The sequence below is a fragment of the Sesamum indicum genome, linkage group LG9, assembly GCF_026168435.1.
Source record: "Sesamum indicum cultivar Baizhima isolate 11 linkage group LG9, ASM2616843v1, whole genome shotgun sequence".
Lineage (NCBI taxonomy): Eukaryota > Viridiplantae > Streptophyta > Magnoliopsida > Lamiales > Pedaliaceae > Sesamum > Sesamum indicum.
Window position 1 is genome coordinate 4,704,525 of NC_142665.1, and position 242,838 is coordinate 4,947,362.

General features: G+C 34.1%; 28 protein-coding genes, 7 non-coding genes and 2 pseudogenes across 64 annotated transcripts; 17 read left to right on the forward strand and 20 right to left on the reverse strand.

Annotated features, from left to right (window-relative positions):
• Window positions 1-348: 348 nt before the first annotated feature.
• Window positions 349-8,177, forward strand: LOC105170629 (apyrase 2). The gene is made up of 9 exons (XM_011091471.3): window positions 349-853; window positions 1,319-1,447; window positions 1,550-1,606; window positions 1,707-1,799; window positions 5,123-5,328; window positions 5,544-5,635; window positions 6,975-7,192; window positions 7,308-7,497; window positions 7,599-8,177. Exons 1-9 carry the CDS (start codon window positions 554-556, stop codon window positions 7,712-7,714), a joined length of 1,401 nt encoding a protein of 466 aa, XP_011089773.1. The 5' UTR covers window positions 349-553; the 3' UTR covers window positions 7,715-8,177.
• Window positions 8,178-10,970: 2,793 nt separating this feature from the next.
• Window positions 10,971-14,208, forward strand: ING2 (PHD finger protein-like protein). 3 transcript variants are annotated; one of them, XM_088884347.1, is made up of 7 exons: window positions 10,971-11,205; window positions 11,307-11,378; window positions 11,539-11,672; window positions 12,338-12,401; window positions 13,051-13,307; window positions 13,411-13,449; window positions 13,857-14,208. In XM_088884347.1, exons 1-7 carry the CDS (start codon window positions 11,160-11,162, stop codon window positions 13,959-13,961), a joined length of 717 nt encoding a protein of 238 aa, XP_088740473.1. In that variant the 5' UTR covers window positions 10,971-11,159; the 3' UTR covers window positions 13,962-14,208. The 3 variants fall into 3 exon arrangements, with proteins under 3 accessions (XP_088740473.1, XP_011089776.1, XP_011089774.1); XM_011091474.3 differs by having other exon boundaries at window positions 10,972-11,205; window positions 11,307-11,403; XM_011091472.3 differs by having other exon boundaries at window positions 10,973-11,205; window positions 11,482-11,672.
• A 727-nt stretch (window positions 14,209-14,935) lies between these two features.
• Window positions 14,936-20,367, reverse strand: LOC105170632 (pentatricopeptide repeat-containing protein At4g13650). Of its 7 annotated transcripts, none has more exons than XM_020696726.2 (6): window positions 20,215-20,367; window positions 19,580-20,093; window positions 16,378-19,452; window positions 15,802-16,135; window positions 15,388-15,567; window positions 14,936-15,286 (listed from the first exon to the last, which is right to left on the reverse strand). In XM_020696726.2, the coding sequence occupies exons 2-3, from the start codon at window positions 19,787-19,789 to the stop codon at window positions 16,498-16,500; spliced, it is 3,165 nt and encodes a 1,054-aa protein (XP_020552385.1). In that variant the 5' UTR covers window positions 19,790-20,093; window positions 20,215-20,367; the 3' UTR covers window positions 14,936-15,286; window positions 15,388-15,567; window positions 15,802-16,135; window positions 16,378-16,497. The 7 variants fall into 7 exon arrangements, with proteins under 7 accessions (XP_020552385.1, XP_088741370.1, XP_088741369.1 ...); XM_088885244.1 differs by having other exon boundaries at window positions 15,802-15,985; window positions 16,080-16,135; window positions 19,580-20,366; XM_088885243.1 differs by having other exon boundaries at window positions 15,802-15,998; window positions 16,080-16,135; window positions 19,580-20,366.
• Window positions 20,368-25,163: 4,796 nt separating this feature from the next.
• On the reverse strand, window positions 25,164-28,007 carry LOC105170633 (homeobox prospero protein). The gene is made up of 3 exons (XM_011091481.3): window positions 27,755-28,007; window positions 27,378-27,420; window positions 25,164-25,786 (listed from the first exon to the last, which is right to left on the reverse strand). The coding sequence occupies exons 1-3, from the start codon at window positions 27,941-27,943 to the stop codon at window positions 25,332-25,334; spliced, it is 687 nt and encodes a 228-aa protein (XP_011089783.1). The 5' UTR covers window positions 27,944-28,007; the 3' UTR covers window positions 25,164-25,331.
• A 4,187-nt stretch (window positions 28,008-32,194) lies between these two features.
• Window positions 32,195-32,310, forward strand: LOC148786832 (U5 spliceosomal RNA). The gene has a single exon (XR_016067639.1). It is a non-coding gene; the product is annotated as a U5 spliceosomal RNA (small nuclear RNA).
• A 205-nt stretch (window positions 32,311-32,515) lies between these two features.
• On the forward strand, window positions 32,516-32,711 carry LOC148786833 (U2 spliceosomal RNA). The gene has a single exon (XR_016067653.1). It is a non-coding gene; the product is annotated as a U2 spliceosomal RNA (small nuclear RNA).
• Window positions 32,712-32,932: 221 nt separating this feature from the next.
• Window positions 32,933-33,091, forward strand: LOC148786834 (U1 spliceosomal RNA). The gene has a single exon (XR_016067633.1). It is a non-coding gene; the product is annotated as a U1 spliceosomal RNA (small nuclear RNA).
• Window positions 33,092-35,452: 2,361 nt separating this feature from the next.
• On the forward strand, window positions 35,453-35,568 carry LOC148786835 (U5 spliceosomal RNA). Its single transcript, XR_016067640.1, has one exon. It is a non-coding gene; the product is annotated as a U5 spliceosomal RNA (small nuclear RNA).
• A 224-nt stretch (window positions 35,569-35,792) lies between these two features.
• Window positions 35,793-35,988, forward strand: LOC148786836 (U2 spliceosomal RNA). Its single transcript, XR_016067654.1, has one exon. It is a non-coding gene; the product is annotated as a U2 spliceosomal RNA (small nuclear RNA).
• Window positions 35,989-36,880: 892 nt separating this feature from the next.
• LOC105170634 (BTB/POZ domain-containing protein) lies at window positions 36,881-42,421 on the forward strand. 4 transcript variants are annotated; one of them, XR_016067549.1, is made up of 5 exons: window positions 36,881-37,147; window positions 37,482-37,587; window positions 38,393-38,558; window positions 41,459-41,581; window positions 42,093-42,421. XR_016067549.1 is itself a non-coding variant. In XM_020696525.2 (4 exons), exons 1-3 carry the CDS (start codon window positions 37,036-37,038, stop codon window positions 41,535-41,537), a joined length of 297 nt encoding a protein of 98 aa, XP_020552184.1. In that variant the 5' UTR covers window positions 36,896-37,035; the 3' UTR covers window positions 41,538-41,585; window positions 42,093-42,421. The 4 variants fall into 4 exon arrangements, 2 of the variants coding, with proteins under 2 accessions (XP_020552184.1, XP_011089785.1); XM_020696525.2 differs by lacking the exon at window positions 38,393-38,558 and having other exon boundaries at window positions 36,896-37,147; window positions 41,459-41,585; XR_848509.3 differs by lacking the exon at window positions 38,393-38,558 and having other exon boundaries at window positions 36,897-37,147; window positions 41,459-41,592.
• Window positions 42,422-45,523: 3,102 nt separating this feature from the next.
• TRNAS-AGA (transfer RNA serine (anticodon AGA)) lies at window positions 45,524-45,605 on the forward strand. The gene has a single exon. It is a non-coding gene; the product is annotated as a tRNA-Ser (tRNA).
• Window positions 45,606-48,457: 2,852 nt separating this feature from the next.
• On the forward strand, window positions 48,458-48,539 carry TRNAS-AGA (transfer RNA serine (anticodon AGA)). The gene has a single exon. It is a non-coding gene; the product is annotated as a tRNA-Ser (tRNA).
• Window positions 48,540-51,048: 2,509 nt separating this feature from the next.
• LOC105170636 (Rab5-interacting family protein) lies at window positions 51,049-56,207 on the forward strand. Of its 2 annotated transcripts, none has more exons than XM_088884837.1 (5): window positions 51,049-51,404; window positions 51,490-51,606; window positions 53,086-53,189; window positions 55,575-55,704; window positions 55,802-56,207. In XM_088884837.1, the coding sequence occupies exons 2-5, from the start codon at window positions 51,490-51,492 to the stop codon at window positions 55,838-55,840; spliced, it is 390 nt and encodes a 129-aa protein (XP_088740963.1). In that variant the 5' UTR covers window positions 51,049-51,404; the 3' UTR covers window positions 55,841-56,207. The 2 variants fall into 2 exon arrangements, with proteins under 2 accessions (XP_088740963.1, XP_011089789.1); XM_011091487.3 differs by having other exon boundaries at window positions 51,050-51,244.
• Window positions 56,208-58,186: 1,979 nt separating this feature from the next.
• LOC105170635 (telomere repeat-binding protein 5) lies at window positions 58,187-63,935 on the reverse strand. The gene is made up of 10 exons (XM_011091484.3): window positions 63,446-63,935; window positions 62,282-62,506; window positions 61,328-62,186; window positions 61,024-61,227; window positions 60,836-60,871; window positions 60,662-60,741; window positions 59,969-60,207; window positions 59,382-59,705; window positions 59,102-59,165; window positions 58,187-58,628 (listed from the first exon to the last, which is right to left on the reverse strand). Exons 2-10 carry the CDS (start codon window positions 62,360-62,362, stop codon window positions 58,458-58,460), a joined length of 2,058 nt encoding a protein of 685 aa, XP_011089786.1. The 5' UTR covers window positions 62,363-62,506; window positions 63,446-63,935; the 3' UTR covers window positions 58,187-58,457.
• Window positions 63,936-68,226: 4,291 nt separating this feature from the next.
• Window positions 68,227-73,246, forward strand: LOC105170638 (G patch domain protein). 2 transcript variants are annotated; one of them, XM_011091489.3, is made up of 5 exons: window positions 68,227-68,645; window positions 68,732-68,836; window positions 69,034-69,307; window positions 71,486-71,590; window positions 72,600-73,246. In XM_011091489.3, the coding sequence occupies exons 1-5, from the start codon at window positions 68,358-68,360 to the stop codon at window positions 72,692-72,694; spliced, it is 867 nt and encodes a 288-aa protein (XP_011089791.1). In that variant the 5' UTR covers window positions 68,227-68,357; the 3' UTR covers window positions 72,695-73,246. The 2 variants fall into 2 exon arrangements, with proteins under 2 accessions (XP_011089791.1, XP_011089790.1); XM_011091488.3 differs by having other exon boundaries at window positions 68,228-68,645; window positions 72,597-73,246.
• A 3,909-nt stretch (window positions 73,247-77,155) lies between these two features.
• On the reverse strand, window positions 77,156-77,934 carry LOC105170639 (copper transporter 6 pseudogene; annotated as a pseudogene).
• A 1,956-nt stretch (window positions 77,935-79,890) lies between these two features.
• LOC105170640 (copper transporter 6) lies at window positions 79,891-80,648 on the reverse strand. Its single transcript, XM_011091492.3, has one exon. It carries the CDS (start codon window positions 80,446-80,448, stop codon window positions 79,978-79,980), a length of 471 nt encoding a protein of 156 aa, XP_011089794.1. The 5' UTR covers window positions 80,449-80,648; the 3' UTR covers window positions 79,891-79,977.
• A 445-nt stretch (window positions 80,649-81,093) lies between these two features.
• LOC105170856 (UDP-glucose iridoid glucosyltransferase-like) lies at window positions 81,094-83,006 on the reverse strand. The gene is made up of 2 exons (XM_020696932.2): window positions 82,325-83,006; window positions 81,094-82,245 (listed from the first exon to the last, which is right to left on the reverse strand). The coding sequence occupies exons 1-2, from the start codon at window positions 82,812-82,814 to the stop codon at window positions 81,359-81,361; spliced, it is 1,377 nt and encodes a 458-aa protein (XP_020552591.1). The 5' UTR covers window positions 82,815-83,006; the 3' UTR covers window positions 81,094-81,358.
• A 1,990-nt stretch (window positions 83,007-84,996) lies between these two features.
• Window positions 84,997-91,298, reverse strand: LOC105170641 (tropinone reductase homolog At5g06060). 8 transcript variants are annotated; one of them, XR_002287738.2, is made up of 9 exons: window positions 90,955-91,093; window positions 90,765-90,859; window positions 90,357-90,549; window positions 89,663-89,870; window positions 88,116-88,332; window positions 87,930-88,036; window positions 86,939-87,128; window positions 85,565-85,775; window positions 84,997-85,461 (listed from the first exon to the last, which is right to left on the reverse strand). XR_002287738.2 is itself a non-coding variant. In XM_011091493.3 (8 exons), exons 2-7 carry the CDS (start codon window positions 90,799-90,801, stop codon window positions 86,940-86,942), a joined length of 951 nt encoding a protein of 316 aa, XP_011089795.1. In that variant the 5' UTR covers window positions 90,802-90,859; window positions 90,955-91,093; the 3' UTR covers window positions 84,997-85,775; window position 86,939. The 8 variants fall into 8 exon arrangements, 2 of the variants coding, with proteins under 2 accessions (XP_011089795.1, XP_020552205.1); XR_002287740.2 differs by having other exon boundaries at window positions 84,997-85,488; XR_016067356.1 differs by having other exon boundaries at window positions 85,565-85,785.
• A 688-nt stretch (window positions 91,299-91,986) lies between these two features.
• Window positions 91,987-98,391, reverse strand: LOC105170642 (methylsterol monooxygenase 2-2). Its single transcript, XM_011091495.3, has 7 exons — window positions 98,024-98,391; window positions 95,761-95,898; window positions 94,228-94,373; window positions 93,606-93,725; window positions 93,281-93,493; window positions 93,105-93,185; window positions 91,987-92,290 (listed from the first exon to the last, which is right to left on the reverse strand). Exons 1-7 carry the CDS (start codon window positions 98,051-98,053, stop codon window positions 92,209-92,211), a joined length of 810 nt encoding a protein of 269 aa, XP_011089797.1. The 5' UTR covers window positions 98,054-98,391; the 3' UTR covers window positions 91,987-92,208.
• Window positions 98,392-104,479: 6,088 nt separating this feature from the next.
• Window positions 104,480-106,252, reverse strand: LOC105170857 (uncharacterized). Its single transcript, XM_011091779.2, has one exon. It carries the CDS (start codon window positions 105,503-105,505, stop codon window positions 104,681-104,683), a length of 825 nt encoding a protein of 274 aa, XP_011090081.1. The 5' UTR covers window positions 105,506-106,252; the 3' UTR covers window positions 104,480-104,680.
• Window positions 106,253-109,902: 3,650 nt separating this feature from the next.
• LOC105170643 (NADH dehydrogenase [ubiquinone] 1 alpha subcomplex subunit 2) lies at window positions 109,903-111,370 on the reverse strand. Its single transcript, XM_011091496.3, has 3 exons — window positions 111,211-111,370; window positions 111,006-111,112; window positions 109,903-110,187 (listed from the first exon to the last, which is right to left on the reverse strand). Exons 1-3 carry the CDS (start codon window positions 111,294-111,296, stop codon window positions 110,084-110,086), a joined length of 297 nt encoding a protein of 98 aa, XP_011089798.1. The 5' UTR covers window positions 111,297-111,370; the 3' UTR covers window positions 109,903-110,083.
• A 1,053-nt stretch (window positions 111,371-112,423) lies between these two features.
• Window positions 112,424-116,265, forward strand: LOC105170644 (RNA-binding (RRM/RBD/RNP motifs) family protein). Its single transcript, XM_011091497.3, has 5 exons — window positions 112,424-112,790; window positions 112,900-113,022; window positions 114,690-114,758; window positions 114,839-115,020; window positions 115,869-116,265. The coding sequence occupies exons 1-5, from the start codon at window positions 112,635-112,637 to the stop codon at window positions 116,032-116,034; spliced, it is 696 nt and encodes a 231-aa protein (XP_011089799.1). The 5' UTR covers window positions 112,424-112,634; the 3' UTR covers window positions 116,035-116,265.
• A 2,146-nt stretch (window positions 116,266-118,411) lies between these two features.
• On the reverse strand, window positions 118,412-127,654 carry LOC105170645 (K-stimulated pyrophosphate-energized sodium pump protein). The gene is made up of 11 exons (XM_011091498.3): window positions 127,259-127,654; window positions 127,003-127,087; window positions 123,657-123,850; window positions 123,310-123,392; window positions 122,412-122,457; window positions 122,273-122,329; window positions 122,101-122,155; window positions 121,909-122,009; window positions 119,736-119,799; window positions 119,497-119,630; window positions 118,412-118,732 (listed from the first exon to the last, which is right to left on the reverse strand). Exons 1-11 carry the CDS (start codon window positions 127,334-127,336, stop codon window positions 118,559-118,561), a joined length of 1,071 nt encoding a protein of 356 aa, XP_011089800.1. The 5' UTR covers window positions 127,337-127,654; the 3' UTR covers window positions 118,412-118,558.
• An 841-nt stretch (window positions 127,655-128,495) lies between these two features.
• Window positions 128,496-133,309, reverse strand: ACR9 (ACT domain-containing protein). 3 transcript variants are annotated; one of them, XM_011091500.3, is made up of 6 exons: window positions 132,941-133,309; window positions 131,884-132,102; window positions 131,697-131,802; window positions 130,113-130,464; window positions 129,141-129,362; window positions 128,496-128,928 (listed from the first exon to the last, which is right to left on the reverse strand). In XM_011091500.3, exons 1-6 carry the CDS (start codon window positions 133,092-133,094, stop codon window positions 128,782-128,784), a joined length of 1,200 nt encoding a protein of 399 aa, XP_011089802.1. In that variant the 5' UTR covers window positions 133,095-133,309; the 3' UTR covers window positions 128,496-128,781. The 3 variants fall into 3 exon arrangements, with proteins under 3 accessions (XP_011089802.1, XP_011089801.1, XP_088741553.1); XM_011091499.3 differs by having other exon boundaries at window positions 129,141-129,425; XM_088885427.1 differs by having other exon boundaries at window positions 129,141-129,425; window positions 132,864-133,004.
• A 3,591-nt stretch (window positions 133,310-136,900) lies between these two features.
• On the forward strand, window positions 136,901-138,692 carry LOC105170648 (small ribosomal subunit protein uS8). Of its 2 annotated transcripts, none has more exons than XM_011091501.3 (4): window positions 136,901-137,056; window positions 137,804-137,952; window positions 138,042-138,202; window positions 138,376-138,692. In XM_011091501.3, exons 2-4 carry the CDS (start codon window positions 137,820-137,822, stop codon window positions 138,472-138,474), a joined length of 393 nt encoding a protein of 130 aa, XP_011089803.1. In that variant the 5' UTR covers window positions 136,901-137,056; window positions 137,804-137,819; the 3' UTR covers window positions 138,475-138,692. The 2 variants fall into 2 exon arrangements, with proteins under 2 accessions (XP_011089803.1, XP_020552230.1); XM_020696571.2 differs by having other exon boundaries at window positions 137,807-137,952.
• Window positions 138,693-147,107: 8,415 nt separating this feature from the next.
• On the forward strand, window positions 147,108-151,219 carry LOC105170859 (UDP-Glycosyltransferase superfamily protein). Of its 2 annotated transcripts, XM_088885283.1 has the most exons (3): window positions 147,108-147,262; window positions 149,394-149,448; window positions 149,585-151,218. In XM_088885283.1, the coding sequence occupies exon 3, from the start codon at window positions 149,602-149,604 to the stop codon at window positions 150,919-150,921; it is 1,320 nt and encodes a 439-aa protein (XP_088741409.1). In that variant the 5' UTR covers window positions 147,108-147,262; window positions 149,394-149,448; window positions 149,585-149,601; the 3' UTR covers window positions 150,922-151,218. The 2 variants fall into 2 exon arrangements, with proteins under 2 accessions (XP_088741409.1, XP_011090082.2); XM_011091780.3 differs by having other exon boundaries at window positions 149,394-151,219.
• Window positions 151,220-151,990: 771 nt separating this feature from the next.
• LOC105170649 (DNA-directed RNA polymerase II subunit RPB7) lies at window positions 151,991-155,756 on the forward strand. The gene is made up of 7 exons (XM_011091503.3): window positions 151,991-152,271; window positions 152,395-152,560; window positions 152,647-152,697; window positions 154,255-154,320; window positions 154,430-154,498; window positions 155,276-155,348; window positions 155,466-155,756. The coding sequence occupies exons 1-6, from the start codon at window positions 152,156-152,158 to the stop codon at window positions 155,339-155,341; spliced, it is 534 nt and encodes a 177-aa protein (XP_011089805.1). The 5' UTR covers window positions 151,991-152,155; the 3' UTR covers window positions 155,342-155,348; window positions 155,466-155,756.
• Window positions 155,757-157,168: 1,412 nt separating this feature from the next.
• On the reverse strand, window positions 157,169-163,601 carry LOC105170650 (myosin heavy chain-like protein). Of its 2 annotated transcripts, none has more exons than XM_011091506.3 (15): window positions 163,444-163,601; window positions 163,268-163,349; window positions 163,137-163,183; window positions 162,968-163,057; window positions 162,767-162,820; window positions 161,112-161,189; window positions 160,954-161,022; window positions 160,711-160,866; window positions 160,497-160,623; window positions 159,034-159,074; window positions 158,760-158,849; window positions 158,585-158,689; window positions 158,019-158,164; window positions 157,530-157,639; window positions 157,169-157,438 (listed from the first exon to the last, which is right to left on the reverse strand). In XM_011091506.3, exons 1-15 carry the CDS (start codon window positions 163,477-163,479, stop codon window positions 157,398-157,400), a joined length of 1,272 nt encoding a protein of 423 aa, XP_011089808.1. In that variant the 5' UTR covers window positions 163,480-163,601; the 3' UTR covers window positions 157,169-157,397. The 2 variants fall into 2 exon arrangements, with proteins under 2 accessions (XP_011089808.1, XP_011089807.1); XM_011091505.3 differs by having other exon boundaries at window positions 157,991-158,164.
• Window positions 163,602-164,861: 1,260 nt separating this feature from the next.
• On the reverse strand, window positions 164,862-171,701 carry LOC105170651 (ATP-dependent zinc metalloprotease FTSH 3, mitochondrial). Its single transcript, XM_011091507.3, has 8 exons — window positions 171,419-171,701; window positions 171,064-171,316; window positions 170,902-170,973; window positions 169,291-169,424; window positions 168,375-168,869; window positions 167,479-168,246; window positions 166,010-166,237; window positions 164,862-165,784 (listed from the first exon to the last, which is right to left on the reverse strand). The coding sequence occupies exons 1-8, from the start codon at window positions 171,467-171,469 to the stop codon at window positions 165,305-165,307; spliced, it is 2,481 nt and encodes an 826-aa protein (XP_011089809.1). The 5' UTR covers window positions 171,470-171,701; the 3' UTR covers window positions 164,862-165,304.
• Window positions 171,702-183,390: 11,689 nt separating this feature from the next.
• PUB13 (plant U-box 13) lies at window positions 183,391-190,940 on the reverse strand. The gene is made up of 4 exons (XM_011091508.3): window positions 190,385-190,940; window positions 186,053-186,169; window positions 185,402-185,857; window positions 183,391-184,829 (listed from the first exon to the last, which is right to left on the reverse strand). The coding sequence occupies exons 1-4, from the start codon at window positions 190,652-190,654 to the stop codon at window positions 183,681-183,683; spliced, it is 1,992 nt and encodes a 663-aa protein (XP_011089810.1). The 5' UTR covers window positions 190,655-190,940; the 3' UTR covers window positions 183,391-183,680.
• A 4,533-nt stretch (window positions 190,941-195,473) lies between these two features.
• Window positions 195,474-199,800, reverse strand: LOC105170653 (actin). The gene is made up of 5 exons (XM_011091509.3): window positions 199,592-199,800; window positions 197,921-197,993; window positions 197,394-197,787; window positions 196,463-197,076; window positions 195,474-195,965 (listed from the first exon to the last, which is right to left on the reverse strand). The coding sequence occupies exons 2-5, from the start codon at window positions 197,978-197,980 to the stop codon at window positions 195,900-195,902; spliced, it is 1,134 nt and encodes a 377-aa protein (XP_011089811.1). The 5' UTR covers window positions 197,981-197,993; window positions 199,592-199,800; the 3' UTR covers window positions 195,474-195,899.
• A 6,944-nt stretch (window positions 199,801-206,744) lies between these two features.
• Window positions 206,745-210,034, forward strand: LOC105170654 (putative E3 ubiquitin-protein ligase XBAT31). Its single transcript, XM_011091510.3, has 8 exons — window positions 206,745-207,198; window positions 207,302-207,361; window positions 207,503-207,574; window positions 207,661-207,782; window positions 207,900-208,040; window positions 208,122-208,229; window positions 208,574-208,832; window positions 209,168-210,034. Exons 1-8 carry the CDS (start codon window positions 207,019-207,021, stop codon window positions 209,564-209,566), a joined length of 1,341 nt encoding a protein of 446 aa, XP_011089812.1. The 5' UTR covers window positions 206,745-207,018; the 3' UTR covers window positions 209,567-210,034.
• Window positions 210,035-215,851: 5,817 nt separating this feature from the next.
• LOC105170656 (uncharacterized) lies at window positions 215,852-218,125 on the reverse strand. Its single transcript, XM_011091511.3, has 4 exons — window positions 217,834-218,125; window positions 217,451-217,573; window positions 217,195-217,356; window positions 215,852-216,799 (listed from the first exon to the last, which is right to left on the reverse strand). The coding sequence occupies exons 1-4, from the start codon at window positions 217,965-217,967 to the stop codon at window positions 216,229-216,231; spliced, it is 990 nt and encodes a 329-aa protein (XP_011089813.1). The 5' UTR covers window positions 217,968-218,125; the 3' UTR covers window positions 215,852-216,228.
• Window positions 218,126-222,757: 4,632 nt separating this feature from the next.
• Window positions 222,758-225,052, reverse strand: LOC105170657 (fasciclin-like arabinogalactan protein 4 pseudogene; annotated as a pseudogene).
• A 377-nt stretch (window positions 225,053-225,429) lies between these two features.
• LOC105170658 (uncharacterized) lies at window positions 225,430-228,727 on the reverse strand. 4 transcript variants are annotated; one of them, XR_016067334.1, is made up of 7 exons: window positions 228,504-228,727; window positions 228,286-228,321; window positions 226,583-227,644; window positions 226,431-226,496; window positions 226,136-226,334; window positions 225,920-226,063; window positions 225,430-225,803 (listed from the first exon to the last, which is right to left on the reverse strand). XR_016067334.1 is itself a non-coding variant. In XM_088884818.1 (6 exons), the coding sequence occupies exons 2-6, from the start codon at window positions 228,286-228,288 to the stop codon at window positions 225,999-226,001; spliced, it is 1,395 nt and encodes a 464-aa protein (XP_088740944.1). In that variant the 5' UTR covers window positions 228,289-228,321; window positions 228,504-228,727; the 3' UTR covers window positions 225,430-225,998. The 4 variants fall into 4 exon arrangements, 3 of the variants coding, with proteins under 3 accessions (XP_088740944.1, XP_088740945.1, XP_088740946.1); XM_088884818.1 differs by having other exon boundaries at window positions 225,430-226,063; XM_088884819.1 differs by having other exon boundaries at window positions 225,430-226,063; window positions 228,286-228,393.
• A 609-nt stretch (window positions 228,728-229,336) lies between these two features.
• Window positions 229,337-234,060, reverse strand: LOC105170659 (protein ALP1-like). Of its 2 annotated transcripts, XM_020696623.2 has the most exons (4): window positions 233,927-234,060; window positions 233,663-233,821; window positions 233,326-233,460; window positions 229,337-230,562 (listed from the first exon to the last, which is right to left on the reverse strand). In XM_020696623.2, exons 3-4 carry the CDS (start codon window positions 233,453-233,455, stop codon window positions 229,529-229,531), a joined length of 1,164 nt encoding a protein of 387 aa, XP_020552282.1. In that variant the 5' UTR covers window positions 233,456-233,460; window positions 233,663-233,821; window positions 233,927-234,060; the 3' UTR covers window positions 229,337-229,528. The 2 variants fall into 2 exon arrangements, with proteins under 2 accessions (XP_020552282.1, XP_088740947.1); XM_088884821.1 differs by lacking the exon at window positions 233,927-234,060 and having other exon boundaries at window positions 233,663-233,918.
• Window positions 234,061-242,838: the final 8,778 nt, after the last annotated feature.

The following is a 242,838-nucleotide window of genomic DNA, read 5'->3' on the forward strand; positions in this document are numbered from 1 at the left end:
TCTCATGTAATATTCTATGTATAATTTTGTACTTATAAAAATATAATAATAATATCACTCCACATATATATTCATTTATTCACTTATAATTCTAAAATATATATATGAAAATATTAAATGAGAAGCAAAATTGAAAATTCAGGTAAATTTTTTTACAGACGGCAGTATTTTCTTTCCAAATCCTCACGGAAGGGGTTAGGTGCAAATGCAGAATATTTTAGGTGGGTGTGAGTATAATTTTTAAAATTTATATAGGAGAAAATATAATTTTTCATTTTTAATGGGGTCTAAGTATAATTAATCCTAATTTTTATTTTGATTATATATATAGGAAGAATGAATTTGGGCTCGATAATATAATTTCTGGTTGCGTGGTTGCACCCGTTGAGTCAGATCACGATCCGTAATCTGATTTGGAGGGAGAAGCAACGAAGAAGAAGAGCTGGAGCCGGTACAGGAGACACAGTCATTGAAGCCCGGAGGAGGAAACGGCCAGATTCGATATCGATCTCCATCGGCTGCCGAACTCTTAGATGCGCAGCAGCAAGTTCAGATGGAGAAAGCTCTGAAGAGAAATAGGCAGCAGGAGTCCTGGCCTGACAAGATCCAGAAATGGCGTGGCCCCATACTATTGGTTTCGGTCCCTCTCCTGCTCATCTCCTTTGTTCTCTTTCTCATGCCCGCCAGTTCCCCTTCAGATTCCATCTCCCGCAAGTTCTCACCCGACTTCCTGTCTAAGCGATATGCGGTCATCTTCGATGCCGGCAGCTCTGGCAGTAGGGTCCACGTGTTCTGCTTCAATCAGCAGCTCGATCTGGTTCCAATGGGCCAAGATCTTGAGCTTTTTCTGCAGGTAATTTTGGTGCTTTCTATCTTTTGCCTGTCTCAGTTGTGCCATCTGCATTTTACTCGATCAATTTATGCATTTGATTTGAATTTACTCCTGAGTCTATGTTAAAGTGATCGGGTTCAGTCCATGTTTGGGGTGATTTTGGAATCAGGGATTACATACTTATTGTAAGTTCATTTAACAATAATGCTGTAGTCCCGACTGGCAACACATGGTTATCTAGTTTCTATTTAAATGAGAAACAAATTTCGTTCAGTTAGAATATCTTCTTTCTTGATCTGATAACTTGGGCCTCAGTTTTAATCAACCAAAGCCTGATATATACTGGTGGCTTAACTTAAATGATTCTTTAGGTACTCTATATTTTTATGCATCAGCTATCTATGTGTATTTGTTGCCAATTTCCACTCTATATATGTTTTCTATCTGTATGATCTTCACATGTCTAGATTGATTTTGGTCTTGTAGAGAAAACCAGGTCTGAGTGGATATGCAAAGGACCCTGAGGCTGCTGCAAATTCACTCTCAGATCTCCTTGAAAAAGCACAAGCAGCAGTTCCCAAAGAGCTGCGGTACAACACGCCGGTCAGAGTTGGGGTAGGGAATTTTGGGCATTATTGGCACAAATAAATAAATGTAAAAAATTTTGTTTATTTTTGCATCTGTGAAAACTGAATTGCAATGCTGATGTTCATGCAGGCTACTGCTGGGCTAAGGCAATTGGAAGGCGATACATCGGATAGAATATTACAAGCAGTAATACATCCTCTTAGAATTTCTTATAAGATTACAATTTTATCTTCTTTTTTTTTTTTTTTGGTACAGCAGTGATGTTACACTTCTAAACTCCTGCCAGGTGAGGGACTTTTTGAAAAATAAAAGCTCCCTTAAGTCCCAGGCTGACTGGGTCACAGTTCTGGATGGAAATCAGGAAGGTGCTTATCAATGGGTATGTTATGTTCCTCTATGCATCTGAGCCTTCTGAGCTTAACTTGTAACATGTCCGTTATTACTGAGTAAGGGTTTGGGAGTATTTACGAATGACAACAAGCATAAACATAAGTGTGTCCAGTGAAATCATTGTTTCAGTGTACATCTAATTAGTTGTTTAATACTTCTGCCTTTATAGGATTCTCAAGAAAACAAAGTGGAAAGAGGATATAATCTAAAAGAACAATTCGGTATATAAAAATCTTGTGATCCTTGAGTAGATTTTAGACAACTGATAATGGCATCTAGAAGTCAGTGAGTGATCTGTACTCTTGTCATGTTAGGTGCTCTTATTTGAAGCATTTGCAGTGGAAATAGAAGAGAAGAGAGAACGAAAGTTTATGCTTCTGACTTCAATAAGGCATTTCTTTGTAGAAAGGAGAATCAAGTTCATAGAAAAACATAATCTATGTGATCATTTGCCAAGATTCTATAGAAATGTTATGTCATAGCTCTCAGAGAACCTAGTGAACCGACAGTCTATTCCAACCATAAGATGGCACAATGATGGTAACAAACTTTGGAAAAATATAATCGTGTTCCTTTTTTCTTACAAATCCTTCTTCAGGATTTAAATCATGATTGACATTACTAAACTTGGCACATGAATAAAATTGTAATACTGAGGATATGGTCAATGACTACATTCTCAATTCTTTGGCAAATAAAGTTGAATATCTTTTCAGTCTTCTCACAAGTAGAACTTGGACTGTCAGAAGTTTCCGTATTTGTGTTAGATGTCTTTTGTTCAACTAGTAGTCAACATTGAATAGATTGTCGCCTTTCTTTTGAGGGTTTTATCTGTGAATCTAGAGTCTCTGTTAGATGAAAGCATTACACACTTTGACTTTTGTTTTCCAGAATAACTTCAGAAGTTAAAAGGATGTCTACAATTTTTCTTGTTTATCTGTGTGGATTAAATACATGCATGCATCATCCATTCCCATGTTCTTTAGAGATTTCCTTGAGATTAGTTATTCTTTTGTAAACTTTTGGCTTATGGGTGCAAGTTCTATAACTATTAATTTATGCATAATAATCTGTATGAGAAACAATTTGTGGACTTAATGGTTGGACGTCGGAAAATGAAAAGTTAAAGCTTAGCATTTCCCTGTAGAAACAGGTGAAAGAAGTCAAAAAAGATGATGCAAGGCCTTAAACTGTTTACCAGAGAATGCTGAAGAAGCATAAGAAACTTTGCAAAGCTCAGACATATATAGTACTATCTAAATAAATGAAATTAGTAACCGATTCCCGAAGCTGTGCACTTAACACCAATGTAGATTTCACTAATATTGGGTGATTACATAGACAAAAAAGACTTCTATTTTATATAAGTAGGTAAGATTGGATACATTATTTCACCGATCTTAGAATTCAGCTGACCGCTATGTTTTGAAATGGAGAGAATACTATGACAGACTTCCCTAGGAGAAACAATTTCTCCATCCCACCTAAGATCATGATTCTTATAAAGAGTTCTATTTTAGAGTAATTTTTTCTATATAATTTTAGTCTATTGCTTTTGATAAAAGATCTGGTCTTTAAGAATCGTTGAGGTTGATCTTCGAAGTCCTGATTTTATCCACCACAGAGAATAAGGCAACAGGTCATGCTCTGTGGATTAGATTAGACGTGTATAGAGTAACTAACTAACTGAGTCTAATTTTCAATCCCTAATTGTAAGATAAGTGTCAGAAATGGAGAATGAAAAGTAAATTGTGTATAATTAAAGATATCGAGTCTCTAATATATAGAGATGGATAACAAAGGATAAGTACAATTGAGTGATCTACCTACCAACATAGCTATCACAATAACAAGAAAGATATAGTGATATATATATAATACTAACAAATCTTTTATCTTCTAACGAAAAGCAATACTAACAACCTGTTCGTATACGCTAGAGACTAGAGAAGAAGAGGATGTACTCAATAAATGCGTCACGAGCATGCAATAAAAAAGATAAAATGGGGAATATTGTTGTAATTTGCGCAGATGGATGGTGAATGGACCAAATCCTACAGGTTTTATGTTTTCTTTGTTTGGGACAATGATTTTGCAAAGTACTAGAACCTCAGAATCTTCTGAGTTAGTGGCTTGTCAGTTTTTTCTTCCTTCCATTTCATTGGTGTTGTCGGATATTATGCTCCTCTACTACTTCGAAGTACCAATATAATTAATGAAAGACGAGCTTGATGGATCTAGCTCCAGTTGTCTTCACTTTCCTATGACCTCTGTGTACAGTTGAAACATATGGAAGTACTCAAAGAAAGTGATTTGAATGCTGAAAAAGTGATGGCCTGGTTGCTGATAAAAGGGGTAGGGATGAGAACAGTTAGAAACCTGGATTGGATGGCTTCACTATCATTATTACTATCTGTTGCTTTAGCTGAGGCAGATTCTGGTGGACAACCATCTAAGAAAGATAGCCTTTTTGAGTGTACAACATGGCTGTTTCTTGATAATCTTTGCACAGAAATTAAGCTGCTGATTTCTGGAGCCTTTTCTGTTTGTCGAAAATATGTTCTGCAGGATGATATTAAGCAAGTGTTGAACTAGTGGAAGGGGAAAGAGAGTTTTGTGAAAAAATTAGAGCATCTAGATGGCTCCATACTACTTGATACGGGTAATTTGGAGATGGGGAGAAGTACAAGATCCTAGATTGGAGAAATTAGTGAGAAGTATTGTAGGACTTTCATTTTTCCTTTTTTATGTCTTGTAAGATTCTTGGATGCATTTCTCATAAAGTCTGGTACTAGATAGGAACTTCCCGTACTTCAATATGGGTTTTATCACTTTATTTCATAAACTAAACCTCTAAAGATCTAGTTGTCTATATTTGACTAAAAAATGCACCGTGGTTTACTTATCTGGAGTTGGTTAGATTGGAGAAAGTATATGTTGAATACTCAGGGTTTGGAGCCTAAGCAATGGAATTTGTGGTGTATGATTAGTCAAAGTAGCATGTGTTTAGATTAGATGCAATGAGGTAAGCTGTTTCGAATACACGAGAGCACATAAAACTATCACACCCCTAAAAGTGACTGAGGAACCCCTAAACCATTATATAGCCTCCAACATGCTCACTTAAGGACAAAATATTTTTACTCCTGGTATTGCAAACTTCCTGAGACAACGTAGAAAAAATGTCTAGACAGATATGACAACCTGCTAAACAAGGACTTAAATAGAAATAGAGCAGATTTTATCCTTATTTTGTTTTCTATCTAGTCACTGCAGCTGGGAACATGTTCAGAAATTGTTATATCTTTGCAGGTTACCATTAACTATCTGTTAGGAAATTTGGGGAAGAAATACTCTAGTACTGTTGGAGTGGTCGATCTTGGGGGTGGTTCTGTGCAGATGGCATATGCCATCTCAGAGTCAGATGCTGCAAAAGCTCCAATGTTATCAGATGGAGAGGACTCTTATGTGCAGCAAATGTATCTCAAGGGAAGAAAATATCATCTCTACGTTCACAGGTCTGTCCTTGGTGATGTTGCATCTCCGTTTCCTTTTGTGCTTTTTGTGAGAGAGTTTTATTCCAATATGCCCTTTTTGCCCTATCTTTTGGAATGATGGTGGTCTATAATTTATTGATATCAGATTTCTTTTGCTTTAGTTCTGATCATACGAAATTAATGAATAATTTGTATTCCATTCTCTTTCTGATGGGGTGATTGTTCTGTACTTGCAGTTACCTGCACTATGGTTTACTGGCTGCTCGAGCTGAGATTTTGAAGGTTGATCAAGAAGATGATAATCCATGTATATTGGCGGGATATAATGGTCTGTCCAGGTTTCTGGATGCTGCATTATTTTCTCTTGCTCTCTTGCTTTTCCTTTGACTTTCCTGTTCAATGAAATACCACCTTCTAACAAGTTATGGATGAAAGATGCGGCACTAAAATAATATTGTTGAGATATTAAATGATTACCTCTTTAACAACTTAAATTTTTAGATGATGTGAATGTTTAACATGGTATCAGAGTGAGGCCAAACAAGAGCTTTTGAGTTCGAAATTCATTGCCATCCATTTATAAAAAAAAGGTTTCACGTGTAGGATTTGTAGGGGGCACATTAAGATATTAAATGTTAAATCTCTCTAATAATTTAAGCTTTTAAATGAGGTGTTCATTTAACAAATAAAAAATCCTAATTATAAGAAATTTCATGAAAATATATCTTGCTAAACATTTTGGGTCCTCTAAGCTAGGATTCTCTACTGTATCAAGATACCAGTATAATCGGGTTGCTGTGTCAAAAGAGGGGAAATATAATGAGACGAGGCGGGCCAATGTGGTCACAAACATCCAGTAGGGGTGGTTGAAGCCACTTTTTGGTTTTCTTATGTTTATATTGCTATTCTTTTTTCACCCCTGTCTCAGAACTCGGTCATGTGGTTGTCTATGAAAAAAGAGGAGGATTAGGTAATGAAGCTATGCATTGCCTTCGCATGCTGGTTTTCTCCCCAGATATGTGCTTTAAACCTTGAAACTAGCTAACTTTATGTGGTTCTCCTCTCTTTTACTCTCAGTATCTTTAGTTATGGTTGAAGGTGCTCATCATGCCAATTGCCTGTGGACCAAATATATGACACTTTGCATATGCATGTGTCTGGTCTGTCCATGAAACGCTGATTTTCTGCAGGAAAAAAGTGCTTTTCTTATCGGCTTTTCTGTTGCATTTTGCTATTTATTCAAGTTACACATATATATATATATATATATATATACAACCCCAAATGTGCCTGTTTCTTATCGGACACAACAAAAATATAGCTATTGTAAGTTTCTAGGGATATTGGGCTTTGAAGACATTTTCATAATCTCAGCCCCCTCATCTCTAGACATATGACAATGCATATCTACTAGTCAGGGTGACTTTTTTCTTGAATGCCTTAGCATACGTATAATTGATTTTTGTTGTATGACATATGATATTAAACTAACAAATGATGTTGTCTGGAAGGTTATGGTGTTAATTTCTTCCCTAGAAAAGTAAGTGCAACATATATCATTAGTTGAAATATAAACTTTTGCTATATTTGCAAAACATATGGAAGAGGGGGCAATTTGGTCGTCTTTGTTTGTTGAGCAAATTTTACATATATCTTGTTTATTTTAGGTTCTTACAAGTATGGCCAAGCAGTTTATAGGGCTTCAGCTCTACCATCTGGTTCCAGCCTGAGCAAATGTAGAGAAGTAGCTATCAAGGCTCTGAAAATCAATGAATCATCATGCACCCACATGAAATGTACGTTTGGGGACGTGTGGAATGGTGGGGGAGGGGATGGCCAGAAGAATTTGTTTGTTGCTTCATTTTTCTTTGATAGAGCTGCTGAGGTAAATATTTGTTTTGCAATTAGATGCTTGAAACAGTTTGTGAAGCGCTGGTTACTAGTTTGTGACCCTTCTTGGCATGAAACTGTCTAAATTCATTTATTTCTTAAATATATAGGCCGGATTTATTGACCCAAACTTGGCTGTTGCAAAAGTTCATCCAGCTGATTTTGAGGATGCAGCCAAACGGGCTTGTCAAACTAGTCTCGAGGATGGCAGTTCTGCATTTCCTCATGTGGAACCAGAAAACCTGCCATACTTGTGCATGGACCTTGTATACCAATTTACATTGCTTGTTGACGGCTTTGGTGAGAAAATTGCATCCATATTTCGGCAAACCATATTTACGACTTGTTTACCCATCTGTGCTACAAGCAAAACCATTGATTTCTGTGTGTTTGTACGACAGGTCTTGATCCGTGGCAAGAGATTACTTTGGTGAAAAAGGTCAAATATCAAAATTCTTTGGTTGAAGCTGCATGGCCATTGGGCAGTGCAATTGAGGTTGTGTCATCTATGGTCTAACCCTAATATTTTAGGGTGTGCGCCCAGCACCTGCTGTTGAGCCACCAGTGCATTGTCTACACTCTTCTATTGGTCATGAGTATAGCTTTGAAAGTGAACGTGGCCATGAAGGTCTAGCACAGATTTCTCCTGCTTCATCTTAAATGGAGTTTGGTTTACAAATAAAGATTTGAAGCTAACTTAGGATATAGTTTAAGCAAAGATGATATATCATCAGTTACAAAAATTGTACTCCTGGTAAGTTTAAGTTTATCATTTTTTGCCATGATGTTGAAGGCACCAAACTCCTATATGAGCTTAGTATTTTGCAGTGTTTAAAGTAGCTTGAATGTCTGGACAAGGATGGATGTACGCAGTTAAGCGGACATCCTTGCTGTCGTAGTCTTCATTTCAACGGAGAATAATAATGTTTCCGTATTAGATATTTTTGCTAGAGTAATGCCAATGTTCCAAATTTAATTGACCGTTTATGTACTTTACTCTTTTTTTCTTTTCTTTTCCTTTTGTGGTTAAAAGTAAATTTCATTAATGTAAAACACGTCGTACAAATACAATATTGAAGGCAAGCCTCCAAACAGCAGAACAAAAACATGAAAATTATGTCCGTTTAATTCAGCACACAGCTGTATACTAATCTGTGTTCCTCACTGTTTATATGCTATTTTTCATAATCAATATTTAGCTACAATCTGTAGTGGTGGTATAAGATTTAAACCTAATAGTCTATTTCTGACTTGGTTCATTACAATATGAACAAGAATTAAAGGAGTACTATATGGTTGTTCGAATCCACGCAATTTTCTTTCTTTCCACAAATGATAAGACAAGTAAAATAAGTAAAGCTCAACATGAAGCGTTAAGTAAATGACTCCCCCTCCGCTTCCAATTTGAGTAAGGCCATTGAAGTCTTACTCGCCTTGGCTAACCCTCAATCAAGGCATAGAATAAGCGCAATCAAAGAATAAACAACGGTGCATTTCCTCCGTATCCATTCTAGAAAGAGTGCACTGGCCCCCAAGATTTATCCAACGTGGAGAGTCGCTCCTAAATGGCCAACTATAAAATAAAAGAAGTCCTTAGTATCTTGACACACCCAGTCATCAATGTGGTGCCTATGACACTCCGGCGTGAAGAGTTGGAGCGCAGACGCACTGCATGAAGTTGTGGATGTAACGGCAGGAGCATGCCTATAATCTACCTAACCTCAAATCGTCTAGATGCTGGCCATATCCATTCTTCTTCATGAATCACCAATTGAAGCATAGCTCGTTCCTGTAATCCTACTACTAATGGACCCCTTGGGTGCCTATGAATGAGCATACCAAGTGAATATGTACCGTGGGTCCTGCAATAATAGAATCCGACTCCCATCATCTACTTATGTAGATGCGTTCTTTGACAATTAATATTGCTTAAATTTAAATGAAATCAATAGATTATAGGCATATTGTGTGTATATAATAATCATAAAATATGCTTGTGAGTAGATTTTTCAATTTAAGGGTAACTGGAATGATTTTTGCACTGATTCTACAGAAAATAAGTTATTGTTGTTAGTAACGCTAGAAAATTTAAGTTATTACACCTCGTGCATGATCTGATGTGATAGAGGGTAATTATGTATGTATTAAACGATTCAATACTAGTGGGAGTAGGATACGGACGATGAGTTTATACTTAATGTAGAGCAAGAGTAGGAATGACAATTTAATTCGAACCGGTGAAAACCCGCCCCAAATCCACGCTGAATGGACCAAGTTCGGGTCTGAAAAATGAAATCCAAGGTGGGTCTCAGGTCTTAATTCCCTCCCGGATCCAAGACCCTTCCTGAATCCGCCTCGGTATATAATTATTATTATTTTTTTAATTTTATAAATAAATATGTATTTTAATAGAACTTGCCCTAATCTTTATCCTTCCCCATTGGCATTCCCAGCCACCCCCAATCCCTCTTTCTCACCTTCTCATTCTCTCTCTCAAATCGTTTCTTTTCTCTCTCCCCCCATTTTTCTCCTTTGTCTCTCAATCTTTCTCCTTTTCTCTCTCGCCATCTCTCTTTGCTCTCCCGATTTTCTTCTTTGTTTAGTTTTCTTTCTCTTGCTTCGCCTTCGCCATCTCGATTTGTTGGTCTCACGTCTCGCCGTCTCGCTTGCTATCTCTCGTTGCTGCCACTTCCCTAACTTCTCTCACGAATCCGCCCTGATGGGTTTTTTAGTGGGGCGGGGTCTCGAATCCACCCCAACCCGCCTCATACCAGCCCTGCTGCCACCCTTAAGCAAGATTGAGTAATCAATTCAACGTCATGAAATATGAAAGAAGGTTTGAAAGAGAAAAGAGAGGGAATTACATTTTTGGCATCAAAGTACATAAGTCTTGTAAATATGATAGTATATAAAGGGATTCAGTTGCACAATACATACTTTGATTAACTCTTTAACTAAAGGCCATGTAAGGAGTATGTGGCCGTAAAAAAATGAGAAAGAATCGCATTTTTTGTACTAACTATAGGATTATTTGCATAGTTAATATCATACTTTTTTAACTTACCAAAAATAATATTATATTTGATCCCACTTATATCCTACCATATTAGATGCCCAAGAGAAGGGTGAAGAGAGTTATTTCATGATCATCGTGGGGTCATTTGCTTGTGTTATGGACAAGAAGAAGATTTCATCTTTGCAAGTTGTGCTTAGAAGCCCTATGCATAGGCTGTGATTATGGAGAAATGAGCATAAAATGTAAATAGAAAAATCGTATTTTTTATCTCATATAGTAAAAAAATTTCCACTTTTAATTTCGTATTTTGCAAATTAATATTTTTTCTCATAAAATTAAAAAATATTGTAAAGTAGTTTCAAAACCTAATGTATTTGGTTGTACGAAATTAATGCATAGAACTACATCCACCCCTTTTTCAATTCTATAGAATAAAAAATATTAATCTCGTAAAGTATTGTTCATTTTAAAAATGCGAAACTAAAAACACTACACTCATGTCCTATAAAATTAAAAATATAATTTTTTCAATATAAATTTAATTAAAATAATTTTATTTATATTTGTCTTTCTATCATAAATAACTATTATTTATTTATATACACTTAGAGTTAACCTATTTTATTACATTCAATTAGTTATTCATTTTATTTTATTTAATATAAAAAATTAAAATATATAGAAACGTGGAGTATATTTGAGCGCCTATTCTATTTTTAATATATGTGAAACGGAAAATAAATTGAAAAGACATATTTAAATATTTAAAATCAATGGAATTTTGTGTTGCTTCATATTGTTCTCTCGACTATCGTCCATCTCTGATTCCTCAACCCTAACTTGTTTTCTTCTCCAATTTCTCGATTCTGTGAAAACAGGATCTTCGTCAGCATAGCATTTCCGCTCTGTGATCGCTGAAACCCTAGAAGAATACCGCCAATTGAAGATGGCCATTGCGAGAACGGGAGTTTTTGTAGACGACTATTTGGAGTGTGAGCTATCATATCCTGTAGTCTACAATAATAAATTAAGGAAAAAGGATTACGCAAAATTGATTGAATTCTGAACTAGAATATTGTTTGTGTATGTAAAGATTCGAGCACGCTGCCGGCGGAGCTTCAAAGGCTTCTCAATACCATCAGAGAACTGGATGAGCGGTCTCAAGGTTGCCCATTTTTCCTATTTTCCAGGTGCTGCTATATTATGTCAAATCTTCTGCAAATTATAACGAACCTTTTACCTCTGTCTGTGTACAAATGTGAAAAAAGCAATGATAAACCAGACAAGGCAGCAAACTAAATACTGTCTGGGTTTGGCATCTCAAGGGGGCGCCTTCTCTAGGAAAAACGAGGAGGAAGAGGTTTTTGATAAGCTTCGCAAGGATATTGAGGCAAACCAGGACAGCGCTCTCAGTCTCTGCACCGAGAAAGTTCTACTGGCCAGACAAGCTTATGATCTTGTAAGTGCCTAGTTAGTAGTACTACTCCAGAAACTTATCCTTGTTTATGGGGTTCATTTGGGGTTATATTTTGTATTGGTTCCTCTTCTTGTGTTGAAATTTTGTTGTTGTTGAATTGACTGGACATAAGAGCGATTCTGTTAATCCATGTGCATAAGTATTATTTAATGATATTTATTTGCAATGTAAGCATGGTTGGAGAAGGTAAATACCATGATGCACTTCTAGGTTGCCAATTAGCTAATTGATGATGTTGTGGTACCTGAATCATGTAGTAGTAGTACACAATTGATTGTATTTCTGCTACCTGATATAGCTTGATGTAAGTTTTAGCTGGAGATATCTGGTAAACCCGGCTGCCATCATGTGAAACTGCTTAACAATCATGTTTACTAGTGTTAGCTCAGAATGTCTCTCCCCTGTCTTCAATTTATGGTGTTTGTTTCTTGCTAATATTGGTCTGATGCCAGAGCTTGAAATATTAATACATATATGCTTTCATTTGCTAATTGTTTGCTTTTCTTAGGGGTCTGTGAGATGGGAGGGGGAGAATAGCTCCTCAGTCTCTTGTATCTTCTTAGACATGACAACATGGTATGCCCATTATTTTAGTTATCCTTCTATTCCACCAGCTGATTGTTTGCTTGTCTGTAACTTTCCTTCAGATCGACAGTCACATAAAACGCCTTGATGAGGATCTTAACAACTTTGTCGAAGATCTCAAACAAGGTGCACTAACTCCTTGGCTTTACATTTAGATTATATTGTTGCTTATGATAACCAGCAAGAGGGTTATAATGGTATTCAAATTCACCAAGCAGATATAATTGCCAGATTTATGTGACAAGTTGTGTACTCTTCTTGAATTTCAAGGTCTTGATTCTTATTTCTATGGACAATGTTAGATTGGTTGTAACCTTTGGTGTTCTTCTTTTTTCTTAATTTTGTAAGATATATGAGCACTCATCTTACATAATACTATCTCTGTCTCAAGTTAACTGCTCCATTCCAATTGTTGCCACTTAAGTTGAGTACTTTTTTCTGTTTCAGATGCAATATTATAAATGAATTAATGAGCAGAAACAGGACAATAGACTTGGGACACCAAGAGTAGCTAAATATGCAACAAAAAGTATGTGAACAATTTAATGGCATCCTTATTTCAATGTATCCTTTCCTTTTATCCACCATGAAGGTCAGCAAGGCAACCGACTGATGATCCACAAACTCTTTGATGCATAGTTTGCTGAGTGTATAGCTTGTAGCCTAACAAAGGCACCATCGTGTGCACAGGGAAATGCCCAATGCTGAATTTTTGTCAAAAATATGGAGTCTTATGTTCTTTGTATAGTATAATTCCTTATTCTGGTTCTTGCAGAGGGAAAGATAGCACCAGATGAGCCAGCTGTGCTTCCACCATTACCTCTAGTTCCTAAAAGTGAAAAACGCAAATTACTTTATGGAACACCTCAATCAAAGAGGATAGATTACAAGGACAGGGATTGGGATCGGGAGCGTGATAGAGATTTTGAGCTCATGCCTCCTCCTGGCAGCATTAAGAAAGACTTTGCTTCTCCCGTTGAGCTTGATCAACCCATTGATCCAAATGAACCCACTTACTGCGTTTGTCATCAGGTCCTTTGTTAATTCTTTCCATAATTTCTGGTTGTCAATTCTCTCGAGTATTTTGTATGAAGCTACTGAATCATTGTATACTAAAGCTATTCTCATCTTACAGGTTTCTTTTGGTGATATGATTGCCTGTGACAATGAAAACGTAAATCCAATTTCCCCTTCCTTCTTTGCCCCACTTCTTGTAGCTTCTTTTTCATTATTTCCCCTTTATGCACCATTTACATTCAAAAAATGAAATAAAGATTTCTTGAATGCTTGGAGCAAGACTGGGGTACTTCTCAGCAACTTTCAAATAGTAGTTGAATCATCTTCTTCCATTGGAACAATGGCAAGGGGTAAGTTATTCATATCGTGTGAAGGGTGAAAACAGCTTCCTGGATATAGGTAGCTCATAGAACTTTGTCTTTGCATTGCCATGCTAGTCATGCACTATTAGCTATATTGATGGTTTTGTCTAGTCAAGTGTTGACTGATAGGGTTAACCCAATACTTATGAGAAGCTTCAATCTCAACATTTGTACTTTACTAAGTTAAGCTTTTTGTTGACAGTGCCAAGGAGGTGAATGGTTTCATTATGCTTGCGTTGGCCTGACTCCTGAGACGAGATTTAAAGGAAAGTGGTATTGCCCGACCTGCAGACAATTACCACACTGATGCTTGTCTGGGTAAGTAAATGGTTGTGTTATGAATATTTTGGCTGATGCTATGGAGGCAAGACAGGAATATAATGTGTTCAAAAGAATTTGTATTCTGCATGCCAACGTAATGCGTGACACGCATGTGAAATTGCTCTAGTGGATGAAGATCGCACGAATTTAGTAGGGTTTTCACTTCTGTAAGAATGGAGGACATTTGTTTACTTTTTTATTTAATAGAAATGATGAATGGCTTATTATGACCAGTAGTATTCATTGAGACACTGATTCTCGGTTCATTAACTTTAGTAAGCTTGACTTTTTGAAGTTTTGCATCAGTGGAGCCCTTCAAATTGTAGTCTGGAGAATTACATATTCTGGATGTACGATGGTTAATTTAAATTAACAGTTAACAATATTATACATGATCTTAATGTTTTTATTTCCATGCCTTCTTTTCATGATTCATCGCAAGAGTTGAGAGACTTTTGAGTTGACTCACTCGATCTACACCATCTATAAACTGGTCGGTCGTACCTCCCACTCCCACTATTATTGAATCCTTTAATAGTTGGAGGGAGATGAGACCATAACTAGTTATGGGAAGGAAGAAGTTGATTTACAAGTTACAATATTGTATGATGGACCGACTCAACCTAAGTTACAATGATAACACCAAAATTAAAAAATTCTCTTTTTTCTTCTTCTTCTTCTTCTTCTTTTTAATATATATAATTGGCCAAGAATGACTTTTTGCGTTTGAGGAATTTTGGATGATTGAGGTAATAAAATTTAATGATGGATATATTGTAGATGTACCCTTCAGCTTTGCAACATTAAAATTTCACTCCTTTCTTTAAAAACTAGTAAAAGTTATTTCTGTAATGATTATTTTCTGATGGAAATTCATTACATAATTTACTTTTTTGGTATAAAATTTGTGAAAAGTAATCAACTTGGGTGTATATATTTTATAGCAGAAAGATTACTAAATTTATAAGAATCAATTTTGTAAATATAAATTATGAGTATCCAATTTACAGAACACGGCTTAATCTTTACTTACTAAACTTTGGGTGGGTTTGGTAACTGGACATTGCAAAGGCAGAGAGAGAGAGAGAGAGAGAGAGAGAGAGAGCTATATGTATGATACTCATTACAATTTAGATTGAATTCTGCAACACAGACGACACAGGATAGGTTATGGTGAATAGCCTCCACAGATGAGAGATATCCACACTACAAGCGCGCTCCATTTTGTGTGATGTGATGTCTTAAGAGACTGAGCTGACCGATGAGATGACCTCCACAATGCTTCTTTTCCGTGCCATCCCACTCTCTTAACTTGACATCCAACAACAAGAATGAAAACATTCTCAACAACTCCAAATAATTTGTTTCACAATCATCAATATAGAAAGAAACATAAGATCACTGATCCTCACCTTGCTTTTGTAAATTTAAGCAGCATATATAACTTCCAGGTGGTAATAATATCATCTAACACTCTTCAGAAGACCTTTTTCTGAGAATTAGGCCTTAACAAGCTCCTCCTTCACCCCGTAAAGTACGGATGCAGCAAAAACACTCTGTACGGATCATTTTAATGATTGCATCAAGTATACCTGCGTTATAACGAATTCTAATCAACAATTTCAACACAGAGAGGAGATACTCAACATTTTTTAAACAAATATGGTAATACCAAGAATGATATATGTTATCAACAAATACTTTACTAATCTGAATATCTTAACGCCAAATTTCCACCAATTTCCTGCTTCGCTTGAAGTCTTGATTGCACACTACCAAACTTTTTAGATGGAGAAAACTTTAACAGGAAAACAATATTTTGCCACCTTTTTGGTTGCTCAATTGGCTGGATTTTGTCTAGGGTTCCACAGACCGTGATTGCTTTAGATTTCACATTCCATCAAGTTGACAATGGAGATGATATTCCATGAAACAGGTTTCAGTTGACTGCCATATCACTACTAGTTCTTGCTACCAAAGCTGATACAGAAGTGTTCACAACTGCGCATGCTGGAAGGACAGACTGGGGGTATAATTACATAATCACTTAGCTATGCCTTTCAAGACACAAGGATAAAAATGGCAAAATTGCAACTTTAGAAACCTCTGAATGCGGCCAAAGCAAGCCAACATCGAAAATGTACCCGGCAGTTCGCAACCCTGAAAGCAAAGTGATAGTGGTTATTGCATAAAATCAGTCATGAGGAGGAAGAAAACATGAAAGCTAGACTTAGATCTGGTAAGAAGGACATGTATGATTCATTGTTTGATTCCTCCGAAAGTAAAATTCTAGGAATTATAAGACAATCAGGTCAAATTAAATAATCGACACTAATAAACAAAGACCTCTTTCTTGGAGTATATTGAGGTAAAATTGCAGGCATTAAAATGAAAAAAAATACCACTTCATGGTCCATTTCCAGTTAGAAAATGGCAATCTCATGGCAGCTGCAAAAGCATCCTATTGGAGTCCAGCAAGGTGAGTGCAGATAGTTACTATCCTCTGTATTGGTTGTTCCAAGTTACCAATAATCTTTACATGAACACAATCCATTCTGAAAATGGTGGAAGCGGTATGCATCACGGACAATAATAGTTCGATCAACAACCTTTGAGACAAACTTAATCCAATTATGGCAATCATTACAAACACGCAGATTCTTCATAACATGCAAGGGAATCATATTAGACAAACTTAGAAGTCCAAAAACAACAGCCAACTTTTCGCTGTGAATATATGCAGTTGGATCCTTCTGCCCCAGCTCTAGATCATTCCATAAGCTACTTCGGTCTTGAACATAACCAAGTGCAGCTAACCTGTTGTTTAGAACCTCCAAGTACTTGTGAATGTCATCTGCAAGAGGATGGAGTCTATCACCAGCATAAAATTCATGGATTGAATTCTTTACTTCAATCCAACTCCGACCAGGCTCTTTCTTCACACCTCTGTCTCTCATGAGTCTTCTTGCTTGATCCCGATTGTCCCATTTACCAGTAACAGCATACATGTTTGACATGAGAACATAAGTAGCGGAATCTGTAGGTTCTAGTTCTAAAAGATGCCTTGCTGCAAATTCACCAATTTCTGTATTCCTGTGAACTGTGCAGGAACTTAAGAGGGTCCTCCAGACCATTGCATCTGGTACAATTGGCATAGACTCCACAAATGCTCTTGCACGGGAAACTTGACCGGCCCTCCCAAGAACATCAACCACACAGGCATAATGTTCTTGTCTCGGTACTAAGGAATGTTGTTCACGCATGGATCTGAAGTAATTCAGCCCCTCCTCCACCAATCCTACATGGCTACATGCTGCCAAGACCCCTACATATGTTATATGATTTGGCTTCATTTGCAACAGTGTCATATCCTCGAACAGTTCTATAGCTTGCCTGCCATATCCATGTTGAGAATATCCTGTAATCATAGCATTCCATGAAACTTCATTTTTCTCAGGCATCTCCGTGAACACCCTCCTGGCACCATTAAGCCGTCCACATTTTGCATACAATGTGATCAATACATTACATACTTCTATCTCACAATCATAACCTGTTTTAATTGTTCTGGCATGAATTTGCTTTCCTAGATTTACATTCGTTAAATTTGCCGCTGCACTAACAGCAGAGCCATATGTGAACATATTAACCTCCTCTCCAGCTTGAATCATTTGAGAAAAGACCTTTAGTGCTTCCTCGCTCTTTCCACTTTGTGCAAATCCTGATATCAATGCATTCCATGAAACATTATCTCTAGCATACATTTTGTCAAATGCTAAGTGTGCCTCCAGAGTACAACCACATCTAGCATATAAACATACAAGTGCATTTCCAATTGAAATATCTGAAGAATAACCAGAGACAATCGACTGACTATGAATTTGACGTCCCTGTTTGAGAGCTTGAATTCCAGCGCATGCACTTATAGCACTTGCCAGCCCTATGTTATCTGATAGAATTCCTCGTTCTTGCATTTCTTCAAAAAGTTTAAGAGCTTCGTCAAACATGTCATGTTGAGCATATCCAGCAATCATAGCTGTCCAGGAAACAATATCGTCTTCATTAAGACGTCTGAATATTTTCAGGGCTGTCTCCAATTCTCCATGTTTGGCATACATGTCTATAAGCACGCTGCAGACATACACATTTGGATGGAACCCAGTTTTTATCACTTGAGTATGAACTTGCTCACCTAGATCAAGTGCTCCAACAGAAGTACATGTTCTAAGAATACTAGGGTATGTGTATTGATTAGGCTGCAGACCCAAAATCTGCATCTGTGAGTAAATATTGAATGACTCTTGGAGATTGCCTATCTGCCCATATGCTACTAGCATCACATTCCATAGCACCACGTTATCTGTTTGAGTTGCGACGAAGAATTTATGGGCTGTTTTAATATCAGAGCATTTTACATAGAGGTCTAGCAGAGAACCCTCTATGATGATATCTGAGCACATGCCTGCCTTGATTGCATATGAATGCAGTTGCATTCCCTTATGAAGAACCCCAATTGATGAACATGTGCCCAAGAGACAAGCAACTGTAACACTATCAGGTTTCAAGGACTCACTGTGCATTTTCTCAAATAACTGGAGAGCTTTCTCGTTTGATCCTTGCATAGCAAAGCCCGAAATCAGAGTGTTGTATGAAACTTTATCCTTACACAGCATTTCACTGAAAATCAGTTCAGCAAATGTTAAATTCCCACATCTAGAATATAGTGCAATGAGAGAGTTGCACACAAAAAGTTCTGATGAAAAACCCCACTTGAAGATCAGAGCGTGAAGTTGCTCCCCAAGTTCATACAAGTTTATCTTGGTACAGGCACTTATAACACTTGAAAAGACATATGGAGTGGGGAATACTCCTAACTTTCGCATCTCACTGTAAAGATGGATAGCCTCTACTTCATGACAGCTTTGGGACAAGCCTGATATCATGGCAACCCAAGTAACACTGTCCCTTGTACACATATTTTTGAAAATTTGGATAGCAGAATCCAGAAATTCATTCTTAAGGTACATATCGATCAAAGGATTACAAACGAGTGGGCTTTTACTGAAACCAAGACGGATGCTTTTAGCATGGATCTGTTGAACAAAGTGAAAAGCAACATTAGCACCACTGCAAGCCCGCAGAATATTAGACACAGCACAAATATCAGCAAGCTGACCAGAAATTCCACCAGATTCATGCAACAAAGTTCTCAAATCTTCTCCTTGAAAGTTCTTGGCATCTGGTGAGCATCTGATTTCCAGGCATTTGTCTCGAAGACTTTCACGGTAAGTTGGAGGAGTTCTGTGAATTTCTTGTTGCCAGTCAAAACACAAAACATTACCCTTCTTTAACTCAGAGTGGATTCCAGCAAAGCTGTGGACATTTTCTTCAGTTGGAGCTTCATCAAGGACACAAGACGCTGCACTGCTGCTAAAAGCAGCAAAAGTGGATGTTGGGACCCGACAAGATTGATGCCACTGTAATAATATCCGCAAAATTACACTTAGAAAGGATTTTGAATCTTAATGTACTGTAAAACGACTGCATAGTCTATACAGTTTCAAGGACAGCTGAAAAAATATTAAAGGAATAAATGAAGACAACCTTGTGAAAGAACTTTGATGAAACATTGAGCCATAATCGGTGTAAGGAGAAGTGAACCAACGACTTACGAATCCTTACGGGAACCATCAAGCAAACAACGTGCATTTTAGCACCATCACCCGCTCCGTGGCTCGGGAGCGGGTCCAAACAGTCGCTAGTTTCTGCTGATTGGGACTTGGGAGGAAGAACTAGGAAAAGAGTCTTGCTCATTAAGCACAAAGGCCATTCTGATTATTCCGAAATTTGGTGTCATGGAGTCGCCTAGAGTGAATCATACACAATCTGTCATAAGAAAATCATATACAGCAGCCTTGATGACTATCCTTTATGCACTTAACACTACTCTCTATCCCATGAATGAGTACAGCACAGTCCTCTGCTACTCTCCAGCATAGACTTCAAAATGTGTAAATGTCCTCCGGAGCTTCGGCGCAGGGCGCAAGGTGGGAGACGCGCCTCCTTTTCAAAGGACAGCACCGCCTTGCAGAAAATATCATCAAATTGTTTGTATATTCTAGCAAGAATGAGTCATGACATTAAACAATTAGAAAAAACTACACCATAATCAACATTTTTTACAAAACAAATCAGGGGAAAAAACCCAGAAATTAAGATGAATAGTAGGTGGGACGAACAGAAGATAAAGGGAAGAGAATAAAGAAAGAGAAGGCAGTAGCAGCGGAAGAAAGACGAGAGGACGGTGATGGTCCGGCGCAGATTCAGGTTTTCTCCAATTCTGGTTTTTCTTCGGTTTGCTGGAGGCCCCAGCCCACACTTTTAGGGCTGGGCGAGTTATTTAATTTTTTATTATTAAAAAAAATAAAATTATATTATTATAATTTTTTTTAATTATATAATAAAAATATGACGAGTCGCGATTTCAAATCGCGACTCGTCAATAAAATATGCTGAAAAAATTGCCGACTGGAAGTCGGGATATCGAATCCCGACATCAAGTCGGGATTTAATATCCCGACTCCAGATTTTTTTTTTAAAGAAAAGCCCAAGTCGTTAATCACGACTTGGGCTTGTTTTTCTTTTTTTTTTTTTATTTCATTTAATTAAATTTTGAATTAATTATATTATTTCATTTAATTATATACATAACATATTAAAATTACAGTTGTATTAATTAACATATTAAAATTATAATTTTATTTAATTATATATAATTAATTAAAATTATATTAATTTAAAATATTATAATTAAGTGTATAAATGTAATAATGTATATTTTTTTGTACTGTTGTAAAAAATACAATGAAGTATACAATTTTTTTTACAACCCGATACCGGCACATCTGATTGTGTAGAAGAATTTCCGAAATATTTCTATGAATTTTTTATCAATTTGTCGTTACTATATAATTTAATTAAACAACAATACATAAAATTATGTATTTGGTTAAATATAACAAATTTAATAATTTAATTAACCAACTATATCTTTTTTATATCAAATGTGATGTTTAATTGAAAATTAATATAAATAGCCAAAATCATAAAATATTTCGATAAATAATACATCGCTCAATATAAACTATATTTAATAAAATGACTAATTAAATAATATAATTTTATAAATTATTCACAACGAGATGGATTGGACGCAAACGCGTGCAAGGCAACAATTCCGATAAAGAAATTCTTCTACACAATAAGATGTGCCTGTATCAAATTGTCAAGAATAATTGTATACTTCATTGTATTTTTTACAATTGTACAAAAAATTATATATTATTACATTTATTTATTAAATAAATAAAAAAAATTGCAACCCATGTCGCAATTTCATCTTGCGATTTGGGTTGCATTTTTTTTAATAAAATATTATATAATTAATTATATAATTTTATTTAATTATATATAATTAATATATTAAACTTTAAAAAAATATAATATTAAAATTATATTAATTTAAAAAATTATAATTAAATATATAAATATAATATGTATATCTTTTTACGCAATTAGATGTGCCGGTATCGGGTTATCAAGAATAATTGTATACTTCATTGTATTTTTTACAACAGTACAAAAAAATATACATTATTACATTTATACACTTAATTATAATTTTTTAAATTAATATAATTTTAATTAATTATATATAATTAAATAAAATTATAATTTTAATATGTTAATTAATACAACTGTAATTTTAATATGTTATGTATATAACTAAACGAAATTATATAATTAATTATTTAAAATTTAATTAAATAAAATAAAAAAAGAAAAAGAAAAACAAGCCCAAGTCGTTACTTGGGCTTTTCTTTAAAAACAAATTCTGGTGTCGGGATTCAGAATCCGACTTCAAGTCGGGATTTTATATCCCAACTTGAAGCTTTTGCAATTTTTCCAATATTTTATTGACGAGTCGCGATTTGAAATCGCGACTCGTCATATTTTTATTATATAATTAAAAAAAATTATAATAATATAATTTTATTTTTTTTTAATAATAAATAATTAAATAACTCTGGGCTTTAGCCTTTGCCAAAACTACATTTTTTATCGGTACGACTGAGGTTGATCAGTGATGTACTCTTATCATCATTTATGACCTTACTGTACTTGATTTCATACAATAAAAAGTTATAGTATTTTTTATTTTCTAGAATAAAAAATTATAGATTTTTTTTTAATCCCAAACGCTATAATCTTTTAGTTTATGGAATTAAATGTGCTAAGTTCGTAAATTATGGGATAAAAAATATAACACCCTCTATTATATGGGACTAAAAATACAAATTTTTCCCGTCTGTGACGTCTTGCAGCACCGTCACCAAGTGTTTCCCTTATTATTTAGAAATTATTTATAATTTTGGATTGGATTATGCAATCATAAAATGAAAATTTAAAATTGACAATTTTAACTTTATTGTATTTTTTAAAAAAGAACACAAATTTAAATTTTATATAAAAAACTTGAGGAGATAAACATTTTTTTTAAAAAAAAAAAATTATAAATTCTCTGCTAGTTTATAAAATAAGTCATGCAGGAGTCTCAAGTATTTTGGTATAGGCATTCAAACAATATATGTATAGGGAAATTCTAATACGAATCGGATTTAGTCAAATTTGAATCAATTATATAATAAATATACGTCACTTATTTTGTAATTAGTTTGATTCGATAAATTAAATTTTTTCATAAACACCATTATTTTAAATATTTAAACTTGAAAATAGGCAATAATAACGTTAAACCACTCTCGTCCGTCCGAATAGGGCAAATATAGTACTAAACCATTCTCGAATTAGACTTGTTAACTGATACTTAAAAGATTTTTTTTTTTTAAATTGTTCATTTTGATGGTACAGAGTAAAAGATGCCATTTTTTTTTTTTAAATTATTAGTGGCAAAATGTGATTTACTCATTCTTTTTTACTTATGTCTGAATAAAATCTTGTACTACAAACTTTTGTCGGCATTTGAACAAGAAACTTTGGATTACTGCATTCGCTATTATGGAGATTAGAAGGACGTTTGGGATTTTTTTCATATTTTTGGTTGTGATGGCTGCTCGTAAGTCTTTCTATAATTTTGTAATTTTATTTGTATCCACTTATGTATATGTATGTATGAATGTACGTATTTTTGAATAAATATGCTTTGATCAATGAGGTCCATATGATGTTCATTGTATGTTTGAAAATTCCAAGTTTAGTTCATGTTAGAGTTGTCAAGTCCAGACAATAATTCTTTAGATTTGTTATGATATTTAACTGTGACTTTATATGAGAAAACTATTGGATTTTTTTTACTATGTAATTCAAAATATCGGTGTTGTTATGATAGGGTTATTTAATGCCTTTTTATTTTCGTAATTTAGATCATTTGGCATTTTAGTCTTTTTAACTTTCTAGTTAGCGTTTTGGTTCTACATCTTTTTAGTTTTAGTAATTTTAGTCATTTTTATAGCTGGACTTCACCTCCACAGGTGATAAGGATGAACTCCGGTGAGAAAAAGGACCGAAATTATGAAAATTGAAAAATATATGACCAAAATGCTACCTATAAAGTTAAACGACAAAAATGCTAATAAGAATGAGTCAATAAAAACAGTAAGCCCAATTTTAAAAGTTCATGTGAAATACACGTACATTTTTCCAGTTAGAAATGTGAACTTCAAGTATTGGAATCACGAAAATATAGTTGGATAATAAAGATTTTCATAGTAAATGGTATCTGGAAATATGATATTTGTATATTGTATAAATACTTGTTATGGACAACTACTTTGTACTAATATGATTTACTGAATCAATCAGAAAGATATGTTTTGGTGATATCTTTACTGTGAATATTAGTTTTTGGTGGGATAATTGTTGTAATAGTTGTGTTTGCGACTAAATACAGAGGTGAGCATCCCTGGTGCGGAAGCAAAACATTGCATATCAAAGAGTAAGAAATACAAGAAATTTTGTCTACACGACCAGAATTGTACTAAAATCTGCAGGACTGAGGGATTCTCTCGTGGGAGATGTCAAGGCTTTCCTCTTTATTGTTACTGCATTAGAAAATGTTAGTTCACGTGTGCTCCATTGGTTATAAATGGTAATGGGGAGTTAGAAGCTTGTGTTTTTTTTTGTGTTTCTTGAAAATGTAGCAACTGCTTGAACTATCCCATTTGAATGGATATATTGTAACTTACCCAAAATTCATCAATTGGCTCAAGGGCATCAACCCATATTAGGACAAGGTCTCCTACTTGGAAGTCATGGGCCTTGTCGCCTTTCTTGTACGAATTCCGAACTCGTTGGGAGGCCATCTCAACTAGTCAGGATGAGTGCATATATGTCGTAGCGCGGTTCTGTGTAATATTTTTTAAAATAGAAATGCATCAATATAACAACAATAATTAATTTACATCAATATATCAGCCATCATTCATCTCTAGCTTCCACCCCATTGAATCTTTCCCTGCTTTCAGTATAGGCATTGGACAAATATGATTCACCAGAAGCTCCGGGCAAAATCCTCTCAGTTTCTGTCGATCCCAGGCGCCTCTGTCCCAATGATAATTCACTTTCTGTTGCGCGTATTCAGACGCTTGAGCTCTAATGTACAAAGGTTTCTTTCCACACCATCAATCACACCAGAAAGATATGTCTCTGTTGCCAAGTGCCAAGAATTGTATCTGTTGGACTCTGCTTTAATTCTCTATATCCTCCTCCAAGTGTAGGAATAGTTTTTGCAATATTCCACGCAGCTGGGAATGTTATTTCAACAACATTTGTTATGCAAATACATCGCCTACAAAGAGTTGTTTGAATGATCCACTGAAAAGAAAGTCGCACGACTAATTGTAATAGCAACAAGATACATATATTTTAGATAGCAATTGGTATCATATCCTAATCACTGATTAATATCATTATAAAATTGGATTGTTTTATGAAAATTTAATTCTGTGCAAATTTAAATTTCAGTACTCATTATATCTCCGAGGTCATACAAACCCAAGTGAGTATTCTTAGGACAACATTCATGCCTATACACGTATACACACACATAAGCAATTCATTTTTCTGGTGTCTGAGCTACACGGACCTGAATCAAAAGCTCACCATTCAATTTTTCACTTGATAATTTCTTTATTCACTTCTTTTTGTGCAATTCATCCAACACATACATTCAGCATTCAGAAACACCAAGTGGGGTTAGGTGACAAAAAAACATCATCACAATCCCACAAATTCCATTAGCATGGAATTTGACAGCAACACTACTAGTTCGGGCAGTTTACTCAACATCAAATCCTTTCTCTTGTAGCTCAGATATAACCTCATTTCTCATCCTTAACCAAAGTTTCAAAGCCTCCTGCTCAAACTTCTTGTCCTGCAATTCTTTCTGAAAATTGTAAGAATCTTTATCGGTTTCAATGATCCCTTTTGGCCCAATGGTGGTACCAATCATCCCACCCTTAGCAATGAACTCCTCCATGGCCTCCTTATCGCCTGGGTAAGGAAACTTCCGGCGCTCATAGAGATGAGCAAGCTCTTTCTCTTCCTTAGGCCTCGGCTTCAACGTCCACCACCCAAGTGGGGAAGTTTCATTCCACAGCCATGCCACACCAAAAAGAGCATACGTGCATAATAGTGCTTTGCCGACTTGCTTCCAGAAATGGTGGTCTTCTTTTCCTAGCCCAATTTTCTTCAGGAATTTCTCAACTTTGAATGAGTTTATTCCTAAGAGACCTGCAAAGGGAATGTTGTAGAGTTATAGACTTGCAAGTTGCCTGTGATAACAAACCATCCAATTGCAATTAATGTGGGATAGTTCGCAAGAGAACATGTTAAAGAAACAACAGAAGACTCCAGATGGTTTGTGCAACTTTTGGTGATATTAAATCAAATACTCATATCTGAAAGGTGAATTACATTGATCAAGGCAGTAAGATTAGCAATGACTATGATGACCAGGAACCTTTGTAAATACAAGCTCAAAGAACATACAGATGTATATCATTTTCTTAATAGTTTTAACGAATATCCTAATATAGGCATTCTGTCAAACAAGCTATGGGCAGAAAATGCTCAAGAAACAAATTTGTACTGTAGGGCCTTTAGAGATGTTCAGAACACCAAATTGAAACTCTTATCATATTAATCAAGACACGAAGGCTCAACAACAATTATGACAACAACAGGTCATCAAATGCACAGGCCGAGAAAACATAGAATAGGGTATAATTGTTTTCTTGCTTGCTTAACAACTATTGAAATTGGGCCATTTTGTGGAAGAGTAGAATGTGGCAAAAATGCTCAAGAAAGAATTTGAAAAAGCAGATGATATGTGGCATTTGGCATGACCGACACTGTGAACTATGTGAATTACAGTTCAAGAACCTACATACAAGCTTAATTAGCACAAATTAATATGCCAGTCAACCCTGATATTTTTGTTATAGAGTTGCAAATATACCTGTTCTGGATAAGTTTATTTATGTTTGGATAAATGGTACAGGATTCACTAGTCATTGTCACATCATGTCCTTGATCTTTATTTCGAATTTCCTTTATTACTGATTAATGGTGTAGAATGTTAAATCATATTTTTTTATGATTTTAATGTGAAACTACAATGTAAATATCAATCACTTCGTCTTGTGTTTTTAGTTGCATTAGTTAAGATGAATGCATATATATAAAATATATAGATATGTAAATGTGTGTATGCATATATACATAGGGAAACACAAATTTATAAAACTATAAATATGTGCAGCAGATAATAGCATACAAAATTTATAATAATATATGTGTGTGTGATAGCTATAATGTATATTACTTATTTCCTAATTTATTTTCTTGTGTTCTGATGGCGTGATGTTTGTTTTTTGTTAGCTTATATTGTGTTTTTGTGTCTTAGAAATAGATGGAAACTGGAACAAAAAGAATGTGCAAAGAAAGAAGTTTGGGAAAGAACCTTGCAGAGAGGAATACAATACAGAAAAGGTGAAAAGATTGATCATATGCAGAATGATAGGGTTGTTTTCAAATTTTAAATATCTACAAGCCTCAATAATAGAATCAATGAGGCCTCAATCCATCATACATCTATTTCTCCACCCACTACTCCTCTTTCAAGCTCATTTTCTTCTAGTTTCAATAGAGGATGACAATCAATTCTCCAATTTACCAGAAATCAAAATTATTATTAGGAGGTCCGTTAGGGCAAAGCCCATGTTAACAAATATCCCAGATAAGTTCTTCATATCCAAAACAATGAAGAGCACAGAATGTGCTGCAACAAAATGGGATTGAATTACAAAGAGAAAAGAGTTACCATCTCTGTAAGCCATCCCCCATTCCTTTCCATGCCTCCCATCCTGCAAACCAACATAAAAACTCTTAAAATCCTACTAAAACACATCAACAAAAAAAGGACTGTAATTGCAATCCAAACTGATAAAATAGCAGTTAAAGAAAGATAAAAATATGAAACCCTAATAACACGGAGAGAAAGAAACAAAACTGAAATGAAATGACTATAGAGAAATCCATACCAAAACCAGTCAAAATTTATATATGATATTAATCACACAAGAAAAATAAAAGATTTCTTTTCTGGAGATTGATTTTAGTTATCTAGTAAGATACACGAGGCAGTGAGTTTCAGCCATGTAAAAGCCAATTCCCAAGTTGAGGAGAAACAGGGGCCACCTCTGAGAACTTTTTCTTCTTCTTCCAAATCGGACACTTAGCTCCGACACCAGCTGCTGCATTTCCAGAGGAATTGGTGGTGAAATTGGTGGAATTAAGGTTTCGAAAGAAGCTGGATGAGATTCTGAAGAGGGCAGAGGTCTTTTGGAGGGAGGAAGACGCTCTCTTTGTGACGAGAGCACTCGCCATCCCCTGAATACCACAATACCGTATAACCTGAGCGGTGAAGTAATAAAACTGGCGAAAAAAACAAATAAACACCAAGGAAATCTGACTTACACTGTTGGTTTTTTTAGAATTATGTATGTGTTTCAGTGAATAAATATATTTATTTAATGGAAAAAATTTAAGAACTCTTGTGATATTAAAAATATTCAAAAGAAATTTAAAAAAAATAAAATATCAATTATATCTCATGTGATATGGATAAAAATTCAAAAAAACTCCTGAAACAAGAGTGTGTGGTGCACACGTATTGACTGAGATTTTGGATTTGAAAAGTGCATTATTTTAACAATTTTGCCTTCCTTCAGATTTTTAATTGGAAATTCAGATAACGAATTAACTCATCAATTTTGGTTCTTTTCATCGGGCTTTTTCAGTTCTAGTTGGGTATTACACAAACGACTTTGCCTCTACTTGATTGTGGGTCTTTTCCATCAGCCTTCTTCACTTTTAGTTGGGATTTTTCATTTTCATCGATTTTGGCTCTTTTCGACTGGGTATCTTCACTTTCATGAAGGGTATGAGTGTGTGTGTCAATCAATTTCAGATTTCAGATAAGATGTTCATCAAATTCAAAGAACTCGAAGGGAGTGCTTATGTGTGTGCGCGAAGCCTTTGGTGTGTGAATAAATTGAATAACCAGTGCATGCGTGTGCGCCCACGAAGCTTTGGTATGTGAAGAAATGGAGAGGAAGCGTGCGCACGGGCAACGTTTGGTGTGTGCAGAAGGGCTTTTGTGAGTGTTCTAAAATTGGCTAAAACCCTACGGCATCGAATGGTGTTAGGGGACCCTTTTGTTGGTTTTTTTTTAATTATGTATGTATTTCAGTGAATAAATATATTTATTTAATGGAAAAAATTTAAGAACTTTTGTGATATTAAAAATATTCAAAAAAAATTTAAAAAAATTAAAATATCAATTATATCTCATGTGATATGGATAAAAATTCAAAAAAACTCCTGAAACAAGAGTGTGTGGTGCACACGTATTGACTGAGATTTTGGATCTGAAAAGTGCATTATTTTAACAATTTTGCCTTCCTTCAGATTTTTAATTCGAAATTCAGATAACGAATTAACTCATCGATTTTGGTTCTTTTCATCGGGCTTCTTCAGTTCTAGTTGGGTATTGCACAAACGACTTTGCCTCTACTTGATTGTGGGTCTTTTCCATCAGCCTTCTTCACTTTTAGTTGGGATTTTTCATTTCCATCGATTTTGGCTCTTTTCGACTGGGTATCTTCACTTTCATGAAGGGTATGAGTGTACGTGTCAATCAATTTCAGATTTCAGATGAGATGTTCATCAAATTCAGAGAACTCGAAGGGAGTGCTTATGTGTGTGCGCGAAGCCTTTGGTGTGTGAATAAATTGAATAACCAGTGCATGCGTGTGCGCCCACGAAGCTTTGGTATGTGAAGAAATGGAGAGGAAGCGTGCGCGCGGACAACGTTTGGTGTGTGCAGAAGGGCTTTTGTGAGTGTTCTAAAATTGGCTAAAACCCTACGGCATCGAATGGTGTTAGGGGACCCTTTTGTTGGTTTTTTTTGAATTATGTATGTGTTTCAGTGAATAAATATATTTATTTAGTGGAAAAAATTTAAGAACTTTTGTGATATTAAAAATATTCAAAAAAATTTTAAAAAAATTAAAATATCAATTATATCTCATGTGATATGGATAAAAATTCAAAAAAACTCCTGAAACAAGAGTGTGTGGTGCACACGTATTGACTGAGATTTTGGATCTGAAAAGTGCATTATTTTAACAATTTTGCCTTCCTTCTAATCTTATATATAATATTATATAATACATAATATATAATATAATAAATTTTAAAACAATTTATATATATTTATTAATAATAAAATATTATTTTGTATATAAATATATAACGATATTAATATTTTTAATATAATATATTTTAATTAAATTCATTAAAAAAAATTATAGCAACAATGACGCCGCTCAGAGAAAGAGTGCGGCCCGCACCCTCCTCAACACTGGGCAACGACAGTCGCCCAGCAGCGAGGGCGACCATTGTCTCCCCCTCTGCAAGGACGGGGGGCGGGGACGGGAGGGGGAGGATTGAAGGGGAAGGGGGAGCAGGTTGTGGGATGGGGAATTTGGTTATTATTTTTTTAAAATAATAAGTTTATTTTTTATAAATTATAATAATATATATAATATAATTGTATCTGCCATGTCGTTCAACTCATCTTTAAAGTAATATAGGACTAAAGACTCCACAATAAATATCCAATTGACGTGCCATGTCATTTTTCGGTCAAAAATTAAAATTTCGGCCGCTAAAGGACTAACTTTTATTAATTTTGAAAATTAATGAATTTATAAAAATGAGCATAATTATCAGACTAAAATTAATATTTAGCATATTTAATGGACTAAAAAAATAATTTTTTCTATATAAATTTTTAATTTTATATATTATAAATAGATATATTATTGATATATTTTAATAGACCGTAGTTGGCCATATTGACTAGGAGGGGCATTTCAATCATTGTCTCTAAAAAATTAGGTTTAAGTTGATCAGGGGACAGTGTGGTCATTGTTCACAACATAGGGTTAATTTTTTATATTTAAATTTATAAATGGTTTTTTTTTTTTTTTATGTTTTTCAATATCACATGGATCAAAATGAATTTAACTCTTTATTTAATTGCTTGTTGATTATGATTTTTTTTTAATTATATATATGTGCTTGGTCCACATTGTATACTGTATATTTGGTTTATGTGAATTATTTATAATACTCCTAGAATCCTCTGTCCACAAGTATTTATTAATATTGATAGGTCAAGTATTTAATTGTGATTGCTTTAATATTTGCAGACAATGGTGTTAGGAAATTATGCTAATTTTTACATTTGGTTAGAGGGTTCAATAGTAAGGTCAAGGGCTTAGACATATGTTTCACGCTCACCATACATGGATGGCAATGTATCATAGTCATGTATGACCTAAGATTTCATTCTATTATGCATAATTTAAATAAACACAACATTTGAATAAAGAATATTGAATATGTTATCAATGTCAAACAAATAAGGTTGTTTTATACAAGGTATTACAATGTATCATCTAACTAACATTCGACAACTTAGTTGGTCCACCGAGCACTGTCCGAACCTCAACTGACTTAACAATCTCAGCTAGGCCTTTAGCCGAGTAATCCCTCAACTGGGCTCTCCGATGGGGCTGATAACTTCATCCAAGCTTTTAATTTGGTCTCAGAGGCATTTAGGCTTATGGTTTCAAGCTGGCTCGGTGGGCTAACAATGTTTTCAGATGGATCGCTTCCAACTCGGCGTTTAGGTGAGTTGGAGGTTGCAAGGCCCAAGCAAACGAGCTGGCTCGAACTTTCGGCTTCCCTTTCTTGCAGTCTTATCAAACCAATGACCTTTTGGGCTTTCAATAGGATCGACGTGTATCAATATACAAATATCATTTTTCTAATTTGTATTGCAACTTTTAATTTTATATTTAACAGATGATATTGAAATAGATTTCAATATTTGTATTTTCTGTTTAAGTGATTTAACAATTATAATATTTTTATTAGTAGAATTGAACTTCTACATATTTAAAGCAAGATTCAACAAAACAGCATCAGAAAAGATTATGCTATGTGAATATTCTAATAATTTATGGGTTCCAAGAACGGAAACCAAACTAATTCTAATGAGGGCAAATAATGACATTTTGACCAAAAAATAAATTTGACATTAATGAAAAAGCAATGTAATAAATATTTCATATGAAACTCAAGTCTGCGAATTCTTTTTATTTTTAGATTATTCTACATACGTTTGATTTAAATTCTATTGGTATAAAACCGTATTATATATAATTAAATCTTCACATTACAGTAAGAATATACACAAAATTGTATATTAAATTTACTCCAACACAATGACAAATACCCATTTCTACCTTTTGTAATGGTAACAGGAAAATAGTTAACAATAAAGAGATAATTAAATCAAGTTTTCATATAAGCATCAGACATGTTGATTAAAAACCATACACACAGCCTTAAACAATGCTAGTAAACAAGAGGCAGATGACGACGAGGACGTAGGAGAGGAGATACTAGAAAGACATGGATTTCATCCCACATGGAGAAAGCTAAAGGCTTGGCAGATGTTGAAGCATAGAAAAAGGTAATGAGAGATGTTAAGACAAAATAAGGAGCCGTGAGGTAAGCGCAAAGCGAACTATTCTTTCGCCTTTTACTAAAGAATACCGTGCGCTTGCCTCATTCAACGGCATACTCTAATTTTTGGAGGGTCCGAACCTATTGGGTTTTTGGCCCCTACAATTTATGTCTGAATTTTTGGTAAGTATGCAGAAATTGCTGGTGACATGGTGTAAGATATAAGCGAAAATGGAAGCTGAGTGATTGCAGCACAACATAGAACGTCTGCTATTCTGCCTCCCACATCGGATTGCGAGAGGAATGCAGGAGGCCTGAGGCTGCTACAAATCATTAGGCTGTGGCACTGAATTAAGCATACCTTTCTCGGCCTTTTGGCTAAGATCAAGTGTAGTATCTGTTCTTATCAGTTTAATATCTGATACGTGAGCCATCGGCTCACATGATATTAAATTAATTTTTCTAGGGGGAGAGCCCATTACAGTAGCTTGCTGCTGGGGCTCTCACGCGTCGCCTTGGTGTTGCACTATTGCCTTGGCCTGGCGCTCCCCACCAATTCTAGTCTATTGTTCGTTGGCCTTGGTGGCACTATTGCCTTGGGGCCTGGCGCCCCACACCAATTTTAGTCCACTGATGTAGAACAGAGACCAAGAACATGGTCAATGGAATTTTTCACGCACTTGTTCATTTTCCATCACTATTTCTTGTACATAACTAAACCGTATTGCATTACGAGAGAAGCGAATATTAGGCAAAGATATCACAACTTCAAATATACTTAAATGGATGGGGTCAATGGGTGATCATGAAGGTCATGGCCTATGTTGGTGTCCTTCATTGCACTTGGGACGGTGCTTATCTAAGGTCTGCCTAAATGGTGAAATCTACGTCATAATTTATGGTAGTGGGGGCTTGCGTTCGCGCAGCTCCCACCCCAAATCTTAGTATGAAAATTGAAATGCTTGTTATCTTTATTATTATTTGCTTTGGTCTATTTATTTGAATTCTTATTTTGTGTTAATCTATGGAAGGATTGAAAACATGACTTTAGTTTATCAAAATCTTGAATTTATAAATTTTAGAATTTGTTAATTACTTTCTTTTATTCAAGTTATTAATTTTTAGGGATAACTACACCGTCCCATGATATTTAGTGTAATTAGATGTATATTTAATACTTGATGAGATAAAAAAAATGTGGTGCTAGGCCATTTGGAGTGGAAAGCGGTGAAATAAGTGTTAGAGATAAAAACATATAAATGAGTGAAAAAGAAAGTATAATTGCTCTATTTTTGTCTAAAGAGAGAGAATGATATTGAATCAAAGTTCTAAGTACGAAACTACAATGTTCTTTTAAGTTAATATGATAGCATAAAGGTGAAAGTTATAGTAGGTAAGTTTAAAGTGTAGAAAAGATCAAAACATCTCCTCTCGCTAGTGGAACTCTCTATTCATAGGCAACAAGGTAGGAGAAAATCACAAATTTGATAAAGCATGAACTTAAAATTGTTGGATGATGCCGAATCCCCCTCAGATATGGTGGACAGTCCCAAGCAGTTGGACAATCGCCCTCGGAGGGGCTATTCAATTCTGCTGTTTATCTTCTAGGTTAAGGATGCCTTCATGGATTTTCAGGAAGGTGGTTGAAGAGCCTCTTCCCAGTCAAAGTTAGGTTTTTAGTGTTTAAAGTACTTCTCTTTAGGGTGTCATGTGTCTTGGAGAGGGCTATTTGCCCTTATCTAATTATGTGAGGGGGACTTCTAGAGATCCTGCACAGATGCCATCTAGGTCCCTTGTGAGCACCATGTGAGAGGACCTTTGACTTTGGTTAGGGATTTCAAGTCCGTAAGCTTCCTTGTGGGTCTATGAGGCCTTCTTAGATCAAGGCTATCTCGAACATAGGCCGGTTGCTTCTTTTGACCAATTTATTTTCTGGGGGAATCTGCTAGTCCCCTTGAGGGCTTGCCGGGATTGGGCTTCCTCAGGGCCTTATGGGCCTTGTCTTGACTGGGTCTCCTAGGGAGCGCCATGAGCCTCACATGCCTTTCTTTTTTTGGACCTTTTTGTGTTAGTCCATTTTTATGCACATCATTCAATGCCCACTCTAATAAGTAGAGATTTTGACACTTACTAGAGCAAGAACTAGCCTGAAGAAGGAGCCATTTTTATTTTTTTCCCTCAAATTTCTACAAAGAATGTTAGTCTCATGTTTAGAAAAAGAAGAACTTACTTCATGCCTATACAAAGCAGAGCTTTATGAAGGTGTTTCTAAGGAGGAGGGCCTAACGAGTGTCTTTTATGCCTAATGCAAGAGAATGTTAATAATAAAGATGTGCATATAATGAACAAGACTTGCAAGGAACAAGATTGTTGTGCCTACTCGAGAGAGGGCTCATTTGAGGATGCTTACTTGGAGCAAGACTTAGGGCTTGCTGGAGGAAAGATAATGTGTCTGCTCGAAGTAGGGCTTAGGTGTCTCCATAGAGGAGGGATTAGCTGCTGACACGGAACAAAGCTTAGAAGTCATAATATTAGTTCAATAAATGAGTTAGAATTTAAAATATTACGAGTATACAAATCATGTGCCATAAAATTAGAAATGTATACTTTTATTTTATCTGTAAAATTTTTGTTTTTGTGCTTATTTTACTTAAAAGATTTGTACTCACGGGAACCACGTGCAATAGTTGTTAGTTAATACAAAAAAGATGTAGTATATGATTTGTATAAAACACAAGTGTTTTCAGTTGTTTTTTTTAATTTTTGGAATATTCTACATTTAGTTTGACTCTATTGGTATGCAACAATCAGGGATGTCATGATATATAATTAAGAGTTGAATAATTGTTAATCACTATAAATAAATAAATCTCCATGTTACGTTCAATATTAAAAGGAACAAAAGACCAAATTAAGATCAAAATAACATATAGTAACAATAAACTCAAAATTATATAATAAATTTAGTGCAGCACACTTTCTAAAATACATATTTTGTAATGGTAACAGAATTCCTCATTAATACAATACCAATAGTGAGACAAGATAAAAAACTAAAAATAAACAGTAAAGAGACAATTTACATCAAGTCTTCATATAAGCATTACAGTCACATCAGACATGTTGATTGAAACCATATGTGGCCTTGAACAATACTTATACACAAGACGACGGCCACGATCGCACAGGAGAAACGAGAAAGGCATGAATTGCATCCCACATCGAGACAGATAAAGGCTTGGCAGATTTTGAAGCATAGAAAGTGGTAATGAGAGATGTTGAGAGAAGCTAAGGAGCCGTGAGGTAAGTGCAGAGCGAACTATTCTTTCGCCTTTTACTAAAGAATACCGTGCGCTTGCCTCATTCAACGGCATACTCTAATTTTTGGAGGGTCCGAACCTATTGGGTTTTGGCCCCTACAATTTATGTCTGAACTTTAGTTAAGTATGCAGAGATTGCTGGCGACATAGTGCAAGATATAACCGATAATGGAAGCTGAGTGATTGCAGCACAACAGAGAACGTTTGCTTCGTTGTTGCACAGAATGTCATTCTGCCTCCCACATCGGATTGAGAGAGGAATGCAGGAGGGCTGAGGCTGCTACAAATCATTAGGCTGTGGCACTGAATTAAGCATACCTTTCTCGGCCTTTTGGCTAAGATCAAGTGTAGTATCTGTTCTTATCAGTTTAATATCTGATACGTGAGCCATCGGCTCACATGATATTAAATTAATTTTTCTAGGGGGAGAGCACATTACAGTAGCTTGCTGCTGGGGCTCTCACGCGTCGCCTTGGTCTTGCACTATTGCCTTGGCCTGGCGCTCCCCACCAATTCTAGTTTAATATTCAACCAAAACCAAGAAGAGCATGGTTAATGAAAATACAATTAGGTTTCTTCTAAGGTTTCGTTGGGCAAAAAGAGTTGGTGGTGGTCTTGAATTAGTGGGTAGGTCGGACGGTGGTGAATCGAGAAGAGAAAGAAAATAAATTTAGGTTTTAGGATAAGACAATAATCAACAATTGGGGACACGTTTGAACTTCAATTGAAACACATGCTATAGGTTGGAATCAGCATAGGACGACGAGTTTAGTGGTGGTACGCGTGACCGGAAACGCGTCAGAAAAAATTTCCGACGATCGACTTGGTGGTGGTGGTGGTGGTGGTGGTTAATAATTTTTTGTCACGTCAGCATCCACGTAGGATACTGGTTGTGTAAGTAATTTATCATCGAAACCCTAATTCCCAATTTGATCCATGTAGGATGCTGGTTGCTACAAATTTTAAACATAAAGGACAAAATTGCTCATAGCCACGGGACCAATTTTGCCACCCCCATACATACAAGACTAATTTTGTAATTTTACCTAATAATTTTTGTATTAATAAGTAAAATATATAATGATTTTAACCTCATTATATATATATTATATTTATTACTTTAAAAATATAAAAATACATAAAAAAATTAAATAAGGAGCAAAATCAATGAGCCAAGGCAGCAATATGGGCTGTCATCCAATTAAGGGTGTAGAAGTGGGTATTGGGTATTGGGGACATGAGCCATAAAATCCAACAATAATATGTTTTTATTCTACCACGCTTTTTACCAAAAAAAAAGTTACAAAATATTCTAATTCAAATATATTTTTAGTTCTTACACACTACAAAAAAAAAAATTCATTTAAAAATACCGAAACCAAACAAAGCTTAAGGCCGACAAGCGTTCGTTTAAATCTCGAACAAGCCCGATTATAAAACCCCTTCTCGCCCAGCACACTCCTATTGTAGTGGTAAATAAAATACCAAATCTTCTCCAGCAAGAGGAAAGGCGGTTTGGTTGGTATATTCGTTGATCAGCGGATAATCGGAGTAAGGATGAAGAAGGAAGACACGGTGAAGTTGATTAGCGCCGAGGGTTTCGAATTCGTGATTGATAAGAAGGCTGCCATGGTTTCTCAGACCATCCGCAACATGCTCACTTCTCCAGGTCTACTATTTACGAAAACCTGATTGAAAATTTAGTAACGATGTAAAATCTTGGATTTTCGAGCAGAAATTGGGGCTATTTGATAGAGTTTGAAAATGTTTATTACTCAATTTTCTGACCCTTGGTGTGATGTGAGCGTTCATGTCGTTTTGGAGGAATTTTTGGGAGGGCTTCCGGGAAATGGATAATTCCAAAAATACTGAATTCCTGGAATTTGGAGCAAAATTGTGCTTTTGAGAAAGTTAAGATATTTATATGAATGGTGAAAACATTGAGAAATATTTTGCCTTAGGTGTTGCGATTGGAGGAATTTATGTAGTTTGCACAATTTTAGGTAGCTTTGCTGAAACGGAGCACGGAGAGGTGACTTTTCCGGAGATAAGCACTACTATTCTGGAGAAGATTTGTCAGTACTTTTACTGGTCCCTTCAATATGCCAGGTAAGGTTTATGCCCTTTCCCTATTATTTTCTGTTTGTTTATTTCTAAGGATATGCAAAAATTCTTGCCCACCAGCAAAGTTGAATTACTTGGTTTGGCTGACTGCTAGCATGGGCATTAGTTCTCTAATAACATTTATGCACGGGCATGGGCATTAGTTTTAGCACGGACAATGATATCATTTATTCTGCCTTTGCATTGGTTTTCTCATCTTCTTGGGCAGAGATATTGAAGAGATGTGGAGATACTATAGGAATGGATAGATGTTATTGTGAGAATTTGTTGGATCTAAACTATATACTAGGGTCGTGTTAATTACCCATACCTTCTGTCGGAGCTTGGGTAGTTGATGATATTATTCTGTTCTAAATTTATAAAGACCTTGTCTAAATTGTGAAATTTGCACGCGACCTTTCGTCAGTATTATGGGTGTATTTGCTTTTGAAGCAGTTGATAATATTTAGAAAATTTTTTTATCCATAAAGGGTAGAGGTACATGTGTTCTGTGTCTAAATCCGAAAGGGAGGTAGTTGAATTGATGTTAACTAGGAAACCAACAGAAAAGAACATTGCATCAGTTAAAAGCAAATGAGGCTTCATCACATTAGTATGTGAGAATCATTATAAGTTGGATTAGCATTTAAAGAGCTAATATCATAAAATTTTGTGCCATTTGAATCTTGTCAATATTTAGTTGCATTAGACTTGTAAATAGATGAATGCATTTATCCTTTTCACTTGATAAAAATAGAATATAAACAGGGGATGAGAAAACTGAACAAAGTCTGCATTTGGCATTTTGCAGGTGCAAAATACATACAGATTACCTTAAGATCAATTTCAAGTTTGAGAACAAAGGACATCCTTGTCGAAAAACGCACAAATTAGGGTCAAGAGTAAATTGAAAAACTCCATGAATTCTTTGGATAAGATCATCATGTTCACACCAAAACAGGCGAATAAACTTGTGGGTAGGTTTTCTGTAATTTCAAAAGGGAGGGGTATGATCTGTGGTTATGAATTCTCAAAGGGGGTAACTGTATATGTGTATGTGTATGCATATGTTTATATGGCACTAGTAGTGGATTGGAGAATAATATGATCATGTCTTTGAGAATAGAGATGTCATTCTTTTTTATATACCAAAAGTGGAGAAAACATGAAAAAGATGAAAGTTTGGTGCGGCTTGTGGGACCTAATGTCATTCTATGAGGGGAAATGTCTTGATGAACCTTTCAGCTGTACAGTATGATAACTTATTAAGCATATTGTTTCACCTGACAAGATCTAAAGAGTGATTGAGGACCTGTGGTGCAAATTATAGAATCTCATTGATTAAAGTTAATGAGTAAGAAATCTACTGTGGGGAAAAGTTAAGCTGGTTCTGGGGCCAAGCAATCAAGTGTAGGAGTTTCTTGTTGAAATGTAAATGAGTAATGGAGCAATGCAGAGAGAATTTGCGAACTGTTTTGCGTGCTGAAAAAGCGTACATTAGGGTGTCCTGTAGATGGATATGGGGGTTTATAAATGAAACAAGTCAAAACGGGTGTATTTTTGTTTCCATGGATACGTACAAGAAGGCGTGGCCTCAGTGAGAAGTTGTGCAAGAAAGTTGGTTGAGTTTTCAATTTCTGTGGGATCAAATTAAGGATTTCCTTTCATCTGTATTTTTGCATTTCAATATATACTTTTTACTAATGAAAGTCCCTACTTTGGTTAGTAACTTCTTGTTCTCTTTTTGGCTCTACTTATTAAATATTACCAACGTCCTTCTCAAAAAAGATTGGTTATCCTTGGGCTATATTTATGAAACCCTCAGGATAAACTGTGTATATTGGATCTGCTCAGTGCCATGTTCTTGAAACTGTAAGCCAATCTACTAGTTTGGCATCCAATCACTGTTTAACATCCCAACCATAATTTTAGTCTCAAAAAATGATTTCAATACTAGATCCATAAATAGCCATTTAACCCACTCTAGCAATCTCAAAGAGTCCATGCACCGAAGTTGAGGATCGGAACATTTTTGGGCAATATATAGCCTAACCATCTGGGCTTTTGACTCCAGGCAAGACACTGCCACACCCAGTTTCCTTCTATATTCCCTTAGTCTTTATATTTTTTAAATATGGATATAGAACTTGAACATGCACCCATTTCTTTTAAGATTTCTTGGATGATCTAGGGTTTTTGTAAAACGGTCATGTTTTAAAAATTCTTCAGTTTGCAATTGGACCGCACAATTTACTTTGAGTACATATAGTTTTAAAGTTATTAGCTGTTAAGGTTAATGTCTTAAGAATTCTTTCAAATTACAAATGGGCACTGTTGCAGGTGGTTGCCAGGACATATAGATATGAATTTAATTTGAAGTGGACCCATGAAAGTGTTTTTCAAACGAGTTTTGGATTTGCTTGGTGCTGAATGAGAAACAAAAGCGTATGAATTACTACTGTTTTGTTACTTGTTTAGTGCATGGAAGGACAATCCTTTATCTTCGGTCCCTCTCCTGCTACACATCTGCGAGTTACACACCACTTGCTATTATACTGTCAGTGAAGGCAGAAGTTCTGTTAATAATGAACAGATGAAGTAACAACTCGAGTTATTTGTTCATGTAAATTGTCCTGTCAAGGCTGCACTGATAAGTTTCTTTTGATATTTTGAAGTGTATCTTTTGGGGGGAAGGTCATAGGTAACACTTATCAGAGTGTTCTATTTTAATCAAGTTCATGCAGTTTTATTTAGAACCTTCTTATCTATGCACAATCGCTGGTGTGCTCTAACAGCTAGTTACAGATGCATGCACAAGAATATTCTGGCTGAGGTCTATTGGTGTATGCATATTGTTGGTGGCCTGTGGTGATCGATGAAATTGAAGGAGAAACTATGTATAATTTTGGGTAGTTGATGAAGTATCTTGAAACAAAATTGTTCAAAATTAGTCTTTGGAATTGGAAGACATGTATTACTTGGACTATAAGCATAGCTGATGCTGAAGTACCAACTCAATTTACTTGAGATTGAAGGTTATGAGATTCCTAAATTAATGGTTAGATTATTAGGTTCTGTTCTTCACACATGGAGCGGGATCATAGACTGTCTCTCATTGGATAATGTCAACTAGGTTACTCTAGAAGCAGGCTTGTGGGATTCTGAATGATTAATGAATATCTAGAACTAGAAGTATAAATTAAGCATGTTCTGAGTTGTGGAAATGAACCAAAGAAAATTCTGACTGAACTATTTGAGATGATTGGGAACATTTGACTGTATCATACACCAATTTATATGAGAGATCGTCCTATAGTGGTCTCACATACTTATTTGATCTTGGTAGAGTTTTGTATTATAGGTGCCAGCTAACAAGGAAAACTAGGGAATATGGTGTCAGCTACGTGTTTTTTTTCTGGACTATAACAAAGTCGATGGATAATATGCGTTCTATATAGTTGCACCCTAGATTTGAAAAGTTCAGTTGCATTCATGATGTTGAACTAGTGTTGAACTAGAAGGTGAAACTGATTTCAGATGCAATATTCCAAGTTCGGTTGCATTCATGATGTTGAACTAGATTTGCAGCAACACTAGTACTTCAATTGCAAAGGTAGTTTTGAGAAAAGTTCCTATTTAAGAAAATGGAATCTGGTTTTCAGAAGTCTGAGAAAGAAAATGAGGATAGCAAGTATGCACTCATTGGATATGTAACTAAACTAAATTAGGACTACAAGATTGAAATCAGTTTGGAGTTTGAAGTTCTTTCTGAGGCACCAAGTAGAGAGAAAATAAAACCGAACTATAAATTCCTCTCTCTATATTTTTGGTATAAACTAATTGTGATGACAGTTCGCATTGGCCTTTTATTCTGCAGTGGCAAGGAAACTGAGTTCCATATTGAACCTGAGCTGACTTTGGAACTTATGATGGCGGCTAATTATCTACACACCTGAAAGGTCCCCAAACAGTTTCTGCGCAACATCTCCAATTTAACATTGTAGGTACTAGGTACATCTGCTATCATATTTCTTCCTACAGTATGGTTCCATATGCATTTTGCTTGTCTAAACAAGGTGGTTAAAACCACCTTCTTTTCCTCACAAAAAGTTCCAGCTAGTCTGCTGTATATTATGTGTCAGAGTATCAGATAAGTAAAGAGAGATACACAATACGAACGTTTACGTGGTTCATCGTATGACCTACGTCCACGAGACAAATGTCCATAGAGTTTAATCATATTATTCTCTCTTAGTTTGATGATATAACCTCCACCTATTTATATAGTTGAATTACATATGTGTATAACATAAAAATAAGGATATATTTTCAAAATCAAATCATATAGATATCACAAGAATCACTAAGATTTTGTTATGATTCTCTTGTGATTTTACAGTTATTTGGAGAATCAATTCATGATTCTCAACATTATGATTAGACACAGGGAACTAAAGGAATCCTGCACTTTTTCCCATCTTCTAACTTTTTTCCTTTCTATTTAATTTCAGGTCCCCTTTTATTTTATCTCACATCATGGAAAAAGAACGAGTGGTTGCGATTAATGGAGAAGCTCAATATGCTGATCTGATGCTCCATTAGTTTTAAGTTTTCTTTCTTCATGTGTGGGATATTTAGTGTTAATATTTGGGAATGTAGTAATTGTAATATTCTAATTGTAGACTTGACAAACTTATGACAAGACTTCTAAAGAGCAAGTGATTGCATGGTTGTGTTTAAGTTCACGCTTTTATGTTTCATTAAAGACTTCCTTTTGTAATATACACACCCTTGAAAATATAAACTCTACTGGCTATTCTATGGGCTTTTTTGGTTGTAATCATGGCATTGGAGATGATATTCATTAGAAAGGTGATGTTAGAATACAAGCTGAATTCTCCATTATATCTTATTTGGCAATTAAATTTTATGCGTTAGATATATCATCTTGTAAAGGGTAAATCATGTTGATGCGCTCTGAGTTTAGGTCTGAATATATAAATATTTTCTATTTTTTTGTAAAATTTACGGGTGCAGTTCTAAGTTTGTAAGAATTCAACCACCCCTTAATCAAAATCAAAGAACTATTCATATGTTGTTGAATAGAATACAAGATTCCAATCGTTGATAATTTTGTCATCCAATTACAATCTTATTTAGTAGCAAAATTTAACAAATACGCTATGAGGTAAATCTTTTGACAAACTCTGAGCTATATCCTTTTGGGGTGTGGTTGTAATTTCACAAAGAATATGGGTGTTGGTGTAATTAGATGTAAGTTTAGACTATTGATATAATTTATTTTAATATAAAATATACGGGTGTTGCTTGGTTTAAGATTCATGTATTGTATTTGCTTAAACGGACAATCATATGTTTGTTTGTTTTTTTAAGAAAATACTGAACTAGATGGATACATTTATTTGGAGATCTGAAAAAATAAAGTTCATATCGAATATTTGTGAGTGAATTAGTGTTTTCTCGATTCGTATCGGACTTGTATATTGTATTGGTAATCATATCGAATATTTATAGGTGGTGATAGAATGAGACTTAGCTTAGGAGTGACCAATCTGTGGATTGCTTAACCATTACTTTCTCCAAATTTCTTAAACAATACTTATTTTATTTTCATTTTGATAAATAATTAGTAAAATTAGGAAGTAGTACAGATGCTCACCGATAATTGCTCAATTTTCTATAGGTAAACTCTTTTATTTTATTTTTTTTAACAAGTTATTTTGATTATATTTTATGATGTTGATGTACCTGACGAATAATAATTACACAAATGATAGTATGAACCAGCATTCTCTAGCTACTATATTTTCTATAATGTAAAAAAAATAAATACCTAACTACATATGAAGCAAGACGGCAGAATCCAATTTCAGTCATTTCATACACGTAAAGATCAAGTTAATATCACTATTTTAAATTAAGGCAAAATCCCATTTTTGGTTCTAAATATTAGGTCTTGTTCAATTTTGGTTCCATTCATTACAAAAATCTCAATTTCAAGATAATATCTTTTGATTTTATCAAATTTGATTTCACCATCAAATATTTGACGGAATACGTTAATTATTGTTAAAGAGGCATATGCTTCTTACATGATATCACTAAATGTGTATTTGGGTCAAAAGTTATACATTTTCAGCCCTAATTTTTTTTCCTCAAATTCTTTCTGCGAAATTGTTCCTGCCAAAAACTCGTCCTAAACCTTTTTTTTTTCTTTTCAAATCTCCCATCGAAGAAGCAACGAAGAAGAAATTATTACTAGAAGAATGAGTCTTCGTGACCCAAAGTTGAATAATTTTCCCTCTTCTTCATTTTGGCTACCTCTTTCATTTTGTGCAAGAAATTCACCTTCTTCCCACTTGAAAATTTTTTCTTCCAGTTTGTTCAACTTGCCAAGGAGCCTAGGTATGATCTTTGCCCTTGTACATATTGATGGATCTTTCGATTGTAGAAATCGAATGATGCTATTTTTTAAGAAACTTAAGTTGGATTTGGTTTGGAAGAGAAAAAATGGAGGAACCCTACACTACGTTTGTTTTTATTTTTAAGTTATCTACGAGATGAGTCAAAACATATTCAATATTTGTCATCATACAAAAACACCTTATCTGGGTATTTTTAACTATTTAGCATAAATATATACATACATATACACACACATATACATAAATATATATAAAAAAAGACATGATTTGACAATGAACAGTATTTTTGTCTTCCAAAACACAATATTAGACATACAATACTTATTTTAAATTATCACCAAAAATAAATCCAAACATACATACTATTTCTAACACATATTTATTTATTTTTGTTTTTCTCTCTCTATCTCCACAAAATACAACAAAACACTCAAAAAACGAATCCAAATACTATGCTAATTTCTATTTTTTCTCCTCTTTTATGTCAAGTTTGCTATATATTTTTCCCCAAATGTGCATCATGTGAGAGAACATGCCTCTTTGATGATAGTTAACGTTTTCCGTCAATTATTTAACGGTGGAACTAAAATTGAAACAAATATGAAGATATTATTTTAAACTTGAGATTTTTATAATGAATGAGATTAAAATAAATAAGGCCTAATATATGAGATCAAAAATGAGATTTTTCCACAAATTAATATAGTATAGTTATTATAAAAAAACCAAAATATCTAGCACTAAAATTGCTTTGCCTACATGTTATAATAATTCTTGACAAAAGAAAAAATATTAGTATTACCAAGGAGTGTCTTTTCATTATATTTTTAATATGTACGTGCACGCATAAGTGTTGTCTGTTTGAATTTGAAAATTTTATTTTAGGTTCAATTTATTGGGAGAATGAAGATTTAATTACAGTCCTGCAAGAAAAGAACGCGTGAGAACAACATTGAAAAGCCTTAATTATGTCCTCTTATGCTTAAGTTATCAAGGTCATAGACGAGGAGAAATGAAGTGTATGAGCATTCCGAATATCAAGAATTCTATTTTGGGGCATGAAAGACTAGTAGTATAAACACCATCAACCTGTATGATTTTACATAAATTATTTACTCAAAAATAATTGAAAAGATCACTGTTAGGTCAATAAATATTCGAGTTCAAGTCGGCTCGGAGTCGGATCAGTACGACCCAATTAACAAAAACCAGATCTTGACAATTTTTTAAGTTATTGAAAATTTTGGGGGCATTTACATAAATTTGGGTACCATCATATAACAACCATATTATATACGAGTACTCTTTTTCGGCTAGAATTTGATTGGTAGTCAATTATTATTTCAATTCATAATATAATATTAAAATGTAAAGCCTCATTTTGAGATGCCTTTAAAACAAAATTATTTAATTAAAATATGGAGAATAGACGTTTATTTTTCCAGCTGAATGGTTTTGACATACAAATATTTCTGTTAATAATAAGAACGCATTGAGTGGGCGTGCCGGAGTGGTTATCGGGCATGACTAGAAATCATGTGGGCTCTGCCCGCGCAGGTTCGAATCCTGCCGCTCACGGTCCTTTTTCAATTACCACTTAGATTCATTGTATCATCAAATTTAGTGTGTTTTTTGTGTCCATACATCTTGCGGTATGATTTATAAACCTCAAATCAACTCTTTAATTTATTAGTACTTGTTGCTTATGAGGGTCATCTAGTAGGGGTGTACATGGCAGTTGTATTATGCTAAATAAAAATGATACGTAATAATCTTCTTAATTTTATTATTATTTTTTATTATGCTAAAGCAGACTTGCTTTCTAACAAGCATATCAACAAGATCAACATTATTGCTCCCATAACTGCCTTCTGTGATCTGTCTGCTCGTGCTTTACCAATGATTATGTTCAAAGACAGAAGCAGGTGAAAGCCACATCTCTAATGCACCCAGTTCACAAGGAGAATAGGGTTATGAAAGGCTGATTCATTCATTCAGCAAGGCTATGCTACTCGCACAAGCTCAGGAGAGGCTAGAATGGTGTTGTAGGTACATGGCAAACCCTTTGTCAGGAGATGATAGAGTTGAGATAGAAAGTGGATGGGGAAACCCTCTATTGAGGAGAGGAATCCCCTTCAGCGAGGAGTTGACTCGACTCACTTTAGGACACCATTTCACTTACCAACCTACAATGGAACCAACAACCCGTTGGAACACCTCAGCAACTTTGAGAATGTTGCCCTCTTATACAGATATATTAATGGAGTTAAATGTTGCATATTGTTTCCCTACGTGGTGAAATTTGGCCAGCAGTAGTTCGACCAGCTCAATGCTCGATCCACTCATTCATGGAGTTTCTTCTTTGTTCTACACCAATTTTCAAGCAACAAGAAATATCGTAAGATGGCCCTAAGCCTCTGAAGTAGGAAGAGAATGAGTCCTTGAGGGCAAGGCCCTAGATGTGCCCCTTGCAGATAGGAGGACTGCGGGTAGCCAATTTCTTCATATTAATGGCTAAGAACCAGTCATCAACTTCGACCACTTGATGTTTCGACTGAAAAGTATGTGAACCTAGAGGAAACATAATAAATTAATAAAACAACAATGGAGCAACAAACAAAAGAAAGACATAAGTTCCGATGTTAAACTCTTAGGAGATCCGAATTCGAGTCAAAAGAGGTGGTCATGCCATTTGTGCTTAGTCACGATTATTACACACCTCTAAATGTAAGCGCAGCTCACGTGAAAGCCATTAAAGAGAAGGATCTACTGAGGTGGTCTAAGAAAGCTCACGAGGACCTAACAGTTCCAATATGAAAATGCTTAGGGTCCGTTCATCTCATCTAATGCATCAGCCCTAATGTATATATGAAATGACACCTCATCATCAAACTACGTTAGTAGAGACGCATATCCCAACTGGATAAAGATTATAGGTAATCATTCCATGATTTTAAGGTTATTATATTACTGATCTGGCAGGATCTCTTCTTGCTAGAGTGGGACGCAGATGATAAGGAAAATAGGGAGATAAACATTATTCCTACAAGGTAGCATCCCAAGAATTTCGAAGATATCTTAACCTCCTACAAGTCTATAACTACCCCATAAACCTCTCAATATTTGTCTCGATAAATAGTGACCCATATAAGTCAACCAGGTAACAAGCAACAAGTCCACACAAATTGTCTTCATTTTCTACTCACTATACACGAGTTTCAATACTCATTTTCATATTTCTAGCACTCTATACTCAAACTACACATAATTAGCTTATTAAATCTCATGTGTTTACCTTGAGTTCCTTACTTTATTTTATCCGAAACTCATTTACGACTTAAACATTGAGGTACTAACTCTTGATTAGTCCTATGATATTTTAGAATTTCAAAAAGATTTTTCAGTCATTGGTGTTACTGTACTCTAGTATGAATTAATATATATGTTTAATGTTTCAAAGAATCACGCGATTTTTTTTTGTTAAAAATTTAATTTTAATGACAGAATTGCGTTTTCAAAGGAAGCTTTTGGCTAATTGTTCAACAGGTTTGAGGTTAGGGTATTTTTATCAATTCTTTTTTCCTTTGAACAGTGGTAAAGTTTTGTATTTGGCAGCCCCTGTTTCGTTACTTTCTCGCAAAGAAGGATAATCAAGAGATGTTGGACCGATTTGTGTTAGCATGCTAGTTTTTATGAATTGGAATTTGGTGCTATAGTTAGGTACTGAGTACAATTATTCTTTTTAAGTTATTCATTAAAATAAAAGTTTGTAATAAAGTATTATAACACTTGAGATTAAGGTCCTATTTTTAGGTTCTTAAACTATTTCTAGATTCAGAATATTGATAGGCAATCATAAAAGTTTAAAAATTTACAATATTTTAGGATTTTGGAAGACGAGATATATACATAGTGTTTGGATTTGTAATTTGAGTGTTTTGTTTTGTGTCTTGGAGATAGAGATAAATAAGTATGTGTTGAAAATAGATGATATGTTTGGATTTGTGTTTTGAGGTAATTTAAAATAAGTGGTGTAAGTTTGATGTTGGGATTTGGGTGACAAAAATCACTATTCATTGTCAAATCATATCTCTTTTTATATATAAATATGTATGTATATAAATATTGTATGTCTAATGTTGTATTTTTTTGAGATAAAAATCACTGTTTATTGTCAAATCATATCTTTTTTATATATAAATATTGTATGTCTAATGTTGTATTTTTTGAAACAAAAATTACTGTTTATTGTCAAATCATGTCTTTTTTATATAATATATATATACTTATATATATATATTATATATATAAAAAGTTCAAAAATAAAAAAATACATAGATATGGTGTAACAACACAAAAATAAACATTGAGTTGTTTTATATTCTCTTGCTACTTCAAAATTCAAGATTCTGAAGCTGTATTTGCATCGAGTGGGCGTGCCGGAGTGGTTATCGGGCATGACTAGAAATCATGTGGGCTCTGCCCGCGCAGGTTCCAATCCTGCCGCTCACGGTTGGCATATGACGGACATAGGCTTTGGGTTATATAATACAGGCTTCATTTTTATTAATATACATTTTATTAAAATTCATCAATTAACTTCTTGATTTAAAAGTATTTGTTGTTCATAGTGATCATCTAATAATGTTCCCCTAATCCCGTTTTCCCAACAATTTTGTTGCATGTTTCAAGCTTAACTCTAACACACTCGATTTATCAAGAGGAGAAGGTCGTGAGGGGCTAACACCCCCACCACCTGCCAAGCTTTAGCATGACAAAATCCGTCTTATTGTACGTATCAACGTATTCTAGTTGACTGTTAGAACATATAATTGTTATGCTGAATTTGTAAATTCTGCATTTATGATGAGTTATAAAAGCTTGCAACCAACTTCAAATTTTCTTTCTGACTCCATCATCTTATCAACTAACAATAAAATAAATCAAATGGCTATCAATCTTATGACAAAATAGATTCAGTCACATCCTTATCTATTAATATGGTAAACAATCAAAGAACATCATTAGAGATGGGATTCCTAAATCCATCACTGCAGACTCTTCTTCATGTATATGTCTACTTTACACATATACATTTTGGGCTTTTTGGGCTTCTTGAGAAATTAGCTCATAACATTTCTATTTAATAATTGGGAAATTGGGGACAAAAATTCATTTTCATTTTTTATTTTTAAATTGTATGCAAGTTAATGTGATGCACATGATTTTTCATCTAAAACATGGCTACAATTTACAAAAGTGTTGTACACTGCAATATATACACTACAAACAACCCTTCTCATACTGCCAGTGGCAGACATGATGACTAAGGAGAGTGCAGACTGCCAGACAAGATTGAAAATTTAAATTGATTATTAATAAGTGGGAAAGGGAAGAGAAGAATGTGGAGGAGTAGATGGTGTGGTTGGAGTAAAAATTAATAATAAAACTATTATTATTATTATTATTATTATTATTTTTTTTTGGGATCTCATCATAAGGTTTAAAAAATTCATACTACAATGTATATCATTTATATTAATGTAAAAAGAATATACGTTTTTCATCATAAACGACCATTTGTGACTTCATTATATTATTTTTTTATTTTGTCAATAATGCCTTTAAATTGCTTTTATTTATTTTTCTTTATTCTTTCATTTTCTTTTATTTTTTGACATGTTGATGCGTTAGTTAATATATTTTGTTCTTATTTATAATATATTTTTAAAATATAAAAAATTATTAATTATATATATATATTAATATAAAAAGAAAATGTACTTTTCACTCACAAAGGACTGCTTGTGATACCACTATACCATCTTTTTATTTTGTCAATAATACCCTTAAGTTTATTTTTGTTTTCTTTCAATCCCATTTTTTAATAATTTTTAACATGTGATCTATTGACTTATATATTTTATTTTTATTTAAAGTATATTTTAAAACGTAAGAAATTATTTATTATATGCACATAACAATAACGTGCTATGATGACTAATGCAAACAAAATATTACGTTTTCTCGCACAAAAACTATGAAAAAAAAACATCATAATCCAAACAAATTTTCATATGTATAACATCTTTTCACAAAATAAATATTACAAAACATCTTAATTCATATCCAAATTGTTCTTTTCGTAAGAAAATTTATCACAATTCGTATTAATCCAAATATATTTTCATTTATTAGAGAAAATCTAACACAAAAATAAAAAATTATGTTAAAAATACTGAAAATGAAAAAATAAGCAAAAATGTGTAATTAGAAGATACAGTAAAATCTCTATAAATTAATACTCTATAAATTAATAAACTCTCTAAAATAATAAAATCCTTCAGTCCCGATTTGGGCCTTTGTAAAAAATCATCAAATTCGATAAGATAATAAAATAATAATTTTTCAGAAAATTCTTTTATAAATATTAGGTCCCATTAAAACTCTAAATTAATAATTCATAAATATTACAATTATAAATATTATGATAATTTACTAAAATATGAAATCTGTAATGCTTTACGCATTTGATCATTCATGGATGATTTTGCGATGCCTTTTAGATGAGAAGACATGGTTGGGTTTTATGAATTATTTTATTATCATATTGAGATTTATGTAGTATATGTTTCATTGATCATGCATGAATATATTTAATTGGTTATAATAGTTATTTAAGTGCAACGAATTAATGTAAACATGTATATTTAAGTAATTCCAATGAATTGATACATGTGTCTATGAATATAATAGTTAATTGTTGCATGAATATAACCAATGAAACATATATGAATTTATTTATTTTCAATACATATGTACTAAATTTGCTGAATTTAAAAAGTCTCTCTTTTAATTAATAAAATATTAATTTATCGATAAATTAATATTTTTTAAATTAATAAAATTTCATGATCTCAAAATTATTAATTTATAGAGTTTTTACTGTAGAATGTTGCAAAAGAGTTTGTGTGTTAAAAGTTGTAGACATAATTGTTAATATCACATCACAGACACCAACTACTACTAATTCTTCTCTCCCAATTACTTGCTTTTTTTAGAAATACCCAAAATTTTTTGAAACCTGCAGCCCAGCAGGTGTAGGGGTCTAAATTCCCAATCCCTCTCCATCAGAGGCCGCGGGCGACTGCGCATCACAAGAGCAGAACCAAATACCCACACAGCTCTGGTTCCTTGTTTGACGCCGGCCACATCACGTGCAAACACTCTTCTTTTTCTTTTTCTCGATTATTTTATTGGATTGTTTACAATTTATACTCTAAATATCGTATTGGTAATTGGTTTGCTTGTTCTCCTCCCCCAATCTGAAATACCTCTGTGGTTTTTTTGTTCCAATAATCAGCTCTAATTATTAGGGTGAGTATTATTTAATGTTGTTTTTGTTGAGGAATTCTGTTGATTTGTTTGGAGGAAGTTTACAGTTTCTGATTAATAATTTCAGATGAGGGAAAGGAAATCGGTGAAGCTGAATCTCCAACAGCAGCAGCAGCATCAGAATGGTCACTTGTCTCCGTTTAAATTGGCGAAGCTTTTAGATCCTGATGCTTCCTGGGACAAGGTTTCAGCTCACACGTCGTTTTTTGTTTTAGTTGTTTTTATTTATGACTTAGAGCATGTAGGTCTAGTTTACTTAGTTTTAAGCTCAGTTAGTCAATTTTCACAATTAGAACAGATTATTTATTTTTTGGTGGTGGTTATTTTATTTTATTTTTATGGTAATACTGTTGCAATATAGGTGAAATATCACGGAAATATGCAAATTATATTCATGAATTTTATTAAAATGAGGATTTTTGTTGAGAGTAAGAGGTAAAGTTAGAACTGTCGCAGATATAATTGAGTGGACATGGAAAACTTAATTAACTTACTATACGGCCAAGTCTTTACAAAAGGTAGTTATTTGGGCGCGATGCATTTGTGTGGTTGAATTTCTTGTTATTTAATGTTTTTATTTGGTGGAAGTTATGCCAGCATAATGAAATAGATAGTATTTCTTGTATATGAATAAATATTAATTGTCTAAACTTTAGCAAAGGTTTTCGGCTCAATGTGGGTCCTGTTTTATAACTTACCAAATAAGGGAGACATTAATATCAAATTATGAGACCCTCTCGATTGATGTGTAGAGTACAAGATAAAATGCGCATTATAAAGATTATTTATCCATTTCATGTACGAAACATCTGAGAGTAACAGCTAAACTAATACATTTTGATGCCTTTTTCAAAAAGGATGTTGGACAATACTTTCAAGGATAAGGACTTGAATAGGTTTTTTGTGTTATATCAGGAAGGTGTTATAACAGTTTCAGTGGCTGACATTTGGGAAATTATGATGTTTTTCCTTTCTTATTGCTAATGGATTAGAGCAAAGAAGGAAATTCTTGGATTTATCGAGACATTCCTACCATTTGAATTTAGCTATACTGGATTGAAGGCAGGGAAAATTGTGTCAGTTTGAATAATTTAATGCGAGAGGACACAAGTTAAGACTTATCTGGTTTTTATCTTCTATCTTGCATGGATGTTCTATTTGAGAACCTTTAGTATAATCTAAATGACTTTAAAAAAGAGGAACTCTTAGGGTGATATTTAATCCTTTTGACCAGTCTCCACTTTTGTTGTCATAAATTTGGTATAAACAAGGATTTCTACTTGAGGTTATGTGTACAAGTTTCTAAAACTTCGTCAACTCCCCATATATAGATAGATCTACTCCAACATCCAATGGATGTCGAGAAGGTCAGAAGGTGTGCTACATTCCTGTTTAACCTAGGCAAATTTTTGAATGAAATTTTCCTGTTTACCTGAAGAGTTTATTGGGGGGTAAGTGAAGGCCCAAGTCCATTTGATCTTTCTGTAAACCTAAATATTCAAGTGCTGTTGCTGATCCACTTGTCTCTATGGCATTGTTGTTGTTGTATTGCTAGAAACCAACAAATTTTTTAGTTCTCTTAATAATATTGGTAAGTTCAACTTGGAAAATTTACAGGATTACTTAATACAAGGAAATTAAGTTTATTTTGTATCTGTTACAGGATCAGCTTGGGGACGTACTTCACTGGATTAGACAAGCATTGGCTCTTGTGTGTGGATTACTATGGGGTGCAATTCCTTTAGTTGGGGGCATCTGGTTTCTCCTGTAAGTTCCTGTGTTTTGTTTCATTTTGCTTCTATTTTCATTTTTGTGAAAAATGACAGCATATATTACAATTTGGGAGTGTCTCGCATACTTTCAACAAACTAGTTGTTTTTCTAAAGGAGTACCGGAATCTGGAACTTTGGACACTTGCAGTATTGAAAATGGGTCACATTTAGTTCAACGTCCATGCACAGATTGAGAATTTTATGTTGGTAAATTATATATAGATGTATAATTACTTTTTTTACACAGTTTTGGTACTAAGATTCTCATTTACTTACACCTAAGCTCCTGCGCCGACTGCCTTTCCACTTGCTTTATTGCCAAGACTGAGCTCAATTAGATAGGCAAAGCCATATGTCCTTATACCAACATGTTTATGTGTTCATCATCTATGTCAGCGCAGATGTATCTTATATATGTACATATAGCCATGGTTAAATTGTTCAGGTTCCATGTGTGAACAATAGATTTTTCTAGAATATAATTAATTCAGATCGTTATTTTGTCCAAGAACTGTGCAAGGTAATAGTCTAGCAGTTCCATGGCCATAATGCTAATAAATAGTCTGGTCACCATGTAAATTTCAATTAGAGTGTCATATGGAATTGTAATGTGCCACTTGCCACTTTGATGTGATGGGTAACATGGAAAAATTGGGGGCAATATTTGATAGCTGGAAACAGAGGCAACATGTGATGATGGGGCTGCCTAGTCGCTTGTTCGGATGTTCATAGTAAGCATATGACCTTCATCAAATTAGGATTTCATGGTTCGATAAATGGACTATTTAACTTTGTTAGCACTACGAGAAATTTTGCAAGAATTATTTTGCCAGTTGGTTGAAGTGAAATAGGGTATGTGTATAGAAGGCAAAGGTGATGGGTTTTGGTCTTGCTTTTGTATCATAGTGGTATCTTTATAATTTCGGAGCAGCATGATGTACAATTGTTGTTTGATCAGTGATCAATCAAGGGTAATACAGAATTCTAGACTCATGAATGCCTTTTCATGCAGCAACCAGTGATATGTTTTGATTGTAGTAACAGTTTCAACTAATTCTAAGCTCTGCACTTGTCAACATTCATTAAATCTATGCTATGCACTCCATACTGTACTATACTATAAAGTTAAGGGGTGTAGAGTAACCACCTTAGTGTGCATTATATATGGACTAAATTAACCCTATATGAAAAAAGAAGTGAAGTGATTTTTTTCCTTTTTTTTTTTGTTTCCCTTCTCATTTTGCCTTTTTGGTTCTCTCCTTTCTATTTCATTAATACTAATTATCTCCATAAATTTCACACTTCTTTGTATAAACATATTGCATCCGATTCATGATAACTATCACATCATTTTAGTTTTAATTTTTATTTCGAGAGAAAATCAGAATACAATAACAAAAAAAGTTACATTTATTGTATCTGATTAATATTATACTAGTGGGTGTGGCACATCAAAATTTGGGTGCAATTAATTTAAAATATTAAGATATAATTATCCATATTGCAAAGATAGAGGTTGTGAGTAGTTATTTAGAGAAAAGTGGGGAAGAGAGGTTGAGAGAGAGAGAAAAATGGAGGTTGAGGGAATAAAAAATGCTGAAATAATTAAAAAAATAAAAAACGGAGACCAAAAAAGGGAGAGACACCAATTAGGCGCTCTCCTTTAATATAAAGGTATAGATGATTATATAAGTATCAAGTGAATTCTTATGCTCTTTTGTGCGTGCAACGAGTGTGCCACCAGTAGTAACTTATTGTTGCTGCAATGTTTTGTTCTGTTTGGTTCTCTTGGTTAACAGTGATGACTCTTAAACATTGCGTGGAAAGTCTCTAGGAAGCAATATTCTTTTGTGGGAGAGCTAGAAAGTTTTTGGGTAGGATCAAAAAAAGATGCTAATACAGAAAATTTTGAATGAAGCCATAGAAAATTTATGCATAGGAATTGTTTTCTCAGAATACAAAAAGAATAAAACTTTTAAGAGAAAGAGAATTATTATTTTTGACAAATATCAAATTGACAATGGCTCATAAAAATAATTTTCACTTGCAGCCATTTGTCATATTGTGGAAGTTACTCATGGTTCTGCATCCACTTAGGAGTAAAAGATATGTTAATTTTCGTTTGAAACCAAAATAGTCCAATCACTGGGAAAACAAAGCAAAAACACATTCTAAAGTACTTTGTGATACATACAATACCTCTGCCCTTTCACACATTGAAGTAGTTTCTCCCTCTTCTCCTAATTGAAGTTATGATTCAAGTCTATGGGCACCTGATGTATGTAGTATGAAGTTAATAGATTTAATGACATGTTGCTGTTTGTTTTTCACTTTGATACACAAAACTACCCTTATTCGTGGTGCTGATTTTGACTTTCAGGTTTGTGGCGTTATCCACTGGGATTATCTATGCATATTACGCTGTTGTACTAAAAATTGATGAAGAAGAGTTTGGAGGTCACGGAGCGCTCCTTCAAGAGGGGCTATTTGCTTCGATATGCCTCTTTTTGGTATGTTTTGTATTTTCCTTGCATTGCTTTCTATCGCACATATATGACGTCATGAAATTTCTTCCTAAAACCAACCACCTTTTTGCCTGTTATTCAGCTTGCATGGATTCTAGTATACAGTTTGGCGCACTTTTGAGTGGCTCTATTCTAGACCTGGACCAGCAGTTTAATCTCTCTTCAATACAAAAATGGTAATTGGGTCCTATAGTTTTGATGTTAAGCTGTGAAATTTCCTTGCCGTTTTAGCTCATCCTGAAATGCTGAAAACTTTGGTGTATTTGTGGCTCTCTCTCTCTCTCTCTCTCTCTCTCTTCAGTGTGTTTTATTGGCTTGCAAATGCAGGGATAGGCTTATCCTCCATGTCTCTATTTGATCTTTTTCTTTTCCGGATCTTGTTTCTTTTTGTTCAGCTTTTGAGGTACAATTTTTGTAGCACATTACGTAGCATCACGAATGAGACCTCTTGTTCGCCCTCAATAAAACACTAGTAATTTTCTTTCTCATTCTTTAGCAAACTAGTGACACAACTGGAACCCAGTGACTCCAGTCCTATCCACCGCTGGCATTCAAAAATTCGCCTATCATTGGTTTTGGATGGATTGAATGTGTTGCACCTGAACCATCCACAACTTTTCACTAGGCAATTATTTAGAAAAAAGAGGGTTTTGTAATGTATTATATGTAATGATGTTAATTCTTGCTAGGCCTTTGAGTCCTAATTACCGTAACGTTCTGCTTTCAAGAAATTTAATGTGATTCAATTCTGGTTTGTGCTTTTTACTTTGTGCTCCTTTGCCCCCATTCTTGCACTCATGTCTGCTTTTAGAGTTATATAAACTCTTAAAAGAAGTTACAATGACTAATGACTAGCTTATTTTTAGGCTCTTGATTAAATTTCGCAATTGGGTGTATAAAGGATAACTTGTTATAAGTTTAATAATTAATTTTTTAATTAAGATATAACATTTACAGGTTGCAAAATGTCTTTGATACAGGCCCAGACATAATGGATATTCTTAGATCCAGATCCAGATCCATACTTAAACCCATTAAAAAAAATATGGATTTGGTTTGGACTGGGTTTTTATCCATTAATACCCTTGGATTTTTGTATCCAATTTGGACCTAAAAAATATTTATCTTTTCCAATTCAATTAATTATTATTTATCAATCAATCTCCTAGAGGTGTGCAATTTTGAGTTAACCGATTAAATCAAAATTTTGGTTTGATTTGATTAGTTTTTTTTTTAGATTTTTATTATTCGGCTTGGTTTTAATTTTTTTTATGTAGGTTTAACAAACCTGTATTCGAATTTAAAATATATATAAATATAAAAAGATATAAAAGAATAAATATTAAATATCTTAACATAAGTACTTATAATAAAAAATAATAAATCTTATAGTTAATACATAATTATTAATAATTTATAACAAATAAATTAACATTATATTTTCTATATCATTTTTTATTAATTCGGCACAAAATCTGAATTGAACCGAAATAAGTTCAATTTTTATCGAACCAAACTAAATGTTTCGGTTCGGTATTAAGTCCCCCATTTTGGCATCAAAATTTTAGTTATGAACTTTCATACGTTCGATTAATCGAATTGCATACCTCTACGATCTACATATAAATGAAGAAATTCAAAAATTTAAGATAACATAATATTGTTTATCATCAAATTCTTGAATCATGTACATTTTTTAGATAATAAAGAATCATTGTATAACTATATTACCATGCCGCCTATACTTTTTAACACCTTCTTAGGCAGTATTATTTGTTTGAAGACCTGAAGTGATAAAATTAAATTTTAAAGTTTTATAATATTAAATTCGATTGTTGTTAAATATGTAGATTTGCTGTTTTCATAAGATTATTTTGTAAATGGTATGATAAATGATATAATATTTAAAAAATTCTATCTAAAAAGACTTATTTGTGGAGTCTTGAATTGGGTTTAAGGGTCTGGATAGGGTCTAGATATAGAATAATATTTTGGGTCTTCATTGGATCCGAGCCTGAGTAGGGTCTTACCCTAACTATTAACAGACATACTTGAGAAGTGTTAATATAATTTACCTTATATTAAATACCACTCTTATCCTCTGTCTAACGGCACATATGAATAACTTGGTCTAATTGGGTTGAGCAACCTATGTATTTGTATGTGTGGTACAAACTACAAAGTAGTGATCCTCTTGGGTAGAATTTCCACATGATTCTATCTACACCCGTATCAACATCACAAAAGACACAAATACCAGTAGGATACTCAGCGAACCATTAATCTTTGTTTAAATTCTTTTGTTGGTAAAAAATTCACCACCTAAACGAGACAATGTAGTCCTTAAATTGTTCTGTTGGCAAAAACCACTAATTAAATGAAAAAATTTAAGGTTTTTTTCTTTGTATGGTAAGTGGATACAAGTAGGCGTACCAAATTATAGAATTGAATTATACGACACAGGAAAGAAACAAATATATCTTTATAGATTTCACATAACAAAACGCCAGATTTCCAGCATAAATAATTCTGCTAACAAGCTCTTATTCAGCCACCAATATACAAGTGCTAGTCCTCCCAGATCAGCACAAGAGCTCTATGTATTAATCACATCAACTATTTCTCATTTACACAACCTTTATACATAGTAGTATCAATCACGGAACATAACTAAGAGTCGCGCCCACTAAGGCGACTTACATGTCCGTTTTTCCTATAGTGACACTGCTAGTTTCTATTCAGAGAAGAAGGCAAGTATCAGGCTGGGATTTGAGATGCTGTCTGGGTTGCTGCTGCGACCAGTAAGCATGGGCAGTCAAGACTCTATCGAGGAGTTCCTGAGGCACAGGCTCGCCTCGCCTTTGCTGAGGGGCTATTCTTGCCGTGTGGACCAGTGTTTTCCACTTATCCTGAAAACAGAACATTATGTAAGAAAGCCTCTCATTCAGGAACATACTGTGTATGAATATGAGCTTACAGCTCATGTTATCCAAGAGAAATAAAAGTATGTCAAATCTGTATGTTACTCTAATATGAAATACAAAACATATTAAAACCTATAAAAGAACAAACACTTGTATATATCTTGTTCTCTCTATCTTCCAGAAACAAAGAAAAACACATAAAATAAAACCAAACAAAGCAGAGTACATTTCTGCATAAAAGGCACGCTGAATCCTTCGGCAACACAACATAGACAAAGGCCATGTGGTGGTCAGCAATGTAGCTGCAGCATATGATTATTCAAGCAAATAATAATTTGAGAGTTTAAAAACATAAGCAAGTAACGTAACTGGAGTTCTAAAAGATTCCTTCTAAAAGGGGAAGTATTTATTGGAAATGATTGATTTTTTTTCCCTAAGTTCTCATTCTCCCTCCTTACCTTCAAATCCACGTAAGTTCTATGCTTTGCATTTTCAAAAGCTCTCAGCTTAACATCTCGCCATCTGCAATATAAAAGTACTCTGGTGAACAACATAAACAACTAATAGAAAAGTAAACAAACAAAACAGCGATAGAATACACATTAACCGAGGAAGCAAGCATTTTCCGTCATCTTAAGCAAACATTTAGGATGCGTATGCCATTGTGTTTCTTGGTAAGTCCATACTTCGGTTTAGGATGCGTATACTATTGTCTTTCTTTGGATAACTGAAGCATACCTTCCTGTTCCAAGCTTCTCGACAGCCTGAACTAGAGCTTCCACTTCAGCAACAGTGAAAGGTCTACGGATTCTGCGCTGAGCAGATTCTGATCGTTTCAATGTCCGCAAAGGAACCACAGCGAGTGCATCAGGTTTCGTTGCAGGTATGGGAACTAATGCTTCTGTTTCTGTAGCAGTTTTCTGTAATGACATATCAGAAGGGGAAGGAGCTGAATCATAGTCACTTTCTTTGAAGTTCTTGAAATTAATTCCAGGAAGATCAGGTGTAGTATCCCCATTTCCCTGCTGCACAGCATCGTGAGTGATACTGGGAGGAGGGTACCTGGTACCACAACAAGGTACACTGTCAGCAGAAAAAATCAAGACTGAAGTGAATACTTAAACACTGAGCCCATCAGGAGGACTTCATCAATAAGACACAAGAATAGAAAGTTAAAAATTGGCTATTAGACCAGCAACGAGAAGCCAGCATATGTGTCAAGGGTATGCATGCAAGAAACATTTATCAATGTCGATACAGAAGCAATTGCAGCCACACTACTAGACTCAGCAATTACACTTGAAAGTACACAGATTAAAGAATACCTCGCCCGCAGTTGACTGTTGTGCACAAGTTGGCGCGATCGATCTTCAGGACACAATTGTATTGGGGCCTCAGTGACTCTGGGTTCAAGAGTAAAACCCAGGGTATCCATTTTGTTGTCATGAGAAATTCCAGTCTGCAATAAGGTTTTGTTATCATCTCTAATTTTCTTACCCTGAAGAAGCACTCCAACACATATTCCACCACCAAGTACTGCATTCACTGCTTTCATAACTGTTCTCTGCAAAACATTAAAGCAAACGATAGTTGTGATATGCATCAAGAGAACTTAAACTGAGTTGACTCAGAAGTTCGAGACAATAAGATAGGTTATGCAGAAAGGTGGTCTGGAAATCAATTCAATTTTATTTCATCAAATCTGACAATGGTAAGCAAATCATAACCCCCAATCTTAAATAGAGCAGTATGTGTAAGAATAAAGAGATGATCAATTATACAAACTTCTGAAACTGAAGAAACTCATTTTAAGAACAATGGTCCTATGTCTTGAACTAATTCTACCTCCCCAGATGGTATCAATGTGTAAAACAGGCTATTTTGCACAGGTAGCATGACCTGCCTTTTTCATAGATATGCATTTTCTCATTTACAACATCAATATTTTCTTTTTCATCGCTACAACATTTAGCTTTGTCAGCTGATATCTAGAACAGGCAGAATTGTTGTTGAAATACCTTCAGACAACCAACAGTTGCAGTTTCTGGAATCTCAATGAATAACTCCGGGACCCTAAAAGACTTGATCTTAAGCTTCACTGAAGGTTTAAAACAACTCATGAGAATCTCTTCGAATGTCATGTATTGACCAACCAATGAAAAAAATGAATTACCCATGAACCACTCCCATACCGTGGGGATTCCCAGAGGGAAAAGATGCATGTTCACCTGTTATAGAAGTTGAAATTGTGATCACTACATTTAATTTCAAATCAATTGTATCCAAGAAAATTCCGCAACTTGCCTGATGTGTTTGTGAGATAGTGCATGGATCGAAAAAGAGAGAGAGAGAGAGAGAGTTATCTGAGATTAAAATTTACCTCTTGGAGGTGTTGGAGGAGAATCCCGTTCACCTTCATTAGTGCCATTTTCAACCACACATATTCCATTGCTGTCAATGCCTTCATCACAATTCGACCCTGAGCCACAGTCATAAAATTTCCTCTTTTTGAAAGGATAATCCCTCATAGACCTTTCGCACTTGAAATTGTTCTTCCTGTTGAGGTAATTGCATCTTTCTATATCTGAATGCATGATAATACCATACATAACACACTTATAAATCATGTGACCGTATCAAACCACTGACGACCATGTAAACTAAACAATTTTATCTCAACTCACCAGCGTTATAATGTTCATCGTCCTTCAAATCCAGAGTGACTTTAAAACGCTTTGATGGTAGCGTCTTCTTGGTCCCGTGATCTCCAACACGTGATGGTCTACAGGCCTTATTTCCAGTGCTAGGGTCATTTAACGCAGAGTAATTTTCGTCATCATCTCTAGTAGCTAACTTTTTATAATCCCGGATAACAGGGAGAGCACCAGAAGGAGTGTGTTTACTGCAAAACGGAAACTTTACACTATCAATTGAACTAATAAATGCTGAAGGCTTTCTGTCCCAAGCCTCTGGACGCCCTGAACTGTGCATATCATTCCTATTTCTTTTTGTCAAATTCTTATTATTTGCTGAGGCATTATTTATCTGTTTCCTACTTTCATCTTCTGATTCACTCTTAGCAGATAGTCCGCAATCAGAAGACACAACATCTACAGAAGGACTAGAAATTCCAAGTCGAAGCTTGCAATCATCATCAACCAATTGTTCTGCAGAACCAACCTTCTCTGAGCAATCCGAAGTCGTTATTCCAGATGTAGGTCTTGATATTGCATCATTTTGAGCACATGTAAGCTCATTCGAACAAATCTTTAAATTAGGAGCTTCTGAGACAAGCTCAGTAAATAGAAAATTCCTTTCATAGCAATCTCGATCAAAAGATTTTTCTTCAAAAGGTTCAGCTTCGTTCTTTTCTTCTTTCTCAACTGAACTTACAACAATTGCTTGTTGTTCCCTTCCAGAAGATGTATCCACAGATGGAGGAGACCGTCCTGTGTCCAACAGTATCTTGTCGGCTACAGTTGCCAATAAGTCAAATGCACACAATTGGCGGTTGCCAGCCTTACTCTTAAATAAGCACCTCCTCTAAAACAAACAATGAAATAAATGAGTAGAGTAAGTTTTTAAAGCGACAGGCTGGAAAATACTAGAAACTGTATCCCAGGAGAGTCTTTTATTACCCTGACTGATCTCGCAGCTCGTGGCGTAGGAGGCACCTGATAGCCATTAAATCCATATTCCAACCTCTTCTCCAACACCATAACTTAGGAAACACATCAAGGAAATTCATAAAGGAGAACACACCGACGCTGTTAATCTTGCTTAACCATAAAGACCTCCAAGGAAATCAGCGACACACCTAGTACACGCCTAGGACACAAGCAAAGCACAATAGCCTGCCAAGCCTAGTCACATTAGGACCATCAGAGTTCAGAAGAATAAAGCAGATACTAATTTACAGAGGTCAGGTTACAAAAGATTAACCACAAAACTTAGATATTGTAACAAAGGACTCGACTAAGCAATTAACACAGCCCAAATCTCAGTATTTAATCCTCAAAATAGACACAACCCTGAGAAGATACAGAATTTGTGCCACAAACCTACTTTGCTACATAGAGAAGTAAAGAAACAGTGATTAACTTTCTAGACACAATAAATCATTTCTCTTCTCCTCTATGGGAAAACTATGACATATAAGTAAATTGAAGAGGGGATACAAAGAGTAGGGAAAACAAAACCCTCAGCAAAACTGTAATGAAAGGATTTCAAGTAGAAATTGTAACAACACACACCATAAGATCTGCTTCACTGAATTTTGGAAATATTTATGAAATAACTTGCTGGCAAATGATACATAATCAGAGAAAAACAGAATAACCATAGCATCTTGAAAAACTCATACCAGAGCACAAACATTAATAACTTTTCAATAATAGATCTAAACACCTTGGACCCGAAATTCATTCCCTGAAAACCAAAAGAAAAGATACTTTGCATAGCAGAAATCATAATCAAAGACCAAATACCAAATTCATAATGGTAACAACGACAATCGTCCGACTCGGAGGAAAATGGCAGCATCTAATTAAGAACAAACAACAAGATATGCAGAACCAAAGCCTTTCTGGACGTCTGAAAAACTGAAAGAAAGAGGAATCAAGGCCTTTCAAATTCAAACACATTCCTCCTTACAAAGAAAAGAAAGAAAACAAACTCGCAAAGATTCAGATTAAGTACTCAGTTCCCTGTATTATTCTTCAAAAAAAGCAAAATCCTCATCCAAAACATCCAACTTTGCACAAGTACATAGAATAAAGAGTCCCAGAATCAGATCATCTCACCTTCTAAGAACCAATTCTCTTGCATGCAACCATAAACCACCAAATTCCACATCTTTCCTTGAGAAATCAAAATCCATAAACCTACACTACAAACAACAGCAAGATCATCAGAATTTTCATCGTGAAAGTAGGAACCCAAAAGCAGAATCTGAATTTCCCATCTCCATCAACCAGATCATTAAACACAGTTAAAATCACATGACACAGAAAATCCCTCGAGATTCATCATTGTCTGTGACTATCTCTGATTTTGTCGTGTAGGAAAAAGAAAGCCCAAAAACCCTGAGAAAACCATCCTCCTCTCTAATTCCAACGCTTAAACCCCAACTCTTATAACCATTGACCCCTGTCACCGGACATATCGGTAGTTGCCCAATTCCCCCACTGGCTACAGCAGGTTACCGGAAAGAACTGCCTTAAGACTTGTTCTTTCCTAGGCCACACCTCATCTGGGATTCTGCCACATGGCGGAGAGACGGCCATCCTGTGGTCGTGCCTCCTTTACGCCCTCGACAAAAACGTTGCGTCACCAAGCGAGGGAATTTCTTTTAAAATTCCCTCACATTTTTTTCCTTTTTTTTTCCCTTTAAAATAAGAAAATAATAATAATAATTTTTTTAGGGGTTAATGTTCCTCTGTTTTAGGGTATGAGTAGTTAATGCCAAGGAAAGGCGAGCTGTAAGGAGCTTCTTACAAACTGATTTTTGCCTTATAATTACAAACTTTTCTGTTTTTAGAAAAGCATTCTTTTAGATAAAAGCGTAAGGTTCTAATGAAATTAAAGCGGACAATACCTTGCGTAATGGAACATCAATCATACCATACGCCGCATCATTTTGCTTTGTCTATATGAATTAGGTTGTGTGCCGATCTCAAGCCCTTGTCTGGGGGCTGATGATCAGGGCAGTGGGCATGTGTCCCACATCAGTTGTATTCGAGTAGATTAAATAGCTCATAAGATCCAAAGCCTCCTATAATCAAACTATAAGGCTCATATAAAACTTGATTAGATAATACCTTGAGCAATAAAGCATCAATTTACGTCGTGTGCTGAATCAAGTAACAAAATATTAAATTATGATTTAAAATTATAACTCGTGTATATATTAAATGATAATAATTTAAATTTATTATAATAAAATTATTAGTGAAAATAACTATGTCTGAAATTACTAATTATAAACAATCAGCGACACATATATAATTAATGACAATATAAATTAGCGATAATGGCACACTCGATATGTATACTTAATTTATTACATAAAAATATGGTCTAAAAGTTAGAATCATAAAGTTGGAGAGGAAAGAAAAAATTATCAGTTAATAGATTAAAATGCAATATTCTAACCGTATCATGTTTAATATATAACACAGATAGATAAAATAATAATTATATCTATTATTATTACTACATTATCACTATACACATATCATCAATTATTTATAATGACAATTTTATCATTAGTTATTCTTAGTGACATCTTTTATAAATATATATATATATATATATATATATTATTACTATCAAAACTATGAAAATTATTATATTGATAAAATAAAAACTTTTGTCACTTAAAATGTACATAATTAGTGATAATTTTAATATACCACTTAAAGTTTTGTTGTTATTATTATTATTATTATTATTATTTGAGTAGTGTCAATAATTCTCTACCAATTTAAAAGGAACACTACTGGTTGAGAGTTAATATTAAAGTAGTTGTAGTAGTAGCACACTTGATATTCTATTAAAATATGATAAATATTCACCATGTTGTAATGGGGAGAAAGCCCATGGACATCTTTCTGTGTCGTTATTTGCTAGCAAATTGGTGTAAGAAAATGAAGCGAAATTCTCCGAACGATCAGATTGATCCCACAAACAATTGGCTGACTCGATCAATCATGTGAAGATGGTCACAAACAAGTGATACTTGACTTCATCGATGTAATGATGGAGAAACGCATTGTTCCCGAAACAGTACATCGAACTTGAACATTTTTTACTCGCACCAACACTCAATGGCACCTAATTTTGGGTTGTTGAGACGGAAATTGATCCTCATACATAACAAAATAAGTTTGTAATTAGGTAAACTAGAAGTCCCTCCTCATCAAACTTAGGAAGGCGTGGGCCAGTTAACTACCGCTCCTAACTAATGACACAGAAATTAGGTCAAAAGAACCTGGTTTCGTTTGGAATAAGCCCAACAGTGCAAGGGTCTATGTCTGATGAAGCAAGCTTTCGGACAAGCACACACCCATCCCTTCCATTTCAGGACTCTGTCTAATTAAATATGTTGAACTGAAATGAGGACACATACTTGCCCTCCTCTCACTAATAATCATTTAGTTTCTTGTTAAAAAGTCCCCAAATCATCGTAATTCCTCTATACTTAGTTCTTTTGCAAGAGGAGTGCTGATCTCGTTCTCTAACACGACAACTCAGCTGCCAATACATCATCCTTAAATATTATATAAATGGAACACAAACACTTATATGTTTGTTTGATTACGTGCAGATAAGCCCATCAAGTTTAATTTAGTTAGAGAAATTAAAACTCCATAATTAAAAAGTTATGAATTTAAATCTCATCAATATATAGGTATGGATCTATTTTAATAATATTTTTTAATTAATTCTAATAGTAGTTATTGATTAACTATCATTAAAAGTGCTGGACTAACCAAAAAATATTATATAACTGTAATCGATTCTTTAAATAAAATAATAATTACGTAGAGGATCCAACTAGTATATAAAACTCCAGTATATAATAAAAAATTCTCCTTCAATGACAACATTACAAGCATTATTTTTTTAAATATATTCATGCCATATATAATTTTTTTTTATAAAATAAATATTATTTTTATACATATATATATAATGAAATAAAAGATATAATAAAATTCGAATTAAAAAATTTGATGACTGCATCAGACAAATTAGTCCAGAATGTGTATATGGCACTACAGTGGCTTTATGACCAGCCTAAAAATAAATGGAATAAGACAGAATAAAGCCCCTAGCATGTGACATCATGAACAAAAACAAAATTTGATGCCATCTATTTTAAATATTACAAACTCAAAATTTTGTCACTTGGACTAAATTATTCCTTATTTTATTTGAATAGTACATTTTAAAAAGTTTTTTTTATTAAGATTTTTAAATATTAAACGATGAATATTAATTATGTTATGATATAAAAACTACATGCCCACAAATAAAAAGACTAAAACATCCTTCAACAATTTTTTGGTAACCTTACACTATAAGAAGCCTCGCTATTTGCTCAAGGAACCAGTAGTGTTGTCATTTATTGTCGCCGCACCATTTATTTTTTATTTAATATGTACGATGTTCAACGTTATACTGATATGATTGGTTCAACTGGATAAACACTATCAGTACTCCAATTTTATTTTTGTTTTAAACACTCACTCACACAAAATTACATGCATACACTTAAAATTCGAACATGAAATTTTTCATAGAGAAGTCTTGTGTCTGAACTATTGGGTTGTTCATTCACAGAAACCAGTACCTCAGCCCTGGCTTTTTACACTCATGCACTCAATATACATCCACATCTAATGTTCCAAAAGGAGACCTTCCATAGAGAAGTCTTGTACTCGAACTATTGGGTTGTTCCCTCTAAAATCCAGTACCCTAGTTCTGGCTTTTTACACTCATGCACTCAACATACATTCACATCTAATGCTCTAATTGGAGACCTCCTATAGAGAAGTCTTGTGTCCGAACTATTAGGTTGTCCCCTCTAAAAACCAGTACCCCAGCCTAGCTTTTTACACTCATGAACTCAACATACATCCACATCTAATGTTCTAATCGGAGGCCTTCCATAGAGAAATCTTATGCCCAAACCATTAGGTTGACCCCCTTAGGACTAATACCCCAACCCTAATGTTTTAAGTACGTTCACTTAATTGCATCAATGCAACTTATCACTATCAAATTGTCCGATTTATATATCAAAAAACTAAAATTGAGATCTACTTAATACTTATTTTATTTAACACGTGCTTCTAAATTACCAAAAGAAAGTAATTAAGAAAAAAACAATTATTACCAAGAAGACTCATGCCCCACCTCATATCATATTACATCTAGATAACACAAATAGTGAAATGTACACATAAAGGGAGAAATGATTTTCAGAATAGATGTACATGAAAATTTTCGTAATGAATTTGAACAAGAAATTGGTAAAAGAATTAGGGAAGGTGGGAAGGCAGCAATTGGTCAACGACGTTGGTGACAGCGCAAACAACCCTCAATCGTGACCATTTGTAGCAACGTTAGGAGAGAAAATGTTTCAAACCAACTCAACTGAACTACTCCAATCCCAACTATTTAATACCAACAAACAAGAAATTCAGTTTTCCAACAATTGGCAGTTGAGTTAGCCTTTGGTTGCCCCAGACAAATGTACGGTACAACCACTAAAACACAATCCCAATTTTTTTGTGTTAATTTTCTATCACGCTTTCGTATCATATTGATATCACACTCGTATATGTATTGTATGCGACTGCAGTTTTATTCTGTAATTTAATTTGATTACACTTTTTAATTTGAAAAACAAAATGCATGTCGATCACCAATTAATTTAAGATAATACCAATATATGATACGAAAGTGTGATAAAAGATCTAAATAAAAATTTGAACCCTATACTAAAGACAATGCTTTTGAACACGACGTGACCCCCTCAATTCTTTCTCTAATTTGTTACTTCCCCCCACCCCCAATCATTATTATTAAACCCCCTGTACAATGGATTACCCATAATTTGGAATCAACCGCAACTCCAGAAATCCTTCTGCCCGCTCCATATTCTGCTCCTCATAACTTTGCCGAAACGCGAAAGAGTTGAGAGCTATGGCTTTTGACTGTAACGAGAGGAAAACTCTGCTTTTCTCTGATTTGTTCAAACCTCATCGAAATACTATCATGTCGAAATTGGAAGGCTCAAGCTCGAGCTCGAGCTCGAATCTGTCTTCGTCTTGTGATTCGTCATCCTCGGGTTTCAGCACGCCGTTGTATTCGGATTTGGGGTCATCCGAAGGCGACGACGACGGAGACTTCATCGCCGAGTTGACTCGTCAGATGGCTGAGTGCATGCTGCAAGAAGAAGAAGAAAACGCAGATGTAAACCACGTTTTTGAGGTAAGCTTATATTGGAAGAACAGTGATTGGAGCTCTTCTTACTCCTTGCAGTGTCCATGGCTAATCCTTTGTTGGTGATATTAAAGGGAAGTCGGCCTGCGAAAAGTAAGAAAGAGAGGAGTGATGTGGATTCTGGCGGCGTTCAATATTCCAGCCCAGTCTGCGTTAACAATGGAAGGCCGCCGATTCAAGTAAGCCAAAATTTCTGCTTATATATTTATTTTGTAATACTTGTATAATAATTATATGATAAGGATATTACAACTATGTATAATTAATTTAGATCTGATCGGACTCTATTTGAGTTAGAAATCTCCATTACAAAGACAGAACTGTTGTCTCAGTCCACCACAGATAAATGCTAATCAATACATTATTTTGGTTGTAGGTGTATGAGTTGAAAAATCAACCAGAAGTAGTATGCAAAGAGAGACGACGAGCCAAAGGGACCGAGTCGACTCAGCAGAAACAGCTTCCGAAAACAGAGCAACAGCACTATATGCAATACAGAGGGAGAGAATGGGGAATTAGCCATGGGCACTCCGGGTCAGGTATGCAGGCCGTTTTTCTTGGTGGATCCGGATCGAGAACTGGGTCTCCTGGCACCGGAGTCTTTTTGCCTCGTGGAGCTAGAGATCCGACTCACCTCAAAAAGAAATCGGGTAAGCAGTAACGTAATCTTTAATTCTTTTCAACTCAATATCTTTTAGGCTTAGGAATGGAATCAAATGAAGATGGAATGAATTTAGAAATAAAATAAGAAAAAAAATAAATAATATTTTTATAATTAGTATACATAACAAATTTAGAAGATAATAAAATTTTTATTTTTTTAGTTGATCCATTCACATAATTAATAATTAAAAAATAATAATTAGTAGTGGAAAAAAATTATTTTTATGATAAATTTTCCTTTAGTAATTTTTTTGAAATAAATTACTTATTTAAATTTTATTGAATATGCTCAATTCAATGTATAAAAGTCGTATTTTCAAATTGCTTATAAAATGTTATAAACAATTTATGAAATATCTCATATGTTAATGACAAGATATACATATGTGTGTGTGTGAAAAAAATTATTTATTTACATAAAAAAAATTATTGACTCAATAGTTTTGTACAAAAAAATAATAATAATTTGAATAACCAAATGGAGTAATTTATTTAATCATAATACACCCACCATATTATTAAAAAAATATTTTGAATTAATAAAATAATTAAATATAAAACTAATATTTACTTTTTGATTACCATGCCTACCCAATTAATTCTCAGTAGCAGATACAGAAACTACTTAATTTTAATTAATTATAAAACTAAATATTATATTAATACAAGAAAAAAAAATTCAATCCCATCATATTGAGAATAATTAATACCATGTCGGAAGATGGAATGACTAATCTCTTATACAAACAAATAAAATTTTTTATGGGAATAAGTATTTCTAGACCTAAATTATTTTTTCAAACACTAAAACTTTAACTCCAAAATTTATTTAAATTTTTGCTTTTGTTTTCAAACACTCTGTACTTCACTAGTTTTATAAATTTTTTTGTAATTATTTCAGATACATGAATAAAATTTAAGGTAAATTACAATGAAATTAAATTTGTCATAATTGTAAATAAATCCTCGTTGTTTGAAAAATTTACAAATAGCTTTATAAAATTAACGGCCGTTTAACTAATACCCTTTTCATAAAAGTCTGTATAAGAAAATATTTGCAATTTTCATACAATGAGAAATTATTTATAATAATAATAAATCTAAGACAAGCACATTGTAACAACCTTAAAAAGATGTAATTGTTAAACCACTTTAATTGGTGTTTATTTGTAGTTCTATGAATGGGAAGTAGAGAATCTTTGTATATGAAAAAGGGTGTAGATTCCTTGATATTTGGTTGTGAAGAGATGGTGAGAGATGACTTGTCTGAGTTTGCATCTTCTTCGTCTAGTTGGACTTGTACGATATAATATGATTTATCATCAACAGCTTGATGTAGTAATGTAATTAATGTAGGAAAGTGGATGAAGCAATAAGCTTAGATTGGAATCCTGTTGGGTGGAATCCCACCTCGAATATGCATCACCCAATTACCTTGATTTGGAATCTTTTCTGTGGGTCCCCCACTCTTTCCTCAAGATTGATGAGGACCATACACGCTACTGCGTCCCCTATCACTTTTCTCTTATGAGAGACGGAGAAAGAGACACACACACACACACTCCTAGTTGGTTAGTCATGATTTGAATCTTAGGTTTTGATGATTTAAAGGAAAAAGAAAAGTGGAAGAGTATAAAAAGACCTAGTTGGATATATATATATATATATATATTGATTTAAAATTTAAATTATTAGGTAAAAAAGTATTTAATATATTAATACATTTCTTTACGTAAAATTTTGGACGTAAAATATTTCATTAATAAATAAGCGGCAATGAAGTTCCAAATTCCAGCCCAAAATTTTTTATTTGGCATGATTTAATACATGTTAAACAATCACTTTATTTAAAATTTTAAGTTGTCAAAGAAAAAATTATTATATAATATTTAATATCTTAACATGTTCCCTCATGTACAAATTCTACAGTTTGAACGTTCTTTCGATCAATTCAACTGTTAAACAAAAATTATTTAATATTTCAAGAAAACAGTGTGTATATATAGACTTAAACATAATATATATTATCATCTGATTAAATTTATTCATAATATAATAACCATATATATATATATATATATATATCATCATCATCATCATTATTACCATGTTGACTAATTTTACATGCATTAATAATTAATATTTTGGATGTTGATGATGATCAGGTTGCTCAATGGTTCTGATGCCCACAAGAGTTTTGCAAGTTTTGGAACTACATTTCAATCGAGTGCAAGATTCCTCCGGCGCCCCACCCTCATCAACTGGTACTGGTAGGTTTTCCAATCACTACTCCAAAAGCACCTTATCCTTTCCCTTTCGCATAAACTGTAGTTCCTTCCCTCCTGCCTTAGATATTAGGTTTGATCCAACCCCACTAATAATAATACTTGTTACGTGATTCTTCACTTTTTTTTATATTATATAATAATTATATATTAAGTGTAATGTTCTGATTATATTATTATTATTAAATCTAATATAATTTAAACTAAACATTTTGTTAATCTAAATAAATATTGGGGTAAAAAATATATTGGCGTCTGAGTTTTGGCATCTATGTGCAGTACTTGCCATATTTTTAAATAAAAATTCTATATACGTGATGTATTAAAATATAAGACAAGTTTCAGTAAACTTTAAAATGAAACATTTAATCGCACAAATAAACGGGGCAGCTAATTAATTAATAGCTGAAAATGGAAACAATAAAATTAAGTTGCAATGACAGTGTTTGGATTCATGTTTTCGTATTTTTCGAAACAAGATAAAACACACTTAATATTTATTTTTACATTTTTACACCTTACTTGTGTATTTTTTTATTTTTCAACTTTCTTTATATATTTATATATATACATAATATAAAACAGACATAATTTGACAATAAATAATAATTTGTCTCTAAAAAATACAACATTAAGCATAAAATATTTATATATATACATATTTATATATAAAAATATATGATTTGATAATGAATAGTAATTTTTGTCTCTCAAATCCCAACATCAAACCTACACCCACTTATTTTAAAATATTTTAAATTACTCCAAAATACAAATCCAAATATATCATCTATTTTCTACACACACTTACTTATCTTTATTTTTTTCTCTTTATTTTCAAAACACAAAATAAAATATTTAAAACACAAATCCAAAACACAGGGTATGAGTTTCTGTCTCATCCACTTGAAAAAAGTCTCGATGCTGACATTTTAATAGTTATCAATATTGAAAAATACAGAACATAATTCAATTTTGTCGTGAATTGCAGCAGATGAATCCACAAGAAAGGATGTGCTACCAAATGGAGATTCAGATCTCCCTGCAAATAGCGACGAGATGCGACTGCCGCAAGAATGGACGTACTAGCTACTAGCTAGCGCGCGCATGCCCTACCGTCTACCGCTACCGCTGCGTACTAATAATGTGTCGTTTGTCTAATCTGTACATCTTTCGGCAGCTACACATGGAAGCATTTATGTAGAGCCAGATGGGACACAAGAAGGCAATTAAGATAATAATATGTCCCAATCACCAAAAAGGTAAGAGAATATTAACTCAAATCGAGTTTAATCGAATCTGAATTAACTATATGGCAAGTACAATACATTTGTTGTATGATTTGTGTACACTTTATGAAAAACAACCAATCACATGACAAGTGTATTACACTTGCTTTATAATTGATTTGATTCGATCAAATTTAATTTGAGTAAAAATTTCAAAAAATATATATATAATAAATAGGGTTGTAACGAATGATTCCATGGCTCCCATTTTCTCTTTGTAAATTGATTATATGAAAATGGGGCCAAGAAAGCCCTTGATGATGATGATGATGATGATGATGAATAAAGGGTATAAGTGGTGCAAGTTGCATGGTTCATATTTATATATAAATTTCAAGGGTTTGTTTTCTTTTGGGATGAATCGTAGTTTAAATCAGTGTTGTTATTGGAGGAATATTGTCTTGTTCAGGCATTAAAATATTGGAGATTCAATTATGGTCGGTGAAGAGAGGGAATGTGAGTAAAGGGTTTAATGCCAACAACCCCTTTGTAGTTTAGTAAAAATGGAAAATAATTATTCCCTTTTGACATAAATGTAATTTTAAGATTTCTTAATTTGTGTTAAATAGAAGTCTGTTAACACAAAAGTCTGCACATTCTTTACTTTTGTCATCTAATATTACCGATGTTAACTTTTTGGGTATAATGAACGGTTGTGCCCTTAGTTGTCAATTATTTTTTTTTAATGTTTATTTATTAGATATTGAGGACCATTGAATGTTATAAATTATAATGTATTAATACTTTGAAAAATTATTCAATACAGTGTTGGATAAGGATACGTTTTGGACATGTGTTGAACACGATATCGGTGTCTCCAAAAATTAAAAAAAAAAAGGACAAGGTGTTGGACACGCTTATTGAAGTGTCCGATATATTTCGGACACGTTTTAATTTTTTTTATAATTTTTAAAAAAATTTGGGCTATCTTTAATAAAAAATGAATTTTAGACTTAATAAAAAAAAGAATTAATTCACTCCTCTTAAATTAAAAATATTATGTTGAAATTATAAAAAATTCGAGAGAGATTCACGATAATTTAACTAATTTAAATTATTAAAAAAGTTTTATTGCCTTATTTATTTTAAAATAAACTTATTCTGTATATTCTTTAAGCCACATTCAATTAAAGTAGATGTAAGATATGCTTATTTTAATATTTTTCATATTACATATTCTAATTTTATGAAAAACTGAGAATATATATAATAAAAATATATTATATATAACCGTATCATATCCTAATCATTTTTATAATTTTTGTATCGCCGTGTTCGTATCGTATTGTGTTGGTGTGGTGGTGTCCGTATATATACATGCATCATATACTATAAGCTGTTAACAATGATTGTAGGTTTGGAACCCATTCCAAATATGAGATTCATGCTTACTATGGTATACCCAAGAAACAACGTTAAACAGTCATGTTAAATTCAAGAATGAAGACACATGGACTCATGTCCACCATACCAACTTTTCATAGTTTTTTTTCCGTTTGTTTTCATTCCTATATTATATCTTTATTTGTGTTTTTTCTATCACTTTCTTATAAATATAATATTTACTCATTCTTCCGCATATACTAATTAAAAATATATAAATAAAATTAAATAATTATGCTCGCATGTAGAATGTGCCGTGAATTATCAGTAACTAAGAAAAGACGAGAAGCACGTGCCTCATTTCAATTGCAAAAACCGCAAAATTATAATTATAATACAATGTCCATTCACATTCATCCAAGCACACGATGTTCATTCCATCCATTTATAATATGGAAAGCATTTTGCAATTTGGGATCAATTTAGGCTTCCTTTATTTTGATGTATAAGTCTTTATAAGAAAATTAGTATAGGTTAATACAGCGTTTATTTTGTTGTATGGAGGTCTGATATAAAACTAAAGTTTTTACTAATTACTGTTATACCTGAATAATTAATATCACATTGAGATATGATAAAAATTTAGTCCGAGAAGGACACCAAGATGTGAATTAACCATTATACCCTTGAAATTTTGATTAAATAGTAATAATAAATAATTTTATCATTTATTTAATACGATCGTCGAAATAAACGACGGCATTAACGAATAGAAAGTAATCTTAAAATAATTGTTGTTTGGAATGTTGGTATCAAATAGATCAAAAAATGAGTATTCATTCAATAATGGTGGTGAATACCTATTAGACTGTCAAAATGGTCGCTAGGTGTATGTAGGCAATAGTCTGTCGGTGGCCTGCGCTGCAGCCTTCTGGGCAGGGCCTTGTTGGCTGTCTCCTCACCTTTTTTGAAATATCTACTTTAGGGTTACCTTAAAAATGACCAATGAATTTTCCAATTGCCTCTTCAATTAATTTTCACACATTTTTCAAGTAATTAAAAACTTAATTTTTTTAAAAAAAAATCATTTTCTCAAAAAATGTAATTGCTTCATAAAATTTATGACATGCTCATTCAAAAACAACAACTAATTTTAAAAAAATAGATAAAAAATAAATTGTTTATTTCATGATTTAATATTTGTTTCTAAAATCATTTTTTTCTTTTTGGTTTTTAATTTATTATTTCCTCTGGAATAGACAGGTCGTTTAGCTCTCTTACTTATAGATAGGCTTGTAGTCGGGTGTTCTGGCTAGTTTAGATGCTAGCTCCGATAGCTCACAACTCCTGACTACAAGTTTGAGCTCTTTATTATATAGGATGTGCAGTGCCCTTATTTCATTTCTTCATAAACTCATAATTGGTCGGGAAAGCTTCTTTTTTCTTTTCTGTTCTTTTTTTTTTTTTGGAGAATAATCACAATTTTTTAATCTTTAAAATATGTGTTGAAGAAATTTCAGTTTCGTGTAATGAAATAATGTTTTGAAATATAACAATCGGATTTAGAAATCAAAAGCAAATAATATATCATAGTTAGAAACGTTATTTACGACAAGAAAATCGAATAGGAATCGTAAATTGAATCAAATCGCACAATTCACTGCTTGACTTGAAGAAAATATACGTTTTGTATCAATAATGCACCAAGTACAACCGTAATTTCTCTCAAAATAAGACGGTTGCAGTTATTTTGATTTTATCACTATACCGAAGAATACCTTAATTAAACACTCAACAAAGCTCAAATCTTTAAAATATTGAGAGAGAGGCCGAGAGAGGAGTTTGAAGTTGTTTTTTCTGTTTGCAAATGAGAAATGGCGTGACTTTAACCTCACCACTTTAATGCAGCAAATTAAAAGACATTGAATTTCCAATAAACAAATCTGCTGCTGTTATATTTGCTTTGAAAATTCATAATTCTAATCAATGTGCTTCTCGTTACAACAACATCAACATTCAGAATTTTCAAGAAACAGTACGCCTTATAGTTGTTGCACACTGGTGCGCAGTTCTGCACTCCTACCAACCATAATTTAATCATACATAATTGTTATGGATATAAATAAATAGTTATAGTAAATAATTATTGATCAAAGTTATGTCGTTGTAATTTTTGTTAGTGCGACTAAAATATTTTATTATAACTAAAATTTATAAAAAAAATAATGTTCATTATGGATAATATAAATTTTTATATTTCTTTTAAATCATAATAAGTTAATAGATAGTAATAACTTTTCTTCTAATAACAAGAAGTAGAAGCCTGCGTGTTGGGATTGCACGTGTCCCTGGCGCCTGTGCACGCAAGCGCACTTGCTTGTTGGCGCGTGCACGTGCCCATCACCTGCTCAAGAGCCCTTCCTGTGCGAGCGCCACTAGGCTGCCTAGGCACACTTGCTGCACCCTAATTTTCGATTTAATTTTATTCTAGATTTCTAAAAATACTTTTCAAAATAACAGAAAAATAAAAATAAAAAATTAATCATAGATGGATTTAGAGCGGTTCTAAACATTACCATTATATTTGTTTTCATTTTCAAGTTATTTTTTAAATAAGTTAAAACATATTCAATGTTTGTTATCATACAAAAATACCTTATTTGAGTGTTTTTAACTGTTTTGGCATAATACATACATATATACATAAATATATATAAAAAATACATGATTTGACAGTGATTTGATAATGAATAGTAATTTTGTCTTTCAAAACACAACATTAAACGTACAATATTTATTTTAAGTTATCTCTAAAAACAAATCAAACATATATATTATTTCTAACACATACTTATTTATCTATTTTTTTTCTCTCTATCTCTATAAAACACAATAAAACACTCCAAAAATGAATCCAAACATTATGCACATTTCCATGAACCTAAAATCTAATACCATTGTTGGGCTCCAGTGGCAAAGACTGCAACATAAATTTAAAATTATAATTTTAAACGAGGGCAATTCATATATATAATAAATTAGGGAATGGATGATTGTGATGATGATGAAGTGAGATTGAAATCCATGGGCAAGCACAATCCCACCCCTGTCAGCAACCGGTGGGAAGAGAAAAACCCTTGTCCGAATCAGTACCAGATTTCTTGAAAACTCTTGTACCAAAGAGAAAGAACCCAAAAGCGTGTCCTGCCACAGCAACAATCAGCACACCCACATTGAATGACATGACGGCTAGCATCACAAGATAGCCCACACCAATCCTCACTCCATGCACCACTGTCCGAATCAAACCACCAGAAACTTTGCCGCGACCTTCGACGTCGATTCTTCCGCACTGGGAGAGCCACTCGTCCATGACCGAAAGCAGGAAGACGAATATGAGGGCCAAAACGTACATCCCTGTGCTTGTTCCGGGCCACCCAGAGAAGAGAATTTCAGCGTTCTTGCCCCAGAAAAATGTCATGCGCATGATCATGGCATGATGAGAGGACGAGGTCGTGGTGTGATGCTGCATGCCGTCTGCCGGGGATGGTGACGGCGGCGGCGCCATTCCAGGCATCTTCTCCATGCTTGATCATACACTATGATTTTGAAGACACTGAAATTAAGAGGCAGATGCAGTGAGTACGTAGTGATTATATAAGACAGCGTCGCTGTACTGCTTTCCACACCTACTGTACTCCACTTTTGACAATTTCGCAAATCCTTCTTAATAATATGCATCCCTTTCCATTCTTGACTATTTTCGTTTCAAGCTAATTTTCTGTTTCAAATCTCGTCATATATTCTATTTTAATCAGTATATACATTTTTTATGTCTATATTAAACCAAGTATATATAACACATAAAAACAATAGAGGGATTAAAAAGTCTAATGCAGTGGATGGTGACGTGTTATTTTAACTAATTAATTAATAGGTTAGTTTGTAGGAAAAGTGTTTTTCGTATTAGATAATGAAAGCCATTGTGTAAGGCACCATATATTAATTATGTTTCGAAAATTGAGTTGACCTAAACCTATACCTATACCTATACCCCATTTTAAGTTAGTATTTACAACCTTCTAACTTTTTTATTTGGTGACTATGCAACTTATAATATATTCTTAAATCATTTTTACAAGATGTATATTTAAAAACTTATAGAATATCATAAAGTGTTTTATGAGATATAAATAAAATACTGCAATTTTACATAATTTTCTCATTTGACAAAAAGATTCAAACCCAAAACTAAACTTTTTATCTGGACTCATTATGATATCATGTTATTTTATTTAAAAATTTAAATTAATAAATAAAAAAATTATTTAAAATAATAATATTTTAATATGTGTGTGTATGGAGATAGACATGTAAAGTAAGTGGTGGGACTCTGATGTTATGAATAAATAGGAGTGAGAGAGAATTGGTAGAGTGGCAAAGCTCATGCCGTTTAGAAACAGCACCTTTCTAGCCAGTTATTTAATATTTTATTAGTAAAATATATTTATATATATATATATTAATATAATTATTTTTCATATACTAATAATAATATATCGAGTCGTTAAAAACTATTTTTTTAAAGCAAAAAAGCCCAAGTCGCGAGCTTGGATTGCGACTTAGTGTCGTGATTAGAGATCACGACTTGGGCTTTTTTGTGATAAAAAAATAGTTTTTAATATCGAGTCGTGATTTTAAATCACGACTCGACATATTATTATTAGTATATTAAAATTAATTATATTAATATAATATTTTTTTTTACTAATAAAATATTAAATAACTGCCTTTCTAGCACGGCGCTTCTCATGCACCTTCACCTTCTCACATCTCTTACACACACAATGTTGTTGCCACTTATAATTGTCTTTTTGCGGTCTGAATTTTATATTTTTGTGTCTCATTGTTCCTGTCCAAACTACAAACTCATTTATATATATATATATATATAACTTCAGCCTTCCGGCACTAGAAAAAAAATTATTATTAATTATAATATTAGTGATTATGATTAAAAATTATGATCAGTGATTATTATTAACTACGATTAAATAAGATTGACACAAAAAATTAATTTTTTTTATAAAAAAATTATTTGCTACAGCTAAAAGTCATGATAAAAATATTTGTTATGAGTAAATATTTTAACTACCTCGCAAAAACTACCATAAAACTCTTTGTTATTAAATATTATAATTCTTCTGGCCAATACAACCGCTATGTTTGTTTTCATTTCCAACTTATTTTCAAAACAAGTTAAAACATACTCAATATTTGCCATCATTCAAAAACACCTTATTTAGGTGTTTTAAACTGTTTTAGCACAAATACATACATATATATAAATATATATAAAAAGGCATGATATGACAATGATTTGACAATAAATAGTAATTTTTGTCTCCCAAAACACAACATTAAACATATAATACTTATTTTAAATTATCTCTAAAAACAAATCCAAACATACATACTATCTCTAACACACTTATTTATCTTTATTTTTCTCTATCTATCTCCATAAAACATAATAAAACACTCAGAAAATGAATCCAAAACATCTCGTAATTTAAAGTGATGCAAGCAAAAAGTTTGGGTTTGAGATGAGATTTTTGGGGTTTTGGTCATTTGTCATTTGAATGGGGGTCAATTGCATTTTTGCCACACCTCTGAACAAAATAGGTTTCCATCACAATTTTATTGCACAACATAAATTAATCTTACAACTAACGGAAAACAAAATTTGTTCATGTATCCTCAACAACAATTCATGGGTGGAAGATCGGAAGTCTTCCCCGGAGCACTCGCCTGTTTGTTAAAAGCCCTACTTCCAAACAAGAAAAAGCCGATACTATGTCCGGCAATGGCAACTAGAAACACCCCGGCGTTGAACGACATGATTGCAAGCATTACAAGGTAAGCCAACCCAATCCTCACGGCGTAGAGGAGCGTCTGCAGCATGCCCACCGCCGCGGCGGACCGCTGGCTGGAGGAGGATGATCCTCGGAGGATGGTGCAGTTGGAGAGCCACTCAACGATGAAGGCAAGGAAAAAGACCAGCGCAAGGGCTAAAAGGTACATGCCCAGATGGCCGTAGCCGGGCCACCCGTCGAATAGAATCTCAGCGTTTTTGCCCCAGAAGAAGGTCATGTGCATCATCATGTGACGGCGGTGCATCATCATCGTGCCGTTTGATGGAGGGCTATGCGTGTGGCCACCGCCATCCATCTCCGGTCCTGTGCTCTCGTGGCGGTGGATGGGATGTAGATAGAGAAGTTTGTGGTGAATATTGAGAGGTTGGTTGTGATGATCAAAATTGAAAGAGAGTAGGCAGTACAATTGCAGTAAATAGAGTGTAGTACAATAATTAAAATTTAGAGTTTGTTATGTACGGCAAACAATAAGTTCGGGGAATAGAAGAACAGTGTAGGGGTCCTCTCTGCCACTGCTCTCTTTTCATTAACTGCTGCACTCACAAATTCTCGCCGAGTGGCAGATGGCATCAAATCGGGTAAATTAAACTGATATTTGTTCAAGTTGGATTTTTAATTAAAAATTTGCTTCCATGTACTTGTTGTACGTATTTTTTAAAAGTGTACTTGTAATGTTCCTAAGAATGATGAGAGATTTTTGTATTTAGATATAACATTAGGGAGGGATGACGTAATTTACCCTTTTACTTTTTGTTGCAGTTTCTAGTTTTGTTGTTTGAGTTCGGTCAGTAGACTTTCAATAGAGAGAGATGGGAGTGGTAAGTGGGCTGGTTGGGTATAAATGGGTCTAAATATACGGGTTAGATTGCAAATCGGACGAGTCAGGTTATTATAAATCATTTTATTAATTCGAATCTAAAAATTTTAAAATTTCACACAATAGAAAGGAAAAAAGATAATATTTGAGCTATTAAAAAATGTGATTACTACTTGTAATGTAATAGGACTAAACTTATATTATATGTCATTTCTGTCAAATGAACATGTACATTAAGATTCATTTGCTAAATCATAAAATAAAAACAGGAGATACGACATGAGAAGCCATGAGATCCAGTATAATTTTGTAATTGGTGATCCATAAAATCAAGAATTTTTCGTACATTATGAAACTGGATCATCTAAATGCCAACATGGGAGATTTGTTATTTTGTCCCCGGCAATGAGGTGATAAACTCTACCAAGCGGTATAGTGAGTCGTACGAAGAACCTCCTTCGTTTATGGATCGCTCTATTTCCCGTTTCATGTGCAATGCTCTCTGTCTTATTGCATCCCCTTCTTCGCTTACCATCAGAGTCCTAATGGCTTCCTGGATGCTTCTCTCACCAGCATTCTCCAATTCCATGCCTACTCTCCACACGTAGGTCAGGTACCTTGCATTCACCAGCTGATCTGAAAAACATGGCATGCATATTAACGGAACACCCTCACACATGCTTTCTAAGGTCGAGTTCCAACCACAATGCGTCAAGAACCCTCCCACTGCTGGATGAGCTAAAACCTTCTTTTGAGGCGTCCACTGAACCACCATTCCTCGTTCTTGAGTGATTTTCATGAAATCTTCCGGTAAGGATTTGATTGCGTCTGAACCATTGAGTAAAGAAGGACGGACAGCCCATAAGAATGGCTGTTCACTTTTGGCAATCCCCCTTGCCATCTCAATCAGCTTCTTTTCGTCTATTATCGCTAAGCTGCCTAAGCTTACGTATATTACTGAATTGGGAGCTTGTTTATCTAGCCAGGACAAGCAGCCGCTCTCCTCCTCCAATAAGCTGGTTGGTATTGCTGGAGCCATTTTGTGGAAAGGGCCAATCGAGAAGAACGGGACAGGCCAATCTTGCTGAAGTTGCTGCAATGCCCAATGGTCAAGCTGATCCATAGTGTTCCAGATGACTGCCGAAGACGATCTTATATCCATATAACTGTGCAGAAAATCTAGTACAGGTTGTGGGATTTCTATGGTAGCTGGCAAAGGTAGATCCTTGAATCTGAGAGGGTACACTTGAGGAATTGCAGCCTCCAGTTGAGACTCTGCTTTAAAATAAGATTCAATGTCTTTAAGCTTTTAAATAAGTTTAGACAAACTAACACCTTCTAAGTCACAACATACCTGCAGGCAAGGGAACTAAATTTTCTGCAAGAAGTTGAAACATGACATTATGGGAGTGCATATATGCAGCGGTAGTAGTTCTAAGCACAATACTCGGAAGCTTCAGCCTATTAGCCACCGCTTCGGCAAACTGCATGATGGAATCATAGATGATACATGCTACCGGCTGCCCACAAACCTCTTCCTCACCCACCATCTTCATCATATATTCCTGAAAAGGGGCTTCACAGTTTGTGTTTATAACTGACATTACATTCAGTAGATTGTGGAAAGAAGTATCACAACCATCTAAGTAATCTGATAAGGGCAAGAAAGTGAAGTGAGGCAAGTTGGAAGGATTTGGGGAGTTGAATTTGGTGTGGGCGATGTGTATAGAGAATCCCTTGGAGTGAAGAATCCAGCCCAGCTGAAGCATTGGAGTTATGTGGCCCTGGAAAGGGCATGGAACTAGCACCACTCCTCGCCGTTTTTCTACTCCTGACGTTTCCATTTCTCTTTCTGATCTTGTAGTATATGAAACTTAGTGTTTTTCTGTCTCACTTTTATGCTGATTCAAGCTTAGAATTTATAAATTAAATGATGAAAACAATGAAAATGAACTTTGGAAGAGAAGAAACCAAGGTGTTAATAGGTTGGAAGTATATATTGTGATACTTTGTGGGTCGACCGCCAAACTTGAGCTGCTGACACTGTCAAAAATAAAAAATAGATTATGAATTATTTATCATAAATTTTGAATATGGTTAAATAAATAATAACTTTAACTATAATCAAAAGATATGCTATGATTTTTAACTGTGGTTAGTGTTTTGTTCTCATTTATAGAAAATGACTATTTATCATTACATTGATTTTACACAAGAAGAGTTTTTATCCCAAGATGAAGTTGGAAGAACTCAATCTATATCAAATGCGGATGCTTATTAAGTTATGAGTTCACAATACCAATTCAATATCCAACAGAGCAAAATCGTCAGACTACCACCACAAATATCTCAAATACTGTATACTTCCAAGAACATATTTACCATATGTTTAGGTAGTCAGATTAGGTCGGATATTCAACCAAATCTATAGTTATTTATTATTTTATTAGTAAAATAAATAAATTATATTAATATAATTAATTTAAATATATTAATATTAATATGTCGAGTCGTGATTTAAAATCACAACTCGACATTAAAAATAATATTATAACACAAATCTGGCCAAGTTGCGATCTCTAATCACGACTTGGTGTCTATATCGCGACATAGACCATTTTGTTTTTTTTTAACTCATTTAATTAAATTTTATATAATTAATTTTTAACAACATATTAAAGTTCTTAAAATTATAATGTTAAAATTGTATTAATTTAAAATTTTACAATTAAGGGTACAAATATAATAGTGTATTTTTTTTGTACAATTGTAAAAAATACAATGAAATATACAATTATTTTTGGCAACTCGGTACCGGCACATCTAATTGTGTTGAAAATTTTTTTTTGTTGGGCTTGTTGTCTTGCACGCGTTTGTGTCCAATCCATCTCGTTGTGAATACGTGTTGTTTGATTTCGATCAGGGCGCGAAGATATGCGAATAGTAGGATCGTGGACCAACTCAAATCCCGGTACATCCCAATAATCTTCGGAATGCAGAGGTTCAAATGACTTAGAATATGTATTCTTATAAGCCATTATATCGTAATAATCCTTCACCATTGATGCAGCATTAATCATGTATGCAGCGCATACCTTTTGAGCGTGACTGCAAGGAATACCAAATTGAGTCCACTTGCCAGAAGAACATTCTCGGTTCACAATTTTGACAACATGGGTATCGACTCCATGTCCACTGTGACGTCTTGTAACAATCGAGGCGGACTGTTGGAGCTGATGGTATTTGGTGACGGTATGCTCAACAGAATTTTGATGCCAACATGTCATCATCTTATGTGCAAAATCCGTCCACAATTGGTTGTTGTCCAATATTACAGAACTTCTCGCTAACCTCTCACGGAAATAATGGACACTTTGCTGAAACGTCATCTCAGCAATTGCTGTCAACAGTAGGCGGCGAGCGCATTTGAATACTCCATTTATGCATTCCGACATACTTATTGAAAATAGAAAAGTTTGAGAGTAAAAAAATAGGGAGAAGTTGAGAGGAAAAAAAAATATAATTATAGATTTCTTAAAAATATAAAAGTTTGTGGGAGCAAAAAAAATAAAAAAATGTTAGAAAGAAACATAGAGTAGTGGGTTAAGAGAAAAAATATAATTATATAAAAAAAAATAAAATTACTATCTTGACCAATTATTTTTTTTTAAGTGGAAGAAATGAATTAAAAGATAAATTGAGATATGCAAAAATTGGTATAATAAAAGAATTTTATTTTATAATAGTATAGATATTTTGTAGTAGTAGGTTCCTTTCTCCAGGATGCGGCCGTCCCTACTCGCAATCGAACCCACCCGCTTTACCTGCAGCCCTGTCATGCCATTTGCTTTCTTTCTCTCTATTTTAAGCCCCGGGGAACCCAAGTTCCAGTTGTTTCATCAAGTCCTCATCTCTTTCCTTTCTTTACTCTTCTCCCATTTTTCAGGGATTTGTTCTTTTAGTTTGTCTTCCCTCACCCTTTTTGGTTTTGTGTATTCACTTTCTTTTGGGGTTTTTAAATGTCAATTTCAAGATGTACAGTGGATCGGACTGAATTATCCAATCCATAATTATTTATAAGAAAATCTCAATATCATAAAAAACTAAACAAGCACATCTGGGCCTAATGCAGGCCTAGTCTGGGCTTGGTCCGAGCCTCAACTAGGCCGATCCATGGTTGGGTCTGAATTTTAAAATAGACCCAATTGGGGCCCACTTAGAGGCTCCAGACTGACCATAAATAATTGTGGGTCGGTCCTGAGTCGAGCTTTTACGGGCTGATCTATACCAGTCTTAGGCCGACTCAGCCCACTATGCACATTGAGATGTCATCAATGAGTGATCGGAGAGGGTTCCTTGGTAGCCAACGAGCATCCATCCGTAGCGGCTTTGAGAGAGCTGTGGGTCAAGGCTCGGCATCCTCTACTTGCAGGCCCGGAAGGTAGAGTCTTATGCACTATCAGACGCACCACCAGTTGAGATATGGGACGTCTGCAGAAAAGGAGGATAGTGATAGCTCTGAGGAAGGGAGCGAGAAAGATAGTGAAGCTCCAAATGAGAGGGCCAAAGAGGCTGAGGGAGTTTAAAGTTTTACCCCTCCATTTTTCGGATGTCGGATGCTGATAAACACCTCCCTAAACTCCCAAGGTGTTCAAAGGAAAGCGCCCAGCGAAGTCCTGACGGGGGGCACCCCAACCAGCCAAGGGCAGTTCAGGCTCGATATTGGCATCCATCCCTCCGTTCTTCTCCACGGCTGGCCTCTGCCCCTCCTCCTTTGAGCTCCGACAACTATATCCCGCACAGCCCTACAAGAATCTAGATATTACTTAATAGCATACTGTATTTAATGTTTTCATGACTTTTCATGTGGATATTTTTGTCTTGAACAAAAACATAAGAAATAAGAAATATAAGATACTCTATAATATTCGTATTTTTACACTGGTATATACATATATATATATGTGTGTCATGCACATTTATATAATATAGTGCATACGTAATATAGATATATATATTGATTTAAATTAAATATATACATTCTTAAGAGAAATTTAAAATAATTTATATACCAACAAAACACTGAGGAATTACAATAGCAATTTAGAAATCCTAGAAATAATATTTAAACAGTTCGATGAACTTTAGAAAGATTATTAACAACATTGTCTACACAATGTTTTCAATTAATATATTTTATTAGTTCAATGTATTACTAAACTTAAATTTTATGTAGTTATAATATCAATTAATATAAATACCACTAAACGATCATAATCATAAGGATATTTCGATCAAATCAAAAAATGAACGAAACCTATTCATACTTTTGTAATAGCATATCAATATAGATACAAATAAAGAGTTAATTATAATTGTAGCAGTGGAGTTATTAATGAATGTACCACTGTCACTAAACCAAAGCGAAGCACCGAGTCTTGATCTTGTCAACAATAACATCCAATCAACATAAGGGTGTGCCCAAATTATTCTGCAAAAGCCTACTGGTTTTCCTTGTATTTTTGTATTGATTTTATTAGCTTTACGAAAATAAAGTGAGAAGTTTAAAATTAAAATTTACATCAAATTCTATTACATCTTTTATTTCATTTAACTTATACGTACCACGTGTATAAAAAAATAAAGTACACATCGCGTGTATGTATAAAATAGAAGATGCAATAAGATTTGAGATAGCATTTCAGCTTGTGAGGTGTCCATCAAATATCACCTCAAATATTATTGTGATATCAACGTGTTGAGTAATTGTCAGATTTTAGAGAACGAAGTCTTATCTTAAAACATCGGAACAACTGAGATGAATAAATTTGGATTAAAGAAAGAATAACTACAAATTCGGATTTAAGATGCAGAAAGAGCAACAATCCAGATGCATTTCTCATCAGAATCTTCGAGCAGAATTAATCCGAAAATCAATAAACCAATGTGAATAAGGTATTCAGATCACCTTAACTTTGGCTTGGATAAAAACCGTTCACAGACATCCCACCATCAACACAGACAATCTGGCCAGTGATGAAGGATGAAGCAGGTAGACAAAGGAATGCCACCATAGACGAGACTTCCGTTGGATCACCAAGACGACGCATTGGAGTTCTATCATATACTTCTTCCAAGTATTTTTTGTTGCTTAGCACCTGAAATTGAAGAGTGAGAACAAAGATATTGCAAGAGTGATACATCTCCATAGGAACAAAAGTGGCTGAAATTTGTTTTCTGGATCACATTCTGAGATGCAATGTATCTTTAATACATTTTATTATATCATGTAAATTCAGTTTCCGTACCAGCATAAATCAAATATGCAAAATCATATTATGTGGTGAAAATGGATATGGAGGTGGTCACATAAACTTCTTCGAGAAGGTATATATTGACAGTTCTATATGCACAAATTTGTGATAAGAAACCACTGCAAAGGTGTAACCTTTTTTGGATTTCAGTTAAATTATCAATATTTGGACACTGAATCACAAAAGAGAATCAAGGGAAACTCTATTTCGACAAGAACTTGGAAAATCTGGTGCACACCAAATTCGAGTGAAAAAAGTCCTCAGCAATATTGACATCCATACCAGGACTAAAAGATGCTAAACACTCAAGTTAATGCTTTTATGGCCATGTTTATTAGATAGATATGAAGCCAAAAGCAAATAAAGGTATGAAACCTTGCAGAAAATAATTGAATATAACTAGTTGCTCTCACAAAGGAAGATAAAAAGGAAAAACAACAGTTCTGTAAAGTCTCTTCTCTATGTTAGAAGACCAGAAAAGCATCACGACTACTGTATCAAAGAATGTGTACATAATATATCCCCCTAAACCTCATGGTGCTAAAATTTCTATTGGCATTTGTCTTAAGGTCGTCAATGGTGCACTGCTCATATGCTATGCAACCCAAAAAGGAGAACAAAAGTAAAAGAAAAATAAAAACCTACTTGCTCCACCATGGAGGTTTTGATGTACCAAGGTGCAACAGCATTAACCCTGATACCATCTCTTGCCCACTCACATGCCAAATTTTTGGTAAGTTGATTGATTGCACCTGGAATTAAATGATAAAGTAATCATTAGATTCTAATTAATTGCATAGCTCCTGCAATAAGGTCGAGTTATCGTATTACCTTTAGATGCTCCATGGACAGACATATACTTCAACGAAACAAAACCAGAGACTGATGAGGTGAACACAACACTTCCTGCACCAGAGGCTTTCAGGAGAGGATATGCAAGTTGGCACATGTGAAAAGCAGATTCAAAATTTGTTCCCATGAGCATTGAGACTTCTTCAGATGTAAAATCAACCATAGGCTTTCGGATGTTTGTCCCAACGTTATTTATCTACTGAAGGCAAGTACGCTACAAGATTAATTTCTTAGTTCATCATGCAGTAAATACGCAAACAGTGCTGAGACGAAATAACTTGCTGTAGACATACAGCTCGCTGCCCAGAATCCCATACTATAAATAGGAGACAAAGTGGAGAATTGAATATGAAAGCTGCATACGACATGGAACTAGGGTCTGAAACAAGGTCACTAGGGGAAATAGCAATAATATAGATATGGACCTGACAAGGTTGATTGAGAATATTGTGCCCCTAGAAACTTAATGGAAATGGACCTGATACAGGGGACTCGAAATGGAGCCCCAAAAGTTGGTTTTACTTGGAATTCTTATGAGAGCCCTGCCAGCAACTTTTGACGCTAAACTTCAGAATAAGATAAAAGAAGGATGAAGTGGCCGTGTGAAAGAAGACTGAAAGATACATTCAACATATGATGTCTAAGTTTGTGAACTTTGTTAGGTCAATGAATGCTTGAAATAGTATAAGATGTGTACAACCCAAATCTAGTGAAGATGGTGCAGAAATAAGATTTGTCTAAAAGAATGTTTTAGGTGTCTATCTTATTCAATTGGCCTGTCAAGTTGTTGAACAAAATGGTTACTGATCATGAATTACTGGTGCTTCATAGCCTGCAGAATGCTTCCAAAGTCAGCAGCAGGATTAATCAATTGATCTCTGCAGGTACACGTGTTCAAAACCATTTGCATGTTTCTCCAACGCCTTTTAAGAGTGTTTATATACATATGTTATTGGACCATAGAATATCCAGAAAGATATGTTATCATTAAGATCGGAGAGATGTCTTTGTCCGCACCTTACTTATGACTAGATTCACATGTTGCGCAGTTTCCAACACAGAATGGACTTATTTCACACCACTAGAGGTACAAGCACTTATTATAGTTTAGGATCTCATTGGTGCCTGTATATATAGATAGTTCCTAAGGATTGTGTGCGAGAGACTTCTCAATTTTACAGGATATTTAATAAGATTTAGTAATGGAGACTTCGAAAATCTCCCTTTTTTGGTAAATTCATCATCTTGCCCTATGTACATGAGGTGCATCACAGGAAACCATAAATCTCCTGTTGATTTATCTTTTTCATTATGTCATGATTTTGATTTTTGTATGAATTTATTGTGATAAACACATATAAAGGACCCTACTCACCCCAAAATTGATTAAACTCAAAGCAATACGATAAAGTGTAAAAAAAAACTAAAAGCTACTATTTTTCCATTCCACACCAAGAAATGATTTTCTATGCCAAAAATGCTGGAGAAAGATCACAAAATGAGGTAAACTAAATGGATAAACTCACAAGAATATTCAACTTCTGATTGAATATAGAGGAAACAGAATCCAGTAACTTCTCCCGGTCTGCTTGAGAAGACACGTCACACACTGAACCCGTGATCCCAAAACCCTCATCTTCCCAACCCCTCAAGCATTTATCCAGCTCGTCTTTGCTTCTGGCACACGTGTGCACAGCAGCCCCAAGCCCAGCCAACTCCTCCACAATCGCATGTCTAAAGAATGCAATAAAAAACCGGAAGAGAAGTACAAAAGAGAAGATCAACAATCCAAACTCCGTCTTTCTTTAACAATCAATGAACTTTAAAAGTTTAAGTAGTGATGAAACCGCAACGTTTCCAGACATATGCAGGCACAAGTGACATTCAAAATTGCACCTTTCAAGAATCAATGCTCATTAAATCCATTGTGACAATATAGCGCCATACAAAATAAACAGCATCCATGGACAAATATACAACCAGAGAAAACCAATAAAAGTCACTTGCAACTATGAAGAATAAACATCGCCCAAACATCGGAATAATGCAAAAGTTGAAAGTTGTATTAATTGGATAAACAGCGTAGTATAGAATGCAGTAAACAGCAGACGCATAAACACCATACAGAATCCAGATTCAAAATATCAGCTCCACCCGCAATTACCAAATGTGAAGTAATTCCAAGTATAAAAGAGTTGAGCGGGTAAGAGCTAGGCATACCCAATACCTCTGGTACCGCCGGTAACGAGGGCGGTGGAGCCATGAAGAGACCACCGGGAGGGACTCGCGACGGCGGCAGCTGTCCTAAAGCGATGCAATCTGCCAATTGAGGCGTCTGTTAATGGGGAATTAAAGTTGAGAGACACAGCGGCGGAGCATATGGCCTGAGACATGTTTCCTTTCCTTGTAGAATCTGTAGGGTCAAAGAAGGGCCAAATGGCACTGCGTTATTTCTTATTGCTCAAATTAAACTACAAATAACAAAATTTATCTTATAAGTTTCTCCTTATGTTTTGCTATAATTCATTTATACCATCATCATGCAATCCAAGTAGGTTTTTTTTGGAGTGTCATCCTAATCTGCACCTAGGCTATAGTATCCTACTGGATCATTCATTCCTTAGAAACCTTGGGTTGAGGCTTTATGGACTACTTGGGTCATCATCACCCATCCCACCTTGAGCTGATCCACACATCTGTCTATCTATCCTCAAATGCAAACCCTAACAAAAGTAAAAATTTGCCATCATATAGTTGCTATCAAGACATACATCTCATGCATTCAAAGCAAATATCTGTTGAACTAGATTTAGATTACTAATCATTGATGCACTCCAACTGAACAAGATGATTTAAATGACGATCCATTTCCTAGCAAGCAATAGGAAGCGATGCCCCTTCTTTCCAAGGAAAAGTAACTATTTCATTTTTTCGTTTATGATAGGGGCACACCCGTCTTCCCTTCAATGCAAGTCCACACCACCTTCAATGGAATTTCTTCACTAATGTGCTAGTAAGAGTAATTATTTAGAAATCAAATTGTTGATTTTAGAATTTTTGGAGAAGAATGTTTGAAAAGGGGTCAAGAAATCTTTTTCTGTTTTTATGGAAACTAGAAGATTCTTTGAGAGGGGTTCACGAATTCTCAGATTTTTTTTATGATTTTTCCACAATGAAAGTAAATGAAATATCCCTTATCCTTATTCTCATCAATCCAATATTTAATCAATGCATTAATTAACTTCACATTGATCCCATCTAATAAACTAAACGAGGCATAAGGATATTATAATAACAATTTGGGTTATTTTTCAAAGGATTGACTGGGAGGGGATTTCAGTCAACTTTTAAACTATTCAAAGCTTCTTACAATATACTTCAAATAAATTTAGCCAAATACCTTCAAACTTAGCCATGTATGAACACCTAAACTCCACTGGAACTTACAATGTCCTTTTTTTCCCCTTATTTCGGATTTTTTTTTCTTTAATTGTTCTGCAGTCAACTTCATTTTCGTTTCCCTCCAAAAAAATAAGGAATGTTTTGAAATTTGTAAAAATTAAACACGTAATCAAAAAGTATATGCCACCACGGCTAGTAAATCTATGTCTACCATATATGGACATGAATGGAGCAAGATCAGAACCAAAAGTGGATCCGCAACTGCAATGTCTCCAACATTGATATACCACAACCAACGCAAAATTGCAAAAAACGATGGATTCTGCTTAAATGATTGGAAGTATTTACTCTGATTTCCCTTCAAGAATTGAATATCATGGCAGGTGACTACATATATCAATTATTGGAACTTCAGCTAAGGTATTCGGTCTGAGTAATGACAGCAAGATAAAGTGAATAAAGGTGGAAATGCATTCATGCAGGACAAAAAATCCACAACAAGACATGAACTAGTTCCACACAACACAAAATGTTGATCACAACAGCAATTGGACACTAAATGCAATTGCACACAAGTGCTGAGGAACCATATTAGACCATTCAAAATGATGATCCAACATCATGAACCTATTCTGTTAACAAGCAGCCAACGCTGCTCTCCTTCTTACTTCTACATTTCTTTCAGAGCCACCTCGTCTCCGTCACTCTTCAGGGCCTTCAATTTTCTATAACCCTTATCAGTGCCAAATATCCTGGGAAAATGTAATGAAGTCAAAAGCAATAGAAGGATTACTATGATATTAGAAGTTATATAATCTACTGAGGCAAGATATGGAATGCGAAAATTTTCAGAATTGAATGGTACATCAAAGTTCAACATACTGGGACTTCTACTACAACTTCTACTACTGGGGAGACGTGCATCGTAAACCAAAAGCAAGACATTTGCCCCCATTCACTAGAGTACAAGATTTTACAAGAGTTCATGTATGAGTGCAAAATTACTGCAACTCAGCCAATGAAAACATGTGACTTGACTAACATAGGGTTGAAGGGTTCAATGGCTTCGGTTCAGTAAAATCACAGTAAGTTGAGGTTACACGAACCACAATGATCTTAAATCGACAAGAAGCATAGAAATAGAACGATAAACATATTAGTATGTCAATAGTGTTTTCTGAATTTACTTCAGCTGCACATTTTTCTGGTATTAAATTCAATAGGCTTCCAAACTGCAGTATGTAGCACCCAATCATGCCAAGCATCCACAGGAAGCAAGAGTTTAAGGTTCAAATGCAGAAGCAAGATCACCTCAGTAAAACTTAATGAGTGAGCTTTCCTGGTAGTGGCCTTATATTTCTATGGTTACTTGAGAAATGAGGGTACAAGGATTTTAAAATTATTTCTTCTGCTTAATGCACAAGCATCATAGACATTGCAGCCACAAGAAAAGGTAGTAAACAATTTTCCGCATTCCTCAATTTACCAAAAAGTTTGACAAAGCAATCCACGTCTGAAAGAAATTTGAAAAATGCATATCAGAAAGCAGAGTATTAAAAATCTCACCAGTCCATGTAAACAAAAGTTGATGAATAGTTGCCACTTTTTGTGTACAGCAGGCGATGATGATAATCATGAAAATCAGCACTGGCAATAGATAGAAAACATTAGAGACATGAAGGTGATTTGGTTACAGCAAAAACCTCATAACACTGAAGAGTAAAAGATACAAGAGAGCTGACCCCCCATATAAAGGCAAGAAGTTTGAGAGACTCCAGGGGAAATGATATCCACAATGTGCCTCAACAGTTTCAAGGACTCTAAGAACCATCCACAACCACAGCGTTATCAGATGGGGCCCAGTGATGGCAGGGCCAACTATTGTAGCGAATCCAAGAAATAAAATCTCAGCAGGGTGGGCATATTCAGAGGTCAATCCAAATGGTGTTGCATATCTGCACACACATCAAGCATTCTGATAAACACTTTTAAGGCAAAAGATTGAGATATCTTTTACAGCCACTGAACCAGAGTAGTTATTGAAGCTAATGCAGATTGGTTACTCACTCGTGATGGACACTGTGGACATGCTTATAAAGCCATTTTGTATGTAAAATCCTGTGTCCCCAGTAGAACACGAAATCCTCCAGGACAAAGTAGAATAAAATCTGAGTTGAGACTACTTTCCTGCAGAACAAAAGTCCATGATGATCTCGATAAACAGCAGGTAAGAGTCCTGTTCAGCTCAAGAGGCATTGTACAATAAGCTGGAAAAATGGAGAAAACCCATACAGACTTTACTTCCACATTACTGTTATGTACTATTTAGAGACTGCTTTGTTAGTATCAAATGGTTCGAAGAAATCCATTCTGACTGATCACTGCAATGAAACCTCCCTACAATGCAATCCTATGTGTCAATGGGTTCCTACTAAAATATTGAGGTTTTAGATTACCAAACCAACCAGAGAATTAATTAACCATGCTCTCTTGTTTCCTCTTTAAGGTAAGCAACAATAATGCTGTAGACTTTAAACTTTTGTGGGTACTGATAATGTAAATGTACCTTAACAATCTAATTGTCAAGAAAATCAATTGTAGGGACATAATTTGGCAGCCAGATAGCCATACGATAAACAGTGTCAGTCTCGTAAACTCAAGCTTTAGTATATAAAGAACCTGAATATACCAGGACGGCAATGGGAGAGTACTTCGCATGCCCATGAATCTGAAGACAGGATATGACACGATCATAACTGGTAGATTGACACAAACATGATAAAGCAATAGCCGAGTGATACATTTCTCTTGAGCAGCAGCTGTGTTGTTTTTAGTCTTCACCAACAGAGAAAAATCCATTATCATATGCATGTGTTATATCCATATGATCAGGTAAATCGAACAAAAGAAAGGGAAAACTGTAAATGCTTGAAAATAGTGTTACCTAATACGACCTGAAAGTAAGTGGAAGACAGATATTATAAAGAAGTCCCCAAAGAACACACCTAATTATGCTTTTCCACTCATAAGATAGTGAATAATATTGGAAAATTCATCTTTTAGTCATCGTTCACTCAGTTCCACAAATTCTATAATTCTTTAAAGAATCATTCCCTATAGTTTAACTCTACCTCTTCTCTCTACCCATCCTTTATCTCTTCTTCTCCTCCAGTCCTTCCCCCTCTCTCACCATGCGCAAAGTTGCATCCTTTCCTCACTTTTCATTTCCATTGTACTGAGCTAGTTAGAGTAGAAATCATGAGAACACACGAATCTGGGAGCAAAGACTATGAAAATATGGAAGAGCACTTATTGTCAAGAGTAAAGATCAAGGATATGAACATGTTAAACTTTTACTGACATTAAATCTTAAGTTACAGTCATTCAAGTTTCAACTACTCCTTTCAGTAGAAGTTTCACTTCCTCATCATTTCATTTCCACTGTGCAGAGTAGAAATTATGAAAACACAGGAATATAGGAGCAACGACTAAGAAAATGGAAGAGCACCAATTGTCAAGAGTCAAGAGTCAAGATCAAGGATATGAACTTAAACTTTTCCTGAAATTAAATGTTAAGTTTCAGACTTTCAACCTTTCCTTTCAGCAGAAAGCATCTGTGACTTTATAGCAAGTCGGAAAGCAACAAAAATACAGTGGAACTTAAGTGCCTAAAGCTAGAATAATTAAAATAATATTATTGGCAGACACAGTATAACCACTCATAAGAAAACTCTTTTGCATTTTTCTTTAGTTAGTGAGCTTCTGAAACTGAAATGATCGAAGGAATTCAAGTCTGACCGAGTAGGTAAATCCCATATTTCTTTTTAATGGAAAGTTCCTAATGAGAACTTAAAGTCAAGATAAATACGGTAATGTGGTCATATTTTAGAATGAGGAAAGAAGATCCTTAGCATGTCACTTGATGTTTCCTCCATGAACCTCAGTTGTGTAGTAAATCCAAAAGATGCAAAAGTAACATAATAAAACAAAATGTAGGAAAATGCTTAAAAGCAACGATATGACAGGTGACTAGAACATTTCTCAGTTCATTATTTGCTGTCTTGTTTTCAGGACTATGAGACTGTCCATACTAGAAAAACCAGGTCAAAACGAAGCCTTATAACATGTCATTATTCTAAATGAGAACTAGTATCAGCGGAAGGGGCAGAGAGACAATCAGTTTCCAGGAAGCACAGTGCAATAGAAAGTTTCTTGATTGTACCTGAATTTTGTACTTGCTCAGCCATCCTGCCCTTTCCAAAAATATGAATGGAAGTCCCGACAAAAAGAAGATACTCTCATGAATAAAGAAGCTTCCGAGACATGCCAGTTGAAAGTCACTAAAATGGGTTATGAGATACTGCAACAACAAAAAGTTGCAGAATGTTAAAATTCCAATAAGAAGCAAATTAGGAGTACGAAAAAGTTTAACAAATACAAAAAGAATGTACGAGCAGATCAATATTTGCCAAAGACTTGAAGAAGCTAGGAATCTGAAAGTTAAGATCCCTTTCCAAAGGATAAGGATATATATTCAAACTCCAAGAAAAAGTGTTGAGTCGTTATCAATACAGGGTGTCAAACATAAAACCCCTGCCTTGTATTTTTCTGCTGAACAGTGATGATCAGCAGAAATACAAATCCTATATGGAAAAGACTATTGTATTTAATAGTTAAGTTACAAAGAATGTTTTTTCTTTCTTTTTTCCAGAGATAAGCACAAGATGGTAAACATTATAGGACATGGTCCTGAACTGATTTATTACTGGAAGCCCATATCAGAAGAGAAAATGAAAGTCTTCTTCAAACGAAACTAGTTTTCTCCAAAATCTCTATATCAAATAGCCAGCTTGACCTGCTTTAAAACATTGATGTTAAGGACATTCTATCAGCAGATGTTGAAGGAAATTCATTCATTAAGTGACTGGAACACAGGAAAGTTCAAATGGAATTGCCCACAGAAACCTCTTAATATGGCTTTGGATATACTTAAGGTACTCCAGAAAACAAGTTCAATGAACTCCAAGACGAGCCAAATGTAGCAATCAATTGAAGTCTCCCCAGAACTATAGCAATAATAAAGAACCAAATAAGATATCAAATAGTTAAAAATTTTCAGTGGGTCTAATTATTTATCTTAAAAAACTTGCCAATTAGTAAATCATGTGATAGTTTCTAACTCGAACAGCAGAAGCCCAAAAGAGAAGTAGGCAACTAAAGGGCATTTCACATGTCCACGATGTGACTGTGTCAAGAATACTTGAACATGCTGAAAAAAGACGAGTAATGGGTGAATGACAAAGATGCTCTCAGCATTCTGAAAAAGGAAACTACCTAATGCACCATTTGTGGATAGTGATCCTATCAACACAAATGATCAAATCTACAGAAATATATACCCAAAATCATAGGGTAGGGAACTAAAGCAAGGTCCAAAGTATTGTGCCAAACAATGAATAGAGCCCTTCATGATGCAGAGTTGACAAAATAGGATTTTTTGGCTGCCCAGCCTAGATGAGAAAGGAGATGGGTTTGTTAAGGTTGTATGCTCAAACATGGCTTTGTTTTCTTTTTTGCTCCTTGATAATTAGTTACGGCATCCTATTATTAGCCGATTGTTTGTTCATCCAGGTCAACAGATCACAAAGCACAATTTATTCAACTTTTAATTAGTAAAAGCGCAATGACTAAGCATTTGCTTGGGCCTTTGGGATTCTACTTGATGGCAATGTAAGATTATTCAGGTTCATTATATCAATAATAAAGTTACAATCTTTTTTCATGACAGGAGATTTTCTTCAATCTTATTTCCACGAAGACACGCCACTGGGCCCCTTATTATTTGCTCTTTAGCAAACTTGCACGACATGTCAAAATGGAAGTTTCAGCAACTCGAGTGTCTGAATTCCACAAGCCTTATCCACCATTGTCCTAATATCATCAGCATAGAGCCAGACTAAACGGCAGCGATCACCGAAATCTTGATCCAACATCGAAATGCCTTTTTCCTTTTCCAACTTCTTCAATATCTTTAAGCTAGAAACACTGATCCAGCCACCCACTACTTTTTATTTTAATTACCCAAACAGACAGTAAAATAAGTCTTTTACCATCATGCAGACAAAAAAGGTCACGTGCCAAAACAATCTAGTAACAGTCCAGGTAAAACCTGCTCATCTGAAGAATCATCTACATTATTCACATAACATCAAAACTATTCAGGCCCCGACGTCATTCACCATCACGAATCTCTCCTCCAAGAAAACCGAGCAAAATCCCAAAAAAATGAAGGAACGCAACAAAGAAAAACAACAGATACGACCAACAACTCACAATGCATTGGACAAATGCGGACACCACAACCACCAAGTCTAAACAGATCAACAAATAAACATTAGGGATCCAGCAGAATTAATTAAATTCAAGACACAATGACATCAAATCTAGGGCACAAAAAATAAAAACAGACAATTAAGCTTTATTACCCTCCAACCAGACTCCACGATAGACGCCATCAGAACCGAGATGTTTCGACTTGATCTTCCCAGACAAATGGAGAAGAGAAATAACAGAGACAGAGAGAGAGAGAGTAGCGAATGTGTGTAGGCGAATGTGTGTAGTGTGATGTTTTGGAGGAGCAAACTAAGGAAGAAGTGAGAAGAAGGGACAGGCTGTCACGGGCCACGATGGAATCTCAGCGCTTTGCATCTGCATATCTGCGTGCCCGCCGCTTATTTAATACATATATATTTATTTTGATTTTTACGACTACGATATGAGATGTGCTGCCGATACATACACGTAGCAAACTAATGCGCTCCATCAAATATCAGGCATCAGGGAAGTGCGCGGATGCCATTTTGCCAAGCACCACCAGAGCTACGCACCTAGCCATGCCTACAAATATAATTACCACAACCCCACACCCTAAATTATATCCACATTCTCTTAATTTCAATTTAATTATATAAATATTTCATATTTTTAGTTAATTATACGTTTATATTTTTTTAAAATATATTACTTTTTTTCAAAAAAATTTGAAAAATTATATTTATTGCCTCTTCAAAAGTTCTTTATTACACATGACCTCCTTCCGTTATAATTTGGATAAAAAATAGTGACATTAACAAAAAGAATTACATAAATGTTTAATTTTACTCCTCATGTAATATTGTCATGTATATTTTTATACTTATAAAGGGATAAATATAAAATCTATATATGGAGTGAGGTTAACATCTTTACATTCCCCTCCTATTACATGCTCATGTTAAATGATGGGTAAAATTGAAAATTTATTTAATTTTTTTTGCTAATATTAGCATTTTTCATCCAAACCATAAGAGGGTCGGTGCAAACAGTGAAATTTTTTAGGGGTGTAAGTGTAATTTTAAAATTTTTTTGGGAACAGTGTAATTTCGTATTTTTAGATGAGGTTTAAGTGTGATTAACCATTTCTTTTTAAACTACAAGTACACTTCTTGAAGGGTGACAATATAATGTACCGAATAGGTGTCTGTGTAAAATTTCGTTACTGAATATGAGTTTAGTATAATTACAACTACAATATCAAAGAGGTGTACTTGTAGTTTTGCAAAGTGTAGAGTGTGTCTGTATAATTGAAACCTGACCTTAAGGGGTGTTAATGTAGTTTACCCAAAAGAAAAAAAAAGGGAATTGTATGCGCATCATTAGGGATGTAAACAATTAAAGTCAAACCAAACACGTCATTGCTCATAACTGTTCTAATTATTATTGAGCTTGAAAATTTTCATTTGAACTTGATTTTGATTATTATGTAATCAAGTTCAACGAACTTTAATCGAATCAAATATAAGTCGAGCACGAATAATCAATATTTTTTAAATATATTTTATTATTTTTATATTAATCTAATGAAAAAATTTATTCAAGTTAATTTGTTAAATTCAACAAAGTAAATTCCAACGAATTTTCATTAATCAATATCAATCCAACATCAAATAATTTGATTTGTCTTTCATCCCTATTTATCACTACATTTATATCTCGAAGGCTTGTATTGTTTAAAAAATTATAAAATATAAGAATTTATAACATATTTTAAATAAAATTAGCCAAAAACCCTCTTAGTTGCCTTGGTGCAAGGGGAAAAAATTAGGCTATCAACTTCTGCAATCAGGAGGCCGCTGGAGCTATTATTCAAAACTAGAGAAGAATTTCACTAACTCTCCAAACAATAAATACTTGCTATTATTTCGCGACGACAAAATCCCAGCAAAGCCTAACATCCACGAAAATATTGATTGACATTTATTGAGTGTTAGTGTTGTCTGAAATTGACCACAACAAATATTACTAGTCAATAAATCATCCCTTTGCTTAGGGATCGGAAGGAACCGATGACTGGTTTTGGAGATGTTTAAGCAATTTTTTGCTATAGGAAGGCTAGCTGTGCTGCAGATATTTTTGCTCGAACCGCAGATATAAATAGAAGTCCTATGCAGATCTTTTTGTTCGCCACATCTTTTGCAAAGGATGTTCTATCCTTAGACCATCATTTTGTATGTACCTGGAGTACCGCCTCCCTTTTTGTAATGAATATTATTCTGCAATAATATAAATCTTTCTTTCTATTAAAAAAAAATGTTACTAGTCGGTAACGGTGTCAAAAATTTATGTTTTGGTAACCTAGTTTACTATTTGTTCTTTGAATTCCTCAAAGAACTTTGTCAATTCCAGTAGCATGGACGAAGATATTAATAATATCCCAGTTTGCAGGTTATTTCTAGATTTTATAATAAGAAGAGTGTACGTTTTGTATTTAGGTTAATTTTTTCCATGGTCGTTGCTTTACGCGTTATAACCAAGAGAATTGGAGCATAAACGTCGTCAATTTATTGGCTTAGTTGGTACCAATCTCTTCCTTCAAAGAGAGGGTGCTGGGATCACAAATAGGTGTTCCCGACCCCTGTTGTAATTTAAAAAAAAAAGGTGAGCGTAGACTTCTAGACAAGGGAACTAGGACTAGGGTTCTTAGCAGCTTCCTACATACGACGTCAATATGATGTGGTGAAATTTTGAGTTTAGGTTTTTTTTCTTTCTATAGTATGCGATTCATTATATCATTCAATATATTCAAATTAAAAGACTAGTTCAATATATCAATATTTTGAATGAATAAATAGTTTCAAAGGATTACAAAAGCAACAATAAACTACTGTAGACATACACCCACATTCATGAACTCAAACTCTCAACGTTTTAGTTGTGAACCCTCAACCTACCAATTTAGTAAGATTTTATTGGTTGCGGACAAATAGTTAGAGAGAGAATTTATTGTCAATTTTTACACGTGTCAAATCATGATTAGTAAACTTGCCTATAAAACTTAGAATATTTAGGTCATCTTTACTTTTTGTGATATGATAAAGGCGGCATTTATTAAATAGTGATTACAGCTATGATAACCAGTTGGGTGATTGCTTAGTGTTATGTTTACTGCATAATATTACACAATGGATTACATATTGATTATAATGGATGTCATGTTTACTATCAAACATTGTACAAGTGAAAGACTGTTTTATCCTTGAAAAAAGACAAACATATCACGATCAATACATTGTACTTTGGTGTATGTTTTCTGCCCACAAGTCATCGTTTTCCTCCTACATTAGGTAAGCTTCTTTCCTCCACACTTGAAAAACTTTTGAAACCCCTTCAAATTTCGACCTGCATTTGGGTTGAGTGAAACTCAGCAAAAGTGACCAAGGCCAAAGCTTGTTTTTTTCAAAAAGGATGTGACGTCGTATCACTTCATACAAGTCGATTGTCGGGGAATTAAATTCAAAGCAAGGCCAGAAATGAGAGGATGTTGAAAAAAAAGTCAAAATTTAATCATAATTCGGTGGGCCATTTTGACATATTTAACACAGGCTTTGAAATCCTAATATAAATCGCACAACAATCAGAATTTGTGCCGAATCTAGACTTAAAAGCCGACCCAGAAGAAACTGAACAAAAATAAATAAAACATCCTAAATAATCACCCAAAATAAAAGTGGCTTTATAGTGGAGAGCAAATCTAAGCTAGCATGTCCGAAGGGCTTGTCGAATCCAATTCGTGTTAATGTTATGGTTTGCAATTGAATATTTTGATTGTATATTGAGAGTTTAATTTAGTAAGATTATAATATACTTTGGTTTTTATGATCGAGTCCGTATTCGTAATTAGCTAGATCATTCTGAGAAGTATTTATTATTATTTTTATAATATGTAATTTATTATATCATTTAAATTATTTTAGAAGTAGACGATATACCGATATCCGTAAAACTCCAACTCATCCTTCTGATTGTGATGTGCAAATTTTATCAATTGAGTAAGAATTTATTTACATAAACATTTCTAAGTCTAATATTTTGTTAATATTTGCGAAAAGCCCATTTGCCGAATGGGATGAAAAAGTAAAACGACAGACACAAACAACTCGAACCTGAGAAATCTGACCAACAATCACCAAAACCAACCTATTTTAGTGAGTGTTCGAGTGTGTGCCGCGTGGAATGAGCTAATTTAGATATTTTTTTGGCCCAATCTGATATTTGTGGTTTTTAAAAGACTTAGTCCAAATCCGACTTGACAATCATTAAAATTGCACTTTGCAGTTAATTAGATGGGGTTGGATGGGAGCAGGTTTGGCGATTTTTAGTAAAGAGTTAATCACATGTATAATTATATTAGTATTTTGTAATCACTTATACTTTTATTATAGTTATTATGTCATAATAAATGCATTTCTTTATAGTGATAATTAGCAAAAATGTAAAGATATGATATATCAATTATAATTTAAAACAAATGATATTAATTTTTTAGTATTTTGATATGTAGTTAATTATTTATAAATAAATAAAATATATTTAAATTAATAAAAAAAATTAATTGAGCTAATAATATATAATTGTTATAAGTGACTTTTATATTGCATGTAAATTTTTAATTTGAAAAGTGAACTTTAGTATATTAAATTTGTATTGTGTTTTAAAATTTTATTTTTTAAAAAATTTATATACTTTTTATTTATTTTTATATTAAATTAATATATATCATAGATAAATATAATTTATTGTAATATATTTGGACACAATAAACAATATAAATTAATTAAGTATATTTAAATAAAATAATAATATAAATAAATTACTTTAAAATATATTGAAATATGAAGCAAAAGGGGCAAAATAGACGTTATACACTTAACATAATCCCAAAAAAGGCCAAAAAATAAGGTCAACCCCCACAATAGGCGCGTTTCACACACTTTCAATTAATTTCTAACGGAGGTGGAATTTTTTACTATATTTATAAAACACAGAATTTTTTAACACAGGAAGTTGTTAGCTAAATTTGAAAAATACATGGGGGTGTTGTGCAGTTTAACCTTTCATACTTCAATTTCTTTTATGGTATTGTATACCGCATATCACACTTATAACTTAATATTTTGTTAACGGTCATTCATTTATTATGATATTTTACAATAATTGCCTAAAACGATTGGAAAAAGAATGAAATTTGAAGCAAAATATTTGGAAAAGAATCATATCTCCCGAACCAAAGAATTATTTAATTACACAAATACGCCGTATTCTTTATAAAATTATAAATATATTTTTTAAAATCGTAATTATAATTTAATCGACACACTCTCAAAACCAAAATATAAACTCAAATACTTTTCGAAATAAATTATATTGACAACCTCACGGGGTGTAATTATATTTTATAAAAATAAAAATATTTATATAATAAAATCTAATTTAAAAATAAATAAATGTAATTTACTCTAAATAAAATGAGTAAAGTACAAGAAAAGCATGAGACTTGTGTTACACCACATCCATTACCTTCTTCCTCCCTATTATTAGTTTTCGTTGTTATGTGCTCCTTATTTTCTCTACACAATCAAATGTCTTTGGAATTTTGCGTTTCTATAATTTTTTTTTTCCTTTTTTTAATATTCTTTTCTTTTTTTTTTAAATACTTAAATAAAAATTATTAACATTTTACTAGGTGAATAAATTTCTCAAAATTGCTTAAGATAAGCCCAAAGCAAAAACAGGCTTCGAATTAATTGCATTTTACCCCCTATCAAATTAGCAATAGACATAAATTATCTCAATTTTTTTTTTAAATAAATGACAATGCGCGTCCCTGAAGTGTAAAACATAAGTTCGTTTTCTTTCACACTAGGGAGTCGCATTGCATTTTAATGTAGTGTTACTTTCTTTTCTTTGGAGAATTTTATGAGTAAATTACATCGACGTCACATTGAAATTAAGTTTAACAAATATCTCATATTTTTTATAAAATTACAAATACACTCTCAAAGGTGTTTCTTGTGGATTAGAGGTTATCCATGTACATTATCATTACAACCTAATGACATGAACTTGTCTTTTACAAAAAAATAAAAGGGTAAATTACAACGACCTCTTTTAAAGTTTGTCATAATTACGAATACCCGCTCGTTGTTTGAAAAATTACCAATACCTCTTTGATTTTAACGACCGTCTAACAATTAACTCCATCCGTTAGGTTTTTATTCATTTTTTATAGTGAAGTGACCAAAATGCACTTGTGGATTAAAAATTAAATTTGTATTTATTTATTAAGTGAATATTTTTTTATAATTTTTAAATTTTTCATCCATCTAGTTCGATATTTTTTATTTTAAAAAAAAATATAGTAAGGGCAAAGTTGATAATTTTATACCTCCATACAAGGGTTGCATAACTTTATCAAAAATTAGGGGTATTTATAATTTTTCAAACAACGATAGTTATTCGTAATAATACCAAATCTAATGGAGGATGTTGTAATTGACCCAAAATAAAATAAATAAATAAAATAAAATATTTATGTAATTAGACTTAACATTGCAACGCCAATATAATTTATCAATTTTTTTTTCTTTATAAGGAATTAGTAGCGTTTATATGGACAAGTGCAGATCAATTAATTTGTGATCAAAACAGATTTGAATATCTGTAACATCAATAAACATATACTGCAAATGAATGATCAGAAAAGGGGAAAAAAACTCAAAACCATTACATTACATTCCTCTACTGCACAAATGATTCGTCACCAGTCACTGGGGAGAAGACGCCAATGGAAGCACCTGTGAAGCTGATGAATCTCTCACTAAGTTCTTGTTAATGAAAGAAACAAAAGAAGCACTTTTTTCCTCTTCTTCTTGACAGCTCATTTTCGATTCTTGAAATTGAAAGCCAGCCCTTTTCTTCTCAGCTTCTTCCACCAACAACCTCCTCAGTAGCTTATCCTCAGCATCTTTCAAGAACTTGAACTTGGGAGGTGGGGAAGATCTAAATCTGCTGAGTTCCGCCTCCGACAGAGACTCAAACAGAGGGTTGTTGTAGGAGTCCAGAGCGTGTGGAATCTTGACTGTTGGTGAGGACAAAGGGGTAAGAAAGGGGGTTCCGACAAGGTCAGTGCTCAAACTCCTTGTTCTTGACCCTTTTCTTGATTTCCCATCCTCAGACTCCAAATCCTCTTTGCTTTCCTCTTTAATGGTGAAGAGAAATCTTGGAGGCCCACAGAGGTTGTGGGTTCTCATCAACTCCGTTTCCACCCCTTCTTCACCAAACCCTTTCGGCCCCAAATCCTTGCTCGAGCCCATCTCCAAGTCTTGCTGTTCTTGGGGATTTCTCACTGAGCAGCTGCTGAGTTCTTGGCTGCTTGAAGTAGTGTGGAAAGAAGTGAGCTTTTTCCAGCAGAGGAGGACTGAGAAATCCTCAATTTCTTCACTATTACTACTACTACTACTACTACCAGTACTGCTAATGCCTATTCTCTTCTTCCACCACAGCAAATAGTAGACCTCTGCAACAAGCCCCATCAATATGCAACCGAAAACAAAGCTCAAACCAATGCCTACACCACTGAAAGATCCCATCTTTGCATAGAAATTAAGCCCACTTCTGAGATTCTCTCATTGGGATAAGTTTAATATCCTCAAAACTCAAAGCCCCGATGGAAATTTCCACAGATATTTAACCAAGAAAGACATATCTATTGATGTAAAGTTGGAATGCAGATAAGGAGAAGAGGACTAGCCTCTTTTTCTTGAGATCTCTATGGTAGTTCTCTGTTTGGCTTGAAAAAGCAAAGACCTAGCAAAACCAAGTTTTGCCCCTCCAACTTCACATCCTCCTCACCAAAGCAAATAAAATTTCCCTTAAAAGAGTTCTTGAAAAGACCTTATTTATGAGGTATACATTGCCTCAGATACACGCTATTGCCTGTGAGATTGTACGTGTACACAAGAAAAGAGATAAAAAATGTTACCTTTTAAACAATTCTACATGTCATCAAAAAAGCAGCTTGTAAAAGCAAGAATAAAATGAGCAAGAAAAGTCTTAAGTCATGATCATAATCATATTGATAATCATGATATCAAGTTCCTAAAACAAAAGGGATCTATGGGATCTGAGCAAATTCAGGGAGGAGAGAGAGAGGTGAGAGGTGAGGTGTATGTGTGTATAGAATGGTTGGAGGGGTCACATCTTCACTTGAAACATCACATGTGCTGGCAAAAGGCAAAAGGCAAAAGCCAAAAGCCAAAAGCATGGGGTTAATAATCTAAAGATACAAAACGAAAGTGTTTCCAGTGGAAATAGAGAAGTTCGTAGCCAGCCCCCCACGCCAAACAAGATTGAAAGAAAAGCAAGAAATCAAGAACTTGGGAAAGAGCAGAAGATTAGGACAAATATATTTCTGGCAGTTGGGTCTCAATCCTTATTACTCTAGAAAAGACAGTCATGTATAGAGACATAGACACTTTCTTTGTAAACTTAGGATCATCCTACACCTTGTGATAGTAGGATGAATCTTAACTCATGATGTTCTTTGTATGTCTATATCTATATCTATACATGTATGTTGGATTGAGTTCAACAGAATCGGTCATAGTTGTTAATTCATGGTTGATTGTTGGCTGCTGTGGAATCACTTATGGTTGGTGACATTCAAGGTGGATCAGTTGTAATAGACTCAGTCGTGTGTGGAATGATAGAAGTACTTGAATTTTGAAAAGAAAAGAAAAAATGGATGGAAAGAGTATATGCTAATTTAGATTGGATCTAGATTGCTGATTTGGGGAGATGAGTTGATGAAAAATTTCATGTTAATTTGTATTATTCATTCCAAAAGATAGCCTTATTTTTCTTGTCATTTCAATTTTATGCAATTCTAATTTGAGTTTTTCGTTCAAAATTATAAGTGCATTTCATGATTGATTTATGGGTATTTACATTAATTTTTACTTTTATGGTGAATAAATTATAAAAAAAAGTTCTTAGTTAAGCATAAAAAAAATAGGAATCGTTTACAAATAAAAGTTAGAAGTGAAAAAATTTGACGTTTGAGTGTTTGAAAAATGGCTTGATATTTACAATTTTAGTAATAAGTTGCAAAAATTAATAGGAATGTGTTTATAACTTTTGATTTAGATTAATTTAATTTAATTCATTCGAAAGTAAAAGTTATATAAGAAAAGCGTACTTTTCACTTTATTTTGAATAATAAGCACTTAAAATAAACATTTGCAAACACTTTGATCATGTATCGAGTGTGACTAAGAATTACTGGGAGACCGAGAAGCCATGCGAATTGCGAATGCCATGTTGCCGCTGTACTTCAAGATACTCGGCAGGCCTGGGCCACAAGGTCCTGGGTGGCCAGGCTGCTGTTAGCATAAAATTTGATTTTTATTTTTAGTGATAAATATTATTTTCGATCTTATTTCATCCCTATTTTAAGGCATTTTTAGTTTTTTCTGCTGAGTTTTAGATCGAATGCGGTACCTATTTTGCTTCATTTTCTATAAACTGCAGGTTGTAATTGGCATCTGACGACACCGCCAACATGCATGCCGGTGGGCATGTTGTATTCTACACTCTAGTTGAGATTGTGCTTCCTGAATACTGGACGTGCGCAGTCAAATGCTGAAGGATTTGAACTTTCCAGGGTGTATCTGCCCTGTGATGAGATACAAGGAAAGCGGGCTGTAGCATGGTTGTGTCGACCTCTGAGTGGTTATTTAAGGCAGAACTGGTAATAGATTGAGGCAACTCTTGGGGCAGATGACTTGCTCTGAGCGATGCTCCAAGAAAAGGGGGATTCATTTTCCCTGGCAAGTTGATTTTGCCGACCAACCATTGACGGCAATGGATAGCCGCTCTCGCTTTTTTCTTCATCGGCATTAGCCGTCAGGTGATGCTCATGTGCTGTCCTCTTGTGTGGCCCATGCAAGTGGTTCATCATCCGCTGTTTATGATGTGGTGCCAGATTGGTGGAGAAATTTTGTTTTGAGATAACTTGGTCTGAGAAATTTTCTTGCAGAAACGTTTTTGTTTGGAATAGCATGTTCCCTAAATTCGAGTGACAATTTTGACTTTCCAAAATCCAAAAAAAAAAAAAAGAAAAGAAAAAATATTCCCAAGATGAATGTTGGATTCAGGCCTTCTACACTCATAAATATGCACAATGCCCGAGATGTGATGTCTACGCTCATAAATATGGTCCTCAAACAGTTGGTGATGTCTACTGTGTCAATGTGGTGATAATTTGGGGATCAAATATGTAACCTGCTGAACAACTCCTGGTTTTGAGTTTCTATGTTTCCTGTTTTTGCTTTACTGGAATTCAATCTTAAGTCACTGTATAGTCTCTCGAATACTACTGCATTCCCCCCCCCCCCCCCAGGACACTAACTAAAAGGGATAAGCTCTTGAAAAGGCAGGGCGAGATTGTAGATGGGTATGGCAACAAGATTCCAGACAGACAACCATGCGATCCAGTGCCAAGAAGTCAGTAATTCTAGTTGCAGAACAGAACTCTTAGGAGTAGAAGATGAAGAGCTTAGCTGGAGTTGATCAGCTATGAAAACATTTTACTTTCTGAATAACCGGAATTTATCCTTGCCACTAAATTTCTGCATTCCTTGATTCTTGTGGAGCAAATTCCTCGTGTATAGAAAATATTGATCCGTTCTACTGTACTATGAGAAAAATTCACTCTACTGTCAGACCTGCTGTGGTGGAGTTGACTTCTCTATGTTCTACGTATCAAACACAGTGTTCCAATTGAGGCTTACAATTCATGTCTAATGTCCCAATTCAGTTCTCTAATAACGCAGACCTCTTAGCTATTTAGTCCAAATAAAATAGTTCGTCAAAAGAGTTGCCCAACTAATCAGCATTTATATCTGGTTCATCCTTGCGGCCTTGATATATAGACCTTATAGTTTCTCTAGGCAGCTGATCCAGGAATTTAGAGGCTTCACATTCAAATTCAACAACGGCGTTGGGTCTTATTTTTCTATTTTTGCATAAACATGAGCAATTCTGTAAGGAATAACATAAAGGGAAAATTTAAGAGCAGTGGTAAAAATCATCTTAGAATTTCTATGCACACAGGAAACAAGGTCAGTACACTTAGGAGACATCTATTTGTTTGGCCTATGAGGCTGTTCTCCATACATGTTTGAGAATTCTTGAGCTTTGCCACTATCAAACACTTACCTAGCAATCCTGTCTAGTTATGAGCTTTGGAATTTCAACCTTAAATCACTTGATGAGAATTGCCTTAGTCGTAAATGCCACAGGGGTCACCGCATGGGTTTGCTTCAACTATTTTTCTTTGCGTATTAGAAGAGTATGAAAGCCTTCAACTCAAGTGGTTATAGGATCAACTGATGTTGTTTAACTCAAAGGTTGAAATCAAACTGAAATTTCTGGTTTGAAGTTTGAACTACCTTTAGCCTGCTGAGTGCTGATGCTGCAGTTTTGATATCTATCAACAGAAAATCTCCGTAGTCCACAATAAGCCCACTCCATAATCTTGCCTAAGAATTTTAGTATTACTAGAGAACACCAAATAATCCTCCGTTGACATAAACTACCAAAGACATAAGAAAATTCACCATTTGACCAGCTGCTATGATCTGCTAATTACTGAAAGATCCTGTTTAAGAAGATCATGTGGCCAAGAGATGTACACTGTTGGACTGAGAAAAAATTCTATCGTGATATGTGTCGAAGATAAAATTACCTAACAGAGGTATAAACCTTTTTATTTGTCCTATGTCAAATTAATACTTGAATTGGTGGACCAGGAAATCTAACCTTTGTCTACCACAGCATTGAGGTAGGATATGGACTTGCAGTGTTGAAGACTGAGCCCCATCCCGATAGGTTAATCTACCACCTGCAGTATGATATCCTAGTAGTATCCCCTCCCCATCATTTAATAAGTGAAAATAATTATTAAAAGAAAAAAAACATCCCACAATGGTATCCACTGGTAAATATGCATGATCATATTTTATGGATTGTTACAGTTAACAGGCAACCATTGTTACACGAAGCAGTTTATCATACCAACTCCGGCATATTGGTCATGGAATCATAACAAAAATTGATCCAAAATTTCTGCACACATTTATTGTGTCAGGGAAAATCTGATGGAAGCCTCAACATTTAATGGATGCCCCTCCTTTAGCAAGGTCCTCAAGTGCCTTAGATATCTGATCTTCATTTAAGCCTTCCAGGCGTATTCCCCTCTCGACACCCATGTCTACAACAAACCAGGATATATATTACTTAAAGCGATCGTAACTACAAACATAAGTTTGACATATATTATTTGCAAAAGGCACAATAACTGGACAACCCGAAACTGCTGAATACACTTTTTCAGCGTATTTCAAATAACACGCATAAGAAATTCCTTTGGACCTATGACCCTCAAAGGGTAATCACATACTGAATTATAGATGATCCGAAAAAAGTTTCTATTTACAAGATTTTCATGCATTGCATGTGTACTCTGAAAGCAATAACGAAACCAGTTTCCTTGCTGTCTGCCTACCAGCATCCAGCTCCAGTGTACATTATCAATAGTGCACATTTACAATATTTCAATACTTATTAAATGCCACCACCACCCCCCTCCCCCCCTAAAATCCATTTCGCCATCATGCTCACTATACTATCATTTTTCTCTTAATACAAAGTAAATTAATAAAAGTGGGGCTTCACTAATGATATTGTCAAGTATCAACAATAATCTGATTCTGAGACCGAAAGCCTGTATCAACTCTTCATACATCCAGACGACATCATACCCCGAATTAGATCTTCTTCTCAAATTTTAAACTTTTTTACCACATGAACAACTCTCGAATAAAAATGAACATATAACTCCAAAATGTAGGCTCCAGACTACAAAATTTAGAAAAGAATCATATTACAGCAATGCTCTAGCATGCTCTTGTTTCGAATTATAAAAGTAAGATTAGAAAGCTTTCTAAAACTTAGAAGCTGAACTGACATTCTGATAACAAAGAAATATGCTAACTGGAAACCAACAAAATTAGAAAGAATAAAAATTACCATATCTAGCCCAAAGCTGAGGCTCAATGCCATTGGCCTCACGGATCAAAATCGGGAGCCTAGGGTTTTTGGTCTTCAGATCCTTATAGTTATTCTCGATGAAAGCTCTATCAAAACAATAAGAACCATAATCAACAAGATGATGATTGCAAAATACCAAATGAAATTGGGCAAAATCAGAAAATGAATACGAATCAGGCAAAACCTAGTCGAGGAACTGGATGGTGAATTAGGAGAAAATAGGATGCGAAGTTCCTTCAAATTTCGATAAAGTTGTCCCCTCCACGCCATAGCTGAACTTCTCTGTTTTCCTTTTCCATTCTTCAATTTTTTTCCTTTTCCATAAATAGGGAATGGGGTAACCTTCAAATTTTTTATTTTAGGTATATGATTTATTGCACGGTAAATTACGTCAACACCTATTGAATTTGATATATTAAAGTTACTTCCCTTGAGGTTCGTCTCGTCTTATATTTAACTTCATCAGTAGTGTTTTGGTGAATTTATCATAGATTATTTTTAAAATACTCCTAATAAAAAGTTTGATTATGATTTGACCAACTTTTGAAACGAAAATGCTCTTTGAACTAAATTCTAATATTGTAACTATTACGAGGGTTAAATGTTACGGTCTCACATACTTTGTACTTAAATATAATATTTTATTTTAATTTTTTGGCTAAACTAATTATTTTTTCCATTAAATATTGCAAGAATTATCTTATATATTAAGGTGAATTGCAGCCACACTCCCTAAAACTTAGTATGATTACAAATACATCCTAATATTAACAAAAAAATAGAAAAAAATAACTACATTTAGTTCAGATTGATTTATTGGTGATTTATTGCAAGTTAACTAAATTTTCTTATAGTCAAATTCCTTGATACATTTTTACACATTAATGCAAACGAAAATGTATATCTTTACCGTTATAAGAGTAGTTTAGTTGTATAAATTATTTAATTTGTAATAAGTTAGTAATAAAGCAATCGAAGATAAATATCAATTTTTATTTGTTAATATCAACAAATAGAGTGCATATTGACCAACATAGAAATTTATTTATTAGACGGAAGCAAACCTCAGAGGTGCTAGATGTAATTTTTCAAACCAAAAGAAGTTTACGTATAATTACATTAAATTTTAGGGAAAGAGAATGTAATTATTACTTTTTTACTAATAAGCTATCAATGTAATTATAGAAAGTTGAGCGGTAATTTACGCAACTTCACTATACTTTTGGGATATCAATGTAATTATAGGAAGTCGAGGGGTATTTATATGTAATTTCTCTACACTCGAGGGGTATCAATATAATTATTCCTTTTAAAAATTAAGGAAAAATGTACAAAAAAAAAGAAAAAAAAAGAAAAGAAAAAAAAAGAAAAGAAAAGAGAGCCCCTAAATTCTTTGGAAGCAGGAAGGGAAATAGCAGCAGACTAAAAAGTCGCGCACAAGTTGAACTCTCTGTGGCTTGGTCTGTTCACTCTCTCTCCTCCCCAGCCCACCCTTTTCTCTCTCCTCAAAAATCTTCGTCCCCTTCCGAACCCTAAACCTAAATTATCTGCTGCTTCTTCAGATCTCTGTCACTCTTTCTCTACACTTACGCCCGTATAGAAGAGAAGATGGCAGGTGCAGCACTGGATATGACTCTTGACGATCTAATCAAGAGCAACAAAAAACCCGCCGCCCGGGGTAGAGGACGCGGCGCTGGTCCTGGCCCTGCACGCCGCCAGCCTAACCGCTCCGCCAATCGCGCCGCTCCTTACGCCCCTCCCAAGGTCGGATCTTGTTGCCGCTTTCTATGTTTATACTTGAGGATGTTTCAATTGGATCTCCTTGTTTTTCTCTTTAAATTATTCTGAGTCATGAATTATGGGTTTGGAATAGGCGCCTGAATCAGCTTGGGGTCATGATATGTTCGCCGCCGGCGGTCGAGCTTCTAGTATCGAGACTGGAACGAAGTTGTACATATCCAATTTAGATTATGGGGTCTCTAATGAGGATATTAAGGTAATTCCTCGGAAGTACGGCTGTGTTTTTTGTTCATTTTTTCCCGACCAAAAAAAGGATTCTGCTAGAATATGTTCCATATCTCTTCCCAATTCTTCCAATTTTCTTGTTTTAATATTTTTGTTTGATTTACCAGTGCGAATTTTTGTTTCTTGAAGGTGTGATTTTTTTCTACTGCACCAGGTGGTTGCTTGTGCCTTCTAGTTGCGTCTTGTGGAGAATGTTACACGTGCATTGTGTTGTTCCAATCAATTGTTGTTTTTTGGTTTTAGTTTTTATGTAGACACAGCTTGCTATGGCATATTTGTAGTCTGCTGCAGCAAGTTTAGCAAGATATATCACTGATATTATTATCTACTGACCCTTTTTTAGGAGATAACGGACAGTTAGAATATAACATGAATAAGACTCTGAGAAAAGCTAACACTGACCTCCACATCCGAACCAACTGCACCGAGGCCAAATCTTGTTGCTCAATTGGCCCATAGAAGTTGGGGTATCCTAAGGAGAAAGAACAGCTTGTAGTTCACTGAGCATCATTCTTCCATCAAAATTACTTAAATGGCAACAACACTGTCTGTCCTGGAAACCTTTATCAGAATTTTGAATATGAGGCCTAAGCTGATGGTTCGAGTACACAAAAACATATCTAAAAGAATCCCTTAAAAATTAATAGAAACCAAACACTGTTTATGCATTATTTTTTTTGAGTTAATATCAGTAGTTTTGGTCAAAGTAAAAAATTAATATCCTTTTCAACTTATGGATGTAAACTGAATAGCATGCTCCTTTCCTTTTACAAATTGCTTTGATCTTCATCAACAATCTCCAGTCCCAAGTAAAGATCAGTTCTTTATTACATTTGGTATTATTATCTTCTCCCTCTTTTGTTTTTCAATGTACCTATAGGTTTGATGAGAAAGGATAATATGTACTCTCTTAATTTATATTCAATGATGTATACACTTACATAGATAAAAATATGTACTCATTTAGATTTGCTAACTTCATGTATAAACATACCTATGCTCTCCGATGCATGGTCTATTGTCAAAACATGTTCAGTAAAGTTGGTCATTTGTTATATGTTCTGCATGCATTAACTTCATATCTTCCTTTTAAAAGCAAATAAAGGAAATTGAGCACTTCAGTGATTTCCTAACTAAAATCTAATCTCCATTGTCTAATGTTTTCTTTTTCCTGAATCATTCTCTAAGGTTTTTCTTCACGTTCAGTTAAATTGTTTGCCTTTTGGCTGTTGCCACTGTTCATAAAATAGTGATGGAATGTATCTTTGCCTGGATAAATTTAGGGGGCATCTTCTTGTACTGTTAGTCTGTTTTACTATGTTTAACTGTTGCCTTCTAGAGTTTGCAAGCGAATCTTATCTTGGCTGTATCTTCTTTATGGTGAAATTGACTTCTCCATGTTGATTCTTATACAACTGGTCAGTTTGAGTATTCTTATCGGTGGAGGTTTGGATATTAGTACTCGTGAGTCGTCTTTATGGTGCATCTTTATGGTGGTGTTGATCGAAGATCATTTTTGTTTGCATGTAATACAGGCATTGTTGCTTAGTTTGTTTTTCCTCCTCTTTCTATGTACTTTCAGGAAGTTGCTTTACATTTACCCTACTGAAAAGGAAATTATTTAATGTTAAACTGAAGGAACTGTTTGCGGAGGTTGGTGACCTGAAGAGGTATCATATACACTATGACAGGAGTGGCCGATCAAAGGTATTATCCAAGTTTGGCACTGCCTTTATTTCTTGTTATGTTTTTGTTTTGATATAGTTTAGAATTTCTTTTTTCTCTAGGGTACTGCTGAAGTAGTCTTCTCACGGCGTCAAGATGCACTAGCCGCCGTTAAGAGGTATAATAATGTTCAGCTTGATGGGAAACCAATGAAAATAGAGCTTGTTGGAACAAATGTCTCAACCTCTGGTGCCGTTCTTCCGCCTGCTGCCCCTTTTGCTGATCCAAGTGTAGCTCTAAGAAGGTATGTATTTTGTTGAATTGATGTTTTAAAATGTTGTATTGCTTCATGAATTGCACATCACTGGCAAGTTTTGTGCTTAAATACGAGACTTCCTCCCATGGACATATATAAAATCCTTTTACCCAATAAGTTGTAATGTACTTCCCATAATTATAACGTCAAACTTCTATTAGGAAGATATGCAAATACTCAAGTTTGTCTGTTGGATGTGTGCAGATAGGGCAAGGTGTCTTCCTTTTTTTCTTGGAAGAAGCTCAATTCTGTAGATGGATTGGGTCTTATCTTTCTCCATTGCATAAATTGCAATTCTTCTGTCATATGTACTGCAGTTATATCCGGTGCCGAGCGGAAGGGATTTTAACTTTTCTCACAAATAACTGTACATGCATGTGTTGTTTGAATTAATTAATCATGTTCCGCTTTCTTAAAAAATTGATCAAGGAAGTTGTTCTCCAATTGCTCTTGCTGATTAGTAAAACATTCGAATTTACTTGTTGAAAATGCAATGATATTTATATCATTAGTTGTGCGTTGAATTACAAAATTGTCCATTTTATATGCTTCTGGAATACATATGGGTATATGTAAATGAATGACTACAGATATTGCTCAAGTTCTTATCTGGAAAATGAAGCTGTGTAGTGTGTACCTTTTCCTTTTATGGAAGTAGTAATAACTACTGTTCAATTTTTGAAGACTTTTTAAAGTTGTCTACCAAGCAAACAGAGATCTACGTAAAACTGAGAAGCAGCCTATTGGAAATGAAGATGTGTTCCTACTGTTATCGTTGGGATTTTTGCGCATTTCGTTGTTTTTTTTCTAATATTCCTTGAAATTATGCCATGCAGTGGCGGACAAGGGAGAGGTGGTTTTGGGAGACCACGTGGTGGCGGACGAGGTCGTGGATTTGGAAGAGGCCGTGGACGGGGAAGGGGCCGTGAGGAGAAGGTATCTGCCGAGGATCTAGATGCTGATTTAGAGAAGTATCATGCAGATGCGATGCAGACAAATTAATTGAGGCTAGCATATTTACTGGATACGTGTTTGCTCCTGTATGAGTTTGATGCTCAAAATTCGCTATAGTCTGTACTTTGAACAATATAGGTACTTTCAGAGAGGACAGAGGGAGCTTTAGTGGGGGGAGTAGAACTCTGTTTCAGGGAACTTGCTTTACTTATCAACTGTATGTTTCATGATCGACATAAGTGTGTGGTTGACATTTAAGCATCTTCTTTTTCCTGAAAACTTGGAGTGGTATTATGCATCATGTGCTTTACCCCCGCTGAAGGTTATTGGTAAACCAGAAGGCACAGACCAGAATCAAAATTGAAGCAATTCAGCGTGCTCAGTTTTGAAACCGAAGCCAGTCCTGGATCTTCGAAACTGTGGAGCATCAACTTTGAGAGATTCCGTGCATTGCTCTCCATGACTCCTTTTATATTGAAGGTCTGTGCCATTTTCCTGATTAGGTTCTTCCTGAAGGTGAAGTTGTGTTCATTTTCCTGATTAGGTTCTTCATGAAGGTGCCTCTGTTCATAGAACTTTCAACTTATCCACACGACCTACTTGTACTGAATGTCTCTTTCTACTAGTAAGTGCCAAACCTTGTCAGCTTCATTTCAAGTAAGAATCTGGTAATGGCATCTTTTAGATGAGAGCTACATTATCTAGAAGGTTTTCTGGAGGTATGGACATGGTCCCTATTCATATAGCAATGAATAGGGGGACCAAGTTTAGGGTTCTTGATGCCTGAAGTTCAACGAGATGTTTTTGTCTTATGATAATCTGGCATTTATCATATATGAAGGTCATGCCTCTGAATTCTTATCTGGGACAGTCCTCTTCAGAACTAGAAAAGTTTTAAATTAAGGGAACCGGATAAAATGTCTCATGTTTTTTGTTGCTGGCTTGTGGTTAGCATCAGAACCTTAAGCTGCTTGTACCCAGATGCTATTACTTATTCCACTGCTTGTTTTCATCATACAAAAGACTGGAGCCTACTGGATTGGGTGTCATGGTGAAGTTGAGAAGTGTGAGGTGAATATAGGTTTAAGAGACGCAAACCTCATTGAAAATGTTTGCAATTATTTCAAGGATAAGATTTCCTGCTGTGTCATACCTTTGGTCTTCGGTGGAGGGTGATGATCATCTCTTTATTCATCGTTTTTTGGGGTTTATTCCTGATCAGTTTTTTTATGCGCAAGAACTCCAAGATTTGCTATGATTTGGTTCTGCTACAGCTCTGTCAGTGGTGTCAAGTTATGGACAGAATGGAGATGTGCGAAACTTCCTCGAAAATTGTTTTGCTTACTCTCTTATGATTAGTTCAAGTATGCCTAAATAATTTTTTATATTGTATTTCTTCTTGCTGATTGCATAATAATATTAAAATTTTATTTCTGAAATACCATAATCACAAACTTGTCTATTTCTTTATGTTCTCTTTTCTCAAATTATTTCTCTCTTTATTAAGTCGCCTAAAGCAAAAACCACAAACGACATTTATGTATTTTACAATTTGGCTCATGCAAGAGTGAACATGAATTGTGTCAACATCCATCCTCCTGCCAGACGCGATAACAATTGTCATCCCAGGTTCTAAAGGATGAACGGATAAAGCATGGCAACTATCCTTGTGCTTGGCCAGCTTACAGATCCATTCTGCATTCTTCATGGCAATTGGACCAGGGTATTCTCTCAGTACGAAGAGCAATTACAAAGAAATTATAAAGCAAGACAGCGCTACCAGATTGTAATACTGGAAAGTTGGGTTGATTGGAGCATAAACCATCACCCAGGCCACAAAAAGCAGCACAATTTATGTTTAGTTGAGCTCAGACTCAAACCATTGAAATAAAGGCGGTCGAGCTCAACTTCCTGCTTAAAATTTTGTCAAGTTCTAATCTTTGTACTCCTGACACAATAGATCAGCTCTGGCGGCTGTCATCTTCAAGTTGCTACATCTTTTCGTACCTCTGTTCATTTCCTAACATTAAACCTAGCATCATTAAATCCTTTTTATTTATTTAATTTTTTGGTATACATCCACCTAATTCTGATATTTCTTCATAATACCATAATCTGTTTCGTTCCTTCAAAATGACCAAAGACTCGACATAATCCTAAATGAAATAATTTGAATTTAAGGAAGGATAAATAAAAATAATTTCAAGCGACTTCATATAGAATTCCACCAATATTTCACAAAACGATGAGAGTTGAAGAATATGAAATATTTTACAATATAGACTATCCACATGATTTGTTGTTAGGGATTTGAAATCCCTAACCTTTTATCCATCAATCTCATCGACAATAAATTAACAATCCATGAAGATGTATCTGTCCATCAAACAGCCAGAAAAGGTGTTCCTATGAAAGTTTGATCAGATTTTCACAAAGCAAGTTTATATATAATCTGTTTCACTCGTACAACATATTGTACAATATACAATCACAGCATGGTTCAAACGGAAGAAACTACTTTCCCCATATTTTCTACAAAAACTTACCACACACAAAACATTGGCATCTAAATCTATGACTGTTTAGGTCTTTTAAGTTTCTCCCAACTAGAAAAAATTAATCCCAACATGAAGTATACAATAGCTTTTATACAAGAGAGCACAAAGTTCCAACAAGACGAGGGCCAGTACCATGGATAAAGCAATCGGAAAAAAAGGCTTATAACATGCCGTGGATATCTTCCAACCTGAAAAGTAGCACCAATGTTACATACAGGCAGAACCAGATATTTAATTTCCTAATCCTTGAGCACTAAAAGAATGTAATTGGCTCCAAATACTGAAATCATAAATGCCACTATCACCTCTTTGAACTGTATCATACTCACTTTCATGTGTTGATTCATATGAAGGAAGATGCACAGTTACAGAACTCAGCAGGGAAGGGATGGGGGTTGCACAACTATGTTCATAAGAATCACAACCAATATCACAACACAGACAAAAGAGAGCTAGCAGTACACATACGTAGAGAAGACAGTCTTCAGAGACCTTTTGTGTGATTTGTTTGAATTTTGAGTTTACAACATCCAAGGGAGGTTTAACAGAGAAGTTCCATCAAGAGGTTCTCTGCTTGAAAGGATGCAGCCAAGGAAAAAAATTGTACTGCAATTATTTGTATTACAACCCACCCTTCTAGTAATAAATGAGCCAATTTTACATCACCAGACTTTCGGGAAAATATCATCTTCCAAGAAAATATTTTTTCCACATTCTTTCCCTTGTACCCCATGTGCGGTGGAAACAAACGGAATCTTACTTACCAACTAGAACAAAAGATTGCACTTAAAACAAACTGGTGATAATATCCATGTTCCAGAAAAGCATTAGAAATTTCCTATTTAAGGCAGCATAAAGGGAAGAAAATGTAGGGCCATGGCCACGCATCATATCCGGAGAGCCAGAACATGCACAAGGATGCATTGTTAAATCCCATATTCAAACGACTTACAGGAAAAAGAAAATTTAGTGCATCCCAGGCTGCATGACGGACAGCTCTCGTTGGATACATAGGACCACCTGGGGATGTAAAGCTGTATAAACATGTTTTCAGTCTTGTACTGGTTGTCATTCTAAGTTCTAGGCCTGTAGACATTACAAAAAGCATTTAACAATCAGAAGATATGATATTACATTTCATGCATATGAAAGAAAAATCTCGCATGTCATATGGCAAAACCAGTATAGTACCTTGGAGCACTTTTATCTGAGAAAGGTAATGAAGAAGTACTGGCTCCACCTTCAACTTTTGAAGCTGATAACACAACAATCAATATAATATGAGATGACAACAAAATGATAAATACAAGTCAGACACACGACATTCTACAAATTCTAATAATCCACAAGTTAGTATAATGTCATTGTATCAAATATTCAAACCCCAAATATCCTATTTGTTAATGCTAAATTGACAAGGCTGGAACTTTTGTGGGTGCTGTGGAAGAATTCTAACATATACATAGAGTTGGGATATGTACCAATTAGAAAAATATATACTGGATCTAGATACCAGCAATAACAAAGATAGAATGGGAAAATAGATCACCAATATTCTAACTCTCCCCCTCTAGTTGAAGCATATAAGTCAACCATGCCTATCTTGTTGGGGAAAGTCCTAGCTTCGTAGGCTTGGTGAATATGTCTGTTGTTTGCTTTGAAGGAGTAAAAGGGTATGGAACTTTTGACTTATGACAGCCTCCAGAATGAAATGATAATCAAGTTCATTATGCTTTGTTGTTTCACAATGAGAACCAAATGCACAGGAGACGGAGAGAGACTGTCATAATAAGTTTCACGAGGTAAGGTAACCAACTGAGTGTCTGAAGCAGATGGCTCGACATCACCACCCACAAATTAGCCCACTGTAGCTTTCTAAATTTGACCCAACATTTTCCAAAAACATGGTTAGTGAAACTACAATGTGTGTAATAACCTAGTTCTTACTTTACCAACAACTAATCCATAACCTTGGCCTCCAGAGGAGTCACAACCGCAACCCCGAATAATGGTGGCTGAGGAATCGGGGCCAGTAGTAGTTTGAGACCCAAAAATACTAATGGCAACACAAAGTACAGAAGATAATGCCTTGGACCAAGTAGGGAGACCGTCACTTGCCAACCGATCATGGACTGGGCGGAGACCACTCTCAAGACTACATAAAAACTTGGCCACCATTAATTCCTCCCATTGAGTTCTCCGAGCCTAGACGGCACGGCACAGCTTAATGGGAGGGTAAGAGTTCATCAGCAAACCTCTTAAAAAGGCAAAACAATTGGTCACAGATCAGCCATCTCGCTTAGGGGAGAAGGCCTTTTCATAAAGCTAAGAAACACAAGAAATAATTGTCTTGTGAGAATAAAGATCCAACAATACTTCCACATCGACTTGGTTGAATCCAAAAACATGACATTCTCGCTGACAGAACTTTCATGTCATTGAGAAACCATGTCGTAATGGAATAATCAGCGTGTTGCCAAGAGGCATAACTAGTATCCTTGGATGCAACAGAGAAGAACAAATATAAGATAATTTATTCTGACACCTGAAAAAGAGCTTGAGCGCCTGTGACCAAAGAATATGGTTCTGAGGGTTTAATTTTATGGTCGTACAAAAAGCACCTTTTCTTCAGAAGCATAGGCCGTAAGAGAATGAATAGAAGGGCAGAGCAGAGAGAGATGTTACAGAGCCATAACACAGCCACACAGAAAATTATAAAAATGACATAACCAACCAGGCAGCCATTTTGTTTTTGAAACTGAATGTAACACATAGAGGGTGACCCAACAGAACTACAAATCCTGGCTGAAAGAGAACACGCCATCGGTGGGACAGTGACCAGACAACTATTGATGACGCTGATAGAGACGGGAGCAAGATGGCCGGTCAAGGGACCCTCAAAAGTATTTCAAGGCACGAGGCAAAACAAGGCTGTCGGCGTGGAGGAGTCACCGTGCAACAACTGAGAGGTGGTCAATGGCTCATGCAGAGGATTCATTGTGCAACAACTGAGAGGTGGCCAATGGCGCTGATGTGAACAGAGGTAACATCGGCTACACGGGGTGAGTGAAGAAGATCGCGAAGGGTGTTTGGGCTTTGGGTCACTAGTGACAGTTCTCTCTCTCTCCAGTTTTTCCCCCCTCCCTCTCTCTCTCTGAAATGAGATCAGAACCTCTTGATACCATGTTGAAATTGAGAAGGCTGAAACTTATTGAAGATCCGAACCCCAAATATATAGAGTCAGGATTTCTACGAATTAGACAAATATATACCCAATCCAGATACCAACAATCACAAAACTGAAATCAGAAACAAGATCTCCATATATTCTAACAAGGATAACCAAATATTGTTTAATAGTTACCTGATCAGCTAGTTCAATGACAAAAATGTCCGCAGCATTCCCAATCAAGAAAGCATTCTGAGAATCAGGAAATTGCTTCAAGAAGCTTTCAAGTTTGTCAGCTACGACGAGCAAAGTAAACTCTTCTGAGAACAATGATGAAAAGGCTTATTCAATCACAATGCTGAGTATTTACTGAAAGATTGATCAAACCTGAGTTATAGAAAAATATGAATCTAGAGAGGAGAAGAAACAGGTCCCGCTGAGCCTAGTAGGGATTAAAACAACAAAAGTTATTGCAGAAGAACAAACTCATGAATGAAGACAAGCTTAGAGTCCAAAAATATTAAGCGATTTCGTATCACAGAGAATATAGATGCCAGACCTGCTGGGGGATCTTCTTTAACCTCTCAGAATCAAGAGCAACTTCGTCTAGCAGATACTGAAACAATAATGCAGTACAGGGATTAAATATATAGTTGATCAATAACAGGGAACTATGCATCTTGCCAAAAACCTCCCACCTGAAAGAGCCTCAGGAAACGCGTTGCATTAGTCTGGATATCAATCCTGCACATATAGATATACTTTGTCAGGCAACTCTTCCAAGACAATTTCTCAGTTGAAGAAAATAGAGAAGGATTTGGTCTCTTTAAGAATAAACCACAGAGAGATGGGGAGAAGAGAGACAGAATATAATTATAATGGATATAAAATTTGCAAATTTATGCAAATAGAGTTATCAGTGTGGTTCTGGAGTTAGTTTGCGTAATATGACCACCTAAAATTTCCGGTGGTCAAGTTTCTTTTTCCTCTACCTTGATAATCTGTGTTGATGCTGACACTGTTATAAACGATCAGGAGAAAAATGTTTCTGTTAGGTTCATGTTCCTGCTACAGTAACAACAAATTACAAGTACATAATATTAAGAAGATACTGGGTGGACTGTTGAATGAAGACCATAGTGGCTGTCTTAACCCCACCTACAGCCGTAGGTCCATATATGCAGCACGAAGTGAGGGCTCAAGAGAAGACTCTCCTTTGCACAGAGCAGCCACTTACAAAGGTGCGTTTGACACGTTCTTCCTTTATGTCCGCTAAGGAAAACTCAGTGTTCAATAATATTTTGTATACTACAGAAATATTTGTGGTTTCTTCCATGGAAGATGGGTAATAGTCATAGGTGACAAGAAAGGTGGGACAACCAGCATCTAACTCTAAGCACAATATGCCCCACATCATGATGAATCTTAAAAAGAATAAAGAACATGTTTGACTTAGACAGCCAAAAGGATCTACTTAATATACATAACTAACTCTATGGTTCACTCGCAGTACACTGATGCTTTCCCACATAATTAGCTTTATATTAGTCAATTACTACTTATAGAAGTAACCCCGTAATAGGCAAAGGTTCATACCAGAAAACATTTGCAGCACCTTGGACAAGAGCGGATGAGTAACGAAGTGAGACTTCAGGATTATCAAGCTGAACCTCAAACATCTGCAAAAGAGAAGTAACATATTAAAAGATTGGTAATCTGAAATAAAAATTCTCAATTGAGTAAGATACAAGATGAGACACCAGTGATGAAGATATTATGTACTTGGTGAAGATGGATGTGTATGACAGATCATAGAGAGAAGTGAAAAGGAGAAATGAGAAACAATATAAATCGATGAAGTTCCATATTGCATAGGATTCTACCTCAATCAGTACATCTAGCACTCAAAAGAAATAAACCTCCAGAAGAACACAAACACATACCCACTTGTGGAACAAGAGAGCAAAAATATTAGAGGCAAATGACTGGCTCCAAAGTTGTACTATGAGATCAAGTATTGATTTTCCATTTTGTGGCATGCATACAAAATAATCAGCAAGCACGCTATAAAAGCATATTGGGCCGCTGTGTCCATCATCTGCCACAGAAATTGCATCTTCCTCGCCAAAAATAATCTCTGTTCCAATAAGCAGCAGATGTAGCATTAATTGATAGAACCAACTGACTTCAAAAGTATTTTAATGCAAAAACAAGACTCCCCTTAAACCAAAAGAAAATAACAAATGGTAACTAAAGCATATAGTCCGGAGATTAGATGGAAAGGTCTTTCCAGATTTTAGGGACATGTGAAGTTTCAGGAGCACTACATTTATATGTCCTTGCCTGCACATACAGTAAAAGTATCATGTGGTAAATTTCTTTGCCCATATATTGTGTATTATCATCTACCTCTTTTTTTCTTAGCTAAATAAACATGTAAAACCGGTTCACTTTCTGCAGCAAGTATATCAATAGCTTGTGTTCTAGTAGAAGCAAGAAAAATAACATGGATGACTTTGAACAAGAAGTTAATTTTTTCCAGCATAGAGCCACTTGTCTCTTGAGCATAGTTTTAGGTTTCTCTCAATAGAATTGCAAAGCACCACATTCTTCTTCAAGTATAATAACTCCAACAGCAAAAAACCTTGATTGTGCCAGGATTGACCTCCTTGCATGGAATATTCTGCCCAGCTATTCTAACCCGGGTATAAGGAAACAAATATATACTTGCTAGCAACCCTTCAATTGTATTAGCATTCATGAGACCAAGTTAGAAATTCCTATTCCATTTCTTTGATGATTGAGCCTAAAGATCTATTTCGGCCTTATATAGTTGGCTGCTAGACAATAATGATGTTTAATGCAAGAGAAATGATCCTTTCAGTGAGAAACCACTGAACACTTCAGATCAAGCAACCCCATTGCATCAATTATGCCACAAACGAACAAATCTAAGCATCCATCATGTCAGAGTAACCTCAGGTTCTGCTATTTCAGGCAAACGGAATTTTGGTTGTTCCTATTTCAGGTGTTCCATATATGAAAGAAATATTACTACTATCAAAGTATTGTGGCAACAGACAAAATTTCAATTCTTCGAGGAAGGGATTTTGTGAAGTGTATTGCTTGTCTTTGAATTTTCTTTACCCAGTTTTTCAGTAAAAGAGGAACTGGACCACTTTAGGAGTAGAGAATCACGAATCAATATGGAATGAAGATTTAGGAAATAATTTCAACTGAGACTGAAAACCATGATGCCTGATAATGTACGGTAGTCGATGTTTGGTGGTGTCAAATAAAGCGTCAAGATATGCATTATGAATGTGCATTTAAAACCTTAATCTGCAGCCATTCCCTTTCTATTTCCCCCCCAAATAACTGATTGGTCTGGACAGAATAATAGCACCCACCTACATGCAGATTGGGAATCAAAGGGGGAGGAGAAATTAAAATTTCAAGAGAAGAGCTCAAGTTTGGGTGGGAAGCACCTGGGTTAATACCCATAATTCTCCAAACCCCAATAGATATAAGGGCTAGCCATTCAATAATCGCTGTATTACCAACACAGAGAGCTTGTACAACTAAATGGGCTTATAGAACTTGGACAGAATTTTAAAATGAATCACCAACCAGATTATCTCCTTAAGTCATGCTTAGGGAGGACACCTTGTCTGCAAACAGCAGTCATGCTTTCTTGATAAGCAATATGTTTCCTTATCCATCTATCTATCTAATATGTGTGTATATATGTATGTGAATGTGTGTATACAAACTGACATGGACGAGTAAAATAAAATGAGATGAAAATGTCTTAAAACTTTTCTAGTATTCTCAAGTATCTGCATAAATATTACTGTTGACTTAGTAAAAATAGATCCGTAAAGACTGTTCACCATTGCTGTCTTCTAATGTTAGATTTTCTTCGGGGAAAGATTAGCATTTCAAACTGGTCACAAGATAAGATTAGCCTATTTCCAACCTCAGCAGATCAATCCTCATACTCTAGATCCACAACTCAAATCTTCTATTACTTATCATTGTTATGTCGTTTTTTGTCTCTTAATGAATCATCATGTCATAGAAAATAGTTCCTGGATTTTCCTCGTGATCTGTAAAACAACCCAGTTCCCAGATATTCTTCTGGTTAGTCATGTTTTGATTTATCCAGCAGATTAGCTCCTCATTTCATACTCAAACTTAATGACATGTAGAAAGGAGACCGTAAAAGGGATCCTGTTTTATGTGAGGTCATGCACCAGAGTCATCTCTATGACTGCGATTCTATTCCAATAACTAAGGGTATTTATTTCAGACTTGGTAGGTAAACTGCAGTTCCCTAACCATCTTTTAGGACCTAGCAGGTGTCAATGCTCTAAAAGCTAAAAGTGATTGTGGCCGTGCAACTTAAATGTTTCAACCATCACAAACTCCCAAGTGCACATTCGGTTGTGGCTTTGCCAACCTGGGCCTCTGCCACAAGGCAATTGTTGGCACAAAGCCGAACAATCTGGTCCCCATGTTTCAGGTAGAATGATGAAACCTAAATTATATAAAAGGGGCACACAACTCAGTTGCAAAACCCTAATGTAAAGAACTCCTTGCAAAAATTTTCAGTGCAAAACATTTTCTTAGCAAACATGTTCATGCAAAGTTACTAAGATACTCATATGCATCTAATATAGTTGATCAATTCTTTGCATATAGCAAGTCAATTTTAAGCTCGATCAGCTATCTTATACCTGGGAATTTGTAACTTTCAACACACTGTATATAAAAGGATCTCACTAATTGCACAGAACAATAAGCAAAAGTATGGTAGTGTCCAGTAACATTACTTAATTAAGTTGACCAAAGACCAATGATCATACCCATAACTCATTAAGAAGCTCCAATTACTCGCTTATAAGTAGAAAATGACACAAAAATAATGGTGTAAAGCCGAAAGATGATTTCACTTTCGTTGTCCTATTATTCTTTATTCTTTTCCAAAATTGGGGGGAGGGGGAATCTATAACAAAATGTTAGCGAGGGTGAGAGTAAAATTACAAGATGAAACCAACTGTTCTCCAGAATGTACCGAAATCAATTTGATATGAAAAGGGCCACTTGCAGCAAAACGTTGAGCAATAAATCCACAATCAGTTAGTTTATTCTCAATGAAGAAATGTTTTTGAAGCTTATATCTTTTCTCCCGCTAATATTGCATATACGTGCAATCTTGCACTTATCAAAAACCGGTGCAACGAAAAATAAAAGCATGAAATAAACAACAAAATTTCCTGGGATTACGTTTAGCACGATCATCTACTTCCAAAGCTATGTCCGCGAACAACTCTTGCAACAAGTTCGGCCTCTGCGTTGCTGAAGCTAAAGCCTGATGAATAAATAATCAAATAACATTAACTAGCGCAAAAACAAACGGAAAAGGAAAAAAAACACTTGGGCATTAACCAAGCAGAACCCATCTTAATAAATGCAAAAGGGCATTCTTCATTGACATATATTTATATGTGTGTATGGAGAAATGGAGGAAGAGAGTAGATACACGTTGAAGCTTCTTCTCAATCTCAAGCGTGAGAGCATTGAGATAAGCGGAGCTGCGAACCGTCGGCGCCTGCGGCATTCTGATTGCGATCTTCCAAGAATGGTACGTTTCTGGATCATTTGAAATGAGAAAATAACTGCCCCCTTTTTTTCAACCAGCAAAAAGGGTAAATTATAATAATAAATTAGATGATCATTGTTGAAATTCAGGAGAGGATTTTAGAGTTTTGAGGGTTGAAGATTATCCGAATGTGAGGATTACGCGTCACCGACAGACAAATGGGTGAGTCAGCAAACGGTGGATTGCCTCAGAAATTGTTGGGAATGGGAATGGGAGCTCTGCCCTTTTTCCCCCTTCTTTTTTTAACTCCGTAGGCTTCACCGCCAATGCAATAATACATATGGCTTTCTTTTCCTCCTCCTATTAACATTTTCATTTATTTAGAGCGAAGGAGATATACGCACACCCACGCCTAATTATATGCATTATTCTTGTTATAAAATATTATCAAGATGGAAATATTAATTACGAAATATCATAAATTTTTATTGTCTTTTCCATATATTTCAATACGCATCGTCTCCTATTTATGTAATCTATTAGTTAACAATAGCGTATTAATGATGTTATTAATACTCTATATCTGATAAAGTAAAAATGTCTAGACATTATTTAATTTCGTATTAATGGTCGTTCATAATAACTTGTATTTTACAACACTTCCTCCCCTTTGATGGGACATCAATATAGTTTATTCAAGAAACGTATTTATAAAATCTTGTCTCTCATTAAAAAGTACATTTGTACTAATGTTCGCATTGTTCAATCTAACCTCATAAAGTATTGATCTAACATACTCTGCTTTATATTATTTTGTGGGGGTGTTTGTAAGTAGGTTTTGAAAGGTTTGAGAAAATGAATATGCATTTTAGGAAGTTTCTTGTATTGAGAAATCTGAAGAGTATGCATTTTAGAGAGTTTCTTGTATTGAGAAATCTGAAGAGTATTTGATAATATTTTCAAAGAGGACAGAAAATTGCTATGGACTTCATATCATATATACCCTTACTATTGAACGTAAAATGAATAAAAATACATACGACATTGTCTTCTTCAGAGAGGAAAGTTATGAACGTCAAATCATGCCTCGACAGTGGTTATTTTATAAAGTCCCAACTTCTTGTTTGTAAATGAACCTTATCGTCTTTTAGAAAGATTGTAGTAATAATCCTCATACTAAGAAGCATCTTCAAGAATGAAATCTCAACGAAAAATTTGTTCTTTACCAGAACTACAAACTGAACTTTGCTTGCTATAATCTAACCAGAAATCAAGAGAACTGTACAAGGAGGCCATCTTTGCATTGAAAAACACCTGCACCTCACCCCACTCATCCCATACAAAAAGGAGAGCCCTCTCCTCTTGTATCTTCTTACAGGCAACACCAAATGTAACATCCTTCCTATTTTCAATCGGAAAGAGATGGTGTTGAACGAAAAGGACGAGGTGATGGTGAAAGGAACTCACCAACCCATGAGTGCTCTTCTAACCTTGTCCACAATCTGATTCCTAACAACCTTACTTGACAACTGAAAATTGCAGTTTTCATCTAAAAGGAACCTGTAGATCTCCCATTCACGATCTGCTGCTGAATGCCTTCCAATCTCAGCCTATGAAGGCAGACAAAGTTGTTCTTATTTTCATATTAAAATATAGAACAAGTGGCAGATACAAACATCCACTTTGCATGCTATAAGCTGTGGATGGAGAAATCAGAAACATTTGAATTCTTTTCTTTAAATTAACTTGGAGAATGTGAAAGAGTATTCATCCATCTTACACAAAACTATAGTTAAGGAGACTGTTGTAATGGTTTACTTACCAAAAATATGCAGATCCCAAGACTCTTTAGGGCGAAAGTGACATCATAGAAAACCCTTGGTCTTCCCCTCCCTGACACCTCCACTGGATTAGCCACCAAAAGCTCGGTGTCTGGACCACGGTTTGTGATAAGAACACGAAGAGGGTGAAGCAATTCCAGCTTTAAGCGAGAGCACAACGCATCTTGCTTTTCAGGATCCACTATCTTTTCCCCACCTTTATGCTGAATAAATAGGTCAAGTTCTCGGCGACCCTTATTTACAGGGGAGAATCGACCATATGCTATCTAAATAGGAGTACACCAGGAGAGCATCGGCAACATATAAGCTTAATTCATTTATTCAAGTGTTCTCAGTGCAAGACAATGATGAATAACTAACATGTGTTTGAGTTTGATGTTCAAGTAACGGATCAAAGATTTTGATAGAGATTTTGCAAAATTGACTTAGATAACATGTGAAAGCATCAAAATTGTCAATTCAAAGTGCAAGACCAATTCACGGTCGTCGAATTAATGGGCTTGAGAGCCTCACCACTTAGCAATACCACCTAAAGTTAATAGGCACAATAGTTACCAATCTACAGGCACTACTCATCAAAACATAAACAAGGCTCAACGGTTCATGCACAGATAAAACTTTATAGCCAGATAAGCATAAGGCCATAAGCAAAGATTCCGGTCATCCTGACCATACTCTTTACTTAGATACAGAAAAGATAATACACACAAAGGCATAGTCTTTTCATTGCTATAGCCTATGGGAAAATCTAAGTTCAGGAAAATCCCAGTCAAGTAATCTCACACATAAGATGCAATACTGTTTATGGACTCAAAGGTAATGCAGCCAGCTTGAATCCAGTTTAAGTAAAAAAGTTACTATTCTTCCGACTAAACTCAAAAGAAGTTGACAGATGAAGCATTCAACAAAGGGAATCAAACTAACAATTGGCAAGGACAAATAGGATCATGTACCTTGATGTTCCAGTCTTTCAATGTTCGCATAATGTCATAAAGAAAACCCTTGTGATCTACACAGTTGATCTGAAGTAAAGTATGAGCTGGACTCAAGGAATTGTCAGTTTTGACACTAGCCCTTTTCAACTCCGTGATATCCTGGCTAAGAGCCTGCGAGCGAGGTTCCTTTTCTGATAAAGTGAATCTAAATAATTCTTCAGCAGCAACTGAAGACAAAGAAGAAGTGCCCTGAAGGTTTTCACAATGAGGGCCTGCTAACTGAAGTTCACAACTAATACATGATTCACCAAGAACAGTGTACAACCGCTCACATGTTTCATCTTGCCTTGCTTTTGTATGTAAGAGCTCCCTGACACCCAAATAAGGTTATGATCATAATAACTATCAATAGTAGATCAGGACAAAATAACAAGGAAGAGACACTATGATGAAATAGTCTTCTCTGTGGCAGAAACATTTCAAGTTATACAAGTTTCGACTGTAAGTGAGATAATATGAAAGCTGTTTAAACCGTAAACCAGTGTCAACATACATGTGAGCTGCTTTAAAATTATTTTCATTCTGAAATACATACACTTCCTTAGCAGAGAGAATACAGGTCATCAAAGAAACTTCGAAAGACAAGAAGTTGGACTATCCACCAATTTATAATATTATGCAATTACAGCAGGATCCTTTGCTTACAGTTGTCTTGTTTTGAGTGGTAACTTCATCCTCCAATTAGTTTAAACAATTCACTTAGCATCTAAAACACAATGTTGAACAAGAATGAAGCTAACAAACAGTGGTTAAGAGTAGTATTAACCAACTGTAGTCTTTAGTTTGGGCTTCACTTCAACCAACTCAGACTTTTAAAAGAATAGACCAGCATATATAAATAAGTAAAAGAATTAAAATAAATAATGATGTCAAGAGAAATAAAATAGCACTTAGAGGGTGAGATGTCATATTAACCTTGTTAAATGAGGTGAATTCTTAATCCGAATGCCATATGGAAATAAAATATCTGAATTTGACTCAAAGGCCATCAGATTGTGTAACCAATATAAGGCGAACCAAAAGAACTCGGAAAAACGGATTCAAGTTCAGAAGATACAAATGGATAACTAAATGGGAGTACAAGAAGAAGTCTTAGTTATTCAATAGTTAAACATCCCATGTATGAATACATGCCACTGGACTGAAATAAAACAGCAGAGAAACTTTCATCAAATGGATTGCCCTCCAATACACCACAATAAGGCCATATGCAGCACTCCTACTAGTCCAAAAAATTGTAACATAATCTTCAGTGAATATTTGGATGCCCCAATTTCAATTGGAATGGAGTTTTCGAGATGACTTGAAGAGGTTAAAGTTTTCCAATGTCTTAGTTTTAGACTCAAAAGTAGTGGTTTTACTTGCACCACTCTTCAAGCCACAGAGTAATTCTGAAAGAACATTGTAAACTCATAAAGGAAGACTTACACCCGAATAACCCCAAAAAGGACAGAAATATGAGTCAATTTGGGAGTACAAGTTGCAGCTCAACACCATAATATTCTTACATGACCAAAACTTAAAAAAACAAAAGAAGCTTACAAGTTATCTTTTATGAAGAAGAGGTCCAGAACATAACCATCAGGAGTTGTGGTTACTTTTACTCTCTGAATGGTAAGCTCAAGCTCATCAAGGACCTCAGTCACATCTGAAAAAATTTAGGAAAAGTTAACACAGCAGCATAAAAGTGCAAGCGAACAGTAGAAACAATACGAACAGTTTTTCCTACCATGTAATAATCCCTTTCGATCAAGGCTACAGAACTTCAACAAGTAAACAGGAGAAGAAGAGGCCCGCTGAGATGGCTGGTTTAAGTAAAATGATGGTATTGAGGGTGGGCAGATAGACTGAAGGCGCTCCTTCAAATTCATCCATCTCACAACATGAGAGCTAGAATGAGGAATCACCCACAAAACTACATAACACCATATGCCATCTGTTGAAACATCTGCAGATCATAACCAGGGTGAGTTAATTACCTTGACAAACAAAAGACATATTCATAAAGCAGAAACAAAAGAAGAACACAGAAAAATATTAATAACATGCAGGGGCAACATTGCTTGGAAGAATGAAGATATTGAAAAACAATGCTTATTTACCATGAGCAATGGTAATCTTCTTAGCCAGTTAACTAAAAGTCCTAGTTTTAATGCCCAACAAGAAATTCATATGGCTCCGTAAAAACAATTCAAGCCACCCTACTCGAAGAGATTCCCAGAAAACAATTTCAGCTGCATTAGCATAATGCTACTAGAAATTAGGCAAATCGCAATCAGGGCCTTGACTTTGACTGTCAAGTAGTGCAACTCAAATGTAAACGCTGGAGTCTCATTTCAGATACATAGGGGAAAATAAAAAAAGAAGTTCTCAATACACAGATATGCCTCCAACAACTTCAAAACAATGAGTTTTAGCAGCTACTTAATGTCTCTTAGCTCACAAACACTGAAAGGGAAACTTGATCGAAGTATTTAAAATAGCAACACTACCTCTTAACTTATTTCATGAAGTGGCAAAAGGAAATAGAAAAATAAAATCATTTTCTTCTGGAAACACTACAAACACCAGCAGCAACTCTAACTCCAAATTAGGAGACAAACCAAACTAGGCCAGGGAGTGCAATCATAACGCAAATTCAACACCAAGAATTCGCATAAAACAAAACAGATACAAATTAGCATAAATATCAGACTAAAGAACTATTACCCAATTAGGCTGACACATAAAGACCATCAGAAAACCCCCCCAAAAAAGGCAAAAGAAACGGGGTGGAGAAAATTGACCTCCTCTGGTAATATAGAGCCCGAATTCGAGAATAGTATGGCAAATATCGCAGCCCAGTCCAGTCTTATCCGGACAATTCACCGTTATCACGTAAGGCTCACCGGCTTTCTTCCCTTTCTCGATCAATACGGCGTCATCATTCGTGACCCCCATATCACATAGCAACCCCTGCGGAAGGCTGAACCCTAAATTATTGAATCAGGAGAGAAAAGGAGCTGTGGGAGTGTAGAGAAATGGACATGAGCAGAGGTGGGAAGGGCGTGAATTGGTTATGGAGGTTACATGTGGCGGGAGAGGAAAAGAGAAGCGGTGGGGTAGAAAGCAGTCTTTTTCTAGAGCTTTCAATCCACTTTTAATTTAATTTGGACAAAGCATAGAGCTTTGTTTGTTTTTATTTTTTTATACTGGAAAACAAAATGTCTTTTTATAAAATACATAATTCACTGTATTTTAAAAACTCCAAAAAATTCAATTATATATATCATACTTCCGCCACTCTGACGAATTATGAATAATAACAATTATATTTTTATTTTATCAATATTATAATATTTTCAGTTCATAATTTTTCCATTTACAATGGAATGGTTAAGATTTTATATATAGTACAACTGTACAACAATTATAATAAAATATGGGAAAAATAAATGCAATGACCCACCAACCCTACATATATTGTTGCGACTTATATTATTGTTATTTACTATATAGTAAATAAATATATTTGTCATTTTTGTAATTATACATCAAAATAATATTTGACACAAGATAATTATAACTATTATTAAAAATAATATTATAAATTGGCTCGATTTATGCCATCCAGTTGCGTACCCATCTAATTGGTTTGCTATTTCTTTTTATTTTATTTTTGAGCACTTCTTTTTTATTCGAATTCTTATCACTTATTGCAATATTTAGTAGTGATTTTTTTTATTATAATGAAATATTGTCTTAATTATCTAGAAGAATTTTATTTCAAATAAGTGTTATTGATCTTCTAATATTTTCGCTTTTTTACGAAAACTTAATTTTGGAAGATGATGTTGAGTTGTCCCTTAATAGTGGTGGTACTCTGGCCTGAGTTTTTCGGAAAAGAAATAAGTGATACATTATGTTAATGACCGATGTGGTGTGAAGTCTTGCAATGTTGGATAACCTCCTGACACTCCATCAAACTTTCGATGAAGTAGGTCCATGTAGATACCCGAGGCCAGTGGCATATATGGTTTGAACAATGATATGTATTCTAATTGTAGAGGTTGAGGTATGTAGTAATCTGAGATGAATATTCTCGATGTTGGTGGAAGATTGAGTTGGTAAGATGTGGAAGACTCAACTACATTGACTTTGGATGGATGCATGTCCTAAGAGATGGAATAATGTCTTGCCTCAATATGTTGTTCCCATTGGCAAGATATAAAAGGCCCCACATTATCTACTACACATGATTTGAAAAAGACACGTTCCAAGTTCCATTATATCACTATCCTAACAGCTATAACTGATGGACCTCTCTGTTCATAGCTTTCATTTATCTATGTTGCGACGCCAACCTTGTCAGAAATCCTTAAAATGGATTGTGTATTTGCGCAATAGGATAGCGTGCTTGGAAGTAGTCAATGAGTTATGTCGCTATGCCAGGACATGTAACACTTATTTGGTTTGACACTCATAAGTTCTTGTCATCCACTGTGTCACAACTTACAATCAATTACTCCATTCTATCAACCTAAAAATAATATGTCAAAAGTTAACAAAGTTTATAATCATAGGGTAATTTTACTAAACAACTATCCGCGTAACACATGTTGCTAGTAATTTGAATTAGGGGGATGGAATCCAATTGTGTATTGTCAAGTGATTTGGAGATTTGAATCCTTGTAATTTGGCAATTCCAAGTCACGTATTCAACAACCAAACTTGGGCCACTTGGTCGGATCATCGATTCTCTAATAACAAATTCAAATACGTAGTACCTATGTGATACTAAGCCCAATCCTCTCCATAACGGCATCGATAATCGACTAAATATAAGTTACACTCACTTATATTTAGGATAAGAGTGATATCTTGAATCATGCCAAACTACTGAAGAACGAGCTTTGCATGATGAATTTCAAAGATTGCATAGTGGATTAATGAACATTTTTAATCCACACTAGAGGTGCCACATCGGGAATGATTGTATTTTATCGGAATCCATATCATATAGTTGCCATATAAACTGTCATGATATTTTAATATAAAAAATAAAAATTTAAGATAATGTCGTTAAATATTTATTCAAATATAAAGTTGATGATCTAACCTTAAAGGAGTGATCCTGTTAAACATCTCCCCAATGATAACCGGTGCACCCAATATCACTATGACCTTTATGAAGGTTATATTGGGTAAAAATTGAAGGATCCATATAGTCCTCCACTACCCCAAATTTTTCTATCACTTCTATAAATGGCTGGCAAAGTCAGATATAGTCTCTTGTGTTAGCACAGACATGTATGTCCCTCATTTACCACCAAACAGGACACCCAGTGCAACATTATGGTAATGTTGTTCCACTTCAGTAAAAATGCAATGCTAATATAACCACCACTCTGATTGGGGGGCAAAAAAATTGGTATTTCCCTACTCGACTTAGGGGGTGTTTGGCTAAGTTTTTTAAAATATTTTATAAGCTTCTACATTTTATAAGATGTTTTAAGAGCTTATAAGATGTTGGATCTTATTTTAAAAATAAGCTCCTAAAGTATTTGGATAAATAAGATGTTAAAACTTATAAGATTTGAAAATATCTTATAAGATGTTAGGGTGTTTGGCATAATAATGTCTTTTATTGGTAAAAAAACTAAAATGGACATATATATAACACCATTAAAATTATACCCCCACAAGTATTTGTAGAGTTTTTGCAACACGATTGTGGACTGGTTCCTAGTTTCCTCGTGGTCGTGCACATGGGATGAGATACTGCTGAGAGCTAATGGAGTTTTATCCTAGAGTCATGATCAACTGTTAAAACTTGCACATAGAGAGACAATCATGGCTTTAGGTCAGCGACATGTGTAGTGACTCTCAATCGGTGTAGCTTTTCTAATTTCTAAGTTTATTTCGTTTATTTTCTTACTATATATAATTATAATAATTTATATAATGATATTATATATAAAAAGTTATTTTAAAATATAATTATAAACATAAATCACACAATTTTCACAACAAAATGCAGTAAATGGAGGTCAAAATTGCAACCTGCAACAATAATAAATACATCATTATTTCAAAATATTCTCCAACAAAGAATGTTTTACATAATAATTTTTAGAAATAAGATTACATGGAAAACTATTAAAAATAAAGAAGAAAATACAACTAAATTTAATATTTCAAAAATTAATTGAAACATTTTCAGAAAAGCATATTAGTATTTTCTGAATTTATAAATTACAAACAAAAGGTAATTCTGAAAATAGTATAAAATGTAAAATGAAGATAGAAACTAAGAATCAACAAACTAACCAATTCATCCTTAACATGGCAAATCTATAAATTATCTTAAGAAGCTAATTTAAACCATATATTTATGAAAATAATATTAAATTTTTTGCTAAAATTTAAATTAAAGTTAGGGTTTTTGAAAAGTATGTTAAAATTTTCTTAAATTTATAATTTTAAAAAACAACTAATAAATTTAAAATTTCTAAAAGTTTACAATTTTTTTTGAACTATACTTTTTAGAAAATTTAAAGTAATAATTTAGAAAAATGTTAAAAATAAATTGTAAACAAATAATTTTCCAAAATATTCTGAAACATGATTTAAGAAAATTTAATAATTTCTCAAAATCTTTTAAAAATTCAGCAAAAAAAATTGTTTTAAACACACATAATATTACAATTGTTGAATTTGCATGAAATAAGTATTTGCTCAGTATATAACCATTCCGCGGGGGGTAATTAAGTAATTTGCGTGGTTAAAAGAAGAAAACCCCAGTGACGCGGCGATTATAAAGTCCAAACCCTAGCACTCTGTTTCTCCATCTCCCTCGCCTCCTCGATTTCGTTTGTGCCGAACTAAAATTCACACAGCAGGGCGGCCGCCGAGGTTTTCAGGTATTTTCTTCAATCTGATTGTGTAGTACATTATTTTTCTTTTTGCTGCATGTGAGTAAATCGTAGGTTTTTCTTTTCTTTTTCGCGATTATGTTGGGATTTCTGAAAATTTCGGCTTCTTTTTTATCTTCAATCACTCGTGTGGCGCTGAAGATGATGTGTTGATACTATGTCAATGGATGCTACGCAAATGGTGTATTTGAGACTCATGAAAATTGACTCATGAATATTGTCTGTGTGTTCGATGATAAATGTCACTTTTTTGTATTTGTCTATGTGAAGGTTCTTTTCGTCTTTCTTTTCCTATTTAAACTCCAGAGCGGGGTTCTTAGTTCAGGTCTGTTTCTTCTGGAAATTGTTAAATGGAAAAGTTGTATTGATTGGACATTTCTGGAAGATAATCCATTGCGATCACTTGTATGTTATGTTGTATCCGTTGATGATGGTGGCCTTTGCTGTATGTTTCTGCATCTGTTTCAGGTGGGAATATGATTTTGTGGAATGTTTCTTCAGGGGAATTGTTCCTATCATTCTTGTGATAATGCATTAAATATGTTGCACTACCGGGAATAAATTGTGTAGTTTTTCACACTGCACGTTCTTCTCTGATGCACGTGTTTTGGTTAACTAACTTGCCCGTCTTGATGGACTGTATGTATGATCTTATTATCCGTTGCTCTGTATTTGGGATGTGAGTGTAGAAAGTAGATCTTTTGCATTATTTAAAGCTTCCTATGATTTTTTCAGCAGCTTGATTTGAAAGATGGTGAGAGTCAGTGTCTTGAATGATGCTCTAAAGAGTATGTATAATGCTGAAAAGAGGGGAAAACGGCAGGTCATGATAAGGCCTTCGTCAAAAGTGATTATCAAGTTTCTTCTGGTCATGCAGAAGCATGGTTTGCTCCTTTTTATGTATAGCACCTATTTTTTTCTTTAATTTCTTACACATTTCAATGACTTGTTTTCTTTTGGATCGGCTTTACAGGATACATTGGAGAATTTGAGTATGTTGATGACCACAGAGCTGGAAAAATTGTGGTTGAATTGAATGGAAGACTAAACAAATGTGGTGTCATTAGCCCAAGGTTTGATGTTGGTGTTAAGGAAATTGAGCCTTGGACTGCAAGACTGCTCCCATCGAGACAGGTAGAGAAAATGATTAAGCTTTGATTTTCTTTGTTAGAACATGGCCAACTTAGTTTGCTAAGCTTGAGTAGTCAACTGTTTAATCATTGTCTTAAGTGAATGATAAAAGTTACTGAAATACATTGATCAAGTTTGGAGTAGTGTATGGTTTTAACTTGTCTCTTTGATTGCAGTTTGGTTATATTGTGCTGACAACGTCTGCTGGAATCATGGATCACGAAGAGGCACGTAGGAAAAACGTTGGAGGTAAAGTGCTTGGGTTCTTTTACTAGGTGTGGTCTGAGGATTTGCTGTTGAAGTTGCAGTTGGCAAACTTTACGCCTATTTTGATTTTTGGTAATGTAGTGAAACATTTGAGTTATAAGTGTTAGAAATGCATTAATCTCCTTCATCCTTTCTGATACAAATTGCATGATTTATGTGATGATGAACAAGTTCCTGGTTTTGACAGTGAGAGCAGCAATTTTATATGAAGCAATTTGTTTTGCCATTTCCTTTACTATTGATTGCAGTTGCCTTTAAATTGTATTGGCATCAGTTTTCATTTGGGAGAGGCTGCAAAGCCACATGCACCTTATTAAGTAATGACCTGGGTTGTTTGCTACTCTTCATTGCTGCAGAAGTACCTTAAATGATAAATTTCTCGTTTACTTCTTTTGTTGGGAGCTGAAATGGGGGTCTTTCAATTAGTTATGGGTAAAAATGTTACAAAGAAGTTTGATCTTTAGACTAGTTGTTTTGTGTCATTTCTTATAATTCAAGTTTTAAAATTGTATTGGACATGTGTATTGGAATAAGTTTATGAATACCCATCCCGTTAACTCATTTCTTTGAACCAAATGTGTAACAAGCATGTTGCTAAGATGACCAGTTTGGCGAATTTCAAGCTAGTTTCTGGGGATGTTCAGGGGGTTCCCACGTAGGAACAGCTAACTACTCCACGTTGGTGCACATCTGTGAAAGCGAAGAACTTAGCTGCTCCTTTTCTTTTGCTCAGATTCGTGCTTTGCTTTCATAGATGTGTACCTGCTCTCCTTTCGGCTTAATGCATTTTACTTATTTTTCCTTGCAAAAGAAAAACGGAAAAAGATGATGAATTTGCAATTAAATTTAGCTATATTCTTGCACCTATATCCAATATATTTTTAATATTAATTAGTAATTAATCCTAAATTACCAGAATTCAGTTTAATGAAAGTAGTATTCTACCTGATGCAATTATTTTGTCCCCAACACTTGGCTTAAGCGAAATTGTTCAGGGGAAAAGTACCTGCAAAATCAAACCATATGGCAGCTAATTAAATTATGTTTGCTATCTGAGCTACGTCTATTTTCACTGCTATCAATATTTCTTGGTCAATTTATTCTCGACTTTTTGAAATTTATATTTTGTCATATATGATTGTTTTTTTATTAAAAAACATTACATGCAATGCTCATGTGAAAAACATCACATAGCATTGCTCTTAAATATCTCATATGCATTGTATGGAATAATTTTTTGGAAGAAAAATCAATCGAAAAATAATCATATATGTTGAAGTATAAATTTCATAAAGTTGAGATGGTGGGTAGAAAAAAGAAAAAGTATAGATGATAAAGTATAAAAATAAGTATAATTTAAATGACCAAATATTACTTATTGGTCGATAGTATAACACCAATAAAAATTTGAGACCGTTTGTTCCCTTGACATGGCACTTTGCCATATCAAGTTAACTTGATTGCCAATACAATTGTGTATCCTACAGAACTATTAAATGTAGGAGTAGCATGTCGAGTACCCAAAGTATCAGGTAATTCTACGTTCAATACATACATAGTCATGAAACAATGATAAAATGCTATTTATACCAAAAGAGATGCACCGAATATCTTAATTAAGCATACAACCATCCTTCAACATTAAAGACAACAACTAACAATATCTTCATCTTCAAGCACTATCACGGCCATGGCCATTTTGCCCATCCGTCACTGGCTGAAGGATTCGATTCAGTCGCCTAACTGTGTTTGGCCTAACACGACGCATGACCTCTTGGTACGATGCTGTCTCGATTTTATGGGATCAAGGTGTCATCATTAGATCATATGATAGTCCCAAAAAAGGAATTAAAGTAGATGGAAACCATGGCATTTAAACAGATTTTTATCTTAATTTCAATTACAATATTATTCATAAATATAATTTCTCTTCAATTTCAATTCCTTCTAGTTATCTTCCTACTGTCGTACATATTGTTAAATAATATTTATAATATTTACTTATTATTATTAAAAGCTTTCAGTAAATTAAAATTTCATTTTGAATAATTTTAGATTGATATCCCAAAATTATTGTGATCCAGTGAGAAGTTTAATTTTGAGTAAAACTCACTAAGGAATTCATAAGTGCATGGGATGTAAGGAGGAGATCCTCGAGCCAAGCACCCAGTAAAGGCCCGGTGGCGCACGAGGAGGAGTTACCCTATATCCACGTGGCTGCCTCTGTGGTTAGCGTACAAATGGCAGGAGGATGGCCATGTAAGCTATTATCCTACACATCCGAACAACTCCTTGAGAATTCAAAATCTATCCTCGCTAAGAAGTTTATCCATCCATGGAGTCCCCGACCAGCATATCTTTTCAAGAATCTTGCCAACTGCCTTCGAGTTTGTGTGGATTTATCTACAACAACTACCGAACCAGTTTCGAAGTGGTCAGACTTAATCACCAGGTGGAGGACTATGGCTATTAAAGCAAGCCTCTTTCCCCTGGTTAAGGGTAATGGCATTTTTTTGCAATAGAATTCGTATGAAAGCACTATACTCTCAACATCTCCTATCATTTTGTAATTTATCATAGCTCTATTCGATTAATTTTATCATTTCACAACAGTTTACTGATTCGAACGCCAGAGTGTCAAAGTATTTTTGTTAGATCTCTATTTCAAAGCTTGCAAAAAACTTGATCTAAAGGACTCAAGTCCAAGGTCCATCGAACGGACAAATTTTTGCACCCATAAAAATAAATTTGAATAATATTTATATACAGAAAATAAATAATAAGTTAATCGATATATATATCTACATTAAATTTGATAAAATATTTTGGATAGAGTATAAGGAGCACTTGTGTATTCTTCATATTATTAACATACAAAAAGAATACTTTCTGCAAATTACTTTGAGGAAAGAAAAGAGGGAGACTGCTAGGAACCTTAATTTAGAGGATTGCAAATCCTATTGCACTTCTATTTTATTTAATATACACATAATTAATACATGTACAAAGTATTTCTTTAAATAAAATAATTCACTTAATCTTTGCAATGTATGTAGTAAATTAAATAGAAAATGCAACAGGATGTAAAATAGAAAATCCAATCTAATTAGCAAGTCCCCTTTTTTCTTTTAAAGGAAAGCTGTAGGATTCATTAAACCAACATAGCAAGAGTAGAATACTGAAAATAGAACAACAAAATCAGTAAAGTAGCTTGTGATATGGCACTAGTTATAGCATTTGGTGAAAGGAAAAGTTGAGAAGAAGAAGGCAATTAAGGAGGAAACAAAGTGGTAATTAAGCAAAATAACCTTTATAATATTACCTCATGCATACACTTGAGAGAGCAATTTCCAGGTAATGAACCCTAAATTGAGAGGACTTGAATTCAAAAACCAGAAAAAAGGTACCTCTGGTAAAATAACTAAGTAGTGATAAAAGTTGAGAAGCTTCAACCACAGCATCTCATATAGATAGATAGATACATTGCCAAAGGATCTATAGTTGCCCAAACAACATACATAAAATTCCTCAATCACCAGCAAACAAGACACTCATCCTCTCTCTCTCTCTCTGTGATTACTTGTTGAGCCCCTGAACTGAGTTTGCTGCTGCTGCTGCTGCACATTGACACCCCATTGCAGAAAAAGGGGGAGTGGAGAAAATGGATTGAACGATGTAAAATATGGGTGTCCTGATTGGGTGGAAAATGGTATAGTGTTAACTTAAAAAGGGTTTTGGTGGAGAGAGGATCTTCTCAGCATATGCTTCCACCACTACCTTACTTGCTTTTGCTTTTCGTTTTTTTGATTCTTGGGTATTTGTATTTGTTTAAACCCAAAGTTCTATGCAGCTATCTGTCAACTTCACTTCGGCCCCACTTTTTTCTATACTACCTATTAGTTACTATCTTTATTTTTTATTTTTGTTAATTATATATAAGAATAAGTATATCGACGTTAGAGGTGTTCAGTCAAATCGTCTAATCAATCACACCCACCCAAACCACACAGTAATTGCTGAGTTAATAGTGGGTTGTGATTAGTTAAAGTTGGCAAGGTCCATGATAGTAAAGCTAAATTTTGATGAAGCCCAGAATATCCCAATAACAGTATAGGCCCAAAAATTAGTGAGGCAATTCTAGCTCCATAAGTACACAAGTCAACAGAAGATGCTGAATGATGTGGACGTGTCCGCATCGCCTGGTAGGATTGTGAGTGATTCTTGGTATATATACACCACTATCTATAAAAATAAAGGTAATTATCATAAACAAACTCATATCTTACTTAATATCGACCTACGACCTAATCTCCTATTAGACATATCTTGAGCATCGGAATGTCCACGTCGGATCTAGTTCGACATCTTTTTGTTGTGCAAGTCCCAAACTTATTCCCAACCCTTCGACCCCAGAAGTAAAAAACTTGCGACCCTTGGAGATCAAACCTTATCAAATTGTGTTGGTTTTTAGCTAATTTTAAAAGACTGCATGTCCGGACAATAAGGTTCAATTTTATATTTAGTGGAGTGCATGGACCCATTTGCAAAACATAAGGAATAATGGATGAGTGATGTGTGTTAAGAAAGATGATTTGGTTCCAGAAAGTCTTTTTATTGCAATACCAAAGAGGAATTGAGAGACAAGAGATGATGCATCAACATGTGGCCTCCAAATACCTAATAATACCAACACACACACACACACACAGATATATATATATATATATATATATGTATATACCTATTATAGAAGTATGAATCGAATAAGTTTTGAGATTCTTTAAAATATCACAACACTTCAATTTTTAAGAATTAATTGCAAAAAATTAGGTTAATGATGATTGATGAACAATGTTTTCCATTTTGTAAGATCGGGAAAAGATTCAAGCAAGGATCCTTCGCCATGAACCATCATTGGGACAGCATTGCGACTGCTTTTGATAATCTTCGCAAAGGAGTGTACTAAAATACTGTATTTTGTGAAGGAATTTGCTACACCGTAATGACTGTTGCAAATTCCTCTTAAAAACAAGTCTGTCCTATTGAGTTTTGATGGTGTTAGTGATCATTTTTTATTATTGTTGAACAAACAATGTTGTAATAGATGTTTAACTAATTGGCGGGCTGCGGGAATAGTCGAAGCCATACCCAATCGAAAAAGGATGTTATCCAAATGCATTTCAGTGGTCTGATCAATTTGCTTCTCTTTTTTAATATAGTTTGAGAAGGAGACATGATTGTGGTGGGCGGTCGGGTTCTTCAACGTTTGTACGTTCTTGTTTGTTCATCAATTAGGCGATTTGGAGGTCCTTTTCTTCTATAATCTCTTGTAGATCAGCAACGGCCTGGGCCATTTGTGCAAGTTGCTCCTCTATTGCGTGGTACGGAGGGTAGTGAAAAGAGTGGATTTTGAATCGTTTCAAGGGTTCGTGTCAACTGTCAACAATCTCAACCTTCCGGGAGGATTAATCCACGATAGAAACATTAATGTTAACGATGTTTTTTTCATTTACGATTGCTTGATTCTTCTTGGATGACATTGGGAGTTGGGTGTGATGTCATGAACTTTATGTAGGAGGAACATAAATATTATCCCACTAGACGTGCCACAAGCTTGTTTACACAAATTTTGAATCTGCAAAAAGAATACATGACTAGGAAAAAATTGATAAATTAATTTTATGAGTTTAAATTAAAAGATAACAATCTCCGAAATTAAGACCCTTGATTCTTTTTTCTAAATTGTGATCCAAAAGTCGGAGGTCTTGAATGTAGGTGCATAATCTTCATCAAAATTATGAAGCAGATACGGGTCATTTTAAAATTTAATGAGTCCTTGAAGGTTTATAGTTGAGAAAGATGTAGACGATTGCAACAATTTGTTGTGGTTGAAAATTTTGAAGTTTAGTTACCGTATACAGGTGTGAAAACAATAAAAAGGAATTGAAATTAACATCACTCCTTTCGCACCCAAACAAATTGAATTGAATTGAAATGGACAACAAGTGCTCAATGAAAACTCCAATCACAAATAAAACTCCTCTGCTTCATAATTAATATTTTATCATAACTTTCTTCTGTTCTTCGTTTTTCTTTTTTCCTTTTCATATGAGAACTTAGGTCGAAAAGCAACCACAACAGCAAAAAGGACCTGCGCCAATGGTACTCATCAAACAAATCAACGTTGTAAACAGCATCAACCATTAACCACCTCCGCCTTCACCACCTCCGCCGCCGTGAGAGCTACCGCAACCGCTGCCACCCATTTCGGACGCGTAATGACCTGCAGCAACTACCACAGTGGCTGCAGTACCTGCGTCGCTGTGGACAGTAGTTGCGGCAGCTCCGCCATCGTTGATTCGCTCGCCTGGCGCCGCGTCGGAGCTACTAGCTTTGCGATTTCTGGTTTTACCAGTTGCGCTAATTGAGATGGATCCTTCTTCTTTCTGATCAGACTTCTTTTTGTTTCTAGTTCTGAGGCAAGAACAAATGTTCTTCCACATCATCTTTCACTATGTCTAATGTTTACCACAATAAGCTTTCCTCTTTCTAAGTAAACCCTCCTAATTTATATATACAAAATCTGTCGTCTATATATACAGAGGCAAGCGTCCCAATCGAATCGCAAGCCATTGTTCCTATAGACAGCGCCTTGTTAAGGAGACGAGGCTGTGAGGCTTATAAATCATTCAAACTCTTAATTTCAGATTGAATGCAATTTATTCCCTCTGTTAACGTAAAAACACAAAAAAACTCCTGTGAAAAAATAAATTGCAATTTATGAAGGAAGGTAAATTACATCATTTTTTAAATCACAAAGGGGTAAATTGTACTTTATTTTTTTACAGGGACTTTTTTTAACCTTTTCATTAACACATAAAGGTAAATTGCATTGTTACCTTTAATTTACAATCAATGTGGAAAGTTTATCTATATTAATATATATGTATATAGTATATGTATCCTAAGATACTCTAATAAGCTCGTGCCCGTCTGTGTTGTTTTCGTGTGAAATCAAATCTTGAAACTAAATTTGCAACTTTTTTAGAGTCGTGCGCTACAATATGTTGAGTATAAAAATAATAAAATTAAAATTACAAAAAATCATACTCTATAAGACGTAAAATGCAATTTTTTCACCAGCTATGTATGTTTGACATAATAATTAATTGGGGCCAAAATGTTTAGAGATATGCTTTGAACAATGGGATAAGTGGCTGGTTAAATTTTACTAAGGATGCTTGAAATATCAAAGAATCAATCTATAGAAAAGTTGATCAATCTTTATCAAATAAAATCAAAATTGGCATGTGACTGATATGATTTGATCAACACAAAATAATGTTGGTAATAATTGATATAGGTAATGAAATAATTGACCCTCAATCACGTTACCATAAAGCTCCAACCAATGGAATCTAATAAACTTTATTGTACAAACTTTAATAAAAAATGTTTATCTAAAACTTTAAATTATTAAAGCAAAAATTATTTAATATTTAATACTTTTAATTTGCTTCTTTACGTCTAGACGGTATTTTTTTCACAACGTAAAATTCTTTCTAACGTTAATGGGTGATAATGAGATTCAAATTCAAAAAATTTTATTTAATTATTATCATATTTAATGACCAATTTAGTTAAAAATTTAAACTTGTTGAAAGGAAAGTGATTTAATATTTAATATGTCTGATAGAAAGCAAATGATTGCTTTGTTTCCATGTGAATGCACACGCTACCAAAATACAAAGGTCCGAAAATAAATTAAATTATTCGATTGTAATAAAGTTTGTTTGAATTTGATTTTTTTTTAACATAGTAAACCAAATTTGAAAGAAGAAAATATTAGATATATAAGCTTTCAAATTCGATTAGATTAGTACAAAATAATAAGATATTCCTAAAAATATTTAATTTTCTTGAGCTTGATTTATATTTGATCTAATTAAAACTTATTTGAACTAGCTCGGTGAGATTAATAATCAAATCAAATTTTAAAATATAATTTTTTAAATTTGATAATAATTTAAATAATTTTTAACAATGATGTATTTGGTCCAAATCCAACCATTTACAGCATTATATATAAGAGCCAAATATTAGGTGGTCGGATAAAAATGATGAAATATAATGTCTGCTAAATTGTAATAATCGCTTTGGACATAATGATTGAATCAAACTAATTATGTTTAAGATATGTAATGGAAATTGGATCAGATTTTGAAGGAATAATCCAATTGACACTCATGATTTATGATATGTAATGGAAATTAAATCAGATTTTGAATGCATAATCAAAATTAAACTTATCCTCGAGTTGTATTTGGATTGCAGGATTGAGATTGATGGGGAAAAACCTAATTTACCAAAAATACACTTGATGAAGGGTATTTTTGTAATTTACCTTTGTAAGATCCTTGCCCTTTCAAAACTGGTTGGAACGACTCGCCCCAAGAGCTGAAGACGTGACTTAATGAAAGTCGTCCGATCAGAGATGCTATTGCCCAGATGGTGAAACGTGGTCCAAACCACTGTACACACCTAGAGCTATAAATACCCCGACGCGTCATTTATTGAGCTAACTGCTATTTAATATTTTCGACCTACAATCTTCAGCCCGCACATTTTTACCTCAATCAATTCTAACTTGAGCGCAGGAGGATCGTAGGAGGGACACACCCGACGAGCCTCACATTCGTGTTTCTATCCTCAGAACCCAATCACTCGATCTTGGGAGGGTATCGTGGCCGTGTTCGATCTACTAGTCGTGGTCGCATATTTCGAGTAAGATCAGAGGTGATAATAGATTCCTAATTCGGGTTTAAATTCTTCCTTGTACAAAAGTATCGCCCATCAAAATTTCTTCATTTGTAGGCTAAAATGCGTTTTACCACATGTATTTTGTTGAAAAAGCTAAAAACCTTCTTGTGTTTTGGAAATAGGCTAAAAATTTTTCCATGTTTTGTAAAATTTCAATAAAAAACACCCATTTTGTTAGTAATTAACGGAAGATGCATTACATATGCTCCTTGTGCACTAGGGGATGCTTTTTAACTATTTTTGACCCCTTTTTTGGGTATTTTTTTACTAAAACGTCCTTATGGTATTTATATGTTTCACATGTACACTTTTTACTTATTTTCAATAATTTTTTTTTATTTTTATCTATCTAAAAAATAAAATATTTTTAAATATATTTATTTAAAATTTGAAGAAAAATTATATATTTTTTTTGAATTTTTATAATTTAAATTAAAATATTAAATTAAATTATATTTAAATTTAAATAATTTTGTAATTTCTAAAATTGAAAATTTAAAACTATAGTTTCTAAATCTAAAATTATTTTTAATTAATTAAAATATATATTTAAGTACAATAATTATTATAATTATCTAAAATTATTCTTAATTAACTAAAATATATTTAATTAATATAATTAAAAAAATAAAAAAAAGTCCCCGCGGCTCTCGCATTCCGCCGCCCAAATCGGGGACGGGTGTTAATTATATTTATTTTTTTAAGTAATATTTTTTATAATATATAAATTTATTAAAAAAATTCGAACTCTTAATTTCTTTTATAAATTTAAAATTCAACGGTTGAGATTAATTTATTAGATTTAATGGTTGTGATATAACCAATATAGATTAAACGATCGTTAAAATAAAAAATAATATATATTAAAAGTGTAATGGCCATTTTATAAAAAAATTAATGCCGTTAGTTAGATTTAACGGGGACAATTGAGCTAAGTTTAAGAAAATACAGAGAGATTTTTGGCGAATTTTTAAAACAAAGAGGAATTTTATGAATTTTAGCCCAAGGTATATATTAAGTCTATCTTAGGAACATTTTAAAATGCTTAGATAAATCTTCAGATCCGTCCATGTGAATTTACAAAAAAGAAACACGTGAGAACAACGATTAGAAGATTCTAATTATAGTCTTCTGATAATTAAATTAATGAGGTCGTAACTCATAAAGAAGATAATAAGAGTTCGTAAACATAATTTATGTAGCAAAAGTAGTATTGCGATGTGCAGAACTAGCATTTATAAGTATGTCAAATTGGGAAAGTTTTAGTCCGAACTCGACTCAGCCAAATTTGAATTAATTATATAGCAAGTACAGTAGTGTACAATTTAGAGAAAATAATACATTACAAAATAAGTATATTACACTTGCATATATATAAATATATATGAATAACTTGAATATAATCTACTAACAGTAATGGACTGGCTTGCAAATTTCTCTTCTGGGCCTATTCAGTGGTCCACTACTAACATTACCTAACAACATTTGATCATCCAAATTTGAACATTTCATGCTAACAACTTGAGATGTGTGCTATGCAGCAAATGTGAAGCGGATTGGATTATCTATTTCAATTCACGATACATTTTTTTTTTCCCAACTAATATAATATATATACACGCTATAACTACAAATATTATATTTTATTTAAAAAAAATTTATGCATGTGATATGTATACGTTAAACAAAATAAAAAATACAATAGAATTTGAAATCGTAAATCCAATCGGGGCCGAGTAACGTGTACTGCACTTGAAAATACTGAAAATCAAGATTGTCCTTTCAGGCCAGGAATCTGAAATCTTAACAAATAGAACAGATGCTGCTATCTGCCGTTGACAATACAGGCTAAGGCTGTCGTTGATTATAATAAGGATTAGGTAATAGCAGTCTTCAAACTTATAGCATATAGTAAAACGAATGGAGTCGTTTACAAGCCTTCATTGCTGGCAATAGCTATACAGTTGTGCTGACTTCAAGACTTTGTTAGCTTATTTTAACTCGAGTTTTTTTAACATAATAACGTCGAAATCAGCAGGTCTTGATTTATCGTAAACGTCAAGTCTGCTAAATATACATCTCTAAACAAATCAAGTGGCATGTGCAGGTTTTCATCAGATCAGGATAGGAAGAACAACCCCCCGGATAGTCTTCTCAGTCAGGTAAACATCAGTTCTTGTTATCCGTTTTCGTGCAAATTCTGTGTAATGGCCCTGAGTTTGCGCTGCTGTTGCTGTACGATTCTCTTCCTGTCTTCGTTTTCGTCCTTTATCTTTCTGTACTGGTCCTATTTCTCAGTTGGCTGCCGTGCCGGTATGCAAATCGCTGTTGATGAAGTGAAACAAGAGCTTAACCTACTTACGTTTCCGGCTGCTTGGAATCTCCTTCTCTTCCCCAATGAAGAGCCACCAAGATTTCTCAAAATAGCCCTTTTTGTCAAGAAGTGGCCTCAGTGGCATCGTGCGGGAGGGCTTGAACGCCATGCCTTGACTCTGCACCACGCTCTTGCCAAGCGAGGCCATGAGCTCCATGTATTCACCTCTTCATCCACTAACTTAAGCTCCATCAAGAATTTGTATTTTCACCTCTCAAAGCCAACAGCAGCTGGTTATCTAGACCAAGCCATAGTTTGGGAGCAATTTATAGTTGAGAACTCGACAGGAAGACACTTTGATGTGATACATTCTGAAAGCGTAGGGCTTATGCACACTAGATCGCGTAATCTGACTAACCTTGCTGTTAGTTGGCATGGAATTGCTTATGAATCTATACATTCCGACATAATTCAAGAACTCTTGAGGGATCCTCAAGTTGCGCAGACGTCTATTTTGAGGGAAAGAGTATCGAAAGTTGTGGAAGAAATAAAATTCTTCCCTCGTTATGCTCATCATGTTGCCACCAGTGATCACGTTGGAGATATCCTGAAAAGGATCTATATGTTACCAGAAGAACGCGTACACATTATTCTCAACGGCGTTGATGAGGAGATTTTCAAGCCAGAGGCTTCCAAGGGTGAAGAATTCAAGTCAAAATTCGGTATTCAAGAATCCAAGTCACTGATACTTGGAATGGCAGGGAGGTTGGTCAAGGACAAGGGCCATCCCCTGATCTTTGAAGCACTGAGGCAAATTTTCAATGAGAGTTCAACGTTCCGTGATAGTGTCATTGTTCTGGTGGCTGGAGATGGTCCATGGGGTGCCAGATACAAAGACCTTGGATCTTCTTTACATGTTTTAGGGCCATTAGAGCACGCAGAACTGGCAGGATTTTACAATGCAATCGACGTTTTCGTTAATCCAACACTTCGTGCTCAAGGGCTGGATCACACCCTGTTGGAAGCTATGCTTGTTGGCAAGCCATTGATGGCTACAAAACTTGCCAGCATCACAGGTTCTGTGATCGTCAGCAAAGACATTGGATACACGTTTTCGCCTTCCGTAGAGGCACTGAAGAAAGCTCTGTATGAGGTGTGGAAAGACGGGAGAGGAGTTCTAGAGCAGAAAGGTCGATCGGCCAGGAAAAGGGCTTTGCAGCTATTTACAGCCACCAAAATGGCTGCAGCTTATGAAAGGCTATTTTTGTGCATTGCGGAGAAACGAGAAGATAGCAATCCTTACTGCACTTACAAGACATAGAGTAGTTTGCAACAGAAAATCTAATCGAGAAGTGTGACTGAAGATCAGCTTTTTGCCGAAGAGGGTACACAGCAACATCTCTCACCACATTGAGTCAGCTTGAAAGCTCAGTTCTTCATCGTCATAATGAACTGCTTACAAGGGATAAAATCACAAATTTTTAGTGCTCAGAATCCTTAGCAGAAGATGGGTAGAGATCAGCATGCACTTTATCTTACATGTATCAAACCCCATTCTGTTTAATTACCACAAATATCACATGGTATATCATTCATTGACTACAAAAATACTATGTTTATATATACTTATTATATAAATTTACCTTTGATGAATTGGACAGTGGCCAACACACAAAATTAATTTAGTTTTATCAAAATCTAATTAACTAATTTGATAAATAAAATATTAATATACATTTCCGTGCCGTTGCACAATCGCCTCATACCACACTACATAGTTGGACTATAAATTGCACAACCATCTCATACCTTACTAGATTTTTTTTTTTTGCAATCAAGGGGCTCTCTACATATTATCCTATTGATGCATATCATCAACATGTAAAAAGAGTTATATATTAAAACTTTAACAAACTAAATTTTATAAAATTTAGGATTAAATTATATAGATTCGAAGTTAAGGGAACAATTTATAAATTTTGTAAAAATTATCAATTATTGCTACGACAATTTGAAATTAACAACAAAACCGTTTGGTAAATAAAAGAACAATGATCTGGTTGAAATTATTTATATCTTATTATTAAGTGAGAGCACTATTTTGATGTCTCGCTTATTTGGTCTACTAAATTATATAATATTTAATTTCATTATTTATACCCTCCCACTCTTCTACACCCCGGAGCCAAACCATTTCTCTAAACTCCCACATTGCTCACTCTTTTCAATTTTTACTAACTCTATATATATATATATATATATATATATTATTATTATTATTATTTCGAACATTTTAAATTTCTTTAATTAAAATATATATTATGAATACTGATTTGAGTGTGTCAGACACACTGGTAAAAAGAATTGAACTTAGTGTTGGGCTACCACTTGGGCTTTAAGCAACCTAACCTTGTTTTTCCTTACAAGATTAGGCTAGACATGTGTTGGGCATCAGTGAAGTCTCATCGTAGTTTTGGAGTTCCAGGCAGGCGGAGGCGGATACTTGAGGGGTATAGTTTCTTACTGGAAATTTGAAATCAACAGAAAGAAAAGAGATGTTTTTCCACATCGTATTGGAGCGGAACATGCAGCTACACCCTCGCCACTTCGGCCGTGATCTCCGGGATAAGCTCGTCGCCAAGCTTATGAAAGATGTTGAGGGCACTTGCAGGTTATTGAATTCCTGGGAATTCACATTTCATTCCATTTTCAATTGAAATGTTTATTTGATTGATATATATATATATATATATATATGAAAGTGATAGGGTAATTGTTAATTGTTTTGTTGCAGTGGTCGGCATGGGTTCATTGTGGCGATTACTGGCATTGAGAGTGTTGGGAAAGGTTTAATTCGTGATGGGACGGGGTTTGTTACCTTTCCGGTTAAGTATCAGTGCGTTGTGTTTCGACCCTTTAAGGGAGAGATATTAGAAGCCGTTGTTACAATGGTTAACAAGGTCGGTCTTTTGTTCTTTATTTCTATGAATTGCTCTTGTTTCTATATCTTTTTGTGATTTTTGCAGTGTGTTTGGAAATGTTGCAGATGGGGTTTTTTGCTGAAGCAGGGCCAGTCCAAATTTTCGTATCTAATCATGTGAGTGGATTTCTTTGCAATGTCCTTGAATATTCTGTGCGAATTCTTTCTTGTGTTTTTTCTTTTTCTCGCTAAAGGTTTGCTTGTAGTAGTTATTGTCATGGAGTAGAGTTGGAGTTTCTTTAATATAACACTGTGTGTGCAGAGTTTTGTTTGTAGAGTTAGAGAGTTCTTGAGATTTCTTTCTGGGAGGAATTTGGATTTGTGTATATTAATCAGCCAAATTAAAGCTTTTTTGGAAATTTTAGGACCTATGTGAATCTTTTGCATAGAGAATCTAACGGTTGCTATGAGCTATTCCATTATGACTTCATGGAATCATTCAGCAAAACCACAAATAACTAAACAGAACTGGATGAAGAAAGAAAACAAACTACATGACATCTTAATAAATTGTACCGAGATGCTCGCCCTGTTCAGAATGTTGAATATTATTGCTTTGAAGATCTAGTGCACCAACCTTCCATAGGATGGGTCAACTCACTATCGTATTCCCAAATACTTGGAAGCTTTCCACCATCCTTCTTACACCCTTGCTCCTTTACATCCACTATTAGATGCAATCAAGGTGATAATGATTGGAAAATTATGCTCCTTTACATCCACTATTAGATGCTTTTCGTTTAGCTATTAAACTCAGTGAGTTTTCCTCTGCCTTGTTAGTATAAAGAAAGAAATTAAAATTCTAAGATAAAAGTTATTTCTGATTACCCGAATAAATAGATGTAGTAAATTGGATGTTTTATCAATCCCTTACTAGATAGCATCCATGAGACCTACTATATCATACAAATTGTTGAAATACCAGCAGTGCTACTTGACAAGGAAAAGGCACAATACACATTTCGCCTCTGGTAAATAGATTCCAGTATCATTTATGAACAACAAAATTTGAAAGGTAAAACAATCTTCATAATTTATTTTGAGCCACTTTTAGACATCAGGGACATGGAAAGCACAAAGGCACCAATCTGCAGCATGATGTTTCCACATTTTTACAGCTTCTTGGAAGTTTTTCTTCTCCATTATTTTCTTTTCTTTTGTTTCTTTTTGTCAGGAGTGCATTTGATTTTCCAAATATGTTACCTTGTTGCTGTTGGTGTTGCCTTTTTTTCTTTACTTGGTGATTGGCATTATCTATTTGTAATATGCTCTAATTTGTCATTACTTACAATTAAGTAAAGAAACAAATTATGTCTGGTTGTGTTTTCTTTTACTTTCATCTTTTAAGTTCCAGATCATTGTCTAGTTTCTGATTTTCGTTATGAGTAATCTTATTCGAGAAGAATTCTTTATCTTTCTTGTATTTGCACTTTTGTTGATTCTTGTCCTGGGCCAAAAGGTTTTGGCAGGCACTCTGTTCTATTATACGATTACGCTGTTAAGTGCTCAAAACTATTTTAATATTTAACACTTCTGGATTTCTATAAGTATCTAATCTTCCATACAAATTATCCTTATGTAAACCTTGCCAAATTGTTGCAATGTTAGAAAGTCATATGAAGGCATTTGCTTTTCTCTTTTTGACTTGGTACTCCTATTTTTATTCGTATATAGCTGATACCAGATGATATGGAGTTTCAATCTGGAGATATTCCCAACTACACAACTTCAGATGGATCTGTATGTTGCCGTCCAGCTTCACTCTCCTTTTCTAGTAGACAGCATATATCTGATTTTAGTTCGGACTTTTGAGGGCTACATTATTAATTGTTCATCCAATCATTGACAGGTCAAAATTCAGAAAGACAGTGAAGTCAGGTTGAAGATAATTGGAACCCGAGTAGATGCTACAGAAATTGTATGTCTTCTGTCTTTATCAGCACATGTTAAAATCTCTTTCTTTTGTTTAATATCTAGTGCTTGTTTTGTTCTTAATTCCGAACTAAAGTTGTATCAGAACTTTGAAGAAAATTGCATGTTTTGCCCCAAGCTGTAGGGCTTTTTGTCATGTTTACTTCTGTAGATTTATCAATTCAACACATTTAGCAGTCAAATCCAAGATAAGCTTATAATACAAAGAGGAGTATGAATCTCATATACAAATTATTAAGGCCTGTTGTGATATATGCAGTCTTAGTATTAAAAAATTTTCAGAATATTTAAAATATGAGTAGCCCATGGGAAGAGATTAGATTTTATCAACTCATAAGATATTAAATATAAGAGGGTTCCATATAAAGTTAGAAAAGGGTGTAAAATTGTAACCTTTGTGTCATTTTTAATTCTCTTTACCTGTCCATCCCTCCTTGAGGCCCTCCTTGTTCCTTGCTCACTTGCTCATTCAAGGCTATTGTGCTATCTTAATCACTTTGTAATTTTTTCTAATTGAGATATAAAACTTACAATCATATGTGACATCCGAAGGGCATAGATAACCTGAATAAGCTTGCTGGGCTGAAACAGCATTAGTGCCATGCTGTTATGTAAGTGACTTCATTTGGTGTTTAGCGTAATGTTTGCAGGAACAGTTTACTCTGATATTTGTCATGTTGAGCACAATATCCATTTGGACAAACAACTGTCTTCTCTGAACCCCATAACACCACAAATTCCAACATTTTGCTTTCGCTTGCAGTTTTGCATTGGCACCATAAAAGATGACTTTCTGGGTGTGATTAGTGATCCAGGTGCAACCTCTTGATGACATGGTATGTGACTCGGTTAATTTGGTTTCTTCATAGGGAAAAGTTGTATCTATTGAAGTTCAAATATTACTCGAATTACTGTTGTATTGCATGAAATTTTCTCAACTGTGAAATGAACAGTAGCATTTGCATATTTTGAGGCTCAACTCCAACATCTTTAATAGCGTCACAGCTTCGTGGGTCGGCAGGAAGAACATTCTTTGGCAAATGAACAACATTTTGAGATTGTAACTCAGGATCACAACTAAAGTATGGGAAAGAAGGTACAAGGCTGTTCTTGTACTGAATCTTGATCTTGATTGTTCTGATATGTAAGGAAGTAAGCGGCATGGTTCATTCATGGCATGTTAGAATACAGCAATCTTTGTTCCTTATCATGTATGCAAGTCATTTTTGCGCGTGTTATTTAAATCTCTTGCTCCTTATGACAGTTTAAAATGGACATCTTGCTTGCTGCTAGTGGATTTAGAATTTCCATTACATTGTGTTTAATTGATAGATTTTAAAATCCTCATTTTTAATTCTTCATAACAAATTTTTTGATGTTGTATTTGAATTGATGCATTTAAAATTAAGAATTTCAAATTCTTACTAACAAATTGATTGAACTTCTCTAGATTATTCAATACTGAAAAAATTCAAATTCTGATGAATTTTAAATTTATTTAATATGAAGCTATTTGAAATTCTTTTTTTAAATTCTAATCATTCAACCCATACAAAACCAATTGCATGCTACAAATAATTCTGAATCCTTCAACTTTTATTTTAAATTATATTTTGTAAAGTAGGTTTCATAGATATTAGCAGTTAATTCATTATTCATGTGGTTGTGGTAACCACATAACCAAACTCATTAGTTTTTGAAAAGAAAATAAAGTAATATAAAATAAAAAGGTTTATAATAAAACCTTCCTCTAAAATTCCAACATTAAGTTTATAACCCTGACATCTAACCATCGCAAATTACATAACAAAAGTTGGTTAAATGCTCGTCGCGAAGCCGTTGCAAATTTAAGGCCATATATTTCTGCCGCAAATCCCATCGCAATTTTTTTATGTGTAATCCTCTCACTTGTATCCCTTCTTACAACATATCAACACACAAACTCTCTCTATTTATTAACCCTCAAATTATTTTATTTTTAATTTCTTATTTGCAATTAAAAAACTCAAATTTATCCTACTCAATTACATGGCCAAACAAACACTAAACGAAAGATTATCTTCGTACATTTGGGAGCTTATGTACAAACTAAGCTGGTTTTTTCAGTATACTCAAAAGCTAGAGTAATTGAGCCAATAAGAAGGAATTGTCCTTGTAAAATGATTATTTAATTCCCAGAATGACTTTTTTATTTATTTTTAATTACAGTCAATAGCTAAAAAGAGCAAGTAAATTCAACCTGGATATATAAAAATCACGTTATTCTTCTCTCCTTAAATATATACCTTGGGCCTATAAATGTAATTTCACTTGGAATATAATAACTACTAACACTGTTAATTTTTTTTCCTTTTTTACATATTTGTATATAATTTTAGTTCTAGAATCTATTATGAAAATATGTATTTTCCTATTCTAGAACACATTATTGCAATTACATATATAGATATTATTCCTTTTTTAAAAAAATAAATAAATAAATTGTGCACACATCGAACTTGCTTGACTGTTAGTATATATAATGAGGCCAAAGAGTTAATATATATATATATACACACACACATATATATGCAAATTCTTTTTCCATATCTGAAAGTACAAATTTTCTGAAAATACTTCTTAGTTATCTGAAATGATGCATTATAACAAGCACAAGTGGAAAATTAAACCAATTCATAAACCTGACTGAAAAATATCAACCCACATACCTTCCAAGGTAACAGAATTTAGAAAAGATCAAGTACCACATTTCATATAAATTAATTTTTCAGTTCTTTTCTAGCTCGATTGTCAAAATTTCAACAAATAGAACTTTAATCCAGTAAAAGTAAAAATCACTTATTTCAATGGTTATCGCACCGTCACTGAGCCATCTTGCTTCATCTTCATAAGGCCGTTCTCAATGTTCCGCAGCAAGGGCTTGTAGCTGCAAATACTCAGTATTACTAAATAAGCTAAGAACAGCGGAAACTAGCAAGAAACAATCAAACTGGAAGCACTAGAAAAGAAAACCATACAGTCGAGCAAGACCATTATACGCTTGTGTCGCTTGCTGGAGACGTGCTGAGAGCTGCAAGACCTCTCCAGATAGAGCTTCTGCTCTGCTTTGTTCTTTAGATAGCTGGCTCTGTATGAAGTGAAATAAGAAGAGGCATGAGTTGCACAAAATTGTTACAGGAACAGCTGAACAATTCACATGATCCTAATAACTGATTGTTCGTTTTACCAGCAAAAGAAAAATTTGCAAAATATACAGAACCCAGGATGCATCAGAAGAGAAAATATACAAGTATAGACCCATTCAAATGCATATTAACTTGTTATTGAAACTTTAATCTCTTAACATAAAAAGCAGGTGGAGACATGTCGAAAAAGACAAAAATACACCAGCACGATTTTAGTTTCTGTTAGGTTCAAATGGATCCTGTTCTTGCCAAAACCGGCAAGAACAGCATTAATGGAATAATCACTTACAAACCTTAAGGGAATAAAGTTCAGCTGCATACAGAGATTCAGTTGTATTATCTCCTCCGCCAGAAATATTTATAGCTCGTGAAGCTTTATCATTCAGGACAGAGAGACTGGTCTGTTCTGTACGCAAATTATCTACCATGCTACGGAGTTCCTCATTTTGCTTTAGACAAACTTTCACCTGTATCAAACACACATCAAGTTGAACTATATACCATAGCAATAGACAGATTAGTCAGAAAAGCTAACTAAAATATTTTGCTGGAATAATGAAGAATGGCAATGTTATCTCAATCAGAAGTGTGATCGTGCTGCTCTTCAGACATGCCACAAAATTCTGCTAAGAAACTTTAGATAAGGGGTACATGTAGGCAACCAAATAAAAAGGCAATGCTTCAGTCGAAGAGCTTGTAACAATGATGTGCTACAGCTTCATTTCAGCAGTCTTTAAATAATGCGGCACAGTTTCATTTCTCCACACGGAGTAAAATATAACTGGATGATAAACAGTTCAAGCGGTTCAAGTCAATGAAAGAATATAACGTTTAGTCGTTACTAGTGAATGAAGGCATGCTAAATACAATCATTAAAAACTAAGTACCTGATTCTCCCACTGCGCGACCAATCCCATCGATTCCTGATAAGCAGATGAGAGACTTGAATTTTCTTCAAATAGTCTCTCAATTTCTGAAGATTGGGAATCAATCTGTAAAAAGAAACTCAACGGAAATGAATTGCAGTTCTTGATATTAATGGGTGAAATCAAAAGCGTGTACCTCCATTAAAAGTTTTTGTCTGCTACTCTCCAATCTCTCAATAGCTACTGCCATATCATACAACTGCTTCTCAAGTCTCTCCTTGTCTTCCTGACATCGTATGAAGCAAGTGGTGAATGATTGGTAGGTTCTCCAAAATAAAATTAGTGAGACCGTTGATAGTATAGTAAGAAGAAAAGTTTCTTTCGCCACACATCACATCCAGTAGTAATACCATTGATTGGAAACAGGTATCTGCTAGCCTAAATATTTGATTAATCAAAACAATTCTCACCATTGTGAATGGTCGATGGTTTGCCTGCTCTGCTTCGCTCTCTACATCAAATAATAGAGGGAAAAGTTACAAGAAAATATAAAGGTTATACAAAACACAAGAGGTTTAAAATGCTAGGAAAACACCAGAACAAAATTGCTGCATAATAAAATGCTTTCACCAAAATAAAATTTAGTTTATAAACAAAATAAATGGTTTATAAGAAACAGAGGAGTCAACCACAATAATAAGAATGAGAATTCCCAAAACAATTTAATTAGTTCAAGAATAAACCGTTACTTATTTACGAGGATTAAATGCTATACCATGGTAATCAAGTATTACCCTGTGATAATAGTTCAAACAAATTGAAAAGTATTTAGCAACCCATATGATGGATATGCTAACTTGAATGGAGAAGAGATATAAAATTTGCTTTTTGAAGAAAATAAAACTAAAAATTAATAAATAGAGAACGGGCGAAATGACGCATTAGATAACACACCACTACATACTCGGCTAGTGGAATGGTCACATAAAAGCCAGTTGGCTGAGCAACACCAAATGGCGCCTCAACAAATGCATTCATTCCACATGATAGCTGCTGGAGTATTAGCTATCTAATCCTTTGGATTGGATTTGAACAAATGCTAGATAATAACGTATGTACAAAAGACACCATAACAGCGTTGTGACATTCTCCGTGTCATACATGCAGTACAATCTATAAATGACATTCTACTACCTGGAAATAATGTACAAACGAGTCTGCTATCAAGGTTTATTTCATATTAAACTTCTAGATGATGGTACCTATATTCTAAGAATAATCTTTAGCAAGAACAAGAACATAAAATTGCTAGGATAATTATAGGCTACATATATTGACAAGATATCGGCATGGTATGGTATGGCATGGCTATTCTAAGGCCTTTAGGCAAGGAGATCCTCTTTCACAACAACAATGCCCTAAAACACCTAAAGAGGGAGAATAAATAGCAAGGTTAATATATTGAACAGTCCAATTAATTATTTCATCTTTCCAACTTCTCGTAATATATTTGACTTAAATATCCTAAACAACATTCAAGTCCTCATAAAAGCCATGTACTTATTTTATTGCATTACGCCCCACCTTGCGCCGTTCAGCAATAATTCCACATAACGACGTCCCAGATATAATATATATATATATATATATATTTATATGCAAATATAATAGTGCAAAATCATCCAACCTTGTCATGGATCAAAGTTTCAATAATGGGGCAATTGGATCAATTTATCAAGCAACACTTCTACTAGATATTTTGTGCTTAAATAAGAACCATCAAGCTAGCTTTAGATAATTTATTCTTAAGTCAGTCCCAAAGTGAGGCTTGTTTTAGCTAGTAATATTAAATGGTTACATCCTGGTTGATAACATGATATATCAGATGTATAGGTCAGTTCATTCTAAATGTTCACTGGCAGCTGGGTGATACCTGATGCCCTTTTAGAGATAGATTCAAGTTTCTCTTCTAACTCTTGTTTCTGAATAACAAGGGCAGATGTACGGGCCTGCTCCTCCACTAACTGCTGATGCTCTTTCTGTCTCAGCATTGATTCTTGCTGTAATATCAAGAGTCATGTGGCTTATACAACTCAAATAAAGTAATCTCATGCAAAAAGCAAAAGATTATTTCCAGGCCATCTTGCCTCGAGCTTGGATCTCAAATTAGATAATTCTTTTTCCATGGCTTGCATCTGATCATCTGAATATCTTGGTGCAGTGATGCCACCTGAAGGACTGTGCATCGCCTGCTGCTGCAACAAGTTCAATTCTGCTCTTAATGCAGCTGCATCCTCCTCAGCCTAATGCAAAAGGATCATAAGCATATAAAAGAATGAGGTGTGGGAGTGTCAATGTTTGTTTAGTTAATCATGCAACTGCTGGCTTACTCTGTATTGTTCTTCTTCTGCTTCCTTTATCCGTTTCTTTAGTGTGCGAAGCTGGGCAGAAAGATCCTCCTGTACTAAATGTAAGAATTTAGGAAACAGATTATGGGGAACAGGCAATCTGTAATAAACAAGTGTATAATAATGATGAGACTTAGTACTCGTGCAACAACTGCTGCATCTTTTTCCATAGCAACATCCTTGAGAGCTTTTCTTAATGATGGTACAATGTTCTGCTCCTGAAGAGAGCAAGAAGAAAGAAATACTGTTGATTAAATGGCAACACCACCCAGAAGTCCATAAACATTGAATCTGAATCTATAGTTTGTCACTAAAAAGAGTTAAGGAACTAGAAAGCAATATCCATAACTGAAACAACTATAGTCTTGATGAACTGTGACAAGTAATTTGCTAATTTGATATAGGTGTTTCCTTACTCGAAACAAGAGAGCACTAGATCCATGGTGAAGTTGGAAGAAAAAGATGACCCCTTTTTCTTTTTCTCTTAAGCATTTTGGGGGAGGAGGGGTTTCGATAAGCTTATAAGCTCCTTACTAAAAGTTATGGAAGGCTCTCTATTTTGTGTTCCAGAAAAAAGCCTTACATGCTAAAAAGCACAAAGGCCTCAACGTACTTTTAAAATCTTAACAAACTATTTATATTTTGGCCGTTTAAATTACATGTCATTACTGATATTTTAAAGTTTATGATGTTATTTCATTCAAACACTCTAAGAACCTACTATTGCAACAAAATCCAATATCCTATACGTTCCAAAAACATGATATAGCAGCATATAAAATGTTTGGAATAAGCTTTAACCACAACCCTCTAAGTGCTCCATAATCTATACTTATTTGCAGAAAAACTTCTGAAAATTAACCAGTATGAGAAAATGCAATTCATGGCGAAAAATGACCAGACTACTCAAAGCTCAAGGCAAGATTAACAGCTAAAATTGGTTTTTACCTTTAACAAAAAGAAGAAGAAGAGGCACATTTGATGTTTGAGCCGAGCTTCAATTATAAGAGGGTTTTTGATTGAGCTTATAAGCTCCTAATCGTATCTAACAAGAGGCCCATAGGAGTTCATAAGATCTCAAAATAAGAGAGGAACTTACAAGCTCCATCTTATAGAAAGCCTCGGCGATTGGTGTTAATAAAATAAGCTCCTTTGATTTGACCATCTAAATTACATGTCATTACTAATATCTTTTAACCTAATGATCACCGTATCTAAATATTTCAACTTTATTTTTAAAATAAAATCTAGCATCTCCAAACACATTGTATAAGATGTAAAAGCATATAAAATATTTGGAATAAGTTGGACCAAAACCCTTTAAGTACTCCATAATAATTTACCACTTACCTAACAGAAAACTGACTGAAATTAAATGGTGTGAGTAAATTCTATCAGTGGTCCAAAATGGTCCAGACTACTGAAGCTCCAGGCAAGAGTGACTGCTAAAACTGGTTTTTATTCCTTAACAAACAAGGATAAGAAAGTTTCATGTTTTCAATTAACCTTGCTAAACATAAAGGAGGAATAAGTATAAGCCAGATTTTACTTTTTTAAGCACGACCTTTTCACCATACCTCATCGAGAATGGTTAAGAGATCAGACCAATCAGATCTTTATCCTCATCAAAAACTCAAAAGCATGAAAATCCTATTTCTTTTTTGCTTGGCCTGATTTTTTAACAGCCCTTACAATGACGGATGATGAGTTTATGCCTTGGTGAGGAAATGAATGCTTAAAACATATTAAACAAGACAAAAAAGTCTTAAGGGTTTCATTAGGGCACAGCAGCTACCAGATCATTTAGTCGCTTCTGCAGCATGTCGTTCTCCACCTCCTTCTTCTGAAGCTGATTACAAAGATTTGGAGACAAAAAAGAAACAATCTTCACTTCACCAGAAGAAGCATCATCTAAAATAACTGTTATTCCAGCTAAGTATCGGTATTAGCTTCAAACTAAGCTGGCGGAAAGTATAGTGCATATCAATTAAAATACCATTGAGGTTAATTTTGTGTTTGCTTCCTCAAGCTCTGCATTCCTTTGCATCGTGTCTTTCAATTGTGATACTAAACCACTAATATCATTCTGCAAAATGACAGCAAAATTGTGAACCCGGGTTCTGTAACCCCCCAGCCAAAAGTGAAAAGGAAGGAATCATAACTACCTCTGAGAGTCGATTTGCGCTCTCCGATTTCTTAATTCCCGTACCATCTATAACGAGGAGAAAAAAGAAGGAAAATTAACCAGAAATACATACATATTAGGAAAAGCAAAAGGACAAAAGAGATTTAATACCGGTAGGGGATTTTATGAGATCTGGTCCAGATGAGGCCTTGCTCAATCTCTCTGCTGCTCGCTTCTGTCGAATTTCTTCCAACTGAAAAATTCGTTTCGAGTTACCGAAAAACACAGACAGACAATTAATGGAATACGAGCACGTCTACACAGCGCAAATGAGAGAGATGCAATACCGTGCGTCGACCGAGAGATGCATGACGAGCATCCATTTCACATCCAGCACAGAGAGAGAGAGAGAGAGTTTGTTCCTTGAATTGATTAGCGATCGGCCGACCAACCGTCGATGAGGAAGACGCTTCGGGATTTTGGGCTTGTAATGGAAGGAAGGAAATTATTTGCTGCAGCAAGAGCTGCCACACCCTCGCTTGCGTGGCGACGCCATCCAATAACTCCACTGACACGTGGAATAAGAATACATGTCATTGCCACCTAGGCAACCTAGAAATTAACACACAATATACTTTATTTTTTATGCTTTTTTAAATTCAATAAGTACTACGAGGACTTGGGAGGAAAACACCTTAGCATAAACCACAACTTCGCCTTCAATAAAAAGAGTGATATCAACTTAATCAATTCACACATCGCCCAGCCCACCACGGCCTTTTTAAGAAGAACTTTTGAATATTTCAAAGGAATAATTGCTTTAAAACCTCCTCAAAATAGTTTTTCTGCAAAAACCTTTCCATATTATTTAATTTAAGTGCACTTTCCGCTTTGGTCGTTAGTCAAAGTTAACAATGTTAATTTTTATTAAAGTTAAATACAATTACCATCTCTAAAATATTCATCCTATATCACTTCTCCCAAAGTATTAAAGCTTTTAAAAACCCCTCCAACCTTCACTTTTTAAGTTTAAAATGTTCATTTTACTTTTACAAAAATTACGTTTGTAAAAAAAAAAAGAAATAGAGAGATTTTTTAAATATCAAAATCACTATTTGTCTAATTCTAATTTTACTTGTTTATCGAGCTATTTTTATATTATAATCTTAAAATACTTGAATGTTATTTTATTTTAGTTTCACTTGCTTGTAAAATCAAATTAGGAACAAGTAAAAACAAATTAAAATTAAAAAAATTATTTTTAATTTGATTTAACAAACAAATAAAATTAAAATAAAATAAGACGTAAGTACTTTAAAATTACAAAATAAAACTAAAATTTCGACAAATGTGATTTTGACATTTTAATTTTTTTTTTATTTTTTCTTACAAAACAATTCCTATAAGAATAAAATGAGCTTTTCAAACTTAAAAGTCAAAATCGGGGGATTTTTAAAAATTTTAATTACTTTAAAAAAGTAATTGATGTGTATGAATACTTCAAGAATGATAACTATATTTAACCTTTTTATTTCTTTAAGTATAATTACACTGCTTTGATATAATATAAATAGACCCCCAATAATTTAGAAGATTACACTTATTACTCCTAAAATTTGTTTGGTTTATTTATATTTATATTATTAAAAAATTACAAATCTACACCAAAAATATAATAATTAATCGCAGTTCGGAAAAAAATGGTGCTGGTGTTACCATTCATCTTAAGAATGAGGAAAAGCCAATGATTTTGGGAGAAGAGAGATGCCAAACTGTTGCTTCCCTAAATTTTTCAATGAGTTGACGCAATATATTGTTAGTCGAGAAAATGACAACTCCAAGTCGTACCAAAGCAAATGAACTATCCATTTTATGCAAAGCCACTATACAACAAGCATACATTAAGCCTCCTTTGATTCTGTATTTTCTACGATACTCCTCATCCTAACACCAACATCCACTGAAATGTGCACTTCCGACGACGGAGACTTGGAATGAGTTGATCCACTTACCTGTGTAAAGAGCAACCTCCAGAAAAGCTGGTCGAGATTGGGGCAGTTTCTTTCCAAGAAATGGCAATTATTTTTGCTTGAGGAGATGCATACATAAACAAAGATTAAAATTTATCGATGCATCTACGCTCACCCAAATAAAGATAATAAAAGGAGGAACTCTTTCTTCACCGTCAAACATGATCATCATTCAATCCTACGTGGGAACGACATCAGGCACGAGGGGTGAAGATCCGTCGTCCTCAGTTGTCCCATCTTCTGCAGTTTGCCCACTCTTTTCGTTTTCCCCTTGAAATCCTTGCTTAAATTTATCATAATTTGTCATCTCACTTGGTTTGAAAGGTCGTTCACCAAGTAGCTGGACCAAGTCCTCTTGGTAAAGTGTTTCCTTTTCCAGCAACAACTCAGCCATCTTAGCTACTTGCTCTTTGTGTTCCTGTATTAATTCGACTGTTCGTTCATATGCCTTTGAAACCCATTCGCGTACTTCAGTGTCAATAATAGCAGCTGTCTTGCTACTGTATGGCTTGCTCATCTCAAACCCATCATCCCTCTGAGGAAAAGAGAGAAGACCAACTTTCTCACTAAAACCATAGACTGCTACTTGGGCATATGTCATTTTGGTCACTTTCTCCAAATCATTCTGAGCTCCAGTTGATATTTTTCCCAACAGCACCTAACCCAGCACAGTAAAGTTCGATTAATCAAGTTTATATGTTTAACAGTTTTACAAGTAATGTGCAGGTCACAACCCAACTAGAAAGGTTATTGCTACTAAATCTTAGTTGATTTAAATAGGAAGTTCAGATGAACAAGGGAGATCATTTTGCTTTCAGCTATTTGGAGGGCGTCTGCCATTATTTAATAAAACTATGATGGTCTCTTGCGAACAAGTGGTTACCTGTTCAGCAGCACGTCCACCAAGAGTCATGCAAGTCATATCAAAAAGCTGTTCTTTGGTCATGAGAAGGTTCTCATTAGGAACATATTGCGCAAAGCCAAGTGCAGCAGTTCCACGAGGGACGATAGTGACCTTCAACAAGGGTTCTGCATGTTCTAAAAACCAGCCTACTACAGCATGACCTGATTCATGGAAGGCGACAGTACGGCGCTCAAGTTTACTAATAACCTGTTCACAAAACGGAGAAATGGAGTCATCGAACTGAGATACTGGAGTGGCAGATTTGGAAGAAAAATTTTGGGACAATTCCGAAGGAAAATTATACCGATGATTACCTAACTTACACAAACCTTGCAAAAAAAGAAAAAAATTCACATAACAAAAGTAAGTTACAACTGCAAGAGGTTTTGTGGAAATGGCACTTGACAGAAAGGAGTGGGGAGAAAACATCCACATAGCTTGCCAACTTTGAGTTAACAGCGGTGATAATGCACACCAAGTAACATTGTGAAAGAACTCAATAGGTACTTCTGGGCAAAGCTACACGTATTGTAACCATATGGTGGTATTTTTTTCTCTCGTGTGGCCTTGATTTAAACAATCAACAGAACCCAGGGAGATGGCAGGTGCTTCACCTAGGCCACGATAGATGTCTATATCGCATTTCAGAGGTCAATTGTTGATATAGATTTCTATATAGCATTTCAGAGACCAATTGTACGAATAATGTTAGACATAAATGATATTTATTATCTAGTCCATTTATGTGAAGTGAATCTCCCGAAATCAAATGGTCAAACAAAGACATTATTACCATTGTCAGCTCATGTGGACTATCCCTATAAGTATTTGAGATCCTAGGTTCAGCTACACTGGCACTCTCCATGTCTAATTCTAGAGGAAGGCATGAAACAGATGTAAACCATACATAACAAGAGAAAATATAAGCTGCTTCATGCTTTAATTTCTTCCATTTTCCATGAAATTAGCTACATAGAGAAATTCTTACATTTAATCTTACTTGGCCAAGAAAGAAAAGGAGTGCTTTAGCAGATTTCTTTCGTTCTCATTTTCCTCTATTCAACACTGAGTGAATTCCATTTCATGCTTTCCGAAATAATCAATGGTACTACAGGAAAGGAAATTGCTGCTTTTAACATGCGATTGCAAATAGGAGTAACAAGTTAATTAAGCCGATGCTTATAGAAGTTATAGATTAGTTCAATTCAAAGCATGATTACTGACATTTGTCTTTTCCTAAATGTATATGGTAAGAGACAACCAAAAGATATTTCATAGTCATTGATTCATCACATACTAAGCATAACATGCAATGCAACTACTCCACTATGTATTTATTCAGTTTCATCATATTAGGCTATTGCATGCACTGCAAATATTGGCAGCAAAACATGAAATGCTGGTGACTTTAGTTCAATGAACTGAGCAGCCTTCAGGGAATAATTTACCTTATTTTTCTTTTCAAGACCACCGATTATCCTGTCTATAGCTGCATTAAAATGTTCCATTTTCACCTGTGTTTCCTCACCCCTGGCAGCAATCAGAGCTGCTTCATTGCAAACATTTGCGATATCTGCTCCAGCAAATCCAGGAGTGAGTGCTGCTAATCTCTGAGAGTAGTATGATGGTTCATGGTCAAGTTTTATCTTCTTGAGATAGATCTGGAATATTTGGTCACGGCCTTTGATATCAGGTTTGTCTATGCTAATTTGACGGTCAAAGCGACCCGGTCTCAACAAGGCTTTGTCTAAAATATCAGGTCTATTAGTGCCAGCAAGAACAACTACACCAGAAGTAGTTCCAAATCCATCCATTTCCACAAGCAACTGATTAAGAGTGCTTTCACGCTCATCATTGGAACCAGAGAAGCCCCCACGTCCCCTTGCTCGCCCAATTGCATCAATCTCGTCGATGAATATAATACTTGGTGCACATTGCCTTGCCTCTTGAAACAAGTTTCTAACCCTTGAAGGCCCGACACCAACAAACATCTCCATAAAATCAGAACCGGATATGGTTAGAAAAGGAACACCTGATTCACCAGCAGTTGCTTTTGCTAGGAGCGTTTTACCTGTCCCAGGAGGTCCAACCAATAAAGCACCTTTAGGGATTTTGGCTCCCAGCTCCTCATACTTCTTAGGATTCTTTAAAAAGTGAACAAACTCCATAATCTCTTGCTTTGCTTCATCGCAGCCGGCAACATCTTTGAAATAAACCTGGAAATAGAAACATAAAAAAGGAAGAACTGAGATATTTAACAGGCTCCAATGTACTATGAAAATGGTCATCTGTTCAAAACAAAATGGCATCAGCTTTATTTGAGAAAACAAATTTAAGGCCAAACCTTGTTTTTTGAATTCTTATCGAACTTTGTAATGTGAGCCTTCCCAATGTTGAATATTCCCCGGGCACCCTTTCCACCAGTACCTCCAACTCCAAGTCCACCTTGCATCTTGCGGCCCATGTAGATAAGCGATCCCAATAATAAAAGAGTAGGAGCAAATCTCATCAACTCTTGGAACCAAGCCATTTCAGAAACGTAAGTAACAGGGATATAATCATGTGGATCTATCCCCAATGCTTCTTGAGCTTCTTCCAATTTTTCTTCAAATGACTCAACACTTCCAATATTAAAATAATATTTATATTGACTAGTTGCTCCTCTTGCACGGTTGTTGCTAACTGGTGCTTCAAATTCAGATCCTTTGGACGTATCATGGCTATCCTGGTTCTGCGGTGAGCCTCTTACATACACTTTAGCAACAGATTTATTGGAAACAACTATATGGTCTACCAAACCTGGTTCTAGAAGCTTGTTTTTGAACTCTTGAAAACTAATCTGCAAGGAAATAGCCCAATGAATGCCTAGCAATGAAATGAAAGGCAAAATCCCACACAGAAGATTATATATGATACAACCGCAAAAACTAAGAGAGCTAACTCTGTATGAGACTCCAAAGCTGCCAAAACACAAGACTAGCATAAGAACCAGATAGACAAAGTTCAACTAGATCAATTAAAAGCACAGGCATGGACCAAAGGTAGCAGAATGTAGTTCAATATGAGAAACTTAAAACCTTCAGCTCATAGTATTTCAGATATATGATAAAGACTTTGTGAAAGAACTCCAATAGCGGCTCATAGCAACAAGCACCTTTGGTATTAGATATCACTATCATCATTAATTGCCACAGTGATTCTTTACTGGACATAAATCAACAACATCCGGTACTTGAACTTGTAATAAGCATGTAGTATACCTGTTTCTCTTCACGTGGTGAAGATGAAAATGCAGAAAGGAATAAACCAATCACCAGCAACGGGGTCACTATATTTTGCAAATTCTTGATGAAAGTTTCATGAAAGTTTCCATGGTCATCGGTATTTCCTTCCTCTGAGATGGAATAATTTGAATTAGAAGATTACCAGAGAAATTTTCTCTATCACCTTAAGATAATCTGTGAGTCAAACAATAAATATTTATGCAAGGATAAACTTCTGATCTCAAACTCTTCTAGCAATAGTGCTGCAGATAGATAAGGGCAAAAGTACTTCACATGATTATAAGCGACTGTCACATGATTTCATAACCTTTCACCCACATATACCCATTACCCACAACATGATGTATCTTCGAAACTAATATCGTTCTCATGAGAATCCAAATTGCATGTATGTTCCTGCAGACCATTTCATTTAATTAACTAATATATATCATGTGAAGAGGAAAAAGATCCAAAAATTATGTGAAGCTAACTATAAGATTCCTTCTTGCACATGAGCTTCTATTGTAAGAGATGAAGAGGCTTTGCAACTTCTTACAGTATTGCCTACATATTTATTAATATTAAAAAGATGCATATTTCATTTAAAGAATAGATGCATAAATATATAAGGTTGTTGGTGGCCCTAAAAAATTTGAGCAACAGATGATTTGGAAGAATTTACCGCACAGGAAGGCTGGATCAGGGAAAGTAAGAGCATCTGCCACTTTCTCATTTATCGAGACAAGTTAAATCACAAAAGTTCTAGAACTTCATAAAATATTGGACACATCAGTTACTACAAGTATTAAAACCTGCTCTGAATTTAGGGTACATGTTTCTATATTCACTAGAATTTACTAGTTTAGAAAATGTCAGCTTCACTTGTGCTCTTTCGCAATGGCCAATATGCTAAATATATAAATCACATTTTACGAGTTTAAAAAGTCATCTTAACCGGTGCTCTTTCACAATGGCAGAAATGCTAAATACATAAATAGACGCCTCATTTTTATTTATCAATGTGAATATAGTTTCCAAATTTTAATTATAAATTAGGCACAATAGCACAAGAAGCAGCAAAAAGATAATAAAACCTAATGAAATCATAATATGATCACACATATGGATTTTCCTATATTTCCTAGGCCCGAAATAGTTTCTAGAGGCAAACATGCAAGTTAATAGATTTTCTTTTACCTCTCTCCTTACACTATTGGCAACGCAGTGAACCACGTTTTAAATCCATTTTGCAACAATCGTCAACATATACAATCTGAGCACAGACCTGAAAGCTTCACTCACATGCCACTGCTTTCAAGTTTCAAGGAATTGAACAATATTTTCTTTGATGAGCTGAGATTTCCACTAATTGGAGATACATCGAAAGAATGCTTGCGGGATGCCTCTATAAAATAGGTCATTGTTAAAGTGACTAATATGAAGCTTATCAATTCGGTTTATCTATCTCAACTTTACCCCAGTACTAATGGAAGAAAGACCGCAATTTGGAATGTGAGGCTTTCCTTGTTGCACTAAATCCACCATATGTTGTCTTCTATGCTAAGAATAAATAACTAAAAAATTACAGAACGGTAATGTACAAACCTTTGGACCCAGATTTCTGGTCATTTTTATTTGGATTTTCCTTCTTGTCTTTTGGATAAAAATTCTCATAATCTGACAACATAAGCAAAGAAACAGATAACAAGTCAAACTGTGTCACAAACTTTCCAAAATGACGCTATATTAACAGAAAACAGGTCTTACTCTTCTTCTTGGGCGCTTCACTGGAGTAAAATCTACGAATTCTGGGATTTGCAGCAAAGTAGCTAAAATCTGATAAATAACCCCTAGGAACCGATCCTTTGCCACCTCCAACTGAGGTCAAATAACCCCTCAGAAACCCTAGGTTCCCTTCAAATTGATTAACACTGCCACTCGTACTATTTACATTCGGGGATCCAATGTTTTCCTTATTCCATGCGAAGGACCTCCCCTTACTAGCCCCATTAATATTATTCTGCAAATTCCGAAACCAGAGAAGATAATTGAAAACATTAAATTAAATCTAGAGCGACAGGCATACACATCGACATGAACATAGACATCCGTAATGGCTTACCCGGAAACGAGAGGAACGAGTTAATGAGGTGCGAATTCTTGAAAAGATCATCCTCGCAACTCCAATGACTTGTACCAACGAGGATACAATTTATTCTTCAGTTTTTCTTGTGGGATTTTTGAGAGGTTTATCAATAAAACAAAAATGAAATTACGGTGATTGAATTGAGAAACGAATTCTGGAATTTAGGGTTTTGCCTAATGTTGAACCAAAAAACTGATTCGAAGATATTTTGGGGCTATAAACTCTTAAAAGTTGGTGGTATGAGAAAATAGTGGGCTGTCAAATGCGTGTCCAAGAATCCAATACTTGGGAAACAAGACAGGAAATGAAAACGGGTCGGGTCACTACTCTGTCTTTATTTACCCAAAAAAGAAAAGGAAAATTTAATTGATCGAGGAAAAGAAAAAGGATAATTAACGGCATAACTTGAAAATAATTAAATTACAAATTCTCTTTTTTTATTATATCTCATGCGTACCGGAGTCCATAACACTGTATTTTAAAGTGTTAGTGTATATATATATTTAATTTTAATATTTAAATTAAATCACATTATAATAATAAAATTTTGAGAAAGTACAATTTTATTGATTATAAACATGTTACAATTCCTTTTAATCCAAGTATCCACTTATTTTCTATTGAAAATGATGATGACGTGATAAATCAAAAGGAGTATGCTAGCTTAATTGAAAGCTTGAGATGTGCGACTGATTGCAATCGATCTGATATTGTCTATGTTGTAGGAGTACTTAGCAGGTTTACAAGCAAACCATGTATTGACCATTGACATGCTATAATAAGAGTTATTAGATATTTATTTTGTACAATAAAATTATGGCTTGTTTATAAAAAATATCCTATTGTACTATTAAGGTTTTTCTTATGCTGATTAGAACACCTTATAAAGTGATTCATGTTCTACCATTGGTTATATTTTTATTTTGGTGGGCTGCTATTTGTTGGAAGTCTAAAAAGCAAACATTATTGCTAACTCTATCATGGAGGCAGAACTTATTGCTTTAACTTGGCTAGTGAAGAAGCAAATTGGTTGAGAGGTTTATTATTTCAAATTTCATATTTAAAAAATCAATTGCTCCAATTTTAATTCATTGTGAAAGCACCGTGTTATTGGTAGAGTACAAAACCGTTATTATAATGTTAAATCCAGACCTATAAGAAGAAAACACAGTATTGTGAAACATACTTGGTAAGTGGTAATATCAATGTTGATTGTGTTAAATCTTGTGATAATCTTGCAGGTCCATTAACCAAGACCTTGGCAAGAGAAAGAGTCTGGAACACATCGAGGGGATGGGGTTAAAACCCATACAATCATAAGTCATGTATGAGGAAACCCAATTTATGGACTAGAGATCCTATAACCAGGTTCAGTGGAAAAAACGAATTATATGATGACTTGTTTTGAAATGCACCGTCTTATTTTAATTTTTTTTCATCCCTATGATGTGAGTGCATTTATCCTGTAATAATTTGTGGAGGTTGAGTTTATTAACTCTTAATGAAGATTTGTAGCTCAAATGAGTCGTGTGTTAGAATTACAAGAGTGCCCTTAATAGATTTCACCTATACGAGTGTGGAAGTAGGTTGCTTCCTATGATAATTGAGCTTATTCTAAAAAACATCATGAAAATTGGGATAACACATGACCGTAATGTGTTGGCTAATAAAGCTCATGTCAACACCTTGACTGTTATGTGTATGCAGTGATACTTTATTTCCGCGAAGCAGTTATAGTTCAAGTTTAAAATCAGTATTGACTCTGGAGTAGAGGTTACTGTTTCACTAAGTGGGGCACCTTCATTATGCATAATAGTCTCCCTTCAACTAGTATACTCTCTTTAATTTTAATATTAAAATGAGTAGGGGATCGTTAGTAGTATATATATATATATTGCATTTTAATATTTAAATTAAAATGTATGTCTCTTCATATTCCTCCCATTGAAGTTGAGGTTACTGGATATTTATGTTCATAATGTTTGTAATAATCTATCTTCAATACCATCATCCCACTTCTACATACACTCTAAGGGGAGGGCTTAAATAAATAGTTTCGGTACATATTATTGACAATTAAATTGATCTTTTTTTTTAGAGAAATTATTAAATTGATCCTATAAAATACAAAAATTAACAAAAGAATTAATTTTTTCATGTGTTTTCTTATTTTACTCCTTCAAAGTTCAAAATGATTTCTTAAACCACGTTTTTCAAGTAAATAGCTTAATGTAATTCACTTTTTGCATTTTATTAAATTAATTTAGCATAATAAAATTATTTAGACTATGCTGTGTGCCGACTGCTAGAGCTATAATTACTAGGGATAATTACACTCCCTTCATTTGAGGTTTAGTGTAATTACACGTACGTAAAACTTCTGTAATTTTGAAATTACATTTAACACCCCCAAAATTTACTTGCATCTAATAAATAAGTTCATTTGTCAGTCAAAATTCATCGAAAATTGCCCTTAACTGTACTTTCTTTTACAAAATGACCATATTTTTTTATTAATTAATTTTGACGATAATTTATCATTCACACACAATTAAAGTGAACTTATTTTACTAATTTGATTATTTATTAATTTTATCTTTATTTTTTCATTTAACTAAAAAATACAATAAAAATTTAAATAATGCATAGAAATCGAGTTTTCTTCATTTACTAGTTTAAATAAAATATCCAAACAAAGTATCAAATTTATTAAAAATCCAAACAATAAATTATTCTGTAAGAAAATTTTCTTCTTCAGTTCAATATGTATCCATTATATCCAACAAACGAGTGCAATAAAAGCCCAATAAAGTACGTGTAGTAGCAGTCTCATTCGGGTCACCCAGCCCGGCCCATTGAAATTTACATGCCTGTACTATTTATTAGCTATGTAGAATCATTTAGGAATGTCAATGAATTTGGGTTGGATCCGACTTAAATCCATCCCGATTGAGATAAGTTTTGATTCCTTTCTTTAAAAAATAAAAAAATAAAAATAATAAATTATCGTTTTCTGAATAAATCAATTACAATCATCAATATCAAGTATCTATATTTAACAACTATCGACAACTACAATAATCATATATTAATTATTAATATCGGACAACTATATTTAATCAAATTCCTTCTGTATTTTCTCGTAGGAGGCACTAATTACTTACACCATCAATTTTTATTTTTTATTTACTTATTTCTTGATCAGCCCGTTATTATGTCCTCTAGTTCGATACAAATTGTGATTGTACCTTGATTTGAATCAAGAATTCAGGGCTTTTATTAGTTTTTCTTTATGGCCCACCAATGGTGATAAAAATTGAGTTATGAAATTGTCCTAATTCTTTATGCAATTTCCAATTTCGTCCTTGTTTTTCATTTAATTCTCTGACCAAATACACTGACGTAATGGTGACAAATTTGACTTTTTGGCCAAGGACAAAAATATTTTTTAATAGTTATCACTCAGACAATGTATAAAAGGAAACATACATACACTAATAAATATATAACCCATATCCATATTTATAATAATATGCCGTAAACATTTGACAAGCTAATCAAATCAGCTGGTAATTAAAAATTTAATCACAGTATGATACATTATACTTATATCATCCAAAATAAAGGCGGCTTTAATGTGTAAAGTTATAAAATTTGACATAATTAATTTATAACTCATTCTAAATTGATGCATCCATATTTTAAAAAATAATAAAAAATAAAATATGGCCCCAACATTTTTGTGTACACTGAAACATGTGTGTATTTGCTTGTAAGCGTAATGTTGTAAAATTGGAAGGATACTGTTGAAGAATCATACATAATGTTTGGATTCGTTTTCTAAGTGTTTTATAGAGATAGAGAGAGAAAAATAAAGATAAATAAGTGCGTGTTAGAGATAATATATATGTTTGGATTTATTTTTTAAGATAATTTAAAATAAGTATTGTATGTTTAATGTTGTGTTTTGGGAGATAAAAATTACTATTCATTGTCAAATCATAGTTAAATCATGTCTCTTTTATATATAATTATGTGTATGTATGTGTATATATATGTATGTATTCATGCTAAAATAGTTTAAAACACCTAAATAAGATGTTTCTGAATGATGGTAGAGATTAAGTATGTTTTGACTCGTCTCGAAAATAACTTGAAAATGAAAACAAACATAGTGATAGTATATTGGGGCCACACACATCATTTTCTCCAGAAAAAGAACATATTCAACCAAAGCTTCAATAATTAAAATTAGGATTAAATACACTTTGCATCCCTAAATTATGTAGTTGTTTTATTTACACCCTTAAAATGTAAAAAGGTAATAAAAACACCACTAATAAAATAATTTAGCATTAATAAGAAAAAAATGCTCTTCTCATTTACCCCTATACCTTTTTATTCTACTTCCTACAATATCTTTTATTAAAATATTTCCCCAAATCTATTTTTAGTGATTTAAAATTTTACTTATATTTTTTTAAAAAAATAATATTTATAATTTATATTTTTTTATAAATTATAAAATACAAAAAGTATTTATAAGCTCAATATATGCAAATATATTTTATAAAGTAAATAAATTATGTTAAAAAGTACATGTAAATATGTTTCAATAAATAATGCACATAATATTATTGAAAAAGTATGTTATATATATAAATTTTTATTCAATTACATGTCCATGCACATAACAAAAATATAGAATATTATAGATTTGCTTATTTTACAATACATATATGTTCGATGTAATATTGTAAATTTATATCGATAGTTTATTTTTAAAAAAAATTCAATATACATAACAACACAGGCAAAATTATATAAATTTTTTATCAATTGTGTAAAAAATATAAGAATTATAAATTTATGAAATTTATATAGATTCTATGCTCAATATAAAAATTATAAATTTTGAGTATTGTTTATTTTAAATAAAAAATTTATAATAATTCAGATTATATTTAGGAGAATGATTGTAATAAAGATATTTTAAGAACGTAAATAGTACTGGCATTTTTGTCGTAAAAAAATTAGTGTATATCATGAGTGGTCATTTTGTTACAATTTATAGTTTAGGAATGTAAATACACTTTATGCATAGTTCAGGAATGCAAAATACATTTAACTCTTAAAATTATGTTTTTTTTATGGTAATACGTTATCTCATTTAAAAATTTAAATTAATTAAGAAGTTTTTATTTAATTTTTTTAAATTAATATCTCTTTACATATAAATTTTGCATGTGAAATCTTTTATTTATATAAATAAATTGATTCTGATATGATAATAAACGACTACTTTATGTAAGAATTTAAATTCTTAGAGAAAAATTATTAAGTAATTAATATATAAAAATGATTGTAAGTTTAATATATTCGGAAAAAAAGGTTGATAATGAAACAAATTATGGAGAGTATGGGATATATGATTATGTGGGGCACTAAGGTTACAAACTAAAGTGCACACACTCTCATGCCCCATAATTACAATCATTTACTACTTCTTATCTTTCCATCATTACTTTAATATCCACAAACTTCCTCTCTCTCTCTACATATATATATCATAAAAGAGAAAAGTATATATAGATATATATACATCATAAAGAGGTATATATATATATATATATATATATGAACTTAATTGTCTGTACTATTCTATATATAAGAGTGTGACAAAATAAAGACTTCAAATATAAGGATGATAGATAATAACTTATAATTAATTATTTTGATAATTGTAGAATTTCGACACCCGAAATTTGTTGAGTTGGAAAAATTTATTTGCATCACATACGATCTTTTCAAATTGGGGCTATTGTTCATATTATTTCAATTTTGACAATATTTTTATCCTTTAACTTTATACGGCTATATTATAGTCCATTATATTTTAATGAGTTAATTACAAAGACTGATCCGTAATTTGCGGGTGAGCATTTTAAGAATTGTAGTTTTGACCCTAGAAAAATATGTACTGGAACTTCAAAAAATACGGCAATTTCTACCCTCCGCCTAAATCTGAACAAATTACGAACGATTTTACCCCTTTACTACTTTAGAAAGAGCAGATTAGTTCTGTTTCAATATTTTCACTTTTTGTTGCATCATGCTCGCCTAGAATGGTATCAGAGCTTAAATTTATTAAAAAAATATTTATTTATATTGTATTTAGATATTTTTTTTATTAAAAAAAGAGACTCTTTTAGAGAATGGACCCGAAAGAAAGTTCGAGTTACAAATTAAAGGCTAGATCATACAAATTAGAATAGAAGATCGGACCAATATGGACTTCATCTCGAGGATCTAGAAGAACATACGCAAAATCCACAAAAGGAACCCCTATAAGAAGGAATTTCGAACGAGCCCATATCGGGCCCAATAAAAGTTTCAAGGATTGTAACTGTTGGACCTGTGGAGCAAGAAGTCATATATCTCTAGACTGCCCGTAGGTGGTGAATTAAGAAAATTTGAACCATGGGTGACATTCTAGATGCAGTCTACTATGCCTATATGGTACACATATACCTATTCGAGGATCTTCTTTAGATGAAAGTGTATATGAGGAAAAAATAGAGATTGGTTTAGATGGATTTTCAATCGATTCAGAATAACTACAATAAGAAATATATGCTTCAAACCTCTGAAAACCTGTTAGGATTCTTTTTCAAAAATAACAGTGTCAAACAAAACCATGAAAGAATTATGTGCCAAGAATCCAAACTCAGCCCATACGATGTATTTAGGATTAGAAAAATCGGGAGAGTCCTTAACTAGATAGAATTAAATTAGAGGAAACATCACATAATCTACAAAATAAGTTCAGGTGAGTTTGTTATTCTCAAGTTCCGTGTAATGTGATGGAAATACAACTTATTCCTAAACAAGAAATTATTGAAGAATTAAGTAAGTTTAGAGAAGAGGAAGTTGTTACTATGAAATAGAAACTATTAAAGTAGTAATAAAAGCAACTTATAAGGAATGAATTGATTTCGAAATACATTTATTTATAATGGAAAGAAGAATCAATAACTTAAAAGATGGTTGTCTTGGGATAATGATATGTAATTTGCATGCAGGAAAATTAATGTTTGATATTCATCCTATGATTGCATACAAGCTAGCAGACCAAGATTTCAGTATAGTTTTGACCCTTCATCAGGATTTTAAAAGAAAAGATCTTATGAAGGAAGGTAATAGGCCGCATTTTGTAACTTATAGAATAGCTTATGCCCTTTCCAACAAACATCATTTCGATTTGTTTCTTACGAAAGAGTATATTGAGATTTCTAAAATTTTTAAGGAATTTACCAAAGTGATGATACCAGATCCGATTAGGATACCTAGAATAGATGGTGTCGATACCGTAATCAAGGATCACCTAATTTTAGATCGAACACTTAGCTCGAGAATTGAGTTTAGTAGCATGATATCCTTTTCAGAATATAGGATTACATGCTATAAAGAAAAAGAGAAGGACTTGATAAAAACATTTACTCCTCAAAAAATTAGGTAAATAACGTAAAATTTAGATGTCTTGAAGGATGGAAAGAAATACAAGTTATATTTGACATCACTAAGAAAGAAAACTATTTTTCTTGTGATGACTTATATCATGTGCAGCAGCTTGTTATTGGTAAATATGAAGGCATGTCAGAAATTGCAGACCGTGAGATCATGATTGCAGGGGTTGCAGAAAGAGAAAATGAGAATATGACTTTGGGGTCAAATTTTCTCGAAAATTATAAACCATGAGAAGAAAAAGGTAATGGAATGGAATTCAGTTTGGATGGGGTTACTATAAAGATTATATAACCAGATCCTTTCTATAGTAACAAAGCATGACAAGGGTAAAAAAAAGAATTTTTACGAGGCGAAGTAAAAATTGTAGAATGTAAAAATTCAAGAGTGAGACTGTCGGTAGAAGATGACAAAGGCCAACAGCCAGAAAGCAAAAAAGCCAGCTAGCAATGACATAGCCGACAAGCCATTATGACCAACAGTTGGAAACGACGCAGTGACGTCATCCAAAAGAGACAAAGTGATGACGAACACAATGACATCCTCAAAAAACAAGTTTGGAGTTCGAGTTTGAAGTCCGCAGACGTTTATAAATAAGAAAGCAGATGGGGATCATCATAAATTTTCTCCAACTCTTCATAGTATAATAATTCAAGCTTTCAAATCTTTGTAGTTTTATAATTCACAGCCTTATGGGGGGTTTTCCAAACGAGTCAAGTCCTCGACCATATGAGAGGCTAAATAGTTGTCTCCTCTTGGAGGAAATAATAACTATGTAATATTTTATATATTTTTTTCAATAAAAGTAAGGCTTCTATCCAAATTGTTGTCCAAAATCCTATTAAGTGCCTATATTGGAGTATCTTCTACACCCTAAGATAGGAAACGAAATAGAGATGTGTTGTTTGTTGCTAAAGGAGTCAAGTGCCCGCGAACCATCTGCTGTGATAGTGTGGTTGGAAGAAGTTCATAAAACCTATGACTTGGAATACCCGAGAACAAGACGGTCAAAAAAAGGTACGAATAAATAAGGGCTTAATTTATTTCAAAAGTATGTTGGGTCAAACTAAGAGTATAAAAAATGGACTATATATAAATGCTTTATCATCAAAAGGGTAAAATGGTCAGAGGGCAACAAACGTGTAATAGATACAGGCATAAATTGCCACCTCTGTTTATATGATCCTTGTTTTGCCACTACCCTATAGGTACGGGACAGTAATTGCATTTAAACTTATTTTTAATTTTTATTATTTTATGTTTTTTCATTAAAGTTCACTCTTTTTATCAATGCAGCTAACATTAATAATTACCTCAATCTCTATATCCAGCGTCCACCAACTGTGTCCCCTCCGCATACATTAATTTCCTCATTGTGATGATGATGATTGGTGTGATGACCCTCTCACAATCTCCACCCTCCAACATTATCAAAGTCTAGAAAAACACATGTCCGAAAAGGAACAACTCCTCATCATCAACCAAATTCCAGCACCCCTCATCCCCAAACTCCATCGTACGTACGCAGTGGGAATCCTAAGTTGCCATATATATACATATACATAATCCTGCAGGTAGCAGCTGGTCGGAAATGAATTATAATAATGCATGTCGCCACTCTTCAAAACAATACAATTACATAAACATAGCATGCTCTCTTTAGTGGTAGCTGTGGGCCATTTGGACAATTAAGGCATGCACACCATCATCATCCAATTTTCCCAGCAGGCGGCCGCACCACCACTCCACACACCACTCATCTCTATCTATCATGGATATCTGTCCAAAAGGCCTCATAACATGTTCAATTGGTTCTATTACATACATACACCTTCTCAAACTTAAAAAATTGCATCTGCAAACTTCTCTTGAGGTTGATTTAAACACTGCTTGCTTTTAAAAGAATTTCATTTTATAATAATATATTGGGGTGGGTTGTTAAGGGATTGGCGGCAACTAATCCAATTATTTTGGAAACCAATTGTAGTGCAGGTAGAGTAAAAGGTGTTTGGCGTGTTGGTTTAGACAACTAGTTTTGTTTTTAATTGTTTGGTAAGGATAAGACATATTATATAGTTTTGTTTGAGCTGATGAGAGAGTATCCTATGTCATTTCTTTGCTTCATCTCATACTACTAATTCACTTCCATCAAGTAGTCTTTTTTGTTTTTTAAATGTAAATTAGTGAAATTCAGAGTTTTGGTCCATTTTATTTAAATTTTTAAATGTTCTTTTCGATTATATATATATCAAAATATTTACATAACGTATTATAAAGATTTATTATAAATGGTACCAATTAATCGAATAGACCAATCTAAATTAAAAATTCTTGATTGATCCCTATATATATATATGCAGAAGAAACAAAATAGGTACACCTAAAAGGGTTAAATCCCAAACCAATAAAGGCATGCATATATATCAAAGTTAGTATAGGATCACAAAGGTATTTCAACTTTTAGGGTTTCTTTCAGTCCTTTTGATTTAGACAAGAGGGTTTTGTCTGCATTGGATTCCTCACCCAAAAGGGCTTTCATTTTCATCAATTTCAATTGAAAAGTTGAAAACTCCACCCAAACCCCCCAAACCATATGGAAAAACAGAAAAACAATTGAAAAGTGATAAAGTCAACTATAATAAATTTAAAGAAAAGATATATATAATTATAATATAAAATTGATGATTACATTATTGAATATATGAACCAACCACATTTTCCTGTCTTAGCCATCAAATATATATCACTTCTTCTTGCTCTCTTTTCTTCATATATAGAAGGAACTTTAAAATACACAACCAAGAAATTTGATTTTCACACATTTAAGCTTCATGTGCACAGATTTCAAGCCAGTTTCATTGATGGGTTTGTCCAGTAAAATGACTTCTGAGGATGCAGTATTTCTCCCAGAGAAGAAAGATTTCCATGCATTCATGCTGAAAGGGCTCCATCATGATCAAGAAGCATCAGTAGTGGTCAGACCAGAAGCTGATAAAACCCTTGTTCCAATGCCTGTTCTGAAGATCAAACTGCAGGCATCTGCAGCCGATGATGATGGAGAAGATGGTGGGATCAGAACACCAACATCAGTGGATCACATGAGAAAGAATGTCATAGTATTGAAATGTCCGCCAGCTCCAAGAAAACCCAAATCACTCCCATCCACAAAGAGAAAAGCTGAGAGTCATGAGAGAGTTCATCTACTTGATCTCTCCGATGAAATTCAGTCACTCTTCCCTCCTAATATTCTCAAGGATTTTGTGCGTGGTAAGATTAGGAAAGTTAGTAAAGAAAGCATTGGCTTCAACTGAAATTCTAATGTCTGTTTTTCTTTTTCTCTTTTTTCCGAAAATATACTTATCATATGCTCGATGAAGCATAACGAAAGGTTAGAATTACACCAGGTTAGCACAGTACTGACACGCCACAACATCCGCACTGTTGGATGTGAAAAAGTCGGGTCAGGATTAGAATTTTTCGTTTTCCTTTTCTTGGTATGTTTGGTTTTCGTTCATTGCTGTTTGATTTATATCTGTTGATTCACATGACAAAAACGTATTTGTGCCGATTAGCATTTTCATAGGAAGTGAAGATGCTGGGGTATATGTATGAATTTCTAATTAGACTGCTGGCAGCTGGGCTTTTCTTATGCAATTTTCTTGTTCTTTTTGTTTCAATTTGACAGGGGAAAAGTTAGATAGAGAAGAGGATTTTAGGAGAAAGAATACTTTTTGGATTGTTTTTCATATATGCTCATTTAGCTATATTGTGCAGCTTGTTACAACTAATTCCTGAAGATCAAGATTGAGTAACACTTGCCCAAAAAACATCTACATGTTAATTTCTAATTATAAGATATGGGTATATTCCCTTTAACATAAGCTAATAAGGTTTCATTAGGAGATTGGGTTGCATCTATGACTGAGTCGACTAGCGGGGCTACATCAACTGGAGGGTTCATACTGACAAGTGCTACTGTTGAAGTCCGGATCACCATGTATTGCATTATCGATATAAAATTTAAAAATCTCCTTATTGATGATATAAAAAAAATAAAAAATTTCTGTGTTACAAATGCGATATTAAAAAGGGAATACCCTTCCCACCCTATGATCCAATTTGAAGTTGTACTAAAAAAGTTGAAAAATTAAATGAACAATTAGATTTTGTTTTAATTCTTTTAATCCTCAAGATAGAGGTGCGAATTTGTTGATGTCGTCACATATTACTGTTCCTGAGAAGATAATATAAAAGAAAAAAAAAAGTGTAATTTTAGGAAATAGAATGGGAATCGAAATGCATAATTTAGGAAAGAAAGAAATAAACCCCAAAGAAAAAGACAAGTATAGATGGCAGGTGGGTACATCTCAATTCTCTTAAAACAGATTATATAATGTAACATGTCGTAGAGGGTGACCAAGGTATTAACACAGCGAAGTTCTTGAATAAAAACTGAGGATGATTATACTTGCATTTTACAAGGTACAATTTGGCGTTCACATTATGTCATAGCTCGGAGAATTCTCTTTTGTACTCTACTCCTGTCGCTGTATTTTCTCGTTATAGTCCAGACCGGAACATAACAAATAATAACTTTAAAAAGGACAGGAGAGGTGATCTTCCACCTTCTCCCTTCAAACCAAGCTACGACCCTGGAACACTGAAGAGATCTGGACACAAATAAAGCCAAGTAAGAAGAAATAGACAAGAATACTCAACTATTATCAGCATTAGCCGATGAGGGTGGGTGTGAGAGCTGATTCTGTGTTTGTGTATCTGCTTGAGCCCTGGCCTGCTTCTGTGTTTCTACAAATCTGTTCATTCGCTCAAGCAATTGGGCAGCTTTCCGCTTACCCCTTTCCGTGCCATGTTGTGCCAAATCAAGTAGTGGCCCCATTACCCCTAGTTCCTGGGCTTCAACAAGGTGCTGTTGGTCGCCAGAACAAAGGTGCACCAAGACAGCTGCTGCATTTTCTTTGTTCCTCGGGGAGCCATTCCTGATAACGTCCACCAAAATGGGTACTGCCTCAGCAGCTCCAATGGCGGCTTTCCCTTCAGGATGACTGGCCAATATTGCCAGTATAGCGAGTGCTTCATCCACCATGCTGCCTTGAGGTTCAGTGAGCAGTCGCATGAGTATGGGAATAACTCCTGCCCTGACGGCTTTTCCCTTGTTGCCTTGGTATATGCACAAGTTGAAGAGTGCTGTTGCTGCATCCTTCTTTCCCCGTTGTGTACCTTCATTAAGAAGGGTCACCAACGGTGGAATTGCTCCTGAACCGCCAATTGTTACCTTGTTTTCATCTACTACCGAGAGGCTAAACAAGGTGGCAGCTGCATTTTCTCTAGCTTCCATACTCCCCTTCTTGAGCACATGAACTATACCAGGCACAGCACCAGAGGATATGATGCTTCCCTTGTTGTCTTCACATATGGAAAGGTTAAGAAGTGCAGTAACAGCATGCTCCTGAGTGCGGGAATCAGGGGTTGATAAAAGCTGGACAAGCAGAGGAATAGCACCAGCTTCAGCTATCGCCACACGATTGTCGGCATTTCGCTTGGCAAGAAGACGGATTTCACCAGCTGCAGACCGCTGATCTTCAGGGTTCCCAGATGTGAGCTTATAGAGAAGTGCTTCTATCTTAGTACGCTCTGCGGGGGAACATGCAGACCCCGTCTTGGTGGCTCGAGAGCTACCTGGTCTTTTTGGTGGTTCAATGCCATTTGCCTCGCACCATTGCGCTATAAGACTTCGAAGAACATAATTTGGTGTAAGAGCAGTGCTAGTCAGTGCTTGTTGCGTCTTGGGACAAGTACTGTGCCCTGCTTCTAGCCATTTCTCGATGCACGACCTCTCATAAGTCTACAGAAGAAAGGAAGTACAAATTTTTCAATATGCCAGAGAGAGAGAGAGAGGTATGATATGAACTACAAGCACACATATCCAGCTATGACTTCATTACAACAAAAAAATATTCAAGAGACATGTTCTTTGCCTTAAATTGGACTTACAAGTAGATAGAAGGCTAAATATAGAGATTAGAGGTGGAGAAAGAGAGAGAGGAGCATCAAATAAGGGTCCCCCCCCCCCCCCCACATACCAGTTTTTGTCCCCTCAATTGGTTGCCTGTCAGCAGTTCCAATGCTAAATCAACTCCAAGCAGGTAGCCTCAAGGGGTTACCCAAAAGAAGCAATCGTAATAAAAGAAGTTGACACAATTATATGGTTCCATCACATCAAAATTTAATCTATCTAGGTGCAAGTCACTGAACACTGCATGCAGCACATTGTCCTTGAAAGTATGAAACGCGAGAAAAAGATGAAGTACAGTTCAGGTATCATTCAAAGTCTAAAAACAGATGAAGATCACAAAATAACAAGAGAAATATCAAAGTTGCAGCTGAGTCTGGAACGAAAGAAGTACAAGACAGTACCTGTCCCGTTGAGACAATGACAGGATCCTTCATGAGCTCTAATGAGATGGGGCAGCGAAAATCATCTGGTATAACCAGGTTTTTCTGATTTCCCTCGGCTGATGTCTTTCCGCTACTACTTGTAGGGGCAGACTTTTCGGCAGCAGTAGAATCAATATTTGGATTTTCTGTCTGAACAAAATCCTTAACTTTCTTCAACAGCATTGACATTTTTTCTATGCTTTCCTCTGGGTCCCCACCTGTTGCAGCAACCATCTCATGCAAAGCTAGTGATTCTTGAGTCAAGTCAGCTATGCCACCAAGCTGTAATTTTTCGACCAACCTCCTTAATACATCTGGATCTTCTTCACCGTCATTATTCTTGTTATAGAGGCACAAAAGATCATCATACAGCTCACCATCTGGTGCATCGACCCTTCCCTTGGCTCTTCTGAACTGAGCAAGGACAAGCTCAACCTGCAATAGAAATTATTTAAACATACAAGAACAGATTTAATAAGGCATTTCCAAAAATTTTCAGTAACACCTATAGTAAGCAGATTTAGATAACATTAATACAATCAATGTATCATCTCATCCACAGGCATTACAAACTGGAAGGAAAAAAAAAACAAAGAATATAACAGTTGCAAATTAACCACAAGATCTTACCTGTTCCTTCACCTCGTCTGATATATCAAGTTTCTCAAAAGAAATGGCACTAAGAGCTTGCTCCAATTCAGCTGTCACTTCTTGAAATCTACTCATGATTTGCTCTCTCTCTAAGACCTGCATGAAGAGAAACCCTTGAAATTTATTGTCTTCCATGAGAGATACCACAACAAATAATTGGTAAGCAACCAGATTAAAAAACGTGCTGAAAGAGATTAATTAGAGAAGCCTTGCCTTCTGCAGGGCGATGGAAAAGGATTGAGCATATTAGAGTTCTGTAATAACTATACCAAAAAGCATCACAGTAATATCTAGCATGTGAATTTTGGAAGTCAATGAATGGGAGCACCAAATTCTTCACATATGATACCCAAAAGAAATCAAGCCTGTGGAATTTGCATGGATCAAGTATCCATGAGTTCATTTGCATGTTAATACAGGTCAATCGGACAACCATTCTACAGTGTTAATTTAACTACAGCCAGTTCAACACAATTCAAATCCAATATGCATGTAAAGTCAAAAATCACTTCCCTAAGACGAGTAAAATCCTTTGAAGATCCCAACCAGCTACTTGTTATCAATACTCTTGGCTAACATGTTGTAGGAAATTTCCACGGTAGTAAGGCAAAAATTTAAAATACCGAAGCTCATGTGAAGGCAGCCCATATGATTTTGATGTAAGTCATACTTTGTTGCATTATCATGACGCAATACTCGCATATATTACATACTTAAAATATGTTAATTATTGCAAATAATGTACAAATTAATTAGGGAAAAATCTAAAATTATTGAACAAAAGGGTAAGCCAACATTTTAACCTTTACCTTTTCCAGTATATTTACCAATTAGAAAACAATCAAGACTAAGATATTATTTAGAGCCAGTTAACTACCACCAGTAAACTGACCCCCTGCACTTTACATCCCATCCTCTCCATTCCCTGCAGATTCCCTTTTGTCTCATGAGCCGTTTTTTTCTTTCCTCTTTAAACAATATCTAATGGATAAAGATCCTTGACTTCCTATTCTATCATTTTTCTAAAGTAATTAAATGCCTAGGTTTCTAATTGATTTCAAACCCATATCATAAACCTCTCATCCAAAAGTAGCTAAAACCACAGTTCCAACACCCATTTTTATTGCTTCTCAACTTTTAATGTTTCCTGCTCCTTTACAAGGTAAGACACCCATAATTTGAGTTCCTTGCTCCAGCAAGCATTTGAGGCAAGATATCAACTAAAGAGGAACAAAGATGTAGAAGCAGTTGGCATAGGAAAGGATGAAAGACTCTAGATATTACATAAAAAGAAATAAACCTAAGACAATAAAAACGGAGCCAAAAGTACACATTCAGCAACCAATTTGGCAAATTTATCCAGCTTAATAAAGTTTCACCTTTTTGGACCAGCAATGCTTTTTCAAACCCAAACCGAGGCAAAAGATTCGTGATCGAATGCACTATGGTTCTTCAACATTGTTTTTCCCCCAAAATGGGAACATGATAATAAATAGAAAATGTCATTTGGAACATGCATAATATGATAAAGATGTCATTGGCAACAAGTTAGAACGAAGCAATTACTGCATAACAGGTATTATGAGCACAGATACAGACCGTGCATTCCTATGAGGCCTGGATGCTCCAACATTTCATGCATTTGGATAAAAAACACAATGATCAGTTATAAGAATTAGGGAAGCGTGAAAACTGACACTACTAACATTTTAGGTAGAGTTGCTCTGTGCCTTAGGGAAATAACCAGAGAGACCAGATGTTTATGTTGGATAATAGGATTATATAATGTATGAAAAGAATTCCTTCCTTTTTTCAAGAAACTCAGTAACTGTAGCTGAAATTTTTAAACACCTAAAAACCAATTAATAAAATGGGTAGAATGCATTAAAACCCCCTGAGTTTTCGTGAAAGTGCAAACAAGCCCCCGATGTTAAGAAAAAGCCTAAACACCCACCATTGTGATCTCTAAATTGGTGCAGACATGTCCATTCTATGAATAAAACTTAACACCATTAATTTTTGCGTAAACAGTCTGTTGTGAGTTTGTTTACTATTTTTAATAACCCGGGATTTTCATTGATAAGTGAGAACCCTTCCATGTGAGCAACTATTAACAACCATTGATCTCAAATTCTTAAAGATGAATTGTACAGATTTTAAGATCTTTTATATTTATATATATATATATATATATATATTTCCATAAAATAATGTAATAAATAGATAATGAATATACGATCAACTATTGGATCTCAAAATCTTAGAGATGAAGGGTCCAGATTTAACCCTAATAAAATAAGGCTTGCTTTCTATATTTAGTTTCACAATAGATAAGCTCTCGTCCATCAAGTCCATATGTTGCAAGCAAGACAATTTTTTACATTGCATCTAAGAAAAAATCAACTAAAAGTTTGGACTTCGAAACCCAGATGTCTTAATATAATAGACATGCTGCTCAGTTCTATTCTAATACCGAAAACCTACTCCCTAAACTCTCTTGGAGTTGCACCTTGAATCCACTTCCAGCAAGCTTCAAGATCCACTGCAAATCCTGAATTGACAATTAGAGAATAGCCTCTTTGCCATTTATGAGCTGACACAAATTTGTCTCAGCTACCTTGTACAAGAGATACATAAAGAATTTAATACACATGGAGGAAATCCCATCCGTCCTACACCTGGTGCACGCATGAACCAGGTGAGGGATATTGACACGTACCCCCATGATGAAAGCATGTGGGGGTATGTGTCAACATCCCATACCTGGCGCACAAATGCACCAGGTGCAGGGTGCAATTGACACGTGGAGGAACATTAGGGAGTTCTGTACAAGGCAGAATATTTATATTTGGAAAGGGCAAGCGATCGTATATTTCACAAATGAGGTGCCTCCATACTTCCAGAACGAGACTGCCATCCATCTAAGAATGATTGCAATAATATCAGGAAGCCTTTACATGTTCTCAAATTTAAACATTCCTTTTTGTTACCTGACGTTTTTCTTATGTAACATTTTCTTTTGTCTTTGTCTTGCCCCTTGTGTCATTAGCTGGGAATTGACTTTCCATAAATTTTGCGATTACAGCCATCAAATTATTAGGGTAAATTGCTGACCAAGAAATCTGTCTGAGTGCATGTTGCGAGTGATCTGCCTAGATCCAGCCATTTCTCCCCTTTGCTCCACCCCCATTCAGATTTCTATAGAAGTAATAGCTCCTTGTAACGCACTGCTATTCAGTGCTTTACCAAATCTGGTACAGTGCTGAAACACAAGCGGAAGATAGTATATGGTAATATCACATTAAATACTGTCACAATGTTCAAGTATTACTATAATGTAAGAGCATAATGCTTTCTTCTGATTCCTAATATAGCTAAGATGCTACCCTCCCGGCTCGATACTTTAGCTTTAGGTATGTAACATACAAAGTAACAATATATCCACATAATGCGACAACAGCTTAGTTGTCAAAATGGCAACTTTTTGGGAGGATTTGGATCCTCTCATTACCTTGTGTAATGGAGAGAGGACCAGAACATGTAGATGACCACAGTCATCACCATGATATAAATAGTCCTGTAAATGGTAAAGTCATGTTGGTTCTTTCATGGCCTTGGGGCAATAGCACATAAGACATGAGATAAAATGAAAAGGACTAGGGCAAAAATATGCATAGATCGAAAGACTAGCAAACTTAGGCAGTCATAACAATGATGCCACAAAACTTAGTGGCATGGTACGTGAGAGACCAAATTTAATCACCAGAGCATATTCCTATATTTCTCAATGGGGAATCTCTGTGAATCCCAAAATTGTGGTGTAACGCTAACTTCGAAAAGTTTTAACCACAAACAAGATCCCTCCAAAGAAAAAGAATCGCACATCCGCTCCAAAATGAATTTAATATTTTTAGTCTTTTCCTCCCATCTTTCTAACAAAATGCCAGGCGAAACAGTACCCACCGATCACACATCAACTTCCTAGTAAATGGAATCCACATTTAGGAAGAGTCGTTGCCCTACAATCCTCGCAATGAATTTACAAGAAGTGTTGAGAAAACGAATTGTTACTTGAAAACTTCAGTAAACAAGTAAATAAATCCAATGATTCCCCCAATAAGAAGAAGGGGGGAAAAGAAGAAAAGAAGCGCAGACGCATATGCACACAATCGCCCACATGAACACTCTGAAACACAAAAACCAAACAGATCAAACAACAAAAAGAAGGTCATCTGATCTAAACTAAAGATCAAGAGGATAACAATTGCCTAAACCTAAAATAACAGAAAATGAAGCCATGCCCATACCGACCAGATAAATCTTGCTGCCCTCACTGCCGAAGCGGAGCAACTCTTTAGCTGATTCGAGGGCGCTCGCCAGGGAAGCTAAAGCTCTGATGGAGTCCTCGGGAAGTGGGTCTTTGCTATCACGAATTTCTTCGAACATTGGGGTCAACAGCTTCAGCCTCCGAGCTAGATTAGTATACTGCTTCTTCACAGTGCTTCTGTACTCAGGAATCGCCGAGATTTCGCTCACTATATCGATCAGCTTCCGCGACAACGCGGTTTTATCATCCTCCATTGTCGCCAGAGATCTGAACCCAAATGGAGACTTTTCAAAGAAGAAGAAGACGACCTAAAAATCACTAGAAATGTTGAGGTGGAGTCAACGGAGAAGAACTAAATTTGAGCTGGCTGGAGACTGTAATAGCTGGGTCCGGGTCAGGATCTGGGTCCGGGTCCTAGACTTCTCCATGACAGAGACATAGAGAGAAAAATGGAAGGTTTCCAGGCTAGACTTCACACTCTGGTGGGTGGTTCCCGGGGAGGGAGGGGTGTTATAGTGGCGCGGCTTCGCAGGAGTTCAGCTTAACTGCGGTTAGAAGTTTACCAGTGAAAGGCCTCTGGCTCTGGTTATATCATACATGGGCTGCGCTCGGCTTGGCTTTGCATCTGTTAATTATTTTTTAACCGGCGGTGAAAGTGATGAGAGTTGGTTTCTACAGTGAAGCCACATGTTCTACTTACGTGTAACTTATGCAAGATAATTTTATTTTTTTTAATTCTAAATCAATGACAAATATTATTTTTAAGATAATTTCATTCCTCTCTTGAAATTTGGTATAATTACACATAAATTCATATAAATTAAAAAATTATATCTAACACCCATGAGATTTATTTTCATCTAACATATAAATCCCTCTGTTAGTCAAAATTCACTGAATTTGTTGACATTACCAAAAAAAATTATATTTATCTCAAATTGACTTATTACTAACTTATAATATGTAAAATTGATATTTTTATCATAAAATTACCCTCATATATCTTCATGCGTTTAATGTATGTGATGAGGTATATCTTCATCATTATAAGGGTAGTTTATTTCCAAAAAAAAAATTATTTGAACTGCAATAAGTCAGTAATAAGTCAATCAATGATAAATATCAATTTCATTTTAATTTTTCTAATATCAATAAATTCAGTGAATTTTTGTTAACGGGAGGTTTATTTGTTAGCTGGAAGCAAACCTCAAAAATACTAAATGTAATTTTTTATACCACATGAGGTTTACATGTAATTATACCAAATTCAAGGGAGAGGAGTATGATTATTTCTTAATTAACCATCATTGCATGATATAGATTCACTTTTGGTACCTTACTAAATGGTATTCGGATTCCGACCTCATTCATTTTTTGTCCTCAAATTTTCTTAAAAATGATCAAAATTAGTCCTCAAATTACCTTAAGTATATTATGGATTTCGTAGCATTCGAGAAATTATATTTAGTACATCTAATATTTGACTAATAGAAGGATTTGTTCAGTAGATGAAAATAAATGTCAGAAAAATTTAAATGTAATTCTCAAACTATAGAGGGTCAACGTGTAATTACACCAAATTTCAAAAAAATACAATGTAATTATCTATATTTTTATTTAAGAAGCTCTTCTATAATGAGATTTAAAATATATATTTTATTAATTTTTAATTATTTTGCAGTGATTTTTTCCTTTCTTTCTTTTTTTTTTTTTTTTCAAATTATGAGTGGGTGTTCGGATTGGATAATTCGGATCCTAAAGATTATTTGCAGATTTTTTATGCATTGTATTATTTTGGGATAATTATTGTCTTTTATAAATTTTGGTATAGTTACACGTAAACTCCATGTGGTTTGAAAGATTACATATAATACCCCTTAAGTTTTGTTTTCATTTAGCATCCATCTATTAGTGAAAATTTATCGAATTTATTGATATTAGTAAAAGATTGAATAAAGATCTATATTTATCCTCGATTCACTTATTACTAACTTATTGCAGGTCAAACAAATTACTTATTAACAAACTATCTTTATCAGAATGAAAATATACCTCTTCACATGCATTAATGTAAAAATGTATAAGGATAGATTGGTTTTAAAAAATAATTATTTGACAAGTAATAAGTCAACTGAGGGTCAATATTGGTTTTCATTCAACTTTTTACTAGTATTAACAAATTCAGTAAATCTTAATAAACAAATAGATCTAGTTATTATACGAGAAAATAGATGTCATTAAATATAAATTTTCAAACTATAAAAAAAATTACATATAAGTAAGTTAAATATTAGAATATGACAATGTAATTATCCCAAAATAATACAATGCACAACAAATCTGCAAACAAGCTTTAGGATGTGGGCTGCATGATAATTTCAGAGGTGGAGAATTATGATGTCCTGAGTCCTGAGATTCAAAAGTGTGGATGGGGACCAACAAAATTATTACACAAATACATAGGAAAAGATTTGGGTACCTTAGCCAAATGGAAAAGGGAGAAGAACAATTGTGTCTTTAATCATTACCATATTGCTTTTTTAAGCCTAATGTGTGTGTTCCTGTAAATAATGGGCATTGCACTTTCATGTTAATTTAGTGTCTATTTGGCCTTACAATTTAGGGAACAATACATATCTCATATTAGAGTTAAATATATTTTATCTTTGTACATGTGAATTATAAATATTGCGTCGTTGTTTAAAAATTATAAATACTTTTTTAAAATCAATGATCATCTAACAAATACTCTCTTTTTGTGACGGCTAACTGTGAGAGTTATTTGTTAGACGTTCGTTAATTCTAAAAAAGTATTTATATTTTTTTCAACAATGAATGATATTTGTTATTATGACAAATTTTGTGAGAGTCTGTTTTAATTTATCCTTAATTCTATTTTAACACCTTGCAAGAATACTTTTTTCAATATACAGATTACGATTATATTAAGAATTTTAATCATCAATAGTTAATTAATTAATACTTTATTTCTACAAGCGATGCAAAAACATTAATTAAGCTAAACACCATAGCAAATATTTCGATTATAGTAAAAACATACCCGCAGCCAAAATTTAATTTTTTGTATCGTTTTGTCTGACTGTATTGGATGGTGTTAAATTTGATTTTTTCTTTTCTTTTCTTCTCTCTCAATCTTATCGCATTTTTTATTTCATTACACGTTATATTTTATAAAAAAGATTAAATAATGTAATATTTATGTACATAATTTAAATATATTAAATAAAGTAGAAGAGATAATAGAATTTCAAGAAAGCTCTGTATAATAATATGTCAGGTGCGTGGGATGTTGTCTGCTGTATGACAAGAGTCTTAGTCTATTGCATAATAGGAGTTGTTGTCTACTGTAATAGTAAGGTGTTGTTGAGTAGGATATGATTATTGTAATAGCTGATGTCGGCAGAAATGATTATACTTGTAATCGGTTTATTTCAATTAATAATAGTTTATAAAATTTTTATTTAAATTAGTAGAAAATAACTGATGTCATGTCATCACTTTAAATGAGGGGATAATTTGAGAAGAAAAAATCATTTTAATTTTTTTTAATTCTTGGAAAAATAATAGGACTTTTGAAATGGAAATAGAGACCAATAATCACACATAACCATATATAAGAGATTGAATATCTATACAATTTATATTCTTTCATTAAATGCTATGACAAGGGATGGCGGACTTAACTCTAATGGGGCAGGCGGATTCGGGCATGGCCCCAACTGGTCTAGATTATTGGATCCAGATTTTAATTTTATGGATCCGATCCATTTTTGGCTTTTCGCTGTGAGTTGTGTCGGACCTATTTCGGACCTGTACCATACCGGATAATATGTATAAATATATTCAATTTATTATGATTACAAATACTTTTTTAAAATTAATAATTATCTAAAAAATAACTTCTGACGACAACTCATTATAAAATAATATTCGTTAAATAATCATTAATTATAAGAATACATTTATAAATTTTTAAATAATAAAAAATATTTATAATTATGCCAATTTTATCTTAATTTATCTTATTATTATACGATGAATTGGGCAATGCCAAGTGGCAACTTACTCAAAGGCCATGCTGATTTGATTTGCAGACAAATTTAATGCTGTCCTACTTCATCCTTAATGTGATTATAATGACCTGCCTTTTCAGTTTTGTTTACCATTTTCGCTTGACTCATGTTGTCAGTGAATAGCAATTTATTCTCACATTATATTAGAAATGAGCAAATTATTCCTTTATAAAAAATAAATAGTAATTTATCTTTTTGTATTTAAAAAAAAAATAATTTACCTCCTTACTTTATTTTCTAAAACATAGGGGGTAAGTTAGTCACTATCAGAAGCAATCCAATCTTAATGATAAAGACCTCATGAAGAATGTTCGGTGTGTAGGAAAACTTTACCATACATGAATCGATATATAACACATTATTTTGAAAAGAGAGTGTGTAAGATATATTCATCTTTCAATTTCCAAGGTAAAGTGTTATAAAATTTAATGTTAAGCTTGGTTTTGACCCTTAGCGAGAACAATGTGGGATTTTCGCATGGCATGAATCATATATACCTTTTGAGAGCTCACCTAAGTTATATTTGCTATGGACTATGGCTATGTGTTTGGATTGATCCCAAAACCTCATGAGAATCAAGATATAAGAGCATACCTACACCCGCTATGCCTATCTCTAGTCGATATCATATGTTTGTAATTGAAGTTTGGTTCAAGAAGCATAATTCAAGGCGAATTGCACTATCGCTTGCCAACACCGAGTGTGTATTCAACATAGAATACGCATGCACCGACCGGATAGTATAAACTGTATTTAACACAAAATTCCATGATTTCTATTTGGTTGTATTTAGATTGATGAATTTGAATTTAAGGGAAGAATTTAGATAAATAAGTTCAAATAACTTCATATCAAAAGAATTTGCAATCCGTCACTATTTAACAAACAGAGTTGAATGCAAATGTAACATTATTATCCTCTAATGAAAATTGTATAACAGAAAGAAAGCAAAAACAAAAAACTGGCAAGAAAATAGATGTAGTCTACTGCTCTTTAATTACTGACAACTACTGTGGAGAGTGAATACATGTATCCAGTATACAGTCTCAAAGACATGCAAAAAAACTACATGAAAGTAAAACAGCAATACAGGTAAACTAAACTGGTTAACAAATACTACTGCAAAACATTACAAGTTACCTCTCCTATAAATAGTATCAATATTGAATCATGGAAGAAAATGAAACATTTTCTTTAGAGAGATTTATTGATAATGAAATAACTCGTCGAATCTGTTTACTATATGCTGTCAGCATCAAGGAGAAACCTGCCGGGCTGGCTCGTCGCGCACCGCTGAAGTGAGACTGCGCACTGTGGATCATACATAATAGTACCATTGTTATTTTTAAGAAATCATGATATGCTTATCAAGCATAGCTTCTTGTTCAGAGATAATCCCAGAAAGCTAGAAGCATTTGCGGTGCACAATGGAGGGGCCGGATTCATCATATTCTGCCTTTGCGATCCACATCTGTATCGTAGTAGAAATTATCTTATCAATACATCTAACCAAACTATTATGCGCAAATGACATCACCTTAGCTTAAGCTACCCTTAACCCCTACAATGCTTAAAAAATAAGAAGTTGAGTGAATAAAAGTGATCACTACAGAAACATCTTCTGAAGTTTGGGCATATTATAAACAAATTCGTAAAATTTTGGAAAACTTATACTGATGCTCCCGCAGTCATCTTTTATATTATAGATTCCCAATGGGGGATGTGATTTGATGAGAGAAATTTTGAAATATAAAATATGATTGTATGAGGTGCAGTGCAACTTTTAGAGTTGACGGTTTTTTGTAACATGTATAAATTTCAAGAAGTGTTAGTGTAATTATCACTAAACAATAGGTAGATCTTAGCACTATTGCTCAATGCGAAGTCTAACCTATATAATGGTCATTGTCCATAATGGAGGACGTGATATAATTGTGAGGTTTTTAGTCAGAAGTATATGGAATATACCTGCTGGAAGGTGCTCAGGGATGCCAAAATGGAACCTCCAATCCACACACTATACTTCCTTTCTGGTGGAGCTACCACCTTAATCTTCATACTACTTGGTGCCAAAGCAGTGATTTCCTTGCTCATTCTGTCGGCAATGCCTGGGAACATGGTAGAACCACCACTGAGGACGATGTTCCCGTAAAGATCTTTCCTAATATCAACATCACACTTCATGATCGAGTTGTATGTGGTTTCATGGATGCCTGCAGCCTCCATTCCTATCATTGCAGGTTGGAAAAGAACCTCAGGGCATCGGAAACGCTCAGCCCCAATAGTTATGACCTGCCCATCTGGTAATTCATAGCTTTTCTCAACTTCAGAGTTCGTTTTGGCATTCTCTAACTCCTGCTCATAATCAAGAGCAATGTATGAAAGTTTCTCCTTCATGTCCCTCACAATTTCTCGTTCCGCTGAGGTGGTAAAGCTGTACCCACGTTCTGTTAAGATTTTCATGAAGGCGTCCGTAAGGTCTCGACCGGCTAAGTCCAGACGAAGGATGGCATGAGGCAGAGAATATCCCTCGTAGATAGGGACAGTGTGACTGACACCATCTCCCGAGTCCAGCACGATTCCTACAACAAACATCCAGCACTGTGAATATCTCTATAATGAGTTGCCATTGACAGGCACTTTTCGTACCATGCAAATGTACAAAAGGCGCAAATAAGATGTCATAAATGTAAAAGGGAGAGCATGGTGGTGGTTAATTGATTTAGGTTGTGACTGAAAGGATGATGTATTAGGAAAGGCCAAAGAACTTTTTTCGTGTTTCTACGTTAAACGAAAAGGAAAAAGAAAACACCAATTCATTAACATCATGTGCAAACAGCTCCTGTGGCCAACAGTACGCTGGATAAATCACAAACACTGCAAACATCAAATTACCAACCTGTTGTACGGCCGCTTGCATAAAGCGATAGAACGGCTTGAATGGCTACATACATGGCAGGAGCATTAAATGTCTCGAACATAATCTGGGTCATCTTTTCACGGTTAGCCTTCGGGTTGAGAGGAGCTTCAGTGAGCAGAATCGGGTGCTCCTCTGGCGCAACACGAAGTTCATTGTAGAAGGTGTGGTGCCAGATTTTCTCCATATCATCCCAGTTGTTCACAATACCATGCTCAATCGGATACTTGAGTGTCAGAATACCACGTTTGGACTGAGCTTCATCCCCAACATAAGCATCTTTCTGGCCCATGCCCACCATCACACCAGTGTGACGAGGCCGACCAATGATGCTAGGAAACACAGCTCTGGGGGCATCATCTCCAGCAAATCCAGCCTAATGAAAAATTAAGTAGAGCATGAGTAAACCAGATTCTAAAGTAGCCATTTTCTACTGCAGCACTTGAAAGAAGCTCGAAAGTTAAGTCTTTCTTCTACACAGCTTGAGTCAAAAGTTTCTAATATAATACCTTAACCATTCCTGTCCCGTTGTCACAGACGAGTGGCTGAATATCCTCTGAGTCAGCCATTTTTCAACAAGAGCTGTAGAAAAATAAAAGAAAAATGTACAAGGTTAAGAGTAAATTTTCAAGAAAAAAAGGGGTAAATTTGCATTTTACTCCTTTCTGGAAAGTGTGTGCATCCTGTGCTTTAGAAACAAGGCACCTGACCCCTTACTATTTTGAAATACTATAGGACACCTTTTTACCTTTTTCACGTCTTTGAAATAATATGTGCATTGTTAATAAATAAAATATTTCACATATGTATTTTAATGATTTCACATTAATATTCAGGAAATTAGAAAATGATAAATAAATTAGAAATTCCATCTCATATATATAAGGGTGGGTTTGTTTTTTTCTAATGCGATAAGGGATAAACAATAAGTTGCCTTTCTCTGAACCACAAGGACTATGTATGCCTTTTTTCCATAACAAAGGGGCGAATACATCCTTCTTCAAAAACACAAGGATAAAATGTTGTTTACCCAACAAAAACAAATTAAGATCTGTTTGAACTTAAAGAGTAAGCACTTCCAAGTACATTATCAAAGAAGTCCCGCGATGAGCAATTAAAAAGATACCAATACTGATGTGAACTTGAGATATTTTTTTTTCTTTGAAGCGAAACATTTACATGCCATTATATTATGCATGTTAATGTTTAACAATTGATTAGCAATAAAGAACAAATGATGAATAACAACCACAAGCAACAATCAATCAAACACTACTTAAGCAGACAACTTCACATCGAAAGCCATCAAACTTGAAACACAAGACTTTAGACGTTTAAGTTTAACTGAAAGTATTTACTGTTCCACCAAGCAATACGTCAATATTTACCAACCCAGAGGCGCAATTAGCAAATACAATCCAGAATAGGTAAAACAAATACAATTAGAAAGTCAAGAACATGAGGGGAAGCAAATTCCCTGTTCCGTAAAAAACTATCATGTCATGCTATATTCACATCTGAAGAATCCGTGGGTAAAACACAAGCTAATGAAGCACAATACTGAATCGCATTGCATTTTATATATTGGCTCTGTAAGACTGCGATCCTTTGTATATAGTACGAGACAAAAATCATGTTCCACAATGTATAAGATGCTCTTGCCCTTCTACCATTTTCCGAATTGAAAAGCAAAATACATTCATAACAAGGACTCGAAAACGTTGTTGAAAATTTTCTGCTGTTATGGATCAATGGGGCATTGCAAGAGTCTAATACATTTATACCAAAATATGCTCCTCCCACGCCATAGCATACTGACTAATCAGAAGCAAGAGAAACCACAACATAATCAAATACAAACACACTCAAGATAGATTCTTGCCTTATCCCAGAATGAGAACAAACCATAATGTAGCTAGTAAAGTAAATTTCTTTTGCAAGCATGAGCACCCAGTAATCAAGATAGATCAGCACAACACCACAGGTTGTCGACAAGAAAAAGAGAAAAAGGACAAATCCCGAGTAAATACACATCAAAATACGATAAGAAAGACACAAATACAAATACTTAAAAAGAAACACATTTTCAGGCAATCCCATGTTCTAACTTGATGTTTCCCAGCTTGTTCAGTGCAACATCTACAAGCCCAGATTCCAATTTTGCGTAAAATGAAACTCACCTTGAGGAAAGTGGTGGAATTCGTGGAGGTGGATGCCGCACCCTCGGTGGCTGGAGGATTGAGATGGAGTTGTGGAAATGAAGATGGAAAGGGTGTTTATCAACTTGGCATGAATGGATGGCAATCGAAACCGCCCTTCCCGCTGCCTAAAATGTCGTTCAGCCCCCATTCTTGCTTCAACCTCTCTTCCTTTTCTGTTCTTGGAATGGAACCTCCATTGGTCCATATTGGTTGTATACAACGATTTTATTACTTCCTTAAACTCAAACTAGGAAATTGTGGATGTCCAATATTTTCTACTTCCAACTATAACGTGCGATGCACCCTTATATATATATATATATAAGTAAATACATTATTTATTACCAAAAAAAATAACGAAAACTTGACTACCCAAAGTTTCTTGTTTTGGATCTTATGTAAGCTAAATTAGTTTACATTTGACATAAAAATAAAAAATAAAAAAACATTAAAAAGTCAATTATCATTTTCTTATTCTTTTAAAAATTCAATTGAGATTTTTACTTGCAGATATCTATTTTTACTCTACTATGTCAATTGCCTTTTTTTATTAACTTCAAATTATTTTTATAAAGTTGTTCTTCCAAAATGATTTTTCTTTCTCTTATTTATTGATCAGCTTTTCTATTTCTAAGTTTTTAATACATTTGGTTCATTTTCTATGTATAATTACTTTACTGTTACAAAGTTTAACATTTAATTTATCGACTTATTTGATATGAAAATATAATTATAAAACTACATTTTTGTCTATAATTGAAATATTTGCTAAAATACATAAAATCATATAAAATTACACTTTAAAACCTTGAATTAGAATTTAGAGTAAAAAATCAAGGGACAATCATCACTTCAAATGTTGTAACTCTTTCATTTAAATTTATGCATTCAGATTTTCCAGTCTCTTAATTTCTTTTTGTGAATATGAAATTTGTGTGAACACCTGAATCAAACAAGTTGACGAGGCCTTAGCCCGAATCGATCACGAATGTGTTTTTTATATTCTCGAAGATCATTCTAATAATTTACCGTACTCTAATTTGTGTGTAAATCCACAAATACGTTTTGCTCACTTATTATAAATTATTATTAAAATTTATTATTTATGTACACACCTCCAATTTATAAATCTTTAGGTGATATGTAAAGAAGAATACATAAAGAAGTATAAAGAGATATTTCAATAAGCATGAAACCGGAAAACTTCACACTCTACATTCATCACTCATAAATAAAAACTGAAACTTGACTTGATGATGGAATCATTGCTTTGATACTCCTACACAGCTTACCTAAGACTTAGGTTTATTAGGGACTTGCTGACGTTGAATTTGTACCATATTATTTGTTAGATGATTATATGATATTTCCATCATGTATTAATTTAATAATTCATAGTTTATATGGTATAAATTCATATAGACGGCTTGAATTTTTCATTTGTTAAGATACCAAAATGTAAAAACGAATATAATTCAGATAACAAAAAATAATTTAATTTTTGTTTTAACAAAAATATATTTCACTATATATTTTAAATATAGACCCTCGATTTAAATTAGACAAGATCTAATCTTTTGATCTTGTTAATTAAGTTTGGACCCTAAATTCAATCAAGTCTAACAGTTCTTAAATAAGGTTATAAAAATTATTATATAATTTAAAAGGCGAGTGAATTGTGCGAAATCACGTAAATGGTAAATTGCTTCATTTTATAAAATTCATGGAAGTTATTTAATATATATATATATATATATATGTATAGGGAAAGAAACTACTATATATAAAACTACACAAACAATCACACAATGATCAGATTCAAAGTTTTTACTAAATGAATTATTTAGGGCTTCAACCTTTTTAATACATTTTCAATTTCATTATTTAGATAATACTTCAAAATAATCTCATAATTTACGAAAAGTTTCAATTTCAGCATCTATGCGAATTCGTTTTTTTTAAAAAATTGACGTAAAAACAATATGAAAATCACGTGACCATTATTTTTTCAAAATAGAATAAAACGACTACGCGATTCTTTCCGAAAATTCCATAAATAATGCAAAAAAAAAAAAGAATTAATGTTTTGTGGCATGGACACTAAGCAAGCCAAAGCCGCGTTGAAGATTATTGAACTCCGTATCATATAAGTGGAGCGGTGGATATTATATTATCGTACATTGAATTTAATTCATCTCATTTGCTTCAATTATTTGATTTGATTTGGAAAAGTCGTAGTAGATCTGTTATTCAGAATCTATTTGTACAATGCTCCTAATTAGAGAGGTAAATAAGTCCAATCAAATCAAATGCATTATTATTTCAATTAATACTAAATATAAATATTAATAATTAAATTAAATTCAAATGAGTTTTTGTTAAATCATGTGCAAGTCGTGCTCGAGTAATTTAATATTTTTAAATATCTTTTATTATTTTTTGAGTAATTCAATCAAACTCCGATTGAACTTGAATATTTTATAAAAAAAAAAATTAAGTTCAAGTCTAATTTATTTAATTAAAAATCGAGCTTAAACGAGTTTTTACCCATTAATCTCAAATTGAATATCAAATACTTTCATTTTTTTCCCATGATTTCAAATTTCAATCTTAATTTTGCCACTTTTTCCCTTACAAATATAGTTTCAGGGGGTGTTTGTAATAAATTTTACCATTGTAGTAAAAGGAAATTATAAGTTTAGTTATAGTGAAAGGTTCGGAGTATTTGAAAAAAAAAAAGAAAATAAAATGAATTTGAAGTTGAAATTGAGGTACTTAGGAATAAAGATTAATATGTAAATCTTACCAATAAGATACAAAAGCTAATCGGGAAAAGTTTATAATTTTTAATTTAAATTAGTTTACAAGTGTAAGTTGCAAACTAAAAATACTCTTTTGTTTAAGTAAAAAGTTAATAAAGTTAAAAATATTATTTTTTGGGGGGTTAGTTTTACTTAGACCCCTTTAAAAATATGAAATTATACTTTTTTCTCAAATAAATTCTAAAATTACACTTAGACCCCCTCTAAAAATTTCTTGTTTATGTATGACCCCCTTATATTAGGATTTGCATAAAAGAAAATGCTGACGTTTAGTAAAAACGTACATAATTTTTAAATTTTACCCCTCATTTAGCATTTTCATCTAATAATTTTGTATATGTAAAAAGAAAAAAATAATGATATTAACCTCACTTCATATATATATATGTATTACAATTATCTCTTTGTAAGTACAAGAATATAAATGAAAATGTTAACCGAGAAGTAAAATTGAAAATTTATGTAAATTATTTTTGCTAATGTTAGTATTTTCGTCCAATTCCTAATTGAAGGGGGTTAAATATAAATAAAAAATTTTATGGAAGGAATATAAATGTAAATATAAAATTTATGTGGGAGAAGTATAATTTCACATTTTTTTATATAGTCGAAGTATGATTAACTCATTTTTAACTTGTTTCGAGCATCTTTTGCACACAATAAAAAACAAAAGGACTAGAAGATATAGGCAACATATGTTTGAGTTTATTTCAGAAATTAGTTTTATGTTTTAAATTCGAATTGAATTTTTTGACTTAATCCTTACAATTATTTTCTAGAGACAATTTTTTAAAATAATTCAAGTAACAAATAATGTCAAACGACAAGTCAAGTCAGACAATCAATCAAGTCGCACAAAAAGTCAAGTCAGGTAAGAAGTTAATAATCATAACATCAAATAATTCCCCAAATATTCAAGGTAATCTACAATTTGCCCCACAAGTTCAGAGGAGATTTCGCATCCACATCTACAAACAAGCTTCCAGCCCTTGAATCGAAAATTTTGAAGGAAGAACCCGGCGGACAATTTTCACTTTTGAAGATAATCCTTTTACCAATTTAAATTCAAAAATTAATTTGTCCCTATTTCTAGTTTTATAATTCTTTTTGCAAACTGGAAATTTGTATAAACAATTCATACTCCATTTTATTTATTATTCTTAAAAAAAAAGCTCTCTAACATTTTAATAAAATCAAACTAAAATATTTTATTTTTTAATATTATTTGAAAAAATATTTTCAAACCAATGAAACATTGTTTAGTATAAGATTCGTGTTCAAATCCACCTAATGTATATACCAGAGGTATTCTTAACTCTACTTACATAATAATGGTAAGTTAATTATAAATATTTAATATTAATAATTAATATTTTAATTAATACATTTATTAATGATTGAAAGTTATAATATAATTATAATCGATCTACTCCAGAAAAAAATAGTTTCAAAGTAAATTCATAACCAAATATGCTTAAAATTAAAAGGGATAATTATACCGGCCTCCCATGAGATTTTGTAATTATTCATAGATCCTTGCGGTTTGAAAAAACTACATCTAGTTACTCGGACATTTATTTTCTCTAACAAATAGATCCATTTATTAGTAAAAAAATTTATCGAATTTGCTGATATTAGTAAAAAAATTCATCGAATTTGCTGATATTAGCAAAAAAATAAATTAAAATCTATATTATTCCCAATTAACTTATTACCGACTCATTAACAAATGTTTCTCCAACAAAACTATCCTTATACATTTTCACATGCTAATGCACGTGGTGAAGTCTATCTTCGTCCTTATAAGAGTATTTGAATCAGAAAAAAATTTATTCGACCTACAATAAGTTGGTAATAAGTCAATCGGGGTAAATATGGGCTTCTATTCAATTTTCTTTTTGCTAATATCAATAAATTTTGATTAATTGAGGCATTCATTTGTTAGAGAAAAATAAATATTAAAGCTACTTAATATAATTTTTAAAATTATAAATAATTTACTTATAATTATATTAAATTTCAATTAAAAAAAAAGGTGTAATTATTGCAAAATAAAAATAGAAAAGCACCCAAACCTAACTTACAATCCACCTCTTTTGGGCCCAACAAGTGGTTTATTTATGTGGAAGTGGGCCTTTGATTTTAGGTTGTGGTCCATACATTAATGTTGGTTCCTGGGATTCAAGAAACAGATTCACAACACATCTACCATGAGATCACCATCTTTTTCAAACTACGTTCACCCAATAAACATACTTAGCGTGCATAACTACTCTTATTAATATTCTAATTATATGTATTAAAGTATTCTTTGCTTGTGTTTTAGCACACAATTTGCTTATACTTATGCCCTAATTAATCCCAAATCAAGATCAAATAACTACTTTCTGATGTATGATCACATATTAGGTATTTTGGGTTTTGATTGTCGCAAATACTTAATTAGAATTGAGCTACCCCAATCTACTCGATCAAACTTGCTAAAACATAATCCGTTACGGATTATTTGAGCATCTATCCGGTCCTGTAATTGAATATGTCAAATATGCGTTACGACTCTATAAATATTTTTTTATAATGTTAAGTCCCTTTTGTATAATCACATTTTGGATTAAATTATACTAAAAAGCATATTTTTTGAGCATTTTAATTCCACTGTAATTATTTTTTATTTAATTACCTATTATACCTATTTTACTTGGATGGTCTCATTAAATTCTATTTTGTCACATAAGAAATTACACACACACACATATATATATATATATATATTAAATAAAATTATTTTCATATTAATCCAAAAGAGTTCAAAATTTGTTTATAAGATAAGTCAATAAATAACCACTTTACAGTAAATTTTTATCCAATACATACCTATCAAGTAATTTGATTATATTTATTTATATATATATATATTATATTAGTTTTTTGATTTTATTAAAATCTCATAATATTAGTTTTTGTTTTCAACACAGATGACGTCCATTAATTAATTATATGTATACAAGATATATAAATATTGAAAGAATTCAAGTAAGTGCCACATATACATTCATGTTAATTGTCACAATAAAAGTTATTAAATAATTCAATAGTAATATCTTAATATGTACTTTCACACACTATAATAAATTTAATATTTAATTATAATTAACTATCATGGTTGAAAATAAATAATCGTAGTAAATAATTATTGATCACATCCACACAATGATTGTTGGTTGTGGGTTTTGTGAGTCTGACTAAAATATTTTTTATGCTAAAAGTCATGGCAAGAATATTTGCTATGATTCACAACTATGTTAAAAATAATTCTCATGTTAGATAACCTAAAACTTTTGCATCAATTTTTATTAATTATAATTAATAATAATTATTTATCATAATTTTAGTGCATAAGTAATAAAATTATAGCCTAATAAAATTTATTCTAGTGATGTGAAATATTATTTTTTATATATGGTCCAAAACCTCAAATTTGATGGGGCTCTTATACCATATTAAATCATCACTTTTTTAAAAATTTAAATTATTAAATATGGGAAGCATTTAATATTAAGAGTTAATTACATTGAAACCTTCTCTAAAAATATTAGATTATACTTTTTTCTAAAGATATTTTGAAATTACATTCACGTCTTTTTCAAAAATTCTTGATTTACAACTGACCTCCTTCTGTTAGGGGTTGGACGAAAAATGCTGATATAAGCAAAAAGAAATACATAAATATTTAATTTTGTCCATCATTTGACATCCCTACATATCTTTTTATACTTATAAAGGGATAACTGTAGTATATGTATATATAAGTGAGGTTAACATCATTATATTTTTTCCTTCATAAGAACAAAATTATTACATAAAAATATTAAATGAGGAGTAAAATTTAAAATTTATGCAAAATTTTTTTGTTTATGTCATTATTTTTCGTTCAAATCCTAATAAAAGAGGGTTAGGTGTAAACTATGATTCTTTAAAGGGGTTGTAAGTATAACTTCAATTTTTTTTTAAAAAAAATATAATTTTAAATTTTAGAATAATTTTTCATGTGATTGACCCTAATATTAATATATTGGAATGGGGGAAGACCAGACCTACTTCAAAATTTCCAAAATAGGGTGTGAAAAGTTGGAATTGGGAGAAAGGGTAGAAAGACCAATCACTCACCATAAAACATTGACCTTTACATCTGATTTTGAACAATCAACAGCAAGAGATGTAATAGTTTAGTTGCAGTACTTTAAATAATATCATATAGGGAATCCAACTGCCCGCAAAATATCTGACTGCTGCCCGTTCTCACACGCTCTTTCTGACACGGTCACCCTCCCACTTCCCTCTCTTTCCCCTTCCCGGGCACCTCCCAACTCCTACACTCCCCAACACCCCTCCATAAATATATACCTATACATTTACGAATAAGTATGTGAAGCGCTTTTTCCCTGCAGCCCATCACCCACCACCTCCTCTTCCGCGGTGGTGCATGAACCAGGAGGAGGCGCACCACCGCCGCCTATACATACAAAGCTTTGTGTGTGTGTATATATCTATATATATATCATACTTTCTTGGGAAGAGAGAACAATGGGTCAGGGGCTGAGCTGCAGTACTAGTGAAGAACAGGGTCTTTTCAGCGCAGTGAAGTTGGGGGATTTGGAAACTGTTGAGGCAGTTTTGGAAAGGGATTCAGCTCTTGTTCGATATTCCACAGTTTATGATCGCAACTCGCTCTTGCATATTGCTGCTGCCAATGGCCAGATCGAGGTGGGATTTCTGTTTTTCTTGGTTTCTTTGGGCTTATCAACGTTTTCTGTGGATTTCTTTTTCGGGCTGTTTAGCTTCATCGGTTCTGCTTTGTGGGTTTCAGATTCTTTCATTGCTTCTGAACCGATCTGTGAAGCCGGATATGCTGAATCGACATAAACAGGTAAGTTTTAATCTTTTGCCTTTTGTCTCTATGTGCGAAAAAAATTGAATTTTTGATTCAGTTCTCGCAAGATTTTGATCATAAATTAGTTCTTGGCTGTAGATTCATAGTTTGATCTTTGGCTAATTGTGATATGTATAGACTCCATTGATGTTGGCTGCAATGCATGGCAAGATCTCCTGTGTGAAGAAGCTAATTGAATCTGGTGCAAATGTATGTATGCAAAACAAAGGTCTCCTTGTTTAGATGTTAAATTTATAGGCATCTTTGCCCTTGCTAACTTTGAGTTTTGGGGTCAGATTTTGATGTTTGATTCACTTAATGGAAGAACATGTTTGCACTATGCGGCGTACTATGGCCACTCTGATTGCCTTCAAGCCATTCTCTCTGCCGCCAGGACCTCCCAGGTTTCAGCTTCTTGGTAGGCTCTTCTTCAAGAAAATGACTTTGTGACGTAGGAGAAGATGCCCCAGTTTCCTATTTATGTATTACTATAAAAGCCCGCTTCTTATCCATTGTTTTGTGGCTAAATTCGTAGGGGATACTCCCGTTTTGTGAACATCAGAGATAGCAAAGGAGCAACACCTTTGCATTTGGCGGCTCGTCAAAGACGCCCTCAATGTGTTCATATATTACTGGACAATGGAGCCCTGGTTTGCGCTTCAACTGGTGGATATGGGTAATCTTTCTGTCACAAGTGCTTATTCTTGCTCCCCGTGTTTGCTGAGACATTTACCGATTGATAAGTTCTATTCTGCAGCTTTCCCGGCAGTACTCCCCTTCATTTGGCTGCAAGAAGTGGTTCACTTGATTGCATCAGAGAATTGTTGGCTTGGGGTGCTGATCGACTTCAGAGAGATGCATCAGGGTATTTTCTTGAATATCTTAGTTCTTCTAATACTAAATGGATCTGTCTTAACTAGATTGATGTTTTATCTCACTGTTCTGAATCTTTGCTTGCTGTAGTGGTTGAATCAGGGCCAATGGTTTAAAGAGCATAGGTGCTATTCTTTTTATGTACATGCTTGTTGCTAGAAAAAGTCGAACACAAATATTTTATACTAATTTATCGGAATATTTGATTTGTGTCCTTGTTTAAAATTGTAAAGTATGAAGACTCCATTTCTTTCTCACTCATGTAGGCCTGCTATTTGGTAATGCTTGTTTTAGTTAATCTATGCATAAAAGTTTAATGTTTCTGACACAATTCAGGAGAATACCATATACAGTAGCTTTAAGACACCACCACGGAGCATGTGCAGCTTTGCTGAATCCGTCGTCTGCGGAGCCTCTCGTCTGGCCATCACCTTTGAAGTTCATAAGTGAACTTAATCAGGACGCAAAGTCTCTTTTAGAAAAGGCCCTAATGGAGGCTAATCGGGAAAGGGAGAAGGTCATATTGAAAGGGACAGTTTACTCGCCGCCATCTCCTTCAGCATCTGATTCTGGAATGGATGATGATGTATCTGAGGTAATTTACCATCTTACTTTTGCGTAATGTTTTATAATCTTTTATACGTGAAGTAATCTTGTCCGTCTTTTGCTGGTAAGTTCCTCTAAATTTATTAGCCCTACCGTTCCAAACGAACAATTTCTCCTACCTCTATGGAGAGTGAATTCTTCCCACTTCTACTTCCAATATGATTGTGAAGCCTGTTCTTTGTTGATAATGTTCTTTTTGCTTCATTTTTAAAAGGACAAGCTATAATGGGACTGTATAATTCGATAAAAATATCAATCTTAGGCTACTAATAATTGGTCCCAACGGACAATAGGCCTCACTGGGATTGGACTATCTTTCTGTAGGCAAGTGATACGGATCTTTGCTGCATATGTTTCGATCAAATATGCACAATTGAGGTTCATGAATGCGGCCATCGGATGTGCGCGCAATGCACTTTAGCTTTGTGCTGCCATAACAAGCCCAACCCAACAACGTCTTGCCCCTCGGTGCCACTCTGCCCTTTCTGCAGGAGTAACATCGTCAAATTGGTTGTAGCAAAGGTTAGAACCGAAAACGACATTGATCGAGATATCAACTCCTCAAAGCCACGAAAGTCTTGGAGATCCCGTAACTTAAGCGAGGGAAGCAGCAGTTTCAAGGGTTTATCAGCAGTGGGCTCTTTTGGGAAAATGAGCCGTGGCTCTGGCAGGATTGCTGCTGAGTCTGAGTTACTCGATAAGCCATTAAGCCTAGATACATAGAAAGAACATCCCGTATCAAGAATTCCGACTCTGGGCAAACAAGCATCCATCTAAGGTCATATATACAACTATCTATGCATCTTCTTGGTAGACTGAAGAAATAAGCAAATGCAGTAATTTGCAGGATTTGGGTTGCAAAGTATTTCATTCTTCGATTGTGACTGTAGTCGTTTTGTGCTTTTACTTCCAAATTTGAAGTATATAGGAATGCAATTCTTTTCGATCTAGATATTCAAAATGATTCATTGCCTGCTGCTGCTGTCTGAGTTTTACATGAAGGAAACCTTCGTAGAGACTCAAATGTAGTGTTCAGGCAAGAATTTTAGCCCAAGTAATGGTTATTCGTTTGTCCCATGTTCTTGTATCGGTCCTTGTAAAAAAACTGGTGGGGAAAATTGCAGACAATTATTTTGTATGAAAACAGTTGAGTGATGCGTTCACGTGATGATTGTCGCTCATTTGGTTGAATTATTTCTGTACTCTGCTGGTTATACATATTCCGAGAGTTGGACACATTGAGATATAAAGGTTACTTGTCATGGGACCCGGAAATACTCATCTGTCTGAATGCTCATGTTTCTCTCTATTTTCTATTATTTTTGGGTGATGAATTATTTGCTCGCAGACTCTCCACCTGGTGCGTGTCTACATCATTTCCCCACCTACGACCTATCCTTAATTATTTATGTATTTTGATATAATTTAGATTGTTAGACTATTGTAAATGCACATTAGCTAATATCACTGCTAAAAAACAAAATATTAACCACAAATATATTAAGAGTAATTTAATATTGTTACTAACAATATGTAAGTATTTTTATTTTATTACAGTAATAAGGTTTATAATTTTAATAGCACTAATTATTTTATAAAAATTATTACTAGTAAAATTAATGATGTACTAATTAATAATGCATGTGTTATAACGATTTAGTGACAATTAATAATTATTGTCATTATATTTCAGTTGCCATTGTATATGTGCCCTAATGCCAAGAAATGGCAACTAGCTAGGTAGATTTGGGGTGGATTTTACCATACACAAGATCTTCCTAAAATTTAAAACTCATTCTGCTCATCTCTAACTTGACCTGACTCGAGACCTAGAGACAAATCTCATTATATAACTAATTGGAAACCCATTTCGATCCTTGGATACAAATTCGTGGGATCAGCTCATCTCTACCCGTTCCATTTGCCATCTGTATTATCTAACTACCAAAAAATGAGCAAATATAAACTGGATGGTCAAGATTTGTGTGCGTCAAAGGTTTAGATTTCTTGTAATTAATAACTGATTTAAACATTAAAGACAAAAGAATAAACAAGTTGGCTATAAAAGTTAAAACTTTTTCCACATATATATGTTTTGGTCTGGTTTGCTATTCTTAGTCCACTCAGTGCAACAATCGTACAATGTTTTTTATTATTACAACTTGTGAAAAAAAAAAAAAAAAGAATTCTTGGTGGGAAAAAGAGAGACTAATTAAAAACAAAGTTTATACAATTATCCATTTTCTACTTGATATTCTATTTTAATTTTTTCTAACAATACTAAGGTGACATTCCAATATTGATACTTCTTATCTCCACAAATAACATGATTGATTTTAATTTTCAACTGCTATTAATTTTTTTATTTTACTTAATATATATATATATATATATATATATTAAGTGTATAAAAATTACGTTATTTATTTTATTAAGAAATAAGAGAGGGAGCCGGAAATGCACAGTAGGTGAAAATACTCAAAATCTTGTGCTTTACTTCTCCTGTTCTCCAACCACCAACTAACAAAGCTGAGAACACTAATTACAAAAAAAAAATAAAAATAAAATGATGATATTAAAATTACCACTAATGAACATAGTAATTAAGTGACAAGAAAACTTATTACGTGACTAAAATTATTTTCATAGTTCTAATAGTCTCTAACATTTGCATAAAATTGTTATTATAAATAATAAGCGACAACACGATTGAGCATAAAATTATAATTATAAATAATCAAGGATACATTTATTATGAAAATATAAATATATCGATAAATAATTGTCACTAAATTATCAGACTCTTGATATTATCTTTGGTTGCAACACACATTATGCATACTCTAAGTATTGCTTGTTGTTATCTAGATTGAAAAGACAACACGATGGTCACGCAATTGAATCTTGGGGTGAAATTTTAATTTGAATTAGGTGGTTGGGAGCTGATCATGATTAAGATTCCGGAATCAATAATCTGAATTGCGTGGAGTAAATGTTTATCCCTCCAAATTACCATTAATTAATAATGCCTAATTAATTAATTAATGGTTGCACCCCGCTAGAAAAAATGACATTCTTATTCAAATTTGGGCTGTCAGTATCACCGGTGAGGATGGGATAGAGAGGGGACTCTTTTTTTTTATTATTAGTACAATAATTACATAATTATATTAAAATTTTAATAAATTAAGTAATATATTAATATAATAATTAATTATAATAAAATATTCATATATTCGATGAAAACTTAAACTTATTTATAGAAATTGAATTCTAATCATTGTACAAAAACATTATAGAGAAGGGATTGAAAGGCAAGATTCCTTTCATTTCAAAGATGTCAAATCCTTAATAATTCCTTCAGAAACCTGACAAAGTAGTGTACCTTCCCTGTGTTTAGAAAGCTTGGTGCATCCAAAAAATTAATCATGTTATTATTCATAAAAAAAAAATAAATCATGTTATTATTGATGGATATAATGGTCATAATAAATGTTTATGTGGATATAACAGTCAATTTTCAATAATAAAATTCACTGGAAAATACAGACATCTTATTACACAAAAATATCCTTAATATGACAGATTACTCATTCACTTCAAAAATAAAAAAATTCGACACATCATGTGTGTTCGAGGGCAATTCTTTTTTTACTTTTTTTTTTTTTTGGTAAGAATTACTACCACGTTCATTAGAATTGATTACTACGTACAATTTTAAAATTGTGGTGTATACTTTTATTTCGCAAAATTATCGACTAGATGGGAATAAATTCAATGTGGCTAGCAGAACTAAAAGAATCTAACTATTACGAAAAGTTCTTTTCAATCGAAGCTCGTTGAATCATTGTTCAATTTGATCACCATTAGTCTCACCAAAATATGCTAATAAAGCTATGCTCAATCTTCACGAAATCAAGTATTATGGATAAATTGTCGCCGTTTTATAATACGCTCATATAAAATAACAAACTCTACATTTTTAATGAGATTCAAATTTATGACATTTAAGTAAAATATCAAATACTCGACAATCAGAGCATCGTATTGATTGTACCATGTAGTGTAAACTTGAATTATTGCTAAAAATATCTCTTGATATTTAAGATATTTTACTGACGCGAGACTGATAAGTGGGACTACTTCCGACCTGCATAACTGGTAAGATGTCCAAATTAAATTGAGGGCCATAATAGTATAAAAAACCTTAAAGAACATCGATAAATTCGAGTCATAGAAATGATTTCTTTGTTTCTTCTTCTTAATTACTTGTAAATGTCATGGTTGCTGTCGAAATCAAGTGGGGCTTCGAGAATATATATAAATTAGCGATCTGAGCATATTTGATGTATGTGTATAATTCAATTTTTTTAATTGTATTGATTTAATTAAATAAAAGAAAAAAATAAAATAAATAATTTATCAAAACTACTAAAATATTGCAACTCTAAGTGTGCAGGAACAGAAAACTACAAAATCTTCCTAGAACGCGATTTTTTGATACCGGAGTGGATGTAGTGTGAGCTTTTTTTAAAGTTTAGGGATCATATTGTTATTTTTTTAATTATTATTTAGAGAGTTTTTAATCAAGATTCTTTACTGTGCTATTATATACCCACTATAGGAGGAAATTATAAATAAATAAAAGAAAAACATAAACATATATATATATATATATATATATACGTACTAGTTAAAATATTTATTTCTTATTTAAAAACTCATGCCGAATTAAAATGGATATAAAAACTCCCTGTGGAAATATATATAAATAGTTGAACTTGAGACAAACCTCAAGAGGCGGAACTTGGAAATTTATATAGTAAAGTAGAAACAATGTGAACATGATGTAAGGTGGCTATGATTATGGAGAACAATGTGACTAATTATTCAATAGGTTAATGAGCAGATATTCCATGGTCAAGAATTGTACGCACCACTTTACATTTCGATTTAAAAATTACTATTAATTTTGGACTACTAATTTCAAGGGCAATATAGTGGAAATACTTTAACTATATGCTTTTTTTTTTTAACCCTAGCCAAAATTCTTTTGTTTGGCCAAAATAGGGCTGGGGGAGTATCGTAGTTATTTATAGAGTCGTTTGATCCGAAGGTGTTTGGGACTTGAGGAAATGAACAGATTGTTAGGTTTGATGGAAGTTTCCTAATTAAAATCCTCTTATAATTAAGTGAGTGGGTTTCAAGATCAAGCGGAAAGTACCTAGTGTAGATATTCTCTGTAAAAACTTATATACTTCAGCTCAAACAAATTATTGGGTATTTATAGAGTCAAATGTCCGTACTTGTACAGGTCCATGTGTCGTGATCTTAACCTTCCAAGTGTTGAACGATTGTGGTTCTGGATTACCAAATTTGATTGAATAGGGTGAATGGATAATTATTCTATTTGAACACTTTGAGGTCCTGTGAAAGTCAATTTTATCTTTTTGACAGCCCCTCACATCAAACACCTATTAAATCGAATTTGATTGTAAGCGAAAATACTTCAAGTTGATACGAAAGTTTTGTGGTTGGGGGCTCACTTAGGATTCAGGAATCAATCTCAATTGCGTACTGAGGATGGTAATGCATATGATAATGATATATTATGCAATTGATAAAGAAAGAATCATCTGATGAATCTTCATTGATACTACTAAGTCTTGGTGATGGTAACCCTCAATGTTCTTACAAGATTTGGCGTGTGGATGTCAGCAATGTTGAAGAGGGAACTATAAAACAAGATTCCTTTCATTTCAACATGTCATCATCGTCAATATTTCATCCAAAAACTCCCAACTGTCCAAAACCATTACCTTACTTGCTTTATGCAGCTTCCAACTGGATTCTTGTCACTACTCTCTCCTCTTCATCATTCTAATACTCATGTCCCACTTACTTATTTACTGCTTATTAGATTACCAAAAATAAAAGTTGTTGCTATAGGGATGATAAACGAGATGGATAGAGCTATGTCAAATTATCGTGTCAAGGTGTAGGAACGGATTTTTATTATGAGAATTCAGTCGGGTTTGGACACACCTCAAATATTTTTTAAGATATATTTAGTATATTGAAGATTTTGGTTAATTACATTTAATTTTGTTATAACTGACCCCCTTTCGTTAGATATTGAACAGAAAATGGTAATTTAATAAAAAAAAAATTATATAAACTTTCAATTTTACTTTTCAATATTGTCGTAGTAATATATTTATACGTGTAAGTGGGTAACTTTCAGCACCAATAATTTGTAGTAGGACCAAGTCTTGCACATAAAAATAAGTGGGAGTGAACTTGCAAAGGGTTAGCATTTAAATGCTCAAATCAATATAAGAGTTGGAATTAAAAGCCCAACAATTATGTAAGAAGTAATGCTTGTGAAGTGTGTGGAAAATAATGAGTTGAAATGTAGCAAGTATAGAAAGTGAGGAGTATTATGTATGCTTATTAAATCTGCTTATACATCGGGTATTCATAGAGGAGGTTTGGATACGATCATATATCCAAATTCCCCAATTTTGTGTTGGTGGTTGATCCGATTGATATAGCTGAAGTTCCAGGAATTAGATTTGTCCAGACGGTGTGGGAGGTGATTGTTGATTTCTAGGAACCACTCTTGTCTTGCTTGATTTTCTTTAGAATCGCTGGGTGGTTGTTGGAGTGTTTGCATGAGGAACCATTCTTTCTTGATTTCCTCTGAAATAGTTGAGTTGCTGGAGTGGATAAGCCTTGGGCATGACCTGGTCTTTTTAAATGAGCCTCCATATAGTTGGACTTTTAGTTTAGGCAAAGAACTTGAATTGGGCTAACGGGCGTTTAGGCAGAGGGTCTCCAACTGGACCTTCAGGTGAACTCGCAAGGCCTTATGGACACTGTTGGGCTCAAGCAGGTGGGTAGGCCTCCCTTTCTTGCAGTCTTCTATAGTCTATTACATTGGTAAGCCCATCTTCTTATTCAAATTAAAGACTCGTTAGAATGCATCGGAGATTCCAAGAATTAATATGAACAACATAAAGCTGCCTTGTACATTTGGATTGTTGAATCATGGACAGGATTTGCTCCAACAACCAATTCCATTTTCACAATAACTGCCAAGATCAAGAATTGCAGCTACCCTCAAATCAATTACACTTTCTGATCACACTTGCAAGCTCAAAAAACATGCAACCAAATTCTTTCGTAATTTTCATCCAAGTTCACCACATGTAAACTGTGCTACACTCAAGTTCACGTTGTGTGTCAGGTGTTCAATATGGTAAGCATGATGCAGCCTCACTAAGCATCAGTATAAGTCCACCCGCATGATCAGAGACGCCGTTTTCTGAACATCGAAGCAATGAGCTATTATACATCCACACCGGCCATGTAACAGTTTACGTCTAATTTGCAACATGTTTGCTGTTCATCTCTGAAACTGAAAGCAGTGAAATGAGTGTTAGATCTTCAGTATTGTCGAACAAATGATGATGATCTCCTGTCGACATATCTATCCCTGCCTCATCTTTATGCTCATCCAATAGAGGTACTTTTGACTCCACCGTGCAGTTCCAGCTCCCGCCATTTTCTTCCCTCACAAGGCCTGTCTCGTCTGGAACCAAATTTTCGTTCGAGTTTACTTGAATATTGAAACTCTTAGGGCTTAGGCCCTCCATTTTTGGGTTCGTAGGAGGCATTGGCTTCTGTCTCTCTGTTTTGGTGCTATCATGTTCGTTCGCGGCTGAAAGGAAATCATCCAGATTTGTGTTATCAATGAACTGTGAATTGCATCTGTCAAATACCTTTGGAGGAGTTTCTTGCCCTGATGAAGTCCTAAGGCAGAAGCTACCGAACCCTTGAATCCCTCTTGAGATCTTCCGGGCTTTGTCTCTTTCTTCTCTGAGAAGAGGGCCTTTCTCAAGCAGCTTCAATATTCTTTCAGATTTCTTCCTCACATTCAGACCCCAGTTAAATCTAGACACAGACAAGAAAGTTGTAATACTTTGTACTGCAGAGGAGATAGAGAAAGATCCTTACCTACATCAGGAGTTTAATACAAAACAGAGTTAATTGCATTTTACTCCTATGAAATTATCAATAGGTACTTTTCTAGACAAAAAATGGCAACACAACCCTAAACTTTTGAAAAAAAAGAAGCTCACAAACTCTCACGTCTTGATGTTGCATTGACCTTTTTAAGTTAAGGGTTAGCATTGCAATTTCTTCTTTTCGTAAAGGTTTTTTGCAATTATTATTTTCATAGGGAGCCCGTTGCATTTAACCCGTAAAAGGGTGCTGATGACAAAATTACTGGATGCAGACAAATGTCTTCCTCGACAATATATTGAAGAAAATTATCAAATAAATACCCTTTCTCATCAATGTGTTGGAACCTTTCCATTTCTCTAATTACGTCTCTTTGCGTTTGAAAGTCCTGAGCAACACTCTCAGGCCCATGAGTCAACAGGTATTCCAGCACAATCAGGGCCTTGTATGATGCCCTCCAGTTTCTCTTATCAAATTTTAACAGTCTGAAACACATAAACACACCCAAGAAAAGAAAAAGATCAATACTATAATTAAAAACAACAGCAAATCCAGAGAAAAACAAGAACGTTGTTAGACCTTTTGTGCAAGATCTCCACAATTCTCCAATAATCATCCACTTCAAATGCTGCTCTGGATATCATCTTCAGCGTCTGAGCATCCACCCCTCCTGGATTTGCATTAGTAGCTTCTTCCGCCAGTCTTCAGACAACAAGAAGAAAACCCCAATAACAAGTGTACAATGAATCATAGGATTTCTTACAGTTCACGACATGATTCTTTTTTCTAACAAAAGGGTTTTTCATTTAACTCATGAATCATATCCTTGTACACACGCAAGCATACATGTCAGATCGCACAGGCATGAATCACGCAGAAAGCTAGCCAAGTTTAGAAATCAATGATCCAACTAATACTATTACAGAAGAATCGGACATATATATGTGTAGAAAGAAACTGACAGTTGTGCTGGAGTGACATCGGTCAAGGCCAGCCGGGCACTTTTGATCTTCTCCTTGAGGAAGAAGGAAGCCTGTTTCTTGAATTCATGAAGAATAGGTGCATCCATCATGCCTCTGTTGCCTTCCATTGACATTTTGTTGCTCAGGTTTTTAATTAATTCGTATGATAAGAAAAGAAATGAGATAGTTGCTGGTGGCAGCGGAGGATGACTATTTCAAAGCAAAAATTCTTAAGTTAAATGGTAGAGTAGATGTGTTTGAGTGGGTGTTATGTCATGGGAGATGGACTTTTAGTGGGTAAACAAACAATTCGATTCCAATTCAGAGTATTTTAAAAATAAGGGTCAACATCTCACGTCTCAAGTGTTGAAAGTTTCATCTTATTGTGGCAGTGTGAAGGATTGGAAATTGTGTTTTGTAGAATTTGTGTTGATACGTACCATCAGTGGTGGGATAGATTTTATACAAATTTCTTCAATAATGAAATCAGAGAAACATTACTCGTCCCACGTGTAGGCTGATATGACATAATGACAAGTTTGATAGTCAAATGGATGTTTTTACCTTTCCAAATATAAAATATTATTCTATTGTTTATATTTGATATTTACAGCATCAATTTTCTAAGGTACAATGGAATTATTTGACCCAATTAATCAAAGAGTGTAAATCCAATTAAGATAAAATTAGCAGATTAAAGTACACACAGTTCAAGGAGCAAAATGTTATCTTCAGTCGAACTGAAATTTGTTGAAGAGATCGAGCCATCCATTTAGAACCCATTGGTGGCTGAACCAACTTAGTTGACTAGTCGGCATTGCATTCGACCTTGGATGACACGTCACCTAGAAGGTACACAATATCGGATAACCATGCTCGTTGTAATTCCGGATATAGCTAGGCTGGCCCCATAGGTTAAAGATTCCCCTTTGAGTAGGTGATTTTCCTATTGATGTGTTAGGCTTGGTTCTTGCTTGTGTAGGATGTAGATAACATGACATACAATTGGACCAATGTAATCCTATGAAAATAGACTTCCATAAGTTCTTGTTTGATTTTTCCAAAACCATTAATAATTTAAACATCCGAGTGTTAATTTTTATTTTGTAGGCTAGTCCTACAAAAATCTTATGATCCTGAACTGGTCCTTCAATATCTTATAGTGTTGCTAGACTCCGAAAAACATTATTGATGTATTTGGGAAATTTGAGGTAAGGCGTAAGCATGACTAATTCGATAATTGTGGACACAATGGTTCGTTTAAGGGGAATACCATTCTCCCGATTGGAGTGGTGGATATCGGACCACAAAGGGTACAACATTTGGTGTTAGCACGCCTCCTCATACTGGGGTTCCACTATCCCCTCTCTTTGGAGTAAGCTCACTCTTTGAAAAACATCTTAGCAAGGTCATTGTTGTTGTAATAAGCGCAATACTCGCCTGCACCAGCTCATTAGTGGTTCCACCACTAGCATTGGATTATGGGGCCGACAATGTGACTACTTCCAGCACACCAGGTTTTTTAGGAGGACAAGTCCACGATGACTTGGTTCTACCACTAGTTACTGCCTCTCATCCAGACAATCAATATTTTGCGATAGTTTGTACAAGCTTGGGATGAGCTACGAAGACGGTTGTAGGCATGTTGGAAGTCCTATGCTGGAAGATGACAAAGGTAAGGAGAAAGATAGATAAAGACACCCAAGTCATGAGAAAATGAGTACCTAGCTCACTTCAGGACACTATCTCATTCACCACTTTATGATGGCACCAACAATCTACTGGAACACCTCTATAAGTTTGAAAATGCCACACTGTCACATAGTTATAATTATGGAATAAAATATCGTATATTCCTGCTCACAAGTGTTCGGTTAGCTCTCCCTAGATCTATCCTCTCTGTAGAGTTTAGTTCTATGTTTCTCACCAATTTGCAAGCAACAAGAAGTGTAGTAAGACGACCCTGAGCCTTTTCGGGTTGAAGCAAGAAGAGAATGAGCCTTTGAAGGCATACATCCAATGTTTCACCAGTGCTGTCCTGGAATTACCTTTTGCCAACCAGGAGGTATTCACTAGTACCCTCACTCAAAAGCTGCCAGTAAGGAATTTCTTCAAACCTTTAGCCAAGAAATCAGCTATTAGCTTCAACCTACCTGTTGGCTCGAGCTGAGAGGTACTAGATCTAGAGGACCTACTGATGGAGTCTCTAGAAGAACTAAGCAGTTCATGTTAGAGCAGCTAGACCGGTTATGGAGATTCACTAAAAGGCCCCAGTGTGCAGGGAATACATGCAATGATGCTCTTGTTATATGAGTTATCGTAGCTAATTATACTTCGCAAGGGATTTTTGTAGATTTTGGTAGCTTAGCTCACATTTAGATTTTTGTAGGTTGCGGCAGCTCGACTCACATTCTCTTCTATGAAGTCTATTGCCAAATAGATCTTAGAGAATTCTCTCTAGAGCTAGTAGATACCTTGCTTTACAAATTTGTTGGGGAGGTGGTTCACCTCTTAGGCCAAATCTCTCTTCCAATCTCCTTAGGGATAGAGCCATTAGGAAGATCAAGTTGATCCGCTTCCTCATTGTATATGTGCCCTCGTCTTACAACATTATCCTATGGTGACATGCAAGTTGATTCTCTTCTCATTATATGTGTGCCCTCAGCTTACAACATTATCATCGGGTGATCTGCCTAAATGCTTTCTGGGTTGTAGTATCCACATACTACATGAAGATGAAGTTCCCTATGGGTGATGTAGTGAAGGAAGTAGGGAGTGATCAATACATAGCACACAAATGCTATGTAGAGTCTATCAAAGGAGGAAACATGATATATCACGAATACAAGTAAGAAACCTGATAAGCACAGGAATGAGGTTCATGAGCTACTTGTGTCCAACCCGTTGAAGAGCTCTTGACATTCAGCTGGTATCATGAGATCCTAGAATACCATCAGGATCAGTTTTTAGTTGGGACAAAAAATGGTTGTAACTAACTACTTTCCTCTAAGAGAATGTAGATGTGTTCACTTGGACAGTCCGCGATCAAGTGGAGATTTATCACAAGATTGCCATGCACAATCTCAACATAGATCCTTCGACTCCCTAGTTATGAGGAAGAAGAGACAGGTTGGTCTTGAGAAGGACAAGATCATTCCAAAGGAGGTAAGTAAGTTGTTGGTTGCTAGATACTTCAGGGAGATTCAATTCCTTGAATAGCTGTACAACATCATACTGGTTCCCAAGCTTGAGAACAAGTGGTGTAAATTTCAAGGATGTGAACAATGGATACCCCAAGGATTTCTGTCGTCTCCTTTGTATTAACCAGCTGGTGCATTCCAAGTCATCTTTTAGAAGAACCATAAATATGTTGAATCCAAATGATAAAAAAAGCGAGTAAACTTTACATGTGGAACATAATTTTATGTGGTTTTGCCATTCGGGTAAGAACGTTGGCGTTATCTAACAACTATCGATGGACTGGATGATTCGGGAGCAACTAGGCCTCAATATGGAATCTATGTAGATGACATGCTAGTAAAGAGCAGGTAAGTCGAGGACCATTTTGCTGACTTGGTGAAGACTTTCGGAATCCTGAGGAGATGCTAGATGAAACTCAACCTTGAAATATACATTTGGAGTCACGAGTAGATGCTTTCTAGAATGTCTGGCGACAGAGAGAGGCATTTAAGTCAAACCCTGAAAGAGATGAGCTATCCAGGAGATGCGAGCTCTAGTGATCTTAAACGAGTTTCAATGTCTAACTTAGTGCATACCATGCTCAACTGGTTCATTTCTTGCTCTACTCGAAAAACCTTACCATTCCAGAATATTGAGCAAGGCCAAGGATTTCACATGGGACAAAAGTTGCCGGCAGACATTTGAAGACTTTAGAGCTCCCCTTGCTCACCATACTTTCACCAAGTGAACCATTGTACTTGCACCTTTTTGTAGATAAACATGTAGTGAGCTTTGTGCTCATCAAGGAAGAAAAAGGATTTCAAAATCAGTGTACTACATCAGCAAGGTATTGAATGACGTAGAATAGCGGCACCTAGAGATAGAAAACCGACCTTTGCACTAGTTACTACAGTCATGAGGCTACATTTGTGCTCTGTCCCGTTCCATCATTTTTCCCACTAATAACCCTTGACATTAAACGCGGGGGAAAGCTGAAACATCTGGATGAATGATCAAGTTGGCAATGTAACTCAGCAAATATGATGTTTCCAGCTAGCCCAGGATGACTATCAAAGTGCACCTTGTTGATTAAATAATGGAGAGAATCCATACTGAAGATGATCACATGAGATGGTTGTTGAGCGTAAATGGCTCCCCTACATACATGCTTGGTGGCCCAGAAATTGTGCAGACAAGCACCGTGGGAGAACTAGAATTTCGCTCTGATATTTACCAGATGGACTTTGGATATAGGAGCCAGACTTGTTTGGATAGTTTATTATATAGAAAAAGACATTAAAAAATGAAAAGTATCTGAATTGAAATATTTTGTGATGGTTCTCTATACAAAACCACATAATAATTTATAGTAATTTTTTTATATTAAAAGACTAGCACAATGAAATTTTAAAAAATTGATTGTAACATCCTACAAAAAAAAGTTCCAACCAAACGCGATATCACAATTGAAAATGGAGCTCCGAACAAACTACCGGACAGATATTAGTAGAGTGGTAAAGAGATTGATCCCAGAACTGAGCAGAAAGGAAACCTTCTCCTACCCTTTACCAGCTTTTTTTTACTAATAACACCCCCTTTTTTTTTTATGATGAACACCCTTAACCAGTTAATGAAATGAAAATATACTGTTAAGCATTCCTCATGAACTTGCACATCAGCAAAAACCACAGCTGTTTCAGCAATCTGTTGCTGCAAAAGAGAACAAAATGTACTGGAACAGGAATTGCGTAATAGGAACTCAGAATTTCTCAAGACTTTGTACAGAAAAATTGGTTACTATTTTACACATTACAATCCAAAAAATTCAACTTCTTTACAACAAGAATGCAGATTCAAGAAATGATGATTACAACAAATTAAATTATGGATCCAAATCATTACCGCCTATCCTAAACTATCGGCAAGTAAATACAAGTTTGCACATTTCTGTTTCCTTTTTCTTTATTAGTTACCTCATAAGTCATGATCGATGAATTCCAGCGTAAAATTGCTCCTAAGCCGCGAACTGTATTCTCCGTGATGAAAAATGATGCAACTCCAAATCAATCAATTTCATGGCTATAGCAATAGATAGCAATAGATCCCTGTACACCACAGACCCAAAAGTGTTCTTAGAAACCCCACTGCCACGGCTGCAGCCGGAGACCGAATTCCCAGCCCCGGAGGCGCGGATAAATGACTTGGCGGGCCGTATATTGCTGGAGAATTATCAGGTGAGAGCGCAATATCCGGCGGCTGAGCGCTGCTCAGCGTTCCACCGCCGTCATTAGGCTGGTTCACCTCAATTGGATTCCTCCCAAAAAATTCTCTGGGCAGTAAGACTTTCGAGACACCGAAAATAGCCACAGGGTTTTGATCGAAAACCGTTTGAGTTACTGATGCCTGTACCACACCACTGTCAATTCCTACTGATCCATTAACCCGAGAAATATTTAGGGTAAAACTACCCGCCCCATTTTGCTCCGTGGCCAATGTGGGCTGAACTGGGTTGACAATAGACTCCAGAGAGCCCAACGGGTAGTAGGAGTGGAGGACGTGAAACCTCAACACCACTGCTTTCTTGTCAGCAGCTAATGACTGAAATTTGACAGTCGATGGCAGATCGGCGAAAGCTTCGTCCGTGGGGACGAACATTGTGATCCCCGCCCCTGTTTCGTCCGCTTCAAATTCCGAAACTACCCCTGAGGCGCCGAGCATCGACGCCGCTACATTGAAATCATGACCATCGATTAGCGCTTTAGTGATGTTGAGTCCCAGTGGGGGGCGAGTCTCCGAAGCGACGAGATCGAGATTGTAAGGAATTAGTAGGGAATTCAGCGACAAAATTGATATGTTGTAAGGTAGGGTTTTGATTGGGGACAGCAGCGTAGCGCTGGAGGTGGGTGAGTAGAACGCGACTGTGCCCGAGGAGGAATCAAAGGTGATGTTGATAGTGCCGGAATTAGCAGCTGCGCGGCCAGTGGTTTGGAAGAGGGTGGTGACCAATTTGCCGGTGGGAGGAAAAAGGCGGAGGTCGGAGAAGGAGAGGTACTCGAGGAGGACGTGGTAGCGGAGGACATCGGCAAGGTCAGTGGAGGAGGGTTGGGGGGTGGCGGAGGTAGAGTAGAGATAGGCATTGGGGACGGCGAGGAGGGTGAGGGAGGAACGGGCGGTGAGATCGGCGGCGACGGAGGTGGTGGTGAGGAGGGCGGTGAAGGCGGAGAGATCGGGGTAGGAGGATAGGAGATGGGTGATGTTGAAGGAGGAAACGGAAGAGAAGAAGAATAGTAAATAGAGGATGGTGAGAGGGGTAAAGTCGGAAAAGGGGATTGAGATAGCCATCAACTCTTGTTTTTCTGCCGCCGAGCAGAGGATGATGGTATTTGTGAAATGTGAAGTGAAGTGAAGATTCTTGAACCACTCACACTCACACTCACACTCACACTCACACTCACATTATGATTATGATGGGTGGAATTGGCTGTCAAGAGTAAGAAGAATTAGAGGGAATGTGTACCTAACACCTATAACACAAATGAAATAAGAAATGGGTATGATTAAACAGCCACCCACCCCCCTATGGACTGAAGCTTAATGGGGAAGCTAGATAATTGATGGATTTGGGAATTATGACACCTCATTAACATTAGGCTAAAAAGGTGATTTGGGTCCTGCCTTTTCTTTGAGTCTACCCCTCTCTTTGATCACCTCTACCTCAAACACCCTCATACCTTTCCATCCCAATTCACTTCGGATGATACAACTTGTTCTATAAAATTGTCTCCTGTTTCTTTGTTTATACAAATTTCTCTATCCCTTGCTCAGGAAGCCGATATTGTACAATACGAGACAGCAAGCTCACTCATTAATACTCCTTAATGGTTTTGGTGTTGGCAAACCTATTTTAACTTATCCTAATTTTCTGGACTTGCGTTTCACACCATCTAATGAACCAATAGTAGCGTTGCCCGTCCCATCTCTGTTTCTGTTGCTCTCTGTTATTTTATTTTTTCCATGAGTGTAAAAACAAACGACCAACATGACAATTCTTTTTAATTGTGACTAGAAGTCACCGAATATTATGAAATGATTGTTTGAATACAGTACAACTGACACGACGAGCTAATCACAATAGCTCCACTGGAATGCATCGTCCATAGATTGCTCCACACAGTCGATCAATGAATTTACTAATGCACCTAAATATACAACAGAATGGTTTCAAGTTTCAACCTTAATACATGTTAGCAGCCTGGGAAAATATGTAAATGAATAGCCTTTTATAAGGATGTTGAAGTTGAATATATGTAATTATAATCTTTTTTCCTTTGGAGGATTAATTTTTGGTAAACAACATATTATGTGATTTGTGCAAAACAAACATGCACCCAAGGCAAACAGGAATGGCAAAAAGAATTGTAATATGCAAAGTTGTTATAACTAAGGATTTCGATAGTAACTGAAATTACATTTCTCTCTCAATTTTCTTGCAATGGGGGTGAAGTCCCCTCTAAACCTGACACTAAGACAATGCCTAAAGACTTGAGCAAAATATTCCGTCTTCTGGGGTAGGGGACAGATGCCGTGGGAGGAATACTATTTTCAGGAATTTGCAACAATTTTCTGCTGTTCTACTTTGATGAAACCTTAATACAAGTAACTGGTCTGAATCTTGTTGACTGGGACTGTAGAGAGAAGCAAAAACAAGCTTCCATGCTTCCGTTTTTCATTTCTCTGTATCTATTTGGGAGGATAAATGGGAGGTGGGGTTCGACAACTGATCAAGATCACTACGTCCAGAATGAAAAACAAAATGACCCCTTAACTACTTTATAATTCTAGAACCTCTAACTTAGAATAGATATAAACTCAAGTTGGAAATCCATACATATTTCACACAGCTTACCAGAATATAGTACTTGCTGGCACATCAAAAGTTAATATACCATCCTAAATTGAAATCAGGTTCCCATCACGATATATCCTCATAGGTTGAGCTCTTCCTTCCCATAAATACGCTGAAGCTCACGAGTTGCTGCTTGGAATGACTCTATTACAAAGGAAAAAAAGGAATAAGGAATAAGAAACTTTGAGTTGGAATAGGATGTGACAATTTCACTACCTTTCCAAGTCCGGAAGGCTTTCTGATTTATAGGAGAACCGGTCACAGTCTGAATTGCATCAAATAGCATACTTTCAGGGGTGCTTCTTAACTCTTGAACTATCTGATATATGGTCTTTCCATTCTCAAAGTATATGTGGTTGTTTGGGTGCTTCGTCTTGCAACCGGCATGACGCTCAAACTCATATGCATTTAGTGCCTTTGGATGGGGAAAAGTTTACTTTACGAGCATGTTGGATAAATAAAGAGATAACCCATGTCTTTCTCCAAATACAGATCAAAATAGACGGCTTACCTTCGAGTAGTTACAGGACTGACACCCGCAAAGATAGCCCGAGCCTTTGATGATTCCACGAAGCTCCTTATTAGATGGAAAAATACTTCCTATGAGCCACTTAAAGAACCATAAGTTGTGAATGATAAGGAAGACAAATTTGCAAAAGTTACCTCCCGTGAGACGGAAACGTATCTCACTGGCACTCCATCAAGCATACCAGTTGCTATCAAACTCCTTACATTCGATGGAAAGCTGTTTGGTGCTTCTTTCCTAGCAGGTTTTGCGTCAGACTTATTCTTAGATATAGAATCCACTTTGGATTTTGGTAACTGAGAGGTGCTGACATTAGCATTTTCACTTGGGACATCCACCTCCTTTTTGCTTGGTGTTTCTGATGTTTGTGCTGATGGTTGCTCATACAATAAGCCATAGCTACTAACTGGCCTGGTCAGAGCTTCAATTACAGATTCATCTTGATAGCCACCAAAGGATATGGTGTTATTATCCCCTTTATTATAGGAGTGGGTCATTTTAATAGTATTGTCAAGACCTTTCCCAAAGGTCGATCCAATGGATCTGATATTTGCTTCCCCGATGTCATAGGAATGACCCATCAACGTGACATTTCCACCATCCTTACCATAAGGTTGTCCCATGGATATGAAGGCATTATCACTTCCCCTGCTGTACGTCTGATCCATGGAAATCCCTATCCCGTGTTCCACAGATGTATGCAATCCATTTCCAGGGTCCTTAACCTGATTAACTTTGACTTTCCTGAGTCCACCGTAACTTACTCCTACTTCTGGGTCTTCCATGGCATAAGAAATTGATAAACCAACAGATGAATCACTCTCGAAGGGTTCTCCATTGACCTTTTTCCTCAGATTTGAGCCATCTGTCCCAGAAATGGGCATGTTACTATCCGTCAAAGTTATGGGCCTTGTTGTCTCAGATCCAAACAGCCGATCCATGAATTGGCTTGGAACTGCTGGCACTGACTGAAATCCAGAAGAACTTTCCCAAGGAAGAGAACTCGGCATGGCGATTCCTGATTCCGTCTTGCTTATTGGAGCTTCAACAGCCTGCTTCTTGCTAGGAAATAGCTCCGGCTCAGAAGCATCTAAGAACCATTGGCGGGCACGCTTAGGTTCCAGCCTAGATGAATTATCAAAAACTGCATCTCCACCAGCCACATGTCCACCGCCCTTTGGTATCCAAAATTCTTTGTCCTGGAAAGACAGCAAGTAAAGTTATACAGAGTGTACTCCCAACCACCATCTCACTCATTTAAAACAAACTAGAAACGTGATGAATCTAACTCACGGGAAGTTAATATTCTCCAGAGAGAACACATTATCAACAATAGCAAATAAAAAATCCACAGCTGTAGGAATTAGTAAGAGATATCAAGCTAAAGCTTCCTCCAGTAACTTTACAGAAGTCAATGCAGGACCTACTGCATTGTGTAAATTGCATGGATACATGCACGATAAAACATTTCACTCAGCTCACAAACTTAGAATACTACATTACACTTATTTATGACAATGAACGACACACCACTTGGATAAAAACATCTAGATATATCCCGATCCCTTAAGATGATATAGTTTGTTTAGTAGATTCACTCGATATCATAAATTGACTAAAATCAAATAGATCGAGCTCAACTCAGTCACAAGTAAAATGATACTACCCATTTCAACTCATTGCATCAACTCCACCTCGTGCATACATGCTAAGCAACAACCCAATTGCAAGAAACAGTCTCACAAAAATACACACTCAGTTAGATGGAGTATATATGACAATATACATGCATATACATAATATAAGTTCAAACTAATAGGAAAATTCAAGAAGAACTTACCATCAGGTGGCTTCCACTTGGCTATATGAAAAATCCCTACAATTGAAAAAATTGAATACGGATATAAAAAATTTATCGAACTCCCAAATTGTTCGGTCAGTACTAACACTGAAAAATCCAAAAAGTGTGTAAGCGAATCAGGATTGTACAGACTCAAGTCAAAAGCCCTAGCCCAAATCAAATTCGAACTTCCATAAAATCAAAAAGGGGAACCAAACCTGAGATTACAATCTTCGATAAAGTTCCGATGAACCTTCCGGCACCGACTTTAGTTAATTTATTAAATAAATAATTCTAGGGTTTTGATTGTTGGTTTGTGGTGGAAAGAGCGTGATCATCTTGCATCTGAGGAGCACTCGATTTTTGCTCGCGAAAGGTAGTGTTACGGTGTAACTGGGACTACATCAAGAGCACACGCATCTACCGTTGGATGGATTGCTTGGGCATCATCTTGTGAATGGTTAAATATAGGGAGAATTACACTTTTAGTCCCTAAATAGTAGCATTTATTTAGTTTTAGCCCCTAAATAATTATCCCTCATTTTTGTACGTACGTAATTTACTTTATACATACATCAAATGTGAGTGAGATGGGTATGAAATTGAGGGGGGGAAAAATCGACTCATTTCTTCAACCCTAAACAAAGCACGACAAGTGGGTTATTTGGAACTCAAATTTCTACTCCAAATCAACGCAACTCCTCTTCAATATCTCTTCCCCAATATGTGTAGAAGCTACCTATTTGTTTGGTCAATTCCTCAAAGTCTCCTAACATAGAGACTAACCCTGATCATGCACGCAACTTTATCCCCTAATTATTGGACCTCAAATTGGCACTGCCAAAACATTAGGAAACTGTTCTTCTTGTTTGCTTATTCATTTTGGTGGGGAAGAGATATTAAAGTGGAATTCCTTTGATTTTCAGTCCAAAAGAGGAGAAATAATCCTCATGTTGTGATCTGTTTAGGGTTGAAGAAATTAGCCAATCTTAGATGTTTGTATCCTTGGCTGCTGTTTTACTCTCCCTATACACACTACTACTCGCATACGACATGAAATATAAAATCTATATAAAATTATACAAAACTCCATCACTCTGTTCCAACTATTACAGTCATGTAGATCCTCAGAGATTTTCATAGAGCAATTTGATGTCTTAATTCTATTACTTTAATTTCTCTTTGTAGTTCATCTAGTTATTCCTCTCATGACATGCAAGATTTTGTTCTGGCAGTCGCAATGTTATCTCCCGGAAAAGTATGTCGAAAGTTTGTCCCTCAAGATCGAGCCCCCCTTGTCGACTGATTCACAAACCTCTTGCATGTATCCCGGATCATGTTGGAAAGACGAGGGCAGCTCTTCAAGATCTTCAGCCTCCATGTCTATGACAATGTTGTGGAGAATGCAGCAAACGAGAATAAACCTTGGCAACTTATGCTTGTCGGGTCTCCACATATCCCCTCTGATCATCCTCCACATCTCCTTCAGCCTCGCCAACGCCTTCTGAGCCACATAATGAGTAGCAAGAAGCCTCTTATTGAACTCAACTTTTGCTTCTGAAAGTTCCTTCTCTTGGTATGGTGTCACAAGCCAAGGCAATAATGGGAAGCCTGAATCGCCGACTATGTACTCCCTTAACTCCGTTTCTTTTGATAAGCATGCCTTGTTCCCTTTCAACTTCTCCCCTTTCTGACATTGTTTGAAGAAATTCGAACTCTGGAGAATGGACGAGTCGTTCATCTTTCCTGGATATCCAGCAACTATGTCCCGGAACCTCAGATCAGGGTCGACGATCACCTGGAGGATCATGCTGTGGTTCTCCTTACGGTCAAGCCAAGTGTCGGCTTCTTGATCGGATGAAGTTAACAGCATTGTTATATGGGTTGTGTCGATAGCACCGCAGCAATTCGGAAGACCTCTGATTTTCTCAAACTTGCTCTTTATCTCGGTCATTTCCCACTCCGCGGAAGGCCATCGGAGGTGGTGAAGCCCGTTTTCTTCAATGGCCTCTACAAAGCGCCACGTCACTTGTGAGACAGTTGAGTGGTGCGTCCCAAATGAGTCCCCAATAGAAATTAATGAATTGCCTGACCCGAGTCTTCTTAGTGCTAAGGCCACCTGGTCGTTTAACGACATTGGATTGCCGTTAGCGAAAGCAAAATGTGTTTTAGCCATCATGTGCTCCTTTACTAGTGAACATATGTAGTCAAAAGTTTTTCTGGACAATCTGAAAGTTGATTTGAACTCATCCAATCCCTTGGACAATGAAGAATGGCCTGCAGACAGGTAAAGAAGATTGCACTTAACTTTATAAGGTCTTTACGTAATAAAATCAAAAAGCACTAATAACAAAGTTAAAAGAATGCTCAACAAGTTGCAATGCAGCGCGAGTGAAAAACCTCAAGCAAAGTGAAGAGAGACAAAGTCCACCTCAGTTTTAGTTTGTAATGCTGTTTTGCTCTCTCATCTTAATCTAGAGGTTCTCAGTCTCTTCTATGTATTACAGTATACTTTACACCTTGATTCTTCTCACCGTCGAGGCATATAATGGAAATTCAGAATAGCCTTTTGCTTAAATAGCAATTCAGTACAAAGAAGACAAATATCGGTTAAACAAGATGCTTTATTCCCTCCATTACTTAATCCATGAAGCATGATGCCCTTAATATGCTAGTTTATAACCAGAGACTCGTCTTTATGTACTTCATCGTAAAACGCTACTATTTGAAACGAGCACAGTTCCGTTCTTTAGAAGAAAAGTTAAGTCCTAATTAGTCTATGTTTATTATTGTCACCACTTCTTAGCAAAAACTCCTGCAAGTAATTTGAGAATAAATTGACAATATGTTTATCACCTATTTTTATATCTATATTTCCTTCATGAAAGACAAATTTAAAGCATCTATTGCATATAGATAAACACATGAAACTTAAGTAAGAAATTTCAGCTTCTGAAGGATAATAGAAAGAGAAAAACATTAGCAGCAACGATCTCTCTCTTGAATCTTCCTTGTCCATGCAACATAGGGACGCCACTGTCTCAATAATTTATTCATTATCTATCAGGAGCCAATTGGAAGCAAGTTTTGCAGCTCTTCCTTCGACACAAAAGGAAAAAGGAAAAGGAAGAAGAAATAGACAAGAAAACAAACCAAAAGAATCAAAATAAGGACTTTTACGACGAAAGCTGACAACTTTTGTTGTTGACACGACAACAGATAAAAGATAATGTCTATCTCCATGATGCTTCTGTTTTATGTTTATGGGCTGTTCATTTAACACTCGAAAAGCTTCAATGCACCAAAATATATTAAATTTCTGCTCCACTTAGTCCGATCTTCTTACTAATTGGACATGTAAATAATTCTGTGCAACGCATAACAAATTCTTCTCAAGGCAGACTAGCGTACTGTTCTACACATAATGCACAGAATTAATCTCACAACTATATCCAGGTAAAAGTAGTAGGTAAAGATGTTGCTTTTGTTGTTAATAAGCTAGAATACACAAGAAAATTAGAAGTGTAAAGTAGGTTAAGCAACTCACTTGGACTACTATCCCACAGCTTAAAGGTTCAAAGCATATTCTCATATAGGTAAACTAGGATAAAGCATCACTAATCTATCAGATAAACAGGCTGTTCAAGTATTGTTTCAAATCCTAAGAATTGAGTATTTTTCACAAGTTATTGTTTTTTATTACAAGGCACTATGACTTCTTTGTTAGTGTGGGTTCTTAGTTGAGGATGATCAGGATAGCCTGTTATCTTCATAAACGTATAAGGATCAACAGGCCTATTTGGATGACTTAAATATCCACCAGAAGAAACACGGCAGCATGCAACTCTTATGAATTCCTCAAATCAAATTTAAAGGGCTAAAGTTATTCCAAGTAATGTTGTAAGTCAATTAAAATTAGACCAAATGCATTTTCCTTTACTTATATCGGATTTACTCACACATGAAGTGTATGTCTCTGTTATATGATGTTTGCAAAATTATCAAACACCTCTATGAAAACTTTAAGACAACAAAGGCTCAGATATTAGCATATGGAAGACCTTCTGAACCTCCGATGCATTTTACAAAACTCGTTGTAGTATCTTGGTTCAATAGTACCAGCATATAAGCTTGCCTTCGGTGTAGATAAACTCCTCCTCAATGCTCTATTACGAGTGTAAGAGACATGAATTGATTGTTGATTTCAACATTTAGCAGTAGAAAATGTTAACTTAAACCACTGGATAAGTGGCAATGCAATTTTCTGTAGTGTAGCTTTTAATCAGAAGAACCGACTAACTTCATATGCCTAAGTGAATGTATATCTTCGTAAGTAAATTTGTTGACAAGTATCACCAAACAAAAAGAAGAAATACTCTGTTTCACTGAAAAACATAAGAAAGAACTTTTCCTTGAAACAGCTATCTATTAAGTTCCATATTGCCCACTGAATTAGCTTATTCGTTGAACGAAATAGCACATAGAGCAAATCGAATCTACATAACAATTGCAGATGGTCAACATTTTCGTTTATTCTCAATCAGCGCAAAATTAGCAAACCAGAGATGGAAACAAAAGAGCTTTCTTATATTGCGCCTGTTACTTGCTCGAGATGCTTCAACGCAAAACACAATCGGCAAATGCAAATTCCCTTCTAAAGTCATGAGTTAATCAAACAATAAACTTGAACTGCTCACCGTATGTTCTACTGTCATCAGGTAAAAGAATATGCGGCATTAGTCGCAACTCAGCAGTTAGGGGGAAATGAATTAATTAGGGATCCTACTTCAACACATTAACTTGCAATCGCCAAATCGTCAACAATAACAACAACCAAATGCCGGCCGAAAAATTGACTTAAGGGAAACAAATTCTCAATATCCATCAAGGGCAGATGATGAAACGCTCCCAGCAAAGCTTAAAGTGATCAACAGTACCAAAAGAGAATATTCAACGTATGATAAAGATTACACTTTAAACATTGCAAAGACACAGTGAACTGCTGAAGAATTCGAAAAAGAAAGAATTTTTTAACATTACCTGCAAATTTCATTGACAAAACATCCCACCATTCAGCAGAGACTCCCTGTGAAGACCCAGAAACCAACAACTTCTCTTCTGCTTTCTTCTCCACTTTCCTCTTCTTTCTATTCCCACTCACAGGTCCCATCACTCCTGATAAAAAACACCCAATTGAATCAAAACCTAGAAAATCACACTAATTTCAAAAACAGACAGAAATCAACACAACCTTGTCAGAATTCAAATATAACTCACACCCAGTTGTGATAAACCAAGATTGGAGACCATGGACATAAAAAGATCATGAACAAGCTATGGAAACACGGAACATGCAAGAACAAAAATATATATGTACCTGTATATATTTAGCCTGCATATACAGGTGATTAGCTAGAGAGTGTCGATGGTTTCTCTGTCTGTGTGTGTGTATTTGGTGTTTGTGTAGCATGCAAATTGAAAGAGGCTGTGTTAAAGGAGCAGAGCGCAGGTGCTTTAAAGGGAATTTACGAGAAATCTGAACAAAAACACGTATTTTGGGGATTAGTGTTCTGTTTAAAACAATGTGCAAAGAGAGATGAGAGGCATGAACACAAGTGGAGGCTAGAAAGACTATACTTACATGGGTTCTGAATTTTTCACCGTGAGAGAGAGAGAGAGAGGTGATTAATATAGTATTATTACCAGGAACTAGATTTGATAAATGAAATACAAACGTTTGTAGGTTTCATAATTTGACTTACCAACGAATGAAATAAGAAATAGACAAAAGTGCAAAAATAGTGAAGACTATGAAGTCATAATGGGATTGAAGGAAATTACAAGTAAAGTAGCACTTATTATTCTATGGACAAGATGTTAAAAATAATGTTAAAAGACGAGTGAAACTTAAATACTAAATTGTTTGTGTTTTCTACATGTAATTACGATATATTTAATACTTAATAAATTTACTTTTCTTTTCGAAAAAAATAAAAAAAAAAGTCAGATTTATTGTTAAATGCGAAATTTTTAAATCGTATGATCATAACACAAAATTTATTGGCAAAATGACAAATATCAAAGACTAATTTGTTTCTTGAATTTTATACTGAAGTTTCGTGCAAATATTAAATTACTCATATACGCTTACATATTCATTAAATATTAGATGATAATTTTTCATATACAATTATATATTTTTTAAACATAAATGCGAGATGTATTTGTCTTTAATTTCATGAATTACCTTTGTTTTTATGAATGAGGTCTTTGCTAGATTGGTAAAGTTAATATAAATTTTGTACTTTATTTGTACTTTTCTAATATAATTATGATGGAATCATTCACAAATTCACAAAATAACTATTTCTTTATAAAATAAAAACAATATCAATGGCGCTTTTTGTAATACGCCATTTCTAAATAGTATTGTGATATTAACAATTCAACAAAAGTTAAAGACCAAATTACTCTTTGAATTTTATTGAATTTTTCACGCAAATAGTAAATTTCTTATATACGATTACATATTTATTAGATATTGAATAATAAATCACTAGTATATAAATATATATATATATATATACTAAATACTAGAAATCACATGTAATGCACGTGCATTGCGCACGATGTCTATTATTTCATTAAAATTACTACAATATAATAATAGAAATAAATTTATACCGTAATAGACACCTCATAAATAAAAGATATTATTAACTTCCAAAGTCAGTAATAGCTAGTTTGAAAAACCTGATAAATTTACTTTTCTTCTGAAAATTTTAAAAAAAATCAATTGTATTTATATAACGTGTCAGACTTTTAAATAGTATTGTCACAACACAAAAATTTATCGACAAAATGATGAATATCAAAAATTAGTTTATTTCTCGTATAATGTATTGAAGTTTCACGCAAATAGCAAGTTACTTATATACGATTATATATATATATTATAGTATCAAATAATAAATTACTTGTATAAACATTAATGCAAGATATATTTTGTCTTCAACTTCATAAATTACCTTTGCTTTTATCGATATAGTGTTTACCTAATTAGTAAAGTTGATATATATTTTGTCTTAAATTTTATTTGTGCATTTTCAATAACAATGAAATCATTTGCAACTTTACAAATTAATTTTTTTCTTTGAAAATTTATAATAGTATATATATTGCATTTATTATAAAACTCCATATTTCTAAATCGTATTGTCGTATTAACAAAAGTCAAAGACCAAATTATTCATCAAATTCTTTACTTAAAGCTAACGCGAAAAGTAGATTTCGCGTATACTATTACATATTCATTAGATATTGAATAATAAGTTACTAATATATGAATATATATTTACTCAACCCTAGTAAGAATCAACGCTCGCACATTGCACGTTTTTATATTATTTCAATAAAATTATTACACTGTAATAATAAATAAAGTATAACATAATAGGTAGATACTTCATAAGTTAAAGATTTTATTTATATTTAAAAGTACATAGTAGCTAGTTAAAATTTTTGATAAATTTACATTTTTCTGAAATTTTTTGAAAGTAATAATAATAGTTACATTTATTGATATAAGACGTGGAATTTTAAATCATAAGGTCACAATTCAAAAAAAAAAAATTTAATGTTTGAAGTATTATGGTTGTTCCCTAGTAATAATTACATTCGAAACACACAAATATTAATGTTTTAAATTATTAAAGTTATTACCCTTATTGACTTTATATTTGCAATTGAGATTAAAGAAAAAGAATAGATACAAAGAAGAGCCATAACCATCCAACAAACAACCCCAAAAAGCTTAAATTAACAATATAATTGAATTTTTCATTAATAATAATTCAAGTCCATATAATATTGTTTGGAGAAAATATAACATTTATTTTCTAAAATAATCAACAGAATATGTATCATTTACAATGGGACCTAATATTTCACAAAGTCATTAAAACAACAATATTTGAGATTTTTGAATTAAAAATTATATAAAAATTAAAAAATATTCAAATTGAACAAATATATATATCTAAACCACCATATACATATATATATTTATAACCGCATTTACATGTCAAAATATGGTCACATTAATATTGAATAAATATGTAGACCCCAAAAGGAATTGCTTAATATTTGTAAAACATCCATCAGAAAAAAAAAAAATTGCTATTGACTACAATATTAGTGGCTATGGCTAAAAATTATGGTAAAATGACTATTATTAATTACGGTTAAATAATATTAATGCAAAAAAAAGTAGCTTTTCCACTATGAAAAAATTATTTGCCACTCCTAAGAGCCATGGTCAAAACATTTACCATGACTTTTAGCCAATAGTTGAAAATTACTAGTGTCAGCTATATATGTTATCCTTTACCGTGTGAATTATAAGCTATAATATATTAATAAATTAACCTTGTGAATATTAATTATTCATTTTGATCATATTATAAAATTGTAGAAGATTTACTGAATTATTACCTTAAACAACAGTATGTAAGATATTCCCTACTAATATATGATATATGATATCATATATACAATTATATAGATACGTGATGGGTGATTTTGCAATGGATAATACGGTTATTATACTTCAATATATGTATATTATTATATTACAAAATATATATTCTGCATACATTTATAATTTTTGTATGTATTATTTCTTCATATAAAAAAATTAATTACTACGTATCTTTATTAACTATTTAGTAGTTGGGTATCTTATACATGCACGCGTGCATGCACGCACAACTATACAGATATATATATATATATTTATATGTGTAATAAGTGTGTATATGATAGTCCTCGTTCAAATTTATTTTTATGAATTGATATTTACTTATTTTAAAGAATATACATTTGTTGCAAATATAAAATGTAATAAATAAAGAAGAATACAAATATTTATTTTTTAACCGAACTTAAATAATATCTTTTATAGTATTCAATACATTATAAATTTATTTTATTATTATAATATAATAATATTGAAACAACATAAATCACTTGCAATTCACGTGATTCTTACTAGCGTTTAAAAAATATAAAATCATATATATATATATATATTAGTAAGTTGTTATTCAATATATAATGAATATGAGACCATAAATGAGCTGAGTTGCATGAAATTTCAGTAAAGAATTCAATAAATAGTTTGGTTTCTGACTTTTGTCCTATTGTTAATAGGAAAAAGCGATTTAGGAATATACCGTTTTATAATAAATGCAGTGGATATGATTCTAAATTTTTTTAAAAAAATGTTAATTTGTAAATTGCGAATGATTCATCGTTTACATTCAAAGGCACAAATAAAGTTGAAAAGAGATAATACTCTTTACTAATCAGACAAAAACCCCATCAATAAAAGTAAAGGTGATTTATGAAGTTGAAGAAAAATACATCCCGCATTAATATTTAAATAAATGTATAATCATATATAAGTAATTTACTATCTAATATTTACTGTGTATGTAATTATATATGAGTAACTTGCTATTCATGTAAAACTTCAATAGGAAGTTTGAGAAATAGGTTAGTTTTTGATATTTGTCGTTCTATCAATAAATTTTGTATTGTGACCATATGATTTAAAATTTGGCTTGTCATATCAATAAATGCAATTAATTTCTTTTCCTTAAAATTTTCAGATGTAAATTTATCAAGTTTTTCAACTAGCTATTATGTACTTTGAAACTTAAATAATATATTTAATTAGGAAATACCTATTATATTATAATTTTATTTTATTATTATAGTATAGTAATTTTATTGAAATAATATAAAGCACGTGCAATGCATGTGCCTTGATTCTTACTAGTGTTTATTGAATCTATATTCATATGCTAGTAATTTATTATTCAATATTTAGTGATCAATATGCCACAATATATGAGAAACCTACTATTTGTGTTAAATTTTAGTAAAGAATTCAACAAATAGTTTGGTCTTTGATTTGGTCGTATTGTTAATACGACAATGCGATTCAAAACTATGATGTTTTATAATAGATGGAATGAATATTATTTTAAGTTCAAAGAAAAATTTAATTTGTAAAATCGCGAATGATTCCATCGTAATTACATTTGCGTACAAATAAAGTTGAAAACATAATTATATGTATCAACTTTACCAATTAGACAAAAACCTTATAGATAAAAGTAAAGGTAATGGATGAAGTTGAAGACAAAATACATCTTGCATTAATATTTCACAATATAATCGTATACAAGTAATTTATTATATAACATTTAATGAATATGTAATCGTATATGAGTAATTTGCTATTTGTGTGAAACTTTAATACAAAATTCGAGAAATAGTTTAGCCTTTGATATTCGTCGTCCTATCAATAAATTTTGTATTGTGGCAATACAATTTAAAAATTTGACATGTTACTGTAAATGCAATTGATTGCCGTTTTAAATTTTTTGAAGACAAATAAATTTATCAAGTTTTTTAACTAACTATTATATAGTTCGGAACTAAAATATTATCTTTTATTTATGTAGTACATATTATGTTATAAATTTTTACTTTATTATTACAATGCAATAATCTTATTGAAATAATATAAACTGCGTGCAATGCAAGTGCATCGCACATGATTCTTACTAGTGTTTAATATATTAACATACAATAAGTTATGATTCAATATTTAAGGAATATGTAATCTTATATAAGAAAGTTATATTTGCACGAGAAATTCAGTAAAGAATTCAACAAATAATTTGGTCTTTGATTTTTGTTGAATTGCTAATATCACAATACGATTCAGAAATGATGTTTTACAACCGATGCAATTGATATTATTATTATTATTATTTTCTTTAAAAAAAAGTTAATTTGTGAAGTTGTGAATGATTCCATCATAATTACATTCAAAAAGCACAAGTAAAGTCAGAAGACAAAATATGATATGTAAAAGCAAAGGTAATTTATAAAGTTAAAGATAAAATACATCTCACATTTATGTTTACTATTTAAAAAATATATAATCGTATACGAAAAATCATTATATATCTAATATTTAATGAATACATAATCGTATATGAGTAATTTGCTATATACACGAAACTTCAATACAAAATCAAGAATCAAATTAGTCTTTGATATTTGTCGTTTTGTTGATAAATTTTGTGTTATGACGCCACAATTTAAAAAATATTGCATGTTACAATAAATGCAAATGATTTGTCCTTTTAATTTTTTCAAAAAATAAATAAATTTATTAAGTATTGAATGATTGATGTTGTAATTGCATTTAGAAAAACAAAAACAGAGTGTTTCTTTACTTGTTTCCTTAAATCTCATAAAGACTTTATATTCTTCACTATTTTTGCACTTTTGTCTATTTCTTATTTCATTCATTGGTAAGTCAAATTATAAAACCTACAAACTTTTATATTTCATTTATCAAATTTAGTTCTTGGTAATAATACTATATTAATCACCTCTCTCTCTCTCTCTCTCTCTCTCTCTCTCTCTCTCTTTTCTGAAATTTTTTGAAAGTAATAATAATAGTTACATTTATTAATATAAGACGCGGAATTTTAAATCATAAGGTCACAATTCAAAAAAAAAAAATTTAATGTTTGAAGTATTATGATTGTTCCCTAGTAATAATTACATTCGAAACACACAAATAAAATTAGACAAAATATATCTCGATTTTGTATATAAATCAAAGACCTCATCAGTAAAAAGCAAAAAATATTTATGAAGTTGAACACAAAACAAATCTAGCACTAAGGTTTAATAAATATATAATTGTGTAAAAGTATTCATTATCTAATATTTAATGAATATGTAATCGCATGAGTAATTTAATATTTGTGTGAAACTTCAATACAAATTAGTTATTAGTCAGTGTGTTGCATGGACATAAAAATTTCAAATTAAAACCATCTAGCATTTAATATTAAGTAATGAAGAAGATTAAATTTCATATGAAATAATTAATGTTTTAAATTATTAAAGTTATTACCCTTATTGACTTTATATTTGCAATTGAGATTAAAGAAAAATAATAGATACAAAGAAGAGCCATAGCCATCCAAAAAACAACCCCAAAAAGCTTAAATTAATAATATAATTGAATTTTTCATTAATAATAATTCAAGTCCATATAATATTGTTTGGTGAAAATATAACATTTATTTTCTAAAATAATCAACAGAATATGTATCATTTACAATGGGACCTAATATTTCACAAAGTTATTAAAACAACAATATTTGAGATTTTTGAATTAAAAGTTATATAAAAATTAAAAAAATATTCAAATTGAACAAATATATATATCTAAACCACCATATACATGTATATTTATAACCGCATTTACATGTCAAAATATAGTCACATTAATATTGAACAAATATGTAGACCCCAAAAAGAATTGCTTAATACTTGTAAAACATCTACCAGAAAAAAAATTACTATTAGTTACAATATTAATGGTTATGACTAAAAATTATGGTAAAATGACTATTATTAACTACGGTTAACTAATATTTACGCAAAAAACTAGCTTTTCCACCATGAAAAAATTATTTGGTACTCCTAAGAGCCATGATCAAAACATTTACCATGATTTTTAGCCAATAGTTGAAATTACTATTGTTAGCTATATATGTTATCCTTTACCGTGTGAATTATAAGCTATAATATATTAATAAATTAACCTTGTGAATATTAATTATTCATTTTGATCATATTATAAAATAGTAGAAGATTTACTGAATTACTACCTTAAACAACAGTATGTAAGATATTCCCTACTAATATATGATATATGATATCAACAAGTATATAGATACCTGATGGGTGATTTTGCAATGGATAATACGGTTATTATACTTCAATATACGTATATTATTATATTATAAAGTATATATTCTGCATACATTTATAATTTTTGTATGTATTATTTCTTCATATAAAAAAATTAATTACTAAGTATCTTTATTAACTATTTAGTAGTTGGGTATTTTATACACGCACGCGCGCTCGCACGCACAACTATACACACATATATATATATATGTGTGTGTGTGTGTGTGTGTGTGCGTGTAATAAGTGTGTATATGATAGTCCTCGTCCAAATTTATTTTTATGAATTGATATTTACTTATTTTAAAGAATATACATTTCTTGCAAATATAAAATGTAATAAATAAAGAAGAATACAATATTTATTTTTTAACCGAACTTAAATAATATCTTTTATTAGTATCCAATACATTATAAATTTATTTTATTATTATAATATAATAATTTTATTGAAACAACATAAATCACTTGTAATTCACGTGATTCTTACTAGTGTTTAAAAAATATAAAATTATATATATATATATATATATATATATAGTAGTAAGTTGTTATTCAATATATAATGAATATGAGACCATAAATGAGCTGAGTTGCATGAAATTTCAGTAAAGAATTCAACAAATAGTTTGGTTTCTGACTTTTGTCCTATTGTTAATAGGAAAAAGCGATTTAGGAATATAGCGTTGTATAATAAATGCACTGGATATGATTCTAAATTTAAAAAAAAAATATTAATTTGTAAATTGCGAATGACTCCATTGTTTACATTCAAAGGCATAAATAAAGTTGAAAAGAGATAATACCAACTTTACTAATTAGACAAAAACCCCATCAATAAAAGTAAAGGTGATTTATGAAGTTGAAGAAAAATACATCCCGCATTAATATTTAAATAAATGTATAATCATACATAAGTAATTTACTATCTGATATTTACTGTGTATATAATTATATATGAGTAACTTGCTATTCATGTAAAACTTCAATAGGAAGTTTGATAAATTTTGTATTGTGACCATATGATTTAAAATTTGGCTTGTTATATCAATAAATGCAATTAATTTCTTTTTCTTAAAATTTTCAGATGTAAATTTATCAAGTTTTTCAACTAGCTATTATGTACTTTGAAACTTAAATAATATATTTAATTAGGAAATACCTATTATGTTATAATTTTATTTTATTATTGTAGTATAGTAATTTTATTGAAATAATATAAAGCACGTGCAATGCATGTGCCTTGATTCTTACTAGTGTTTATTGAATCTATATTCATATGCTAGTAATTTATTATTCAATATTTAGTGGTCAATATGCCACAATATATGAGAAACCTACTATTTGTGTTAAATTTTAGTAAAGAATTCAACAAATAGTTTGGTCTTTGATTTGGTCGTATTGTTAATGCGACAGTGCGATTCAAAACTATGATGTTTTATAATAGATGGAATGAATATTATTTTAAGTTCAAAGAAGAATTTAATTAATAAAATCACAAATGATTCCATCGTAATTACATTTGCGTACAAATAAAGTTGAAAACATAATTATATGTATCAACTTTACCAATTAGACAAAAACCTTATAGATAAAAGCAAAGGTAATTGATGAAGTTGAAGACAAAATACATCTTGCATTAATATTTCACAATATAACCGTATACAAGTAATTTATTATGTAAAATTTAATAAATATGTA

Excerpts from the sequence above, each read along its gene's own strand:
- LOC105170659 (XM_020696623.2), bottom strand. The coding sequence starts at position 233,455 with ATGGGACCTGTGAGTGGGAATAGAAAGAAGAGGAAAGTGGAGAAGAAA. Across the intron at positions 230,563-233,325 it reads TTTGTCAATGAAATTTGCAG|GCCATTCTTCATTGTCCAAG; the intron begins GTAATGTTAAAA and ends ACCTGTCTGCAG.
- LOC105170634 (XM_020696525.2), top strand. The coding sequence starts at position 37,036 with ATGAAGAAGGAAGACACGGTGAAGTTGATTAGCGCCGAGGGTTTCGAA. Across the intron at positions 37,148-37,481 it reads CAACATGCTCACTTCTCCAG|GTAGCTTTGCTGAAACGGAG; the intron begins GTCTACTATTTA and ends GCACAATTTTAG. Across the intron at positions 37,588-41,458 it reads TGGTCCCTTCAATATGCCAG|TGGCAAGGAAACTGAGTTCC; the intron begins GTAAGGTTTATG and ends TTTATTCTGCAG.
- LOC105170654 (XM_011091510.3), top strand. The coding sequence starts at position 207,019 with ATGGGTCAGGGGCTGAGCTGCAGTACTAGTGAAGAACAGGGTCTTTTC. Across the intron at positions 207,575-207,660 it reads TAATTGAATCTGGTGCAAAT|ATTTTGATGTTTGATTCACT; the intron begins GTATGTATGCAA and ends TTTTGGGGTCAG. Across the intron at positions 208,041-208,121 it reads GCTTCAACTGGTGGATATGG|CTTTCCCGGCAGTACTCCCC; the intron begins GTAATCTTTCTG and ends TCTATTCTGCAG.
- LOC105170653 (XM_011091509.3), bottom strand. The coding sequence starts at position 197,980 with ATGGCTGACTCAGAGGATATTCAGCCACTCGTCTGTGACAACGGGACA. Across the intron at positions 197,788-197,920 it reads ACGGGACAGGAATGGTTAAG|GCTGGATTTGCTGGAGATGA; the intron begins GTATTATATTAG and ends ATTTTTCATTAG. Across the intron at positions 197,077-197,393 it reads TGCAAGCGGCCGTACAACAG|GAATCGTGCTGGACTCGGGA; the intron begins GTTGGTAATTTG and ends TGTTTGTTGTAG.
- PUB13 (XM_011091508.3), bottom strand. The coding sequence starts at position 190,654 with ATGGAGGATGATAAAACCGCGTTGTCGCGGAAGCTGATCGATATAGTG. Across the intron at positions 186,170-190,384 it reads AGGGCAGCAAGATTTATCTG|GTCTTAGAGAGAGAGCAAAT; the intron begins GTCGGTATGGGC and ends CTCTTCATGCAG. Across the intron at positions 184,830-185,401 it reads TCATTGTCTCAACGGGACAG|ACTTATGAGAGGTCGTGCAT; the intron begins GTACTGTCTTGT and ends TTTCTTCTGTAG.
- LOC105170643 (XM_011091496.3), bottom strand. The coding sequence starts at position 111,296 with ATGGCGTGGAGGGGACAACTTTATCGAAATTTGAAGGAACTTCGCATC. Across the intron at positions 111,113-111,210 it reads CCATCCAGTTCCTCGACTAG|AGCTTTCATCGAGAATAACT; the intron begins GTTTTGCCTGAT and ends TTGTTTTGATAG. Across the intron at positions 110,188-111,005 it reads TCAGCTTTGGGCTAGATATG|ACATGGGTGTCGAGAGGGGA; the intron begins GTAATTTTTATT and ends GGTTTGTTGTAG.
- LOC105170651 (XM_011091507.3), bottom strand. The coding sequence starts at position 171,469 with ATGATCTTTTCAAGAATTCGCACCTCATTAACTCGTTCCTCTCGTTTC. Across the intron at positions 166,238-167,478 it reads GTCTTGAAAAGAAAAATAAG|GTTATTAGTAAACTTGAGCG; the intron begins GTAAATTATTCC and ends TTTTGTGAACAG. Across the intron at positions 165,785-166,009 it reads GTGGACGTGCTGCTGAACAG|GTGCTGTTGGGAAAAATATC; the intron begins GTAACCACTTGT and ends GTGCTGGGTTAG.
- LOC105170645 (XM_011091498.3), bottom strand. The coding sequence starts at position 127,336 with ATGCCGCAGGCGCCGACGGTTCGCAGCTCCGCTTATCTCAATGCTCTC. Across the intron at positions 119,800-121,908 it reads TCATTGAACTAGCTGATCAG|CTTCAAAAGTTGAAGGTGGA; the intron begins GTAACTATTAAA and ends TTGTGTTATCAG. Across the intron at positions 119,631-119,735 it reads TCAGATAAAAGTGCTCCAAG|GCCTAGAACTTAGAATGACA; the intron begins GTACTATACTGG and ends TAATGTCTACAG.
- ING2 (XM_011091472.3), top strand. The coding sequence starts at position 11,160 with ATGGCCATTGCGAGAACGGGAGTTTTTGTAGACGACTATTTGGAGT. Across the intron at positions 12,402-13,050 it reads TGTCGAAGATCTCAAACAAG|AGGGAAAGATAGCACCAGAT; the intron begins GTGCACTAACTC and ends TGGTTCTTGCAG. Across the intron at positions 13,308-13,410 it reads CTTACTGCGTTTGTCATCAG|GTTTCTTTTGGTGATATGAT; the intron begins GTCCTTTGTTAA and ends CTCATCTTACAG.
- LOC105170632 (XM_020696726.2), bottom strand. The coding sequence starts at position 19,789 with ATGAGCAAGACTCTTTTCCTAGTTCTTCCTCCCAAGTCCCAATCAGCA. Across the intron at positions 19,453-19,579 it reads CATCAAAGTTCTTTCACAAG|TGGCATCAATCTTGTCGGGT; the intron begins GTTGTCTTCATT and ends ATATTATTACAG.
- LOC105170642 (XM_011091495.3), bottom strand. The coding sequence starts at position 98,053 with ATGGCGTCTATCGTGGAGTCTGGTTGGAGG. Across the intron at positions 94,374-95,760 it reads TGAGCAAGTACAAAATTCAG|ACTAAAAACAACACAGCTGC; the intron begins GTACAATCAAGA and ends CTGTTGGTGAAG. Across the intron at positions 93,726-94,227 it reads ACTCTCCCATTGCCGTCCTG|GAAAGTAGTCTCAACTCAGA; the intron begins GTATATTCAGGT and ends TTTGTTCTGCAG.
- LOC105170658 (XM_088884818.1), bottom strand. Across the intron at positions 226,497-226,582 it reads ACGTTTCCGTCTCACGGGAG|GAGCTTCGTGGAATCATCAA; the intron begins GTAACTTTTGCA and ends CCATCTAATAAG. Across the intron at positions 226,064-226,135 it reads AGCCTTCCGGACTTGGAAAG|AGTCATTCCAAGCAGCAACT; the intron begins GTAGTGAAATTG and ends CCTTTGTAATAG.
- LOC105170640 (XM_011091492.3), bottom strand. The coding sequence starts at position 80,448 with ATGGATGGCGGTGGCCACACGCATAGCCCTCCATCAAACGGCACGATG.
- LOC105170636 (XM_088884837.1), top strand. The coding sequence starts at position 51,490 with ATGAGGGAAAGGAAATCGGTGAAGCTGAATCTCCAACAGCAGCAGCAG. Across the intron at positions 51,607-53,085 it reads CTGATGCTTCCTGGGACAAG|GATCAGCTTGGGGACGTACT; the intron begins GTTTCAGCTCAC and ends TATCTGTTACAG. Across the intron at positions 53,190-55,574 it reads GGGGGCATCTGGTTTCTCCT|GTTTGTGGCGTTATCCACTG; the intron begins GTAAGTTCCTGT and ends TTTGACTTTCAG.
- LOC105170635 (XM_011091484.3), bottom strand. The coding sequence starts at position 62,362 with ATGGTGTTGGAGAAGAGGTTGGAATATGGATTTAATGGCTATCAGGTG. Across the intron at positions 61,228-61,327 it reads CGATGAACATTATAACGCTG|ATATAGAAAGATGCAATTAC; the intron begins GTGAGTTGAGAT and ends TCATGCATTCAG. Across the intron at positions 59,706-59,968 it reads AACAGTCAACTGCGGGCGAG|GTACCCTCCTCCCAGTATCA; the intron begins GTATTCTTTAAT and ends TTGTGGTACCAG.
- ACR9 (XM_011091499.3), bottom strand. The coding sequence starts at position 133,094 with ATGGGGGTCACGAATGATGACGCCGTATTGATCGAGAAAGGGAAGAAA. Across the intron at positions 129,426-130,112 it reads TGAAAGACTGGAACATCAAG|ATAGCATATGGTCGATTCTC; the intron begins GTACATGATCCT and ends ACTCCTATTTAG. Across the intron at positions 128,929-129,140 it reads TTGGGATCTGCATATTTTTG|GCTGAGATTGGAAGGCATTC; the intron begins GTAAGTAAACCA and ends CTGCCTTCATAG.
- LOC105170856 (XM_020696932.2), bottom strand. The coding sequence starts at position 82,814 with ATGGAAACGTCAGGAGTAGAAAAACGGCGAGGAGTGGTGCTAGTTCCA. Across the intron at positions 82,246-82,324 it reads TTTAGTTCCCTTGCCTGCAG|AGTCTCAACTGGAGGCTGCA; the intron begins GTATGTTGTGAC and ends ATTTTAAAGCAG.
- LOC105170650 (XM_011091505.3), bottom strand. The coding sequence starts at position 163,479 with ATGGATGCTCGTCATGCATCTCTCGGTCGACGCACG. Across the intron at positions 163,350-163,443 it reads CATCTCTCGGTCGACGCACG|TTGGAAGAAATTCGACAGAA; the intron begins GTATTGCATCTC and ends CGAATTTTTCAG. Across the intron at positions 160,624-160,710 it reads ATTTGAGATCCAAGCTCGAG|CAAGAATCAATGCTGAGACA; the intron begins GCAAGATGGCCT and ends TTGATATTACAG.
- LOC105170629 (XM_011091471.3), top strand. The coding sequence starts at position 554 with ATGGAGAAAGCTCTGAAGAGAAATAGGCAGCAGGAGTCCTGGCCTGAC. Across the intron at positions 1,448-1,549 it reads ACACGCCGGTCAGAGTTGGG|GCTACTGCTGGGCTAAGGCA; the intron begins GTAGGGAATTTT and ends ATGTTCATGCAG. Across the intron at positions 1,607-1,706 it reads CGGATAGAATATTACAAGCA|GTGAGGGACTTTTTGAAAAA; the intron begins GTAATACATCCT and ends AACTCCTGCCAG.
- LOC105170648 (XM_011091501.3), top strand. The coding sequence starts at position 137,820 with ATGGTGAGAGTCAGTGTCTTGAATGATGCTCTAAAGAGTATGTATAAT. Across the intron at positions 137,953-138,041 it reads TCTGGTCATGCAGAAGCATG|GATACATTGGAGAATTTGAG; the intron begins GTTTGCTCCTTT and ends TCGGCTTTACAG. Across the intron at positions 138,203-138,375 it reads GACTGCTCCCATCGAGACAG|TTTGGTTATATTGTGCTGAC; the intron begins GTAGAGAAAATG and ends CTTTGATTGCAG.
- LOC105170641 (XM_011091493.3), bottom strand. The coding sequence starts at position 90,801 with ATGATGACCCAAGTAGTCCATAAAGCCTCAACCCAAG. Across the intron at positions 89,871-90,356 it reads GGCGGTACCAGAGGTATTGG|ACATGCGATTGTGGAGGAGT; the intron begins GTATGCCTAGCT and ends TGCATTCTTTAG. Across the intron at positions 87,129-87,929 it reads AAACCTCCATGGTGGAGCAA|GTGCTAAGCAACAAAAAATA; the intron begins GTAGGTTTTTAT and ends CTTCAATTTCAG.
- LOC105170656 (XM_011091511.3), bottom strand. The coding sequence starts at position 217,967 with ATGTCAATGGAAGGCAACAGAGGCATGATGGATGCACCTATTCTTCAT. Across the intron at positions 217,574-217,833 it reads GATGTCACTCCAGCACAACT|ACTGGCGGAAGAAGCTACTA; the intron begins GTCAGTTTCTTT and ends TGTTGTCTGAAG. Across the intron at positions 216,800-217,194 it reads CAACACATTGATGAGAAAGG|ATTTAACTGGGGTCTGAATG; the intron begins GTATTTATTTGA and ends GTCTGTGTCTAG.
- LOC105170649 (XM_011091503.3), top strand. The coding sequence starts at position 152,156 with ATGTTTTTCCACATCGTATTGGAGCGGAACATGCAGCTACACCCTCGC. Across the intron at positions 152,561-152,646 it reads TTGTTACAATGGTTAACAAG|ATGGGGTTTTTTGCTGAAGC; the intron begins GTCGGTCTTTTG and ends GAAATGTTGCAG. Across the intron at positions 154,499-155,275 it reads GAGTAGATGCTACAGAAATT|TTTTGCATTGGCACCATAAA; the intron begins GTATGTCTTCTG and ends TTTCGCTTGCAG.
- LOC105170857 (XM_011091779.2), bottom strand. The coding sequence starts at position 105,505 with ATGGGATCTTTCAGTGGTGTAGGCATTGGTTTGAGCTTTGTTTTCGGT.
- LOC105170633 (XM_011091481.3), bottom strand. The coding sequence starts at position 27,943 with ATGGCGAGTGCTCTCGTCACAAAGAGAGCGTCTTCCTCCCTCCAAAAG. Across the intron at positions 27,421-27,754 it reads AGAAGAAAAAGTTCTCAGAG|GATGGGAGGCATGGAAAGGA; the intron begins GTGGCCCCTGTT and ends GTTGGTTTGCAG. Across the intron at positions 25,787-27,377 it reads GGGGATGGCTTACAGAGATG|GTCTCTTAGGAATAAACTCA; the intron begins GTAACTCTTTTC and ends TTCCCTTTGCAG.
- LOC105170644 (XM_011091497.3), top strand. The coding sequence starts at position 112,635 with ATGGCAGGTGCAGCACTGGATATGACTCTTGACGATCTAATCAAGAGC. Across the intron at positions 114,759-114,838 it reads ACAGGAGTGGCCGATCAAAG|GGTACTGCTGAAGTAGTCTT; the intron begins GTATTATCCAAG and ends TTTTTTCTCTAG. Across the intron at positions 115,021-115,868 it reads CCAAGTGTAGCTCTAAGAAG|TGGCGGACAAGGGAGAGGTG; the intron begins GTATGTATTTTG and ends TATGCCATGCAG.
- LOC105170638 (XM_011091488.3), top strand. The coding sequence starts at position 68,358 with ATGGCTTTTGACTGTAACGAGAGGAAAACTCTGCTTTTCTCTGATTTG. Across the intron at positions 68,837-69,033 it reads ATGGAAGGCCGCCGATTCAA|GTGTATGAGTTGAAAAATCA; the intron begins GTAAGCCAAAAT and ends TTTTGGTTGTAG. Across the intron at positions 69,308-71,485 it reads TCACCTCAAAAAGAAATCGG|GTTGCTCAATGGTTCTGATG; the intron begins GTAAGCAGTAAC and ends GATGATGATCAG.
- LOC105170859 (XM_011091780.3), top strand. The coding sequence starts at position 149,494 with ATGGCCCTGAGTTTGCGCTGCTGTTGCTGTACGATTCTCTTCCTGTCT.